The following is a 288,358-nucleotide window of genomic DNA, read 5'->3' on the forward strand; positions in this document are numbered from 1 at the left end:
GGAAGTGGTCCAATTTGATGATATAAGGCCACACTGAAGGATGCTCCAATAGCTCATGCATACATGATAAGAAATGTCCCCAGGCCCGTAGCAGTTTTCCATCAGCTGCTGAAGGGCATCAACTTTTCTAGTCCAGAGGCAGGGTGATAAAAAGGGCAGAGGCTATGAATTCAGACAGACCTGGTCTTGAACCTTCCATTTTCCTAGGGAAATTTATTTAACTTTTGGAGCCTTGGTTTCCTATCTATAAAGTGGGGCTTACGTGACCTCTCCCAGGGTTTTGTGAGTATTAGAAACAACATAGGAGACCCGCTCAGCAGAGTGCCTGGTGATGAAAGAGTGGAAAGTGCCAATTTGTAAGAGTTATTTCAAATGTTCCTTTGTTAGAAGGCCCAGTGGAGAAAGCTTCAGGCCTTTGGACGGTCATTCGGGCCCTCCTGGAGGTAGTTCATACATACGGAGTGGTGAACCTGGACCATGAGCCAGTCTAGCCTGTAGATTTAGCAGGCTGGACTGCTTCCTGCCCACTCACAATGGAAAGCAATTTTGGTAAGTGCTTAGCTTAATTAGTTTGGGTCCAGACATGCTGTCAAGGGCTGTGCATGCACACTTGTCATCGTGATCATCCACCTGTCTCTGGAAAGCCTGCTTTTCCAGAAGTCCGAGCTTAGCTCCTTGTTCAGTAACCAGATGAAATTTCCATTCAGTCACCTCTCACTCCAGCTCCCTAGGGAGTGCCCTGAAGTCAACACCTTCTTCTACTGATGTAGCAGATCAGAGGAGGGCTGTTAACCTCTCACAGTTAACCTCCTTTGACCTCTTTTGGCCCATCATGGTTACTCTGGTCATGGACCACCTCTGCTCAGGAAGGGAGCTCAGACCAAAGCATCCACCACAGGCTCTGGGTGGCATCTAAGACACTTAATAAATATTAACAACTATGATAGCCCCAGATGATTACATGGGCATCTGAGCTGGAATTCTGGCCTAAAACACTCTCTCTACCCTGCTGGTACTGAAATCAAAAATTCTTCTCAGCAATGACACCAAAGAGTCCACAATGAGAGGAGGGAAGGAAGATGTGTCAGAATACAATCCGATGGTCACTGGAACATAGACTTTTGGGATACACTGCAGATTCAAGATCATGTCGCTTTTCTTCAATGGCTGTTCCAGAGAAAATAAAAAAGACATAACTTTATTTTCCACACCCCACCACTGCCTCGGGCCTCCTGGCTACCATATCATTTTAGCGATGGACGTCAATAAAAATAAATAAATAAATAAATAAAACAGTGAGGAGGCGATGGTAACTGCTCCTGGGGAGACTGTGTAGTGGCCACTCTATTACCCATTGGTTCACCTTCTCACTATCACACATCCACAATAGCATCTCCAGCCTCCACTGCACCGGGACCCTTCCTATAGAAATTACAATGGCCGAGACGAGATATTCACTCTCTGAAACCTACGGCAAGGTATATGACAGTGCGATGGAAGGAAAGAGTAGACAGAGTGCCTTATCGATCTACCTGCCAGCCTGGGAAAGGTGGGCAATAAAAGACTTATTGAAAATCAGAAAAAAAAAAGCACTTATTCTAATTCTCCTGAGAGGGAGTGCTAATGTTGCGTATGAATAAATCCACCCCCTTTCCCCAGCTGGGGATTAAACCACCATCCTCCTAGCCAACCCTCCAAACAGGACAGATTTAAAAATCTTGCAATTTTATTTGCATATAAAGGCCGCTAGATATAGAATATCACAATAAATTTAAAAGAAACAACTGCTTTCCTAAATTTCATTAACAAGGTAACATAAAATAGGATAAAGCTTAACAGCATTTACAATGGGAAAACAGAAATGACTATTAGCGACAATATTTTGTGCTAGCGAAGATTGCATCGACACACAGTGCAAAATGGGGGGAGGGAGAGGAAGTAAGAAGACAATTCAGGGTATTTAAATATAAAGGACAACTAAGCCTTATTTTAGTTACCTTCCATTGCATCCATGTATAAGTCTGTACACGCCTGTAACTGTAACCTAGATTTAACTCAAGTTCTTTGAGATCTTGAGTTCTAAGAAAATGTGTCAGCCCCTTCGGACTTGCGATGCCCTGCTATAAAGCATCGCTTTGCAGTTGTACTGTCCTTGGCAATATTAAACTCCTAACTTAGTCATAATACACAAAAAATATTTATATATATAAACCCATACTGAAAAGGAGTCTGCGCGCTCAATTTTTTTAACTGCGTGAAATACCTGCTCTTGACAGATTCCATTTCCATATTTTTAAAGCTAAAATAATTTAAAAGAAAACAAACAAACAATGAGACCTTGTATAACCACAACATGGATCTCACTAGCTAAGCCATCCTTTTAAACGAGGGTCGTTTTCTTCTCCGGATGCAGCTTTCTTTATAGTGAGGGTGTGAAGAGAAGTCTTTTCCACGCCTACTTTTGCCGAAAAGATTGTTATAAATCCAGGCCACGTCTGCAAAAAAGAAGCATTACCAAGAAAACAACAGCAATAACAAAACACCAAAAAATAAAATACTTCAAACAATACTCTTAAACAGTTGTGCAAATCTGGGTGGTTTTTAAAACACTACCTACCTGTTTCTTTTTTCTTTTCTTTTTTTTTTCTTTTTCTTCCAGCTTAAAGCATATTAAAATAAGACTTTCATCACCTTTTAAAAAGAAAGCTTGGCTGTCCTTTGGCGAATACTAACAATTTACAATGGCGTGGCCTTTGAGAAAACGGAAGTCATTTTACAAATTCACAATGCTCCTTTCATTTCGAATGGACGCCCCATTTAAAAAAAAATAAAGAAGCACAACCTCTAGAGTCATTTGTGTTCCAGTAATTTACAAAAAGAACTCACAGGATTTGGAAATAAACAAGTAAGAGAATGTAAGTTTATAATTAGAAAAATGACAGTTTATAGACCTTCCCTCACATTCCAATTGGGCTTTTTAGAGCTTCAGGAACCCTGTGGGTTTGGAAGGTCAAATATAATTGGAGGGTTGGTCGGTTGAAAGCTGACTGTACACGTTGAGGCATTGATGTACGTTGTATAACCGTCGGTCATAATGCCGTAACCTGTGGAGACAGAGTGTCATGCTTACTGTAATATATACAAATGACAGTGACTCAGTGGTGAGCTGTCAGGCAAGGAAAACTGAAAAAATCTTTGCCAGTGGGCAGTGAGATGAGATTCAATGAAGCCTCCCCAGATGATAACAGCTTTCAGAAGCTGCCTTCCAATTACATTCTGTTTTCTTTAAAGGGAGAATCCTCTACTTCAAAGAAAAGTGATTCTTTTTTTCTTATTTAAACACTAGATTTGTCAGGGAAAGACTGTGATTTCTTTACTAGTGAGAATAAAGAAAAAACATTTCTTCCCCTCTTTTTAAAATATGATTTTCATTTCAAAGCCTTGCATTAATTATTGAGTTCTAGGGAACAGAATGAGTAACATAAGCGACTCCTCAGGGCACAGGCATCCAAATCCCAAATGGGCTTTGGGACAAGTTGGGGGGCGGGGGCGTGGGGGAGAGCACTGCACTGGGATCCAGGAGGGAGGATGCTCAGCTTCCTTATCTAGGAGATAACTGATCTTAACTTCCTCGAATTGTGTGGCTTTGATTCCATTTCACTCAAAAAAGTCAAATAACCGAACACCGAAGTGATTTGCAGAGACATCACCATAAGACCCTGCTTCCTAAGCTCACCTGGGCACTGGATCAAGCCAAAACACTTCCCACATGCAGAATATAAATCTCTTGCAACCTACTGGAAGAAAGTTAAGAAAGTTTTTCTGGGTCTTTGGTATGTATGCCCCTTTTATAATTTTCTTAAATGTTTATTTATTTATTTATTTATTTGCTTATTTAGAGAGCAGAAGAGGGGCAGAGAGAGAGAGGGGGGAAAGAGAGAATCCTAAGCAGGCTCAAACGGTCAGTGCAGAGCCCAATGTGGGGCTTGAACTCATGAGCCATGAGACAATGACCTGACCTGAAATCAAGAGTCAGACACTTAACTGACTGAGCCACCCAGGGCTCCCTTCCAGTTTGATAATTTTTAAATCGTTGAAATTTTTAGCATGTTTGCAAGTTAGCACATATCCCTGGATACCCTATATCTACCTGAGAACCTCTGCAATTAAGTTTGTAATTCTATGTTGGTATCAGGCTCTTATGGCATAAAAAAATATGTCCGTGAAAAATTATCAGGACTTACAGAAACAACAGATTTTTCTTTCTTTCTTCTTTTTTTTTTTTTTTTTTTCCTTTCCATTTGCTAAAATTTCTCCAAGTAAGCCTGTGGAGAGCTTAATGAGGGTCAATGGAAAAATCTCTTAAGAAAAGAAAAGAGGCATTTAAAATGTGCACTGTTTAGTTCTGGGGTCATAAAGTCTTGTTATCTCTCTCCATCAAGAGGTTGGTATTTGCCCTCTCTCTGCCCTCTTCAGCTGTCTTAAGTGAATAAAAGTGAGACACGTTTATTTGAATATGATCTCCTCCCTTCTAAGCAAGTTTATTATTTTGGGGCTTCAGTGGAATTCCCCAATAGTCTGGCTAGTTTAAAGTTAATTAATGATTTAAAAAAAACCGGATGAAATGCAAACTCAGAGGTATGCTGTAGGTATTCAAGCCTGATAACTGTCCCCCAGAACTGCTGTTTAGACATGAACTCCCACCCATTCTCCCCCACCAATCCGGTATCATGCCTTAAAGAAATGCCCTCCTTTTCAGGGACTACGGCTCCAAGTCAGGGTAGGATGATGTCCACTCCTGCGGAGCTGCACCCCGCATTCCATGCACTCAGCTGGTGCCTGCACTTGGGGCAAGCTGAATTTTCTCTGGCATTAGGAGGATGATTTTCAATACGTATGCCTCTAATGCCTAACCTGGAAGCCAATGGATTTGTGGGCTTTGAAAAGCAAACTTGGTTTTCTTGCTTCATCAGACAAGTAGGCCTCAACAACTCACCTGCAGACTCATAAAGAACTCCAGAGTACAAGCTGTAAGCAGGAGCTGTAGAAAATATGGAGGCTGCCTATGTAAACGCACCACTGCACACAAACCCGTGAAATCGGGAGATACTGGTGCGGCCAAGAAAAATCTAATGCCTGCTGAAAGACAGCTTTGTGTCTGTCTAAAGACCCTAGTTTAAAAAAGGAAGGACAGACGAAACCTAGAGCCCTAAAGTTTCCTGGGAGGCTTTTGGATTCTGTGAACTTGACTCCACCCTACCTTGAAAGGCAGAAAGAGGCAACTGGACCAGTTTCCAGTTGGGGGAGATTTAATTATTCCCTTTAGCCTCAGCCCGACCTAATAGCGCTGATGATTTCTGAGAAGTCTGAAATGGTTTTCGGAGGTTCATAAGGAAATGGCTACCTGCAAATCTGCAGGTTCCTGCCATTTCTGTTCTATAACTTTCACTGTGTGTCCAAAGTTATTTTTCAAAGAAAGTCTTGTCTTCTTGGGCCCTGTGTGTATTCCATACGAAACACAATATTTACAGGTAGAAAGAGGCATTGGAAGTTGTTTAGTCTAATATCCAGGCCATTTCTTCTAAATGTCTTAAAGAAAGAATTTGTCCTTTTTTACCTCAGGGCTGTTCTACAGTGGTGGTTAGCAAACATTCCTCATCAGAGCCCTGAGATTCCAGAAGTTGCCTTGGGGTGTGGGGGTGGGGTTGGGGTTGCTGGGTTTTCCGTAAGGTGAACCAGACCTGCTTGTTTCTCTCCACTCTGCTTAAAAGGGAGAATCTCCATATAAAATATTTATCAGCTTTACATGCAGGTATTTCCCCTAACAATTGATATTACAAAAGGTTCTGCCACTGGTAAAAAGAGTTTGACAACACTGTTCCAGTCATTCCAACTGTACCCAAGGTCCCCATTCTGGAATGAGATCATGAATAATGATACAAGACCTTGTGAATGCCTTTCTGCTGGTCTTACCTTCATGGATTCCACCAAATACATGGAGCTTGGGCCGGACTCGCCTCTGGACTGTGTTTAAAAGCTCCACACAGCCGACTCTTTGAAGCTCCTTTGGAACCCAGTCTCGAAAACCTAAGGGCAAAATGCAATCAATACTCTTAATTTTCCTTCAGGTAAGGTTTCATTTAGACTTTCAGGAAGCCATAACTCACAGAAGGTTTATTACATTATCTGTAATCCTAGCCTCTCCATTAAAGCTCACAATGGCTTTTAAGGAACTTTTCACTTGTCACTTTGTCTTCTTTAGGTTCTTGAAATTTTTTTTTGGTTTCCATTTTTTTCTTCCTGTTAATTAACATTTTTTTTTTTCTTTCTGTAAGGGATTTGATTTATGCAGCCCTGGTTTCAAATCTTCATGGGCCTAATGACATTTATTCCCGGCAGTCCTGCAATATCTCTTTCTTTCTCAATTCAGTTACTTTTCTCTCTTTTTTTTATTACGTCTTTCTTATAGCAGTTTACCTCTAAGATGGCTCAAAAAAGACAGGCTAGTAGGGACTGTCTGTAAACTGGCCACAAGATACCTTGCTCTCCTCAGGTACATCAACTTTAACCCTTGGTAGTTCTTGATGACCAAAGCTTGGAAATGGCAAGTTCCTCCTCCAGTCTCCTCTCTGGCAATAGGCAGCAATGTGACCACAAGGTGGCATCCAGTCAGCTGGGGCTAACTGACTACCTTTAAAGTAAAAGCCACTTACTTCCACGTTTAATGTAGAGAATCCATAAAAATTGACATCAATTATAACAAAAGTCAGGTATCTGGATGATTATGGCCAGAAATAGACCCCATTTGCCTGAGCAGGATGGGTGTAAAGAAGGCAGGTTGGACTAATGGCTAAATCGTCATCAGTGGGAATCCATACCACAGCTCTGTTGGTGATTTCTACTATTCAGAAATGATCAGGCAGAAACGGACTGATAAGCTTATTCCACTTTGTTTGACGGAACTGCAGCAATGAAGACAGAGCATTTCTGTAAAGACATGTTAACTCGGGTGTGGGGAGTGGCTAGAGAGTCTGGAAAGAACATCAGATGAAAAGGGGGCCCTATAAAAATTCAACCGGAGGTTTCAAAATTCTGTTTGTTAGGGGAAAAAAAAAATCCTTAATCCACAGTGATTGGCATATTCTATCATGGATGGGTTTTCCTTGAAGGAAGAAATTATCTCATTTCATATACAATCAACCTGAGAAGGCATCCTGCTTATACCATGATAGTAAAGTCTCACGGTGAGATTGCTATTCAACAGGAAAGAATTAAAGGCCCCTCTCCATCCCCACCCCAAACCAGCATTTTCACAAGAATCCCAATAACATACTTTGATTAAGGTTCAACTTTACCTTATGAAAACCTCACCTGACCTTTTATTGTGGAACTCCTTGGGGTAGAACTTACTTCGCTACATGCACAACCACTCTCTGGATTACTCCATATTTACTACAAGTAAAGTAGTATTCAAAGTTTCTGGGATGTCTCAATTCTTTGGAGGCTAGAATGCAGACTTAGGACTACCACCACTAGCTTCTGTACCGACATTAATGGCCTGATGAGTCTGCGAATCAAGTGTTCTGCTCAAAGTTATATTCCAAATAATACTTCAGTCATGTAAAGCTGTCTGTGCTGAGGATATCCAAGTCCTGTTTACAATAAACAGCCCGAGGAGAATCATGTCTGCATGGAATAGCCTGCTCAGGGAAAGGACCGAGTTGGCTGAGATGCTCTCTCTGTAGGGTCTCACTGGGTAACTCAGGGCTGATCAGAATATTTAGCTAGCAATTCAGGATTTAGTCCCTAATGGCTGCAAAATAGGGAGCTTAATTCATTATGATGATAAATGTTGTTGGAAGTGTGATCTTTTAAAACATGGGGTGGGATGGGATGGAATAGGGGGAAAAAGGCATGGGGATGGTGATTCTGAAATACTGAAAAAGTCAGGAACGGATAGATCCTGTGCAAATCTGGACAATTCCCCTGTCTACAACACAACCTGCTTCTCTTCTCTTGCTTCTCCACATCATTAAAATGTGCCACCATGACTCATGCCTTGGCCCTCCCTTCTGCTATTTCTATGTGAAACACAGAGCACTCACTTTCCTTGGAAGGGATGGAAAGCAGCCCTAAGTGGGCTGGAGGAAACAATATCTACAAAGATTAAATTCACAGTAGGGGATGTGTGTTAGATTTTTTATTTTTCAGGTTGACAGAGGAGGGAAGTCATATGGACCACAACCTCAAACCATAGGGAAAGACTGAAAATAACTTATTTGGTAACAAGGGTTTTCTTCCTTTCTCTAAACCAACCTTTGCTAGCATTATGCATTTGAACATTTATTAAGAGTGTAGATTTCATCTTATATGTTTTTTACTGCAATCTAAAAAGAAAGAAAGAAAGAAAGAAAGAAAGAAAGAAAGAAAGAAAAAAAAAAGCTCTCCTACTATAAGTGAAGCATCTGAATTTCCAGAGTTACACCTTTGTTGAATGGGGATCCAGGTGATAGTCCTGTTTGACAATGTTCTGTGGCTAAGCCAAGGAGATAACAAGTTCATGAATAATTAAAAGAGAATTATAAAAGTCAAAAAATCATATTCTGGCCCATAACCTGCGTAACTAAAGGTAGCTTTGAAGCACGCTGGCAATCTAAACCTGGATGTAGTTTCAAGGATTCTGTAGGTTCAAGGATTCTGTAGGATGAGTATCTTTAAGTAACTTTCAATGTAAGTCCTTACTTAACATCTTAGTTTTTTTTTTAAGGATTCTTTGCTTATATAATCAGCTCAAATGTTTAACTTTAAAGATTTCCCAGGTCCCACTATTACATGGGAAAGGATAATGAGCTACTTTAAACAAAAGTTTCCATTATTTCGTTGCCATTCAAAAGCCCTGCAATTGAGAGGTCTGTGCCTTCTTCCTTCCAGTCTCCACTTCCCTTACTCCAAAGTGAATACAGTTCTTAAAATAAATGATCGAGCTCCAAAGACTGTGGTGCTCCATACTGATTTGATTTTCCCTGACTCAACTAAATTAAAAAAAAATTTAATTTCAAAAACACCTGTAAGCCTAGCAGAACTGCTGAGTTTAATTATCATACCGGTTTCTTTAAAGACATTGGCTTTTCTTTTTGTATTCACTTTTCATTTTTTGAAGGAAATGATTATATCCCTGAAGCATTGTTTATTATGCTTGGGGGAAAAAGACATCTATTATGACAAAAGGACAACATTTGCTTCACTTACCTAGAGGAGGTCCGTGTGTCATGAGTATGTCGATGCCCTCAGGGATGAGGTTCCACTTGTCCAGCAGAGACTGACCTCTGGGCAGGTTAAAGCCCCATCCATTAAACCACGGGGTCCTTTGGGGGAGATAATGCACACGGTATCAGGCCAGTGGAGCCACGTTTCTGCTCTACAATATTTCTCTCTCGCACATTCCCCCACGGTTTGCATCGCTCTCTTGTCTCTTTTTGATGATTGGCCCTGGCAGCAGGATGCTTTTTTGTTGACTGCTTCAAAACCAACGCATTTGAAAGCAAGTGTGGAGCCTGCGAATTGTTCAACCAGAAAGGGGCACAAGAGTCTTTACAGTGGAGACTCTACCCAGCCGACCTCTATCAAAATCTTAACAATGTTTTGTCTTCTCCCCCAAATCTCCATGCTTCCTAAGATGCCTAGCTTGGATCCAAAGCATTTCCACCCTTCCGGTAAGAAATTCCATCAGCACCCCTTCCTCCCCATCACTGCGAAACTGCTTTGCTGGAAGGATTCTTACAAAAGTCCTTGGAGAAAAGGACAAGGGCTCTGAAGGTAGAGCATGTACCTCCGTACATGGAGATGTTTTGAAATCCTGGACTGAGAAAGCTGAAAACGTTCGGGGCTCTGACAGGTGACAGGGGATCCAGGGAACAAAGAGCAAGCATGGCCTTTTCCTCCTGTTCTCAAAAGGAAGGTTTGAGGGTCATTCTGGAATCCACTCTCCTGACAGGGAAGGTAAGCAGTCCACCCTCCCAGGAATGAGTTTCTGAGGTTGATGCTCCAGGCAGGCAAAAGTGAATGAATGGGGGTTTTGTCCTCAATGAGAGCACGTCTAATTGGAGCTGAACATGCCTCTACCATTTATAATAATAGAATAACCAATTTTTCTCTGCACATACTACTGGCTAAATCACACCAGAACAAAGCAGTTCCCAGTGCTGTCCTATTCCCAAACATCTAGATATAACCTTTATTTGTTGAAACTGACTCTTTCCCATTCTGTAGGAAAACTCCTCCTTGCTAGCACATACATGTAAAAAACAAGTTGGTCAATTTTCTGGCTAAGCTCAACTTTCCTCTTCAACTTAAGCTGCCCCTTTCGTGCCTATTGAAAGAGGCGACCCTGTGTCCAAGGTAACTTGGTCAGTCACAGCAAGTCAAATGAGGTTCAATCTTATTTAAAGCCAATCATGGGCCAGACTATCAGATTCTCTCAAGACTTGGAACTCAGAAACACGGACCCAGCATTCATTTGGTGGTGGGCACGTACAGGCAAGGACAGAGTGGAGAGGGCAACTGAAAACCATGTGAAAATCTGCCTTACAAGTGAGAAACCTGAGTTCTCACTGAGATGCTTGAAAGAAAGTTCCAGAGGTAAGAGACTGTGTGGCCCCAGTTAGAAAAAGAGAAACCAAGAAAGCACCTGACTTGGGTCCTACAACTATCTTCCAAGTTCCTAAGCCATCCTAAGGGGCTTACTTATAGTAACAATAATAACTTTTAAAGCTATTAATTGTTGAGGGCTTACTCTCTGTCAAGGTACAATTATTCTAAACACTTTATTTGTATTAACACATTTAAATTTCACAATAAGCTCAGGAGGTAGGTACTATAACTAACTCCATTTTACAGAGGAGGAAACTGAGGCACAGAGAGGACAGGTAAACACAACCAATAAATTGGATATGAATCCAAACAATCTGGTTCCAAAACCCACACTCTTAACCACTGCACAATTCCTCTTCTTCCGTAGACTTGAACTAACTTCCTACTTGCCCTGGGTGAGCCTCTTCTGTATTCTTTCAGGTTCAGTGTCTTGTTGCCTGAAGCCAAATGAGCTCTGACCATGGAATCAAGTACTTGGTTCTAAAATCCAGCAATGAGATGGTGGAGTGGACATCAGTGGTTTTTGCCTGCCCGGCTCTTTCACCTTTCTTTTTGTAACAGTGCCTGAAGTTTTTTGGAGAACCTCTCCCTCCACCTCTTAGTCCATGTGCTCTGCAAAGGCTGACCCAACCCTGTTCTAGGATCTCCCTGACCAGTGACTAGTCTAGGGATGCACATGTGACCCAAGCTGGGAGTCATCCTCAGGCTTTTTCTGGTACTACCTAAAAAGAGGTCATGGGTTCCTCTCTGGGATCCTGGGTCTTGAGAACGGTGTAGGCCTGGAATTGCCTGGAAGCTTTGTCTTAGCCACCATGCAGACAGCCCGGGCTTGAGAATCAAATCATCATCATCATCACACACACACACACACACACACACACACACACACACACATGCCAAGCAAAGAAACAAGAGTACCCTGATGACCTTTTGGACATACGGATCCAGTTGTGCCTGAAGCCAATCACATTTTTCCTTTCAACTATATAAGCTAATAAAATATTTTCCTTTTTATTAACTTGAGTTAGGTTCTGTGTCTGCAATCGAAAGAGTCCCAATTCAAACAATTATTGTGTTTAGTGTAAAAACGACCTATGTACTTATTGCAGGTAACACTGTCCACCCCCACCCTTGAACCGACCCCAGAGATGTCCATGTCCTGGCCCCCCAGGAACCTGTGAATATATTACCTTGCATGGTAAAGGGGAATCAAGGATACTGATAGAGTTCAGGAGCTAATCAGCTGACCTTAAAATAAGAAGATTACCCTGGATTATCTGGGGGGCAGGGGGTGATGTAATCACCTGCATCGCCAAAAGCAGAGGAGGGAGGCAGAAGAGGAGAATGGAGTGATGTAACCTAAGAAAAACCCAAAGTGCTGTTGCTGGCTTTGGACATGAAGAAGGAACAACACAAGTCAGGAGATGTGGGCAACCTCCAGAAGCTGGAAAAGGTAAAGAAAGAAAAGGAATTCTCCCACAGAGCCTCCAGGAAAGACACTTTCCGGCTGACATCTGGATTTTAGCCTAGTGAAATCCATGTCAGACTTCTGACCAACAGATTGCAACATGGTAAACAGGTGTTATAAGTCACTAAACTTGTGGTAATTTGTTACAGCAGCCAATAGGAAACTAATACAGTACCTAAAATGTCTGAGCTGTAAACTTCAGGACCTGTGACTGGCCCTGGGCCTCACCTAGAGCACAGCACGTGTTCAATCAACACAGCCTTGGGGTACCTGGGTGGCCCAGTCAGTTAAGCATCCGCATCTTAATTTTGGCTCGGGTCATGATCTCATGGTTTGTGGGTTCAAGTCTTACATCAGGCTCTGAGCTGACCGTGCAGAGCCTGCTTGGGATTCTCTCTCTCTTCCTCTCTCTCTGCTCTTCCCCTGCTCTGTTTCTCTCTTTCAAAATAAATAAAAAAAAAAAACTTAAAAAAAAAAATCAACACAGCCCTCAGCAGCTACACTGCCTTGTAGCTCAGCTAGATGCTATGCTTTTGGTTTCTTTGGAGGATTAGGAAGTGCTGGCTTTCTTATCCCAGGCTGCTGGGGAGGCACCAGGTACCACAGGCCTGAGGGAAGCAGCAGGTAGAACCTTTTTGGGCTCAATTAGTCAATCTCGCTTACATTTGTCTTCTAGGACTTCCTGTCTTCAGGTTCTTAAGCATTTTCATTAGAATCTGAAATAGAGCTGAAATGCCCATTGTTTCCCTTCATTTCACAATGACCTCTTTCCAAGATTTGTCTTAGAAGTAAAAGAAAAAAAAAAAAAAGTTCAGAACCCAGTGAAAACTCAGTGAGCATTTTGGCATGAGAGAGAGAAAAATAAGCAAAAACATCTGTTTTCCTAGGTTTTGAAAACAAGCTTCTGGGCCTATGGTTCCTGTCTGAATGGCAAATAAAGAAGGCTTGAAAGAGTCCCAAGCACACCCAAGTAGTTGGTACAGTGAGGGGTTCTGATTTCGCTGCCAGAGTCTGTCTGAAGGCAGTCAGCCTCTGGACCCCCAGGTCATCCCAGGGGCTTCCAGAGTCAAAGGAACAAGACTTTATTTTCCAGTCTTTCTGAGTTTCTCTCACAGAGTCTTCTTGGGAAACCTATAGTCCTATTGCCCCAGGAAATGCTCCGTTTTTTAAGTGCTTTGCGAAAGAGTAAGATAAGCCCATTGTGTACAGACACCCCAAATTTCATGTTAAGGTAAACTTTAATGTTAAGCTTGTGACAAAATCCAGAAGTTTCCAAGTTAAGGGCAAACTTTAAAAATATCTGGCATTTATTTTGACTCAAACCTGTATGTATGTGTATGAGAGTGTGAGACAAAACTTAAATTATAAGAAAAGGAACATTTATCAAGTCTCTGATATGCTTTATATAGAGGTTTTACACAGACTATTAAATTTAATTCCTCATAACAATCCTTGAATTATTATTAACAGTCCTTGAGTACTGCCAGCTCTATTTTTAGACAAAAAGGCTGAAGATCAGTGATATCAAGTAACTTGTCAATATTCCCAGGATTGGTAAGTAGTGAGTGGAGTGCAAATTCAAACCCGGATCTTCTGGTTCCAAAGCCTCTGCTTTTGCCTGCACAGTGCTGAACTAAAACCTTCTAGCCCAGTTTTGGTTTTGGCTCACACACTTGTGAAGTAAAAACAGGGCTGCTCCGTTCAGTCTCTTAGGCTGAGCACTGTACAACTTCAGCCGGTGCCAGGGCATTGTGTGATTGAAGTGGCTCATAGTAAAAATGCAGTGTGACTTCCAAGATGTTATTATGGCTTTTCTGGGATGTTTTCTGTTCCTTTAGATCCTCCAGATAAGGCCTTTTCCACAAGACAGTGGCCAGGCAATGGTAAAAAGCAGCCCAGTGATGGGTTCCAGAGTTATTCCAGCATGGCGTAATAAATGGGCATACAGAAGAGACCTGTGTGCTAATACTCATTCTGGCATGAATTTACAAACTCACATGAACCTTCAGTAAGAGAAGGCCCCTCAGTGGGCTCCTTTCCTCATCTGAAAAATGAATGAGTACATGGATTTGATGACTGGGTTTCAGGATTGCTTGTAGGTTGCAGAAATCATATGCAGAAGCCACACACCCAAAGCAGGGACATGAAGGGGTGCTCTTGCTGAAGGGCTGGTAAGAAGGGGCTCCGAACCTACTCACTCACTTAGTCTGCTCCTTTCTGGCCTGAGCTTCTGAGCAAAGCCGGCAAAACCCAGCACTTGATGGTCCTCCTATGATCAAGAAATCTTAACATTCTATAAGTCTGTGCAGACTATCAATGTTCTAAATAAATGCCGTGAATTGCTCTCAATGAATTATCTAAATTGCCTGTAAGGGACCGAGTCCAGTGTGGAAGAAGTAACTGCACAGAGCAGAGACCAAATGTGTCAGCATCAATGAATAATGCTTTATCCAGTTGAGTTTCAACCTGAAACATGAAACCCCAGCAGTGAGCCCATCAGGGGTTCACTGGAAAATATGTGCACAGTCGACCTCCCGAGCCCCACAATGGGTTTTGTTCTGTAGCAATGGGGGGTGCGGGGGGGGGGGGAAAGGAGGAGGGAGGAATCCAGGGGAACAATGTCTATTGCCTCAGCCAAGGACTTAATAATTAGCTGTGACTAACAAATACCACATGGGAACCAACTTGTAAGAAAATGTCCCACAAAGCGCCCTATTGCCAGTGGGCCAATCAGGACCTGTAACCCATCTCCTTATAGAGAGGGATTAGAAAACTCAGGCAGCTAGAGCTGCCTGAAGCCACTGGACCAAAGACATGGATGGAAGCTGTGGGTGCTCTCAGGGCTCCCTCCCCCTTGCTCTCGCAATTAGGGGCCCTTGGCCTCTCCAGGCTGAAAGTTCAGGAGCAGGAGCTAAGGGAGTTAACATAGGCAGAATTTGTTCCAAACAATGTCAACACAAAACAGGTTTTCTATATGGAAGCAGGTTGAGATGAAATCGCTACAAAGGTCATCTGTGTTTGCAGTACACGGTGCTGTGGTGTGGGCAGAAGGGAGCTTGCTGGACCATAAATCTGAGGTTGGGACAGGTGAATGGCTGTTTACTCCCCTACCAACGTTAGTGGGGGCCAGGAGCGCCCCAGGAAAGTAGGATTTGTTAAAGAAAAGTCGGCACTTGGTCTGCTCAGATGGGCTATTCAGGTTCACGGCGCTGGTACCTGCTGGTCAATGTCTACAAATTCCCCCAGGTGCAGACGGTCCTGGGAAGGCTGCATCACAAAGACTCAAGATTGGGATTGTGATTAACCATCTCCTAGGTGCCTCCTGCAAAGATGAAGGCTTGGAAGCCTGGTGGGCTCCCCTGGGATTCTGCCTGGAAAGTGTGAAGGGGAAAGTGCAAGGGTTCACAGCTGGGGTAGCGGCCATGCCACTGCTTAGGACTGTGAGAACCTGGGGATTCTGTAAAAAGTTAGCCATTCTTGTTTTGGAGGCAGGAGGTACAAACATGGGTTATGGAATCACAGACCAGTAAAGCCCCAGGTCTGCTACTTACTGGCTTCTCAGTCTCCTCATCTTCCAAATCGAAATGGAGTATCTGCCTATGTGGGTAAAGTGAGATCATTTATGCAAAACGTTTGGGAGAGTACTGGCACAAAGTGTTAATGTGCAGCTTTTAATTTATATATAAGATATATGAGCAATATATGTGTATGTGTATATACACATGTACACACACACACACACACATGCACGCACACAAACACAAACAGTCGCTCATGTTACGTTTTCTTCCTACAACCTCCCAGGCTGCGGCCCATCAAGTAAACAGACCCTCCTGCTCCAGACTTTTGAAGAGTCCCCAGTGAATAGGCAAACATTACTAGATGGCTAGATAGAGTCTGATTTCCTCGGGCTGATTACTTATTAAAAGGCACTTCCTCAGCTCACTTTTGAGTGGAAGTTTTCAAACAGGCACTCGCTCACTCGCTCGCTTGCTCAGTCTTGCATAGACAATCCTGTGGAATGTGAGAGCACAGGGCAAAACGTTAGTCAAGGCTGCTTAGCTGGCTAGTACAGGTGGTTAGATTTTGACAGGATCTTAAATTGGGGGAAGTTCAAGGGAGGGTCCTTGGGTCCTTGGAATATTAATAACAGGGCCCTTGGACAGGTTCACTCGCGGCATTGACAAGCTACTAATTAACACCATCACCATAGCCTGGCATCTCCAGTAAGCAAAATTCAGAAACCAGGGGCCAGTTTCCACATACACTTTCTTTCCTAAATGGCGGCACTTTAGAATTACAACCTTCCTCATGCCTGGCACTCCCAACCTCTGTCGGCCCCTCTCCCACTACACATCGCACCAGGTCTAACAGAAGCTAATTTAACCACCGCTGGTTAAAATCACACCGCACTTCACAGCCCCTTTCACATGCCATGAAGCTGTCATGATAATTCTTGATCTCTAGCTCACCTGACAGCTCAGCCCTCCCTTGACTGCAAAGCTTCCCGTCAGTTAGAAATAGCAGTTTCCCTGGCACCACATGTGTCATCCCGAATATCCAGATGAAAGGCAGACGCCTGCCCCACTCCCTTTCTTGCCTCCTTTTCTCTTCTTAGCTCTGGAGTTTGTTAAGAAGCCAGCCTTCTCCCCCAAGTCCCTCCACTTGGCAGCCTGGAAGTTACTCTTCCGTGCAATTAAAAAGATGCTTTGCATTAGCTCACGGAGGAACGTCACACCTTGTGCAGCAAAGAGACACATGCACTAGTTGACATGGCTAGGAGAGAGGGACAGCTTAACTTCAGGGCAAGATTTACAGCCCTGTGCAGCTGCCTGGGAAGCCTGCCTGGCCCAAACCACAGGCTCAGCTGCCTGCAAAGGGCAGTGGTGGCTCCTCTCTCACGCCAGCTGTCTAGTCCCATCTCTTCCCTGTGACTCTGTAACTCACTCTTTCGTTATGAGGTCCTGGGGATGAGAACAGATACTGTTTTGGTAAAGGCGCAGGCCTGAGTGAATAAATGTGGTCTATGTGCTCTGGACGGGACAGGAACAAATCATACCTAAGGCGGTCACCTGAGGCCCATGAGCTATGGGCAGGGGCTTCGTAAACCAGGTAGGGCACACTGCGGTCTTTGCAAACACGCCAACTGTGTCCCTTTTCTGTAACTAATAAGGAACAAGTGTCCGAATGAAGCCTCTGTTACCCATTTTCCTCTCCCCTGCTGGAAAGGAAATAGTGTAAGCGGAGTTTCCTTCAGGAACCAAGAAAACAAAACCCACTATGACCTGTTTTCGAATGTGGTGTGCCTTGAATTATTAAAAATAACATTACAGTGTCTGTTGCCTTCCCATTGGGCTGTGCAGGAGACTATGCTCATCAATTGTGCAAAGAGCCTGACAGGGCAGCAGGAAGGCCACGCAGAACTTCTGTCTTGGTGGGCAGGTCAAGCAGATTTGGGACATGCCCAGGTGCATCCAGAAATAGCATTTTGTTTTGCGGCTGAGGAAATCTGGTGCCCAGACCAGAGAATGGGCCCTGCCTTGATCTTTAACCCCCGGCAGGGGAATTTCTCAAAGAGGGATACCAGCACCACTGTCTAGGTTTAAAAGAAAAAGGGGTCAGTGGATGGAGAGGAGTAGAAAAAGAAAAGCAGCATTCCTCCGTTTTTCTTTTTTTTGCCATTTTTAAAATTGTAGTAAACTATATATAACATAAAACTGACCATTTAACCATTTAAAAAAAATAAAAATAAATTTTAATGTTTATTTATTTTTGAGAGAGAGAGACAGAGAGAGACAGAGAGCGAGCAGAAGGGCAGAGAGAAGGAGAGACACAGAATCTGAAGCAGGCTCCAGGCTCTGAGCTGTCAGCACAGAGCCTGATGTGGGGCTCCAACCCACAAACCACAAGATCATGACCTGAGCCAAAGTCAGATGCTTAACTGACTGAGCCACCCAAGCACCCCCATTTTAACCATTTTTTAAAGTGTATAATGCAGTGGCATTACATACATTCGCAGTGTTGTGCAACCATCACCACCTTCTGTCTCCAGAACTTTTTCATCATCCCAAGTAGAAGCTCTGTGCCCATGAAAGGACAGCTCCCTCTCCCCACCCTCCTTCCAGACGCTGGCCAGCACTGGTCCAATTTTTGTCTCTATGAATATGACAACTGCAGGTGTCTCATGTAAGTGGAATTGTACCACATTTGTCCTTTTGGGTCTGGCTTATTCTCTTTAGCACAGTTGTGTTCAGGGTTCATCCATGTCATTGCATTTGTTAGAATTCCACTCCTCTTTATGGCTCAACACTACCCCCTCATATGGCTTTACTGCATCCATTTTTTTCATCTAAGGTTTCTGAAAGTCTAGGATGTGCCAGGCACTAAGCTTGGCCATAGGGAGACATGCAGTCTCTTTCTTTGTGAAGTGTGCAGTTACTGAGTTGAAAGCCCAGTGAGGATGGGCTCAGTATGGTACTTCTGGGGCATTTATTCATTCAACAAACATAACCTGGATGCCTGCTGTGAGCTAGGGTCTGGCAAGGTAGGTGCTGGGAATACAAAATTCAATACAGTTCCCAAGATAAAGCCATAGCTCACCATTTTCACAGGTAAAGTTGCCTTGGACAGAAGTCTTTAATCTCTGGCCTTCATTTCTTTTTTATTAAATCTATTCTTTTTTTCTAATGTTTATTTATTTTTGAGAGAGAGAGAGAGTGGGAGAGAGGCAGAGAGACAGGGAGACACAGAATCTGAAGCAGCCTCCAGGCTCTGAGCTGTCAGCACAGAGCCCAATGGTTCAATGTGGGGCTCGAACTTGCAAACCATGAAATCATGACCTGAGCCAAAGTCAGAGGCTTAATCGACTGACCCACCAAGGCTCCCTTGGCCTTCATTTCTAAGTAACCTAATTTCAGAGGAAGTTGGGGAACATCAGAATGATCTGAGAATTAACCCAGTGACTTCAAGTGAAGACCCGCCCCCAGGCCACGAGGTGACCAGGAGCATACTTGGCAGGAAGACTTTTGGGGGGAGATTTCCTTCCATTTCGTCCTGCACACTCCTTCATAAGGCTGGGCAGCTAAAGCCAGGACCACAAAACACAAAACCACATCCTACTAAAGGCAGCCTGTGAGAGCAATGTGTGTCACATGTCTGGCTGGTTCTACAGCACAGGACGAACAGGATGGGAGGGGCCAGGAAGATTGCCAAGTACTCTGGCAACTTGGCAGAGAGCATCTGTACCTTCCTCTCCCCCTCTTCTACCCTGCAGACATGTCACAGAAACCTAGCAGGTGGAGGGGTTTCTTAACTTAGATTTCCCAAAAGAGTAAGAGGAAAAGTGGGTCCAGGATTAGCTAGATTTTTTGTTGCATAGCAAACTCTTAAGAACTGATGTTAACAGATGGGATGGCCGATGAAATGTCTGCCCCCAACAAGAGACTTCATTACGTTTAGTTTATTTGAGAATATGTCTGTGTGGGTGGAGGTTGTCACACATTTATGTCGACAATAATGCTGGTTTCTTTTTATACTATTTCATATTTTGGGGGCACCACGGGGATATAGCTAGGGAGGACCACACTGGCAAGAAAGCCTGCCGCCTGGAAAATAGATGGTAAAAGAATAAGTAATAAGTGGACAATAAAATAACTTCTCCATGAATATGATGTAACCAGGAAGACCGTAAGCTAGGTGACTTCAGTCTGGTTCACTCTGCATCCCTAGCACCTGGCACAAAGCAGATGTTCTAGTATTTGTCAACTGAATTAAGAGCGACTGTCCATGAAGTTTGTAACTTCATGAAAAAAATGCATACACCATGATGGTCAATGGAAAAGCAAAGTATTAATTCACATATCAGTATGAATTCAAGTATGCAAAACATACTTAGAAAAAAGACACAGACCAACATACTGAATGGTTATTTTGGGGGTGGGAGGAGGATTAGTGATGATTTTTTTCCTTTGATTTGTCTACTATTTTCTCCTTTTTCTATGAGGATTAATATCATTTGGAAAGAAATCATAATTTGGTGTAAAGTCTTCATATAGCCAAATGCAAGCTGAATATGAGCAGACAGATCCATGGTCTACTTAAGACTCTACTCTGACTACAAGGTGGTTCCCCTGGGGAGTGGAGCATTTGGGACACTTTTGCTCAGGAAGCTGACAGGGCTTGCCTTAGGGGGCTTCCCTCCCCCGCAAAAGGCAGGCATCTTTGGCAACAGAAGTCTTTCCTTCGTTCAAGTAGTTCAATACATGTTTGCTGAGCACCTGCTATATGTCAAGCATCACTCTGCTGGTGGTGGGTATGCTTTTCATTTTAATGAGGAATTTCAGCTTTAAATGTAGACAATATCATGTTATCTGCACATACTTACTACAAATCATCTCACATTTCTTCGTTCACAATAACTCCAAGTGGTGAGCAAGGTATGAGGTTTAGAGAAAACAGTATACAGAATTTTAAGGACTTGCCCATGGTCACCTGCAGCTGAGGTGGCATGAACATAACTTTGTTGTGCAAAGGATTAAACATTAGACAGGTCTGGGTTCAAATTCTGACTGCTTTCTGCTTAGCAATGTAACCTTGGGCAAATTTCTTCCATCTGATCTCAGTTTTCTCGTGTATAAAGTGGAAAGAGTAACGCCAACCACATAGATTTATTGTGAGGATTAGATGTGACAATATACGTAATGCATTTGGCAGAATGTTTGTCCTATATTGAGCATTAAATATTAGCTCCTGTCATCATCAGCATGTTAATATCACTACAAATATTAGTATCATCAATCCCTTGCTCTTTGTTCCCTAATCTTCTTCTTATCAACACGAAGTGTACCTTCTCTCCATTGCTCAGACTTAGAATGTAAATACCAAAGAACTGAAAGATTCGTTTGAAAGCACTGAGTGTTAACATTTAGGTACAGGGGACCCAGCTTTGGTTAATGCCAAGGCAGTGAGTTAAGAGACAGAGGACATGAGTTCCAGCTCTAGGTCTTCCAATTGGCTTGCCATATAACCTTGGGCAAGTAACCTCTCTGATCTCTTGTTTCCTTAACAGTGCCACAGGGATAACAATCCTTATGAACCTTGCAAGGCTGTCAAACAAAAGCCCATAAAACCTAGCTGCACCTAAAGGGAAAGTGCCTTCTAATTCCCATGTCACTGGCTGTCTGTGTTGCCTGTTTGTGCTGTTTGAAAAGCTCAGAGGAGCCGGAATAAGTGACAAGGAGGTCAGATGTAAGTTAAAGTGTTGGCCCCCACTGATCTACCATCTTGGCTCTAAACAACTAGCTTCGGTCCAGACCGATTTAGTACAATGAGAAAACGGTGAGTGCAAACTGGCAGGACACACAATCAGAGGGCTGAGTGAGACGCTGAAGCTGCCCCTTCAATTCAGAGGTTAAAGCAAGCAGAAAGACCCTGGTGTCTCCCTCACCATGCCAGGCAACCATATATTATTAATTGGGCTCAGCAAACATTATTGAGCACCTTCTGCTGCAAGGCCTTGGCAAGGAGCTCCAGGGAGATCTAAATGCAAAGCGAGACCATCCCAACCTGCCACCTGGCTGGGATAACGAGATAGTCACCGGCAAAACTGTTCTCCCCTGTCTCTGCCCATTAAAATTCTACTGAGCCCTAAGGGCTCAACTCCTATATTCCTCCAAGAAGCTTTCCCAGATCCCCTCAACGCTGTAATTGTCATTTGTAGGATATATCGTCCTCTGCATTATTACTGGCTTGTGCGTATGCATGTGTGTATTTGAACTGATGTCCCACCTCATTCCAACAAGCATTTGAGGCAAGGTCATGTTATGGGTTTGTCTATCTTCCCCAGTGGATTGTGAGCCATGCCCAAGATCTAGCATGATGCCTGAAACATAATAGATGTCAAGAAAATATTCATAATAACGAAAAAAGCAGGAGAATTTAGAATAAGTGCCCAAGGAAGTGATCCAAATAATGTGTGACTGATGGTTAGAATGGGGCAAGACAGATTAATGTCTGAGCTTATTTAAAAAAAAAACAACAAAGGTCATTTAAAAACACTGGATGATATGTTTCATAGGCCTGTGCTGCCACATACAATAGTCATTGTGTGGCTACTGAGCCCTCAAAATGTCGCTAGTCCCGCTTGAAATGTACTGTAAGTATGAAACACATGCTGTATTTTGGAAAGTTCAATGAAACAAAACCCAAGGTGACAATATCATCATTTTTATACTGATTACATGTTTAAATATTTTGGATATATTGGGTTGCATTAAATATATTGTTAAGTGATTTTTATCTTTTTTCACTTTTTAACGAGGCACATTTAAAATTACATATTCGGGGGGGCGCCTGGGTGGCGCAGTCGGTTAAGCGTCCGACTTCAGCCAGGTCACGATCTCGCGGTCCGTGAGTTCGAGCCCCGCGTCAGGCTCTGGGCTGATGGCTCAGAGCCTGGAGCCTGTTTCCGATTCTGTGTCTCCCTCTCTCTCTGCCCCTCCCCCGTTCATGCTCTGTCTCTCTCTGTCCCAAAAATAAAAATAAACGTTGAAAAAAAAAATAAATAAAATTACATATTCGGTTCATGTTAAATTTATATTGCACGACAGTCACAAGGCACAGAAATATTCATAGGATGATTCAGAAATCCCTGTTTAGGGATTGTACCTTAATGAAAGAATCCAAAAGTAAGTAAAAATGCCATGCACAAAGTTATTCACTGCAGTGTTATTCATAAGCGCAAAATATTGGAAACAAGTATATCCTCAACTCTGCATAAAAAATAGGAATGGTAAGATAATTACCGCTATTGGAATATCTAGTAAAATGTATATTATGCAAATGCTAATTACCAAGAGTAAGTAGCAACACAGAAAGTTCCTAAAACATGATACTGCTTAGATAAGCATAGGGGAAGGGAAGGAAAAATAAGATAAAAAGAGAAAGGCAGGCAAACCATGGAGACTCTAAATACAGAGAACAAACTGAGGGCTGCTGGCAGGATGTTGGGTGGGGGTATGGGCTAAATGGGTAATAGGCATTAAGGAGGGCACTTGTGATGAGCACTGGGTGTTACGTGTAAGTGATGAATCACTAAATTCTACTCATGACATCATTATTACACTATATATTAACTAACTTGGGTTTAAATAAAATTTAAAAAACGTTTTAAAAAGGACTGGCAAAAGAAAAAAAGATAATGAATATGAAAACAGAAGAAAAAATATTGAAGTTTCATTCGTGACAAACAAAAGAAGACATAATATTGCTTAAAAAAGCACTCAATGTCTGAATCTATGTATAATCTGCATGCAGGCATGTTCTTTCATCCAACTCATCATACATTTGCTGAACTATTACTACACCCCAGGTTCTGTGTTCAGGGAAGACTGGAATTAGAGATAATAGAGGATGGGGGACAGCCAGGTAAATAGACAATGGTGTCTGCAAATGGAAGTACCAGGTAAAATGGCCATCTGAAGGAGGCCACACCTAAGCTTTCCTAGGGTGAGCAAGGACTGGGGGAAATGTGAAGAAAACAAGAAAGCTATTCTTCTGGTGAAGGGTGGTATGGGGTTTTTCTTGGAGTCCCAAGCTTTCTGGGGTTTTTACCATGAAAACACAGAATGGAAATCAGCATTCGACTCCACAGTGCCTCTGGCACTGAGCCGGGGTGCGCTGCTGGCTCAAAGAAGAACTGGGCAGCCCTTGCCAGAATGGCTCTGTGGTCCGACCTGTGTCGTAATAGGTGCTAACACCTCCCGCTCCATCGCCCTCAGTCTCAGTTTGCTTATCTATAAAATGGAGATAATTAAAGTATCTGCCTTATCGATACATTGCTGAAAAAATTAAACGCAATAATACGTGTGAACTTCTTAGCTGGGTGCTTTTGCTCATAATAAGCATTACATAATTGTTGACTTTTATTATTATCTTAAAGATTACAGGAATAGCATGAAATAATTGATCAGGAAGATAAAGCAGAGGATGGAAGCCATCTACTCCCAACACTTCATCCGAGTTGAACTGGTTCACTTACTTTCAGTTTCTAGAATCGTTTACAGCCATTGAATTTACTCAACCAAGTTTTCTTCTTCTTCTTCTTTTTAATGCCTTGAAGGATGATGAAATTATAAATGTTCTATATAATGTGACAGCGAAATAAGTTAACCAGAGAATTATTTAGGTCTGCTGTCTTTCACTCAGCAACATAAGAAAGCCAGACTGTCCTTTCTCATTTAAAATTTCACACTCCCCCCCTCCCCCGCCCCCCCCAGCAAGCTACTCATTCGGTCCAAACTCCTCAGTCAGAATAGTAAGCGTAATTTATCAATCTCCAGGTGACCTCCCTTAGACAAAAAAAAAAAAAAAAAAAAACAGGTCAATTGTTTCATTGTTTCTTAAAGAGTTGCTAATGAATTCAAGAAATCTTGAAAAAGAAACATATCATTTTTCTGATACTCAGTCCTGCTCTTTTTCTAATAAAGAGTCTAAGCAAGTTTGTGTGAAAACAGACTCTTTGTTTTATAAATAGAACACCGTTTAAGTTTTTTTTAGAGGTGTCTGCTAAAAATAAAGAGGGCTATGGTTTACTTCTTTATAGCTCTCAAAACAAAACTCAACACAACAAAAAAGCCTGAGCTTAACTAAATGTTATATTTCTATTTTGAAAGGTAGCTTTATATGAGTCAGGCATGATTTCTTGAAATGAAATTCCCCAGAAATTAAATTTCCTGTGTTTATCCAAGGTGTGCCTATGTTAAGTAATGACACCATAGTGTTTGTCTTTTTTTTTTTTTTTTTTTTGACACCATGGGGTTTTGTTTTTTTATTTTTTAAACATATGCCCCAGAATGAACACAACCGAATGCTCTGCTTCCAATTCTATAAAGTCCTCACACAATTCCTCTTTGGCAATTGCTTCCTTTGTGGAGTACAATAACCATTTTTAGGTAGAAGTTCTAGGTGATCTGCTCCCAAATTATCAGCATTACTCTGAAACTGTACCCATTGGTGCCCAAACAGTGAACTGTGATCCAAACTGTTTGTAGGTTTCGTGGATGCACCTGTCAAGTGTCATGGTGTGGAAACAATGCCAGGTTCCCAGGGAAGTCCCCAGCAGCCAAGAAGGCCTGGTTTTCAACTCTGGATGCTTGGCACATGGCTCTGTTTGCCCTGGCTGGCCAGAGGCTCCAGGACCAGGGGCCGCAGACTAAGAGTCGGACACAGGTGAAATGAGGTTTCCTTCCAGGGCGGTATTTTCCACAGTGCATCCAACAGATGTGATCTGTTGAGACTGTTCTGAGTCACAAAGGGTTCTAGGGTTAGAGAAGTTCGAGAAATGCTACTTACTGCATTTCCCTTCCACTTTGGCGGTGCAAGGTGAACATAACCATAGTAAGACCTTGAGAAGCCCTGCAGAAAAGAAATCTGTTTAACTTGCTATAAGTGTACATGTTCCAAACAGATGAGGCTCCTTTCAATCCCACTGCACTTTTATCTATCATGCCTATTAACGGTAGCTAACATTTATATAAAGCATATGATGTGGCAGGTACTGTTCTGAGCACTTTACAAACAGGAAATCATTTAATGCCCACAGCATCCTTTTGAGGGAGAGGTTAAGATTAACCTTATTCTATAGATGTGGAAACTGAGATAAAGAGAGGTTAAGGATTTCCAAAGGTACAGAGACCCTCGTTTAATCACCATGCCAAGCAAACCTTGGAAACCAATCTCCTTGAAAGTCACTTAGGACACACTGTCCCATGGGCAGGCCCAGGCCTGTCCCATATGGCCTCTGTCACCCTTTTCTTTTCTTACCCTGGCCCCTCCCTCTCATGAGTCTTTTGAAGCTAAATTTGGAAATTTCCTTCTTTTGCAACAGAAAATAACAAAGTCAACATGGGTCTTTTTTCAAAAAGACTAAAAGATTCACCCACACTTTGAAGGAAATCAGGTTTACTTCATCCTGGTATATCAGTTTCTTACTGATATACTTACTATAACAAATTACTACAAATTTAGTGGCTTAAAACATCTCAAATTCATTATCTTACAGTTCTGGAAATCAGAAGTCCAAAATCAGTCTTGCTGGACTAAAATCAAAGGATAGGCAAGGCAGGGCTGGTGGCTTCTGAAGGCTCTAAGGGGGAGAACCCATTCTCTTGTCTTTTGCAGCTTCTAGAAGCTGCCAGCATTCTTTGGCTCTGGATCCTGCATCAGTCTGACCTTTGCTCTGTGGTCACATCTCCTCTCCACTTTGACCCTCCCGCTTCTCTCTCATTAGGACCCTTGTGATTATATTGGGCCCACCCAGATAATCCAGGATAATTTCCCCATCTCAATCCCATCTGCATATCACATCTGTTATAATCACATCTGCAGAATCAATTTTGCTATGTAAGGTAACATTCACAGGTTTCAGGGATTAGCATGTGGCCCTCTATAGGGGGCCATTATTCTGCCTACCACATTGGCATTGCCCCAATGGTGAGCTGACAAGGAGACAGACAGGGGCCTGGAATTGATGGGGGTGGAGTGGGGGGAAGAAGGAGCTGGAGATTCCTCAGGGGCCCCCAACCGTGGCTGCAAGGGGAAGGGGAAGAGACAAGGCCATGGGGCTTCTCCCTTGCTCACCCACCCGGTTTACCATCACCAGCTCAGCTACCATGGCCCCTGAACAGCAGAGGTGAGATGAAAAAGAAAGGCAGGGCTGTAGTTCTCAAACAGTTGCATTTAGTCCCCAGGGTTGGTTCTATGCTGGGAACACCTGAGTCCACAGATCATCCTGATTTATCATCCTGGATTCATAACTTTCCTTAAAGATGTTAAAAATTTAAAAACTGAAACCACTTCTTTCATATTAATCTAAACCTAGGTACGTTTCTGGTTCTGCTTAAAAACAACACTTTTGAAATCTCCCTGGTTGTGTGAGTGTATGGGAGATAACACAATCTATCTCCAATGTTAACAGTGGTATTTAAGTAAATTAATACCTATGAGATGCTTAGATTAGTGCCTGGCACATACGAAGCTCTCGGTAAGTGTTACAATTTGATTTGATTGTTTTATTCCACCACTACCCAAACCATTATATAGTCACCTGCCAGGTGCTTTCAATACATTAGCTGCTTTTAGCCTCACAACAGCCCTAGGAAGACAAGACTGTTATTTTCTCCATTTTACAGATTTTCAAATGAGGCGAGGTGTACTGTGTGTAAATCATTTGATTAGGGTCATCATACATCTGACTGACAAAGTTAGGATCCAAACTCTGTTTGCTTGCAGAGCACACAGTTTCAGTGTTTCTTTCTGTTTCTCCTGCACATGTGTTGCCCAGGTTCTGAGCAGGTTCTGGGGCTCTACTGGCCCCAGTCACAATCGCATGTTACATCAGCATTAGCAGAACTTCTAGTGAGCTCCTACGGGGCTCCTGGTTGTAGGTTTTCAGAGTTACTCATTCTGCAAAGAACACATTTCTGCTTACTTCATGGTCGGTGCCAGTGTTTCAGAAAGTGAGGGAAACAGTTTTTATCCCTCACACTTCCCTGGTCACCTTTACTCTCTGATGACATACCATCTCCTATGTGTCATGGCCACAGCCTTTAACTAGTCAAATATCTTCCTCTCAAAATCTTTTGTCATAAACAGTATCAAAAGTGGCACTATCTGCCTTCAACAAATGGAAATTTCTAGGAGTCGGATTTTTCCTGGATCTCCTTCAAACAGAAAACTTTGAACCTGTGGCAGTAGCATTCAATCACGGTGGCTCTACATTTGGAAGAATACTTTATGTACACAAACTTTGTGGTCTTCTGAGGCCTCTGACTAAGTATACCACAGGGAGAAACAGAGAAAAACATATTTCCTGAAATCCTCACAAACGTGAAGAACACGAAGCTTTCCAAGTCCATGAGCAATGACACTTGGCTGGCCAACAAAGGCTGACCACCCGCTATCCCTATCTTCTCTAGACTGGAGTCTCTCTTGGTTTTATGAGCTAGAAGTAACTGGGGGTTCGAATTTCCAGCCCTGCCTCTACCAGCAGTGCCAAAGTCCCCAAGTTAATCTATGTGGGGTAAATCTGTAAGTAGCCAAGTAGGGATCTGCTCAGCTCATCAATAAACTTCATGTTCTCCCCCCTGACAAGAGTCAGGGCAAAGTGGTTCAGGAAAGCATGGTCAGCAGAAAGGAAAGCATGGTCAGTAGAAAGACACTAGAGTCAGGAACCAAGACCCAGAGTTTTAAGCCAGCTTTTGAATTATAAATAGATGGGTCACCTGAGTAAGTTACTGAACTCCTTATGAATCTATCCTTCATTAGCCCATCAGTGGGTAGAATGCTGAGTTTCAGCATATTTAAAAATTTTTTTTTAGTGTTTATTTTTGAGAGAGACAGAGAGCATGAGCGGGGGAGGGCCAGAGAGAGAAGGAGACACAGAATCTGAAGGAGGCTCCAGGCTCTGAGTTGTCAGCACAGAGCCCGACGCAGGGCTCCAACCCATGAACCGCGAGATCATGACCTGAGCCGAAGTTGGACGCTTAACTGACTGAGCCACGCAGGCGTCCCTCAGGATATTTTTTATTTCACTCACTGGCAACATAATCTGCTCACCTGAGATAACAGGGCTTGGTCCATTAAATACCTAATTTTCTTTAGTGTTTCTAAACTGTAAGCTCTATGAGGGAAGGCATTTTGTCTTTGCTGTATCTCCAACAGTGCTTGCCCCTTATTGGTACTTGATGGATATTTTATGGGAAACAAATTCTAGAGAGGTAGCAAGGTGTAGGGCAGTGGTTCTCAAATACTAGAGTATGTCAGAATCACCTGAAAGGCCTACTCCAAAGTTTAGTAGGTGCAAGGTAGGGCTTGAGGATGTGCATTTCTAAGGAGGTCCCAGGTGCTGCTGTTGCTGTTGCTGGGACCAGAGTTTGAGAAGCACGGTAAAGAGCAGGCTTCTGTGTCAGACTTCCTTCGTTCAAATCGTGGCTGTTAGCTTAACTTATTTCTCTGGGCATCAGCTTCCTAATCTGTAAAAATGAAGACAGCAATGAAACCTACCTCACGAGGTTCCTGTCTGTAAACCATTTCGGATAGAGTCTGATATTTCATAAACCTTGTGTGTGCTATTATTGGGAGATTTTTCTCTTCTGCTTTGATGTTTTAGTCTGTTTATATTAGTTCTTCCAACAACAAAATGAGTATGTATAATTTGGAAATCTTGGATCTCACCCCGGTAGTTACCCTGGACACCGCTGGGGTGCACATTTTCCCCACTGAGATCTATGTGGACTTGGGCCTTTAACAGAAAGATTTCTCACTTAATAAGTCAACTTTATCTTTAGACTTTTAAGGTGACCATCTATATTTTCCGAATCAGGTAACATCGAGGTTCTAGTCATAAGTAAGGATGTCACCTCCTGCCTAGAGAGTGTGGCCATGCTGGTCATTTCTAGATGATCAAGGCCACGATGGATATCACCTCTTTGAGACCACCTGTGCTGGGAGGTGCAGAGAGCTTCCTCTATTTAAGCTGAAGGAAATTAACAGTGGAACAAATTAAAACAACAATCAGATTTAAGTGGCCTCTATCAGGAAATTAACTTTAATGGATATTGTCATCACCAGGCCTACCTCAGAGCTGCTGGTCTCCCAGTGTTGAGACGCAATAAAAACTAGGGCCTAAACACTCAGTTACCCACCCACAACTTGGAATGAATTTTCTTTTTACTACCTTATGTTTGCTTTAATATGTCCCTTTCCCTGTTCATTGAAGCTTTTCTGTGATTCTATTAAACTGATTACACACCTCTGCAAATGATTGCACACCTTACCTGAGACAGAAGCTCAAATGGGGACTGGGAGATGAATTCCCTTGTTTTGCCACTTTCTTTCAAGTGGGATCTAAACTTCTCTTTTCCCCCAACAAATCCCAACTCTAGAATGGCACGGGGGCTTGGAAGGGACTGTTCTAAGTCCTTTCTCTTCAGGAGAATAAGAACCAGCCTTGTTATCCAGGCCTGGGGTTCAGCTGTCATCTTTACTTCTTCTTGTAGTAAGTACTACAAGTACTACAAGTACTTCTTGTAGTAAGTACTACAAGATCCAGAGATCAAGACCAAGATCACTAGATCAAGAGTAGTGCAAGGGAGGCAGCAGAGGGTATCTGACCTGATGGGATAATCTTCTGACTTATTAGCAAAATGAGCCTCCAGGACCAACGAGCAGGAATCCTGAGGCAAACAGAGCTGATGGGCCTGGCCGCCCAGTCCACCTGATGGCAGCACAAAGCATGGACTCTGGAGCCAGTCAACCGGGTCTGAACCCTTCTTCTACCACTCCGCTGGGTGAACTCTGGCAAACTTCTTCATGCTTCAGTTTTCTCATCTGTATAATTGCAACAGTCATTCCTCTACCTCAAGGGTTTATCGTGGAGTTTAGTTAAAATAAATAAAATGCTTAGAATGTTGCTTGACATACCTTAAGCGCCAGTTGTTTGTTAAATGACTTAAAATATGTTGAGCCCTCCTATGCATCAGAGATCACCAGGACTTGGTTCTTATTCTCAAGGAGTTGGTCCAGTAAAGGAGACAGACTTGAGAAGGAGTAAGTAGCGTGAGCATGTGTAAAATGATGAACTCTAGTCAGAGGATAATTATAACAGCTTCCTCTTATTAAACACCTGCTAGGTGCTTTCCACATGCGTCCTCTATTTAATCTCCGTAAGAGTTCCACAAGGTAGCTATTATAGTCTTCAGTTATCAGTGAAGAATAAGACTAAGTTTAAGTTACTAAATGAAGAGTCACGGCCAAGCGGTTGACCTTGGATTTGGACGCAGAGCTGCCGGACTTCACGCTCTTTACCGGGACAAGATAAAGGGGTGAGAGACACTTAGGAAACCACCTGGAGTGCAGGAGATTAGTTTTTATTGTAATTCATAAAAAACTGTGTGACGCCAGAGAAATTACCAGACTCCCCTGTGTTTCCACTTCTTCAGGCATAAGATGGTACTATCTGGGCCCTACAGGTACAGCCTTGCACGGTTATTGTGAGATCAACGGAGATAACCAGGACGGCCCTGGGAAGCATCTAGAGAGCCAGAGAGAAGTAGGATGCTCCAGCTCTAAACCTCAGGGGCAAAAGCCCTCACTGAGTGACCTGCCACCTTCTCTATTCCCATACAGTCCTGGTTCTTCGACAGCAGGACAGCCCTCCTCCCCCCGCCCCCACCCCACACCCTTGTATTCCCGTGGCATTTTGCCCAGTGTTAGCCACAGAGAGGGAACACACTGAACAGTTGTTCGGAAACAGGACTCTAGCAGGGGAGAAACATTTAAGTCAGAAATGGCAAAAGTGTCCAAGGACCTCATAGAGGGATGGGGATTCTGGTGAAACAACCCAAATGACACTAAACAAATTAACTGGGAATGGAATGTTGTCTGGTTTTGAAATGTCCTGGGTTCAGAGAAACTCAGGTTAGGCCCTTGTACTTCTAGATTCGGAAAAGAACAAACCCTCCAAACCTTGAGAGATTTGCCAATCACTAATTATATGCCAATTATTCTATTTTGGGCTTTTGCTAATGAGATCTGGGAAGTGTCTTAATTACCCAAAATTATGAAAATAATTTCAAACTTGACTCTAGGGCTAGTTTTACTCCACTTAGGAAGAAAAATATAAATGAATGTACATGGGGTTATTTTTTATTAAGAACTAGTTTGAATTTGTTCGAACTCTAGCTCTTGTAAAACCCACATCTCTAGCTCTCAAAGCTTTAAAGCTCAAAGTTTCAGGCACTTTGGCAGTGTAACTATTATCTTCTGCTTGGGGGAGGGTGGTGTGGTAATTTCCAGAAAAAGGCTATCTTTTTAAACTGTGGTGCCCCAGAAATCCCAGTCCTTGCTAAACAAGGAGAAGGTGAATAATATTCCATGATCAAGGGGGTTGGGGAGAGCTGGGACATAGGACAGAAGCAGGAGTAGACCCAACAAGAGGAAATAATAAGCTTATTATTTAATACGTGCTTTCCCTCATGAATTGCCTCCTATAGCACAATAAAAGGGGATTGCCTCAGATAACACTATGTCCTATTTGTATATATGTTTGTAATTTATAACCTGTCTTTGTGATGTCACAGGGAAGGGAATCTAGTATGGAAAGTAGGAGCCCAGTTCTTGGTCCTACATATTACTCTATTACCTTAAGCAAGTTACTGAACATCTCTGTGCTTCCGTTTGCTTGAGTATAAATCAAGGTTATTCATTTCTTACCCCACAGTGTTAATTAAAGGTAATATATGTAAAGCTTTCAATGTGCCCTACACTAGGGGTCAGCAAACTATGGCCTGTGGACCAAATCTAGCTTGTTGCTTGTTTTTGTAAATAAAGTTTTATTGGGACACAGCCATGCCTGTTCATTTACATAGTGTCGTGGCTACTTCCACACTGTAATAGCAGAGTTCAGGAGTCACGGCAGAGACCTTATCGCCTGCAAAGTCTAAGATATTTACAATATGGCTCTTAACAGAAGAAGTTATCCTACCCATTATAGACTCCAGAGAGCTGAATGAATGATGTTATTAGGGCAGTTGTGGAATGTTACAAGGGCACTGCGATGACATTCTACACATAAAAGAAGAAAAGCTCGGTAGAGTTACTTTCCTTAGTTAAGGTATTAAAGCTAGTTAGTGCCAGGCTAACACTGGGAACTGACTGTCTGACTCTAAGTCCAATATTTTATCCATTATCCTCTGCTGACATATGCTTGTTCTACTCAATAAACAATCAGGATGGAGTTAGCACTGCTGATGAAATCAATGGCTGAGGCCTTGCCTTTGGCTTCTGTGTGAGGCATGCCTGCTTATATGTCCTGTCAGCTTGGAATCACCATGAGGATGCATCCAGAAGATGCTAAGAAATCCCACTACAAACACATTTTCCAAAGAGTGTACTGTGGAGCGGTAATAGGTGTTGGGTGAAAAAGAGGGTTTCATAGTCAAACATATCTGTGAAAGGCCAAGTTAAAAACTTTCCTTCCTGCAGGACTTCTCAGAGCCTTTAGTGGATTAGCACACATTGAGAATTTCCAAGAGGACAGAGTGCACAGTACTTCCCAAATCAATCCCTCCCCCTCCCTCCTCATTCCAAGGTTATCCAATAGGTCTGAGAGCCTTTAGACACTCTGAAAAATACTGCATTTTGGTCTCAGAAATACTATTTCTCCATTTCTAAGAGGGACTATACATCCCCATACCCAGATGACATATTTTTTAATTAATTAAAATAAATTAAAACCAAGGAAATGCCCTTTTAATTACAGCTGAAGCATTTACTGACCAAATAGTTCCCAGGAGTTATTACTAGAAACACATGCTTTCCAATGCTGCTGAGAAAAGACTTAAGTAGCAGTTTGTGCTCCTTCTAATTTTCCCAGACTTTCATAACTCTGGGTTGACCATGAGACAATCAAGATCATCTGTTCCATGTGGAAAATCAGAAATGGAACACGTGAGGGATCATATTTTTATACATTTGCCACAATTCCCGTCTATGAAACCAATCACTCTCAAAAACATCTGCAATGTATGAAATACTTACAATTGACTACAATCTTGCGGTAATAGCTTAATTATGCCTCCAAAAGATGCCCCCTCATTCCAGGAGCCTGGCAACGGATCTGTGAGTCTGTGGTTCAGTCTCATATTTCTCTCCTACTTTGTCCTTTAATTCAATCCCAACTATGAAAGCAAGAAACATTTCTAAAGCTTTGGTCCCAGGGCCATCGCCTGCATTTTCTTGGCCCCCTTTCTTTTTCGCATATTTCCCCATTTCTCAGGCCCAGTGGGAACAAGTTGTGGCCCCACCGTAGTCTTCAGAACCCCACTCCAGGATGGCTTAGACGGCCCTCTTCTCCCCGGCTTATCACTCTGAAACATGCATCATCCTTGAATTGCTCCTTCACTGGAGTGTCCTATGAGACAGGTCTTATCTACCACTGTATCCTTAGAGCCTCACCTGATGCCTGGCACCCAGATATAAAAGAAGTATTTGTGTGTGTTGATCTCTGGCTCATTGGAACAACTGGCTCAAAGAGAGCAAGAAGGGAGCACTTCGTATATATTCAAGATACCTGGTTTAAGTAGAAATGCAGAGATTGCTGGAAAGTTGTGTAAGGAGATGGGAAGAACTGGAAGAACACAGATGTTCCCTCAAACATGGCGGGTGAAAAAGGAAATCCCAAGAGCTTAGATGGGGAGAAAGAAGAGTAGTCACCGGACAGAAATACTCTGGGGATGTTTTAGAGGAAAAAATGGATCCCACTAATTAAGATCCAGGATGTAGGTACCTGGTCAAATGAACTCCGTGAGTGTCTGAACAACTGTCTCTGGTAGGAAAAGAGCCTATAGGAGCAACAGAAAAAAACATTCTCTGATTTCCTACTACGTGTGAGAACTATCTCAGGGGAGCAGGGATGTAGACGTTGTAGTGTACAACTAATTTCATGGTCTGATGTGGGAACCAGATATGAAAATATTTTCAAACAATGTGGTAAGTGTTGGCATTCATTCATGACTTCATTCATTTGGCCACACAAGCAAAAGTTACCGAGCACTCACTGTGTAGAGGCTGGAGTGACCACCTCCACCAGGAAGAGTTCTGCAGTATCACACATAAGGTGACAGACATGTCCTCTGATTATGCACGGGGGCTCCATTTTTAAAAGCAGGTATCACTATTAAGCTCTGATTGTAATCTGCTTTAGATCAATCACATGAGAAATTCCTCAGCTATTAATATGTCTCTTTGCGCACAGAAATGCAGACTCCTGAAATCAGTCCTCCAGACCTGCTTCCCCATCCACACTCTGCTGGGGACCTACGAGGAAATGATAGATATTAAAAAGTCATGAGATAGGAGTGCCTGGGTGGCTCAGTTGGTTAAGTGTCCGACTTCAGCTCTGGTCATGATCTCATGGTTCTTGAGTTAGAGCCCCGTGTTGGGCTCTGTGCTGACACGCGCAGAGAGTGGAGTCTGCTTTAGATTCTGTGTCTCCCTCTCTCTCTGCCGCTCCTCTGTGCTCTCTCTCTCTCTCTCAAAAATAAATAAACATTAAAAAAATTTAAAAAGTCATGAAATAGAAACAGCATTTATGATGAGGAGATGGTAAAAGTAACAGTAGTTCACATTAATGAGCATTACCTCTGTGTCAGACACTAGGCAGAGTGCCTTACATGCTGGAGCTTATGATTACTACTTTTAAGTATCAGTTTCCTTTGGTTTAGGCAGAGGAATCCACAACTTAGTGAAGTTAAATAACTTGGTCCAACGGCACTCAGCACAGGTGGGAGTCAGGCTCGGGTCTGCCTGGTTTCAGGGTCAGTGTCCTGTCTCACTGAGCTCACTTCACATTGTAGAGGGAGAGGGAGGGAAAAGAAGGGACAGAGGGTGGAAAGGGGGAGAGAGAAGGCAGAGGAGAGACAGAGTAAAGGGAGACAGAGGCTAACCATTTTGGAAAGGTATCATGGTGATGTGGAAAGTGCCCAGTCTTTGCAGCCAGAAGATCTGGGCTCATATCTTAGCTCTGCAGAATGAACTCAGGGAATGGGCCATGCTTTATACAGAGTTGGGGGTCATAAATAGTGGACCCCTCCTCTGGCACCTTCTGTCTCAAGAGAATGACCAATAAAATAGTTTGAAGGAGTTCTGCTTGCCTGAAAACAGTATGAATCAGCAACATTTCTCACTAGGAGAGAGACTGCCTAACTAAATAAAAAGCTCCTCTTAAGCAGGGATGAGCCCACCTTATGCTTCTCTTAGCACCCAGGTGCTTGGAAGGGCACACTGTTCCCAATCCACATTTGATATTTGGATGAATGCAGATTGCTAAGGGACATAAGATTTTCTGGAAAAAGCACTACCTTCTTTCTTTTTTTTTTCGAAAAGGCACTAAACAAACATCTTTTTGTGTTCTTGTCAAGTTGTGAAAGTTAAAGCAAAAGCAAGGAAACTGATTAAAGCTTTCTGTAATGAGTTCAAAAATAAGTAACACACATACACAACAGCTATTCACTGGGAAAGTCGAAAAGAAACCAAACAGGATGGACTCCTAGTGTTAGGTGAGAAGTTTACCCTGAAAGCACAGAAAGATGGAATATATGAAATTGAGGGCAGCATGATTTGCATTCCACCTACATTGTGAAGTAATGAAAAGAAAGCCATGTGCTCAGGGCACAGCTGTCACTTTCAATGCCTCTGAATTGTTTTGCTTGTCTCACAAAATGCTTCAAACGTATCAAATGCACTTGCCTTCCTGAAGTAGTCCATAACAAGACTGGAAATTAATAGTGGTTTCTGAATTACTCTCAAACACATGAACATCATCCCTGGTTTTTTTTGTTTGTTTTGTTTTTTTTAAACAGGACACATTTTTCCAAGATGACCTAACTCCACGATGGCTAATCCATTTAAAATAAACATTCCAAATAAACTCACCTCAGGGCTGACACAACAAATAAAATGCACACTTACGATGGTCTCAAATAAGCTAATGAGTTAAGACTTAAAAAGAATAAATAAATTAACTCACTTAAGAAAAGGACATTTATTATCATCTTGCTCCATTCCACTTTTCCTTTTGGCTTCCTATCTGTATTTTTGGGTTGTGCTGGCTTTGTGAAAATTTTCCCCACTTGCTTAACTTATTCGAGTTTAAAAATGTTTAAATTATTCAGTAACCCACAAAACATTAACAAAATCTTAGCTGCCTTTGTGACAGAATTAATTTCTTAAAACCCCATAACTGTGTAGGACATGGAACCAGCCACTGTACTACCTTAATTAAATAAATTTCAGCATGTCCTCCGACTTCACTTGTCAGGATTTCTAGGAGTCAGTGATCACCCACATTGGGATGAAAGAACAGAACACACGGCAATTTCTTAACAGCAACCATATTAATTTTTTTTCCTCTTTGGGAATTGAGAAATTAAGTTTGGGGGAGATAAGCAGTCCCTCTAAGGCTTCTGTTTTCTCATTCACTTTTTTCCCCTGACAACACCTAGTTTAGGTATCCAGTCACTGACTGAATGACCTGTGACAAAAAGAAAGTACAGAGAGCAAATCCAGGCTGGCTGGCCTCATTAAAATGTCTAGTGGGAAAACTCAGTAGGTGAGGAAGGGCTCTGGGCGTGTAGGGCTGGCACAAGGGAAACACTGTTCAATCTTCTTATATCATAAATAGGAAATAAGGCTCATAGGGCCGACATGACTTGTGGGTAGACCTTCAACTAATACGTAAAACTAGACTCTGTATTTTCTGATTCATAAACCAAATTCTTTCCATCCTGTTTTTGGACTGGGGCTCATGGGACCTGAATTCTAATCTAACCTGTTACTGATTAATGTGACCTTTTTTTTTATTGTGGTAAAATATACATAACACACAATTTACCTTTTTAACCATTTTCAAAGGTACAGCTTGGGGACATTAGGTACATTCACAGTGTGCTGTAACCATCACCACCTTCCACCTCCAGAACTTTTTCACCTTCCCCAACTGGAAGTCTATACCCATTAAACAATAACTCTCCATTCCTCCCTCCCACTAGCCCTTTCTACTTTCTGTCTTTATGATTTTGACTACTATAAGTACCTCATATAAGTGGAATAATATGATCTCTGTCCTTTTGTGTCTGGCTTCCTTCACTTAGAATCCTATTTCCTTTTTTTTTTTTTTTTTTTTTTTTAACATTAATTCATCTTTGAGAGACAGAGAGAGACAGAGCATGAGCGGGGAAGGGGCACAGAGAGGGAGACACAGAATCCGAAGCAGGCTCCAGGCTCTGAGCTGTCAGCACAGAGCCCGATGTGGGGCTCGAACCCACAAACCTTGAGATCGTGACCTGAGCCGGTCAGACGCTCAACCGAGTGAGCCACCCAGGCGCCCCAGAATCATATTTTCGAAGTTGGTCTGTGTTGTAGTATGTATCAGAACGTCCGTTCTTTTTAAGACTGAACAATATCCTATTGTACGTACATAAATTTTGTTTTTCCATTCATCTGGTGATGGACATTTGGGGTGCTTCCACCATTTGATGACTGTCGATAATGCTGCTATGAACATGGATGCAGAAATACCTGCTCGAGTTAACATAACCTTTGATCAAGTAATTTCCCCTTCCCTAGCGTCGCTATTACCATCTCTAAAATAATGGTAGAGGGATATGTATCTTCTTGAGTACCCTATTTTCTACTAGTATGATCATTTCTCCTTGTACCATCTAGTATGTCACTAGGCTGGTTGCAGATAGCTATTAATCCAGCCCAAATTTAGGTTGATACAAAATGAATAGCTTTGTAGTCAAGGTCAACGATTTCAAGTTCCTTTCTGGTCCTGGAAATTTCAACTGTATATAGAAAATGGGATATGCTACAGGGCACTGGCAAGTTTCCTCTCCTACTCTCCCTTCCCAGTGTTTCACCCATTGGGAATTCATCCTGAGCAAAGACTCTTAATTCAGCTCAACCTGACAACTACTTATTGAGCACCCAGCAAGCAAGCACGGGAGCTCTGTGCTAGGTATTCACTGACTTGATCGCAGCTTCGCTAAAACTACTTTTTTGGGGAAGACACTGTGATGGAATGACGCATTTTAAAAATTGCTAGCTATTACATAGCATGACTTAAAAAGGATAAATTAACTCACTGCAGAGGAATAACAAAACAAAACAAAACAGTGTTAAGTCAGCAGCAGAAACAAACATCTCTCCATCTCCTGGAATCTTTGTCCATGTTTGCTTGCCTGCTGCAGCCTTCACACTCTGCCGGGCTGCTCCATTCTTCCTTGCAGGCAGGATTTAAAATATCTACGGAGCCTGCTCCGCAAAGCAATTAGAGAGCCCCTTGTATATTTCAATCTGGCTAATGGCTTCCCAAGCCATTCCCTCGCTAAAGAAGTGCCTACCAGCAAAGGCAGCAGAGGAGCACCCCTGGACTCCACACTCCTGTAATGGAAAATGAGCAGCCCAATCTGTTCCCCAAGACTGTCAGAGTGTGCCCCTCCCCACCCCCCCAACGCCGAGTTCCAGCCTGAAACGACGTTTTATGTCCAAGTTACTGATTTCCCTGAAAACAGCGACTTAATAATGAAAATGTGGACATTTAACTCAAGTGCTCTTTTGTAATGATTTTGCATTAGTGTTCCGAGGGGCAAAGCAGCCACAAAGTTAACATATTGTGTTGTTTTAGCAGGCAGGGAGGGAAAGAGGGAAAGAACAGCTGTTGAAAACAAAAGGTCATTTTATCTGATAACGTTAAAAGAACATTAGATTTGGACTGTATGAACAGGACTGCATAAGCAAGGGGTCATTCTAGGCAGACAGGCCACTGTTTGTCAGGTGGGCTCTCCCCGAGAACCCTGTCTGGGTGTGACAGAGCCCACTGGATCAGAATCCGTTCTCCTGGGCTGCTGCACGCCATGGAATTTCACACAAGTTCAGAACTTCTGACAGTCTGATTTGATAAAAATCCCAAACCCACAGTAGCCCATTATGTGGGCAAACTATTCATTTTATATTCACCTCCTTGTCGTGTTAGTGCAGAGGTCATCTAAAGAGGAGGCCTAATTAATCAAACTGTCAGAGGCAATGAGGAGGAGCATGTTAATAGGACTTTTATTTCACCCAGGAAAGCGGCGGCCTGACAGGGACCAGAAAATATGGCCTTGGTGTTGCTGTTTATTAGCAATTCTGAGATCAGTGGTAATAGGAGCCAAGCAGTGTGTGGTTGATAAAGTGCAGGGTGTCAAGAAGCAGCAGCAACTCGAAATTAGACTGACAAGAGCCAGCACTCGTTGGATATTGATAGCTGATAAAGAGGAAGCCCAGTGCGAAGGGGCACATCAAAGAGGGTGGCAGAGCTGAGAAGGGTTTGTGCAGTCGGGTGGGTGCAAAGGAGAAGAGGCAGAGTGGGGATTCTGTCCTTTGCTGATGGCTCCAAGGGCCTGCTTCCAAATGAATCTTTACTTCATTTAACCAGTATTCTTCAGAGGCTGCTCTATACCAGTCCCAGTGCTAGATGCTGGGAAGGCCAAGATGCCACCCCCACTGGCTAATGCTGTGCTTATTATTTTGGGGGAGCAGACCCCCTTAAGAATATAAGGATGACTACCCACCTTCCAAAGAGAAAATTCACATTCACACCAGAGACACAAAATTAACATACAATTTGGGGGGGTGTTTTTAGAACTGGGGTTCCCTGAGCAACTCTGGTTAAGAGTTCCCCGTCTGCTATCACTGTCTACTATGGAGGCGGCATTTTTTCACAGGTGAATGAGCATGATTTGGGGGGAGAATGGGACAAATCACAAGGGCACTGTTCTCACAACCGCGACTTCCACCGGAGGTCTAGAGAATGCCTTTAAGTCATTCACACTGAGCCCCGTCTTGTGCTTCCTGCAGCAACAATCTCATTGCTGAGGAGGGAGTCATGATGATGTACACAGGAATCTGCAGCAAAGGAATCAACAGCTCCTGGAAGGAGAAGGGCTCTGAGACTCAAGGGCACAGTAGCACCCAAGGAGTTCCATACAGTCGGAACTGAAGCCAGGCACCCACCAGGAAGCCTCATTCTCTACCTCTGGGCAGAGACCCACGCTTATGATTCTTTCATGGGTTCCACACGTGACCATGTTGGGCACTCAAGTTTTACAGCTTTATCACACTGATTTTCACCACAGCCTTTACAAAGGCTCCTGCTGTGTGTCCGTTTTGACCTATAAGGAAAACGGCCTAAACTATTTTAGACAATTTTCTTCAACAAGGACGAAATGAAAGGAGTTAATTTTTTTTGTTTAGAAGACATTCCCTCACAGCCTGGAAGCGCATCCCCCATTATTTTTTTAACCTCCTCTTTCGGTTTCCTTCACAGCACTTATTCTAATTCATAACTGGATTTATTTGTTTTACTTGTCCATTTAGTTGCTTGTGGTTCAGTCCCCCCCCTTCCCCCATTAGACCTGAAGGTTACCATAGCAGGCTCTGCTATGGTCTTTTTTATACTAATAGGGATCCATTGCCAAGCACATAGCCTGGCACACGGTAGGTGCTCAGTAAACGTCTGTGGAATGAACGAATGAGTGAATGTCCCTAAGCATAGCTTAAAATAAAATTAATCAGAGTACCATGAATCTTAGAGTTCTGCTGTGTTTGAGTATGAAATCATTATTTCATTACAAGATATTTATGGACTCTCTACTACTGCAAGGCCTTGTCAGATCTGGGAATTCAGTTAACGAGAGAGCCTTGACCCTGCCTTCATGTGGCTCTACAGTCTTACTCCTTGTCTGGATCAGACTAAGTAAATACAATGAGTGAAGCAATGGTGGTGATAGCAGGTGTAGGTGGTATAGCACAAAGTGATATGTGCGTATTTTCTTACTGATCCTCACAACTATTTTTTAAATTAAATGCTGCTTTTGGTCCCATTTTACAGATGAAGATCTGAGCTCTGGGAGGTGAAGTGAGCTGCTGATAACCAGCAGTGGGCAAATGGGGGAGCTGAGATTTGTCAACAGCCAAGTCTGACTCCAAAGCCTGGTGTATAGAATCAGCAATAGAGCCTTTCTAAAACACCCAGAAAACAGACACGGAAAGATAACAGCTACACTTGTTAGGGTTTTGCACCAAGTTTTGTAGTCAAAAGTTTAAGGGCATGTGTCATAATGGGCATTTTCAGTTTGCAAAGAATTCCCATGTAAAAGGGCACGTTTCATGCTCAGAGAAACTCTTTAAGAAGGAAGAGAGACAATATTGGCCCCTTTTTCCAGAATAGGCAACAGGCTCAGAGATGGGCTGGCTCAGGGCCACCCGGCTGTTAAGCAGTAGAGACGAGTCCTGAACATGGTCTCGAAGGCTCTTTTAATTTTGCATTTAAAGGATTCACAAACTATCCCAGTGGATCCCTGGAAAACAATCTGTGGGCAGCACAGAACCATGAGACAGCAGAGCGGCAGCGTGGTGTGGCACCAGGGGTCACCTGGGTCACTGTCCCAGCCTCACCACTAAGTAAAAGTGGGGGTCTGAGCAAATCACTTTCGCCCTCCGGGCCCCCATTTCTCCCTCATAAAGTGGGGATGGGGACCTTGAAGACTTGCTCTGACAGTAATTTTCTGGCTGTGAAACTCACTGTGAAGCCCCGTCTCCTCCCTTGTTTCCTTATCCTTTTCGGCTTCATCTTTTAGCTGCTTTGATGGCATTTGAGAATTAGATGTGACACAGCTTGACCCCGCATGACTAGGGACCTTGGCCGTCAGGTCTCAGAAGCACACTTCCACTGCGGACCTGACCCACGTGCAGTGTAAAGTAGGGGTTCGGAGTGAGAGAGGGGGTCTTTGCCAGCAGGCATCACTGTCATGATGGATAACGGAGATTCTGAACGGCCAGTGTCCTCCTATTTGTCATTCAAACTGGGCTGATTCAGGGACTCGGCTACTGAGAAATCTTCACCTTCGGGCCAGAGATCTCATCTATTTAGAATCTATCAGGAACCCTCCCACCCCCATCCCTGCGTGGGAGATGCTATTTTAATGTTAAAAGAAGCCTGTTATCACAAAGTCGATTTAACTTTTACCATTTTGCCTGTGTGTTCCAATAAATGTTAGAGGAACTTTCAAAAGAATACAATTGCTCTGTGCAGTGGGCCTCATTATCACAGAATTTAAAGGGGTGGGGGCGGGATACTTTTTTATCTCCCCGACTGGCAGGCTGCAGCGGGAGATCCAGCTGGAGGTTTGGAGGCAGGAGACCTGTGCCCTAGTTCCTGCTCCCCATGTAACTTGATGTAATTGTGGGCAAGTCATTTAACCTTGATTTCTTAAATTGGGAATAGAATCATACCAATTAAGCCTGACTCAAAGGGACGTGGGGAGTGCAGGGAAGCCAGCGCAGGATTCCTATGTCCTGCCTCCTCTCAGTTCGCCCTTTCTGCTCATGGAACGCTGCTTGCAACCACCTCAACTGGTCACTACAGAAGGAAAGCAGGAATCAGACTGTTTCACTGCTCTGCTTAAAATTCTTCAAGGGCTTTTCACTGCCTAAGAATAAACCCCAAATTCTTGAGTTCCTCACACACAGTCCAGCTGTGCTGGGCCCTCTGTGCCCTTTACCCTTTCACCTCTGTCTCCTTGATCTTGTTATTTCCTGTTCTGAAGGCCTTCTCTCTCTAGCACTGCCAAGTGGCCAAGGTTCGGTCACCCTTCAAGGTCTGGCTTCAACAAGACCCTGTCTGGGGCGGGATCTATGGACCTGTCCTGGCCCATCCTGTGGCATGAATACTTTCTCTGTTCCTACAGCATTCCATGGGGGCCTTCATTCAGGCCGTTTTTGTAGTCCTGGAAATAGCGATATTTCTATTTCCTCCCCTCTCACTGTTATCAGTTTCTCTTGTGGTCCTCCCATCTGGATTATCTGTGGTACTTGTTAGAAACAAGGCCTTCTGGTCCCACTCAAACTCACCAAATTACAACTTCTGGAGGTCTGGTGTGACCCGTGCCCACTAGAGTCTGTGAATCCCTGTCCTAGCATGAAGCTCTCCAGTGGGAGGAATCATACCCGCTTCACTGAGTGTCTCTCCAGAGCTTAACACAGTACCTGGAACACAGTAGGTACTCAATAAACGAATGAATAAATAACTTAAGCCCTTAGGACACATGCAAGTCGAGTTTTTGCCCTGGAGGTCTGACTCAAACATGACTGGCCTTAAGATGTCTCTAGAAACACATTTTGTCTGGCAGTGTGGGCCCATAAAAATTGCTGTGAGGAAGAAAGAACCAGGAGAGCATTGCCACGCTTCTTTGCCAACATTCTTCCATATGGTTCTGCAAAAAAGATGGCAGGGACTTACAACAAAAGTGGGGTTTGAGAAAGAAAGGACTTGGGGGCCCCAGCAGATGGAGACATGACAGAGGAGACCCTCCTCGCTGAGGATGTCCAGCATGCACTGTACCTGGTTCAAACGTGGCTTCCTGGTGAAGTCAGCAGGCATTCCCTGCAAGGACGTACAATCCAGTCCTGTGCTATGAGCGCTGAAGGGAAACACAACCCTTTGAATTGTTCTTTTTTTTTTCCTATGCAGAACATTAAATAAATAGAAAAAGCTAAACTACCAGCAGTTAAAATTAAGCCTCTGGTGATGACCAAAATAGATGCAATAGAGTTCCTCAAACCTTTCCATTATAAAGAGAATTTGGGGACCAAATCTACAGAGGTACCACTGTCACATCAAGCTGCAGGCTCCGTCCGGAAAGCCTCCACACCCCTAGGGGATCCTGGTCCAGAAAGACACGGGAAGCTGCAGAGGTGGGTGAGGGGCCTCTATGTTATCCATTTAGTCTTCTTCAAAACAATCCCTTTGAATTGAGGCTTTGCAGGGGCCATAGCAAAATGAAGATAGAGACCACTTTATTTTATTTCTGGGGCAATCAAGTTTTTTCTCCAATAGAGCAATTTCAAGACTGCCTATTTTTGTAAATAGTGTACTGCAGCCCCAACAGTAACACTGCACCCCTCGTACTTGCTTCTGGCTGCGTATGGTGACATTCTCACTGAATTCGTTTCCTTTCACATTAGGAAAATAACTGATTTTCCCTTCCTATGGGGAAAATTGAGTGCACCAAAATTTCTGGTCATTTTCTACAGTTTGCTCTGTGATTTTAAAATGGCAGATTTCACTGGACACTGATAAGACCAAGAAAAAAGACTGTTTCTTCTACCTGGAGCTTCCCCATTTGGCTCAAAAGGGCAGCTGTACTCCTGCTCAGTCTAACTCTCCATCACTCCCTTCAAAGGCTGGCCAGGAATCTCAGTCTCGGTCTCTCTGGGGCTATCTTTGCCCTCAGTGAGGTGGGACCCGGACAGTATCTGGATAACATTTGCTTGTGGCCAGGATTAACAAGGCAACTTCCGGTGCTCAGTGTTTTTGTAGTACACAAAAGAGGTCAGGGGAGTGTCATTTTTTTTCCCCCCGGTGAGGTCATCCGCATCTTGTCTCCGTGCCACACACCTTTGTTTCATGCATTTCGGTGAGCAAGCAACAACTTCTTCAAAAGATTCCTTTAAAAGGGAAGGGGCTTCTTTTTACCTTAGCAAGGAGACTATTGTTGCTTGAAAACAAAAGGCATCTGCACCTTAATCCTGATGACATTGCTACAGGAACCTTATTTACAGTATGACAAAAACCCGTTCCATTCTTACAGCCTCATTAAATCTAAGCCTCATTTAACTAGCGGGACATTTTTACAATGGGTTTACTGGCGTACTGTGATAAATGGCTGTCTAACATCTTTCAACAATAGTCGGGCTACAGCCATAACCATGATGTGTATACACACAGCATCAGTTTAACAATGCACAGTGCTGAATAGCAGGAAGCAGAGGTAAACATTTTCCCTGGGTGTTTCTGTATGTGTATGTGGGGGGGGGGGGGGGGAGGGGTAGAGAATTCACCAGAGGGAAAATTTATAAAAATTTTTTTTTACAAGTTTAATGTTTCTGCTGAGGAGATGACCTTTGAAACTCATAACCTATTTAAAAAAAAAAAAACAATTTCCTGAAATTTGATAATTTGATCCCTCAAAGATAAAAGACTGGCAATAAAATGAAAATGACCCTGCTCTCTATTTTAAAAAGATCTTGTGTCTAAAAAAATGAATACAATGGCTTGTGAACATACACAGTTCACAAGTCCAGCTTGCTTATTCAAGAATATAGGTTAGGATGCAGGGCAAATCAAAATAATCATGGCCAAGCCAGATTCTGAAGACCAAAGCACTTTAAAAAAATAAATACAAGCAAACAAACACACAAACTGCATTTTTTCTTTGTGATAGAGAACCTAACCATCACATGCATACTCAAGACTGTTGGGACCTCTTCAAGGTACTTCCAGGTGCCAAAGGGTGGAGAAGCATAAGCTTTCCTAAATTAGGGGAGAAACATAAATGTACTCAGCACATTTAGATCCTACCTGGATTTTCACTGGCCTCTGATTTAATTTCACACCAAATGCTATTGCATAACTGGACAGAGCAAAGCCTCTAGTATTTACACTGGAGACTAAGGTCTGACATTCTGTCTCAATGAAATTTCCCAGTTGTCCCAAGCAGTTTTTACCTTGTTTCCATGCTAGCGGTTTGAAATGTCACTACATATTGTTGCAATGACAAGTGAGCAGGCCAGTGCTCAAAGCAAACAGCCCTGGGAACCAGCCTCGCGTCCCCCACCCCTCTCCCCTCAGGGGTGCTGGCCCATGCTCCATCCCATCACATGGCACTGCCAAAGGGGGACCAAAAGTTCTGCCAGTGACCCTCTCCAAAGGCTAATTAGGAGGGAGTGTGGACAATTATCACTGACAAGAATGGACACTTGATTTCTCTCTGTCTGCTTCCCTCACTCTGTTTTTAAGAATCAAAGGCTGTCTTTCGGAGTGAGTTTTGGCAACAGCTCTATTTTTATTATTAGAATATATATGTAAAGCAAAAAACTAGTTTTCCATTAAGCTAATTTTCATGGTGCTAAAAAAATTAAAAAGCGAAGTGTATGCCCTTAGGTTACTCCCATGTCTTGTTTTTTCTTCCTCCTCTTAATACCAAAAGGCAGCTTCTACAACCTACGCCTTCCTCTCCATATGGGATGGGAGGTAATCAGAAGGCACGGCTGCCTGCTTCATCAACAGTGTAAATCAATTAAGCATCGCTATTCCCCCCAGGAAGCCATCCCTGTGCAGATCAGCCTGGCTTAACATGATGAGATGTGGGAACTCCCCACTCACAAAGGTAAAGATTCCTCACCTGGACAGTCCTGCCAAGATGAGAACAGTCTTTGGGCATATCCAGAACTCATGAACCTGCCAGCCATTCTGCTCTTGGAGACTCACAAACTGATGCTCTGACCAAGAGGCTCTGTGATTGTTTCCCCCCTCTCACACTGACAGGACTCTGGCCTGGGTAATGTTTCATCACATCCTTAGTGCAAAGCCTCTATGTCTTACCTTCGAAGTAAAGCATAATTTGTAAGAATTTAAAACTCTCGGGGTGCCTGGGTGGCTCAGTCGGTTAAGCATCTGAATTAGCTCATGTCACGATCTCATAGTTCGTGAGTTCAAGCCCCACGTCGGGATCTGGGCTAACAGTTCAGAGAATGGAGTCTGCTTCGGATTCTGTGTCTCCCTCTCTCTCTGCCCCACCCCCTGCTCATGCTGTCTCTCAAAAATAAACATTGAAAACATTTTATTTATTTATTTTTATTTATTTATTTAAAAAAAATTTTTTTTTCAACGTTTATTTATTTTTGGGACAGAGAGAGACAGAGCATGAACGGGGGAGGGGCAGAGAGAGAGGGAGACACAGAATCGGAAACAGGCTCCAGGCTCTGAGCCATCAGCCCAGAGCCTGACGCGGGGCTCGAACTCACGGACCGCGAGATCGTGACCTGGCTGAAGTCAGACGCTTAACCGACTGCGCCACCCAGGCGCCCTGAAAACATTTTTTTTAATTGAAAAAAAAAGAATTTAAAACTCTCTCCAGACATGCCTCCAATTGTTCTTTATAAACATGATTTCTGTATAGAAAACCTACACTCATATAAATAATGGAAGAAACAGTGTAGCAGGTCCTTCTGTTTTGTGTGTCTTCCCCTAAAGTGAGGAGCAAATGAAGAATCTGGGGAAAATTCAGCTGGGGAAGAGACAACTAAGGAAAACACCAAATTCCTTCTGAATATCTTGAGGAACTATCTGACCTGTGGAGTAAGGCATAGATGGATATGGGTTCAACCAAAGGATACTGGAATAGAACATCTAGCTTTGCCTGACCAATGGTCCTTAGCTGAGAGGAACAGAAGCAGACAAATGCAAGGGGAAGGAGGACCAACGAGCACGCAACCAGCAAAATCAATCCTGACCATATATGGGGGTAACAGGTGTCCTGGCCACATTCCATTTACTACTTGGGTGATTCAGTTGAGAGTAGATGAATTCATCCATTCTCATTCTCTCACTCATATTCTCTCTCTCTCTCTGTCACTCTCGTTCCCGTGTGTGTGTGTGTTTAGTGGAGGACTGTTGGTAGAGGTGCTGGCTGGCTAGATAAACTTTAAGGAACAGGCGATCGTGAGCTTCTATAATCCTAAAAATCAAATGGAAACAGGAATGAAAAGAAATGGCCTTGCCTCTGCTTCCTATTTTTTTTTAGCATCCCCCCAACTTTTTTGTAAGCACAGTATATCTACTTGGGGCCTTTCCAATTTCTTAAATAGTGTCATAATAGTTTTATATATAAGACCCTTTTCACCACCAGTTTTAAAGCACTTATGTGAGCACTAATTATTCATTAACCACACAATATGAACGAAAAGTATCTAGACTGTCAACTACATAGCAATAGGAGCTAATTCACACCCGGAAAAAGTGACCTATACCCCTGTGAAAATTAATACCTCATCGAGAGGAGTAAGTTATAGAAAGAAAATTCAGTTCCTGGTAGCAGTAATTTTTCTTCCTAGTCTTTGATAAATTTTATTCTCTCTCCTGTAAAGGGAGGGAGCTCACTCATATGGTCTCAGTCTGTCTGTAAAAAAGACTCATCAGCATTTATGGAGTAAACCAACATGCTTTGAGAATGTACCCCCAGCACTGCTCCCTGGACATGTTCTAAAGGAACTCTGACAGCAAGAAGGAGTGGGGACTAAATGAGGGAGAGATTTTCTGCCGTGGTCTGTGACAAAGTTCTCTCAGAGACTAGGGTCCTTAATGATGACATAAATGCATAATAAGAAAGCTCAAAAGGAATTTCTCATTCATGTATTAGTCTGGCATTTTGACCTTCTGGTTTTTCAAAACAATCCCTTCTTTTTAAATTGCTGAAAGCTGATATCCTCCAAAAGTCACATGAGAAGCTTTAAATGATCCTTTGGCATTTTCAAATTGTTGACATGTGCCCCAAGTTTGTAAAGTTTCAGACCCTAATAGTCCCAAAAAGTAAACAAAGGGCCATGGAAGAAAGCTAGCATTTACTTGGTGCCCACTAAATTCCAGGAATCTTTACATATGCATTTAATCTGCAAACCAGCTATTTCACAGCCTTTATGCAAGAGGTAAAGTAACTTGCTCAGAATCCCTGTTAGTAAATAACTGAACCAGGGTTCAAACACAGTTCTAAGTCCAAAGCCATGCTCTTTCCTACTCTCGAGGATGGCAATAAAATGTGTAGTTTACACCGTCTTGGCATCCTGGAGCTGGTAACAAGAGTCATCTGGCATTTATGTGTGGACCACCATTATTCATATTTCCATCTTAACTCATGTTTGAGTCTTCCCAGAATCTACGTTCTCAGAGTAAGGATACAGCTTGATGATTGGTGAGCCAATATGCATTAAATTCCTAATTTCCTAATGCCCAGGGCAACCTCTGGTATTGCAGCACTGAATGGAGTCCTTCCCGTGACACGCAAGCAATTCACATCACCGTGATTCACGTCATCATGGAAGGAGCCCTCACTTGAGCTACTCCCCGGGCTCCTGTTCCAGCTCTTCCAAAGCAGCACTTCCCATCTCCCTCTTAGTCTGCTTTCTCTTGTGCCAAATGAGAGGTGAAAATCAAAGGATCTCCAAGGTCCTTTTCAGTTCCATGACTGAGAAAATGTTTTGAGGTTGGGAGAGAAAAAGTTAAAAAATAAAATAAGGAAACATATAATGTTAGAGATGGAAAGAAACTCACAGATAAATTAGTACAGTATTTTCATTTTATACATGAAGAAAGTGAAAGCCAAAGGGACAAGGGAACATCTAAAATTACATAATGAGGAGGGTGCCTGAGTGGCTCAGTTGGTTAAGCATCCAACTCTTTTTTTTTTTTTTTTAATGTTTATTCATCTTTGAGAGACAGAGAGAGATAGAGCATGAGCAGGAAAGGGGCAGAGAGAGGGAGACACAGAATCGGAGCAGGCTCCAGGCTCTGAGCTATCAGCACAGAGCCCGACACGGGGCTTGAACTCACGGGAGATCATGACCTGAGCTGAAGTAGGACGCTCAACCAACTGAACCACCCAGGCACCCCAAGCATCCGACTCTTGATGTTGGCTCAGGTCATGATCTCAAGGTCTGTGAGTTTGGGCCCCGCTTCGGGCTCTACATTGACAGTGCAGAGTCTGCTTGGGATTCTCTCTCTCTCCCTCTCTCTCTGCCCCTCCCAAGCTTGTTCTCTCTCAAAATAAATAAATAAAAACTAAACAAATAAATAAGATTACATGACTAGGAAGTAAACATGTACACAACTGGGCTGCCCTTGGGTTTCATGTCAACCTTCGTCCTACAACATAGAGCAGAATGAGCTTGAAATAAAACACTGAAGGGAAAACTATTTAAAAATCAGTAAAAAAACACAATTATCTATATTCCAAACAAACAACACAGATCCTGAATTAAGAGAATATTAAGTTACTTTGTCCTCTACTTTTATAGGAAAGAGGCAGAAAGATGCCCCCCATCAGGAGTCGATTTATAAGGAGTGATCCTGGGAATAAATACACAGCCAATTCAAACACCTATAGCTTCAAAGCCAGTTGTTCTCAGATTTTAGTGGGCATAAAAATCACCCTGCTAAATCATCCTGCTAAAGTGCAGATTTCCTGCTCCCCACCCTCCTCCCTCCAAAGATTCTGATTCATGTCTAGGTAGGGCCCAGGCAGCGGAATAGCAAAAACTGAGGTCAATACAGGTTCCTATATTCAGGAACCACATGTTCTAATGCTAGATGAGTGGGGCCAATAAAACTGTCTTACTTATGATCACCTGGAGACACTAGAAAACCCTGACTTAAAGTTCCTAGGGCAATTCTGCCCAGTTATTAAAATAAAACATTTTTTATTTAATCTTCAAAAATGTAAACTTACCCAAACATCCCGTACACCAAAGATGCCTGTTTATCAGTGTTGTACTACTGTCTGCACAATGTTAGTACATTCATAAATAAATCCAATTTCCTTAAGTGGGACTTTTATGGAGTCATGGAATATTTGGTTTGAAATAGACAAAGTCACTATGACAACTCTCATTTTATAATAAGAAAACCCACAAACATCCCAGCAGACAAAATAAAAGCTAAACTATGGCTTCTGAAATGCTGCATCTCTTGAGGTTTTTCTGCAATTGGAAATGTTCGAGTCTTCCTAAGAAAGAAGGCATGGCAGTGCCTTTGGGTCATGTTATAAGGAGAGGCCTTGACAAGAAGATCATGAAATATTCAGTATAACTGTTTTCAAATCCACAAAGTTTCACACAGAAGCTCCTTCTCTGGGTCTTATTATTCCAAGATATATCGTGAGTTACCAGAGTTATGGGAAATTGCAGAGGACGCTGTCCTGCCCCCTCCTCTTCGCCCCAAACCTGCCACGTGTGTGGCTAGGTTGGAGTAAGTGTAGCAGTATCAAACACTTCCTTCCCTTTGGAAGTCCTGAGCAGAACATGTATATTGTGACAGTTAGTTTTGCCCCAGGGTGGCAATTGTTTTCAGAAAGCCAAACTGACACTCTCTTTTTCCAGAAATGAAAGGACATGGTTTGAACTATCCAGAGGCAAACAGCAGCAAGGACTCTTTATTTGAGAATCAGCCCAGTATCTGCTCCACTTTGCAGCCCACATGGACACTTGTGCAGGAAAGAGAAAACACCGGGGGCTTGGCCATTACAGAGGCACACGGGGCATTTTGCACTTGGCATAACCAAGACCAGGTGCACCCTAAAATGAAGCAATGGCAGGCAGGTGAGAGTTTCACACCCTGCTTGTGGCAGTTTCTGTCTAAATGCAGAGTATCCCGTGTTCTTTGTGAAAGTGGGCTCTTCTTCTGTGTTCGTTATGCCATAGTTTTTGCTTTGTCTTTTTATCCCCCTTTTATCCATTTCTGCTTCTCCTGGTCACCATATAAATGTAGACTCCAATTCCCCATCCTACTCACACGAAGTGGAGAAAAACCTTTCTGGACAAGAATCAGTAGTCCAACAGTCCCACATTTTGGGGGTAAGGTGGGGTGAGAATTATGTCTGCTGAATACATATGATGTTGTATGTGTGGCTGGTGAGCATGTAAAATGGTGTAGCTGCTGTGGAAAATGGTATGGCAATGTCTCAAGACATTAAATCTAGAGTTACCATATCATTTAGCAATTCCTCTTCTGGCTACACACACCCCCAAAAAGAAACTCAAACAGATATTGTACACCCATGTTCATAGCAGCATTATTCACAATATTCAAGAGGTAGAAGCGGCCTAAGGGTCCATCCACAGATGAATGGATAAACAAAATGGGGTATGTACATACATGGAATGTTGTTTCGCCTAAAAAAAGGAAATTCTGACACATGCTACAACATAGATGAGCCTTGATGATATTAAGCGAAATAATAAGCCAGATGCAAGAAGACATATTGTATGATGCCACTTAAATGAGGTACCTAGAGTAGTCGGACTCACAGAGGTAGCAAATACAATGGTGGTTGCCAAGGGCTATGGGAAGGGAGAAATGGCAGTTCTCGTTTCACGACTACAGAGTTTCAGTTTGGGATGACAAAAAAGTGCTGGAGACGGATGGTGGTCATGGCTGCACAATATGAGTGTACTTAATGCCACTCAACTGTATGCCTGACAATGGTTAACATGGTAAATTTTATTACGTGTATTTTGCCACAATAAAAAAAGACCTGATGGGAAAATTATGATGTTGCACCCAAGACACTGTTGAATGAGACTCAGCACATCATTTGTGCCACAGCAAAGTTGAGAGCCAGCAAATCCATTCCTGCTGGAGTGGAAAGGATGCTTTCACTTCCGCAGAAGTACAAAATCCAGCACCCCACAGTAGGCATATGATGAAAAGGACCCTAAAGAAGAGAAAATGTTCCCTGGAAGTTCACCACAATGGCTAACTCTTCTTCTTTACGAAGAGTAAATGTTCTCTCGGCCTTTACATATTTAAGCAAAAATCATCTTGACAATTTAATCTCTAGAATTTATTTTCCAAAGTCTCACTGCAGATTCTGAAGGTAAGCACCATATATTTCCTATCAAAAATGGAAACTGAGCTATGTTTCAGGAGATTATCCTGTGTAAACATTCAGGCAGAGATGCGGGCCCTCACGGTCCTGCATAAATTCATCTCATCAACTTATCAATTGTAATTCAACAAGTCTGTGTGCCTCCTTCAAGTGTTGCCAGATTCAGAGGCGTGGGAAGTGGAATGTCAGGGGACACGCAGGGAAATATTGCAGTTGCCAATTAAGGTGATCTTCACTAAAGGGCTCGAAAAGCTCTGCCCTGGTCTGAGCACATTTTTGAGAACATAAAACAGAAAGTTCACATGTTATACCTTATTCTTCATTACCCCTGTTTTCCAGGGTAAAGACATCCCCGTTACCAGGGAGTAATCAAAGATAAAAACATTCCTTTGACAATAAATGGGAAACAGCAAAAAGCAGAATGCAAACAAAACAAATTATACAAGCACTATCCCCCAGCACAAACTCATTTATGTTATTCTACGACCCATAAGGAAAGACAAAAAAAAAGTCACCCAGGGCCTAGAGGTTCAACTTGGGCATGAAGGAATAATAAGACTTCAATATATGCTTTGCATAAAAGTCACTGCCTAAATAATGCATGTAATTTAAAATAATATAAAAATACCAAAGGTCTTTTAAAGGTATGTTAAGAAATATTCTTTAAAAAGAGAAGGAAAATTAATCTCTTTTAAGTATTATTTTAAACAATGACTTCCTTCATTTAGGGTAAAAAAAAATCCTGTTTCTATTTCTGGCCCTCAATCTATTTTCCTGGACTGGATCTCTGAGAGACATTTACTAACGTCCAAGTCCTTGCAAACAAGGAGTCCAATAATACCCCATTCCCATCCACTCTAACTCCCATTTAACAGATAAATAAAAAGCCACTATAGTATGTTTAATTGATGGAAACTAAAATATATAGATATATTTATTACCCACATGGCAAAAAATATGGAAAGGGGCATAGTTCCTATCATCTGGTATTTATTTGATGGATGGAAAGTTTAATGAGAAGTTTAAAAAGGCACATATGAAGAGATTTTAAATCTGGAAAGAAAAAGGTCATACAGAAGGGAGTCAGTTGGGGAAAAAAGTACTAACTGTTGGAAAGAAGAAAGATGGATTTTCCTAAAGAACCTGTGGTTTAGGAAAAAATGAAATAAAATTGTTAAGAATAGTTGAGTGACTATGGGATGGAATCTCAATTTTTATGCAAATGGTAAACTTATAAAAGAAGAAGAGGTTAAAAATCCATAATGCCTTTTCTTTGTACAGATTTCTGTCAATACAAAGGTCTCTCTGCCACTTATTCAGACCAATTCTGAAATATCAGTTACAATATACTACTGAGAACCACTGAAGAAAAGACACACCAAATAATTGCCAATTATATAAAGGAAACAAGCTTCAAAGGAAAGCTGCCCACTTCCTGTCTCCAGTCAATAGCTCAGAGTGGACATTTGTTGTTGCTTTCCCATGCCCATTCCTCCATTTCCTCTTCCCCACGGTCCTGGCTTCCACTTGGAGATCCACAGTGAGCTGACTGGACTCCAGGCCAGCATCGTAGATCTTGCAACCCAATCTAAGGCCATTGGTGCATTCCATCCTGTTGGCTCTGGCAACTAATACAAGGGTAGAGATATGCAGAATCAGCTTCAGGATTTTACTGAGTCTGCCTTCTCCCTAGATGTGGTCTCCTTTCTCCCCCTTAGTCCCTCAAAGCAGTCATTTTGAAAACATGAGGAGATAGTATGCCCAAGAACGGCACCAACAACGGAAGGAATGGAAAGGGAGAAACAAGTTTCCCAGTCACATGTTAAGGCCACACTAAAACCTCTTGTAAAGCCACATCTACTTTAAAGTTTTTCAAATACATAAGCCAATACTTTCCATTTGTTCAAGTCAACTTGGGTTGAGTTCTCCATCACTTGTGGCATAAATATCTTCACTGATATGATATTATGCCCAAACTATTATTATACACATACGCATACACATTTCACAAACAGTATTATATTAGTTTCAGGTGTACAGCATAGTGATTTGACATTTGTATATTGTGAAATGGCCACCACAATAAGTCTAGCTACCATCTGTCACCTTACAAAGTTTATATAATATTCTTGACTATAATATATTTTAATTTTTTATTATTATTTTAAAGCTTTATTTTTAGAGACAGTGAGAGAGAGCAGGAGTGGGGGAGAGGGGCAGAGGGAGGGAGAGTGAGAAAGAAAGAAAGAGAGAAAAAGAAAGAGAAAGAAAGAGAGAGAGAGAGAGAAAGAAAGAAAGAAAGAAAGAAAAGAAGGAAGGAAGAATGAATCTCAAGCAGGCCCCATGCTCAGCATGGACCCTGGGGTCATGACCTGAGCTGAAATCAAGAGTCAAATGCTCAACCAACTGAGCCACCCTGGTGCCCCTACAATATATATATTTTTTAATTTTTTAAATGTTTATTTTTGAGAGAGAGAGAGAGCACAAGCAGGGGAGGGGCAGAGAAAGAGGGAGAGACAGAACCCAAAGCAGGTTCCAGGCTCCAAGCTGTCAGCACAGAGCCTGATGCGGGGCTCGAACCCACAAACTATGAGATTATGACTTGAGTCGAAGTTGGATGCTTAACCAACTGAGCCACCCAGGAGCCCCTACAATACAGTTTAATAGAGTAAAATATCTTTAATCGGACCCTATACTAATGAATTTTAGCAACTGTACGTCAGGGAAGGGCTAAGTTGACACTTATTTACACAGTGTTTAAAGAAACAAGACTCAAAAAGAGCATTTATTTTTTTTTAAGTATTTATTTCAAGAAAGAGAGAGTGCACATGAAAGTTGGGAGGAGCATAGAGAGAGGGAGGGAGAGAGAGAATCCCAAGCAGGCTCTGTGCTGTCAGTGCAGAGCCAGACGCAGGGCTCGATCTCACAAACAGTGAGATCATGACCTGAGAGGAAATCAAGAGTTGGCCGCTTAACCAAATGAGCCACCCAGGCGCCCCCCAAAAAAACATAAGCTACTAGATTATAAGTGATATACAACAAGCTTTCAATAAAAATTTGATTAAATAATTATATTGATATATATTTAAGATGCCTTCACTATGCAAACACTCATTACAGACCTGCAAAATGAAAAATACGTATCAACCTCTTTGATTTGACCTTTTATCAGGACCAGAGGTTCCAGACTTTTGTATCTCATGACCAGTAAAATGTCCAGGAATGTTTTGGGTATTCATACATTGTTATTTTTTATTCTACCATGAAAGGATAATAAATCACAAACATGTACATTCACACAAACACACTCACCACTCGATTATCATCCACTACATTTCATTAAACATTAAAGACCAAAATGTAGGATGAACATAACTTCAGAATAAAGGATAGTCCTTCCCAAGAAAAAGACGTTGATAACACACAATGAAAACACATCACACATACACACATGGTCTTTTTTTCTCACCTTGTCACAATAATACTGTGAAAGTTTATACCTTCTGTTTCTTTTTTTTTTTTTTCAACGTTTATTTATTTTTGGGACAGAGAGAGACAGAGCATGAACGGGGGAGGGGCAGAGAGAGAGGGAGACACAGAATCGGAAACAGGCTCCAGGCTCTGAGGCATCAGCCCAGAGCCTGACGCGGGGCTCGAACTCACGGACCGCGAGATCGTGACCTGGCTGAAGTCGGACGCTTAACCGACTGCGTCACCCAGGCGCCCCAATATACCTTCTGTTTCTTAATGAACGTGACCAAACTAAGCCATTTTGAAACTTAGGCTTTTCCCTAATTCAGACTGTCTCTTTCTCAATCATCTAGATAAATGTTTGTGGTTTGTGCCACCAGGCAAAAACCTGTTAATTTGAGGTTATCCCACCTATGAGAAGAAACTCTAATTAAGTTCAGGGAAAAATGTAGGAATACCCAAAGTTGTTTCTTCTTGCTCATTTTCAATTAACTTTTATGATTTATAAAATAATCATTTTATCATTTATTTTGTTTTAGTTTCTATTAGGAGCGTGCAAGACTTTAAATGAGGATGTTCTCAAGGAACTTATTGGGTTAGGAAGCCAGTATTAACACCCATGAGACACCTGGGTAACTCTCAGAGGGTTCAGTCCTACTCAGCTTTGAGCTTAGCTTCTGTATGAAGAGAATGGGAGTCTAATTCTCTGCCTTCTATTTCTACTACTCACTTAGCCATATGACGCTAGGCAAGTCGCCTCTGGGTCTTAGCCCCACGGTCGGTACAATGACAGTACACCTTCCCCACTATGCTGTGAAGGTGATGTAAAATGTTTAGCACAGAGTGTGGCATGTGGTTAAGTTCTCAAACAGGAAGAGTGATACTATGCAAATTAGGAAGATCTCAAGTGGTTCAGGCTGGAATCGCATTTAGAGTTTCTGTAGGTATGTTAGCAAGTGAAGCTGGAGTATTAAAGCAACTGGAAATAGTGATGAGGTCTGTGACATATTGGAGCATACATGTACCACATGAAGACCTTTAAACTTACTTATGTATTTGCTTAAACAAAATACTGTTCATGGAAAACAATACATCCGAGAGCCAAATGTAGCCCTAATTCCTAGTTTGTGACCTTCAGCAGGTAGAATCCAAAGACAGTGAAAAGGGGATTTCAACGAACGGAGTTTCTCTGAAAGTTACACCCAAGCTTGTAGTAATAACGCCTTTCCTGAAGTGACCACTTGCTAACACATCATCCTCTTTCATTCCTGTGCCCAGCATTTACCAGTATCTGATATTCTTCTCTTACATAAATTTCTTTTCAGTCTATTTTCTTTTGCTAGAATGGAAGTTCCATGAGAGCACAGACTTTGCTCCTAAGCCTGGCAAAAGAAGGTGGTCTATAAATATTTGTTGAATGACTAAAGGCACATTATTATTATCAGGTCCCATGGATTTCTTTTTTTTTAATGTTTATTTATTTTTCAGAGAGATACAGAGTGTGAGCAGGGGAGGAGCAGAGAGAGAGGGAGACACAGAATCCAAAACAGGCTCCAGGCTCTGAGCTGTCAGCACAGAGTCTGACGTGGGGCTCGCACTTAAGAACCGCCAGATCATGACCTGAGCCAAAGCTGGACGCTCAACCGACTGAGCCACCCAGGTGCCCCTGTCCCATGGGTTTCTTTTTTTTTTTTTAATAAAGAATCTTTTTTTTTTTTTAATTTTTTTAACGTTTATTTATTTTTGAGACAGAGAGAGACAGAGCATGAACAGGGGAGGGGCAGAGAGAGAAAGGGAGAAACAGAATCTGAAACAGGCTCCAGGCTCTGAGCGGTCAGCACAGAGCCCGACGCGGGGCTCGAACTCACAGACCGTGAGATCATGACCTGAGCCGAAGTCGGACGCTTAACCGTGTCCCATGGGTTTCTAAACAGAAGCACTACTTTCTGAAATTTTATAGACTAGGAATTTTAGTTTCTGAAATTTAGTAGATTCATTTTCTTCTTTGAATGAGGACCCAGTTAAGAGAGTAACGTGTGATAACCAGGTAATTCAATAGAACTATCAATATTTTTATGGAGAATTAGCTTCAAAAGTATTAGAAGAGGAACTTGAATTTAGCAATTGTAGGCTACCGCTGCCTCCTATGGGGCTGGACTGACAAGGGCAGCGGATGCTATTGCTGGAAGCCGTGGCCACCCTGACAGTTGAGATCATAATGGTCCCCCCAGCAGAAACTGGGCCCACTGAGGAAATGTACTGAGGTTTTGGACTAAAATGCATTTGAAAGAGATCGTTATTAAGGCCTGCAGAACCAGGGCATTCTGATACTTTGCTTCTGAGTCAACTCGGTAAGAATGGGATACCATGTTTAATACTGTATCTATCTGAACACACTTCTAAGCCTCTGAACTGAGAGAGAGAGAGAGAGAGAGAGAGAGCAATATTATAACTACCTTAGGCCTGTATATTTCAAATTTTTACCTTCACATATGATGGAATAGTTAACAGAAATATTAATCTCTGTTTGGTTTTCCTCTGCTTTTCTCTACCTTATTCAAAGAAGGCCTTTGTGTTCCTTTACCTCAGGGGTGTTTGTATATCATGGTTTAAGTAGAAGTTGCCAGAAACACCACTACTCCCACTCTTCCTGGCTTTTGTTTTCACTGACCTAGCATGGAGCTAGGTCAATGCATTGGCGGGGCAGAAGCTGGGTGAGTGCCCTTGGGGACAGGGGCGGGGGGTGAAGGATTACCAGAAGCAGTCAAGATAAGCAGAGGGAGACTCCTCTACGGTGAAAACAGAAGGACTGTCTCGAGTAGTGAGGACTCAGCTGGAATTTCTGACAAGGAGGTGCATTGGGTGGAGAAGTAAGAAACCCTCAGCAGGAACTACTCTGCTATGTCCCTCAGGGCAGTGAGTCCCCAGCCCAAGTCAGGGAAAACAGAGCCATCTCCTGCTTTCCAGAGACCATGCAATGCCAGCAAAGGGTCTATCCACAGGGCCCCCTCCAAATGGCCCAAATCTTTTCAAGGCCCTGGGTTGGGAGCCAGGGCAGAGAGAGCCTCAATCATGGGTGAGATCTAATTTCATCCTACGCTAAGGGGAAAGGGCTCAGATTTAGATTTATTTCAACTCTAAAACCAAACAAACAAATACGAATGAAGTGAAATTTTCTTGCATCTGTGTATCACAGAATAACATTCACACCTGCTCCACATGTTTAAATGTTTAAAACCTCAAGTTGCTGGTGCAGAGTTATTGCTCACGCCTTGGGCTTTCATCATAGCTGCAGCTGTGGGATTGCTGAGAGTGGGAGGGGTTGGTTTTAGTCCAAATCCTTGCCTCAGTGATGGACTTGCTGATGCCACGCCACGGTAAGATGGCATGGATGCCTCTTAGAGATCACTTGGGGTGGACAGAGAAGGGGTGGACAGAGCTCCCCAGAGGCACCAAATTCAAGTCAAAGGTGCGATATATTAAACGGTGTTTCTCAAGCTTTGGTCCTCGTGTGCTAGATTCATGATTCATTTGTCACATCTGTGTACCACCTGTACTAATATTTACTAAATATTTCTCTACATATGGATTCACTTTTATTACTTAAATTTATCCTCACCCTAAACAGTAATATCCATGAAATCACAAGTGTGGTGTGCTACATACACACACACACACACACACACACACACACACACTTTACAATATGCATGCAATAAATACAAAATTACTCAAGAACAAATGTTCATCTGTGCACTGCCTAAGATTATGTCATGCTTCATTATGTGGCATAACTCAGTGCAGTTTGGGAAACTGCATCATATGCATTTGCGTAAGAACTACAGTTGTTCTGGATATTCTGATGGCATCTTCTCTTGCCTTTGATCCCAGTTTCCAGACTTTGATAACTTTCTGACGATGACTGGTCTGAATACAAAATAGGACTGAGAGGCAGAGAGTGAGGTGGGGGAGAAAGGAGGGCCAGAAGGAGGAGGAAGAGATGAAATAATGAGAGAAGTAGAAAGAAGAGAAGAAAGAGAAAGAAAAGATGTCAGGCAAGCGATCCAAACAAAACCACTAACGGCATGGGAGCCCCTGTGTTTGTGTTTGGGTGTCTGAGTAATGCAATCACGTCAGGAAGTGTGTTTATCAAAAACATGGTTATTACCTCATGAAGGGGCAGGATTATCCTAAACAATTACATAGCACTGCTCTCCAGCATAAATCTGAAAATAGGAAGCATTTATGCTTGAATCCTCCAGATCCTTCTAGGTCCCTTAGAGTTCACCTGCCACATGATCTTTGCCTTTTGGCTCTACAGAGACTCACAGCTAGCTGCAAAGCCAGCCCCCCCTGCCTCCCCTCTACACCTTCCCCACTTACCTTCCTTATCAGCTCGGGAAGAAATTTCTGCAAAACTCTTCCTCTGGTCACTGATATCTCTGGGAACCAAATCCATTAAGATATTTTTGATCCTTACTCATGCTATTTTGAATGTCTGGTGCACAGGAAGGAACCGATAAAAATAGAATTACAATGCCCTTACCGCCAAAGTAGCAAAGGGGCTGATTAAGATTGATGTCTGAATAAATATACAATAGCAGGCCCTACATTTTAATAGCTTTTGATGGAAGTAGAAAAGGAAAATACAGTTTTCACTGACTGTATGTGTATACCTTTCTGTTCCCTTATCATGTACTTTTTTGTCTTAAAATACGACTCCTCTCTTTTAAAAACATTAAAAGTCATGTAGAATAATAACAGCAATATGTAAAGTAATGGCTGATATTCAACGAGCACTTCCTGGATGAATACACGTACTAGCCCACCCAAACCCCGCAACAGCCAACCAGACAGGCATGCATGGATACTATGATTCCCTTTTCCTGATGAGGAAACTCACAGGGATGCACCGATGGCACAGCAGAGACCCAAGTCTAGGCTTGCTTCTCCAAATAAGTATATTAGCATGGGAGTTACTAAATATCTCTAAATTCATCCCAACCTCCTCTGCAGTCAGAGGCCTCTGAGATGCAGGTTGCTATGAGGGCTAAATGAGAGGCAAGTGAAGTCCTTTCGGAGGAGTGCAGGCCACATAGTAAGCCCTGGAATGCAATGCTGCTGCCAGCCCCTCCCCTTCCCTCTCCTCCTCCTCCCCCTTCTTTCTTCCACATCTTCCACTGATTAGGAGGAAACTTCTTTCTCTTTTTCTCCCTCTCTGCACCTATGGATCTTATGATATAAAACAAGTAAATTTCAATGAAAGGCGTAGCCTAGTTCCCCCAGTTTCTCCAAGTAAAGGATCTAGGGTTCATTGTCCTGTCCTGGAGGGTACTCAGAGACTTCCAAGGAGACTGCCTCTAGCCCAACTGGAACCATGTCCTTCAACAGGCAACATTCAATTTATAGTTTGCTGTCACTTTAACTCAAAGAGCCTTGCTTACCCGTGAGTGATTATACTGTGCTTGATGACTGAGTTCTTTTGGCTGTCTGTTTTAATCATTCTATCCACTTCTATCTTAGCATGTCCTTTAATGATTTAATCTCATTTAACGTTTTACTTTTCAAGTATAAACAGGATGGTCCATCATGAAATGGACACCTGGGTAAGCCACTCATGATTCGAATACAAGTGGTTTTAGAAAACTTTCTCCCTTCACTTACTCCCTACCCTCTTGGTCCCGCATGAACTTCAGCAAACAAGCCTCTCCCTCCCCTTAAAAGTAGATTGCCCACATGTTCATATCATTCCCAGTCTCATTTAAATCATCTGTGCCCTGAGCTACTGTACCTGTACTCCAAAAATCTCCCAGTCCTCCCACCAGAGGGTGTGGTGGTTTATTTCTACTTTCAGACTTGCCTTGTTATGACTCTAGCTTAATGTGCGTGGTACCCGATAGCTGCTTCTCTCTTTGCTCCTTCCCTCACCTCATCTGTCCCAAGTCATCCGGTCTAGGTCTCCAGCCTTCATATCCTATGAAATAATCCAACATTTCTCACAGTAAGACTCTTTAGAACAAGATTATAAATTAATCCATTGTCAGGTTACTGGAATCATTTAATACTAGTCAGTCAGCAAGCCAGAAATCTAACTTGATTTCACCCTTACCCTCAGGCCATCAGTCCTAAATCTTCGGATTCTACCTTCTCAACATGTTTTGAGGCTTTCTCTCCTCTTTATCTCCCCTGACAGTGTTTTAAGGAAGACACTCAACGTCTCATTCCCAGACAATTCCAACAATATTCTTGATTCTTGCTCCATGCTCATTTCCTTCTTCACTCCCTTCATTTTAGTCTATGCTGCTGCTAGAGCTCTTTCCAGAAGATAAAATAGTCAGCCAGTTCTCCTACTTCCTTCTATGGCTCACCAGAGCCAGAAGACAAAGTCCAAACTCTTACACCTGGCCTATCAGGCCCACTATGGCCCCCTTATACTTGCATTCTAGGGCAATGGAATTATTTTCAGATCCTAAAATTTTCTTTGCCTCCATTCGTTGTATGTGCAGCTCTTTCTGCCTGAAATATCTTCTATATTCTTCTCAGTCTTCCCGAAGGCTTTCCGTAACCACCCAAGTTGAATCGAGTGCTCACCATGCCTCTGCCTCCAGAGTAATCTTACTAAACTAGCTGCAACACTGAAATTTGTGAAATGATCTGCTTGTCCCCTCTCTAGTAAGTGACTTATGAGGTCCTCTAGGGTCAGTATTCTGTTTTGTTCAATCTCCTGTTCCCAGCATTGCACTACTTAGAGAAAGCCTTTTCACATTTTGCATATAGCTTTTTGGCCCCACCACTATGTTGAGTCTATTAACTTGACTTTTTTCATTAAACAATCTTATAAAATAATATATTTTTCCAACTGAGGATTGTGTCTCATTAGTTGGTCATGAAAGGAATTTAGTGACCAGCATTTCAAAAATAAAATATATAATGAGATATTACTTCATACTCACTTGGATGACTATTACCCACCCACCCCCCAGAAGTATTGGCAATAATATGGAGAAATTGGAGCCATTGTGCTTTCCTGGTGGAAATGAAAAATAGTGCAGTAGCTATAGGCAACAGGACAGCAATTCTTGAAAAAACTTAACACGGCATAATCCAGGATTTCCAGTTCTGCCTACATACGCCAAAGAAGCGAAAGCAGAAACTTAAACAGGTATTTGTATACCATGTTCGCAGCAGCATTTTTCACAATTGGCAAAAGGAGGAAGCAGTCCAAATGCCCTTTGACAGATGGGTAGTAAATTACACATGGTCTAGACATAGAATGAGATATTATTCAGCCTTAAAAAGGAAGGAATTCTGGGGCGCCTGGGTGGCTTAGTCAGTTAAACATCTGACTTCAGCTCAGGTCATGATCTCACGGTTTGTGAGTTTGAGCCCTGCATCCATCGGGCTCTGTGATGACAGCTCAGAGCCTGGAACCTGCTTTGAATTCTGTGTCTCCCTCTCTCTCTGACCTTGCCCTGCTCGCACTCTGTGTGTGTGTGTCTCTCAAAAATATGTAAACAGTAAAAAAAATGAAAAAAAAAAGGAAGGGATTCTGGCACATGCTACATGGATGAACTGTGGAGACATTATGCTTAGTGAAATAAGCTAATCACAAAAGGACAAATATTGTATGTAATATATGATTCTGCTTATACGAGGCACCTAGAATAGTCAAGTTCACAGAGAGACTATAGAATAGTGACGGCCAGTATTAGGAGAAAGGAAAACAGGAGTTGATTGTTTAACGTGTATGGAGTTTCCATGGGGGAAGGTGAAGATGTTCTGGAGACGTGACAGTTGTGCACATTATAAATGTATTTAATGCCACTGGACAGTACATTTTCAAATGGTTAAAATGGGGGGCTCACTTGGTTAAGCATCTGACTCTTGATCTTGGTTCAGGTCACAATTCCACAGTTTGTGAGATCAAGCCCCATTTGGGATTCTCTCTTTCTCTCTCTTTGCCCCTCCCTTGCTCATGTGTGCACTCTCAGTCTCTCTCTCTCTCAAAATAAGTAAACTGAAAAAAAACACCAATTGTTTTTATTTTTGGTTAAGGTTTATTTATTTATTTTGAGAGACAGAGAGAGAGAGAGAGAGAGAGAGCAAGCTAGCATGAGCGGGGAGGGGCAGAGAGAATCCCAAGCAGGCCCCGCACTGTCATTGTGGAGCCCAATGCAGGACTCAAACTCATGAACCATGAGATCATGACCTGAGCTGAAATCAAGAGTTGGTCGCTTAATGGACTGAGCCACCTAGGTGCCCCCCAAAAACTGTTAGTTGCAGGTAACAGACACCTATTCAACATGACTCAAAAAAAAAAAAAAAAAAAGGCGGGGAGGGGGGAATCATTGGCTGATGTAACTCAGAAGTCCATGAGGAAACTGACATCGAGCATGGTTTAATCCAGATACCTATTTATTATTATTGGAATCCATCTGTATTTCTTGGATGGATCTTTGACTGTTGGCTTAATCTGTAGCCTCTCCCCTTGTGGTGGTTTCTGGCAGTTTCAGCTTCACATTCAATCAAGAGAGTCTAATCATTCCACCTTGACTTCCATGTCCTTTCCAGAACCAATCAGTATGAGAAGGAGGATGGAATGCTCTGACTGGCTAGTCCTAGTCAAGTGTTTCTTCCTGAGGCTGGCATGGCATGGGGAGGCTCTCACCTGTACCATCTGAATTAACAGCAGAATAGACGTGAGTTTTCAAAGGAAACTGGTGTGCTATCACCAGAAGAAGGTGAATTGAATGTACCACAGACAACAATCATAGTTGTCCTCTCCTCCAAACACAAACACAAGGCACATGATTGTGGCCAAGAACAGAGTTTCTGATCATGTTTTTCTTGCAGCCTCTTTTTTCAAGAACCATGGTTATTCGTTGATCCCAGATCCTTTGCTTCTGGCCCTGGAAGGTAGACATGCTCTCAATAGTGGGTAGTAGTGAAGACAAACTGAAAATTCTGAAAATGTATTTATATTAAGGCCCAATAACCAGAAATTCTGACATCATGGCCGTATTGGTTATCTAAAGCTGTGTAAAAAAACTACCACAAAATTTAGGTGCTTAAACAACAAACATTTATTATCTTGTAGTTTTCATAGGTAAGGAATTGAGGCACAGTTTAGCTGGGTCCTCCATTAAAGGTTCTAGCAAGACTATGTAATCAAGGTATTGTCCAGAGTTATAGTCTTATTTACAGGCTGGATTTAGGTAGAATCCACTTCCAAGATGACTTCAGTGGTCCTTGGTATGATTCAGTCCTTTGCAAGTGGTTGGACTGACAGCCCCAGTTTCTCATTGACTGTTAGCCAGTGGCCTTCCTCAATTCTTTGCCACATGGGTCTCTCCATAAGTCAGCTAACAACATGGCAACTGGCGACAATCAGAGTGAGCAAGTGAGAGAGAAAAGAGGGCCAGCAAGATGGAAGCCAACATCTTTGTAACCTAACTTCAGAAGTAACATTCTATCATTTATGCCAGACATGGGGCTCAATTCTACGAACCATGAGATCATGACCTAGGCAGAAATCAGGAGTCAGACACTCAACTGACTGAGCCACCCAGACACCCCCCTGAAAGTATTTTAACTAATACCCTCATCCTGCTTTCCTGCTCTAATGTAAAAAAAAAAAAAAAAAAAAAAAAAAAGCTGTTTACCTTGACAAAAAATGTTGCTGATACAAATTGAATTTTTTTCCTGATTACAATATCAACAATAGCCTTGTAATGTTAAGTTACTGTATGCTTGTTTCTATAAATTGGTTCTCTTATACCTGAGATGGTTAGATATGGAATCTAGAATTTGGGTTGTTTCGTTTAAGAAAACTTGAACTTCTGGGGCACCTGGCTGGCTCAGTCCGTTGAACGTCCAACTCTTGGTTTTGGCTCAGGTCATGATCTTACACAGTTTATGAGACTGACCCCCACACTGGGCTCTGCGCTGATGGTGTGGAGCCTGCTTGGGACTCTTTTTCTCTGCTCCGCCCCTGCTCCCATTCTCTCTCACAAAATAAATAAAACTGAAAAAAGGAAAAAGAAAACTTGAACTTCTTTCCATCTTTTTATTCTCTCTTATTAAAGAAATGACAGACATAAATATGCCTCATTAACTTCTTCCTTCCTTCCTTCCTCAAATATTTGATTAAACATACCAATAAATGTTGAATGAAATAAGAAAGCCCCAGAAGACTACATTCTGCCTAGTTTCCTTTTAAAGATCAACTTTACTGGGATAAAATTTATGTACAATAACTTGTATCCATTTAAAGTGCACAATTTGTTGGACTTTTTCAGATGTATACACATGTCTAATGATGAAACAGGGCCACAGTAAATATTTCCATCACCCCCCAAATATTCTGCATGCCCTTTGCAGTACATCCTTCCCTCTGCCCCAGTCTAAGCAGCAACCACTGATCTTCTTTGTGTTAATTTAGATTAGTATGTATTTTCTAGGATTTCATACAAATGGAATCATATTTTATGTACTACTTTTGGCTGGCTTCTTTCCCTCAGTATATGATTTTGAGATTCATCCATGTTATGTTGAATGGATCAGTAGTTCGTTCCTTTTTTTATTGCTGAATAGTATTCCAATGTGTGGATATATAATACTTGTTTATCCATTCATCTGTTGGTGGATATATGGGTTGTTTTCTTGTTTGGGTTATTGTGAATAAAGCTGCTATGAACTGTTGTATACGAATCTCTGTGTAGACCTATATTTTTACTTGTTTGCTGTAAATATCTAGGAGGAGAATGTCCAGCTTATATGGTAGGTATGGATTAACTTTCTAAGAAACTGGTAAAAAGTTTTCCCAAAAGGTTTAGCATTTTATATTCACACCTCCAGGATGTAAGAGCTCCACTTCTTGATCCACACTTCTCGTTTTCTGGTATTGCTGTTTGAAAAATGTTTAGTCCTTTTAAAGGGTGTTTAATGGTATCTCACTGTAAATGAGATGTAATGTAAATGCTAAAACACATTTAGTTTGAATGTCAAACATGAATAATGATGTTGAATATCTTTTTTTGTATGGTTAATGGCCATCTGTTTACTTCCCTCTATGAACAGTCAATTAAAACTTTTGACCATTTTTTATGAGGATATTTGTCTTCTTATTATTAAGTTGTAAGAGAGTTTAGATATCCTGGATACAGACTTACATAATTGTCAGATTCATATATTGAGAGTTTGTTCTTCCAGATTGTGGACAGCATTTTGACTTTTGTAATGGTGTCTTCTAGGGAGGAAAAGTTAAGTCCAATTTGGCTTTTCTTTTTCTTTTATGGCTCATGCCTTTGTGTATTCTCTCTAAGAAATCTTTTCCTACCTCAAGGTTGCAAAGATTTTCTTTTCTCCTGGACATCTTATAGAATTAGTTTTGTATCTCAGTGTAAGATCTGTTTTGTATTTATTTTTGTATATGGTGTGAGGTATGGGTCAAAGTTTTCCATGCTGATATTTGTCTAAGTACAATTTATTGAAAACTAATGTCTCTCTTTAAATTGCCATGACCCGGGGCGCCTGGGTGGCGCAGTCGGTTAAGCGTCCGACTTCAGCCAGGTCACGATCTCGCGGTCTGGGAGTTCGAGCCCCGCGTCAGGCTCTGGGCTGATGGCTCAGAGCCTGGAGCCTGTTTCCAATTCTGTGTCTCCCTCTCTCTCTGCCCCTCCCCCGTTCATGCTCTGTCTCTCTCTGTCCCAAAAATAAAATAAACGTTGAAAAAATAAATAAATAAATAAATTGCCATGACCCTGTGTCAAAATTCATTTGACCATATATATATGGGTCTGTTTCTGGACTCATTTTTCTTTTCCACTGACCTATATGTCTACCTTTCACCATTACCTCACTGTTTTGCTTATTAAAAGCTTTATGGTAAGCCTGAAAATCAGATAATGTAAGTCTACCAACTTTTATTTTTTAAGTTGTTTTTGGCTATTCTAGATCTTTTTCGTTTTCAAATAAATATTAGATGGGGCGCCTGGGTGGCTCAGTCGGTTAAGCATCTGACTTCGGCTCAGGTCATGATCTCACGGTCCATGGGTTTGAGCCCCTCGTCAGGCTCTGTGCTGACAGCTCAGAGCCTGGAGCCTGCTTTGGATTCTATGTCTCCCTCTCTCTCTGCCCCTCCCCTGCTCATACTCTGTCTCTCTCTGTCTCAAAAATAAATAAAAACATTAAAAAAAAATTCAAATAAATATTAGAATCAGCTATGTATTTACAAAAATCAAAAGCCTACTGAGATTCTGACTCAGTTGGTAGACTGAGTTGAATCTGCACATCAGTTTTGGGAAAACTGAACAGTCTACAAACACAGTATATCTTCATTTGTTCAAGTCTTTAATTTCTTTCAGCAATATTGTTTCATTTTCAGTAATGAGATACTCCACATATTTTGTTACAGTTACCCTTAACATTTTATGCTTTTGGTGCTTTTACAATTAACATTTAAAAAAATTCATTTTCAGTTTTATGCCGCTAGCATACAAATATACAGTTGATTTTTGTATATTAATGCTGTACCCTCTAAACTTGTTAAATTCACTTACTGCTTTTAGATTCTTAGAAGATCTCTTAGAATCTTGCTGTTTTGTAAATTCCTTAGATTTTTCTGAATTAGCAACCATGTCGCATGCAAAAAAAGACAATTTTACTTTTTCCTTTACAATCTTCATTTAATTTCTTTTTTGTGCTGTTTAGGGCCTCAAAAGAATTAGTGTGTAGAAATATAAGCCCAGGAACCCTTACCTTGCTCTCGGTCTATGTGTGAAAGCACTCAATATTTATCATTAACCATGATGCTAGCTGCAGACTGTGGCCCTGTATTAGATTGATAAAGTTCTCTTCTACTCCCAGTTATGGAGAGTTTTTATTATGAATGAGTATTGACTTTATTCAAATGCTTTTTCTGTTACCTACTGAAGTAATCACATGGTTTTTCTCCTTTATTCTGTTAATAGGGTAAATTGCATTGATTGATTTTTTTAAATGTTAAAGCTATCTTGAATTCTTGAGATAAACCCAAATTGGTTGTAACACTTTAACTTTTCTGTATGTTGTTGGACTTGATTTTCTAAATTTTGTCAAATATTTTTTGTCTGGTCATGAGGCATATTATTAAAATTTTTTTTTTTTTTTTTCAACGTTTATTTATTTTTGGGACAGAGAGAGACAGAGCATGAACGGGAGAGGGGCAGAGAGAGAGGGAGACACAGAATCGGAAACAGGCTCCAGGCTCTGAGCCATCAGCCCAGAGCCCGACGCGGGGCTCGAACTCACGGACCGCGAGATCGTGACCTGGCTGAAGTCGGACGCTTAACCGACTGCGCCACCCAGGCGCCCCAACATGAGGCATATTATTATGTAATTTGGGGGGAAATGTCTTAGTGAAGGCATTTGGTATTGAGGTTATGTTGGCCATAAAATGAACTGGGATGTATATCCTCTTCTTCTACTTTCTGAAATAGTTTGTGCAAGATTTTGGCATTTCTTCTTTGAATGTTTGATAAAATTCACAAGTAAAACCATCGGAACTTGGAGTTTTCACGTTGAAAAAAGGTTCTGAGGGGCGCCTGGGTGGCTTGGTCGGTTAAGCGTCCGACTTCGGCTCAGGTCATGATCTCACGGTCCGTGAGTTCGAGCCCCGCGTCGGGCTCTGTGCTGACAGCTAAGAGCCTGGAGCCTGTTTCAGATTCTGTGTCTCCCTCTCTCTCTACCCCTCCCCTGTTCATGCTCTGTCTCTCTCTGTCTCAAAAATAAATAAACGTTAAAAAAAAAAATTAAAAAAAAAAATAAAATAAAATAAAAAAAGAAAAGAAAAAAGAAAAAAGGTTCTGAAAATGAATTCAATTTCATTGTTTTATATAGGGCTATTCAAATTTTACATTTTATCTTGTGTCTTTTTTTAGTAAGTTGTTTAATTTTTAAATTTACCTGTCCATTCCATCTAAGTTTATTGGCATAAAGTTGTTCATAATATTAAAATATATTTTTAGCGTTTCTAAGATCTATAGCGATAACTCCTCTTTCATTCTTGATACTGGTGATTTATATTCTCTTTTGTCTTAATCATTAATTAGAGGCTTATAATTTTGCTAATATTTTCAAAACAAGTTTTAGCTCTGTTATTTTACGTTTTCTCTTTCATTGATTTCTGCTCTTAACTTTAAAAATTCTGTCATTCTGCTTACTTTGGAGTTGTTTTTGCTTTTTCTAGGCTACTGAGATGGAGTCTGATGGAACAACTTGCTTTAGGTTTTTTATTCTTTCCTAATATAAACATTAGAGCTGGATGTGGTTCATCTGTACTCCACAAATTGTAATGTACTTTACTTTCACTACTATTTAATCTGAAATTATTTCTAAATTTGGGGATTTCTTCTTTGACTCATTTAGAAGCATGTTGCTTACTTTCAAAATATATGGAGTTTTCAAATAATACATCTTGTTATTAATTTCTAACAAAATTCCTTTGTGTTGAGGGCATATACTCTGTATGATTTCAACCCTTTTAGATTTACTGAAATTCGTTTTATGGTACAGCCTACGATCCACCTTGGTGAAACTACTATGTGCACTTCAAAAGATTGTACAGCCCTCAGCTGCTGTGTGAAATGCTCTACAAGTATCAGTTACGTCCAGGTGGTTAGTAATGTTGCTCTGATCTTCTATGTTTTACTTATTTTTTTTTTTTTAATTTTTTTTTTCAACGTTTATTTATTTTTGGGACAGAGAGAGACAGAGCATGAATGGGGGAGGTGCAGAGAGAGAGGGAGACACAGAATCGGAAACAGGCTCCAGGCTCTGAGCCATCAGCCCAGAGCCCGACGCGGGGCTCGAACTCACGGACCGCGAGATCGTGACCTGGTTGAAGTCGGACGCTCAACCGACTGCGCCACCCAGGTGCCCCTTTACTTATTTTTTTTAATCTCGTTTTACAATCAATTAGTGAGAGATGTGTTAAAATATATTATGATTATGGAATTGTCTATTTTTTCTTCTTAACACTGTCAATATTTGCTTCATGTGTTTCGAAGGTCCAATGTTAAGCACATACACATTTATGACTATTATGTCTGTCTGATGAATTGATCCTTTTATCATTATGGATGTCCCTCTTTATCTATGGTAATACTCTTCTTCCTAAATTCTATTCTACTTGATAGTAATATAGCCACGTTAGCCTTTTTATGCTTACCATTTGCCTGGTATATCTTTTCCCATCCATTTATATCTACGTATTTGTATCTTATATTTAAAGTGCATCTTTCTATTTAAAGTATGTCTTTCTATTTAAATGTGTCTTTTGTAGACAGCATCTAATTGTTTTCTAATCCTTTCATATAGACTCTGCCTTTTAGTTAATATAATTACTCATGTGAATATATGTAGATCAACTCTTGTTTTCTGTTTGTCCACTTTGTTTTTTGTGCCTCTGTTCACCCTTCCTGGCTTCTTCTATACTATTTAAAGTTATTTTAGAATTCCATCTTATCAATTGGTTTTTAAGTGATACGTCTTTATAGTGTATTTTTATAGATTGTTCTAGTTACATTATACATCCTTCGCATTTTACTTAAAGTTAATATTGTACCATGTCACGCAGAATGTAAAGGTTGAAATCCTGTCTCTTTACCTTACTTTGTGACATGGTTCTCAGATGCATCATATCTATAAATGTTACAAGCACAAGATATTAAAATGTTTGTTTTAAACAGTCATGTGTGTTTTTGAAATTAATCAGTAAAAAAATAGGTTTCTATATTCAACCAGATATCAACCATTTCTGATGCGCTTCATTCATTCCTGAAGAGCCAACTTCCCTTCAGTATCATTTCCCTCCAGTGTAAGAACTAGACTCTCATGGTGTGGGTTTGGTAGCAAGAAATTTTCTTTGATTTCCTAAATTTATCTGAAAATGTGGTTATTTTGCTTTTATTCTTCAAGGATATTTTCACTGGCTATAGACTTCTAGGCTCACATTTTCTTTTTCTTTTAGATCTATAAAGAAATTGTTCTACTGGGGCAGCCAGGTGACTCAGTTGGTTAAGCGTCCGACTTCAGCTCAGGTCATGATCTCATGGTTTGTGGGTTTGAGGCTCTCTGCTGACAGATCAGAGCCTGGAGTCTGCTTTGGATTCTGTCTCTCTCCCTCTCGCTGCGCCTCTCCTGCTTGCTCTCTCTCTCTCTCAAAAATAAATAAAAACATTAAAAAAAATTGTTCTATCTTCCAACCTCCATGGCTTGATGAGAAGTCTGATGCCATTTTAATCATTGTTCACTATATATAATATGCTGTTTCAGTACCTGGCTGCCTTAACTATTTTCTCATTTTCTTTGGTCTTTAGTAATTTGACCATGCTATCCTTTTTTTTTTTTTTTTTAAGATTTTTTTAATGTTTATTTTTGAGAGAGAGATGCAGAGAGAATGCACAAGTGGGAGAGGGGCAGATAGAAAGGGAGAGAGAGAATCTCAAGCAGACTCCATGCTGTCAGTGCAGAGCCCAATGTGGGGTTGGAACCTAGGAGTTGTGAGATCATGACCTGAGCCAAAAAAGAAGAGTCAGACACTCAACCGACTGAGCCTGTTGTCTCGGGCTCCCTGGATTACGCTATTCTTAAGCACAGTTTGCTTGATATTTTCCCTCTCTAGGGTCCACTGAGCTTCTTAATTTGTAGACTTATGTATTTCAAAAACTTGAGGATTTGGGGGCCCTTATTTCCTCAAATAACTTTTTAGTTCTATTCTGTCTCCTCTCCAATGGGTCTCAGATTACCTGTAGGTCATACTTTTGCTATTGTCCTTTAGATCCTTGAGGCTGTTAATTTCCAATAATTTTTCATTCTGTTCTTTAGATTGCTTAACTTCTATTAATCTACCATCACGTTTACTCATTCTTTTCTCTGTTGGTCCATCTGCTATTCAGCTCATGCAGTGAATGATATACTCAAGTACTACATGTTTTCAATTCCAAAATTTCCACTTGGTGCATTATTTTTTACTTCACTTTTCAGATTTCCTATTTTTTATTCATTGTAAACATATTTTCTTTATCATCACTTAGCATAATTATAGTAGCTACTTTAAAATTGTTTTCTGATAATTCTAATATCTGATTCACCTCAAGGTTGGCCTCTGTTCATTGTCTTTTCCTTTGACAATGGGTCATGTTACTCCTGACTCTTCACATATCAAGTAATACCAAATACTGAATACTTTGAATGTCATGTCGCAGAGACTCTGAATTCTGTTATATTTCTGAGAAGAGTCACTGTTCACAGTTTGTCTCAGCAGGCAATTATCTTGGTTGGAATTAAACTTGAAACCATCATGTCTGTGGTAGGCAATAGCCCAGAGCTCATGTCAGACTGCTTTCAACCTTCCCATCATGCATGGCTCAAGAATCAACCAGAGACTGGGACAGAGATTACATGCAGAATTTGGTGTTTCTCTTACGTGGCTTTTTTCCTACAATTCCCCCTCACTCCGTGGTGGTTCTAGTAACTCTGAACTTCTTCAAATGGTTTTTCCTGCCAAAAAGAGTGCAAGTTCTTTGTTGGAATTTTAGCTACCCAAGGTTATAACTCTGCCCAACTGTGGTTTCCCTCAGGGAAAAACCACAGGAATGGAAAACTCACTTTATGCTTAATACTTCCTCCAAGTTTCACCTCTCCTCCAAAAATCTACCTGCTTGTGTCTGCTCCCTAAAGCCCTTTGGTAGTCATTTGTTTTCTTCAGAATTCAGTTATTTGTAGGAGGTTCAATCTTTCAGGAGCTTATGCCACCTTAAGTAAAGCAGAAACCCATACTATTTTTTTTAATAAAGTTTAAAACCAAAAACCGAGGTGTGTGTGTGTGTGTGTGTGTTAAGACAAATCTAGATAAACAAAACAATGATAAAGACAAAATTCAAATGAATGTTTACCTGCATAAGAAAGAGGGATAAAAGAAGGGAAATACATAGATTAATACAAATTATTGTCAGTGTGCTAGTTCTCTGGCTATGTGTGGGTTAACAGATGTTTACTACTCTATTCATAAATGGATTAATATCATAACAATAACAAGGGCTATGCATAGGCCAGTGATGACCCTGTGTCATGGACCAGGACTTTAATAAATTCAATTACGCCCATCTAAAAACAAGTGTTCACAGAGTCTTCACCTTGTTTCTAGACTCTTGAAAAGTCGTAATATTAATAAGGCTCTGACAAGATCTAGTTGCAGGATTTATGAAATGACTAAGGATTTATGAGATTCATTTATAGGTAAAATATATGGACCATTCAAATTTAGGCACATCTGAGACACATGGTTCATAATGGGAAAACCCCCTAAATAATGTTGCCATTTTGAATGAGAAGGATAAAAAGACAAAACCGTGTGTGTGTGTGTGTGTGTGTATTGTTTCTTTTTTCACAATGCATACAGGCTCTTTGACCAACACAGGAAAAGTTCCCAAGGGTGTAGAAGCAAGAAATAAGAAAATAGAGTGAACTTAAGAATGTTGAAGCATTCTCAAAGCAGCAGAAAACTTTAGCTTGCATGCCTAAAAGCATATCCACATGTCAAGGACCGTGGGACATTTTCCCAGAGGGGACTGGACACGAAGCTTCCCTGGTCTTAGTATCTTAAACTAGGCTGAATGGAACACCAGGGAATATGCTGGAGGGAGGGAAAGCACACTGGCCAAAGGGGTGGAAAAAGTGATGCAATCAGAGAGCTCTTTCCCATCTCTAATTTTATGACTCTCTGTAAAAACGAAGGAGAATCCAAATCACTTCAAAATAAGATCACCGGAGACCTGGCTTGGAAGACTGGATCCAATGAGAAAAAAGCCTACAAAAATTTATTTTCGTGATTGATAATCACATACCCTCCAAAAGATACCTCTATATGACTTCTGCTTTATAGCACATAGCGGGTAAAATTTTAAATTAATGCAGAATAATTTCTCTGGGAATTGGGAATGGTAGAGGAAAAATCTACAAACAATATCACTGTAAAATAAAGGCTTTCGTTCCCGACAATCAAAAGCTTGACAAATCATGCCAACGTTTTATTTCTCAGGATATTTAAAAGACCACAACAGAGAGCTCTTCACCTGCTTGCTATCTAGTTTGATTTTAAGGAGAGTGCGGTCCCAAAGACAAACCTCAAAAGGAAAACAAAATACCATTAGATTTTCCTTTATTTTTTCTTATTTGATGCTATTAATAATAAATGGTCAGTATTTTCCCAAGTCAAGGGAAAAAAAAAAACAAAACAGAAACACCTTTCTGTCACTTTCTTTGAAACAGCCCTGAAAACATATTTTAAAGACTATGCTTTAGAAAACTTTTTTTTTAAGGACAGAAATTCACTAAATCCTCTAAAATTCAAATCTCTGATCAACTGAACACCCCTCCCCCCCACCCACGGGTGTGAGGAAATAGGGCCTCTTTGGGGGAAGGTAATCCTAATTATGTGGCATGCTGGAGAGGCACCCAAGTTTATGTCAGTAGCAGATTCTGATAAGATAGGCACCATAAGAATGGGGTCTGGACTGTTTCAACGCGGGGGGAGGGGGTGTTGGTGTAATGTTGGTATTTAACTGTGATCTAGAGGCCAACAAAGGGCAGGGTGGACAAAGCACAGCCTAATGAAGCTGCTAGTGTCTGGGGTGAAAGAGCCACAAAGCCTTTCAAATTAGCAGCTGAATCCTGACACTCATTAGTGATTATACATGCGGGGGCTGCAACTTAACGCTCCAACCAGTAAAACAGCCAAGACACCGCATACACACAAAGGAAATAAAGTACGTACAAAAATAAAGAGCCGGGACCTTTCAAATGTCTTCCCTTTCACATTCTGACATTTTTCTTTTTCTTTTCTTTCTTTCTTTCTTTCTTTTTCTTTTTTTAAAATAATAATGACAAGACTGCAGTGTGCTTACCTTCCAATTTAGTACGAAAATAATTACCACTGCGACTAAAATGAGACTTTCATTTTTTTTTTAATCAAGGAAGGTCTAGTCAGAAATTGCTTCTGCTAAGTTCTGTACAAGACATAATATACTCTTGTTAACTAACAAAACCAATAAATCAAGCTGAAGCACTTATTAAAGTATCTTACAGCACTAAATTTATCACTGATGACAAATTTAATTTGGGACTCTGACAGTTTGCTCCTTGCTTGTACTTCAACAGCCTTCTTTCTTTTCTTTTTCTTTCTTTCTTTCTTTCTTTCTTTCTTTCTTTCTTTCTTTCTTTCTTTCTTCAGGAGGAGGGGGGGCGTGAGGGCGGGAAATTATTTCACAAGTAATGAATGCTGAAATTTAGCAGAAATTTTTGGAGATGTAAAAGACAACTTCTGATAAAAAAAAAAAAAAACAAAAAAAACTGTGGTTTTCCCACAGCGTCGCTGTCACTGGGGAAAGCTATGCATTAAAATTCTTTTCCAGCGATTCTGTCCTTCGCACATTAGAGTTAGCAGAATTTTTAAAATGGTGATAATGAGCACTTTACGAAGCAATTTATAATCATCACTCAGTTAACCCCCACTCTATCTCCACGGTTAGGTCAGTGCACGTCCCTTGATAATGAAGATAAGAAAATTGAGATACTGCGTTTTCCTTACCTAACAGGTAGAATAATTTTAATCTATGGCAAGGTCATTCAGCACAAGGGAGGGTGAAAAGTAAAGAAATTCACAAGACTGTGTTGAGTCTTCTTATAATTGCCCAATACTGTAGCTAAAAGGATGATATTCCCGCTTTAAGTATCAAAAGAGAATTACATTACAAATACACATAAAATTATTATTAATAGGCAACCTTTGCTCAACACCATACTTGTAGACTACATAATGTGAATAATGCCTTATTTTCCCGTTCCGGTCAACTGCACTAGTTTATCATACAACACAACTGGGTTATAGAAGTTATATTTTCTATAAACTTTTCCTCTTCCTAAAACATAGCTCTACATTTCTACATTGGCATTTTCTTGTTGTCTTTTTTCAAATGGTGTTTTCTTTCTTGACAATACAGTCAGCATATAAAAAACAAATTTCACCGCCTGGTCCCAGTTAAGGCAAACCAAGCAGGCTGAACCACAGCCTGACAAGGAGAAGGCATTAAGCTCTGGAACAAAAGCATCCAAGTCGACCTGTTTTGCAGTCTGATTAATAGAAACAAGCTCCAAGGACTAATCACAAGCCGAGCCCTGTTTTGCAGATTAATAGAACAAAGACACAGGAGAGGAGAGGAGGGGAGCTTACAGCACTGGAATACAAATAAGCAAAGGTAGACACCAGACTTTCCTCCACTCCAGTCATCTCCCCTAAAGCCAGATTTACTGACCCAAACCCCAGGGTGTCACATTCAGGGAGGAATCAAAATGCAGCACCAAAGAATGTGAGTTCTCTTGGTCACCCCAGCACCAAGTAAGCCAGGTAGGCTCCACCTTCACTTTCTTTGGGGATCTGATTTAAAAGAGGAAACAAAATTTCTTTGCAAATGATGCAAGAATCATGGTGCTTTCAGGGAATCTTCCCACCAATCCACAGCACTAGCTGATCAGGACAGACGCTTTTCCACTTGTCCATCTTTTGCAATGGCCTGACACACAGGTAGTCTGTGAAGTGTGTGCATAAATGCAGGCCCACAAGTATACAAGAACTATATTCACAACAGCATAAAGTCAGAATAATAGAGTCAATTTCCAAATTACCCCTAGACACACATTTTACAACTAGACAATGGGGCCTTTTTTCCTGACTGTAAAAATAAAACTTCCCCACTCTAAGAATATACAAAATCCCAGGAAAGTAGAGTGAAAGGAAAAAGGAAAAAAAAAAGGAACACTCATAAAAGAAAAATCACTGTGATATTTGTGGTATATTACCTCTCAGTTTTCATTTTCTCTATATATTTATATACATTCTCTATAATGTTATGATCCTTCTGTATATTTTTGGTGGGGATATGGGCTTTTGAAACGCTTAGTGCTAAGCATAAGAAGAAAAACATACCATTGCTCTCTGACGACTGGTGCTAATTCCTGAATGACTAAAACCAGGTGAATGTATGAATTTTTACTGGAATTGTAAAAATCTTCATCGACTTGAGATCTGATAAGCTGAAGGCAGTTTACACACCTTGAGAAACAATCTTTAGGAATTGGGATGTCCACTTTTTGCATGATTTCTCTCCTTAATGGTTTTCTGCAGCAACTATTTTCCCTTCATCTTATTTTTTTTATTTTTTGTTTTTTTGGAGACCAAGCTTTTTTGGTCTCATTTAGAAGAGTATGTGAGTCAATGGACAAAGAGAATGGATTTTCTGTGTCATATTTGTATCCTCTTTTATCAATAATCCAATTGTTCTGCTCACTGCAACAATCAGCAAAGTTAAAACGCATTTATAATGAAAATGATAAATATCAACAATTACAACATCTCAGAACTGACTTTAGAGCACAGTTAAGCCTGTGGTTTATGGGCAAGCCAAACTTCAAAATTTCCAAAGAAGTGATTGTGTTTCTCTCTGGCTTTTCAGGAGACTTGGAACTCTCCAGAAGATAATTCTTATAGCAAATAAATTAAAAAACCAAAACCTTCCTTAGTACCAGACTTTCCCTTTAATTGTAATCCTGAACAGCACATACAATGTATTTGAACGTGGGAAGGCACTCCATACCCTGAAAATTCCCTTGCCTTTCACCGGCCAGTCTCCAAAGATGCCATACAGGCCACACAGAATTCGCCTCTGGTAAGAGCTGTCTAAAAGCACAAACGTCAGGGCCAGTATTATATACACACACTTATGTTTTCCATTCTCCTACTCATTTTGCTGGACCTACAGGTAAATACTTGTCCTTACAAAATCGTATCTTTTTCAGGGAGAGGCTGAATCTGGGTTAAGAAAAGGAAGTTCTTTGCGGTTGCATCTAAAAAAACTGGAAGGATTAAGGAATGTTTAGTAACAGAGGCATCATAAGAATACCCTAAAATCCTCATTCTCAAATGCTTCCTACGAGTTCATTTATTTAAATAATATGAAAGCAGACCCCACAAACTGAGTCTCTTGAACAAATTTACTTTCTACAATTTTTTGTTTTGACGTGACACCGAAGGAAAAGAAGAAAGAGAGCAGGAAAGTGGCTAATAACAAGCCAACAGCGTGTTTCCAACTAGTTTTGCCACCAACAATTTCTTTTTTTAATTAAAAAAAATTTTTAATGTTTATTTTTGAGAGAGCGAGCGCGAGTGCATATGCTCAGGGATGGGGCAGAGAGGGGACACAGAATCTGAAGCAGGTTCCAGGCTCTGAGCTGTCAGCACAGAGCCTAACACGGGTCTTGGACTCAGGAACTGTGAGATCATGACCAGAGCCAAAATCAGACTCTTAACCAAACTGAGCCACCCAGGTGCCCCATCAACAATTTCTGATTAGGTTTTAGTCTAGCAACTCTTATTCTGTAAAGATCAAAGCAAGAAAAGTTTTTTTCTATTGATACCTGATTTACAGTAAAAATAGAGACCCCCAACTATGGCTAGTGACATGGGGTTGGACTTTTAAATCATTAAGACAATAAAGAGTTTTTTCCTAGTTTCTGTCTTTAGTAGTCCTCTTTCTAGAACCATGGTACTCCAAGCTACTTCCCATTGATCGTGAAGCCTCCTATGGCCTGGAAAGTCAGTACATCTTAGTGAATCCTGTACGATGATTGAGATGTCCCACAATTTCAATACATCTGTAGCTTGCAATGTAGGGAGAAAAGTCCATGATCTATAGTTATTAAGCCAGGCAGGCATCGGAGGCACTTAGTTTTATAAACAATCATTCTGTACATAATATGTAAAAGAAGTGCCTAACCAGTTTTAGGAAAGAAGGGAAAGTCAGGCTGTCAACTCTGACTTTTTTCTTCCTTTATAAACAGCATTGGTTTTATTTAGCCTTCAATGTTTATTTACTATAGACTCACATGAAATGTTAGCATTACTTTTTTAGGGGGAGCAGTGGGGATGGGATCTATTCTAAACCCACCATACCAGACATCAGAACTGAACGTGTGTAAATTACGCAATAATATCACCAGCACCTTCATATGCTGTCTTAGAAAATTATATCTTGGGAAGAATCTTACTCCGGCTGGTTCTTAACTACTTCCTCTAATTTGTCTTTATGTGCAAGGTGCTTCTCTTTGTTGCCTTTTCATTTTTGGCAGCAAATTTCATACTTGGATGTTATTAGTTGTAGTAACTGCATTTATACTTTACCCAAGCTAATCTTTCCTTATGTTTGAGCAAAACCGTCTTTCTATATCCTTTCCTGGATTAATGCAGATTTGTAACTCATCTTTTCTACTTTCTACAGAATGCACACACATTCTGAGAACCCAGAGGCTTTCAAATTTGCCATTAGCTTCCTGTTTAAGCAGCCCTCATGGAACATTCCACATTCAATTTATAGTCCCCATCCAAGATTACCTTTATTTTTCCTGGGTGAAAATGCACTACCAAGCATTACTCATACATTTCAAATGATACTTCATGTAAGTGACCTTAAAAATGCCACATATGTCTTCATTTATCAGACATCTATTCAGTCTTCCATGTCTTTTGACCAAATGCAGCCAATATATGGGGTTCCTTTCCTAAATGGTTTCCACTACTCCAGATCACAAGCAACTTGCTGTGCACAACCGCACAATATTTGCTTTTAAAATTCTCTTTCTCTCTTTCCCACACACACAAACAAGGGGAATCATTTTCCTAGACTAAGTTTCCTCTTCATTTCTGCCCCTTTGCCTCTGATATACCAGCATAAAAAAGAAAACCAAACAGAACAAACACAAAGCAAACAAACCAAAAACCAAATAAACAAACATAGCAGCCATTGCAAAACTACACAATTGTTACCTTTCAGGGAAGAAGATAATAGTTACGGAGTGCCAAGAACTTAACCTACATGAGCACATTTGAATCCCATAAAACTATATAGAGTAGTGAAAAGAATAAAGGCTTTGGGGTTGATGTCCAGTTCTGCTACTTAGGAAATCAGTGTCCCTGGGTGAGTTAACTTCTCTAACCTTCAATTTTATAATCTCCCAAAAGGGGGTAATTTTACTTTCTTTATACGGTTGGTGTGACAGTCAAAAACAATGTTATAGAAGGTGCCTGTACGTGAGTGATGCTTCTTAAGTAGTAGTTATTACTATTTGCATACCCAATGGAAACTATATAGTTTCATAGGTGAAACTGTGGCTCAGGGAGATGAAATAACTTGCTTAACAAAGTAAATGATTCCTAAATGATGAAACTGAGACTCGAGTTCACTGGGGATAGCTGTTTCTAAAGGCCAAAACCCATGGCCTCTATTCGTCACTGCTTCTCCCTTCAGAAGGGATAACAGGCGTGCAGGTGTTTATGCTATGTCCTGCCTAGGGCTCAGACATTTCAGGGTACATTTTCCTGCTGGGGGCGCCCTGAAAGAAGTTTGTTAACCTGAGGAATGGATGGTTTAAGGGAAAAGAGAATCAGCAAGAAGTGCTCGGCCCAGTTTCAAACAAAGCCTTCACTGTCAGAGCGCTGTCCCTGGGCACAACATGGTTTGGCCTGTCCCCCGTAAGCTCCCACGGGCTTATAGGTGAATCATTAGGAGATGCGTGACATCGTGCCTTGACTGCTTCTCACTGAGCAGCATGGAAGGTCAGAGGGCTTCTCCCCTGTGGAGCACAGAACACAGCATGGCTTTGATTATCATGCCTCTATTGGGAAACAACTTTGGCAGCATGCAGACTCCTTGGAAGGGCAAAAAGGAAGGAAGTCTGGGCGGATGTGGAACCTGGCCAAAGGGGAGCACTAAGTGGAAGTGGCAACTTCTGAACTGTGCACTCCAAAGCTCATTTCACCTTCTTCACTGATCGTCTGGAGGATTAAATGAACCTGGGTAGTTACCTGGCCTTATTAGTGAACACATCGGCTCTATAGGGTAGAAGGGCACCGTGGACGGCAGGGCAGCAGCAGTGACTGGAACCAGGCAAATTTGGGTCAAGACTGTCTACAGGACCCCAGTGCACTCACTCTCTGGTACTACCAGAAATTCACATTACACTTAACAGTTCAGAGTATAAAATCAGAAATCCATGTTGGCAAAAGAGCTTAAAAATAAATGATACAGAATCCGCATGACTAATTCGACTCTAAAAATTCAACCATTGGGAATTTGACCATTAAGAAAAGAGAATACCACATATCTGATAACTGGTTTCTGATGTCCAAAGACCTCTCGAAGTACCCAGCTGGTCTAGCTTCTTACCAAATTCATGCTTTACACTGACTACTTTTACTACAGCTTGAAGACACAGTCTCCAAATCTAACAGAAACTTCTGTAGTTGCTCTTAGCACAGAGATAAGGCATCTGAACATAAAGAAACTGACAGGAATCTCAAAATATTGTCGGAGACTTCCTTTGAAAATTTTCATTGACTTCATGTTAAGTTTGTCCAACTACTCCCATCCCCCAACTTTTTATTGAACCATGCTCACCCGGAGAGATGTTATACTCTCTGTATTTACGAATGTTCAGGATGGACCTAGAATGTTCACAAAGCTCACAAACATAGTTTAGTGCTGTGTTTGGTTCTGTTTTGCTCTACCATCTCTAAGTCCTCCTTGTAAATTCATGGCCAGGCTTGATCTCATATTGGAAATATCCTTTCCTGTGCAACTCATGACTCATCTGTGTAGACCTTCAGTCCATCTGCCACAGACACAGCTCTATCACCACCGCTACCACCCTCATTCATTCATTCATTCATTCAGCTGATACGGGCACACCATCTACCATATGCCAGGCACTGGCCTAGCCTGGGGTATGCAGAGAACAAAGCTGACAGGGTCCCTGCCCTCACAGAGCTTAGAGCCACTGTATAATCTCCTTCCATCCACCAGCAGCAACTATGGGTTAAAAAGGAGCCTGTTAGTGTAACATGAGAAAATGAAAGAACGTCCAGCGGCCAGCCGGCTGGGTCTCAGTGTTAAGGGCCAGGTCTTCCCTGGAGCATGGTGTGTGGACCCATGCCAGGCCTGACGTCAGCAGGGGCACCTGCCAGCACTTCCTTCTTGGTGCATATGTCCAGGACCTGCTGTCTTTCTCAGCTGTGACCTGGTGCCTTGGATGGAAAACACCAGAGACATCCAATACATGCCCCTGCTGATGTGTGTGCAAAGGAATCATAAGTTGTCTCTATGGAGCAAGAGGACAAGAAGGAGGTGATCCACGTCTTCTGGCACACTGAGACACAGATTATTCACAGAAAACTCTAGGCTCTGGAGCATATTGTGAAAAACAAAAACAAAAACAAAAACAACCTGATCATTTCTTTGTTCTCTCAATATCCCTATTTTCCCCCTAAGAGCACCTTACCTGGAATCCTAAGAGCTCCTGACGAGTACAGGCCTGGATTTCTGTGTGCCTCTTTTGCAACTAGACAGAAACAGCTAGGGACGCCCGGATGGCTCAGTCGGTTGAGCGTCCGACTTCAGCTCAGGTCACGATCTCATGGTTCATGGGTTAGAGCCCTGCATCGGGCTCTGTGCTGACAGCTCAGAGCCCAGAGTCTGCTTCGGATGCTGTGTCTCTCTCTCTCTCTCTGTCCTCCCCTGCTCGCACTCTGTCTCTGTCTCTCTCAAAAATAAAATAAACATTAAAAAAAAAAAAAAAAGAGCTAAGTCTTCCAAGTGGCCCTTTCCTGAATTGCCTCAGGTCAAGGAGCAGGACATGTGGTTTCTAAGGTATCTTGGTTTAGTATACACAGCTCAGCACAGGAGTGCTGGACTCCAGTCCTTGTGCCCCCAGAAGTCACCTTGTCTGTCAAAAACGCTATCTTGGCCGCCTCAGTCAAAGGAGGCAATACTGAGCAGCACCAGACATATGGGCGCTTGGAAATGCTGGGTATTATTAATTACTATTATTAATACGACTCTGCCTATTTCAACTACTTAAAATTATTTTTTTAACTTAAATTTTAATTATTTCGGATCGTTGGGAAGCCCAAATGAGACAATGCAGGTGACAGTGCTCGGAGTGAAATAACCATTTCAATGTAAGTTTATTTATTACTCTTGTTTGCTAATTGAAGTTGTCTCTCAGGATGTACAAGCAAAAATTCAATTTATGCCAATAGCTGATACTAAGCATAACTGAATGCACATGAACACTTCCATACACCCCTCCACATTCTCCTACACAATCGCCACCAATACATCAGATGAAGGCACCAGGGCAGGCTTCAAGGGTTTGGATGGAGCGGGGAGGGGGATAGGGGTGGGGGGAGGTATGAGTGGATCTAACATCAGAAGCTCTACACAACCCGGCTTTGGAAACGGTATTTACTGCTATGGCTATGAATGGGAGGTAGAAAGCAAAGTGATCAGTTTTGCTTTCTCCTTTTTCAAATAAACAGGGCAGTTGTTAAACCAGAAGTGAATCTGATCCCGTGCGGCTTTAAGAGCAGTCAGCTGCATTCTGGAACAGGCAAAAATGTAAACAGAGCCTGTAACTCTAGATCAGGGCAGAACACCCATTGGTTTCATATGGGAGAGTCTGCGGGCTCTGTGCCAAGAAAAATGAAATGTTAGCCTGGGCCTTTAAACAGAGTCATGTAAAAGCAGAGTGCATATTTGTTTAACACACACACAGGCCTTTTTCCATGCCAATACCTTTCTGAACCCTCCTGAATCAAAGCTGGAGTCCCTGAGATGATGGTAGGAACGAAGATTGTTGGTATAGTCCTGTTCTTTAGCGTGAAAAGACTTTCCTGCTGAACGTGGAGTGTTTCTTTCTTTTCTTCCTTTTTTTTTTTTTTTTGGCCCAAGTTAATTACAAAGTATGACTGTGAAAATAAAATAAATGAGCCCATTCCACCCATCCCCATATCTGAGTTCTATCATATGAGTTGCCAATTGGTTTCCTAATCCTCTCACTCAGTATCTGCTGTTAATTTGTTCGCTATTTCAAGAACTTGAAGACTGTCAGCAAAATACATGATGCATTACAAAACTTATAATTGGAAATAAAAACATCTGAAGCTTTTCTGACAGGGTAAACATAAAGTACTATTGCACTGATCAGAACAAGGAAACGTGAGCAACCTTGTAGCTATTTCTGTGCAAACACAATTATAATTGCTGCAGAGAGTGGAATCAACACTTAACTCCCACTTTTAAAAATGCTGAGAAAATTACATCTAAATGAATGAATGAATGAACTCAACATGTTTGTGATCCGAAATGAGGGGAAGGGAGGAGGGAATAACAAGCAACAACAACAAAAAAAAACACACACACAAAAAAAATCCCACTCAGGCTTCCTTTGCAGATGCAACTCAATGGGCTTTCTCTTGGTACTGTAGCCATTTTAGAATTACACTGTCTAGGCCCCATCTAATTTTCCTGCTGGAGAAGTTAAGGCACTTCCTCCACAGTTACTAAATCTGACAAATTACACCTGGGTGTACTCTAACATGAAAAAGTGCGTTCTTTGTTCCTGACCCCTTGGTCAGCATAGAGATCAAATTCCTGGACATTGGGAAGCCCTGCTCATATTCATTAAAAGCCACGGGAGACCAGCCCTGCATTTCTGTTCAAGGGAGGAACAAGGTGAAGCCACTGCTGAACAATACAACTGCTCTGCTCGGGTCGGAGCAATATGGACTTTTTACTTTTGGCAGCTTGGCTCTGGATCAATTAGTACCTCGATTTTTTCTACACGGCATCTTAGTATCAAAAGAGCAATTGAAACCCTTCCCATGTCTCCCCTCCCCCTCACCCCCCGACAGAAAAAAAAAAAAAAAAGGAAGGGGCTGGTCCCACAAATGAGTTTACTGAAACCTACTTGTGCTAAGATGCTGGCTCTAGATCCAATAACCAAAAATACAAAGATGATTTCAAAATTCTACCTCCCCTCTACCCTGGCCAGACCACAGATTAAAATATCATCTCCTCTTTCAAACCATACTCAGCCTTTGGAAAAGACAGAACTGAGAGTGATCACAAAGAGGAAATCAGGAACCCTTGTGGTGGCAGAGAAGCAATGCGATGAATATGAGAAATCCACAAGCTTTCCCATCATGGGACTAAAGTCCTGTCTGGCAACACAAGACCCTCTTCTCCTCCCCCAAAGAATGAGAGAAAAGCAATACAGGAGACGTTAAGAAAAGCTGTGACTGAACTGTTACTCCCAAGGAAGGTAATACATCATGGCTGATTCCTTTCTTCAAGATTCGTAGAAGAACAAGATGGTGAAGGAAGACACACAGAAACCACAAAATCTGCCACGAGGTCTCATGAGGCAGGGGTGCTGCCTGAAACCAGTCAGCTCTTGACCTCCTTCCAAGGGATCACCTCTCTTCCAGGACAAGGTAGCCCACTTACACCTTCTTCAGTATAGGAAGGCCACTGAATTTTCCCAGACCCATCTAACCACATCCAGATCCTCTCCCTTGGGGATCTGAGAAGTACCACGGTGCACTCCTATTGCAAACACATATGAATCCTTTAAAGTGTTGTAAATTAGTCTCCACGTACAAATTCCTGCTAAATTGTAAATTTAAAGACATTGCTTTAATTATCCCTCTTTAGGAAGCTTTCAACTGTGCTACAAGTTAAAACACTGTAATTAACGTGGACTGATATTTCTTTTCTGTACTGAACACGAGTCACAATCCACATTTTTTAAATACGTGAGTTGTAGCTATCTTCCTGGTTGGATGGCAATCACCTTTGAGAAACCGGTGACAGAATGGAAATCCTTGGGATCACGGATGTTATTTTGATTGTTTTGAAATTGAGACCACTAGTCATATCAAAATTCATTGGAAATCAAGCATGGAAATCAAACTTAAACCACTTTACGTTATTTTGGGGTTGGAATAACTAATGGGTACTAAGCAGACATTCACCTATTAGTGAATCTCAGGGATGGAAAATCCTAACTTCTGAAGGAAGAAAAGTGGTAGCTCTGGTATAAATCCCCCTAAACTTTGCTTCTACTCAAATTCTTTATTTTTAATGTTTATTTATTATTTTTTTTTGGGGGGGGGGGGAGGAACATAGAGAGGGAGACAGAGTGATCCAAAGCAGGCTCTGTGCTGACAGCAGAGAGCCCAATGTAGGGCTTGAACTCATGAACCATGAGATCATGACCTGGGCCAAAGTCGGACACTTAACTGACCGAGCCACCCAGGCGCCCCCGTAAGTCAAATTCTTAATAGTAAAAGAGGTTAAAAAGTGTACAAGATATTAAAATAATCAAGCATTCCTGAAAATATGGATACTCTTTGAAAATTCTAACTTTGGTGACCATTTAAGGGAGTGGTGCCTGAGAGAAAATAGGGCGACCTTGTTGGCCCTGTTTTACAAAACCAGACGTTCAGTGATTTGCCTAGTGCCACTCAATCAGCAGAGGCTGACCTAATGCTAGAACCCACCCCATCCGACTCCTGGGGTAACAATCTTCCTATGACGATGGACAAAAGTATGAAGTAAACTTGGAAGACCAGCCCCCCTATGAGTACTAGCTCACATTTATTAAGTGCTTACTCTATGCCAGGAAATCTTTGGGTGCTGTGGGTGCACTATTAACTCACGGATCCTCATAGCAACTGTATGAAAGAAGTAATGCTGACATCTCCCACTTTAAAGATGAGAAAACAGGGGCAGAGAGATGTTCAGAAATTCACCTAGGGTGCCAGGGCTGAATAAGTGATAGAACTAGGAATATCTGTGTTTTCGGCACAGAAAGGCCAATGCAGGGATTCCTAAATCAGTGTCCAGATTATCAGCAGTCCTGGGAATATTAATTTTAACAAAATACCTTCACAGTGGGATCCAAATGACTGACAGCTCCAAAATACATATTGAAAATGAAATTTGCGGGGCGCCTGGGTGGCGCAGTCGGTTAAGCGTCCGACTTCAGCCAGGTCACGATCTCGCGGTCCGGGAGTTCGAGCCCCGCGTCAGGCTCTGGGCTGATGGCTCAGAGCCTGGAGCCTGTTTCCGATTCTGTGTCTCCCTCTCTCTCTGCCCCTCCCCTGTTCATGCTCTGTCTCTCTCTGTCCCAAAAATAAATAAACATTGAAAAAAAAAATTTTTGAGAATGAAATTTGCTTTTCATCAACCTCTGTATTCTTAGTTACAAGTCAAAGTACCAGCAATTCCTATGGGTGACACATATCTCCCTCATTGCAAGGAAATGCTAGGCAGGTGATATATTAAACTTTCTGGAAATCCCAACAAATTATGTATAAAGACAACTCCAGGATAACATTTCAGAGGGCTCATCTTGCCTATTTTCTTGATTATCTACCCTCTCCAATATTAAAATAAACAATTTTTGAATGACACTAATTCAGCTCAGATATAAACGTCTGAAGTTTGTGCCATCAGAAAAGGATTATGCCTCCATCATATCACAGATTTGAGTTACTATGTGGGGTTTTTTTGTCTGTCTGTCTGTTTGTTTGTTTTATTTTGTTTTGCTTTTCCTTGAGATGCTGCAAGATCTGCCTGTGGATCCAGTCACTCCCTCCTTCATCACAGCCGTCAACTGGGTTAGCTAAACCCTATCCTCAACAGAACCGCAGCTGTTCAGATAATGGAGTTAGTTTGTTTGTTATCATCATTCCAAGGACCTATCAATCCAGAGATCTCTGAAAGTCCGGCTTGTTTGGGAACGGCCTTCCATGTTCTGTGCCTTCGAAAATTTTTCAAAAATTATCTTCAGGTGCTAAAAAACTGAGCTTAACTCCATGTAGTGCTTCTCTGTCAATCAAAGGTCATTCCTCAACTACTGCATAGTCATTAGGACGTGAGCTGTGAGGCTGGAAAAGCTCCCTCTCCTGCCCTTTGCTCAGAAATGCTAATATGGACACCCTATGTTACCTGAGACCAGTTTTCAGATTACCGTAGTTTGATAGGACCAATTTCTACGGTTTGTTCTCCTGCCCTTTACCACCTTCTCACGTATAACAAACATTAACTGATATACACTAATACAGCTGGATATAACCACTGCAGTGGCCACACCACCACCACCACCTCAGTCATACCATGCACCCCACAGTCAGACTCAAAATTAGGAAGCTACCACTATCTGTGTGATCCCTGCGCGGTTACTCAACCTTTCTGTGCCTGAGTTTTTTTCCCCTGCCAAATGAGAATCACAACAGCATCCATTTCTTAAAGGCATTTAGAAGAAAAGGATATAAGAGACAAAAAAGGACTTAGAACAATGCCTGGCATGTAGCAAGGACTCAAGTAAGAGTTCACAATCAATGCCAGGTGGATTTTAAAATAAAATATAGTTCCTGTGTTCACTCAACAGCCCTTCTGGATACCACCTAGTAAAGCTAGGGAAAAAAAAAATTGTCAACTATTGAGAATATATCTCAACTTTCTATTCTACAGAGAACGAACCAAACTGGCAAGTGAGATGGCCAAAGGGAAGTGTCACGCTGTTCCTCTTGCAGTCTTAGCCGCAAGTCCTAGGGCAGGGCTGGGATACTTCTCCAAGTTGGGTGGGTAAAGGTTAGTTTTTCTGCTCTATATACATACGGAGCTCTCAAAAAGTAGATATATAAATAAATAAAAATCCAAGACTCCCCTGATGTTGATCTTCTAGTCTAACACTCCCATTTTCAAGATGAAGAAACTGGTTTGGAGGCTAAGTGACTTGTTCAAGTTCACATAAATACTCAGTGGCAGAACCAAGGCCAGAAAATGATAATCATTATCCTTGGCAAATGACCAGGCATTCTTCCATATCCATTACAAACGCCACCTAATTTAATCCTCATAACCCTCTAAAGTAGGTACTATGTCCACTGTCTTGAGATGCAGAAATGGAGGCTCATCCTCCGTGAATTAACTTCAAAACCACACAACTGACAAATGACAGAGACAAGATCAAAATGCCTCCTGTCTGGCCCCAAAGAATATGCACCTGTTTCAACCTGTCTGGAGCTCAGTGCTGAGCATTCTAGCACTGAGCTCTCAACCTACAACTTTCAAACTGTCTGCACGTCAGTCTCGTCTGGGAAGCTTTAAAAATACAAATTGCTGGGCTCTACCTCAGGAAAGAGAATCAGAGTCTCTGGGGGTATGGCTTCAAAATCCGTATTTCTTCCGAGTTGGTCAGGTGGTTCTGATGTGTAGCAAGATTTTAGAAACCCTAATCTAAGCAAGATATTTTATGAATGCGTCCAGTATGAAATGAGAGGGAAATGAGTTACCTAAGGCTGATGGAATGTTCAGAGTAGATGCATCTGCATGAAGAGTAACACAGTGACCTTCCCCCAAATCTTCCTGTGTCCCACAGACACACATGCAGCCTCAGTCGCATAAACATATACACACCTACCAAAGCCCCACTTCTACTGATCTTGCCTAAAGAAATCTGCATCACAAAAACAAGCGATACTCTTTCCAGCAGTGCTGGAATACGTATCATGTTCGAACTGCAGCAATAAGGTTTCTTTCCGCTCTTACCCTTTGCATTGAAAGCACCTAAGTCTGCACCAGGATTTCTTAGCTAAAAAAACGAAGGGGAAGATTGTTCGAATGAGCACTTACCAAGGTGCCCCGTATATCCTGAATCCCTTCACTGTTACCTCCGAGTCTTGTAAGTAAATACTGTTTGTCAGGAGGGACTGAACGTTGTCAAAGTCCTCTGGTTTCAATTTGGACACAGAGGGGAAACGGTAGTAGTCCTGTTTAACAAGGTCTGCCATGAATTCTTTATCAAATGTCAGTTCATGATTCCCAGCAATCACTATTTTATATTCATATGGCAGGTTTCCTGAAATAAGAAAAAAGAGTACCAATTAGCACGTTCATTTCCCATCACGAAGTACAACAGCCGAGACTGGGTGATTAGCAGACAGTACACCCAAGTGAAATAGCTCACGCATTCCTTTATATTTCCATGGGAACCAAAATTTATGACTACGCCTTTATGCTGGCAAAAAATGACAATAAACAGGAGACAGGAAGCTGCTAAGAAGCTTAAAAGCTACTAAGAAGACATTCAGCTTTCTTGTTCCATTTCCCTCTTCTCTGTGCTACAGATTCACTGTGATGAATGTATACTGTGACAAATCCATACTTAATAATTATCCAGAGAAAAACACTTTAATCACAATCCTTAACAAAGGTCTGGACTTGGTTGGTCCTCAAAAAATAAGCCAACCAACTGTTCTTAACAGCTCAGATAACCGCTTGATTTGCAGGACATCCTTCAAAAGTATATTTATAGTATATCATACAAAAGACACGACATAGGCAAGCATTCCACAATTTACATAAATGAAAGGAACTATGTAGTACAATTTCATATTGTCAGTTAAAGTTTACCTTTTGGCTTGTGAATAAAAAGAACATTAATAATGGCCCCCTGATTAGAAGGCTAACTTTCCTCCCATTGGGATGGGAAAAGAAACTGTAAAGCTTAACCCCCTTTTAATATTTATGGTATGGAAATGTGAGTTCTCGGTGTGTGCTTTTTATGCAAAAGTTTCCCGATCAAAATGAGATAATTCTGGGAAGAAGAATGAAAGCTATAAAGGAAAACCCAAACACCAGACTTCTGCATAGATTTATAATGTTTGAATAAAGTATAGATCATACATATTAATAACTCACCGTGATGCTGTAAGAACCAAAATCCAAAGGGAGATAGTGCCGGGCAGCTGTCCCCATCCTGAAATTAATGCCCTTTCTCTTCTTTGTCATTACCCATCCCTCAAGCCTCACTGCAGAGCTGCTGCTCATTTTATTTCATTTCATTTTATTTTAGGGGAGAAAAGGGTGGGGCAATGGTGCCTATAATTCCAGCTTCCTGAGACTCCTGGGTCCAATGCAAAATTAATGTTTCCTGCTATTCCAGGAAGAATGAAAGTTACCACTAGCAGGAAATTGGATACACTTGTTGTAAGAATTGGTCCTTACCAGCAAGCCAGAGTCAATGATTTAATTAATGAAGCTTAGTGGGGAAGAAAATTATATTTTGGGGGCGGAGGCAAGTTTTGCCATAGGTACATGGACTTCAGCAATGCAAACTGCAGAGACCATGCCATGAAGTCCACAATCTCAGCAGCGCGCTGCAAACATATTTGCCAACATTGAAACGATTTTTAAGATCACCAGAATATGCTTTGTAATGCTGTTTTCTTTAGCTTTCGATGTTTAGGTTTCTATCAGTAATGAAACTGCATACATAGCACATGGTCTAATGGGGAAGCTTAACAGAGAGATGAAAGCAGTCAGAAAATAACACCGCAGAAAGCTGAAACCGCAAACATCGCGGCCAAGCGTCAATGGATATGCTTGACTACTAGCGCACGGTGCTACGTGACATGCCTTTGGCCTCAGTTATGCACAAGGCTGTGCTGAAGAGCTCACAGAAAATAGGAAGCCTCTCTCAGGTGTATGTTTCTGCGCGTTTATAATGTGCACTAGCATAAGGCAATAAGGAGCTGTGACGTATGTTGCAAGCTACTTGGACAGAATGACGATATCCTGCGCAATTCCCTGCACTTAAAATACAGTTGAAAGATGTATCAACAGGCCGTAAATCTCCAACACTGCTCACACTGGAAATCTGTGAGATGCCCCATGACTCTCATGGCTCTGTGACCCCCTTTGGCCTGATACTGCACCCCCAGAATCACCTGTGCTCCCAAAGCCGGAATGGGCTGAAACATTCTCCTGGACAGTAATGGGTATCAAGGCAGCTCATACCTGCACGAATCTTTGAGCAACTCTATTTGTACAAGTCACGCTACAGCTGCCCAGTTCCCCTTTAATCTTTCATGATGACGGACTCACTGTAAACCTTTCTTTATGCACCACTGCCCTTGCACAAGGGCTTGGCTTCTTGCTTTTTCCAGTTTAAAGTTTTGGTTTGGGAATGGCATGGATGAGACTGAGAAGGCAAAAGAAGTCTATTTCCCCCTTCCAACCATTTATTTTAAGAAAGTAAAACCGCTGCAAAGTACATCTTCCTCAGGAAGACAGTCCTCTTCGGTGTCTTTTACATCAAATTTTGGAGACTCAGCATAAAGAAGTAGCTATCAGAATGAACAGCCACAGAAACAGTGATGATATTTACACACTGACAACAAACTCATCTCTTTCTGAGAATTCAATAGTAGTTTCCAACTTCCATCCTCTGTTACCTATGTTATGAGATATACACCTGATATATGCCTGATATTTGCCTGACATATACCTGATATCTATCTCTATCTCTATATCTATAGGTATATCTCTATAGATAGATATAGAGATAGAGATGATAGAGATAGAGATAGAGATAGAGATAGAGATAGAGATAGAGATAGATAGCTGAACTGACCTTTCATCTATAATCTTCCGACCTTTATGTTTTATATGAAAAGTGTAACCAGGACAGCTGACAAATCTCCTGTTACTTGATGGTATTTGGGTTTGTTTTTTTTTTTCCCAAGGCTATATTAATATGGAAGGCTCTGCAGTCAAGCTCCAAACTTCTTGGTATTCAAATAGCATCATTGAAAAATTGTCAGACAAAGAGGTGCCTGCCTTTATCCATTTTATTCAGATCAGGCCATTGACGTTGACCTGCCTGAATAAAAAAAACCAAGGCCATATACAGTTATTCTAACATGGAGAAATTCTTGCTTTGAATGACCTAACGAACCCTAAGCATTCATCTTTCCCAAGACATAGTATATGTTCTACTAGCGATATACGCGATTATTTTAAGTGGAATGGGGATGAACTTTTGACAAAATGTCAAGTAGGTTTTAAAAATGCATTCTGGAAAAATATAATGTAACAGTACAAGTAATGATACATGGCTTCATTTTTCGTTTCTACTTTTCATCTCTATTTTTATTTTTCTATTTTTACATATAAAATAAGAGGTGACTTAAAGAAAACTAAGCTAATCATAATACAGATAATTCACAAATATGGCAGAATGACGTCTATAGCAAGTAAATGAATACAAGAAAGCAAGAAAACAAAAATAAGCAGCCCTTGACACACAAATACAGACACACACACACACACACATACAATCCTAAACCATGCTTCTTCTTTGAGATGCTTCTTCATCTCCCATCTAAACTTTTGGAAAGAGGATTCCAGCTTGCAGCTGGTAGACCAAATACAGCCCACAGATGTATTACACTGGGCCCTCAATGCTTTTGTGTGTGTGTGTTTTTCTAACCGAACGTTATTTTTTTTTTTTAATGTTTATTTATCTAGAGAGAAAGAGAGACAGAAAGCATGCGAGTGTGCACGAACAGGGGAGGGGCAGACAGAGAGGGAGAGAGAGAATCTCAAGCAGGCTCTGCACTATCAGCACAGAGCCTGATGTGGGGCTCGATCCCACAAACCATGAGATCGTGACCTGAGCCAAAGTTGGGAGTTGGATACTCAACAAACTGAGCCACCCAGGCACCCCTGAACTAACATTTAGAAGTCAAGATGTATCATGCAAAAAATTCTGATTTTCTAGCTACTTTTGGAAAATCAAAAGACCAGGAAATACGGACCTCCAGTTGGCCACGGACCTTCCCACTCCCTATGAATTCTCACACCTGGCCCACTTACCATGTTTGTGTTGCCTGATGGGTCTCCTCTGTTATTAGAACCAGCAATTTAGAGATGTATGGTTACTCAGAATTTACCAAATGCAATCTGGCTTCTGTTTCTATTCTCTTCCCAAAGCTTCCCCAGAATGTCAATAAAAACTTACTAATAGCCAAAGCCAAGGTATTTTCTCACTTTTCATCTCCACGGATCACACCACACTGCAGTGACATCCCTGTCCCTCAAAGTCTCTATTCTCTTGATAACAGCTGCTGCAGTCCCTGGTTCCCCTTCTCTTTCTTCGGTATCTCCTCTCTCCCTTCTCTTCTTCCTCAGCTCCCTTTGTCTCCCATCTTGTCTTCAGGGGACTCATTAGACTCTCCCTCTTCACCGTTACTTCTATGTATATTATTTAGTATTTCCTTACTGTATGTCTCACATTTCTATTCTCTGTAGACCAGTTTCTCAACTATTACAGTTTAAACGGTGGAGGCAGCATGAGGTTAAGAGCAGGGACTCTGCTGAAGGCTTCACCACACATTGGCTGCATGGCCTTGGACAGAGTCCTTATGTTCTCTCAAGTGTGTTAGCAAAATGAGGATAATAACTGTGCCCACTTCAAACCCTGTGTTTAAGATAAAGTGAGATAAACTTTCTAAAGCATATGCATGGTATGAAATAAGCAATCAGTGCACGTTAATTATTTTTCTTACTCCATTTTTATTTTTTAGTTTTGCTTTTTGCATGTGATTTGTCTGCCCCTCGACTGTGAAGTCCTTGATGGCATGGAACATGGCTTGGGGCTCCTTATTTGACCCAAAGTATCTGGTTCAATACCTTCCAAATGGAAACACATAGTATTTGCTGAATAAGTGGAAGAATGAATGAACTTCTGTATGATTTGCCAGGAGCTTCCTTAGGAGAATTACAGGAACTGAGCTTATCATCTTGGGATATGACAAAGTTTAAACCACTGTCACACTGTCCTCCAGAGACACATGGTTACACAGAATTTACTCAGTTTAAGCCTCCTGAAGTGTCCTATTCTCTGCCCCCAAATTCAGTCTAGCCAAAAAATCTCCAACAAACCATTTTTAAACTGGACTTTCCTCACATCTAAATGGGGGAAATGATAATATCACCCCCAAGGTCTGGTGCACATTAAACAAGATGCTGCATGTAAAGAACTGGCACAGTTTCTAACACGTCATGACTCAATAGATACAAGCTGTGATACAGTAATTATTACAATGATTACCCTTCCCAGTTGCCATCCAAGAAAATATTAGTTTATCCACAAATCGGATCACTCCCCGGTCACAAGGGCACAATGTCACTATTGCCAAGGAAAAGCATCTGAGATGGAAAGAGAACGTTGGTTTTCCAAAGGCAGAAGTTGGCATGGTCTAAGGTGTCCTTCAAGTTAACAAAAGTTATTATTAGAGTCATGAAGGCATCTGGATCTAGAGGGGATGGCGAGTGGACCTATGAGGCCTTCAACCTGCATGCAGGGCAAACCCAGCTGCTTCTGTCAAGATGATGCTCACCCGGCAAAGTGTGTCCCTTGAACACACTGCTTCTCTCCTTCTATATGATTTCTAATATTTACTGGTTCCCAAAAACTCTGCCAGGATCAGTCTTGCATTCCCAAGCGAATAGTATAACCAGTGATTGGGAACATCTCTCAAAAGTGACTGTTCATCTGGAATATCTCTAATATCTTCATAGAATCAGCTGGGGGTACTCTTCTAGGAGTACAAAGAGGGGAACAGAATGACTAGAAAACTTCAGGATCTTCAGCTATGCGCATGTCTGATAATCCACAACAACTTTAAAGCAGACACACAGCGAACTGTGCCAAAGTCAGCCTCCCTTCCTTACCAAACCTTGGACATTTAATATGTGACTTAAAGTGGCTCCCATGAATCCCAACACATGGACCCAGCAGGATCTTCAGAGCCAGCCTGACCTGGTGATTTGAGAGCTGTGTTTCCGTGAGCCTCCCTGCAGCTGGAGCAGGGTGATGAGGAGAGAGATCAGGGCACAAGGGAGAGACCTGCTCCCGCGCTCACCACAGCGGCCATGCTTGCCCTCACTTTACAGTCTGGGGAAAGATTTCCTGTGAAGGGCTATCCCTGCTTTAAAAATAGTAAAGAGAAAGCCACTGGTTTATCCAATTCCATTTTACCGATGAAGAAATGGAGTGCCAGAGAGGTGCTGCCGCCTGCTAAGCAAAACTACAGGCCAAGATGGAGGCACCAGTGGGACAAGAATAGCGCTTCTGCTTCCCGTGCTACTTTTCTTCCAGGTGATCCCACATTTTTAAGTCTTAGGAAGTTTGGCTCAAGACCTACCCCTTACGTGAGTCCTCCTCATATCATTCCTCCACATAGGGCGATCCTTTTCCCTAGCTCTACGCAGGTATGGCCCTTTCTGTTTGTATCACAAAATGAAACTGGCTGGGTCATGGATTTCTCCTCCAGGGGTCATGAAGCAGTTTCAGCTTCACACTGCAACAACACACATCCTGGCTCAATTAAGGCATTCCCCGCATGCTACTGCAGCTGTGGGTGTAATTTCTTACCCACCAGCTCCCAGAAGAATTTGGGAGCCTACCCAAGGAAGGGAAGGTCATGGCCTTGGGAAGGAGAAGGGAACCAACTTTATGCAGGGTCATAGAATTTAAAAACGTGTTGGCTCTATTCTGAGAACTGAGATAAGACTTTGACAGAATACAAGTCCAAGGTAATAAATCCAAACACCTACCAAGACTGGAGAGGTAAAACAGAAATGTGACTTAGACTAGGTAGAAGTAAGGAGGGTGGTGAGCACCAGCACACGTGTGTATCACCATTTAAAAATAAACATATAGCAGCACTGCTCTGGCTAAACAAGACTCCTTGCTAGCTTGCCCCTCCCGCCGCCACCAATAAAAGTTAATGTCCCTCAAAATTAAGTATCATACAACTGTGACCTAGTTTTCTGCCACAAATCACTATAAAATGTATTCCACTAAAAAACTTAAGTTCCAGTCAAATCAAAATCCAAAGTCAATTCCAGAATAGTCACTTCTCTTGGGAATCTGCCTGCCACCTGCTAGAAGACGGCCTCCCACCCCACGTTCTTCACTCCTTATGAAAGGCAAGTATGGAAAATAGGGGTAACCAAAATGGTTTTGGCTAATGCCAAAAACCGCCTTCCCTATGTCCCATTTTTTATCAGGGATCTGATGAGCAAGGCTGATGGACTGCTATCTCCTATTTATTTCTGCTAAAACTGAGGAAAACAAAAACCCAGAGTATGGCAGTAGTTCTTTGTGAGGGAGAGCAACCCAAAGCAAACGTGGCTTGCAAGGTTTTGTGGGTAAAAGAAAACCTAGTTATGTAACAAATATGTATTTGACAAATTTCAATACCTCCAATCTCTATGCCCACTCCGCTCCAAACCCCTAAAAGATAGACTTTGAAAATATATAAAGAAACCAAAAATGTGTGTGGCATAAGGCTCATATGAAATAAAGTTTACTACGCAGCAAGAAGAAAACACACAGATGACAAGACAGGAAGAGAATGTGCTATAGCTTCTAGATACCCAGGAAAATCAAACTCACAAGGCACAGCCTTCGGGCCGACTTTCCCTCACCGGTGTCCTAGGAAAAAAAACTAATTTACTGAAATTAAAAAGGAATAAAACAGATATACAGTCAGACCTATTATCGTGGGACTGTTTCTAAACAAAAGAGATATATTACGACTCAATCACATTTCTGAAACCCTCAGCCTGCATGGGGCAGTGTCAGGAGCCTGTTTTAAGACACTGTTCCTTAATGCCAGTGTTATAAAAGGACCTTGTTATACCCCCAAGGTAGCTAAAAGGCAGCATTTTTTTCTGTTTAAAATTATTATTGTATTTTTAATATCATGACTGCAGCAGAGAGGGAAAATGTTCAAACTCCTGAAGTCTCTCCATTCCACTGAGGACTAAGAGTAACTTGGGCTTGAAAACTGTTCAAGCAGAAAATTCTGCAGGAAGATGAAAGAAAAAAAATACCAGTGGCCACAGGATCGAAGAACTGAGGCTCCGGGATGGACTAAGGAGATATGTCAGCTACATTCCTTCCTTGGATTACTAGGGGCTGATAGCTGGGCAGGGCTGAGTTGAGCCTGGAGGCAGGGAGAGGCCTCTGTCAGTTATAAGTGGGCAGAGCCCACCTTTCCCCACTGTTCCCTGAGCATTTAGAAAAATGCTTGGCATGAGTTGGTGCCCACTGCCTACTTGATAAATGAATGAATGGACCTCCGGCAATCCCTCTCGGCTCACGGTTTGCACTCACTTGCCTCGGCTGCGAAGCCACCAGAAACATTCAATCAGGGCAAAGCTCCGTCTCTGACCTCAGTCTGTCCCCCGTCAGGCTCCATTAATTTTCACAAGTCCTGACAGCTCTAACGTTAATACTCACACTTGCTGATGGAGCCACACAGCAGGTTCAGACTGCTACCTTCTCCTCTGAAACTCATGCATTAGGGTTTCTTCCATGCTTGCAATGGGAAACCAAGTCTAAGAAATATTAAACACAGAAAACTATATTACAATAATGTCAGGGCTGAGCCGGAAACCCAGGAGAATGTGAGGATTGCCGAGTGAAAGCCCAGTAGTTCACGGCAGGAATCAGGGATAGCATAAGAGGCCACAACTGAAACGCTCCCTCCTCTTCTTCAGCCTCCTCCATGAAAAGAATCCCAAGGCACCGGAAGATGCTGTAAGCCTTAATCCACACAAAGGAGACAAAAACCCGTCCCCCACCCAGGAAAGCAGACCCCTTCTGGACCTCAGTAGTCACCAGTATGTGGCACTGATGGCAGGTAACATCACTGGGAAGTATAAACCACGAGGGAGCTAGAGATTTCACCGTTGCTCAGCAGTCCCTCGGTGTTGCATGCATTGCCAGTCTCAACCATAACCTTAATCTAACATAACTTTCTATGATTTAAACACACACACAGGTACATACACACATTCACATTCACATTCACACATTTTAAAAGGCAGTCACAAAGGAGTAAAAACAAATGGCAATATCCACGTTGTTTCCCAACTGAGTATCACTAAGTTTTCACCCAGACCAATATGGCACATTCTACATATGAAGACGTGACGGTAACTGGTCTGCTGAACTGCAGTTCCAGTTATACTCGAGTGTTACCATCTGGCTGGGGCCACAGGTAGTTTCTTCACAGTATTTCATCCAATCTCTCCCTTACAAATGGAGGCTTGGCTTGTTGAGAAAGATTTATACCCCACACAACAAATTCCATCTGAACAGCGAAGACTATCTCCTTAATTACCCTTCAATCTACTTCTTCAAGCTTCAGAAAACTAGATTCAAATCAGGGTTCCAGCGAACAGTCACAAAAAGAACTGGTGAAGACACTGTCAAGGCTCATCTGAACCAGCTGTGTGCATGTTTCTATCATTCAAACATACTGGAAAGTAGGGATATACGGCATGATGGGAAGGTCATGGGCTGTGGAGTCAGACAGATATGGGACCAAGTTTTTGGTTCTGTCACTTATCATCTGAGAAACTCAAACTCAAAACATGCTCTTTAACCTTCATATTACTCATCGGAAAAAATGAGGATAATGGTACAACCTGCATTACAGAATGGAAAATGCAGACTGAGTGTGATCACTAAAGGACCTAATCCTAACTGGACACACAAAGGTAATTATTATTTATTATCATCATTTTTACCCTGTCTTCCATTGTGCATTGTAACCTCATTCAGGATAAGGGGCCCATCTCCTACTTCTTACCACCTTAAAACAATATTCCATAAATATTTTTAATAAACTAGGAGCATTGACTGACAAAAACCTATGGTGAGCTGATGAATATATTGTTTTGTTCCCCATAAAGTCTTTAAAAAGCAAATTATAAAGCAAGTGGCAATTATTCTACTGAATAATTAGAAAAACAAATGCAAATCCTGTGTTTATATTTTTGGCCATTAAATATGGTGAAAATCAAATTAAAGAAAAATAACACAGGCAAAAAGACCATATTCTTTAAAAGAAAGAACACTTTTAGAGAATTTTAGATCCCTTCTCCACATTAACCCTTCAAATAGTAATAAAAAATCATTTTGTAATAAATACTGTTTTTTTGCCTGCTGAAATAACGTTTGGGCAGATGAATGCAGGATTTCAGTGTGTAGTGATTCCAAGGGGCCGGTCCACAGAAGCCAGAGCAGAGGGTTGACAGTGGAAATAAAATCTCTGCCTTAACAGCGCCACTGGGGCTGGATGAAAATGGTCTTCTAGAACTTGATTAAAACTAAATTGAAAAAGAACATATTTGGCTAATATTACATTAGACTAAAATATAGAATACTCTCAAAATCTAATAAGAAAAAGCCATCTCAATTTCCAAACTTTCAAAAGCATCTTCTTTAAATGCATCACAGATCAATTTACATGGTACTTTTGCCAATAAGCAAAACCAAATCACAGGTTCCAATTGGCTTATATTGGAAAGTATGAGAGCAAATGCTAGAAAATGCAATTACTGCAAACAAACTCCATTTTCTCCCCTCTGAAGGGAATTTCAGAGAATATTTTATTGCCATCAAATAATATTTCTGAAGGCATCAATACACAATTCTATTTTCTTTTCAGAGTCCCTACTCACTGTATAATCTAATCCACTCTACAGAATATCTTGAAATTTAGAGAAGAGCCCACGAAAGGGGATATTACCTTGCACACACATCCTATGTCAATTTTAATAATTTACATTCTGGACAGGACGCTGCACAAAGCAAAATTTAGGATCCAATAAAATTGACTTTTCCCATTTTATAATTCAAAATTTTAATGAAGCATTTTAAGGATAAAATTTTAAAAGAAATCTCTTAGGGAGGTTATTTTGATCAATAGCGACAGCAATGAGGTGGAGAGAGTGGAGACTACATTCATTTCCTCTTCCGTTTTTGCTTCTCCCTCCACCCTTTAACTGGCAAAATTTTCTATTAATAAGAATACCAGACAATCAGGAGCTACAAAGACTTCCTGTGAGCTATGAAATTACGAAGTCTCCTAGTGGTAAAGTTCAGTTTCAATGAAACACCAGTTCCAAAAATCTTTGATCTCTTTCCTTAGGAATAGCATCGTGGCCTAATACCACAAGCCTCCCCTCTGGAATAAAGTAGTACAGAGTAGTATAAATCCTTAGGAAGAAAGCATTTTTGGAAAGTCTATTATGGCCTTAGGGTTCAAGGTTCCAGGAAGTGGAGTTGGAGGTCTATTTCACTTTCACATGTATGTTCCTCTCTCATATGTTATGGTCTGAATGTTTGTGTCCCCCCAAATTCATATGTTGAAATCCTAATCCACAGTGGGATGGTATTTGGAGATGGGGCCTTTGGGAGGTGATTAGGTCATGAGGGAGGGGCCCCCGCATGCCCTTATAAATGATACCCTCCAGAAATCTCCAGCCCTTTCCACCATGTGAAGACACAGAGGGCAGACACCATCTTTTAACCAAGTAGAGGGCTCTCATCAGAACGCTACTGTGCTGGTGCCTTGACCTTGGGCTTTTCAGCCTTCCCAACTGTGAGACATATATTTCTGTTGTGTATAAGCCACCCAGTCTGTGGTATTTTGTTACAGCACCCCAAATGAAGTAAGACATCGTAGTTTTCCAGTTTCCAGAGATCTAGTCCCCAACCTCTTAAATCTACAGTTAAAGACAAATTGTCACTGGTCTTCCTAAGTCCATGTTTTCTCATAAACAGTGTGCTTAAAGCATACAGTGTTCTTTGCAGCTTTCCTTAAACAATACAATTAAACATGTTAAGGAATCCAGGTAATCTTGGCACAACTGGAGAGCATACTCATTTGTTGAACACTGTTCCCAGCAAGACAATAAAATGAAAAGAAAAAAAAAAAAAAAGAGCAGAGGTGGTCAAATGTTCTGAACATTTGAAGTCAAGTGAGCACATACTGTTGTAGCCTTAAATTGTTCGTTAAAATACACGTCCATTTTTCTCCCCACATCATACACGCCCATGCCCTCTGACAAGGTGTGGATTTCCCCTACCTTTAGGTTTGCTTCTTTTATGAGCGGAGTTGTATCCCCTCAAAATCCGTATGTCGAATCCTTCATTCTCAGTACCTCAAGTATGTGAATGTATTTGAAGGTAGGGCCTTTAAGGAGGTGAATAAGTTAAAACGAGGCCATAAGGATGGGTCCTAATCTGATTCAACTGGCATGATTGTAAGAAGAAAACAGTGGTGCCTGGGTGGCTCAGTTGGTTAAGCGACCGGCTCAGGTCACGATATCGAAGTTTGTGAGTTCAAGCCCCGCGTTAGGCTCTGTGCTGACAGCTCAGAGCCTGGAGCCTACTTCAGACTCTGTGTCTCCCCCTCTCCCTCTACCCCTCCCCTCCTCACGTTCTGTGTCTCTCTGTCTCTCAATAATAAATAAATGTTACAGAAAAAAATTAAAAAAAAAAAAAAAGAAAACAATATGGACCAAGAATGTGCATGCACATGAAAAGCCACAGCAAGAAGGTAGCCATCTGCAAGCCAAGGAGGGTCCAAACTTACTGACACTTTGATCTTGGACTTGTAGCCTCCAGAACTGAAAGAAAATAAAATCTGCTGTTTAAGGCACCCTGTCTGTGGTATTTTGTTACGGCACCTCTAGGAAACTAAAATATCTTCCTGTAAGGCAGACTTTGCTTAATCCATTCTACATACTCAAGCTGAGGTGATCTTGTCAGAATACAAATCTGATCGTATCTATTCCTTCCATACACTTACACACTCACCCACTTTAAGATCCTCCCAGAATCCCTATAATTGTCTACAGACCAAGGGCCAAACGCCCTGTGTGGTATGTGCAGTTCTTCATGATTTGGCCGTTTCAGCCACTTCTCCACTCATACCCTGGGCTCGGAGTTTGCCAAGCACTTGTAGTTCATAGAATGAGAGTATGTCTACAGGGCTCTCTCTCTCTCCCACTTGCCTGTGGACCTCAGGAGGGTCAGATTACATTTTATTCATCTTTACACTCTCAGTAGACTTCAACAATTATTTGTCAAATAAATGAATGCAGAAATAATTTTACCCTGGCTAAGAATCATGTGGATACGAGTAGCTAGTACCTCAATTTTGGATTCCAGATGGCCTTAAACTGTAACAAATCCTGTCTCCTTTATCCTAGGCTAACACCAGTTGTACACATCACAAAGTATACTATTCATTTACAATTGAGAAAGTAAATCCAATTTTAGAAATGTGCTTTAAGGAAACATTTTTTTTGTTGTTGGGTATGGCAAAGAGACTGGCCCACACATAGGACTCAATTTTGTTCAACGAGTGAAGAAATAAATGGATGAATAAATGAAAGAATGAATTACACACATCATACAAATGATGTGTTTCAATTTCAAAACAAAAGGGAATTACTATTGTTGCATGGTTACCATTACTCATTTAAAGATTTTTCCAACCTTTGTTCTCAGGATTGGGTAGCTCGGAGGAGATAATCAATAGTGGAGTTAATGGAATAGCCATTCGTTATTTGAGGAAGGTGCCTGTATTTCTTCTTCGCTGTATCCCTTCATCTGAAAGTTCTTACCCACAGGCCTCTCAGGCAAATCACTGCTGTTTTGACAGCTGGCTTTCCCGAGGCCACTCTTTACAAATGAGCCTATTGCCTAGGCCAAACAGGACATGTGTGTGCATCTTCTCAGGACCCCAAGTCACTGGGTCAGATGAAAGAATCCATGCTAACATACTTCAGGGCCAGCTTTTTCCCTTTGCTTCCTACATAAAAATCAAGAGGCAGCAGGGTGCTCCCGACCTCTTCTCTAATTCCAGGCTCACTGAAATTCTAACCTAGGAAAGTCCTCAGAGATCAGAACCAGCCCTTCTATGGAATAGGAAACTAAGACCCAGCAAGGTTAAATGACTCCTCCAAGGTCACCCAATGAGTTAACTGCAAGATGGACCCCCCAATTTGCAGATCTACCTTCTCCTTTTCTACCGTATCATATAATTACAGAGTTGGGGACAGTTTAAATGATTTGGTTTACGGATCAGGAAACTTAGGTTCAGAGAAACTGAGAGGCTCCTAAAATCAACCTGCCACTACCTGTAAGTACCATCCAATAGCCCTCTGGGCATATGGCCACTAATTTCTTCATATCTCATAGACACGCAGGACTACTCAAAGTTCACTGTCAGAATAATCTTTATTTTAAGGCCATTTTCTTCCTCAGGACCCAAGGAAAACATCTGTTCAGCAACCTTAACTGTGGGTTTAAATCAGAGAATAACTTAAGACAATAAAAATGATCTCGCTGGACTCAGCCACTGTCCTTCCAAACTTTTCTTCTGTTTCCAACACTATCAGTGAGGCACCTTTGATGAAACCCAAGTGGTAAAGATCTTCCATGAGGCTAACATCCAATTTCTACTTATTTTTTTTCCATCAGAGGCTAAGGGCTTGTGTTTGCTTACTCTCAGCCAATATTGCACCCCTTTTTATATCAAATACCAAGGTGGCTTCTCAAAGTTCTGAGTAAAAAAATTTTCCAGACTGTTATCTTCATATAATACACAGGCTCATCTCAACCATGGTATTCATTTCTATATGTCTCTGAAATACTAACATTTTCCACTAGGATTATTCTCCTCAGCGTGGGAAATAAGGCCAGTATCACTGATAGTTAAGTGCTGAAAAGTAGAGGTGAAACTTTTTTGAAAAAAAGACTATTTTCATTAATTTAAAAAATAATGAATTTCTTTGAAGTGTTTTAGCCAGCAACTGGAGATTAGACACACTAGCAGGAAAAGGAGACCTCTTTGCAAGTTCTAACATAATTCACCACAACCGAGAACACCAACCATTTCTATTCAAATCCATCCAAAGCTTGTACAGTTGATTCCTTAGTAGGAAGGTCTGGCCAGATTTCAGTTCTTTAGGTTAAACTGTTCTTACTTTTTAACTCTGTCATGTGGCATTTCACTTTCAACTCCACAGTCTCAGATTCACCCCCTTTGTAGTTTCCTTTCCCTTTTAGCTCATTTAAAAGCTCATTTCAAAGTTCTTGCAAAGTCAGGTCATAACCTAATTTCCTAATCCAGTGGCCTTGAGGAAAAGAAATCCTATTAGATCCCATTAAATCTCATTAAATCCCTGACCCTCTCAAAAGTCAGGATGAGATTTGAGAATGCCCATGGAATGATCACAGTCTTTCCACAACAGTCACTATTCTCTGGGACTGCTGGGTGTGACAGTCAAGTATGCTTGATATGGGCTGGGAATATAATGATGCACAAAACAGAAAAGGGTCTCTGCCCCTGTGGAGCTTGTGCTCAGCTGGGAGCAACAGTTAATAAACAGTTAATAAATTAACAATAGTTAATAAACCTATTGACTTAGATTACGATAAATGATAGGAAAAGAATTAGCAAGTGCCATGAAAGAGAGTAACACAGGACATCGACCGAAATATGGCAATCAAGGAAGGGGTCTTTGAGAGGGATCAGTCAACATTTTCGGTCTGCCCATCAATTACCAGTTACGATACATAAGAAACAGACTTCCCTAATCATGTGTAACATAATGTAAGGAGCCATGAAGCACGTATGTGTACACACACACACACACACAAACACACACACACAAACACACACACACACGAGATATTTAGAACACTCTATCAAACACGCAGTTCCTTTAAAATTTCCATTTTCATGAGAACACTCAAATACCGCCATCTTCTATTATTGATTAGCTGAAAATTAACTAAAGTATATTTTTTTCAAAACCTACTCTTGTGATTGAAAAGCTTTCTAAAATGTGTTCAATCAACTTCTTTGAGATCATGATCTGAGCTGAAGTCAGATGCGTAACCGACTGAGTCACCCAGGTGCCCCATTCAACTTCTTGCCTCAGTAAGACAAGCATAGTAAGGGTCGAATGTTGAAGCAACTGTGTGGGAAGTAAAAAACGTACAAGATTGGAATGAATGTGTGTATACTCACTGCTCACATATTCATCCCCCTCCTACTCACCCCAGCCCCCGGGGAAGCCATGTGCTCACGAAAAGTGGGCCTGTTCTTAGACCCAGGTGAACGAATCCTGATGAATTGGTGATTTTTTTCCCTTGCCAGCGACTGGTTTAAAGAGGTGCATGTCACCCAATCCTTGTCTGTGAGCCATGAGGGGCAGTCTGCTGAAGGCTTCTGGGAAATGGTCACTACCTACACCAAGAAGGAACGGCCCCTTTTCCCACTAAACTTCATGTTATGCCTTCATGCTGTGCTTGGCACTTCACTAGTCATTCTCCAACCTTAGTGGCAAGGCTGATAACATATGAGGACAGGAGAAAGGGATGTTGAAAGAACCCAGGCCCCTGAATGACCAGATCCAATGCTTTACTCACAGCCTGCTTATTATCTGAGATAATAAGTCCTTTGCTGTTCAAGCTATTCTGTTTCTTGCAGCCAAAAGCCTCCTGATTTAACTCACTATGTTTATACTTCCACATGCCTAATTAATAGTGTTTCTCCCAAACACTGCTATTTGTATACCTTCTACTCCTGCTTACAAGAGCCTGGTAAGAGATCCTGATTTGTGATTTGCTGCCTTTGGCACAGATACTCAGGGTTCCTGTAAACAAATCCTATGAGGATGATAATTATGAGGCTTAGAACCAGCACATATAACACCCATTCTTTGTTGGGCACCATCCTAAATAACTATATATATATTTACCTACTTAATTCTGCAAGAACTGTATGAAGTAGGAACTATTATCCCCTTTTACAGATGAAGTAACTGAAATACACAGGTCAGAGTGGAAAAGAATAGCTTATTGTTACGGGTGATGAGAGCTTGCAGAATAGCATCCCTGAACTTGACAACGGATACTGTCATAAGTAAGAACGGTGGCTGTGAACTGGCAGTAAAGCCTCAGAAGAGCTCATTAAAACCCCAATTATTTAGATCTACCAGGAGAAAATCTGATTTCAGAAGACTAAGCTAGATTTCAAGAATCTCAATTTTTTTTGATTTTTTTTTTTTTTTTTTTTTTTTTTACTGAGAAGCGACAGAGAGAGTGCACAAACAGGGGAGGGGCAGAGAAAAGGTGAAAGGGAGAATCCCAAGCAGGTTCTGTGCTCTCTGTGCAGAGCCCAATGTGGGGCTCAATCTGACAAACCATGACATCATGACCTGATCATGACCTGATCAAGAATTAGATGCTTAACCGAGTGAGTCACGTGAGCACCCCTCAAGAAACTCAATTTTTAACTATCTGCCTGGAACATTGTGATAAGCAGTCATTTTGAGAAGACATGAACTTAAACTTGGGAAACTGCATGGCTCAAGATCTGGAGGACATACCAGAGGATAAACTGAGTTGATCTATTAACTCCTCTTCAAATAGATATGCAAAAAGCTTCATAAGTTAACTCCCGTAGGAATGGTGAGATAACCTTAATTCTGTATGGATTAGAATCATAAGCCAAGGTTAATTTGCTTCCTAAATCCTACAGGACACAACAGTTGCATGTGTTTTCCTGTCTTCCCGACTGCCTGCTTCCTATACTGACTCCAACTTTCCCCACAGATATGCCAAGAACCTCCACAACAGACGTAGAAGAGTCTACAATGTGAAGGAAACTTAAAAATCCCACCAAGCCAAGGTGAGAGTCATTTCAGGAACTTTCTAATGGAGATACTTGAAAGTGTGGATTGGTTATCAAGAGTTAAAATAAAGCAGGCATACGTTTCACTATGGCAATTTTCTGTCTACCACGGAGATCATGAACATGACCAAAGAGCAATGACACTAAACCATGAATCTCCTCACCCTACAACATGGCAGACATTACTAATCAATCATAACATCTTTCCCACTGAGTCTGGAAGGGGCATGAAGACTCTTCCTAACAAAGTGCTTCAGGGCTGGAAGTCCCTAAGAACATGAATAAAAATTAAGATATCTCACTGATAGATCAAAAAAAATGTAAAAATATGCATTCATTTCTCAGACATTCATCTGGCGCATCCAAATCTCGCTATTATTATTTCTGTAGCTCCTCGTTTCTTGTTCCTAAAGAGCACTTGGATAAATGTTTGCTGAATTCATTTAATTTTTTTCTACTACTTTGGCCAAAGGATTTAACATTTCCCTAACAGGAATATTAAACTCAGCAGAGCCCATGAAACACTGGAACCAAAACAGTTAATTAGCAAGTCACCAAGACTGGAGTAAGAAGCAGGAGGCAGAGCTTAGAAAGCTGCCCATTTTTCTTGTAATAAAGAAAATAAAGACAGTAATTCTAAGAACATTTATTAACCCCCCAGTATGGGTAATTGCCATCAGATGTGGGTCTGTCAGTCTTGCATTAACATAAGCTACTGCATCTTGGTTTTCAATGGCACAGTAATGCCCATGATACTGCAGATAAGTGCTAACGCTGGAGTTTTGAGAACCAAGCCCTGTGTCCAGCAAATGCTTTTAAAAGAATTTCACTCTCAATGGTTGCTTGCCCAGAGAAATTCATTTTATGTTTTTAAAAAAAAAGCAAGAAAGAAAACAAGGAGGCATTCAATTGAGCAAGCATTTTCTTAACTCATTTTAAGATAATCTCTTACGTTCACCAACAATTTCTCCAATGGGTGGAACCACAGAAAGAGACTTTGTATGGTTTGGCTGCATGTTTCATTCTATATTGGTGTATGACCTAAAATAATGGAATGGTGATAAAACAAAAAAAGAAAGGCTTTATAATAGTCAGGACACGCCGACCAATTTTAAATTGAATTACACAGCCTGCTAATCTTTATGATGGGATAAAATTTCTTTCAACATTATGCATTATACTAAAATTTGCAGCACTTCCCCCTCCCCACTTCTCGAGCTGAGGGCCCCCCACGCACACCTCCCCAGTGATAAAGCTTCTTTTCAACCCCAAAAGCATTGTTCCTGCTGACTGGGAAGGCAGGGCCCAGCTTGTGCAAGATTTCATTTTTATAGCTATTGTTAGTTGGTGTGCATCTATATTTCACACCAGGGTATATACAAATGGTATTATGAACACTGGGCATCTTTTCCTAATGCCCACAAGCACACATTTTTTAAAAAGGATAGATTCGAACATGTACATATATGGTGAAAGAGATTTTTAAAACCAGTAATATCAAGGAGCTTTGTTAAATTTTAGAAAAGGATGTGCAGAACACCATACACGCTGCATATGTGATAAAGAAGGCAGCCTGCAGAAACTCTGAACTATCCAAGTCCAGAAGTGGGAGTCACCCCACTGAAGTATGAGCCTGTCTGTCTGGGCTGTGTTCTTGCTCATTTGGCATGTTTCTCTCTCTTTAGGTGATGGAGCAGGGTACTAATGTGAGGGGAAGGAGCTTGTTCCAAAAGTTCAACCCTGCTCACCCTGATGAAGAGAATTAAGACAGGGCAGCAAGAACTGTCTGGATTAAGTTTCCTGATCCTTCTCCTCCTGTACAGGGAAAGGGAGTTTCCAAATTTACCTTAGTAAAACCATGTATATTCCCAATACCTTAGACTATGGAATCTTAGTCTTGGAAGCATTTGACTTACTAAAATAAAAATGAAAGACACACCCATGAACACGGAGTTGTGAAAGATTCCTGTTCCCTATCAGTGGGCTATATCTGCAACTTTTTGTTTTTCAGTATCTGCAAGGCACACAGAAACCATAGGTAAGAAAAAGAACTTTGATCTAGGAAGTACTAAAAGAGTATATGACGAATTATAAGCTACAGAGCAACTACCAGAAACTACTAATAGTGTCTGTTTTAGATATCTCTAGGAATAATAGACATTCTTTTAACTGACACTCAGCAGTCCTTCTGAGACACATGGTGACTGCTGCCCACGGTGCACTGACTAATGGCAGCCACGGTTATCCCTGGTGACACCTATGCACCTCTGTTCTCATGTGTGGCATCCCAGAGTCACCTGCATTTCCCCCAAACTAGTTTCTGTCAGCTGTACCTTTTACTATAATTACGTAATACAATTATGTGTTACTTAAAATGATGAAATAGGAACATTAAAAAATGGCATAAATTGGCCGCTGTTCAAGGAGTAAATGACAGCACTTTAAAAAGTGAGGGGAGGGGCGCCTGGATGGTTCAGTCAGTTGTCCGACTTTGGCTCAGGTCATGATCTCACAGTTCGTGGGTTCGAGCCCCACCTCGGGCTCTGGGCTGACAGCTCAGAGCCTGGAGCCTGCTTCAGATTCTGTGTCTCCCTCTCTCTCTGTGTCTCTTTCTCTCTCTCAAAAATAAATATTAAAAAAAAAGTGAGGGGAAAAGAATCATAAAAATCTAGAAGTATTCGGTACTCAGATTGTTTTGCAAGGATCTTTACGTTTTTCCTTGCCAATAAGTAAACTAAAATGGAAAACGCAATAAATATGATGAATGTTAGATAAAGATAATAAGTTATACGTGTGATTTGCCCAAGAGAGACAGTGTTGACCGACCTCTAATCACTACGTTCACATCCAAAGGAAAGGCTTCAGTGTGACTGCAGAAGACTGGCCCCAACATGTGCATCCGTGTGCTTTAAGTTAAAATAAAAATATTTGGCTACATGTTTATCATTGTCACAGGTTCCTACTTTAGCTGACTTTTTGACTAACTGTACTTTCCAGTCCCTCGCACACTGGGTTAGGAGGCTTTCACTGGAGTCAGGGCTGCACAAGGACACAGACGTGAAGGTAGCCATCCCTGACCCTCACGAGGCCTTCTCAAAGAACAAAACATCCAGAAGCAAAAGCTGTATCAGCATTACAAACATGTAGACAGACATGTATTTTTGGTTTCTACCTATTTTTATAGGAAAATCACAACTTTCCTCCCCTCCAGAGTGCTAAATATGCAAGTTTAAAGATACATTTGTCACTTCATATACCAGTCATTTTCAGGCTCTGTGGTTACATTACTTTCTGAATCCAGGCTTTCTGTGAAGAAAGGATTCATAAAATGAAAAATATGAAAATATGCAATGAGAAAATGAAAATACCAGTTTTCTTTCCCTAAATTAAGAAACTCATAAATGACAGCTTCTTACACAGTACTAATTACGTGCAGTGCTCATCCTTCGCCACCACCACCACCACAATTACCACCATCATCATGATCACCACCACCACCATCATCACAATCACTACCACCACCACCACCACCAACACCATCACCATCATCATCATGATCACCACCGCCACCATCATCACCACCACCACCACCACCACCATCATCACCATCACCACCACAATTACCACCATCATCATGATCACCACCACCACCATCATCACAATCACTACCACCACCACCACCACCAACACCATCACCACCATCATCATGATCACCACCGCCACCATCATCACCATCACCACCACCACCACCACCATCATCACAATCACTACCACCACCACCACCAGCGTCATCACCATCATCAGCACCACCACCACCACCACCATCATCGCAATCACCACCACCACCACCATCATCATGATCACCACCCCCACCACCATCACCACCAACACCACCACCATCATCACAATCACTACCACCACCACCACCACCAGCATCATCACCATCACCACCACCACCACCACCACCATTATCACCATCATCAGCACCACCACCACCACCAGCATCACAATCACCACCACCACCATCATCACCATCACCACCACAATTACCACCATCATCATGATCACTACCACCACCACCACCACCATCACCACCATCATCATGATCGCCACCACCACCATCATCACCACCACCACCACCAACAACAACAACACCATCACCACCACCAACAACAACACCATCACCACCACCACCAACAACAACAACAACACCATCACCACCATCATCATGATCACCACCACCACCATCATCATCACCACCACCACCACCACCATCATCACCATCACCACCACCATCACCACCATCATCATGATCACCACCACCACCATCATCACCACCACCACCACCATCACAATCACTACCACCACCACCACCAGCATCATCACCATCATCATGATCACCACCACCACCACCATCACCACCAACACCACCACCATCATCACCACCACCACCACCATCACAATCACTACCACCACCACCACCAGCATCATCACCATCATCATGATCACCACCACCACCACCATCACCACCAACACCACCACCATCATCACAATCACTACCACCACCACCACCAGCATCATCACCACCACCACTACAACCACCTCCCCCCCCACCACCACCATCATCACCACCATCATCACGACCACCACCATCATCATCACCACGACCACCACCACCATCATCACCATCACCACCACAATTACCACCATCATCATGATCACTACCACCACCATCATCACCACCACCACCACCATCATCACAATCACTACCACCACCACCACCACCATCACCACCATCATCATGATCGCCACCACCACCATCATCACCACCACCATCACCATCACAATCACTACCACCACCACCACCACCACCACCAGCATCATCACCATCACCATGATCACCACCACCACCACCATCACCACCAACACCACCACCATCATCACAATCACTACCACCACCACCACCAGCATCATCACCATCATCAGCACCACCACCACCACCACCACCATCGCAATCACCACCACCACCACCATCATCATGATCACCACCACCACCATCATCACCATCACCATCACCACCACCATCACCACCACCACTACCATTACCACCACCACCACTACAACCACCTCCCCCCCACCACCACCACCATCACCACCATCATCACGACCACCACCATCATCATCACCACCACCACCACCACCATCATCATCATCACTATCACCATCACCACCACCATCACCAAGACTACTGCCCTCTGCTCCTGTTCCAGGAGCAATTCCAGATTCAGGTGATAAACCCACAGGGCTTTGATACACTGTGGGCAATGAATCGTGATTGGCTGTGTAGTATGAAATTATTTAGTCAGTAGGTTAAGCATTAGACAACCTTGTCAACATTGTACAGAGAAATGAGGGCTTACAGGCTGTCTGGCTTACAGTCAGATATCTGTCCTCACAGGGGAGTTTAGTCTTCTCAAAAGAGAAAGAAAATTTACCTCCCAACCTTATATTCAAACCAAGGAGAAAAATTCAAAGTAGAGGATAATTAAGATTCATATAAGTGGCAGGGAGAAAGGAGAGAACACTGTTTAATTTTGCAACTTTACCCCATAAGAGGATAAAAAATGTGTTATTTCCTTCCTGCTCCTGAAATTTCAATAGAATATAAGGAACAAGTCAGGAAAAAAGTTTATTTCAGTTTCATAATGCACACAAACTTGTTGTAATAACATCTAAATCTGGTAGATCAATAATGCATGTGATAGTTAGCTGCTTAATTATTCATTTTGGATATACCAAATAGGGCTTTAAAACAAACTCCAGATGTGGATAGAGCTAGGAAATACAGGCAGTGTAATAAAAAATAAAAGTCATTTTTTCCCCCATGTAATTCTTTTATGGAGCATTGTAAAAATCTCCTCTAATTTTCAAAATTAGAAAGAGACACTTTGATTAAGAACTTTACATATAAGGGGTGGCTCAGTCAGTTAAGCATCCGACTTCAGCTCAGGTCATGATCTCATGGTGGTGGGTTCAAGCCCCGCATCAGGCTCTGTGCTGACAGCTCAGAGCCTGGAGCCTGCTTTGGATTCTGTGTCTCCCTCTCTCTCTTTCTGCCACTACCCCACTCACACTCTATGTCTATCTCTCAAAAATAAACATTAACAAAAGGAACTTTATATATATATATTTTTTTTGACAATTATGTGTTTTACAGACTATTACAAGTGCTAAAATCAAATGCCCTATATATCCCATTTCAAAATACGTACCTAAAAAGGGCATATATCACAATATAAAAACATCACAAGGTGACAAATAAAAATAAATGCTAGCATAAGAGCAGTAATCAAAGATATGTGATAAAAAAAAGATTGTTGACAAATCAAAACAGAAGACTACTTGAAGGTTGCCGTATATGGTTGCAAAAGTTGTTGACTGAACAAGAGCAGCAGCCAAAGAGATGAGTAGGAGCTGTGTGCCATTCAACAAACATGAATTCATCAGGTCCAGGGGACACCTCTTTACACTTGGTACAAAAGCCCCTCACATACAAGAAGCAGCCCTAATCAGGAATAACATATTGGAAAACCTAAAACATTTCTAAACAAGAGTGCAAACTACTCCTGTTTCCTTCCCTAAGTAATAAAATAGATAAACAACAACAAGAATAATCAAAATAAACAACAAGAATAAACAACAAGATCTAACTGTGAGTTTCGAAATGAACCCCCGTTTTAGGCTAAACTATAAATGCCTACTAACCAACTGTCTTTGAAGGAATCCTTCAACCCACAGCTCTGGAATGTGCCTTCAAGTTTCCACAAGGACTAACTCAGTCAGGCCAGAAACACCCAGAGACTCTGAGTGTAGAAGTTTCCAGTACCAGATTATCAAGACGCTTGATCTCATACTTAACACATTCTGCCCAGCAGCAGTCTAGCAGCCTTCCATCAAACAACCTAGTTTTTTTTAGTTCATTGTACCTTGCAACTTCTCTGAAACTTGACATTAGATTCAAAGTAAGAAGTATAAACATGTTAACTGAAAAATGATTAATAAACTGGGGCCACCCATGGGTGTGAGAAGTGCTGTCTATACATTAATGGGCCTTCTGGTACTTCACCTTGAACTCCACTCCACTTTCTGCTCCCAAGGCTAATGGCCTGCCCTGCATGCAGGACTGGCCATACTGAATTACGTGGGCCAGGCTGCCATTATGTCCTCTTCTCCTTCATCTTCCTTGCACAACTCCAAGTGAACATGTGTAGGGTGAGCTAATGATTTGCTGCGTATCTCTGATGAGTACTATATTATTTGCATCATAATATTTTCATTTCTTCCCCCTGCACATAATGCCACGTTGACAGCAAGGTCAGTTAAGTTACTATAAGGGATTTTTAATGAAAACAATTATAAATTTAAAATAACTGTGTTTAAAGCACTTAACAGTCACTAGGGTCAAGTGATTACAGCAGTTACAAGACCCATGGGACATGTTCACACCAAAACAAAGTGAATAAATTACCTCAGCTGGCGCATGTAATCACTAAGTGACCACAGGGGTCAGGCAGAGTGGAACCCTGAACACTTTCACGCAAAACCAATAATGAAAATTTATCAGTCAAAAGGAAGGGGGGGGGGGGCATTGGGGGAACATCAAGAATTAGTGCATGCAGTGATAGACTGGAAGCAGACCTGACTCTCCATGCCACTTGAAGGGCCAGGAAAATGACATTTGAAAACCCAGGGGACAGCTGGAAAAAAAGATTCCAGGAAACAATACACGGGCAGGCTGGGAGGGGATAGGAGAGCCAAAGTGGAAGTGATCTATGCAGTATCAGCAGGTTCAAAGCCATACCAAGTTCAACGCCATACCAAGAGTCACTTTAGTATAAGGATGAATGTCCTGATCCAGAAACCTGTGGTTGGATCTGGAAATGTATTCGGAGACTGCAATGTAAGATGATGAGGGATGTGACGTTAATAAAATGATCATCTCTAACATTTACATGGCACCTCATATCTTCTGAGGATGTACCTATTTCCCCTTGTTGTAGAGAAGAGGTGGCTGAAGGTCAGGGAAGCAACATGTTTTGTTCATGAAAGTACAACTAGTAAGTGAAGAAAACCAAACTTTTATCAAGGAGTCCCTATGAGCTCAAGATTCCACTGGAGTGTGCTCTCAGAAGACTCATAATCAAAAGAGGAGACAAGAAGCCCTAAAGTGATGTGTGCTCATGGTCTGAACACAGTATACAAGGGGGAGGAAGGGGTAACTACCAAGTGGGAAGGCAGGGCAGTTTCCCAACAGAGGTAACCTTTGAGTTGGGCCTTAAAGAATGAGCAAGAACTCACAAAAGAAAGGAAGAAGACTGGCAAGCAGTGGGATCAACAGGAACAAATATTCGGTTATTTAGCAAAGATTTATTGAGTGCTTACTACGCATCCAGCACTGTCTGGGACCCCATCAGTGACAGGGAGCAAAAGAGACAGGCCCGCTGTTCTCACAGAGCTTGCTTTCATTCATTTATCTGTTCTCTCAGTGCACATGTTCTGAGAAGCTCCCATGTGTCAGGAACTATTGTAGGTATAGAGAATACAGTGGTAAACAAGACAAGTCCAGACCCCCACGGAGCTTGCCTTCAGTGGAAGAATAATAATAATACGACACAGAAGTAGGAAAAATAAGATCTTAACTAGGAGGTGGCATTTGAACAGAGACCACCCCCCAGACCAAAGAAACTAAGTACAAAGGTTCAAGGTGGGAACACCATGGACCAGAACATGGCTGTGGTCAGAGAAGGGGGAGCAAGGGAGAAAATGACAAGACAGAAGCCCAAAGAGCTAAGGAGAGAGCAGAGAGAAGTATGGAGGGGAGTGAGGCTGGAGAGATAGATTACACCGGTTCATGAAGAGCCTTAAATATCACAATGGACTGCATCCCATCAGTTAATGGTTAGTAAAATACATTCCACAAAATATCAGTCTGGTGGGAAACCTCATGGAAAAAGGCTTTGGGTCTCCATCTCTGCATCCGTAAAAATGGTCATAACAGCATCAACCAACTTGAGTATTGTGGGTATTAAATGAGTTAATTCCTGTGAAGAGTCAGGCAATGGTGAGTGCTCAGTGATACAATGGTGAGTGTTATTATTCATATACGATCCCAAGAAAGAAGAATGGCAGGCTGGACCTTGGCAGTTTCTTTAGGCAGAGTGGAGGTCCGAAAGACACTTTCGGTGCCCGGGTTAACACTAATGTCAATGGGAAGGGGAATTCAGGAGAATGAGCAAGATTTGGAGAAGATATTAATTCACCGGAGATATACTCGTTTTGAGATATTTTGTGTACCTTCTGCAATCTATGGCAAAATACCTAGTCACTAGTTACATGCAATTATCTGCAGACAGAGAGAGAAAGAGAGAGAGAGAGAGATAAAATCAGTACTCCGCTCCACAAATAAGAATCTCAAAGAATAAGAAGAAGCTCCCAGATTTTGGTACATAGAATTAACACAGGAAGACAAGCTGCCTTGTCAAGCCAGATAGAAAACAATGACCCTAAATCCTCGGCCCTCCACTAACAAATCTGTGCAAACCTGGGTGAGATATTGAAGCGTTCTGAGCTCCAGTTGCCTAAAGAAAAGAGGGAAATCACACTGACAATCAGAGGCTGGATGTCAAGGGCAAGGATCCGGTCTTTCATTCCCGTCTGCACTTTCAGTGCCTATCACAAAGCAGGACCTGGCCCTTAGAAGGCAGTTAGAATATATGCAAATAATCTTTTGAGGATGAAGTCCCTTCATGTTCTGGGAGACAAGGATCCTCCTCTAGGATTTAGCAATACCAGCTAATCCTTGAACAACGCAGGGGTTGGAGGGCCAACCCTCCATGCAGTGGAAAATCTGCACATAACTTTGACTCTCTGAAAATTTTAATGACTAACAGCTTATTCTTGACTGGGAGGCTTAGCGATAATTTGAACAGTTGATTAACACATGTTTAGTATGTATTATATGTATTATAGACTGTATTCTTACAATGATGTAAGCTAGAAAAATGTTATTAAGAAAAGCATAAGGAAGAGAAAATAATTTATAGTTCTGTAAAAAATCTGCATATAAGTGGACCCATGCAATTCAAAACCATGCCATTCTAGGGTCAAATATATAATAATTTGGGGCTTCAGTTTTCCGTCTTCAATAAGATGGTTTGGAAAAGTTGGGAGACATTTTTGTTTCCAACAAACTCCTTTCCAAATTTTTATTTTAAATAGTGACACAGTTATCATATGGTAAAATTCAAAAGGATTCCCCCTTTTTAGAGAGTGTTTATCCAGCCTTTTCTATTTAGCTGATGAAGTAATGGTGATATGTGTCCTGCCCATGTCTGTTTCTTTTTAAGAGATGGGGATTACTTCAGAAAAGGAGAAACCAGGAAGCTTTAGAACTGAAAGCTGGAAGAAGAGTGGAGTCAATGTCCAGTTCTTACGTTGACTCACAATGACCCTAGTCTGTCCTTCCACATTTCTGGATCTCCATTCATCCATCAGCAAGACATCAGCAATACTATCTGCCCATATCAACTTCCCTGAACCATTATAAGCATTAATGATCTAATATACTCAAAGGTACTTTGAGTCCTTTGGAGGAAAGATGTCATATAAATTAGAAGCATTATAATTAATGTAATTTAAGAAAATGGCTGGCCATAACAAAGAGAATTAGGTTCACGCAGATCACAAATGATCTAGTCATCATGTCCTCAGGTCACTAACGATCCTTCCTAATGGAACAAAATCCAATCTTACTTATTTGAGCATATTCAGTTGTTCTGTGTTTGGGTTCATTTTTCCCCCAAAAACCTTCTAAATTCTGTATCAAAATTGAACTGCGCTTTAAAAGTAATTTTGTCCTTATTGAAAAAATGTTTTATATATAAGCTAGACATAAAGCAATTCACTTTAGGGAAAAAGATTCTTCAATGTAAAAAAGGACAAGTAGATAATAAACATGAATCAACTGTTGTTTGGGTGAAGCAAATACAGTAGTACAGACGAGAAAACAGGCACTTTTTGAAACCCTACAATCTTCTATTAAGGAGAAAAAAAAGCAAAACCCTAAATAAATTCCTTAAAATAGAGGCTATTAAATAAATTATGACTTTAGAATGATAACTGGGAAAACCAAATTATGAATCAAAAGCTAAAAAGTACAGGATGTCAGGTATTGGTTTTTGTGAGCAAGTTAAAGATTAAGAAACTCCTTTGATATTAAACTCTAAACAATAAGAATCAGGGAATTCTAGGCTCTAAGGAACTTTCTAGCACATTCTCCTCTGTAAATCATGGGAGAAGCATCTTGTTTGTTCTTAAAGCCTCCTAGAAAACTTTTTTTTAAATGTTTATTTATTTTTGAGATAGAGAGAGACAGAGCATGAATGCGGGAGGGTCAGAGAGAGAGGGAGACAAAGAATCCAAAGCAGGCTCCAGGCTCTGAGCTGTCAGCACAGAGTCAGACTCGGGACTTGAACTCATGGACTGCGAGATCATGACCTGAGCCAAAGTCAGACGCTTAACCAACTGAGCCACCCAGGCACCCCGAAAACTTATTAGATATGACTCTTAAGTGGTAATAAAACTGTATCTCTATAAACATTCCAATGAGGCTCCCCTGCTCAAATCATTTCTGAAACTTTTTCATTGGGAACTGCTAGGGACTTCTTTAGAGGGAATTATATCACACCATTGTTATGTTTTGTTTTGTTTTGTTTTTTAATTAAGGTATACTTGACATATAGCATTGTATTAGCTTCAGGTATACAACATAATGATTTGGTATTTGTATAAAATGCAAAATGATCACCTCGATAAGTCTAGCCAACATCTGTCCCCACACATAGTTGCAAATTCTTTTTCTTGTAATGAGAACTTCGAGGTAACTATCAAATATGTAATACCTGTATATAACTATCCTATAGCATACAGTATTGCACAATACTGTATTCCACTGTACTATGTAGCTATACTAGAGCATACAGTATTGTTAACTACAGTCACCATGTTTCACATTATATCCCCATGACTTTATTCTGTTGCCATTATGTCACACTGTTATTTTTTATTGCAAATGTGTATCTCAACTTACCCACTTCACAAGCTCCAGTTCCTAATAATTTTGTATTGTGTAAAAAAAAATCAGAAACCTTAAATGTGACCACCGTGCCTAGAAATCATTATGTGTAAGAGTTTAAACAGTAAATTGAAATCTGCCATCAATAATCTGGCTGAAGCCTGGTGTGCTGGAGTTTGTGAAAGAGGAGCCAGTGCACAGGAATGGTTCCCAGAAGGAGGGGCAGCGACACTGGGGAGGAGACGGGGTGTGCCAGATTAAAGATCAGGACAGGAGGGAGATGACAGGAGACTGAGACGGAAGGGCAGGAAAAGGGCAGGCCTGGCCCCTCAGGGGTGTAGTTCAGAGGTAATCAGAATCTAAGGAGATGTCTGTGTGTGCTGGACCTGCGGTGCGTGTAAAGGAGACAGGGCCAGGTTTCTGGTGGCCACACGAGGCCAGGGTGCTCACCCTTTCCTCTGCTTCACAGGCAGAATGGGCCACAGGCCAGCAGATCACTATGGCATAAGAGACCATAAGGCCACTTTCCCTGAAGTTCTGCTCTCCCAGGGAGTAAGAGAAACCCACCAACAGGACAGGAAGAAGTCACGGCATGCTGAGTAACATAACAGAGCAGGTAACACTTGCCGACCATTCACTAACTGTACTCATTGAGTATCCATTATATAATTTAACCTCGCAGCAATGCTTGTAGATTAGACACACTAAATATAGATGCAAATACACAGATACAAACTTTTTTACAGACGAATAAATTGAAAATCACAGAATTAACAATGCTGAGAACAGGATTTAAACACAGACAGACAAAATCCAGTACTCATACTCTTAACTTTACACCATACCATCTTTTTATACTTCAGCACACACACATGCATTCATATACCACATAATAGGATACATGCCAGCTGTTAACAGAAGTTAACAGAAGTTAACAGAAGTTATCACGGATAACTGGATAATAACAGTGATCTTATTTTATTCACTGTACCATTATTTACATTTGTTCACAATGAGTGTGTAAACTGTCACGATCAGAAGAAAAGAGTTTGTGGTCGTTTTTAAGAAGCCCTCAGAGGATGAAGATTTTCTGCCACTGAAGACATTCAAACTATGTGACACAAACTTTCAAATACAGTGGAGTATTAGGGAGAAAGCATAGTCTTACTAGAGGGAAATTTGACAATCTATAATAAAACCACTTTTTAAGGTATGCGTCATTTGTAGTGACAATTCTACTGCTAGAATTATACAAATATAACTTAAGTTATACAAATATAACTTAAGGATGTTTGCAAAGAGAGAGCAGGTAGGATGTTTATTGCATCAGTCCAGATAATAAAAGAATGAAGACCAGGGCACCTGGGTGGCTCAGTCCATTGAGCATCTAACTCCTGATTTTGGCTCAGGACATGATCCCAGCGTCATGGGACAGAGACTTGTGTTGGGCTCCTTGCTGAGTGTGGAGCCTGCTTAAGATTCACCGCACCACCCCCCCCCCCCGCCTGCCCCTCTCCCTAACTCACGCTCATACACTCTCTCTCTAAACTAAAAAGAAAAAAAAAAAAAAAAGGAAAATGAAGACATCTTAGGTGTCCAGTAACAGAGATCTGGCTAAATAAACCAGAGAGCACGCACACACACAGCAGAAGGCTATGCTAATGAAGAGCACGATGTGTTAATTTTTTTTTAAGTTACAGGATAATATGCACAGTTCTATTAATTTTTAAAAATAGTCATTAAACAAAAAGCCCTTAAAGGGTGAATATTTGCTGCTATTGAGAATATTCAAAACAGAAATAGAAGGTGGAAAAATTTCTCTCAAATTCCATAACCAAATAGTAATTACTCTGAAGACTGGATTACAGAGGGATGTATATTTTCTACTTTGCATACATCAAACACTTGAATTTTTATACTATATGTGCGTTGTATTTATATAGAAAATATTCTTTTTTGGGAAAAAGTGTTTTAGTCATATTTATTGACGTGGAGAGTTATTTGTGATACTTTAAGTTGAAAAGACACTATAAAACAGTACTAATATAAATTGCTATTTTGGTAAAAGGTGTGTGTGTGTAAATACCAACAGAAAACATTCTATAAAGATTCACACTAAAATGTTAACGGTGGTTATCTCTGGTCATGGGTAATTTTGTTTTCTTCTTTCACTTATCTCTATTTTCTAAGTTATCAGGCATGAACATGTATACAATGTATTATAAGAATAAAATAAATAACCCACCCAGACTGTGAAAATTTCTCCTAAAGACCAGCTCCAAAACTCTGGGCCAATAGCAAGATCACTGGAAAAGGGACTTAGTCTCCCAATGGGATTCTTCTGAAAGAAGCAAAATCAATTTACACATCTATTATCTGTGATGTTTGTTATAGCCACACTCTGTTACAACCATGTCTAATACAATGCTCCTGCAAATGTGAATAACCTTCTTAAGATTTTCCTTGGGAACATTTTCATTCTTCTTCTCAGGCCTAGAGAAACTGAAGCTAAAAGCTATTACATAACCACCAAGACCAAGGAAAAGTCATAATGAAAAGTTCATGGCATCGGCATTGGCGCTGTGCTAAAAGGGATTCTGATAGACTAGACCATTCTATGTAAACTTCTGGCTGAAAGAATAGGCCACCCAAGAACTCTGTCTAATTTTAATAGGAAACGAAACAACAGCAAAACCTTTCTAAATATTTCTGCACAGTATAGAAGGATCATTAACAATAGCCAACCAGTTGTTATAAATACTTTGAGGAGGAAGAGAAAGAAAAGGAAGGGAGGGGAAAGACACTGCGCATACAGAACTACAGAATTTTAAAGTTTAAGCCACAAGTCCAGGCAGAAAAAAAGTCTTGCATCTTTCTGTTCATGCACTCACTCCACGATTCAACAACCACTTCTGGGCACTATGTCGTAGGCCCTATACTCAGAACTGGGTATACAAAGAGCTCCCATAAGGCACATGCTGTTGTCTAGTAAGAAAGAGACGAGTGAACAATTACAGAACAACCATGAATGTGCAACACGCATACGCCATAATCAAGAAGTACCAAAAATATCCTGAAAAGGTGAGGACAGCAGGGATGAAATCGAGTGGACGGTGAAGAACACTTAAGAATATCAAAGAGGCACAGGTTGGAAGAACACAGGGGCAAAGCGAAGGAAGACCACACACACATGGCCCAATGCCTCACAAAATGTACCTTTAGGCACATCAGTGGTTCAGAATTTACTACCAATAAAAATAATAGCATTGTAACTAGCAAGTATTTTATAGTCGGCAAGTTTATTTTTAAGCCACGTCTGTGATCAGCAGGCATTTGTGCCAAGAAGGAAAAGAAAATGCTATAATGGTTGAGTGGCTAGGTTCCTAGTTCAGCTCACCAAAGGCTATTCATTGGTGACATTACCTGTAGCATATCTGACCTCACATAGTAATGGGACAATAGGATTTAACTATTACTTTAAAAAGAATTTTTTTGAGAAAGATGTATCCGTCTCTCTTTCCCACAACTCTGCAGTCCCTGGCAATAAGAAGCCACATGTCTCCCTGACCCTGGGCTGGTTCCCTTGAAGACAGCCCCACAGGTGGCAGCTGGGTAGGGAGAAGGGTGGGTGTTTTGGGAGATGGAGAACTGGGGTGTCTGATCCACCAGACTTGGGACAAGTGAAAAACAGGATTCTGGTGCCTCCCTCAGGGTGGCAGAGATGGAAATTTAAAGTTTCATTCTCCAACCCATGGCAGAGATTTCAGAGGAAAGGGGCTAACAGGGCAACAGCAGCAGCTGTCAGAATATACTGGTGTTTTTTAATTCAAGTGCTACTAAGTGGGAAAGATCTGCCCACAAAAGTAAAGATTTTCAGGCTCCAGTCAGTGGCTATTCATTTCAAGGACTGAATGAGTGCAATGAAATGCTAATGTCACAACATAATTTAGACATCCCTTGGAGTTTATGTGTCTGGCTGCATCTTCAGTATTCTTTATATTTACTTTCTTGTAAGTTACTGCCATCAAAATTGTCTACACCAAATGGTAAGAATGCTTCTCCACCTCACAACACCCTCCCACCAGCCAGCTCACATACAGAGGCGGTTTTAACGTGACATACACCCACCTTAGACCCTCAGCCTCCACATGTGTGAGTGTATGTGTTAAGGGAGGCAGTTAATCAAAGAACCACCATTTCACCCAGGATATGGTCCCTCCAGCAGGGATCCTAAGCCCCAGATTGGGAATAGAGAAAGACAAGAGGACACGCTTAGAAAATGGAATCTGATGGCCTCAAGTTCAAATCTTGAGGTTATCTCCTAGTTGCTGTGATCATAATCATAGATGAGTGAACTTCAAGTCTCAGTTTCCTCATAAGTACAAAAGAAGCTAATACTAGCTTGCTCATAAGTAATAGAAGCTACCTCATCACTTATTGTGAAGACTGCATAAATGATATATGTAATTTGGGGATGAAGAACAGGTATATACACAAATAATACATGTTAGTTCAACCCCCCTCCCCATTCAAGTTCTAGTCCCCATGTGGCCATTTATTATCTCAGTGACCCTGGGTAATTCATGTGCTCTCCAACCTCAGTTTCCCCTTCTCTCAAATTAGAAGCCAGGAGCTCTGAGGGCTCTAAAAGTCCTAGGGTTCAGTCCAGTAAGGGAGGCTTGTTTTTGGTTTCTACTCTTAACACTCTTTGGTGCTCCCTCTTACAATCTTGATCATTCTTTAAATCCATGGTGCCAGTCCCTTCTGATTTTTGGATATTTTGCCTCTGGCTCTGTTGTCTTCCTCTACCTTATTTGTTGAAAGTTGTCTACAGTCCAGGACTGTGTTAAGACTAGTCCACACTTGGGGCGCCTGGGTGGCTCAGTGGGTTGAGCGTCCCACTTGGGCTCGGGTCATGGTCTCACAGTTTGTGAGTTCGAGACCCCTGTTGGACTCTGTGCTGACAGCTCAGAGCCTCGAGCCTGTTTCAGATTCTGTCTCCTTCACTCTCTGCCCCTCTCTCGCTTGCATTCTGTTTCTCTTTTTCTCTTTCTCTCTCTCTCTCAAAAATAAACATTAAAAAAAAAAATTAAAAAAAAAAAAAAGAATGGTCCAAGCTTTATCACAGAGTGCATATGCACAACCACCATGGGGTATATTATTATTATACCCATTTTATAGAAGAGAAAAATCAAGGCTCAAGAGTTAAACAACTTATCAAAGGTAGGGAATTCAAAACTGGTTCTTCCCAGCTGCTTGTTATCTTTACATGGTATATTACATTTCCAAGCTTGACTGTACCTAGTTTGAGCTCTATCTTCTTATGACCATGTGCTGTGCTAGCTTACCTCATAAATCACTTTGTATTAATAACTGGGTGTTACACCTGCCAGGTGGCCTATGTCCAAATTAACCAGGACCCATCATCTCTGAACCAATAGGAAATTCTCAGGTCCTGCAGCTGGTAGGTCAGGGTGAGATTCAAGACTAGTAGGACTTAAATACATCTTTCAAATAACAGCATATGGTCAAACAGCTACTCAACTTCCAAATGAGACTGCTAAAAACTACTGTGTTTTTTAGTTCAAGCCTAAAGTGCAAGCTTACCAGTTGCTTCAAAAGCCTACTCTTAACAGCACAGAGTGGTAACAGAAAAGGGCTCACACTTTGGGATCAGCCAACCCAGGTTGACTAGCCAAGTGAACCTGAGTGGATTTCTTAACCTCTCTGGGCTTATCTATTAAGTGATGTTGGGTAAGATAACCCACCTTAGCCTCAGGTTCCCCATCTGCAAAATGGGATAACATTTACAACCTTATAGGGATGGCATGAGGACAGAAGGAATGCTTGGCCTTGTAGTAGAAACAGATTAGCCTGCTGAAGAATAAGGGAAGCTGGTGGGATGATCAGATGGTTTCCAATCATTGAGGTAGTGTCGAGCAGAAAGTTTGGAAATGAATTAGAGGTTCACTGAACTTGAAGGGCCTGCCAAGATCTGTAAGGACTCATGCCAGTGAAAGTTGGATGCCTTATTATGACAAAAGCCCTAGACTGATGTAACCCTTGCCTCCACTCTGCTAGGTCATCTGGCAGCAGTTGCTAGCAGCACTTTTTTCAGGTGAAAGGCTTCCATTGAGCCAAGTGGTAGAGTGTAATTTCACATCATCTCTCATTCTTCAGCACCATAAGGCAGCAAGGGTAACTGAGCTATTCTGGGCCTTCCCTGTGAGATCCCAACTTTATCCATAGCCCATGGGCTCCCTTTGGCCTCATGTTCTGAAGGCTTTTCTGAGACATCTTCCTTCTGCCTCACGAAATCAGAGGCGACATGGGAAGACAAGGAACTGACCGTGCAAATGGACCTCAGCATTTTATTTCCTTATCATTTTATTTCCTTAGTTACGGCACATTTTCATTTACAGAGTACTTTCCCTTATAAAATCTCCCAGTGTTTACTTCTAATCTACTAAATAACTCCTCTGACCTCTTCTTGTTTTTACCCTTTAAATATCTGTTGATGGTCCATTCACCACATTCCCCATTCAGTTATTAATGGCCCACAAAAACTTACTAGCAGCAATCATTTACTGATTAATCTGCACAACAATCCAGAAAGACAGGTAGTATTAATCCTTAGTTCTGCAGAGGGAAACCAAGGGGAAAAGAGAGGTTAACTCAGTTGCCCAAGGTCAGTGGCTAAACAAGATTATAACCAGGATCTATCCCGTCTTGTATCTCTGTAAACACTTCCCACAGAGCTATTCCCTTTCTTTCCAATCAACATGGTCAAGGCAGCTAGATCATTCCTGTGTTTCAGTTTCACAGAACAGTTTTGAACTGTCAAGATTCAACCTCAAGTAATTTTGCCTGCTAACAGTTCATAAATAAAAGTTGTTAAAATTAAGAGATAACAGTACTTGAAAGCCAATTTTACAAAAGCAAAAGATGAGTGAAAAGATCTGGATTATAGACCCAGCTCTGCCACAAGGAGACTCTGAGAGTCCCATAACTTCTCTGTATCTCTGAGTTATCTATAAAAATGAGAGTATGCTGAATGTTATTTAAGGTACCCTGCTGTTTGAGATGACGCAATAACTACTAAAAGAGCACGAAATATAAAGCTCCAATATCCAGCGCTGCCGAGATCATGGTGAGGTATATCCATTCATTGCTAATGAAGTACAGAGCTACAATCCCCTTGGAAAGCAAGACGTCAACATACAGCAAAAACCATGAAGAATTTCATGTCCTTTTACTTGGTAATTTAACTCCTACAGTGTTTTACCCTAAGAAATAAATCAATAGAAGCCAAAAGACATATACAAGCGAAAATGCAAATTTCAGTGCCAGCAATCAGAGGAAAAATTACCAATTTCAATATTCATTTTTAGAGGGATGTCTCATTAAATAAAAGCACAGAACCATATTAATGTCATGTTGCTATTTAAAAGGATGGACATGAAAATTATGCAAAGTCATTGAAAATCATGTCAATACTATTAAATGAAAATAGCCAGAAGTAAAGGAGCAGGTATGTACTCTGATGTCAACTACATAAAATGTGGATAGATGTGCAAGGTCACGGGAAAACTCAAAATAGTTATGTCAGTAGTTAGGCTTATTTTTTCGAAATATTTTAAGTGTTTTTAATGAATGTTGTTTTTCCATTAACAAATACATTTTATCATTTCATCAATTATTTAAAATTTTCTCAACCCCTGCCTTAATTTAGCTTGATGGAAAATGAATTTTAAACTTTCTGCCTAAATCTCCTGAGTAATTTTTATTGGCTGACGTATTATTCATGACATTATTCTTCCAGAGTGATTTCTGCTCTTTACTATATAATTCTTTAGTGTCTTCAGAGATTCTAAAATCTCAGAACCCCTGCCTTCTTTCCCTCACCTAAGAGGATTCTTTAAAAGATGTGTCATCTAATCTAGCTATGAATAACTCCATGATTGCCTTGCAATGCTAATATTTGGCAACTGCCTGACCCAGGAGCCAATATTTTTCCATAACCTCGACCTGCGGGTGCCCATACAGGAGCCACTAAGTTGCCATTATCCTTTTCTCGGTGTATATAGGATTTCAAGTTTGGGGAGCTTTACAGCAGGACAGCTTATCTTTTCAGGAGTTTTAGGACACCCTCTAGTTCCCTTGGGAAAGTTGCTCCCAAGCAGTACTGGACCCTCCCTTCATATAAGGACTTTCACATCCTCCTTCATTTCTTAGAAATGCTCTCTTACTAGTAGGTCATCTGTACATCTTTGCTCATAATATCTGGGAAAGATTGCAGAGCCAATGAATTAAAAATATGATTCTAGGTCTCATGTGTGCCAATGAATGCCCTCATTAAAGCAGCATGAGTGAGATGAGATGGGTTTCAAAGCTTTCCGTCCCTTTGCCCCAGAGCCGCTGAGGCCAGGCACTGAAAGGATGCACAGTAAAATTAAATATCTAAAAATTCATCTTTAATTAACAGAATTGGATTAAAGCTAGACACCACCGCATATCATACGAGAAATGGCTGAGCTGGCTTCCAAGTGCTCTAATTCAATTAGGACGCAGTGAGTGACACTCGGACGGGAAAGGTTAATTGGGGGCGCCAGAACGCAATCATTCCTTACCTAACCAGTCATTAAACTTCTTAACCTCTGAGGGCAGTCCCAGCTCGGTGAAATCGCCTGTGTGGAGAAGGATGTCCCCATAAGGCATCTGGATACCATCTGTTCTGGAGTGTGTGTCTGAGATGCAGACAAACCGCGTGTGGCCCGCTGGTTTTGGAGTGTCATATGGGATGGGGTCGACCCTAAAGTAGACATAACAGATCCCATAACAGTTAAATATATTAGAACCCTTGTAATTGTCATTGCACATACATATCGATTGTTATCCGTGAACACGCCCAGACAAACTGATGCAAAGGCAGAAGGGCCCGTTGTAACAAGGGAGACTTTGGGGTGCAAAGGAGAAAGCATCACTCATCTACAACTCCACTGAGCAAATTCAAAAAGGCTTACTTACCTGGTAGGAGAATTAAAAGGAAAGGATATCTTACATGTAGGATCAGAAATAACCCAGGAAACTGGCAGAGTGATGAATGGTGAAGTTTAGGGATATTGAACCCCAACTGGGGAAGCAAAATTATGCTATTTTCTCTCATCATGCTCCAATTCATCCCACTCCTCATTAAGAAATGGATAACTACATTTATTCCTTCTTAAACATGCATAACTTAAGCAATGAACTAATTTAGGGAGAACACTCAGCACATGCTTTGCCAACTGAGATGTGGAAAGATCTAGATAGTGCTTATATTTAATTTCCTTTCCACAACCATTCAACACCTGTATCTTCTTGTTTTTGCTAAGCGATTCACAAATCAAACCGTGGGGAGAGAAGGTGATGTCAAAAATGGCAGGACTGAAAAGAAAAACATCGACTGTTGAAAGAACTTTGTCAAGCTCCTTCTTTACCACCATGAATTATCTGCAGTCCCAGTGATACCTTAGATCACTTGCAAGACTCCCAATGCCTTGGGCAAAGATTCTATTCAGTACAAATAGTAAGCCTTTTAATGGGTGTGTATAGATCTACATATACATTAATATATGTATAGTTTTAGAGACCTAAGCACTGTGAAATTACACTAGGGCATAAGAATCAAAAGGCAAAATGATCAACCCGAAGCAAAGAAAATGAAACAGAACAGTCTCATTTAATTGAGTGTAACAAAGTGTGCTAAATAAACTTGGTAAAAGAAATGCAAATCTGGCTCTTCAAGCATACAGTTTTAATTATTTAAGGGGTTTGTAGCAGAGTTAAGGATGCTTTAACTATATTAACTCTACACTGACAGCTTCCTTTAATTTCTCTGTAGGAATGTACACTTATTTTGGATTATGGGTGAAAAGAAGCAGTTATAAAGGCAAAGAGAAGGTCACAAGAGAGGCAAATATGCAATGCGGAGATTAGAGTGTGAAACATTAAATAAGGAACAATATTTCATGTCACAGCCCCGCCCATGATCGTTAACATGCAGCAGGGAACACGCTGAAAGCTCAACACAAGATTCCCTATATGTGTTGCCTCTACAGGCTTTGTTTAATTTTTCTTTCTTTTTTCCCCTTTTTTAAAAGAAATGATCTGGTTTAACAATGGCAATTTTAGTGAGGAGAATAAAGACATCAATACACAACCTGGACAGTCTTGGTGGCGTTTCTTTAATAGTTAATCTTTTAACATAATTTTCTCTTTGTCACAGAAGAAGGAAAAGAAGGAAGAAAAAAAGCAAGAAGAGAGAAGGGGGTGGGGGATTGTGAACTGGTTAATGCAGCGGGTCTAATTGGAAACCCAAAAAGAAAGTTTAACTTCTGCAAAAAATTAATGAATTTTTCCTGTAAAGGTTAGAAATTAATAATGCTATTACCATAGAGAATATTCACTAATCCACTGAGATCTCATGAGTAACCCGGAAACCCTTCTGATGATATGCAGTGTTGACTTTTTTTATATATATAAAAACGTTTGGTGTCTTCCCTTCCATTACACAGACTCTATTACACTCAGTCTGAGCGGTTCCAGTCTCATCAATATCTCCTGTCTTCTACAAGTAGTTTCCCTGGAGAATGTATGCCTGTTCTCTGAAGCAGAATGCAAGTGAAAAGTTAAAGTGATAGGTAATACTCTCTTCCCACGTCAAGCGTTAAGATCCTCACTGGAACGGGACCGCGCACATTTCAACATTTGGATGAAAATTAAATAAATATCAGCCACTGGGCTTGTAAATATATGAATAAATTCAAATATATATATATGTGTGTGTGTGTGTGTGTGTGTGTATACACACACACACACACACACACACACACACACACACGTATCTACATAAATACATCTTTATTTTCCAGTTCTCATCCTAAGGCTAACCTATAGACACAGTCCCTATTTCTTCTTTTCCATAACTCAGCTAAGCTACAGGTACAACTACTACATCAAAATCCTTTACTAATCCATCAGAATTTATCAGACAGACATACCTTATAGTTATCATTTTCAATTTACTAAACAGAAAGTAGTACAGATATAACCCCCTCACTGTGAGCAGGCCCCTATTCTATGACTTCTTCTCAGTGTTAAGAAGCAAATCAACACATGGTACATAATCTGTTTCCCATCTTAGTTCTATATTAGGCAATAACTTTCTTCTGAGCCTAGTGATTGGACCACCTGTCAATTTCTAAGTGGCTTCCACTTCCTTCCCCACCTTCCCACCTCCTCCAGAGAAACATCCAAATGTCCAATAGAATTGACAAGAAAGGGAAAAGGGGGAAAATGTGTCTTCCTAGCTTTGAGCTGAAATAAAATGAATCAGAAGTACATAGGAAGGCGCAGAGAAGGCTCACCCGTCAATATCACCAATTTGATATCACCAAAGAGAATTAGGTAGACGTTGAAGACAGTTATGGAGGATTGATTCAAGGGAGAGGCTTGGGGAAGGGGGAGGTATAAAGAAGCAAATGCAAAATTTATATACATCCTCTGACCCAGAGACACTGATGTCCTTTGTTACCCACAGGATTCCAAACAAGGCAAGAGATGGTTTCAGGAGACAAGACAGCACAGCATGTCAGAGCCATGCTGAAAGATAACATGACAACTATCACCTGGGGGGGGGGGGGGTCATAGGAAGGAAGACATTTCCACTCAAAGACATTCTGAGTTGAAAATAAGATGTCTAGTAGAGTAGGCAAGTTGCAGCAGATATAATTAAAGTTGAGACAACCCTCGGGACACTACTATTTCCAAATTGGGCATTTGGTAAATGCTTTGAAAATAAAAGTCAAGGCCATCAAATATTTTCACTATAAAAGTATATCTAAGGGAGACCATGACTACCATTAGAAGATCTACCTGTTCACATGGTGTGAAGACCCTCAGACTGCATTTTCCCTCTTAGTTAACTTTTACTGCTTACTGTTTATGCTGCTGACTTCTCAAATGATTGAACATTTCCCCTAAGGCATCATGTCAAGTAGCCTAGCACATGAGTATCTTACCAAGGCAATCTAACCCCCAGAGCCAGATTCAAATATCACAGTGAGACTTGCACGTACATTTGAGTGCACCCCGGGGGAAAACAAGAGGACATGGGAAGATGAGAAGAAAACACAGCATCGCAAAATCCCAGAGCCAGACAAAACCTTAGCGGGCATTGGGTTCAATGCTGTATACGAAGCTTGAATTCCTTCTACACCATCTGCCCTGCCTAACTGACACAAGTTTTCTTCCCAAGGTTTTCAGAGAAGGAGAGCTCCTGGGTTGCCTCCTCTCCCCCCAGGACCCCTATTCTTGTTTTTCGATACTTCTACTTGGCGAAAAAGTTTCTCATCCAGGGTCTGCACCTCTGCAAGCGCACAAAAAGCTGAGCCCGGTCCTAAGAGACTTGGCCCAGAGCCTGAAAACTAACAATGTTGGCTGAGTTCTTCGCTCCTGGCGAGTCATTTCATTCTTTGGGGCTTCATTTTTTTTTTCTTCCCTCATCTGTAAAATGGGAATAATAACAGCCTAATCTGCTGTGTTGCTGTGAGGATATAAATTGTCAAGTACCGGGTCTGGCACATAGCACATGTTCAGGAAGTAAAGAAGGAGAATGACACGAGTGAAGCATGCTTGACTGTCTGGCTTTGAATCTCACTACAGATTTATGAATGGCGTGACACCAAACAAGGGGCTAAACTCCTGTCTCGGTTTCCTCCCCAACAAAAGTTATAAAAATAGCACCTGTCCCAGAGGATTGCTGTGAGGGTAAAGAGGCATCATGTACTCAAAGCATTCAGAATAGTCTGACACACAGCAGACACTCAGTAAGTGGGTACGGTTTTGTGTTTTTGTTTTTTATGAAGTACTAATATTTTTGCTACTATTCGTAGCAGCAGCATCTTTTAGCTTCTCTGGCCTCCATGTCTTCTGTTACAAGGAGGGAACAGCTACTACACAGGAACTTCCTGAGCTAAAGGAGATCACATACACAACACCTGGCACATACCCCACAGTCAATAAACACATTTATTTCCTTCCTGTTACTTTCTTCTTTAATCTCAGTCTTCTGCGTTTGAAATACCAGGGAATAAGGGCGCCTGGGTGGCTCAGTCGGTTGAGCATCCAACTCTGGATTTTGGCTAAGTTCATGATCCTGGGTTGTAGGATCAGGCCGTGCATCAGGCTCCATGCTGAAAGCTGATCTTGGAGGTTGCCTGAGATTCTCTCGCTCTCTTCCTCTGCCCTTCCCCCTCCCCTCTCTATAAAATGAAATAATAAATAAAATAAAATAAAATAAAATAAAATACCAGAGAATAAGAATCCAGTCCCCTTTTCCCTTTGATGGTTCCTCAAATATTTGAGGACAAGTATCATAACTCCCTAATATCTTCTCTACTCTAACTGAGGAGCCCTGGTTTCTCCAATGTTCCCTTGTGTGATAAGATTTCTGGTACCTTCAGAGTCCTACTGGCCTCCTCCTCAGTAGGATCTGATTGATCTGAGCTCCTCCCTGTGCAGTGACCGAATTCGTGGGCCTGTGAATTCATGGGCCAGTGAGCTGTGTATCAAAGATCTGTGTCGTTAGTGGCGATGGAGAGACAACACTGCTGGGCACACTGGTGGTCGTTCTGAGAGGAGGTATCGTCAAAACGTTTTCTAATTCAGTCTCCAACTTTTGTGCCAGGCCTCACTTGTTCTTGAAGCTTGACTGTCAAATGTTTATATATCTCATTGCATATTCAAACAAATAAACCATTCTCATTTAGTTAGTCTTGACACATTACAGTTTTTTGCCCATAAAAATGTGGTAATATTACTGCTTCCACTATGGGATACTTTTCCGACAATATCTGTTATTTTTCCCAATAACAAATTCGTACAGTGTTGTAAGCTCCATTGATAGATCTTCATAAAAGCTGTTATCATGTCATTTGTTATGACATGAATTTCTTCTTTAGACCATGTGTGCAGTAAAAGCCTTATGTACACAATTAGCCTATAATTCAGTGTGAGAATAGAATATTACCCTTACAAAGCATTTTAACGGGAATCAAATGTATTTACCATCCCCATATTCCACTTGAAGATGTTGTTTATGCATTCCACTGACTCGATCTTTAAAGTTTTCCAATGGGATACTAAAGCTTTCATTTTTTGCCCAGAAAATTCAGGTGGCAGGAAAGCTAAAGTTATATGTGAGACGTTACACCATCCACCCTGATACACTTTAGCCAACACTAAAGATATGCAAAACTGCCAGCAAAACAATGAAATCTAAATACCAGGTGTAGGGGCACCGAGGTGGCTCAGTTGGTTAAGTGTCCGACTTCGGCTTAGGTCTTGATCTCCCGTTCATGAGTTCGAACCCCACAGCGGGCTCTGGGCTGACAGCTCAGAGCCTGGAGCCTGCCTCCGATTCTGTATCTCCCTCTCTCTCTCTGCCCCTCCCTGCTCACATTCTGTCTCTCTCTCTAAAATAAAATAAACATTCAAAATAAGTCAATAAATACCAAGTGTAAGTTATTAGAATCACAAAATTTTATATTGGAAAAGACTTTGGAGATTGTCCAATCCACTGTTACACTTCTTTGAATATCTTCTTCATGGTCTGCCTTACTCATGTATGCCCCCACTTAGTTTCTATGATGCATTTTACCCTTCATATACATTTTTTTAAAGTACTGCCCTAAACAATATCATTTATGAACTCATAACTTAGATATTCTGGTTTTATTTTCCAACTACACATTAAAACAAATAGAGAACTACTACAATTTAAAGGTTTGTCCACTCTAAACAACTAGAACTGAGATTTCTTAAGTTCCAGTTTCTCTTTCCATTCACTTAATTGTGGAAGCTTAGAGAGACGCTGGCATTTGGAGAATAAAAAAAGATAAAAATTACAAAATCCTAGCAAATCACCTAAACTCTGGTACCATTAAGATCCAGAGAGTCTGGGGGCACCTGGGTGGCTCACTCAATTAAGCACACACTTCAGTTCAGGTCATGATCTCATGGTAGGTGAGTTTGAGCCCCACTTTGTGTGAACTCGAGCTCCACTCCGGGCTCCTCACTCTCTCTCTTTCTCTCTCTGCACCTCCTAGGATTCTTTCTCTCTCTCTCTCTACCCCTTGCTCACTCAGGCTCACTCTCTGTCTCTCAAAAGTAAATACATAAATAAATAATATACATATATACATATCTAGAGAGTCTGCTCAAAATTATTAGAATTCACTATTGAAACCATCCAAGTTTTAGTGCCATGTATATTGACCCCTGAATTCTCATGTTAACTTATCCAGTCAAACTGAATCTCTTAAAAGCTCAAAAAAAAAAAAAAAAAAAATCTGCCTATTGCACTACATTGGGGAAAGCTTGATTTTTTTTTAAATACTGATAGAAATTAAAAGTATTCCTCATTCTCAGGTACATCAAGTCACATGAGCAAACTGATTGTCAATGTTTCCTAACACAGGTCTCTTTAAACAGACTACTTTAGCTGACAGATAAGTCTCATTTTTTGTGGGGCTTTTTTGTTTGTTTGTTTTTAAAAAGCCCTGTGTGTGGAGTCTGGGAGCTCCTGCACTTCTACCCATTGGTCATCACTTAGTCATGTGACCCTGGGCAAGTCACTTCTCTTGTAGCCTCTTCCTCAAGTGTGAAAAGAGGGGCAAGACCCAATGACCACCACCACCACCACAACTCCCCCCCCCCCACCCACATGATTAGCTGCAAGGTTTGTACGCCACTATTTAAGGCTTCAGAAGTAATTCAATCTCTTAAGTAGCTTAAGCATGTCCTTTCTCTCTGCAATTTTCTTCTCTGCTTTCCCAGACAATGCAAAGATAAACACAGTCCAGACCCATCCAAATATAATCCGAATTAGCGGGGCTTTATATGGAAAGAGAAGCGAAACCACAATGTAGGACTGCAGACGGGGCTTCCCGGGATATCTAGTGTAAAAGAGAACAAAGCCAGAATTCCTGTTACCACAACAAAACAAAAATTAAGGGGTATGTGATTTAACTGAGTTGCGTCAGAAATGGGGCTGTTCTCATTTCTCTGAAACTATGAGCTGGTGAAATTCTCCTAGTTTAGCCATCATGCCCGGGAACAGTAACGGTGCTGAAACACAGTAAGTAAGCATAACAGAACCAGATGTATAAATATATTCACATTTGTAGCAAGGGCACTGCTTTCCTTTAACTGCTGAACTGCTGTATCAACACTGTTCTATCACCGACTAATTATAGCTAACAAAGCCCACTGCACAAAGTATGTCTCGTCTATTTTTTCCTGGTACAGAAGTACAGTGCCGACATTCAATGAATATTAAGTGGAAACGATTTAATTCTTTGAGCACTGCATCTGATATGAATTCATGGTCTTTCTACCAGTGCCATTCTAGGTGTTTTCATGCCCATCAGGCCAGCAATGGTCTGAGCCACTGACGCCTCTTGGCTGGCATATTGTTGGGTCGTAAATATCTCACTGGAGATGTACTATCTAGAGTTAAATGTTTCCCTCTCCCCTAACCTACCAACCAAGTTAATCGGCTTACAGTTCTGGGTAGTGGCCTTGCATCTGAGAAAAGAAGGCACGTGACACTGAACTGAGCGTCCGTTATTTCACACATTCAGTCAGGCATTTGGTGAACAACCATTTCTCAGGCATCTACCTGTGTGCCAGGTAGCATGATAGGTTCGGGAACAACAAAGAAGCAAGAAGAATGGCTTCTTCAAGGATTCTGCAGTTGGTCCCTCCATTCATCTATTCACCAAACGCTTATTGGCATGCCTGGTTTCTGTTCATTGAGTCATTTCACAACATTTAAACAGGTGACTTTCACAACAGTGTGCAAGGTGTTATAATCAAGGCTGCATGAGGTGCTGTGGAGTAAAGGAGAAAATGATTGGCACTGCTTGTGGGCTAGGATGAAGGACAGGGCATTACAGTGGGCAAAGGACACACGGTAGTATGTCAATCTCAAATGCCCGGGACAATCCATCTTCGGCTCAGAAAGAAGCAGAAGAGTGGCCTGAAGCTGGAACTTGAATTGGGATTACAACAAGCATAGACTTAGAAAGTCAGGCAGAAAGGAAGGGCTGTCCAGGCAACAGGAGGAACAGTGTGGAAGTACTCAGCATGAGTAGGGATCTCAGAGTAAAGAGAGGTGGCTGGAATAGTCACCGGGACAGTGAGCAGTGGAAGGTTTGAAAGGCTTTGGGCTTGGAAGCCAGATCACGGACAGAAAGACAGGTGGTGGGGCCTGAACCAGCCCTGAAGGCCATGGAAAACATCCTCCTCCCTCACCCACTGAGAGGTGCAGGGGGCCACAAAGAAAGCAGGCTTTTAGGAAAACTGAGGCTCTGTGCAGGATGTGAGAGGACGTGGGGGCAGGGGAATGGAAAGATGGAAAGATAGAAAGGAGAGGGTATGAAACAATAGCAGTAGAAATCTGACGATGATATTAAAATGGAAGCCATCATGAGCATACTGCAAATGAGGGTCAGAGAAGTCGCCACAAATGAACCACAATCTGCTACACTATTAAGTCTCCTGTGGTTCCATCCTGTCCACACTTTTATCATTGATCTGGTGCTATGGACTGAATTTTGTGTCCTCCCCTAAAATTCATATGTTGAATCCCTAATCCCTGATGTGGTAGTACTAGGTATATGGAGCATCTGGGAGACAATTAGGTCATGAATCGGACTAGTGGCCTCATAAAAAGAGATAGAAGAAAGATGACGTCTCTCTCAGCCATGTGAGGACAGCGCAAGAGTGTAGCCATCTACAAGCCATCTACAATGCCTTTCACATGACTGTTTTCATTTAATCCTTGTGGCAGGTAGGCCCCATCTTTCTCCCATTTTACAAAGAGGAAACTGAGACTCAGAAAGATGAAGCAATTTGGCAAAGGCACAGGGCCAGTAGGTGGCTCCGCCCCAAGCAGACTGCTCAGTGTCTCTGTCCTTCTGCCATCCTCCCAGCTACACAACCTTCTCTTACAGAACACAACACACCCAGATGTAAGAGCAGATTGTCCTACAATGGAGCACACAGATTATTTTTTAATCAATAATTACAATCACAACTTCCAGAACAAAATGTGGGTCATTTTCAAATACTGGTCTGAAAACACTTCATCTGACCCAGTCCAGGAGAAAGAACCTTAAGGGACATCGAAAACACATGCATTTAATTTTTTAAATGTTGGAGGAGATACTCCTGAGGAGGTGTTGGGTTTAATTGACTAAACAAGATCTTTTTAATTAAAACTCTGCGAAAGAAAAACAAATTCTACTGTCTTTCTCTACCTTTCCAACTCCGGAAAGCCAAGCTGTAAAGATGTAAAGCAAGGCTTAACATCTCACAAGTGGTTGTTAATGGATTCATTGTTTAGTTAATTGTGCTGAACAGAAGTGCAGGTAGCTTCATATCTGCATGGATAATAGGTCTTCTTTAAAGTGTGTGGCCAGTTCAGTTGGGTTTTAATGATCTGTGATTTTTTTCTTTCCCAACTTTGGGTTGGGTTGATTGATTGATTTTCAAAAAATCAGTCATGCCTAAGGCAAAAAGGCCATTTTTGCTACATTTGGGGCATCTTGTTAGTACGTTTCAAAACAGATGCTTGTTTGTAAGGCTACTTAACACGATGCCAACATTTAACAACCTTTCAAAGTTAATCCAATACAATAATTTTCATACTCAATACATACTACTCTAGGGCTTGTTTCGTAATAAAATGAACTATTTTACCTTACATCTTTATCCCTTTCTGAAATAGCTAGTCCATAATTCAACCATAAAAATTACATAGTTCCCACACAGCAGAAGAACCCAAGGAGAACCTTTTCCCCTTCTGGGCATGAATACTTACTACCTTGGTAGAGTACGTTATAGTTCACATTTCCCCATGATTATCACAAGGTTGGTGTATACAAGGTACAGATCAGGTGGGTGACTTGACCATGATCACCCAGCTAGTATCTGGCTGAAAAGACAATCAAATCTATGTCTGACTGTAATTCCAGTGGTCACTTTACTTTGAATAATAACAAAGGGAAATACCCTCATCGAGTTGTAACTTCTAATTACCACTGGCCAAACTCTGCCCAGATTTCTCTGTTGAATGATGCTGGCAAGGTCTACCAACAGGTAGGACTAGAGATTATTCCTCCACCCCAAGCTTTTGAATGAGCCATTTTATTCATTTAGTCCACAGGTCGGCAAGCTACAGTCCATTTGCAAAATAAAGTCCAATGCATGTTTCTATAAAGAAAGTTTTACTGTAACTCAGCTACATTCATTTGCTTAAATATTATCTATGGCCACTTTCATGCTACAACAGCAGAGTTTCATAATTGTGACACATGCCATATGGCTTGCGGAGTCTCAAATATTTATGATCTGGAACTTTACAGATAGAAGTTTGCCCACTCCTGATTCTGTCACTGAACAAACGTTAGTAAGCAACAACTATATGTTACACACTACATTACTAATATCTAATATTTAGCAGTATCTATTATATGCCAGAGGCTTTCCCTATATTTCTATATTACTTCCTATATTATTACATTCAATTCTCTCAAGACCTCTGCATAATGTATATGTGTGCATGTGTATACACACATGCATGTGCTTTTCTTGCATACTCCAAATTTTACTAAAGATCCCACATTAAGCTTGGGACTCTCGATTTGGAACCTGTCTAAATCATGAGCCCTTTGCTATGCAATACTGCTTCTCAGAGGTGACTTTGGAATGAGCGTCCTTCCAGTGAAATGCCGAAGCCCCTAGGCATTATCTGATCCCACAGGGAGAAATGCCTTAGCCTTTGGGCTATTTTATAACTTCCTAACTTGCAGATAAATGAAAGCAATGCAAATAACTCTTATCTACAGATGCAAATAAGTTCTGCCCAGTGGAAGTTCAATCGACTCCCCCTCTAGTTTTGAATCCATTTGTAAATTCATGTCAACGTTCTTTTATTCCATACAAATTTGTGGTTCTCCTGTGAACCTGTTACAACAAATTTCTTGGTACCCTCATTTATTAGTGAGTTGAATCAAAATTTTAATGTGTTCATTTTATATCTGTATGAATCAGGGTTTTGAGAAATTATCCTTTAACAGGGGTTATGAAGATGCCATTTTTACCATCTTGAATCTCACAGTTTTGTTTGGATTACATACCAAACTGTAATCAGTATGACCATAAATTTTATATACCTAAAAAGGGATGGGAGGAGGGAGAATAAGAGAGAACACAGAGATTAAGAGGTCACTTCAAGGGTCGTTTATGTTACGGAAAGCATCAGCAAGACTTAGATTTGGACCACGGTTCTGCCTGTGCTTAGCTTTACTAAGCATATTACTGACCTCCTATAAACCTCAGTAATCTCATCTGTAACCTGGGAATGATGCTGATTAAATAGCTATTGCTTATAAAGGGACTGGCACATATTAAGTGCTCAATAAGTGTTAACCACCATTATTGAGATTCTTCTCTGAGAAATATTGAAGAAATTAGTTCTATTTAGAGATGGGAAGGTCTTCACAAAGCGGGTATATTTGATCCGGGTCTTGAAGGGATAGTAGGAGTTCACCAAGCAGAAAGCTAGAGTAATGTCATTTGACATAAAAGGGACAGTGTTTTTTTTTTTTGTTTTTTTTTTTTTTTTTTAAACTGAAAGGTATGAGGGTGGGGAAGGTAAGTGAGACTGCCAAATTTACAAGAAGGCAATTACCAGGTAGACACTAAATTTATAAGGTGACCTGAATTCTCCTAAAGTTGTTAAAGCTGCTACCTCCCTACTTCACAGTTGTGTACAGACAGCTAAAGCCAGGTAGGAATGCAATATGAAGATACCAATTTTCACAAAATCCAGAGACCAAATCATCATGACTACAGGTATGACTACTCACAGGTTCAAGGACCCATGAGGAACAAGGGTATAAGATCGCATTTTATAGAGGACAACTTTGTAACAGCTTTCATTCAGCACAAACTCTCCCCCTCTCTTTTTTCTCTCTCTGTCTCCCTTTCTCTCTCTCATTCTGTCTTTTATATACCCGTAAAAATAACACACAAATCCAATTACACTCTGTTCTTACCTTGGCCAGACCCTGTTTCTTTCCGTGCCTTATTCTATGTCATTTCTACATGAAATCACCCTGTTTTATCAAATCGGGGACTTTCCTGGATACTTTGGATGAGAATAAATTGCAAATTAATTCCCAGTTCTGAGTCAATATTTGCTAAAAGTTTACTAGAAAGTCTTCATCCACCATGTTTGCATAATTCTGTTTGCTCCTTTTCAGTCCTGCATACACCCATTTGAATGAGGAACTGTAAAGGGCCTGTTGTTATCTGACCTGCACACTCTGCAAAGGGCCCACAGGTCTGCTAAGACTCAGGCATGTCAGCTATCTCTTTCTGCTAGAGCAATGATGGGTAAGATGAAAAGGAGGTTAGAAATACTTTAGGTTTGGGCAGGAAAATAACTTCCTCAAAAAGCCTTTTCCTTTAAAAAAAAAATACCACAAAAATGTTACAGGTACTCCCTGCGTCCTACTATCAGATATCATCCCGCCCCCAGTCTCCAGAGGTTTTGCTGTGTGATTGTTTCAAGCTCTCTTCTTCGTGAAGAGGTGAACACGTGACCACTGCCATCCATAAAGGCTGAAGTGAGTGTACTTAGCTAAAGGGCATTGCAATAATTTTTCTCTTCCACGTGAGAAAGTTAGCCTTGAAAATTCTCTGGCTCAGTGCCTGTTTTTAAATCATCTTTTAGGGAGGGGTGGCCAAGGGGACACGTTAAGTTTGAACCAGTCTCCTTCTCACTCCCAAATCAACAGCTCTTTAAAATAACAATAATAATGATAATGAAAATAGTAAGACGGTAGCCCCTATCAAGCCTTCAGATTTGCTTTCAAGGCAGAAGACAATGCTGAAGACCGAATATTTTAATAGGGAATGCCTCCAAATACTCATTGCAGGAAAGCAGTCCCGGCAGATGGATTAAACTTGATTAGCATAGGGGCTGGCGCTGTTCTGCACAGACAACATGATTTCTATTGGAATCTAGGATGAATGGGAGCCTGAGAAAGTCACTGAAAAGATATGTAACCCCCAACTACAAATCAACTTCTGATTCCAAAGAAATTACAGTGTCTTTCCCCAACCCAGGCTGTAGCATGTCGCTGTGTGAGGAAACATGGTGAGAATCATGAACCCATTTCAATAAATGCAGCAGCAGGGCTAGACTATCATTTCTTTTTGTCCTGACTCTTAAATGTTTGTTTGCTACAGGACCCATGGTTGGGCAGTATTCCCACTATGACCTTGCAGAGGGATGGGAGAATACCCAGGAATTCTTTAAAAAAAATTTTTAACATTTTATTTATTTTTGAGAGAGACACCATGCGTGAGCAAGCTGGGGAGGGGCAGAGAGAGAGGGCAACACAGGATTAGAAGCAGGCTCCAGGCTCTGACCTTGAGCCTGTCCAGGCACAGAGCCTGACGTGGGGCATGAACCCACGAACCGTGAGATCATGACATGAGCTGAAGCTGGACGCTCAACCAACTGAGCCACCTAGGCGCCCCAGAAAATAGCCAGGAATTCTGATGTGAGTTTGCCAAAGCAAAACCTTGCTGAGCAATGGTGGCACTTTAGCATACAAATAATTTTTATAAGCACTTGTCCTGAAGGGAGGGAGAAGTTCACACACACCTACACTTGATGCTTCCATAGCTTGCCAGGCTGAAGAAATGGGTTTCTGAGTGAAAAGGGAAACCTCAGCCAGGCCTTCCAGGAAGTTCCCTAAAGACCAAAGATACAGCCTTCACTTGAGAAAACATGCAATAAAGACCTCCCACAATTTCCAGTTTAGAGCTGGTCCCTTCTTGGTGAGAGGGCACAAATCAGGGTAATCTAGCTGCTGGGGGTCTGGGTTCAAGCTTTTTTTCATCGACTGAATACAACTCAATTCATTCTCTCTAAATCGAATTCCTCTGGGAAAGTTCCAGTTACAACTCAAACTTAAGTTCATTACTTTGCCCCTTCTGCCCACGGTTCCCTTCATCTTTAACTTGCACATTGGTACATCCCTTCATACTTTTCCAAAAGACTGGTTCATACATAATCTGGCTTCCTCCTCATTTTGTAGGTAGAAATTTCAGTGTCATTACTCCCATTAAGTCTGAGATCCAGAAGGGTTAAGTGACTTGCTCATGACCAGTGACAGCAGCAGGAACGGATCTAGGCTCCACGCTTCCCAACTCTCAATAATGTAAAGAATGGCAACTCTCTTTGACCCAGTGAGTGCTATTTTACCATGCCTCAGTCACTGTGCCAGGCAAACAGTTTATGGAAATTACCTCCTCTATTCCTTCCTATAAGGTGGTACTATTAATCCCATTTTACAGATGAGAAGTACTGGGTTTCTGAGGTTAAATAATTTCCCCAAGGTCAGAGATACCATAAATGGGGAAGCCTCAATTACAAGGGGAGTCTATCTGATTCTTGGTTTATTGACTTACACTGCCTGTCTCCCAGGCCAATACCTCCTTCTATGCAAATCTAATGTTAAGTTGAAAAAATACAAGTGTTCTCCATACCTGAAAATTTTAAACATTAGGCATGACTTTGAAACACCTAATAAGCTTTTGAAATTCTAGTTTTATCCACTTTGATACTGTCCAACAGGAAACCCTAAAAACTACTAATTGCTATTTTTTATCAGGTATTTTTACTGGTCCAAATAGCCTTTGTTTCTCTATCTTAGTTCAGTTAAAGGAAAACCAGATGGTTCAATATACATTCCTCGATGAAATTTACTAGAATCCCCAAAATACTTTATGAGCCGAATACGTTGTTGAGACAGACCACGTGGATTCAAATCCCAAATATGTAATATACACGCTGAGAACTCGTCCGGAATATGGTGTTACTGAGCCTCATGCTTTAGTTTTCTCACGTTTACACGAGGGGTACAGATACCTCAGAAAGATGTTCTGAGGAAGTAATGGGAATGCACTGAACATGGTTTTTAAGGATCAATGATTACGATAATTATCATTGTTTTGTCGTTACGTCTGTCTCTGCAAAATTTCTCAGGACTGGCCTAATTTCAGTAGGTTGACAAAACCTGAATACTCTCCTTAATGAAGTGCTCCAAATACAGCTGTCTTCTAGAGAGATGATAAATCGCCCTGTACCCTAACTGGGAAAGAACACATACCCTTTTGTAATTCATAATTCAACTCGTCTCTTAAAATTAGCATTTGCCTCTTACTGTTAAAACTGTCAAGTCTTCTAGATCACCTCAGTACTTGCGTCAAATAGGTGTGATTTTACACAAAGCAACGTGTTAATTCAGTCAAGTAAGGGTCACCTGAGAAACCAAAATCACAAAGGAAAAGTGAATTTCCCTGAACACGAAAGTGAGTTTCCCCCAAATATAAGAAATGATTACCATGAAAAAAAAAAAAAAAAGCTTTTAGTCTCCTAATTATAAAATATATACTTGCTATAAAGTTACAGATAACTAACATTAGTAAAATTAAGAATATGTGTATAAAGAGCAAAGAAAGATGAACCCATATTCATCCAGCCAGAGTTAGCTACTAGTAACATTTTGGGATCTTTCCGTTTTGTCTTTTCACTATGCGTTTCTAAAATATAATTGGGATCATTCTGCATTCAAAATGTTATATTATGGGAATTTTTTGCTCCACTTAAACCATTATAATGTCAGCATTTTCGGTGCTACTGCAGACTCTTTATAAACGTTTCCACTGGCTGCAGGATATTTCCCGGTTTAGTTTTGTTACAATGTTCTTAACCGCTTCCCCTTGCTGAACTCCTCCAGAAGGCTTTTAAGCTGTTAAGCCCAGACAAGATCTCGAGACACACAGCACTAACAACGGGGCCTGCCTGTGGTCCTGAACAGGGCCAGTTTGGGAACCAGCTACGTAACTTCTCACCGTATGTGAGAAGCACCATGGGTCCTACTCTTCAAATACCAATAGGAATTCAGTGATGCGTAAACCCCAAATGCCAGTAGTTCTGGGCAACAATTACAGCAACTCCTCTAAGATAAATAAAATAGGGTTCTCCACAGTCCTGGCCACCCACAGTGAGCGCAAACATCTCCCACCTTTGCAGCGTGTCCTCCAATGCAAACAAAGGGCACAGGTGACAGTATCTGCTTTTCTCCTCTTCCCTTAAATGGTTTATTTCCAAAAATCATGTTCCATCACCACTTAACACCATTTGCTACCAACTGCACCATGAAACCTACTTTTTAAAGTAATGTACCATGTTCATTATATTTTCTTTCAGGGGAAAAAAAAAGAGGCAGAAGGACTGGGGTTATGCAGGAAAAAAAGCCGACATAAATCTTGTAGATCTCGGTTATAGTCACGGAATGTAACAAGTCATAAAACACAGTTATCAATGCTCACACTACCTTCATGCCCATGCACGACCATCATATTAAGATTCAAAATTCAGTGCTATCCCTTTCGATTCAGGAACCTGTGAGTTACATTTACATTTCCCACAGTTAAAACAAATAAACAAACAAGGCTTTTTAAGTATTTAAAGGTATGCATAGAGAAGGCAGCAGTTATGAACCTCTAAGCACGGTAGCTGGAATTTTGAAAATCTTCATTGTTTGTTAAAAATAGATTGAGAAACAGGGAAGAAATTACTTCAAGCTGAAAGTCGGGATGGCCTCATGGAAAGGCACGGACTTTGTCACAAGGAAATCTGGGCTAGTATTCAGATTCAAGCCTCATGAAGGAGAGCTAATTAGCCACTTGAAAGATTAAATATGGCATCTACAACTCCAAGGACCATCTCTGGCACAAGTCAGGTATGTCTTACATTGTAAGGACTTAGGTATTGTTGACAAGTCCCTACTGTAAGAAGGAGGAAGCTATCAGGTGGTCAGATTGCACTGACGATTTCAGTGTAAATAATCATAAACATAAGGTCAAGGACCTTATAAAATTGAAGACTGCTGCTACTTTTTCCTTAACTTTATGAAGCAAACTAAGAACAAGGAAGAAAGAGCACATCCTAGACTTCTGGTCTAGGCTGTCTTGTGGCAGCTTGACCTTAGGACAATTTGTGAATTTCCCAACAACCACAGTGCAGGGTTCCCAGTTCCCATGTCTGTTCTCTGCCCAGAGCAATGGCAGCTTCATGGCTACCACTCAGCTAAATGCAAGACCAGGCCTCTGAACCGACCCTGACCAACCCTGACCATCGACAGCATTCAGAAAATCCTAATCCATGCCTCAAGCAGCTCACGGATGAGCCATTCTGACACCTTGCTCTCTTATGCCCCTCACTTTAGTTTCTAGTAAATGGGCTTCTGTCTCCTTCCTGTTACTAAGCTTTTATAACCTCCCACATTTCCAGGGACTACAATCAATTTGCCTTTTCACTGTTCCTTTAAAACTAGGCTCCTATTTTTAAAGTTCTGCCCCCAAACTTTAGAATATCCACTAGAGGTCTACCACATGCTGCCATATGGTCTTTGGGTTAGCATATCCCCCCACATTTGCCGGCACTTAGGCCTGACACCATGTGCTGGCCTCCCCGACACAAGTTCACAGGTATATAGACCCAAACAGCCACATGAGCTCTAGTCCTTTTAAGAACCTATAGCTTACACCAACCCTAAATGCAGACAGTCTCTCGGACTCCACAGCGGTGTGCTGGGCTGGACAATCAGGACTCCTCCACCATATCCTACATGCCATTGTGTACAACAGCAGAACCATCATCACCTATTTAACTCAGCCCAGAGGACACACTGTTCTCACTCAACTGCAAATTATTTTTTCAATGTTGGATTTTTCTTCTTCCTCTCTATAGAAACCACCTCAGCCCAGGTCCTCTGAATTGGTCATTCAGCCATAACTCACATCACTTGGGACGCTGGTCACTCCAAACACCACCATAATGCTGTCACTCTCTTGCTTTAGGGGTATCAAAAGATACACTGATAACACAGATTTTTAGCACCAGAAATAGTTTGGGGGAACCTATTTTACATCTTGCAGAAAAGAAAATGGGCTCAGATATTGAAAAAGTTATCCAATACCAAAGCATGAGTCAACAGCAATTCTGAAATTAGAAGCTCCCAGACCTAGAGCCTCTCAGGTCATGGACATATTCTTCAATGAATATGTCTAGAACTAGTAAAAAGAAGAGATTCTTGACATGCTTCTATGGAACCTGAAATTCTTTATTCCAGCAAATAAAGGGCCCAGTCTCCACATAATTATTTCATACTACCATATTAATGTGTTCTTTGGGAAAGTCTCGTTCTGCCATAAGCCCCCCCTGCCTCAAGGTACCTCAAAGTAGAGAAAAAAATATCCTTCTTAACCTTTTACATTCAGTTTTGGGTATTTAGCTGAATGGGTTAACGGTCTTGAGTGTTCCCTCTGGAATTTCATGACCTGTGAGTGTGATGTTTCTGTCACTCTCTCTTGCATTCTCATCTAATCCCAGTGGCCTTGGAAAGTCCAGGAACCAATATATGGAATTCTGAGTAACTTCAGCCTAAACACGTAGAATGCTTGAAATCCAAGAATCACTGGAAATCATCCGCTCTAACTAGTATTTGTTCCATCTTACAGATGAGGGAACTGAGGCCTACACCATTTTATTCTCAACTGAATAAGCTTTTCTCCATTGATCCCTCAGCCTCCAAATAATGAATTCCTCCATATTTGTGTTTCTAAGTAAAAAAGTCATCCTAGGTCATGCTTCTCTCTACAGAGCCTCAACTAGGGGAACTATTCCAAAAATATGTTTGTGGATCTGGATTGTATTTACTTCATGCTCTTCATGACTTCGGCCAGTTCCACATGATTTTATCACGAGCATTGTTTTGGGAAAGAAAATAAAGCAGTCAAAATCCAAATTCTTAATTCATAGGTCTGACACTATCTCTTTGACACATGACCCATAAACTCAGGCAAATATACATTTCACTGACCAACTGTAAAACCTAGGTCACCCTAGGAGGCCTCTTTCAACCTTAGTTTTCTTACCTGCAAAATGGGGATAACATCACTTACTCCTGAGGGAGACGGCAAGAATTATATAAGATAATATACTCAGGCAGTCAGCACTCAGCTGGGTATAGAGTAAGCACTCAATAGTTGGCAGCCATTATTTTATGATTATTATTACCTGCGTGGATGTTGCCTTGTTCTATCTGGCTTGCCTTTTTTTAACTGGTTTCCTTGGTCTAACTTAGGCTGTACATGCTACAGTCCAGAAGATCTAAGATGCCTTAAATGAGAGAGAAAAGGGGAACCTCAAAAGCAGGTTTAACCAAAGTGAGACAATAAAGTGAGGAAAAAGCCAATAGAATGGGAAAAAAAAGTAATCAAAACAATAGGGTTAGTTTTATACTCTAGGCTATGACAAATTTTGTATCGAGGCTGATTCACATCATCAGTGGGCATTACACTGAACCATTTTCTCCATAATAAATTGATAAGATTATCACTTTAATTTATTAAATAGTCCCAGACTCAGGCAAGTTTGCTTGCCTAGAACATAGCAGAAGTTCAATAAATATTTGAATTAGTGAATGAATGAGAGAATGACCATGCCAAATAAGCAAATACCTATCAAAACTCTGATACAGTTTTATATTTGCTCTTTTGTTTATTTGGCTAAGTAAGGTTTAGAATATTTCTATCTTAACTAGAGGTATCAATCCAAATTTTTTATTAGAGAAAGTGTACGATTTTGTATAATCAAAATAAAAGAATTCAAATATATTTTTGGAAATTGATGTGTATTTTCACTTATTCTTGACTCCTGATAGCTTAAAAGCAGCTGTTATGTCAAGTCGAAGTATTAGCTTTTACAATGGTATAATAAACAGAGCTATAATTCATGCTCATTTGGAAACATTCTTCCCTAGTTATTGGGAGATTTAAAACACATAGATAGCTAGATAATCTATTACTGTTAGTCTCCTTTAAAAAATTTTAAATGAATGGCAACTTATTAAGTAACCAATCGGTAAACGTCTCTAATCTGCCATCTTGGTCACTTAAAGAACAAAATGTGCAATTATTTCAGTTTCTAAGCTGAGAGACCATATTTCCCATGCACATAGGATCATTTGGATCAACTATTGGATCACCTTTCCAGTAGTCAGTCCAATACCTTCATGGACAAGTAGAAAGTTGCTATAGCAACTACGTGTAAGAGAACTCTTTGTGACAATGACCATAATGGGTTCAACCAAAGAAGACATGTAGCCTCATGAGTCTAAAGAGTTCTGTGGCCAGCATGGGAAAAGCAAAGGTAAGAACCCACTAGTGAATTTTATTCGTTGGGAGTGTTGAACTGGCACTAGAAGGTGCCAGGAAGGTATGAATACAAGTCTGATGAAGACGATTTCTGTAGCTGGAATATATAGAGAACTCTTTCCATATATGCTCATGAACTGGCTCCGAAACAAACCCTGGAGAGTTTCACAACCGTTCTCTGCAATGCAGTTTTACAGGTAATAGGTGATAAGCGCCCCAAAAAGAATATACACATGCACGTATATACATATGTATGTATTTTATTATTATTCCATTCATTCGGGTGAAATGTATTAAAAAGAAATGAAAAGTCCGGGTCAGTAGTTTATAGTCACACTACTGGCACGACAGTCTTTCTCAGGTTGAACTTCTGAGGTCATCCTTTATCTTTCTCTTTCCCCCAAATCTACAGTTAAGCTATTCCCAGAGCTGCCTTGCTTATAGGTACTCTGTAAACTGCTTTCTTCGCCCTTCTTTCTCTTTCTTTGGTTTCCTTTCTTCTTTCCTCCCTCCCTCCTTCCTTGTCCCCTTTCTTTCTTTCTTTCTTTCTTTTTCCCCTCTAGCTTAGGAACATCAAAATTTGAAAAGAAAAAAACGAAAGCATAAAAATGCTTTACAGTCACAACCAATTCTTTTCAAATAGTTAGCAAACCTGGTCCTCCTCATTTGGACAATTACAACCAAAAGAAGGATCTAGTTTCAAAGTGCAGCTGTTCATTTGAAGTGGGATAGGCATGGTTAATTTTTTCAATGAGAAAATGGTGATGAATGGAATAGAAAATAAAGATATCTTCTAAGCTAGACTAAAGAAAAATATTTTAACTAAGAAGGTCATCAATTTGGAAATATTATCCAGAGAATTTTCCAATCACAGACAAGAGCTTTCAGGAAATCTTAAATGACTACAAATGCAAAGTACGCCTTGGAGACCAGTTTAAATAAAACTCACAGTTGCAAGTTTAAACCATGCAACATCCAAGGCAGAGGAATCTTGGGGAAGCCACTGGATCCCAATGCCTATAATTACCTTCTTTATAAACCACACAGCAATAGTAACAAAGGTCCACTACAATTTTTATGAATACAAGTTTACTGAAGATTGCAATAACATTTCAATTCTTATAACTTCTGAACATTATTTTACAGACTAAAACAAACAAATGATCTTTAAAACTACATCTGATACTGGTCACACAAGTATGTCCCCTTTGAAAATTCATGGAGCCAAATACAGTTAACTTGTACACTCCTCCGTGCATATGTTATGTTTCAATTTAAAGTTTACTAATTAAAAAGAAGCTATACTGTGTCCTCTCCTTCCTCAGGACATTTTTTTAGATACATAATTTTTTAGGTAATACAAGAACACAAAATTGCATTATCTCCTTCAAAATCTTACCCCAAAAATGTGTAAGCTCTTTTAGAATGTTAGTTTTTCTTTTGGGCTTAGTATGCTCAAGTCTTCTGATAGAAAAAAATGCACGCTGTCCTATTTTAACTACTCACTCACATTTAATTCTTCCCATTTCTCTCTACTGATACCTTTCCAAATAAGCAAAGATCACCACTCATTACTAAACACCTTCACTGTTGCTCTATCACTATAACTGGTGTGCTTCTTCTTTTTGAAAGCAGTCTTCCCATTTAGCAAAGGGCATATTCAGCACTTGCTGCCTGCTGATTTGTGGGGTGTATCAATAATGTAGTTAATAAAGAGAGGTTTTGTGGATAACCACCCTGTGTTATAGATTATCTAAGAACTCCTACCTTTTCTCCAACTAGTCTTAAAAATTCATGAAAAATTCATGAATTAAGAAAACGTCAGGCATTCTCATTTGTCACTGAAATTACTGACTTTTGAAGTCAGCAATCATTACTGTTGTGTTAAATTATTTATTTTCAAGGAAATAAGAGGGGGAATCTCAAAATGACTTTTAAATCACTGGCCTAGAGAATATCTTTTGAAGAGCCCCTTAAGAGACGCATTTTATACTGGTCACTAGAAAAAATAAATAAATAAAATGGTGACGAACTGAGGTTTTTATTTTTGTGTTTGTTTTTATGTAAACCGTTTTCTTTAGCCAACTGCCTGAAAAGCTTCAGATTGCTTTATACTTCCAACCAACAGTGACTGGCATTTACTCTTAGTAAGCAGAAGTTGTCACAAACGACAGAAAGTGATTAGCAATCACTTGCTACACGATGTGAGATGGTCTTAAAACCCCATTTACCCCCTACTGAACCAATATCTTAGCTCATTCTAGAGAACATGAACGAGTATTTCTCCAGCAACTAACATACGTGAAAATATGAGCCGTAGCTCTGTAGAATGCAACAAATTTGGTCACAAAGGAAAATGAAAGCAAGCACCCTAATACCAACTCAAGACACTTTAGTTGGAGAAAAACAGCCTGCATCCCATAACATTTTATGATACCAAATGAGATGCAGGCAATGTAATTTCACTTATGTGATTCACTTACAAGCAATGCAAATGCAATCTTGCTGATTACATTGAAAACAAAAGACTGAATCTGCTTATTTATAGAGCAGACCAAGAGTCATGCGAAAATCATGCTACCCACCCCCCTACCCACGAATATGGAACAAAAAGAAAATGATCGGCCTGAAGACCTTTTCATCTCCACAGAAAGAAAAATGATGTTAACAGTGAACCCCGAGTTGACCCAATATGCTTAATAATGTGGCTTCTTGGTGCCCTCAATAGAAAACAAGGTCAACTGCGTGAGTAATCGTTAGCTGAGGTATTCAACCCACATGCAAACAATGTCCAGCATTTTATTTGTTTTATAGAAGTGTTCAGTAAGTACTTGGCATCTATGTTTAATTTTAAACCTTCATTGGTCTGTGGGTGTGTGTGCCTGTTTACACACACACGTATCTGTATACAGACAATAGGGATGTATAATTTCTACAGTGAAATGAAGCCTGCTACAACAATATAGTCACTAGCTGGACTCCTCACAATGCATATTTTATGAACTTCTCTGCCTAGTGAGTTGATCATTCCAGAACTACTAATTTTAATCATCACCAAAAACTAGAGCTTTTATTAGAAAATTTTCCTATTATGAAGTTCAACAGTTAGAGCTCAGTGTGAAAGTTGCTGCCAAATACCATCGCTGCACCTCCCAGGAAAGCAACAGAGCTGGAAGAATTCTACTTTCTGTGATGCTCAGTTTTTAAAGATCTAACAGGTACTTCTGGCTCACCACCAGCAACTGAACCAATGCCCAGCTGTCAGCCACCGTACCAACATCCTGGGCATTTGGCTAGAGTCTTATTGAGAGTAAAATCTGTGGCACCCTGAGCAAGGAGGATCATCGCTAGAGCCAACTTGGGCGCAGCTGCGGTTTCAACATAAAGAAGTTTAGTGTGATACCTCACACCTGCCACAGAGAGCATTTCCAAGAGGCAAACTGCATGTGGCTGGAAATGCTCCTTGTGGAGCGACTCGTGGCCATAGGGTTTCTCAATCTTAATGACGAAGACACACTTCAATGGTCTACCAAGTGATGCCAACACCGATTATGGATAACAGGAGCAATTTTCTGTGCAATAACACCACTGTTCTTTGGTCAGAAACATCATTTCCAAATAGTAGCCTCTGAGAACTTGTCAAAAATGGAGTTACCCTTGATCTTTGATACTCAGCCACAGTCAGGTCTCAAAACAGTACTTAAACTGAACTTTGCAAAATTCATTGCTTTGAAGCATCCAAATTTCCATCTTTGTATCTCCAAATGGAAAAGACCTAAAAGCATATAGCTTTGCTCATTTCCACACAGCACAAGCAGTAGGCCTTGAAACCATTTAACTTGTTTGGAATGTGACCCATTATCCAAGTCCACCGCACATGGTTACACACTTCTCAGCTCCTGCATCCTAGCAAAAATGCAATTGCTTCCCAAGTGTGTATAGTCCCTGAGTAGGAAATGGCAGTGGTTTCTGGAGCCCTGGGATCCAGAAGTTGCTGCCAAATTTGAGAGGAGCCAAGGGACATGAGAGTGATAAAAACAGGAGGAAACATTATAAAATGAAAGTGAAGTGTGATCCCCCAGGGCAGAAAATAGCTGCTCCCGTTTAATTTATACTGCTTCCCATCATAGGGTGCCTCCTACAGGGAGCCTACCTTGTTTCATGTTTGGGACAAGAGTCAGACCTAAAGATACTCTGACTATCTTGGGGTACCCAAGATATTCTTTTTTATTAAGAAATAAAATTGGGGGATGCCTGGGTGGCTCAGTCAGTTGGGTGTCCAACTTCAGCTCAGGTCATGATCTCACGGTCTGTGAATTCGAGCCCCGCATCAGGCTCTGTGCTGACAGCTCAGAGCCTGGAGCCTGTTTCGGATTCTGTGTCTCCCTCTCTGTCTGCCCCCCACCCCATTCATGCTCTGTCCCTCTCTGTCTCAAAAATAAATAAACATTAAAAAATTTTTTTAAATAAAAAAAATTAAAAAAAGAAATAAAATTGGAAAGCAATTTAAATGACTTAATTGTCAGATGAAAAAGACTTCATTTCAGATATGTTCTTGAGGAAATTCTCCCTCGCTTCTCCTACTCAGTTAAAATTTATTATCTGCCTTGTAAGTTCTTAAGCACTTTCTGCTCAGTAGGGCCATAAAGACTGTACCTGCAAACCACTAGTTGTGTGTGACCTTGATCAGGTCGCTCAACCTCTCTGAGTCACCAACTGGCCATATGTAAAATTCTCCACACGTTATTCCCTCACAGTGAGCACAGCATATACAACAAGTATACAAAAATACAACCAGATACACTATTAATAATAATGCACACGTGATTACTTCATTAAGTATTATTTAATTCGGGTGCATCTGATTGACTCCCGAAATAGGCAAAACACCCCTAGCAAACAACAATGGGTAGCTTACAGTTCTACACTGTTCTAACTGCTAGACCCAACAAGACATTTATTCAACAGTAACTATTTATTTATTATAGCAGACCTATGCCATGTACTGGGAATAAAACAATTAGGTGAAACAGCCACTATCCCAACCCACCTTGCTACTTCCAGTAAATACTCATTGATTGACTCATTAAGTGAAACATTTTCAGTGACACCCAACTTCCCCCAGACTCCCCACTCTCTTCTTGCTCATTTCCTCCCTACCTGTAGTGGTTTCCAAGGCTTCCATCATGGCAAAAAGCTCTTTGCCTTATCCCAGTATTTTAAAGGTTCTCGTTTCCAAAAAAAAAAAAAAAAAAAGGTGTTCGAGGACTACAGAATCGCAAAAGAGACCTCAGCCACTTAGTGTCAAAATATGAGAGCTACCAGGGCACCTGGGTGGCTCAGTTAGATAACCATTGGATTTTGGGTTTCAGCTCAGGTTGTGTTCTCACAGTTCATGAGATTGAGCCCAGAGTCAGACTACATGCTGACAGCATGGAGCCTGCTTGGAATTCTCCTCTCTCTCTGCATCCTCCCCCTCTTGCATGTGTATTCTCCCTCTCTCTCTCTCTCTCTCTGTCTCCCAAAATAAATAAATAAACTTTAAAAAAAATATGAGAGCTACCAACAAACCATCCCTCAGATATTGATGAGTGAATGACAGCAGGTGCCAGGGGCATCTTCAGGGAACTGTAAGGAGGAATGCTGAAGCAATTAAGTTTGGCAATAACTAGCCCGTGGGCCAGTATTACAATTGCAGGAATGACTCTCTAAAGATGATGGGAAGATTTTAAGTTCAGAGAGAATCTACCAGGAAGACAAAATTACGTAAATACATATTGAGGACTGTTCATTAATCTATCAAAGATGTATTTCATTACTGAGCCCTTGGGCACTGCAGAGGATTCAAGATCAGCCAGTATCAGCCCTGCCCTGACAAAGCTTCTAGTCTGGGAAGAGAAATAATGATATCTTGACCATCTCTTTATACCTGCAAATGTAAATTTCAAAATGGAGGTAATGGGAGTTGTAATGTTTGCAGACTTAAGCCATGTGATACCGTGTAAGGCTGTTCTTTTGATTTTTCTCCCACATGCTTGTCCTGGGACTAGGCTATAAGAAACAAGTGGAAACAAGAGATGTTATGACACTCTCTGACCCTGACAACAGGAAAATTGCCTCTTTTTTTCTATTTCTTACTCTTTCCCCCAAATCTCATGGTTATTTCCCTGGGTTATATGGACAACAAAGATATACATCATTAAGTTATTTCATATTTTTAATGGCTTCCCCCAATTCACTGCAAGTAGTTGTTCCCTGACTTTGCCTGCCCTCAGCCTCACGTGTACATGTCTACTCAAGCTTATGAACCGCGTCTCTGGGTGCACCACACCTCATCCTCCCCAGCTTCCCTGGAAGGTGTTCTCCCTCTGATAATGACGGTGCTAACACCAATACGAGCCAACACGTTGACAGAACCTACTGACAGAACAGGAAATGTTCTAGGTACTATACATAATCAACTGAGTTAGCATCCATGACAGCTTATAGTACCTGTGAGATGGGTACTTATTTTTCCCCTCATTTACAGATGAGATTAGGTAGGGATTAGGTAGCTTCTCCAGAACCACACAGCTAGTAAAAAGCAGACCAAGAAGACTCAACCCTTGACAGAATTGGTTCTAGAGTCCACACTCTTTCTAAACACTACATTCTATTGCTTCTCTATCTCCTCAGGTGGTGAAGCTTAGGAATATATTCCAGACCCTTAGGCATTTATTCTCAAACTAATCATTAAAGCCTCGTGTGTTAAACCTGACTACATGTTCTTAATTTATGGAGTATTCACACTATTTTACAAATATACCCAGGAGACCAAAACAGGGGAGAATGGTAGAAGCAAATCCACCCTATTCTATGTGCAGCGAACACATTCATGGCCCCCTAATCTGACTCTGCACGTGAGCACACAAGATACATAAATCTGAGCAGATTGGTTGTTCATATAAACAATTCAAAGCCTTATCATGCCTCTCTGAACTGACTCCAATTCATCAAAAATGTAGGAGCAGGTTATATATGGTACCCTCCATTAACTAAAAGACACCAATAAATTTCCAAAATGTAGGACTCAGCACCAAAAAAATATCTCCATGTGTGCGTCTGGGTGGAGAAATCCCCACATATATTGCAGAATTCCATGCAGCCGCGTCTCCTCTGTGCAGTCTGGATCATGCATAATGCAACAGCACAACTGCTAACAGCAGGCGCGCACCAGATAATTTACACTTGTTTTTATGGACACGAGGAACTGATCTTTGAAGCTGTCCCTAATGAGATTCCGCTTGGCCCTAACAGCATCCTGAGAGAGTGTTCCGGTTTTCTACTTGGCATCCGGTGCATATTTATAATGCAGAATACAAGCTCATTTAAATTGCACATGTGGATTTTGGTGTCTTCCCTATTTTCAAGAAAGATTTTCATATACTAAGGAGCACTGACTCCTCAATTACTAAACCATACTTTACCTAAACAATGTCACTGCCAGTCACTACAGGTACTTATCAAAGAGGCAGGCCCATCAAAGGGCTTCTATCTACAAGGCGAAAAGCTCCCCCCAGCTCTAGTTGAGCTATCAAAGTCCAGAAACTCCAGTAGGTCTTCAGCCAAATGGCATCTCCAAAAAACCTAATTGTACAACACCTTCCTCAGGAGACACAGTCATGGAAACAGGGAAAAAAAACCTGAAGTTGGTCACCTAAGTTAAAAACTTCCTGCCCCAAAGTGCTTGCCACCCAAGCCTCCTTTTCTTCTTATCTCCTCTCTTTTAAGCTCTGCTCCACATAAAATTTTTCCTTAAGCTTGGTACTTTATGCAGGGCTTTTTGAATCACTTGGTTTCCAAGAGGTTTATAGTTTAGTCACCCATGATCAAAGCTCCACTATATTCTTAGAGTTTCGCTTGTTTTCCCTTCCACCAAATTTTCAAAAAGGTTTTCAACTGCTATGTAACACCAATGGTGAGAGGATGGTGTTATCTGTACTTAACCCAAAACACAGATTTCTGTCAAAACAGTTAGTCTAGAAGAGCTTATTAATAATTAAGTTTATCACATCAAAAAAAAAAAGTTGCTACAAAACATCCGAGTACAGAATACAACTAGTTGGTCTTATGCAAAATGCATGGTTCCCATGATAACAGATGACCCGTTTTCATGGTCCTCATTTCATGTCAACTCCACATATTAGGGGCAGTTGTCAGTCAGACTCCTGATGATCAGACTGAAGTATATCCTAATTAATTTTACGGTTCTATCCAATAACTGTTGACTCCAAATAGGATCAATGAGCGAGCACTTGATAAAGGAGTTAAAACAATATACTTTCTGATGCCTCAGGGTTTAGAGAACAATATATGAAACCCAGATCTTTCAGGTCAAGTTGAAAGTGAAACTGATGTTTTTCCTATGTTAGAAATGAGAATTTACTACTCTCAGTGTAAATGTCAGTGGAAGGCAGGACAGATTATATAGCATTAGTGTGGGAGTAACAGAAATACTCACTCTGAGCTTCATCCAGCTCCACCTTGAAAAAAACATGGGAGACTTATAGAAGTTACCCTTTTTAAAGCTAAATATATGGTCAAGTCTAAATAGATGCTCTCAAAATGAACGGATGATGACAAAGGAGCACCAACTTCCCAGAGAAGCACATACTAAAGGAGTACTGAATCCTTGCAAGCTCAACTTTCGCTCATTCATTCAACAGGTATTTGGAGAGTATAGAGAATGTGTCTAGTACTGTGATAGAGGCTCTCAAGAGAAGCAGACAAAAATAAAATAAAACTAAAAAGACAGAGTAGCTGCTTTCATAGCCCACTGGAAGACAGTCATTTCACAAATAATTTAAAAATATATTTATGACAAGTGAGGCCAAGGAAAAGCATTACTTGTAGGTACTCTGAATACAGATCTTTCTCAACTTATAATGGGGCTACCTCCCAGTAAACCTATCATAAGTTGGAAAAAGTTAAATACATCTAACCTGTGGAGTATCATAGCTTAGCCTAGCCCACCTTAGCTATACTCACAACACTTAAATTAATTAGCCTACAGGGCAAAGTCATCTAACAGAAAGCCTATTTCATAATAAAGTGTTGACGATCTCATGCAATTTACTGAATACTATAGTGAAAGTGAAAAACAGTATGGTTGTGTGGGTAAAGGATGTTGTGAGTGTATTATTGGTTGTTGATTTTCATGACTGCATCCTGACTGGGAGCTGTGGCTGCCACGGCCCAGCATCGCCAGAGAGGATCGAATCATGTATTGCTAGCCCAGGAAAAGATCCAAATTCAAATACAGTTTTTAATGAGTATCGCTTTTGCACCATGGTAAAGTCGAAAAATCCCACGTTGACCCGCTGGAAGTCAGGGACTATATAAAGGCTCACGTAATCCAGAGAGAGGGCAAAGGCTCCCCTAAAGGAGTGAGGAAGGAGGAGGAAAGAAAGAGCATTTAGGGAGGAGGTTCTGTTGACATCATTCTGAACCTCCAAGTGCAAGGCAGTGGACCAGCCTGCTGTTCTCCCCACACCTCTCAGTACCTCTCGCTTGGAAAACATAAAAAATAAAAAATCCAAGAGGTGTGCCTAGAAAGCTGGCTTTACAACGTGTCTTCCCTTCAACGTCAACACCGAAAACAGACAGGATCGAAGACCTTGGGAAAAATCGGTGGACAGATCACCAAAGTTGGCACTAACTGCTGCCAAATGTCTGGCTGGCACCAGTATACAGACTAAATTGGCCATAAAAACCTCACTGTAGTCCTTGCTCCTCTCAAAGGAAATCATTTCGTGATTCACAATGAGGCTTACCCAGAGGCCAGTCTTAGGGGGAGGCCTTGAATTTTGAGCTTAACTCAATTGCACGGTTTAGGGCAAGAGTTTCATGTTTCAGATGTGCAGTCAGGTAATCTGATCCCATCAGACTTTTAATGGCTTCTAAAAAATCCAAAGTGTTAAATCCTTTTCCCAGCCTCCCTCAGCGCAGTCTGAGGGTGTTTTTCCCCCAACCTCCATTCTCTGCACCCTCCCCCGTCTCCTAGTTTTCATACTCAAACTGTTACTAAGTCTGAGACACTAATTTAATACACATTTCTTAATCCTAAAGTCTGATTGTAATCTGTGTGCTAAAAGAGTGCACACATACCTAATGTACTCCCTTTAAAAAGCACTGAGAGGAAATAAAAGGATAATGGAAGTGGAATACGTAGAAACGGTGCTTTATTTCAGAAACAACACTATTACCGTGATTCCTTATAAGCCTGGGGAGAACATTCTGTGGTTCTGGGAAAACTCAAGGCAGCAGACCCAAGTAAATTCCACAGCTCCAGTAAAGGCACATCTCTTAGACTCACACTGTCTCAGGCAGCATGCAGGGAGCTGAGATAAGAGTTTAGTAAGTCTGTGCCCCTGGCTATCAGTAGGTTCACACAGACTCAATCCCTCCCTCCCAGTGTGGGAATCCCTAGGGAGACAGCACAGGCCCTAAAAACTTGAGAAGCAGGAGGAAACGGAAACAAAAACAAAAAATACAAACTTCTGAACAAGAATGAAACAGACACACCACATTTAACGGCATCGACAAGAGTTATGGTAATAATGGCTCACGTGCCACCATTAAGACTCTCCCGAAGCTCAAGGGTTAATGCTGGGGATGCGGTCATGACATCATGATGAACAATATTATTGATACTAATAGCTACCATGCATTGAGCATTGAGATGCTGTGCTAAGTGTTTCACGAAGCACTAAGCATCATCTAATATAAACTTCACTATTACCTAGTGAAGCATATATTACTATGATCCCCACGGTAAAGCTAACACTCTAGTGGCAGAGAATACACCCAAGCACATGCAAGGGGCATGGGGTTGGAGAGACAGACTGGAATCTGGACACACTGGGGTTTTTTTTTTGGGGGGGGGGAGGGCAGCTTTTCAAATGATTTCATTTTTTAAATATTTTTAAATGTGCCTAGATTTCTGCTGAGTAACACTCTCCTCCTGAGTTCTCCCCTCCAAAATACGTGTGTTCCTTCTTCCCTCTCTCATGTTCCTCTGTTTACAGCTTTATTAAGATATTAAGTCCAGCAGTGGCTCCTGCAGCCCGTGGTACAGCACCTCGCAAAACAGCACTGTTTGTTTATAAGGTGACACAACTTCCCGCAGAGTGTGGGGGCATGACTAAAATCCACTAATGGCCAGAAAGCTCATTTTAATTCTACACTTAACAAAATAAACACCTCATAAAGGCAGGTAAGCAGAAGCTACTTTTCACTCTGGACTGCTTTGTCTTAATAACCTTTGAAAGGAAGGAACCGACTGTGGGGAACGGGCTCTCGCACACGCGAAACACAATTATGGCGCAAAGAGACTGTGATAAAAGCAAAGCCCCTCATGTAAAGTTAAATTATTTTTTTCCTTAAAAGGGGGCTACCTCTGACAACCAGAGATCATTGCTAAATTGCAAAGGTTCTTTCTCTGCAAATTCTGGCTCCGTTAGTGGGATCTACAAGCCTGTCTCAAAAAAAAAAAAAAAACAGGGCATTTGATTTCCCTGAAATCAATTCCCCAAAGGGCTGATTTCCCCCCCTCTTTTGTCCACAGAAAATGAAGTTCCATTCACATGTTGGAGGAAATATTTCAAAACATTCCCTTTTTCCTCAAAGTGCAGAATTTATGGTAACAGATAATTAACAACAAATGACAAACAATCTGAGCAGTAAAGGTCCCAGTTTGGTTGCCAAGATGATGGTATCAAATTCCAAGATAAACAGTGGAGCGTGCCGGCTGCCATTAACGCGGAGGGGTTGAGATGGAGAGATGCAAAACAGACGAGGCATCCACCACCAAGGGGCACAATGTGGAGCAAACAACCTCCCACAGGGTTATTATTCCCCTTCCGAATTCTCAGGAGTGTCACGGGCGTGGGGGTAGGACGGGGCTCACTCCACTGCACCAAACAGATACCCAGGCCTTTATATTTCACGTGGGGAAAACATTAGATGCTTCTTTCAACGGCATGATGGAAAAATGAGGGCTTAAAATCCTATAGGAGTTAACACCTCCTTCCTCGCTTGTTCTTCCCAAACATCTGCCCTCCCCATCTTCTTTTCTCTAAATCTGTGGAGTCAAAATAGGTTTCAATATTACCAGTTGTGCCCACAATGTGAGGGTTAAGAACAAAGTGAAAACAAGTTAACCTGTAAAAGTCAGAATCTGAGCACAACATATGGTAAGTCTCCTAAGATACTAACAGACGGCCAACCTTGGGAAATCGCAATTTCAGATATTCTTAGATTTCTCAAAAGCCAGTTTATAGTTCGTTATTTGTCAAATGGCTTTTTTCTAAAACTATTGAAATACAAACCTAAAGTCTGATTTACCTAAAAGGACCTAACAAATCGTTCCCTCTCAGAGATCAAAACAGGTCAATGTGTCAAAAATTGCCATTCGGATCCTTTCGAGGGCTGGATTCATTCATATGTGGGGTGGGCAGACACACTCCAGAAAGCAAAGGTGCAATTTGTCTTATCTCCCTATTGACTGATGTTTAGGGATGCTGACACTCTCCTGGTATCACAGTCAAGCCCAAGGCCAGGAACATCATAATTGCAAGAATGAGTTATGATCTAATGAATATATCTGCTAGTCTGTCTCTTTCTCTCTCCCTTCCTCCCTCTCTCTGTCTCCTTCACACCTACTCCCATTTCTCCTCTTCTCCATAAAACACACATCTCCTCATTATATTCCTTGCCCACCCAAGCAGGACCAGTATGCAAAAGTTGGTAACATTTTTAAAAATGGAATATGTTAAATATAAGGAAAGACCAAGGGCAATGGGTATATTTGTGATTTCAAAAAGAAAGTATCTAATACAGTCTGATAGGCTTCTGTAGTTATCTTTGAAGTCCTAAGGCAGAGCAAAATGAAACAAAAAGAGGAGTATGTTCCAAAACTCAGAACTAAAATAGAGCTAGTATACTGTCTATGTCATAGCAAAAGGCTAAATCAGGAAATTAAGGAAACATGCTTAGCTGGTGGAAGACTTAATTTTTTTCTTGATTTCGGTTTCAAGTCTTTGTGCAAAACACATTTTAAACTAAGTGTGCAATATGTAAACGGTTTGAAACTTGGTCTGTGGCCCAAATACCTAAAACCAAATACCACAAGTAAGCCACTTTTCTTAGCCAATCAGTATAAATGCCAAAATAGCCCACCGCAAGATGGTAAAAGATATTTTTCCAATCCAAGAATTATCAAATCTTTGAGCTGGAAGGTTTCAGAGGCTTTCTGCACAAAGACATAAATGGGCTTGAGTAGAGTCTGTGTCACGGCAATCTTTCAAGGAAGCCACTACCAAAAGAGGAACCAAGAATGGTTTAATTCTCACTTGGAATTTTAAAGTTCAATAATATCAAGTACTGAACATTTACCTGTTTGCTTTATTAATGGCACTAGCTTTTCTTTCTCTTTTCTTTTTTCAACTGCTGTCAAGAGCTTTACTACTTAATATAAAACTGCACAAAAATTTAAACCCACCAGAGGGGCTTATATTCTTGATTTGTGGTAAAAGAAGAAAATACGAAAAGCCTGCAAAAATGCATTTTCTTATGTATATTTTACCCTTCTACAGGGACAGAAATTGAAGGAAAAAAAAACCTTCAAAGCAAAATAGAATAAAAATATGCAGACCCAAATACTGCAAGGGCCAATAAATCCAACAGAGTTTCCTCTTTGCAGAGTTAGTGTTTCTACACAGACAAAGCCTCCAAGTGTACTTCTGCATTAAAGAAAAAAAAAAAAAGGCAGACTAACATGGTGGTCTGCAAAAGGGTGGTGGTTTTGTCCATACTGATAGTGAAATAACAGTCCAATCATGCCAGGATGGCTACTGAAACATCTAGTTTGCAGCAGGCAGTGGAGGTCTAAAAGGGAATAAAATATGGAAGAACAGAGCTGAAGAAAAACTGAAAAGGAAGAAAAACAAGCTGATCAACAGATCTTTGGAGACGCAGCAAGCTTATTTTCCTTTTTAGAAATAATTCAGAATGACCTAGAATTTGCTATACAACACATGGTAGATTCAGTGACATTGGTTTTGCTTCGATATCTTGAAATCTTGAAATCTACACAGTCATAAGCTCTAAAATCTCAGAATTAAAATTAAATATGTCTCAAATACAGACTCCCTATTGCATAACTTCCTGGTTAGCCATTTTGTATGCTTGTCTCAAAACATCTCCATGAAGGAAGTTTAAAAAAAAATAAATAACAAAACCTGTACTTAGAGCAGGAGACAGATTCAATCCGTAAAGAGAGGTGATCTGGTGGTTTCCCAGTTTCAGGATGTGTCTATCCATTGTGGCCACACTTTCCCTTTGAATCTTTCTTTATCTCTATAAATGGAAGTATTTCAGAATTTAAAAACCAAGTAGATGGGAACGACTTTATTTGTCAAAATTCTTTACCCTCCCCGAAAGTCAAGAAACCAAAAAACAAACAAAAAATACTACCTAGTTATACAACATACAACCAGGTTCTAAGAACAAATCCATATGGACAAAAAAAAAAACTATCTAATTTTAGGTTGCCTTTTTAATGCTTGAATGCAAACAAAGAAATCTACAGAACAAGAAAAAAGTCAGCTCTAAAATGAAGTCAAACTGTCACGGACCACAAGACCAGTACCCTCAGGGAGTATATAAGAAAAAGAACTTATTTTTGAAAAGAAATGAGAGAGGAAAAGAAAAATACTCTGTGTTTACATAGGAGTGCAAACGAAAAGGGCCATTCAGCATCTCCACGATGAATTTCAGATTGAAAACATTAACAAAAATTATGGCCATGCTAATGTGCAGGCCAGTGATAAATCTCTAATGAGAACGAGTGGCTTACCATGAGAAAAAAATGTTTAGAATTTTTTTTTTCAAACAGCTAATGCAGCCCAGCTCCAGAGCAAAGGATGAATTTCTACCTTGTTAGTCAAGTACAGTTTCACAGAGCCCCAGACATTCATTCATTCACTGATAATACTCTTCCTCTGGGGTGAGTGTTAAGGGGTCATGTCTCTTCTCCCTCTCCACCATATCCCCCTGATGCCTCACTATTATATCCTTTTCCTACAGAATACTACTAATGATGAGGGATTTATGTTCTTAATCCCAAACAGACCTAAAGAAAAGAAACAGAAGAAATCTGAAGCTGCCAGACCAGAGTAGGAGACAATGACGCCAAAGGGCATCAAGTCCTGAAATTAAGAGAAGCCCAATGTACTATATGACCATAGATTTAATTAGTGACCAAGGCAGGACTACCATATAAGTTCCCTGAAGTACTATCAAGTAGTCCACTACTGCAAGCTATTTCTTTACAAAAGTGAACCTGAAAATACTAGACAAACTTCCCTTCAGGTATAGGATGAAAAAGGAGGCGGCATCTTTGACACCTGCCCCACACATGTGCAAGTTGAATCATACTGAACAAATAAACAGCCTTTGGTCAATTCCTTGATTATAACATAAAATAAAGCAAGTGCCACCCAAAGAAGGTGGACCCAAAGAAAGTAGAAGATTTACATTTGTGTCAGCCTTTAGTGCAAATCTTGCAGACAAAGCAGAAGGACCTGTAGACACATTACATTTTTATCATTCTTAAAAAAATGTTTTTCTCAAAAAAGCATTACATCGTTGTTATAAAAATGAGTCAAACCACATACAAGCATATAAAATAAAAAGCGAAAGGTCTTTACCCACTACTCCCTCCCTCAATTCATTCCCTAAATAATCACCAGTAACACTGGTGTTCCTTTCTACATACTTGTATATTTTTTTAACCAAAAGGCACCGTTTCATAATTCCCTCCTATAACTTTGTTTTTGCATCTAAGGATGCCTAATATGGACCTGAAATAAACAGTTACTTCCCACCACAAAACATGGAACTTCAGATCACACAAACAAACAAAATCCTATAAGAATTGAGAATGGAATCACCAAGGTACCCTAAAAGCTTCAGGTCATTTTTTACTCACAAAGTCCCAACAAATACTGACAAGTACTATACAATGCAATATAGTAAAAAGAACACAAGTTGGGCTTGTCAGATTTTATACAACCAAGAATCTTCGGAAAGGAAGATGTTAAAGCATATCTCATGTTCACCAGTTTGACACAAGACCATACAGACAAGATCATAAATATTATCACAGCATCTAGTTATCCAGTGTTATCTTTCAGGCACTATATATCATATGCTTTATCTCACTTAATATTCACAACTGTCTTAAAGGGTCGTTCGACCCATTTTACAGACGACAAGACTCAGTCATTTGTCCACCATCAGTCACCAAACTAGTAACTGGCAGGATCAACACTTGTATATAGATTTCTGATCTCAGACCACATTCTCAGCTATTATGTGAACATTGTCTTCATTCCCTAGCCAAAGCTCTGGCCCTTTGCACTCAATCCTGATTATAGTTAATTCTTGATGCTCCTGTGTTAACCACAACCATAGGTGAGGAGCCTAAGACATTGATGGGGGTACAAGAACCTGAGAACAGGCAAAAAGGAAGAAGGCCACAGTGATTTCACAGAGAATAACCAGGCAACACTCAGTTCACTGGATTCCTTCTCCCCTTAGGACTGTCACTCCCAAGGAGTAACTGGAAGTTAAGTGAGGTAATCCTAGGTTGTGTATAACCTTGACAGGCACCAAGAAGTCAGACAGAACACCTGCCAACCCTGATAGCCAAATATCCCATTCAGAAAAGTTTGCTAGGAATGATTCCTTGAGGAAGATAGGACAAAACTTACCAGTGACTTTCTTATTTATTCACTTATTTTTACTCCACTGATTTTCAAAATGAATTGAGACAGCTTAGAACCAAAAAATGCAGACTCAGTAAAACAATCAGTAAAAACAGCTAAACAAATAATGAGTATTAACTATGTACTAAGAACTCCTCTAGGAATTTCACAAGTAATAACTGCTTTAACCTTCACAGCTACCTTTTGAGATAGGCACTATTTTTATCATCCACATTTCACAAATGGAAAAAGAAAACACAGAGAACTTAATACATTTGCCCACAGTTGGTTACACAGCTAGTAAGTGGTGCAAACCAGGTTTTAAATCTAACAATCATATTCCACCAGAGATGTCAAACACCATACTACGCTGCCTCCCAAAAACAAGTGTAAAAGAACATGAGCAGAGTGATATTCCAGGGGTGTTGACAACTGACGACAAAGACACGCAAAGTGACTAAAACTGAAAATAAAATATGATGTGAGCTTCCTAGCAACCAAGCCTTAAAGACAAAGGTGAAGAATTAACCTCAGTAGGGTGACCAACCCTCCTGGTTAGCACAGCACTAACAGGTCTCCCAGAATACAGGACTTTCAGTGCAAAAGCTGAGATGGCTGAATACCCTCCTAAAAAAGTTTTATAATATCTTATTGGGCCTCAGATCATTAAAATATACAAAATTCTTATGATGCTTTCAAACCTACATTGGTTCCTTCAGTGCCTCCTCCCACCAACATTAAAAATACTAAATACTGAATGATTTTCTCAACATTCTGCCTGCGATGTTGAGGAATTGTAGGGATGTGTGGGATTGAAGAAAATAATGGAGGGATTGTAGAAAAATGAAGTTCTGTTAATTGTTGGTTTTCAATCATCACATCTAATACTACATTCAAGAATCTGAGTAAGAGGGGCACACAAATTCTTGGCTAAATTCTGCCCTGTCAACTCTAGCTGTACTTTAATATTCTTTCCCAAGGTCACATAGGATTGCTTTCTTTAAAAAAAATCTTCCTTGAGATATTACCATTTGCAAAAAGCACAGACGGACCTAGAGGTATTACGCTAAGTATACTAAGTCAGACAGAGAAAGACAAATACCATACGATTTCATATATACGTATATATATAATATATATATATAGAGAGAGGGGGGGGAGGGAGGGACTCTAAAAAGCAAAACAAAATCATAAACAAAAGCAGAAAAGACCCAGAAATATAAAGAATAAACTGATGGTTGCCAGAAGGGAGAGGGGTGGGGGATGGGCAAAACGGGTGCAGGTGAGTGGGAGATCCAGGCTTCCAGTTATGGAATGAATAAGTCATGGGGATGAAAGTAGAGCACAGGAAATATAGTCAATGGTGTTGTAATAGTATTGTACAGTAACAGATGGTAGCTACACTTGCGGTGAGCATAGCATAAGGTATAGAGTTGTCAAATCAGTATGTTGTACACCTGAAATGAATGTAACATTGTGTGTCAACTATACTTCAATTAAAAAAAAAAAATCTTCCCTATGTCACAGGCAGAGATGCAGGCCAGTGGTTCTTAGAAAGTTTGGTGACAGCCTCGTCAGAACTCACAGGAGAAACCAAATCAAGACCAAGTAGTAAATCTCCTCAAGTCACTTGAAACAATAGCTTTGAAATCAGTGATGATCTTGATGGAGATGGGAAACAAGTCTTATGTATCCCCCCTATAGCAGCCCCTTGCAAATAAATGTTGTGTTAACAGCAATCTTAATCTCAGTATGTCAGAGCTAAAAAGATCCATAGCTATCATTTAGTGCAAATGTGTACAGATGAGTAAACTGAGGCATGGAGAAGAAAACTAAATTGCCAAGGGTGGGTCACAAAATTGACGTCAGACTACCTGAATTAAATGGGAAGTGAGAGATTCCTTAATTAAGGCAAAAAAAAAAAAAAACCAAAAAACCATAGTTTGTGTGAAAGAAAACAACAGATCATTTAAGGGACCAGAATTGGAATTCCAGTTCAGGTGATCCATTACAGGTCTTCATGGACCTCAGTTGCAAATGAAAAAGGAAAGGAAACATTTTAAGGATCCCATGCAAAATAATCAACAACTATTCAAGTGGAAAAGACAAAGTATCTTCAGGGAAAAGGAACAAGCCTCTGCCATGACATGTTGAAAATTTCAGAAAAAATGAAGGAATTTTAGACTAAGTGTTTTATGGATATTTTCCAGACAATATAAGTTTCTATTTAGAATAAGCCCATTTTTTTAATATAAAAGAAATGTAACACGATCACATGTACCCGAGAGACCTGCATGCCTAGACTGTGCTAGGGCACCAAGCAAGGAAAAGCCAAGCCAAGGAAAAAGTGAGCCAGCAGCTTCATGTACACTCACACCTTCGTACAAACACTCAAAATGTTAAGAAAGAACAGAAAAATTCCAATGAAAAGCTCCAAATCTAAGTCACAATATCTCATCTCAATGCACCGTCAAATCAATGGATCACTCAATCAACCCATCAATCAGTGTTTCTGAACAACTGTTACACGCTCTCAATCATTGCTTTTAGGAAACGAATAAGGGAGACAGAGATAATGATGCAGGTGATATGGGCTGAAATAACGACCAGAGGTGTTGTGTTGGGAAGGGGGGGCACAGTCAGTATGGACTAGGAGACATAAAAGAGGTTTTACAGATGCAGAGAGGCCTGAACTGGCTCGAGGTATTTGATGAGCAGAACATAAATGTGAGTGTCTCAGCCATGAGAAGCGATGAAAGCAATGGCACCAAGAAGGAGAGGCCCAAGGTGTGCTCAGGTGACCGTGAAGCAACTTATATGGCTGGAACAAAGGGTTCAGGTGGCATGCCCTCAGCAGGTGATAAAGGTGAAAAGGCAAGTGTCCTCTATTCCAAGGTGGGATGTCCAGTAAAAGGGCTACACAGCTATCCAGGCTACAACTACAAAACCCATTTCGCAAAAGAAAAAAGTTTCAAAAAAGGTAGAATTTGATCCTTGGAATTTCTCATGGCTAGATCTAAGCAGATTAGTTCTAAGGTTACATGCTTTTTTAATATCTCTGTTCATTCACAGTTCACCAGCAGAATCTTATGGTCATGGATGAGTAAAGACTTAAGGTGATATTCCCTATCAGGCATCTTCCAAGGAATTGGAGGCAAAACATACTTTCTTTTGCCTGAAAGGAACAGAATCCACAAAGTTCTTTGTGATTCTTTAATACAAAATGTCACATGAGCAGAACAGAGCTAAAGGTATCCTAAGTCCAGCTTGCACAAATTCTATAACATATTTGAAGAAAAAGAAATCATTAGGAGCAGAAGAATAAAAGAAAAATTTTGAAATGAACCGAGTTATTGTTCAGAAAAGCCATTTAACAAAGGAAAATCTTATTCACCTTAAAAACTTTTCCTTAATATCATGTTAACAAATCCTTCATCATCATGAATATATTCTGATTTAAAGGAAGTATAAAATTCTTCAAAGATAGTTTAGCACTAACCATTTCCAAGGATTTCTTTTTTTCTTTTTTCCAGAAATCCCATTATAGGTAATTGAGTGGCTCTACAGAATATACTTGCAAAGTAACATCCTAGTATTTGCACTAATACCAGGCAGTCAAGAAAGATCTTTTTGTTTGGCTAGTGTTTCTAAACTAAGGGGGGGGGGGGTATGTGAATGTGTTCTGTATGTGTGTGTGTGTGTGTGTGTGTGTGGGAGGGGGGGCCCTACTATTTTTTAAATGCTCCAATAAAACAAATGCTAAAAAAAGAGCTTGTGACTTAGGCCCCAAGTTCAGTTCTGCCAGGAATGGAAAAAACAGTCAACAGAGCTCTAACCTCCTTTCTCTCTTGACTATACAATGGTTTTCAAAGAGGTTTAGTCCTACTATGAAAGACTCACGTTAAGACACTGGAAGGGCCTAATAGAGAATGAACACCAGGCATTGAATAAACCAGGGAGATGATGACCTTTTGCCCCTTCTGATGAGAGCCCAGCACATCCTGTAGCAAAGGAAGAGAAACAAGCTGGTATGCACCAGGTGCTGCAAAACCCTTGCCTCTGGGTTTCTCCCACACTCTGTTCCTTAAACAGTTTAAAACTGAAACATGACTTAAATAGTATTAGGGAGCGAGAGAAAAGTACAATTCCTGGAACCGACTGTTCCACTGTCCCTTAATCCTTTGTTCTCCATATTGTTGGAGTCCTGCAGCATGCAGCACACGTTCCACCAGCAACAGGCAAGACAATGGATTTAGCAGTGGCTGGACAATTAGTCCCAATTAGGCCTATTTCTCAGCTGAATGTAAAGGGGTAGTGGGGTGAGGTGTGGGGGGAAAAACTACAGAAATTTTAAAGAAATATTTCATCATGGAGGCAAACAATGCAACGTGAAGCAAACTGAACCAGGGGTCAGAAGACTGCCAAAAGTCACTGTGTGGCAGTAGGCAAATACCTTAACCTCTCTGTTGTCCACAAAATGTGGGCAACCAACCACCACCCCTTAGATCTGACGATCTCAAGTCAAATTATGGTTGAAAGTACTCTGAAAACTGAAAAGGTTACACAGATGTAGAGTATTCCTCTGAGCTGTACTTGGAACCACAGATACCCATCTGTTTTACGAATCACATAACTTTTATTCTCCCTGACAGAAGTCATTAATGACTTTCTTATTTTACTTCTATTTTCTTGACTGATAATTTTTTTTTTGGTTCACGAGTGATACTTACATATGTACATGTGGCGGCTGGAATCTGCTCTGGTTGATGTTGTAGTGTGTGAATGCCTGGGTGGGGTTTGAGCTGTACTCATCCACCGTTATGGTAACTTTGCCTTGAGAAGGAATCCCATGAGCCATCCTTCCTCCCTATAGGCATGAGCAATTCACAACTTTCCGGAGCAAAGGATGGAAGCAGGCATGGTGTGTTTCAGCCAACCTCTGAACCCAAGGATCTACACATCAATACCACTGTGCGTTTCTGAAAAAAAAAAAAAAAAAAAAAAATTATAAAATGAGAACAAAGAAAAAGAAGGTGTTTAAGAAACGTCAGCTAGGACACCGGGATGTGCAACTGGCTCAAGAAAAATCTTAATATGTGTTGTTGCCTCGTGGATACAACCTTTTCCAACCCTCACCCTGCAGGTACTTCAGAGTGGACACTGCAGTCCATCTAACACTGCTGGCTGCTAGCAAATCACTTCAGCGGTGTTCAAACTAAGATTTCCTCTTTAATTATAATTATGGCACTTAACATGAATTACGGAAGGGGCATATCCACAGTTGCCATGGTGTCTAACTATAAATGGTTTGTGCTCGAAGTGGAGAATCTTCCAAACCTTCCCTGCTAATTGGAATGTTTGGTCTGTACAGAGTTGATGTCATAGAATAATTTGAAATCTCAATGCTTAACACAGTCATATAACACAATGACCAGTGTAAATTTAAAATGCTGCACTTATAGGGGCGCCTGGGTGGCTTAGTCGGTTAGGCATCTGACTCTTGGTTTCAGCTCAGGTCAGGATCTTACAGTTTGTGGGTTTGAGCCCTTTGTCGGGCTCCGTGCTGACAGTGTGGAGCCTGAGCACTCCTGCTCTCTCTCTCTTTCACAAAAAATAAAATAAAATAAAAAAATAAAATAAAATAAAATAAAATAAAATGCTACACTTACAATAGATACCAGTGTGTAATTATAATACACACATAATATGTGCATGTTACACATAATTTTTTCTTTCACAAGCAGTTCCCCACAAACGTAGGTACTCAACGCCTGGTATACATATGTACTCCACTCTGGCCAAGAATCTTATGGTAAGGCAAATCGTTCTTGCTAAATGTAATATAATTTCTTTAAACACTCTAGTCACGTGGGGGAAAGTTAAACACATTTAGGCTTGGACCACGACTCTGGATGCATTCATTACGGCCCCTCTTAAGAGCCCAAAGAGAACACTGAAGGGGGGCAGCCATTACATCTACCATCTCATTCTTGCTTGGTGCTGTATAATTCTCAGTAGTTGGTTTCATTCTTTCAAAATTTCCATTAGTTTTTATTATTTTTATAAGTGTCAGTATATTATTTGCTGTGCCGGCTTCACAAATGAGGATGTTTATTTCTACAGTAGGTATGCAAAGACTGAGAGAGCAGATCCCTGCATTGAGGCTGTTGCAATTGATCAATGCAATAGAGAAGAAGCAGGGAGCATGCTCCTTGAGTAACACTTGGGCGTAACCCACGTTCTTACTTTAAGTGCTCCACATCAGAATATGTTTGCCATGTGCCCCATTAAGCTCCGGGAATCTTAGCTGCTATCTCAAATAAAAAATATTTAGAAAAATAAGATTAGATTTAAATTTGGCATGAAACACCTTAAATATCAAGCAAAAGGCAGATGGCCTGCCATAGGCCATTTATTTTATTATTTTACAACCCGGGGGTTGTGTAGTCCTCCATATGCTAGCTGGGCTAAGAAATTCCACAGTGTTCCACTCAAATCATTGCCTTCTTCATATTAGCAAAGCAAGCTAAATAACACCCACCTTGCCTTCGTTCCTAATGCACAAGGCCACTGCCAAAAGATGAATCCCTGGTGTTCTGGCATTTTAAACAAAGTGTCACTTTGGGTTCTCTTTCTTCTTCCTGACTTCATGGGAGGTAGAAGTCCTTTAAGCACCAGATGATAGACAACCAGGCCAGTAGGATTAACTAAATTAAAATCTTTCCCTGCTCCTTTGATGCAAGATATCTATGAAGAACTGCTTACAAATCATAATGTAGCAGTTTTCATACCAAGTTTGCAGCTGTTTCCTTAATTTCCCCCACAATTATATTTTACTGTTATTTTGCATAACAGTAAAACACAACACCTGCTTCAAATTGCAGTCCTGTTCTAAGTACTGTAATTCTCTTTTGAGACACAAAGTACCGAGACACTACTGAAGCGCAAAACTGCATAATTGCGCCACGCTGAAAAGTAAATACAAATGAAAACATCTTCCTGTTATAGAAATGACTGTCATTAAAAAGAATGTTAGCCATCAAAGCACAGAGGGAAAAAAATACGCATTTTCAGACTGCGAGAACTTAGTGTTTGCATAAATTAAAGAGTGGTGTAAAAATTACATGGCAATTCTTATGTTCCTGCCATCAATGTCTATTGTGTGAAATACAAGAGCATTAAGAAGCAAAGGAAACAAAATTCATGTCTACACCACTGTGACCTCTCAGTCACAATCTCTGCACTCTGTGCCACAACCAGTTTAAATATTTCTGGAGCAAACTCACTAATTAAGCTAAGCAAAACGGCCTAGAAATAAAATTTACACACCTATTATGTAAATATCTAGGCAATGACTTATAGTAGTTAGCATTAGACCCTCCCATTTGAAGCAGAGAAGAGAACTTAGAAGGTGATCAACTCACAGTCCTAAACAGTCCACTCGACCCTAAAGTCCAACTAGGATTGCCTTTTCTATCAAGTGAACATCTGTACCTCTTCGCACCTTTGCCCCAGCAAGAAAAATAGAATATCTTTTCATCAGCAAGCACAGGCCCCTGTAACTCTGATGGGCTAAATGGGTGGCTGGCATCTCATTTGAATTCATCTTTACCATGTTCCCTTTCAAATGTTTTATCGAAAGAGTGCACCTGCAGTGTCTACCTTCTTTAATCTGGAGTCCTTTGAAGAAACTGTCAAACTGAGGCAGAGAGCTTCAAAACTTTCACAGGAACCTTTACAGACAAGTCAAGAAAAGGCGTACTCTTTAAAATATTGTGTTCACCCCTACTCGCATCACAAAATGAACATATCCTAAGATATTAAACACCAACACACAGAAGACTTTTTTTCCCCCTAGCAAACTCTCAGAAAGAGGGGACAATGGCCCCTCCTTTGACCTGAGAAATTTGGGAAAAGCTTGAAACAAAGCAGAATGATACATTGTCTAAAACTATCCAGAAGCTGATTCACCTTGCTTCACATATGTAAGCAATAAAACCTTCCAAATGATCAGATTTTGGAGCATCTCATCCTCCTTACACATACATCTCTTTTTACATATAATATCTAAAGAGAGCAGTATTCTTTTTTTTTTTTTCTTAATTTTCATTTTATAGTTCAGCACATTTACTCCACAAAACAAAAGAACCTGGTACTAAATGCCAGGAATCCTAAAGAAAAATCTAAAAGGGACTGACATTGCCAAACATTCATGTTGGTTGGTGCTAGTTTGATTTTCTCCTTAAAAAAAAAAAAAAAAAAAAAATCATGTGGGCTCATTTTGCATTTCCTAGACAGCAATCACGTCTGGGTCCCTTAAGCAACTTGAAATGTTCTTTTTCAGGAATCTAGTTGGAAAACCTTTTAAAGTCGGCTGGCAATGAAAGGATTAAAAGCTGGGGAATTAAATAACTGTCTCCACCTCCTAGACACCAGAAGTCCAATTTACCAAAAGTTTCAAAGCAACAACTCATGACCTCTCTACCGGAGCCCGCACCGCACAGCCTATGAGAAAGGAGCCCGTGATTTCCTCCTTTAAACAAGGATGCTCCTTTTATTCACTAGCCCTAAGAATATCGCTCGACCGCCTGGCCGGACTTTGGAACTCGCCTGCTCCAACTCCGCCAAATTTCGCTCTCTCCTCCCACTGCCGAACGGATCGAGCGCTTTCTCAACTCACGCCCCTACTCTTTTATGCCCACCTCCAGTTACTCATCCCTGTATCCCGGAGCGATGCCCACAAGCCTTCTCAGAGGCGTCTCCGCCAGGGTTTTGGGAGGGATGCACAAAGTTCCACGTGCCTCTGTCCACAGAGCGCCCTCCCTCCCGCCGCACTTACACCTGAACTTGTCTCCAGCACTGCGGACACCAGCCTGGCACATTCTTTCGGAGAGAAAGGGCAGGACTTTTCTCCTGCGCCTCTGGCAACGCGTGGAGCCTATATATGGTGGGGCGGGGGGCGCGGAATTCTCTACTTTGGATTGGTTTGTTTGTTTTAAATCTAGGGTGGGCAGTTGCGGGGGGAGGGTGTCCTTCAGAAACTACACACACACACACACACACACACACACACACACACACACTCTCGCCCTGCCCTCCCGGCTCACGGCCGGCTCCTCCGGGCGACAGCTCCCCCTTCCTTCCTGGAGCACCAGCTCGCCTTACTCGCTCAGTCCCCCGTTGCCACCACCGTCGCCTCCGCTGCTGCCGCCGCTGCTGGCACTGTTGGAGCTGGCGCTCGCGGCCCTGGGCTCCGCTGGGCGCCTGTCTTTCTTTCTCTCTCTCTCCCCCAGCCCCAGATTGATTGATGACCACCGGCGGCCAATGGCTCTGACACCGCGCCATCCTCGCTCGAGCATCACAGCCCCACGCCCCCGACGTCAGCCTCGCGGGCGCATTGGCATCCCCGAACCCTCAGAGCGGAGCCGGCGCCCGGAGCCGTCACCGCCGCCTCCCTGCTCTCTGCCCCGGCGCTGCCGGGCTGCTTTCCTGGAGCGGCAGAGAAAGGAAGGGAGGGAGCCAGCAAGCGTTGGAAGGGGGTGTGGAGGCTACGGATTTCCCCCCCTCTTTAGAAATCTTTTCTTTGCCTTAAAGTTTTGTTTGTTTTTTTCCACCCCGACCTGTTTGTGTTTGTTCGCAGCATCTCAAATCAATTACACATTTTTCATGACCCGCATTTACACTTAATTTGGGGGTATGTTGGGGGGTGGGTGGGTGGATAGTAAATGTTCTATAAATCTGCCCCACCGGGGCATCCTTAAATTCTCTTCTTGTTGGTGGATTCTAACTCCCTTCCCAATCTCCAGAAAAAAATGCCCCTTCACCTCCTAGGCCGCAAAACCCCGGAATTCAAAGGCTTTACAAAGATAACCCTGTTCCGTGCAAATAGGCAAAGAAACTCCTGCCTCTCTGGAGAAGAAACCGGGCGGCAACGGTTACTTTTTCTCGTCGCTCGTCCCCCGCCGCCCGGCCCGGGTCGCCGACTCGCTCCGCAGGCGGCTATCGTGGAGACCGGAGGCGGCAGGGGACAGCGAGGTTGGGGCGCGGGGACAGGGTGAGAAGAAGCCCCGCGCGAGAGCGGCGCGCGCGCGGGCGGCCCCGGGGGCGGCCGCGGAGCGCAGACCCAGCACAAAGCTGCGCGGCGCCTTCCCGGCCACCGCACCTCGCTCGGGCCGCGGCGGGCGCCCGGGGCTCGGGCCAACACAATGCACCCGGGCCTAGGCCGGGGCGGTTCGAACACATCACCCCGGGACTTTCTAGTAAACAGCTCGCCTAGTCCTCGTCCCCACCCCCATCCCAGCCGCCTGGCTTTCGCTGATGCCCCTCGCGGACACCCCCTTCACCCCTGCAGAGAAATCCCGGCGAAGAAGGGAGCCGGAGGTGGGGACCCTGGGAGGTCGGGGGCTGAGGACTGGGGGCGGCGAGGGGGGAGGGGAGATGAGCAGAGGGGCGAGATGGGGAGTAGGAGGGCGACAGCTCCTGAAAAAGAATTCGCTTTCGCTCTGGGGTAGAAAATACGCCCTCCTCGGGTTCCGAATTGCCCGGGAAGCGCCAGCTTGTGCGAATGTCAGGAGCACCGGGGCAGCCGCGGTCCGCAGCCTCCGAGCCCCTCGCACGCGCCTCTGACAAGGCACCTCTCACCCGGGCTCCGCTTTGTGTGTGCATTTTTTTTTCCCTTCCTCTCGCGCGCGGCACCGGGCGCCCGGCCGCCTCCTCCCCCTCCCCCGCCCTCCGCCTCCCTTCCCGGGGCGGATTACCTTTCCCGGGCTGCGCTCTGTGTCCCGGGGATGCCTTCAGCGCCCAACGAGCAGGCGATCCATCGCGGAGCGGCCGGAGCCGGCGGGAGGCGCGCGGGGGGCGAGCGGGGGCGACGAGGGGCGCGGGCGGGCCAGAACCTTCGACCCCGGAGGTCCCGCCGCGGGCAGGGGCGGGGGACCTGGGGGCGCGGCACGAGAGGGAGGGGGGGTGGAGAAAGGACCGGAGCAGCCTCGATCTGGGGAGAGAGCGAGCGAGGGGGCGAGGAGAGGGAGCGAGGGCGCGGCGAGCCAGAGGGAGCGCGAGCGGTGCAGTGACAGGGACTGCCACTGGGGTCAAAGGAGCACAGCTCCAGGAAGCAGGGCGGCTGAGGCGCCGCTCCGTGCGCGCTCCCCGGCGGGACCCCGCGCCCTCGCGCGCCCCTCCTGCAGCCCCGGCCCGCTCGAACCCGCACTGGCGCCCCGAGGCCCCGGGGTTGCAAGAGGAGGAGGGAGCTGAGGGCGAGGCCGGCAGCCTGCTGGTGCTCTCGGGTCAAGCAGGCAGCAGGAAGCAGAGCTGCAAGTTCATCACCAGGAGTGTGATCAGCGTAAAAATCATAGGGGACTGGGGAGGGGGGTGGCTACGGAGCCCCAGAAAAATAAAGGGAGTTTTCCCTCCAAATGGGCGTCTTCTGCAAAGAGAACACCCAGGCCCCCCCTTCATCCACCGACCTGCCTGGCGCTGTCTGGAGTCCTGGCACAGCTCCAGGGCGCCGAGCTCCCTGCGGGGGCAAGGGGAGCGGCTTGGGCACTGGGCTCAGACCAAGGAAGGCGACCCTGGGTCCCCTCCCATCTGCTGAGCTTAGGCTTCCCGGGGGTAGAGCCGTGCTCCCTTTCCTCAAGCCTTTCAACTAGCCAGATTCACACACACACACACACACACACACACACACACACCTTTCTCTCTGCAATGTTGTTCCTGAGAAAGAAAAGGCCAACCCAGTTGATAATTTTTTTTTCACCTCCACGAATTAACGCAGGTTCAAAATAGGGACGTGAGGAGGGGCAAAGACTAATTGTTTCCATTTTTGTCTTAGGGGCACATATTCCCCAAACAAGAAGCACTTCAAAAACATTTTAAAAATCAAAGTTCGTCCTCTGTTTTCTGCTACTTTGGATAACGGGGGGGAAAAAAGACTTTCAGAATTGTATGCAAACAACCTAATAAAAGGAAAAGCCGCCGAAATGCTAAAAGACGACAAGGAAGAGAAGGCTTTTAGAAAACTTGGTTGGGGCTGTCTGTAAAAGATGAGGTGGCCCTGTGATGTTCCGCTCTTGTCAGAGCTGAAGGATTTGGACTGCAACCAGATCAAATTCCTTTCCAGGAGTCAGACCCAAAGATACAGGCATTGTCCAAAGGGAAATCCAATGGATGTGTGTGTGAGAGAGAGAAGTGTGCTAAGTATACTATTTGACAACTGACTAGACATCCTGGCTGAAATTATATCCCCTAAAAATAAAAAAGGAGCCATTTCAACCTGGTCTGTGGCCTCTGTGCTGAGACTAATTGGTTTCCAGGGTCTGGGAAGGAAGGGAGAGAGGCTGGTAGGAGCCCCTATAAAAAAAGATCAAACGGAATTCACTTGAAAATATTTCCCTTTTACAATGGGCTTTCCTGGCACTTGAATTTTAAGTAACCCATCTCTTAGGCCTGAGCTGAAATGAAGGGAGAGATGGTCTTGGCAATAAATTTATTTTGTTGTACAGTATGCCCAGAGTGTCAGGACTTGTCAAATGTTCTGAGATCAAGAGGACAGTGATTCTCCTTGCCTAGCACAAATCACAGCAAGTGGCATTGACATTAAAGATGGCAAAGACAGGGGGAAGGTGGGGCACCTTTAAATTTAGTTTTTGTTTTCCAGCCCAGCAGCAAACACTGACTAGAATCATGTTGTTGAAGAAATGCTTGGTTTTGTTTTCCTTTTTCTATGACTTATCAGTGCACTCCTCTTATCTAAATGGTTTGAATTTTTTCACTGATTTGGACCGATTTAATCAGCCAAAAAAAAGCAGCATAAGCCTTTTTTCTTTTTTTTTTTTTAAATAACTAGTAGTCAATCAAAACAGCCAAACTTAAATTTGTACGCGAACCTGAATCTGTACATACACACACAGATAATAAATAGTACCGTGTTCTATTTCAGTAGCACATTTTACAGGATATTTAATGCTATTGAGCACAAGTGAGTGATCCTTTACAAAGTTGATGAAAATTTGTATATAATTTTACTGTGTGGAGAAAAATTGAGGCAAGAAAAGATGCTTGAAATTGTAGCTTATAGTGCAGGAAGAAGTCAACCTCCACTCTGTCCCTGATGATCAATTACCCAATGAGAGAAGTAGTGACCAGGCTCTATGAGAGCTATGATTTTTATTTCTGTTAGGCTACCAAAATAAAGAAGCTGGAGAAATAGAAGTAAATTTAAATAAGTCACGAACAATGGGAACTCGCTTTTCAAATAATTTTCATTACATGGATTTCAACATATTGTGTTTTGTTAAATCATATTCTCCATCAATATAGCCACCTACACTAAAAGCTTGTTTTAAAATGATTGGATGTGAACCATGTCTGTCCCCTGACATCAGCTTTGAAACGTCGAGCTTCATTACAGAAAATTTGAAATGCTATAGGCTGATACTTTTTTTTTCTTTAAGATAAGTGAGCCTATAAGCTTCATTTTTTTTTGTCAGTGTTAAATTCAATTTTTATTGTTTATAATGGAAAACAAAAGAAAGATAAAAGTAAAATGCCAAGTTTATGATTGCCTTTATGCAAATATTACAAATTTTTCCCTTTAATGGAATGTAAATTTGGACCCTTTCTCCAGTGATTTCATCGAAGGAACTGGCAAATATGCTTCCTGATAGCCTGCTGCAATATCTTTTAAAATATCTTTTCAGATTGCATTTAGGGAAGAAAATGAGAGAGTGGAGCGTGGGAGAACTTTAGGTGGAAGCTTGGAAAGTGGTTGCTACTTCCCTTGAAAGCTAAATACTTTATTTGGCATTGGCTCTCATTCTCCCTCTCCCTACGAGGACAGGTTTTCCAGTACTTGAGGGACACGTGTGTAACTTAAACCTTGGTTCAATCCTGTGGTTCTTCTTCAGAAAAAAAAATTATGGAAACTATTGCATTTCTTTGAATACTTTTATTAAAGTTAGATACACTAATCTCACTCTGGGAACAAACAGCAACTATTGTGCTTCTTTTTCTTTAAATTTTCTGCATTTTTATCATTTTCCAGCAAGGTTCAGACTATAGGTTATCAGAAATCAGAGCCTGTTAATAGAACTACCAGTATGATGCAATTTGAAAAAATCTGACCCAACAAACTTCCTTATTTCATTCTTAATTCCTATAGTTTTTACAGTTTTTACTTGCTTCAAATGTTTTTGCTGTAAACCCCTCAAGTTTGAGAACTATGCCCTTTATTCCTGTTCTTTTGTGCTGTGTACCTAGCAGAAACTTGGAAATAGTTATTAAATGAATGTATGGGTCAATGAGTGAGCAAGTGAGTAAGAGAAGGCTGGAGGGAAGGACAATCATACAATGGAGGAAAATCCATACCAGATATGCAGGAACGGAAGTGATGTCATGAGACTAGTGTCAGAAGATAAGAGCTAAGGACTTATCATGGAGTTCAAATAGCACATTTAAAGGGGTTTGCTAATGTCTTTGGAAACATGAAATAATACATAAAGCTGTTTAAGAAATTTATTTTCTCATAGAGAAACTAAAGATTATCATGTATCACATCTGTTTAAAGATAGCCTTTTTTTAAGTACGGTAAGATGCCAAAAAAAAAAAAAATCCCCGAGTAAAATTTGTATCTTAAAATTTATAGAGATAATTTACCAAGATGTAGTCTCCAAAGAAACTTACTGTGATTAACCTGATTTTTTGATAGATCCTTTCTGAAGTTCTCAAAATAAATATATAACGCGTTTCATCCTTTGTACTTAAAATTTCCTTTTGGTTAACCAATAAAAATGTTTATGACTGAGAAACATTCAGGAAACACTAGAACTGAGGAAATTTTGTTTCATAAAATAAAATTTTAAGGCATTATCTTAGAAAGGCTAAACTTTGCCAGCAGCTTAAATAATAAACATGGAGGGAGCAGGAATGTTAAAATTTTGCAAAACTCATTAATCCTTACCATACTTACTAGCCAATGTCTAGCATGTATCAACAAATCAGACAAGTATTATTTATGCAATAAAAATTTTACAAATTAATTTTAAAAATCTGACAAGATCCTGAGCATGTGTTAGTGTGTTTTCCATCGTAACAGACTTGCATGATCTCTGTTATCAATTAATCTTTGCCAGGTTTTTTTCCCATATTATGATCCCAATTCTGAAAAAGTAGTGGCAGAAATTAGTGGTACTTGGGATAGGCTGGTCATGGTGGAAGAACATTCTAATTGAAGTAAAAGCCAAAGTAATCTCTTTTGAAAGATGGGCATGTGGAAAACCCATAATAACCTGATTAAAGAAAATGTATGTGGGGGATTTCAATTTTAATAATTCAATTTGACAAGCTAGTATAAGACATATCAATATTTTGAGTAGGCAGCATATAACATAATTTTCCTTCTTAGCAAAAATACATGAACGAATACATTTTTAAAAAACTGAGTTTGAGAGACAAGCAGAATCTAAAACCCATTTCCCTCTGTATTATTAATGTAATGGTTTGATTATTCAACAAATATGTTTTAATCTTTGCTCTAGGCAGAATACTTATACCATGATGATGGTCTAAAGATGCAAAAAGCAGAGTTTCCTCACACAGTGTAAAGTACATAATTTCATGGATCTGGGCAGTCTGGCATTAAATAATCACACAGATAAATACAAATTATATCTATGAAAAGAAGAAGCAGCTGGTATAAAAAAAAAAAAAAGCATAAAATAAGGAGACTTTTTCTCCTCCAAGTTTGAGTGAAGACTTCCCAGATGGAGGAAGGGAATACAAGGAGACCATAGGAAAAAGAAGAATCAGTGTGGCGGGTGCTAAATGAGGAATTGCGCAGTGCCCATGAGAGAGGTCTGGATCCGGATCTGCAGACAGAGGCTAGAACTGAAGGGCCAAGCTAAAATCATTGAAGGTCACAGCTAAGGCCCTGTTCAAGATGTTTGACTTTATCCTGAGGGCAACTGGAAGCTGTTTAAGGATCTTAAGTAGAAAGGCTAACATGATTAGATTTGTGTTTTGAAAAGGTCGTTCTTCCTCCCAGCGTGGAGAATGGATTTTAGGGGGCTAGAGTGAACATTGGGAGGCCATTTAGGGGTTATTGCAGTCACTGGGTTGAAGGTGAAGGTAGCCTTCAGCATGACAGTTTGGAAGAGGCAAGACAAAGAGAGAAATGAATGGATTCAAGAGATTTGAATAAATTTTACATAATAAAAACAAATTACTAGCATATTGAAATCATAGTGTGGTATTATTACCCAGTCTGAGAAGCTGGGAGCCATATTTACCTAAAGACTTGTTTTTCATTCTAACATTTTCTAACATTCAGATCCTAAAACTTTATCTCCCATTCAGTGTCCCACACCTATTTTTGGCTCACAGATCTGGACTTGTTCTTTTTTCATATGAAACATAAATGCTGGAGGTAACTGTATTTCTATCTCTTTAAAGATTTTAGATGCTCCATCACTTCCATGTCTGTCTTCATTGGAACTAGTTCCCTTATATTTAATGTTCCAAACAATATTCTAAGGGATTCTTAACAACTAGCTATTTTCTAAGTGAAATCTTCAAAGAAACAGGTATGCTTTCACAGGAAATACATAGACACTGACTAGAAGTAAGAATATTGTTCTTTCAACGTAGAATTATTCCGTGTGGACCCAATCAATCTTCACAAACCAATTGTAAGAAAGATATTGTACGTGTTGGGTTTCTTATTCATACTAGCTAAGTCACTATGGCCCTGCTTAGCAACTCAGAGTTCTGAGAAAAGATGGCAATGGAAATAAAGTAAATACAGACATTTCAGGACTTCTATAGTGGCAACTATGTTTTCTAACTTCATCCCTTTCTTAGCATTTCTACATTTTGAAAGTTCCATCAATTTCTTCTGTTCTCATGATTCCCCATAATGCCTACTTATAAACAAGGTAAAATCTGCACACAAGAGAACAGCCAAGATCTAGCGCACAAGGTTTTACTAGAAGCTAAAATAAAAGGAAGGTTTACTGGAGGGTAGTTAAAAAAAAATCACAGCACTGTATCAAAATCCCTATTTCATGCTCAACACAGAAGGAACTTTAAAAGAGTTATTTTTTTTTCATTTTCAATTTTTGTTCTTTTTCCTATTCATTGTTTTGTGGAAATTAAAAAATACAAGCAAAAGGAAAAAGTTAAAAATTAGCTGTAATTTTGCCATTCAGAAATATCCATCATAAACATTTTTGTTATATAGTTTTTCAGTCTAAAGAATTTTACAAAAAAAAAAAAAAGCAACAAAACTAGAAATACAATTAAGTGTATAGAGTGGCAGTTGAGAGGAAACCAAGGTTGGAATCCCATCTTGGGCTGTTACTACCTGTGTGACCGTGAGTGAGTTGCTTAAACTCTCTGTGCCTTGATTTCCTCATTTGAAAAAAGGAGTCATTAAATATACCTACCTCATAGAGTTGTTACAAGGATTAAATGTGTTAATATTTTTTAAGGAATTTAGATTAATGCCTAATACATATCAAGTAATCATTGTAAGTTTTGTAACCCATTTCTAAATCTTTTTAATACAACACTAATACATAATCATAAATAAATTGAATCCAGAAGTACATTAAGAAGTAAAAATTCTTCTCTTTCTCCCTCATATCCCATTACCTATATAACTTACTCTTTCAAAGGAATAGAATACTATGAACACCTCTTCATGTCATTAAACATCCTTCTATGGCTCTATAGACTAGAACTTTCATTAAAAGTGCAATGCATGTTATAAATTCAGAATACCCAAAAGTCCATATTCCATCTCAGAAGACTACACATATATTATAATCATATAGATGAGTTTAAAAAATATTCCCTTAAAAATTCCATAGTCCTAAGACATATGAAGTAAATCCTTCTCCTATTTTTATCTATGGGGATGATTGAATGGGTCTTTGAAAGACCAGTGTACTTGTATCTAGTTTTATTTTCAGTTTATTAATCCCCCCCCCTTTTTTTGAAGCATGGGCAATATTCTGAAAAGTAAAATTAAGAGTTTTATGTTTGGCAAGCTGCAGTTTTGGGTTATTCATGCTGTTGAAATTCTTAAGCACAACAAATGAACTGATAGTTCATAGAGACGTGATAACCAGTTTAAATTCAAACTTTACCACCAGTTGTTGATACACCACTTACTTGTGTACTTTAGAGTTGTCTGGAATATATAATGGATCATAATCTGTAGCATTCATTTGCCAACAGGAGGTTCAAGATGTGATGGCAGTCACATGGAAAAGTTGTTATGGGAATTTAAGGGAGGGGGGATTGAAGAATTCTTTGGCACTTGGCAGCTCTTTGGCAAATTGTATGGTTGCTGCTTTTCCACCAGCTGGGATATGAAGTAGATGGAAGTGTATATGGCCAGTGTTTATTTTATTATAAGATCTTCACATCAAAATTAAACAGTCTGTGGTAATCCTCAACCTTCACCATACACACAGGCTAATCTGGTTAAACAAATATGAGTGTGTTTGGGTATCAAGGAGTTGGCCTAGTGGAGTCTAAGATTTTCATTTTAGAAAAGGCTGTAGTAAGAGAAGAATGCGTTCCACAGCAGCTATTATCTGGTATCTGAATTTGCTGTTGGCAAACTGGTCCTTGCATGTCTTGGAGGCATATGGAAATTGATGATGAAAGTGTCTAGTGTAACTAGAAATATAATTTGATGAAAACTGAAGCAGTGAACTGTGAGAAACTGTTAAACCAGTGTCATCAAACAGTGCTTCGAAAATAATGAAACAGAACTACTAGCTCTTTATGAGTAATATTGGGTAAAAATGGGAAAAGCACATGGTATACACAAAAAGTTTAAATATATGAGGTAATGCTCTTTTTAATTACTATTATTACAAAGACCACTCCAAATGTCTACACCCAGACTCCTTTCCATTTATCTCTGAGTAGACAATGACATCACGTCTCCTCTAAATTATTCAGACTCAGGGGATGGAATTGGCTCATTCAATAGAGAATGCCATGTTTGGTGTTGGCACGGTACTTAAAGGCTCTCTCCACATTATCCCCAAACTGAAAAGCATATTTGATGGTGGCCAAATGGTTTAAAAAAAATTTTCCCCTCTAGACTTTAAGCATTCAGAAAGCCATGAAGAACAAAAATAGAACTGCACCATAAGGTATAATCATAAAACGTCATAGAAGAGGAAAACTTAAAAAGTGAAAAAAACGCTCCAGTCATCTGAAGGCTAGCAGTTCGTGAAGTCATTAGAAGTCATTCCATACGGGCTGAGTTTGAGAAAAAGTCAGAGGTTGCTTTGTTCTTGGCTCTGAGTGAAATCAAAACCTACCCAGATCCTATACAAAGGCAACTGCGGACCGCCTTTTTCGTGCTCGGTATATGCCACTAAACACACGTAAATGACTTATGTTCAGAAAAGTCTGTGATTCTGTTCATATTAATCCATGTCTCAGGCTGGCAAAATGCCTAAGCATAATCAAAGGGGGTTGGGGGGGGTGGTAAAAGCCTGCCTTTTCAAACAGGCTAGAAAATTTGTACCAAAAGATCACAGGGCGACAGAGACAGCTGGAAAAATTGGAGCTGGGGCTCTGATTTTCGTGCCAGTGTTACACCTAATGCAAAGGGAATGCAGATGATGGATTGGGAGTTATGTATGTTGTTTAGTTGGAAGCACTGTACTTGCACAGAGGTCGAAGTGTAACATTTTAAATATCATACTGTAAGGTAACGCAAAAAACCCTGCAGTTGCAAAGAACGAATACCTCGGAATGCAGAGACAAGTTGCTAATAAAATAAGGTAAACTCATACAAAGAGTAAACAATGAGGCCAAAGCTCCAAAATTAGTTAATGGAAAGGTGTTTCACTAATGTCTCTTAATAATCGTATCTTTGGAAAATGGTGCTGGCAAGTATTTTTACATGCATAGAATTTTCTGCCAGATGATTTAAAATGCTTGGGCCACAAGGGGTTTTCAAATCAAAGGTTCTAGGACATTTGCGCTTCTAAAAGAAATGCTTATGATTTTTCTTGGGTTTTGTAGTGGTTTTATCTGTAAGGGAGAATAAAAATCCAAGGTATTCGATGTAATTCTCTGTACCATCTCTATTTGAACAGACCTTTTCATTCAAGGTGCTATTCAATATAATTTTGTTCAGATGAAGTGTGTCCTCCACAACTGAAACGTTGTATATAAAATGGAGATCACTGAAAGTTTTATTGAGATGTGTTGAGGGTCTCTGGGGTCCATACTGATTCAGGTTGTGTTTTCAGACTCCGAACTCTGTGGCCTTTGACAGGCATGAAGAAAAGCAAGACCAAAACAGTTCTCACAACACAGCCGGTGGTCACAAAGGACAGCCCATGGAGATGTCTGTCACTGGAAAAAGCAGCTTCTGGAAGAGAACCAAAAGAGGAAAAGAGGTGGGAATGGAGAGAGAAAGAATGTGTGTGCGTGTGTGGTGTGTGTGCGAGAGAGAGAGAGAGAGAGAGATTGAGAGATGGAGAGACAGATAAAATATAAAATTTGAACATCAAATGATAAAAATTAAATCCTGAAAAAAATCAGTGTCTGGAATCACAGGCATATATTTTCCTCTTCTATTTTATCTCTCAGAATGTCATTAATAGAAGAGTTTGAAAGTGTATGCAGTCAACACCACAATTACATTAAAAAAGCTAATCTGCTAGAACCTTCTGGCATCGTAGGGAAACGCTAATAAGTTCCAGGGGGAGGGATGGAGTAGTCCTAGAAACAACAAACTTATTCTCTTGCCTTGTTATTTTTTTTAATGTTTTCATCTTTAGTAAAGCAACATCATATTTGACAGATTAATGATATCATTTGCTACTTTTCTAACTTGCTTTTTTGACATCGAAGTGCTCTTACATTAAAATTCTTTTCTTTGTAGGGTGATATTTTGATGACTACCTCATAATATATAATGGAACATACATTATTGCTTAAAATGTGTGCACAGGCCCTGAAGTTCTTTTTTAAAAAGGATTAAACTACTCTAAACACATATATACATAAACTCGTGTACCCCTAATATGTAAATTCTTCAAACAAGCCTGGTTAAGATAAAATCATAAGCTAATATGTAGCTAGGCTGCTATCCTGCCATTCTCTCACCACTTTTTTCTTTTTTTCTGGTTTTCCAAATAAACAGCAGGCCCTAAGGGCTCTTTGAACTCACTAGAGTGTTTAGCTCCAGCAATCACTGGTTCATGTAGCTTATCTTTTCCTGGTATTTCTATGTGATTTAATAGTTCCAGCCTGGCCAAGGGAATGAAAACTTCTGGGTCTGTTTCTGGAAGCACTGCACTCCCCATTGCCATCTGTGATGAACCAAATAACCTTTCTCTGCCTCGGCTATTTTCTTATAATCATGTCTGTTTTGCAGCAATGCAGTGAAGCTTGATAAATAGTTGAAGTTGTTCACCAGAGAAGCAAAGCCATTGTCTGAGTCATGCAGGTGTGCCTAGTAATTAATTAATGAATAAGTACCAACCTCTGGATGGTAATATTAATTAAATATCCAACATTAAAGTGGCATTTAATTGCCAAGGGATTAATAAAACAGATCCTTACTCCACTAGATTGGGATTCTCTAGTTATAAGTGATAGAATCTGACCCTGGCTAAGAGAGAGTTTATTGAAAAGTAACAGGGCTACATCAATCAGAAGGCTTGGGGTGGTGGATTACATTTTCCAAAAATGACAGTTCCAAAGTATATTATATCCCACGTGTTCTTCTCACAATGTGACGTTGACTGTACTCTATGTTTTTTCCTCTCGAATGTGGGGGTGCTTTTACAGTGCTTCTACCAAGTACAGATGTGATACTACATGACTTTGAGGCTAAGTCATACAAAGAGATAGGGCTTCCGTGTGGCTCTTTCTTGAGGTGTGTGTCTTTGGATTGCTGAGCTGTAAGAAGTCTGGCCACCCTTAATACACCATGCTGGATAAACCATACAAAGACTTGGAGAGATGACCAAGGAGCCCCATCTGTTCTGGTCCACAGCTGTTCCAGTTTCTCTGACCAGGTGCCAGACGTGTGAGCAAGGCTTCAAGCTCTGCCATTAAGCCACCCCAGGCAAAAATGGGTAGAGGAGAAGCAAGCTGTCCTTGCTGAGGCCTGCCTAGGCTGCAGAGTCATGAGCAAACTAGATGTTGTTATTGTTATTTTAAACCACAAAGTTGGGGGTGGATAGTAACACAGCCATAGTAACTGGAGCACTCGGGTAGGAAGCGGGAATCAAGGAGAGAAGATTGAGAGAGCTGGGAACCAGGAGCTAGAGAAATGACTCACTCCAAATGTCTCCTCAGTCTTGTGTCACTTGATGAGTCAAAATCCTGGAGAGTGTACCCACGGACCAAGTTGAGATGGTAGTTCACCTCCTGCCCGTATCTGAGCAATGCAGGAAAGATTTGGTAAATAGACCCCCAGGCAGCTGCCATGGCTCCCCAGTTGTAAGGCAGACACCTAGATTTATCACACCCATCAAGGTTACAATAGGGAGAAAGAAATTTTCCAAAAAGAAATTGGAGTGTTTTTCAGAAGGACAAATGGATGACAGAAAGTAAAAAAACAATAGGTCAGGGGCACCTGGGTGGCTCAGTCGGTTAAGCATCCGACTTCAGCTCAGGTCATGATCTCAAGGTCCGTGAGTTTGAGCCCCGTGTCAGGCTCTGTGCTGACAGCTTGGAGCCGGGAGCCTGCTTCGGATTCTGTGTCTCCCTCTCCCTCTGCCCCTCCCCTATTTGTGCTCTGTCTCTTCTAGTCTCTCAAAAATAAATAAATGTAAAAAAAATTTTTTTAAAAAACAGTAAGTCAACTCAGACCACATTTCATTCTACTTAAATAAACAAATTTTTCTATTGTTATCATATCCTTGAATATAAATTAATTGCAATTAGCATGTATGTTTTGTCTGCTGATGGTATTACTGAATGAAGTTATTGAAACAGTCTTCGAGATGAAGTAATTCCTTGGGTGTTAAAAGATATTAGGCTGCTTCCTTTCCTTCTTTCTCACCACCCTCCTCCCTCCCTCCTTCCCTCTCTGCCTCCCTTCTTCCCTCCCTCATCCCTCTGTCCCTCCCTTTCTCTCTGCTTCTCTTTCTTCCTCCCTTCCTTCCTTCCTTCTCTTTCTTTCTTCCATAATCTTTAATTATTTAGTGTTTATCTCCCAGTCTACAAAAATTTCACAAACATAAGACAAGAGACAATAGATTATAAAAATACTTAGAGCTGCCTTAAACCTTTTTTTTTTTGGAACAAGATGAAGGAATAAACAAATAATAAATTAATAAAATACTAAAATTCTCCAGGGCCATTGTTTCTTAAACTATAGTCCTTTTTTACTTTACTCTGTATCAAATGCAGTGGCTCAACACACACACACACACACACACACACACACACACACACACACACACACTTAATTCAATCATTTTCAATCAAATAAGCTGCTCAATTTCTTGAAAATAATAAGACTCACTGATTGTTCGACTGGATCGGAGGTTTATTTGACTGAATTGAAAGGCCATTGATCCAGTGGCCCCATGGATAGAAAACATAAAAGACAATTTTCCCTAACTGTCATTGTTCATTCAAGTTTTAATTTGTTTTAGTTATTTAACATGAAACATTGTTCTCTTTTAAACAATAGCACATGCAGTGGAAAAAATTATTCTTCATCATTGAGATTTCTTTCTGGTTTTAAACAGGAGAAATGTATAAAGACATTCTTTAAACTAAGATACCTTCTTTTCTGTAGAAAATACATCTATGGAAGACAGAATTTTCACCAGAATTTAAAGAGATTACATATATTTTAGACACGATATACACTGAAACAATACACAGTATATTATTGCTAAGGTAGTTTATGATCAGTTCCTTGAACATGCATGGAATAGATTCGGGAATACAACAAAATATGAAGAATTTAAGCCAAGCTTGGGAATCTTACATAGGTAGTTTCAGACTTTATTGATGACATTATTTTATAGACAGACAGATCTCAGAAATTGAGAGTTTCTAAATTCTATTTTGAGGTTTAAGTGATTGCTTTTCTCCTTCTTTTTCTCCTTGTTCCCCCTAACCCTTCTGCTTCTCTTTAGCTTGATTTGGCCACTAAAATCTGGTGAAATCAGGAAAGTAGCTTGAGTGTGGAAAAGCACTATAAAAATGAAAAAAAACTGTATCACTACACAGAATTTTGTGAAAGTAAGATTTCTGAACTTCAGCCTGATTGACATTCAGGCTGGAAAATTCTTTGCTGCAGGAGCTGGCTTATTCATTGTAGGATGCTTATCAGCATCCCTGGCTGATGCCCACTGGCTGCCCACTCTGGCTTCTGCCCACTCTATGCTAGTAGCACCTCAGTCTTTTTTTTTTTTTTTTTTTTTGGTTGTAGTAAAATATACATAACATAATTACCACTTTAGTCAGTTTAAGCACATAGTGCAGTGACATTAAGTACATTTATATTGTTGTTCAACCATTGCCAGCATCCATCTCCAGAACTTTCCACCTTCCCAAATTGTAACTTCATATCTATTAAGTAGTAACTTGCCTTTCCCACCTCCCCCAGCCCCTGGTAATCATTATTCTACTTTCTTTTCCTGTGAATTTGACTACTCTAGGTGCCTTATATCAGTGGAATCCTACAATATTTGTTTTTTGGGGGGACTGGCTTATTTAATTTGGCATAACGTTTTCAAAGTTTATTTATGTTGTAGTATGTCAGAATTTCCTTCCTTTTTAAGGTTGAATGATACGCCATTTTACAGACATACTACATTTGTTTATTCATTCATCTGGCAATTGACCCTTAGGTTGGATCCACCTTTCTGCTATTGTGAATAATACTGCTGTGAACTTGGGTATACAGATATCTGAGTTTCTGTTTTCAGTTCTTCTGAATATATAGACAGAAGTGGAATTACTGGGTCACATGTCTCCAGACGTTGTCAAATGTCCCTTGAGGGGCGAAATCACCCCTAATTAAGAACTGCTTGCCTAAGGAAACAAACTTCTTTGAACAAAGGTATTTCACCAGAGCTGAATTATGAACTTTTAGGTTTAGAAGGAGTATGATAAGCCATCATGATGTTGCGTGAATCATCTCTGTCTCATCTGAGACATGTATTTGACCACCAGCAGTGCTTGGGAACTCAGTCACCCATAAGGCTACCTCAGTCTTGCCCCAATCAGTTCTCATCTTACTCTTTTAGTCCACTGGCTCCTTCCTCTCATGCTAAAAACATATTCGTGTCTACATCCTATATCTTCCACCTGCTATTCACCAGCAAACATCTTAATAGAGTAATCTATAAAACCTCAACTCCCATTTATTCTTTAATCAATTAACATCTGAAACTGCCTTGAATACGATCACCTAATTGCTAGATTCAATCATATTTTCTCTTTATTCTTGACAGAGTCATGGCAATATCCAGTTTAACCTGACCTAACACTCCAGTGAGTCATTTATTCAACAAGTATTTATTATACCTACTATGTGTCCCTGTGTAACAAAGCATGTCCCTTGGCCTTTGTCTTTGGTTCCCGGAAGGTAACCTCCGAACCCTTGGAATTTCCCAAATAATTTGGTGTATCTTTGTTATCCATGGTTACCTCTCAGATCACACTTGAAAGTTTATGCTGAGGAGACTTCCTGGTAGGCCCTGGGAGTGTTTATGCTAATGGGATGGGCCAGGATGGGCCTTTCTGGGTCTGTACCAGAAAGACCAACCATGTGATTAGACTTTGGGGCTTTGAGCCACAGGAGATAAGCCTGACCTGTAAGGAAGTGGGTGAGGATAGAGATTGAGTCATATGGGTAAGATTTAACCAACACTGCTTTTATAATGAAATTCTGATAAAAGCTCTGGACACTGAGATTCCAGTGACCTTCCTAGGCAAATACTCTGCAGAGTGACCCTTATCACTGTGCTGAGATGATCATATGCATCCTGAAGGTCAAGAAGCTTCACATTTGGGAGCTTCTCTGATATTATCCTACTTGTTCTGATTTGAATTCTTTTGCTATAAAAAAACTACAATCATTAAGTACAGTGCCTTCCTGAGTTTTGTGAGTTGTTCAAACAAATTATCAAACCTGAAGGGGTAATGGGAAACTGAATTTATAACGAGCTGGTCAAAAGTGAATGTCCTATAGAGGTCCTGGGGACCTCTAAACATTGGCTGGTGTCTCAAGTGAGGGCAGTCTTGTGGAGGACGCTGCCCTTCACCTGAGAAGTTTGGCTTTACTCTTGATAGTTAGTGTCAGAAGGCATTACAGTCACTCTGAAGGACTCTTCAATACCATGTTGAGCAAAACATTGATTCCTATCCTCATGAAACTTAGAATAAACAGAGCTATAGAGACATCAAAATGTAACCAGAAAACCAAACATAGAAACTCCTCTGGGTACAAATGTGTTAAATTTCCAAAGACCATTTATAAGTTTATTTTTTCCTGAGTCCAAAACAATGCCATACAAGTGATGAACATATGCACATCAATTAATGTTAGGTTTCACTTTGTTTCCATCAGAATCTTATGCCAGTAATTAGTACTTTTCACCATCTTCACTCTTTGTACATTCATTGGATATAATGAGATTAATAATGCTCATAAAACACCTTGAAATTAAGCACAGAGCAAGCACTCAAGAACCAAGAAAAATGAAAACAGGATAACTAAGATTAAAATGACTGTACATGACCACTTATGTCTTCAGTCATTGGTGAACAGAGCTGACTTGGCCTTGCTCCAGAGCAAAGCTTTGTTTATACAATGTCAATGAATTTCTTTAGTTGGACTTCACAAAGAGAGGATATACATATATCCATATACCTGGTTAAATAAGTGGCTTGTAGATGGAAGTTTAGGGAAAGCTTCTCAAAGACTTGAAAGTTAAGTAAAAACTAGTCAGGCAGAGTGGGGAAAACTACCATTGAAGGAAGACGTTTTAACAGGTGCAAAGATCCTGAGGTAGGAGAGAGCTTGGCACTTTGGAGGCAAAGGAGAGTCTATGGATATAGTATGTCTGGGAATGAGACAGTGTTTACATGAAGGGGTCTGCCTCATCAAGTTGGTATGAAAGCTCAAGTATCAGAGGGTGCTTATGGGTGATATGTTTGGGTAAATAACATGGCTAATACTGGGTCACATGCCAAACCAGTCACACCACTGGGGTGTGTGCTTACTGGGGAATACGTATGTGTATGTGGTCATGTGCTTGCTTGCTTGTGTGAACAAATGACTTAGAGCTGTAATAATTTGGGGTTGATAATAGGGAGACCTCTGACATGAATTAAATCAAGAGCTGTATGAATACTTTCCATGAATTATTTTAGTTAATATTAACAGCAACACTATGAGATAGGTATTATTATCATGAATCCATTTCAAATAAGAGAAAGGGGTAAGGTTGAATGGTTAGAGTACTCAGGCAGTATGGCTTCAGAGCCCTCTCAGCTAACTTGATTCTAAAATCCATGACCCTGTCGGCATTTACCACAGGTGGGATGCATTCTCTTCCCCAGTGCACAGTGGATCCGTTGTGAAAATGACAAGGCTGTGGTTGGATTTCCACACATCGACCTCCAATCAGCAGGGACTGTGAATTGCTCCCAAAACCAGCCCTGAGCCAGGCATCCAGATTTGGGACTAGCAAGGTAGGAGATGAAATATAAGTCCTCGGAGAATTAGAAATATATTTGGAGAATGAGCTTCCTTAGAAGAATGGATATGGTTAAAGAGAAAGAGATTTGGCTTGTGAAGGGATATTGGGATATTGATGCAAAGGGCGCTGAATTTCAACTCATGGTTGATAAAGTCTAGAATATTCTGGTTCTATAAGTCATCCAGCTCATTATGGTTCTTTATTTCCATCATAGTAGTGTGGCAGCTCCCACCATGACCCTTCTGTGTGCAAGATGAAGCTACTCTTCTAAACTGATTTCACTTCTTTTCAGTTTGTATTGGTCTAGCATCAAAACTGTCCAAATTGAGCCTCATCAAAGCTACTTACATTTCCCACAACTCTCCAGTGTTCCTGTGGTGCTAATCATGCTGAAAGTCTTATTGTCTCTCAAACTTCTTGTGCCTTCTCACTTGAGTGCATGTTTGGCATAAAATAGTCTTACCATTTTACTCCATTTTAAAAGACCATTTCTACATCCTTCCATGAAGCTATTCCTTGAAAGTCACTTCCTTGGTAGATTATCCATTGTCTGTGTGAATAAGTTTTTGCACATAGTTATATTTTTCCTTTATTATATCCTGCTTTGGTGTTTCCCTAAATGTTGGGAACAGACGTATTTGCATGTGACACAAACACCTGGTGGGCACAGAGAAGATTTTAGGTGGTTCTACAGATGTAGCAATAAATAGCATCATGTCACATTGTGAGAAATACATTTCCTTTTTTATTCTTTTTTAATAATTGGGATTAGGACCAGCAAAAGTATCTGGTTTTCACTAAATGTATATTTAACACATGTATATCACACAAACCTCCCTACATAGAAATAAACATCTCTCAGTGTTTGTATAGAATATAGTAAAATATTTTATTGTATTTTTTTATAAATATAAGGCAAGTAATAGAAATAAACCATTCACTATAATCTACTTTTTAACAATTAATAGATTTAAATAAAAAGTAAATAAATCTTAAAAATTAAGTAAATTAAGTAGAGTCTGTATGTAAAGTTGTCACCATGAAGCATATAATTCACCAAGGTAATGATATTCTTAAGAAGAAATAATGGACAATGGGAAGAACATTGATGTGGATATTGAGAAACTTTGGTTCTGGCAATGAGAGCTTAAGAGGACAAGTTCAGGAGTCATGTCACCTGGTTCTAACCATGTGTTAACTGTGTAAACTCAGATGATTACTTAGACTTGTCTAATAGAACTTTCTATGATGTTGTTCTAATGTTCTATAATTTTAGCTGAACAATACAGTAGCCATTATTGAGCACGCGAAATTTGGTCTGTGCAACTAAGAGACTGAACTTTAGATTTAACTTAATTTTAATAGTAACATGTGGCTAGTGGATACCAATTACACAGTCCAGCTTTAAGACTCAGTTTGTTCATCTATCAAATAAAAATAATAAATATTAACACTTGCCTCAGAGGACAGTTTGAAAATTAAGTGAGATAATGCACGTGACATACTTAGCTTAGTACTTGCCATAGAAAAAGAACTTAATAATTTTAGCAATATATTTAACTAGCTTCACAGGTAATTTGGTTCACATCTCTGAAATTCAGTTGCTGCTTTTGTATTCTTAATTTAATGGTGTCTAAGATCATCTTAGAACTAATTACTTAGCTCAGGTCATCAAAATGTAGGATGGATAGTAAAGGCTCAATAAGTAGGGGCAAAGGACGGCTTTTGTTGGGGTGGATTTTTTTAGCTGATTTGAACTCAGTTTCAAATTTCTTGGAGTTGTGAAAGTTTAAATGTCTAAGACAATAAAAGAAAATGCAGGGTGACAAAAAGAAACTTTGAATAAATTAAAAATATTGCTTTATACCCAAAGTGTTCTAAGTTGGAGGTCAAATCAAGTGTGAAGGTTTGTTGAATTGATTATGCCATGTGTTAAAGTTTCTGATATTCTAGTCTGACTGTATCAAATAGCCTCCCTCCCTTAAGAATAATGAGATTTGCCATTTATTGAGAGCTTATGGTGTGCCTAGCACCTGCCTAGTTATTACTGCTTATTCTAAAACAATCTCACAATGCAGGTGCTGTTATCCCTATTGTAAAGGTCAGGAAACTGAGCCTTGGGGAGATCAAATGAGTCATCCGAGGTCATACACCTAAAAGTGGAATCCGGCCCCACCTGGTCCTAAAGCTTGCTGACTTTCCCCTACAACACTTTGTGTCTCTGCAGGCACATCTAATGAGGTTATAATAGCTATGCAATATACTAATAACGTGCAATCATCATAAGAGCCAATTAATCAGAATCAGGATCTAAGTACTTTACTTGGGAAATCATATTTAATCCTTTTACCCCAATCCTATACCTACCATTTTTTTACCCATTTTATCGACAAGTACACTGGGCACAGAGGGCAAACAACTTATCGAAGATCACCCACATGCAACAAAGGTTGGAACCCAGGTAGTCAGACACCAGTATCCAGGCTCTCAGCTACCACACTGCACTACCTACTGGTAGCACTCGTGTGAGGCCTGACCAGCAGTCCGTATGTGCCCATGTGTGCCGGACTCATCTTTCTAGCAGTTTCTTTATCATAACCTGAGTCTTTTTGTTGCCTCACTCATAATACTTTTCTTCTCCATGCCTCTCCTTCTCCAGTTGACCTTTTGTGTCACTACACTCCCATTCTTCTTCTCCTCTCTTTATTTTTACTATTGGGATTCTTATGTAACATTAAGAAGTGTGTGAATTTTCTGCCAAAAAGGAAAAAAAAAATCCTTATTGACTGGAATACTGAACTTTCGAAGCACCTGGAATAAAAAAAGTGCTGCGTGAATTCAAAAAGTAAAAAAGCTCAAATCTCAATTCCTTCTTCGTGTTGCCAGCATATTTTTGAAGTGGTAATAGAAAGAGCAGTTATGTTGTTCTGAAGCTGCAATGTTTTATTTTCTGTTAAGAGAGTTTGGTTAAAAAAAAAAACTACATAGCTTTCTGCTTCTAGAAAAACTGTAGTTCTCAGGACTACAATATTTAAGGATATTAATAAGAAATATCCAAGGGAAACACTAAACATTGAGGGGAAAAATACATTTTCTGTGTCAAGAAAAAGATATTTCTGTGTTGTAAGTGGGCCAAATTATAAGAATTATTCACAGACTTTTTTTTTATAGCACTTACCAGAGCAGTTAGGATAATCTATGCTCTATTGCATCATGTGGTACTTTCAGGATTTGGCATTTAAGTATGATACATGCTAAATTGAAAATATCCTCTTGTTAAAAAGAAAAAAAAAATGAGAGAATTCTGTGAGTGGTTTTTCACCTGTCAGAGGTTATCGGAAGTTGTAATTCAGGAAAAAAAAAAAAAAAAAAAAAAAAGGAAAAGACATAGGTTGCCCAATGGTTTAATGCTACTAGGGAACTTTCAGTCTCCTTACTGGGGTTTCCTTTTGACAGGCAAAGAAGTGACACACATTGAAAACGACAATCATGAGAATCCACTGTAAAGGCACTCTAATCATTTTTAGAGTTTGTACAGAACATGCAAAATTTGTAGAATTTGTACAGGATATGTACAGAATATGCAAAAAACCCAGCTAAGATTAATCAATAGTTTCTTTTCTTCCACAGCAGCCAGCCTAGAAATAATGGGACAAAGTCGGATGCTATATACTGAACTCTATCATTTATAAGTTTCTATGAGAATTTATATTTCTTCTAGCAACTGCTTTGGGCACATGCTCTGAGGTTCTATAAACTGTAAGTCTCCGTGTTTCTGTAAGCTATGAGCTTTCACCAGGGAGGAAATAATATATAATAGGCAATATGAATCATATTTTTATCTGATGTCAACATTCCAGGAAATGTGTTGATTTAAATAGGGTGAACCATATGAAATTGTCAATATTTGGCTGTTTTTGATCTACAAAATGTCCATTTTATATGGCTCAACCTAATATTTTAAAAAGTGAATAAGCCAAGAGGCAAAGATACTATTTTTGGATTCTAACAATAACTGGAGTTGCACTGGAATTTGTTTCACTTTACAGATTTGAATACTTTTACTTCAGAATTGTATTTGGAAGTGATGGACTGAGAAATAAATAGAATTTAAAGTGTTCTCTGACATTCTTTTTAAAAAATTTTTTATTTATTTATTTTTAGAAAGAGATAGAGCATGAGCAAGGGAGGGGCAGAGAGAGAGAAGGGACAAAGGATCTGAAGTGGACTCTGGACTGACAGCAGAGAGCTTGATGCGGGGCTCGAACCCACAAGCCATGAGATCATGACCTACGCCGAAGTTGGACGCTTAACCAATTGAGCCACCTAGGCACCCCAAAGTGTTCTCTGACATTCTTAAATATTATATCAGACTTGTTTGCCATAGAAGACACTTTCAAAATTGTCGTTGACCTAAACAAACAAATAATAAATAAATAATGCAAAGCATCTAATTGGGTTGAGTGCTTCTGTGTCAACCTGAAAAATTAAACGGCAAAAAGAAGCATAGGTGACTTTTCTTCCTAGGAAACTCTACAGCCATACAAAGGGTCTCTGGTTATATACCAACAATCAGGTTAATTAAAACAAGAAGGAAAAAGTAAACTGTACATTAGGAATTACTTAACACCTTGGTCCCTCGATGTAGACATATGGGATTCACTTTGTCATTCAGACCATAGAGACAGCTCTCCAAGAGTGAACATGAAGTGACTCACCACAATTATTACTACTAAAAATCAAAGGTCAACTAGTTCCCAGAAAGAACAATTAACTAGCATACTAGCAGGTTACCCGCCCCCCATTTTTTATCTTGAAATACTTCAAACCTACAGAAAAGTTGCAAAGTGGTATAATGATTTTCCATATACTCATCTAGATTCTCCAGCTGTTTATTACTATTTTGTTTCCTCTTTCTTTCTCTCCCTCTTTCTCTACCTCTCAATTGTACTATCTACTCGGACAACCATAAATTAAGCAAAGATATATTTTAAGCTTATTTTCAGGGATTTTTGAACGTTCTTCATGTCAGGTGTGAATCTCTCTCATTCTCCAGTTTAACCAACGTGTCAGATTCATAGATTCGTTTTTGTCTTTGGAAAGTACCAGGTTACCTCAGGAATTCACTCCTAATCCAGCCTGTTCCATACCACAGAGTTCTAAAGTTCATTCCCTCAAGAAAGAGAAAGCAGGAATGGTAATGTTATCATTTACCCACAGGGCATGTAGGTGACAGTGATATATTCACTTGGTGCCCTCAGCAACAAAACAAAGCTCCAACAGATCAGTTTAAAGGGGGAAGGGATTATATTACCTTCCTCCTATCAAGGCAAGGTCTACCTCTCAGAGCAGAATCCTGTGGGGGATTTATGTGTTCTTCTTACCTGAGCATGTGCCTCCCTGGGATAACCTATTGAGCTCCATGCCTCAGTTTCTCCCTCTGCTCTAACTCATCCCGCACAAGCTGCCAGTTCAGCCTTCTGGAAACTTTACTTTGATCATGTCATTACCTTGGCCAGAAATTGTCACTGATGTCTTATGTCCAACAGGATAAATTTCAAATGTCTTAACCTAAGACTAGTATTCAGCTGGTAGGACCCGGTATGGTTGTATCGGTTGTTGAAATGTTACAACACTTCTATGCCAGTTGGTAAAGAGAAGGCCTCTTCTTACTGACTATAAATTTCCTAATGATCCAGCCCAGTGGCCACCGTGACAGAGAGTAATGGGGTTTGGAAGTGGTGCTGGCATGAAAGTGGGTGGTCGGTAGTGATTGTTGAGGGATGGAGGTGTTGCAGATGATGCCAGTGGTGGCGGCCTGTGCAGCTCCTGTCCACTCCAAACCAACACACCATCCTTGTTTTAGGTCTTGCATTCTGACCATGCATCCGGTCCATTCAAAATAAATAAATAAATAAAAAGTCTTTCACACATCAGAAAGGGGAGCCCTCTTGCACTATTGATGGGAACGTAAACTGGTGCAGTCACTCTGGAAAACAGTATGGAGGTTCCTCAAAAAGTTAAAAATTGAACCATCCTACGATCCAGCAATCACACTACTAGGTATTTACCCAAAGGATACAAAAATACTAATTCAAAGGGATACATGCACCTCGGTGTTTTACAGTAGCATTATCTACGATAGCCAAACTATGGAAACAGCCCAAGAGTCCATTGACTGATGAATGGATAATGGATAAAGAAGATTTGATATATATATATATATATATATATATATATATATATATATATATACCATGTACATATGGTGTGTATATATATATATATATATATATATATATATATATATATATAATGGAGTATACTTGTCCATGAAAAAGAATGAAATCTTGCCATTTGCAGTGACATGGATGGGGCTACAGAGTATTATGCTAAGCAAAATAAGTCAGAGAAAGACAAATACCATATGATTTCACTCATATGTGGAATTTAAGGAACAAAACAAACCAGCAAAGGGAGAGAAAAGAGAGAGAAGAAAACCAAGAAACAGAGTCTTAACTATAGAGAACACCTTGATGGTTACCAGAGGGGAGATAGATGGGGGGGGGGGCATTAAATAGAAGATGAGGATTAAGAAGGGCACTTGTCATGATGTGCACTGGGTGATGTATGGGATTGCTGAATCACCATATTGTACACCTGAAACCAATATTACATGGTATGTTAACTAACTAGAATTTAAATAGAAACCTTAAAAAAAAGTTTCCCATGTGTCACCATCAGCACTGCAACAATTTAGTCCAGCCCTTCATCAGTTCAGCCTTCACATCAACCTATCACCCTCCATTGACCAGCCAGAGTGATACAAGTCAAACACACCAGGGCAGAGTTTAAAACTCCCAGTGGCTTCCTTGCACATAGTAAATGAATATCCAACTTCAGGATCATAGTCAATAATGCCATACACTCCTGCCTACTCTCTGAGCTCATCTTCCTACCCTTGCTCTAAACACACTGGCTGAATCTCCACCCTCAACTATGCCAAACTTACAGCCTTCCCAAGACCTTTAGCATTTGTTCATTTGCTCTTTTTTCCACTTGGCACAAATTTCATACATTTGACTTCATGTCTCTCTTCTTCTCATAAGCCGTACTTTGTTCAAAGTCAGTTTCTCAGAGGAGCTTTTCTAGGCTAGTTTTGAAAACTCTTATCTCCCTACTCCATTACCCCCATTTTCTTTATTGTATCACAGAACACTTGAAATCATCATATGTATCTCTTTGTTTTTCTGCTTATTTTCTATCTCCCTCTACTGGACTCTGAGTTTCTAGAAGGCAGCTTTCTTTGTCTTGTCATTGCTTTCTCTCAGTGCATAGAATGGTGCCTGGATTAGCACGTTGTTGACTGACTGTCTGATTGCCAAAGCACTGAGCACAGGCACACGACAAGTACTCAATATTTGTTAGTTATTCTATCATCACAGGAATCTATTTAGATATATACCTGTCTGCCTCCCCTGCTCTTTTTGCCCCATCTCTCTCACTTTTATTATTATCTTTTTCTCTCTCTCACTTTTATATCCTTGAACCAGCAATCTGTTTGGCACTAAGCTGATTTTGTTGAACCTATTTTTTATTGCAATAAATAATAATCAAACTGTTATAGAGCTCAGATAGAGACTTTTGGGAATAGCTTTATCCTTTTTTTTCTCTTGATTTTGAATTTGGGAAAAGAAAGAATCAGTATTCTTGCAAAGATTGGTTATAAATTTCTCAAGTTATGCATATTTCCTATAAAACAAATGTAAACTGGCAGCCTGGAGGTTCAATATAGTACTCGGATGTGATTTGTTTTGCTCAGCAGCATATTAAAGTTTTTTCAGCATACATTTAAAATCAAAAGAATTCACAGTTTTACTTGGAAAAAAGAAATCACATTTTACCTTTAAAAAAGTTTATCTTAAAAAGAAAAAGAAAAGAAAAGAAGATGATCTGGATATAGTGAGCTCAATTTCATGCAACAGTTGGCTGGATCGTGAGCCCTTAAAGTTGTCGTGGTCCTTACCTATAGTTTCTCATTCTTTTTTTTTTTTAATTTTTTTAATGTTTATTTATTCTTGAGACAGAGACAGAGCGTGAACAGGGGAGGGGCAGAGAGAAAGGGAGAGACAGAATCTGAAACAGGCTCCAGGCTCTGAGCTGTCAGCACAGAGCCCGACGCGGGGCTCAAACCCACAAACTGTGAGATCATGACCTGAGCCGAAGTCGTACGCCTAACCGACTGAGCCACCCAGGCACCCCAGTCCACTAGTTTCTCATTCTTTCATCACGTGCCTGGATCCCTGGAAAAATGTGAGCTTATAATTCTTACTGTAAAGAACATTTCCATTTGGGGAATACTTTTCTTTTTATACCTTGCTAGATGGAATTAGAATTTCACAGCTCATCTGATCCAGGGTCCTGCTTTTATAAGAGTAGGTAATTTCAGAAAGGCATCTCATTTGGAGCTAATGGGGCAGGGTGAGTAGCAGAAGGTAGGAAAGGGATAGATTTTTATGGGACAAGATGCTTGTACGACCTTATGGATCCTCTATTTTCAAAAAGAATATACAATTGAAAATTTAAAAAAAAATAGTATCTTTCTCAGGGCATTAGAAGAGGCTACAGCAAGAGCAGGGCCTTGAGATTTAAGAATGATTAGTTCCGTGGTAAGTCCACTTCTGAGTGGAGTGAGGAAGAAGATAGAAAGCTCTATAAGCCATCATTTAGGCATTAAACATCTGTGCCTACTAAAATATCAGACATGAAATGTAAGACCAGTTCAGTTGATAGAGGCTGAAGCATGGGCTTTGTGCCAAAGCATACTGTTATTTTTTTTATTTCATTATCCTCTTTATTCTGGGGATAATCCTCTTCTTGGATCTAAGGATTCTTAGATCTCCTGCAGCCTGAGTTTCCCAGGCTCCCCTGTCATCTGGCTTTGGCTAATGGGAGCCACGGACTAGAGATGGGAGGGTGGGAGGAGGCAAGAAACCAGGGAGTTTCTCCGCTCCTTCTCTGGGTGGCACCTCCAGAAGCAGCTGTATCTCCTCAGTGGCTCTGTCTCCCATTGGATGAACCCTTCATGGACCCAACTTTCAACAAGAGGCTTCTGCCCTGAGCTCTGTTCAGGAGCCTTTTTCTTTTGTCTCTCCACCATAGGGATGGTGGACTTTTCTGCTGGTCGCTAATCTCTGGATTACCTCATTGTTCCCCCTTTGGCTTACTTGTGTAATCAATTCCCTGCATTAAAATCCCTCTTGGTTTTTTTTTTTTTTAATGTTTATTTATTTTTGAGGGGGGGATAGAGAAAGAGGGAGACACAGAATCTGAAGCAGGCTCCAGGCTCTGAGCTGTCGCACAGAGCCTGACGCAGGGCTCGAACTCACGACCTGAGATGAAGTCGGATGCTTAACTGACTGAGCCCCCAAACCCTCTTGTTTTGAATACTCAACATGGATTCTCTTTTTCTACTGTAATCTGGCTGATGTTGAGGCATTTTTGTGTAGTCTAATTACTGCATTGTACTCATGCTTAATTCTATGATTTTATTATTCTTATTATATAAACTGTGATGTTTTTAAATAGAAAATGTTTATAGTTTTGTCACCATATTCTTTAGATCATGAATTTGGTTTGTTTATTGGCCTGTTTGTTTGATAATTTGAAAATGTCTTTTAACTAGCCAGACCATGAGAAACTTTGGTTTGCATAAAAGACTGATGCAGATACTATTCATTGAGTAAATCTTATGAATGAGATGCCGAGATACCAAAGTAGTCCCAAGTACTATTTTTTTTTTTTTTTTATAATGGAAATCCAAATGAGGCCAGCTTATATTTTATTTATTTATTTATTTTCAACGTTTATTTATTTTTGGGACAGAGAATGAACGGGGGAGGGGCAGAGAGAGAGGGAGACACAGAATCGGAAACAGGCTCCAGGCTCTGAGCCATCAGCCCAGAGCCCGATGCGGGGCTCGAACTCACGGACCGGGAGATCGTGACCTGGCTGAAGTCGGACGCTTAACCGACTGCGCCACCCAGGCGCCCCTCCCAAGTACTATTTTTATAAAGCATGTGCTCTTGGTATGGATTTAACATAAAACTTGTATTATTTGTTGATATAAATAATCCTTGATTTAATAAATATTTTTTATTATGGAAAATGTCAAGCATGCACAAAGAAAGTAGAATTGTATAATGAACCCCAACGTTACCCTCAGCCAGCTTCAACAATGATCAACATTCTGACATTTTTTTTTTTTATAAATAGACTTCACACCCAGCACAGAGCCCAACATGGGGCTTGAACACAACCCTGAGATCAAGACTGAGCCGCTGGGGGCACCTGGGTGACTTAGTGGTTAAGTGTCTGACTTCTGCTCAGGTCATGATCTCACGGCTCGTGAGTTTGAGTCCACATCGGAATCTCTGCTGTCAACACATAGCCGGCTTCAGTTCCTGTCTCCCTTTCTCTAGCTGTCCCTCCCCAGCTCGTGCTTTCTCTCTATCTCAAAAATAAATAAAAACATCAAAAGATATTAAAAAACAAACAAACAAAAAAAGACTGAGCTACCCACCTGCCCCAATCAACATTCTGACATTTTTGTATCACCTATACCTCTAGCCCATCACCACTCCTCCACATACATAGACTTTTCAGATTGGCTTCTTTCACTTAGTAATATGCATTTAAGTTTCCTCCTTGTCTTTCCATGGCTTGATAGCTCTTCCCTTCCCTTCCCTTCCCTTCCCTTCCCTTCCCTTCCCTTCCCTTCCCTCCTCTTCCCTTTCCAGTGCTGAATAATATACCATTGTCTCAAATGTTCTTTATCTATTCACCTACTGAAGAACATCTTGGTTGCTTCCAAGTTTTTGGCAATTAGGAATAAAGCTGTTATAAACATCTATATTCAAGTTTTTTTTGTGTTGATGTAAATTTTCAACTTGGGGTAAATATCAACGAGCACAATGACTGGATTGGTTACTAATAATTGATCTAATTTCTTTCCTAGTTATAAGATTATTCAGATTATTAATTTTTTCTTGTGTGGGTTATTATAGATAGCGCCTTTGGAGAGATCCAATTTCTTTACTAGACACGAGATTATTCAGATTGTTCATTTTTTCTTGTGTAAGTTTTTGTAGACAGTGCCATTATATCAAAGTTATTAAATTTGTGGGTGTAGAATTTTTCATAATTCCTTTTTATCCTTTTAATATCCATGGGTTCTGTATTAATGTTCCTTCTTTCATTCTTACTATGAGTAATTTGTAATCTTCTCTTCTTTTTTTCTTAGTTTGCCTGGCTAGAGAATTAACAATTTGTTGATCTTTTCAAAGAATCACTTTCTGATTTCATTGATTTTCTCTATTTGCAATTTAAAATTTTTTCATGCTTTAATTTTTATTACTTATTTTTTTCTGCTTACTTTGGACTTAATTTGCTCTTCTTTTCCTAATTTCTTATGATGAAAACTTAGATTATTGATTTTTAGATCTTTCTGCCTTTCTAATATAGAAATTTATACTATAAATTTTTCTTTAAGCACTTTATCTTACATAACTTTAATAATTTTTAAGTTTATTTTTTTTATTTTCTCTTGAGATTTCTTCTTTGATCTATGTGTGATTAGAACTATGGTGTTTAATTTCTGAATACTCTGGAATTCTCCAACTATCTCTCTGCTATTGATATCTAGTTTAATTCCTTTGCTGTCTAAGAAGAGATACTACATGATTTCTCTTCCTTTAAACTTGTTAAGACATGCTTTATGGCCCAGAACATTGTCTATCTTGAAAATTCAAAGGGAGTTTGAGAAGAATCCTTATTTCACTGTTGTTAGATGAAGTAGTCTAGAGAGGTTGACTACAGCCAATTGATTGATGGTGCTGTTGGGTTTAACTAAGTGTTTACTGATTTTCTTTCTGTTGGATTTTTCAATTTCTGGTAGAGAGATGTTGAAGTCTCCAACTATAATAATGCATTCATTTATTTCTCTTTGCTATTCTATGAATATTAACCTCACACATTTTGATGCTCTTTTGTTAGGCACATACACATTAAGGACTGTTATATCTTCTTGGACTACTGACCTCTTTAACAATAAATATGTAATGCTCCTCTTTATCCTTGATACCTTTTCTTGCTCTGAAATTGGCTCTGTCTAAAATTAATGCAACTACTTCTGCTTTCTTTTGATTAATGTTAGTGGTATATCTTTCTCTATCCATTTGCTTTTTTTAAAGTTTTTTTAAAGTTTATTTAGAGACAGAGAGAGTTGGTGGGGGAGGGGCAGAGAGAGAGGGAGAGAGAGAATCCCAAGCAGGTTCCACACTGTCAGCATGGAGCCCGATGTGGGGTTTAAACCCCAGAACCGCGAGATCATAACACCAGCCAAAATCAAGAGATGCTTAACCGAGTGAGCCACCCACGTGCCCTTCCATCCACTTACTTTTAATCTAGATGTGACTTTATATTTAAAGTAAGCTTTTGTAAGCAACATATACTTGGGTGTTGTTTTTTGATTTACTTTAACAGTATCTCTTTTAACTGGTGCATTTAGAGAATTGCCATTTAAAGTGATTATTGATATAATTGGATTAATATTTACCATATTGGCTACTCATTTCTATTTGTTGTCATTGTTCCTTGTTCCTATTTTTGTCTTCTGCTACTTATTCTGTCTTTCATGGTTTTAACTGAACATTTTATGTGATTCCATCTTCTTTCCTCTCTTGGTGTATCAATTATATTTCTTTTTTTTTTACTTTTTTTTAGTGGCTGCACAAGTTTGCAATATACATTTACAACTAATCCAAGTCCATTAGACACTATATTTCCTCACATATACTAACAAATTATTTCTAATTAGTCCTTTATATCCCTGTATCATTGTCATTCATTTCACTTATATAAGCATACATAAAGCATATATACATACATAAGCATACATAATCAAATATATTGTTGCTATTATTATTTTGAAGTTATCTGATAGACCAATTAAGAATAAAAAAGTTATTTTACCTTTACTTATTCACTCTCCATTGTTCATTCTTTATTTATTGACCTATATTGTCTCTTGGGCTGTATTATTTCTTGACCTATATTATTTTCTTTTTCTCTGATGAACTGTTTTTAACATTTCTTTTAAGGCAATGTACTGCAACAAATTCCCTCAATTGTTGTTTGTTTGACAACGTCTTTCTCCTTCACTTTTGAAGGATAATTTTACAGGGTACAGAATTTTAGATTGGTAGCTTTTTTCTTTCAACACTTTAAATATTTCATTCACTTTTTTCTTGCTTTCATTATTTCTGAAGACCCAGATGTAATTGTTTTCTTTGCTCCTCTGCAGGTAAGGTAATTTTTTTCCTGTTTTTATTTTTTCCTCCAAAATTGTTTCTTTATCTTTGATTTTTTGAAGTTTTAATGTGATATGTATGACTAGGTATAATTTTTTTTAGTATTTATCCTTCCTAGTGTTCTCCAAGCTTCATAGATCTTTGATTTGGTGTCGGACATTAATTTGGGGAAAATCTCAGTCACTATTTTTTTAAATATTGCTTGTGTTCCTTAGCTTTACTCTCTGTCTGGTATTCCAGTTATAGATAATATTATACCTTCTGTAGTTGTCACACAGTTCTTGGATATTGTGTTCTTTTTAAGTCTTTTTTTCTCATTATTTTTCACTTTTGATAGTTTCTAATGTCCTAGCCACACATTCAGAGATTCTTCAGCTTTGTCCACTCTACTAATGAGTCCATCAAAGGCATTCTTCATTCTTGTTGCAGTATTTTTTAAAGATGTTTTTTATTTATTTTTGAGAGAAAGAGAGAGAGAGAGAGAGACAGAGTGCAAGCAGGGGAGGGGCAGAGAGAGGGGGAGACACAGAATATGAAGCAAGCTCCAGACTCTGAGCTGTCAGCACAGAGCCCTACATGGGGCTCAAACAAACAAAACCTGAGATCATGACCTGAACCAAATTTGGATGCTTAATTAACTGAGTCACTCATGCACCCCATTGTTGTGATATTTTTGATATGTAGCATTTCTTTTTGATTCTGTCTTAGAATTTCCATCTCTCTGCTTCTATAATCCATCTTTTTTTGCATATTGTCTACTTTCTTCATTAAAGGTCTTATCATATTAATCATAGTTTTTTCAAAAAATTCCTCATCTGATAATGCCAATGTTCTTGACATTTTTGACTCCAGTTTTGACACTTATCTAGGCTCCTTAAACTATGCTGGGTTTTTGTTTGTTTGTTTGTTTGTTTGTATGTGTGTTTTTTTGTCTTTTAGTATTTTTTGTAAATTTTTGTTGAAAGGCAGACATGATGTATTGGGTAAAAGGAAATGTAGTAAATAGGCCTTTAGTAATGCAGTAGTAAGGTGGGGTGGGAAGAGGAAGTCTTCCATAGTCCCATGATTAGGTCTCTCTCAGTGTTTTGGTTAGCCTGTGGCCCTGGACTATGAACTTCACTAGTGCTTTTCAGTCTCCCCCTGCCCCACTTTAAGTGGCACAGAATGGCTGGTGGGGGCCAGAATTATGTATTTCCATTCCTTTATGTGGATAGCTAGAAGGGACTGGAGTTAGGTATTTCTCTCCTTCCTCCAGGTATCTGATATCACCCCCACAGTTTACGTTATGGTAAAAAAATTTCTTTTGAGGGAAAGCCTTGTTTAGAAGAAAAGAGTGCTCTAGCATAGTTCAAAATTGTCTCTCTTCCCTTCCCCTTGTTGGAAGCTCAGAGAATTTTTCTCTGAAATTGACTGTGAGGACCCATTTACAGCTCCTGAACGTGAAACACAAAAGTGTAAGGGCCTCCCTATGACTGGGTCCCTCTGAAGTTTTTCTTTCTCAGGCTTGTCCACACTGAGCCTCCTGCAATTTGTCAATTATAGTTCAGGTTTTCTTACTCTGATATCAGTTCCTGTGTACGTTTCTGCTTGTAAGTTCCTACTCAGGTAAATTGTGATTCTCTGTACTGCCTGTCTGTCTCTCCAATTTGGGAGCAGTGATTTGCCCTATCACCTCATTTCCCTGACAAATATAAGAGTTGTTGCTTTTTTCGGTTTGTTCAGCTTTTTTATTTACTGTTCGGATAAAGACTTTTAATTTCCTTACATAGAAACCAGATGTCAGAAGTCAAGTCATTTACTTTTTAGAGGCTCAGTTTCATTGTATGTAAATACACTAGTCTGCGTCCTCAATAGTAATTAACTTTTTTAAAAATTAGGGGTCTTTCAGAAAGAAAATAATGTTAGAAAGACACACTTGTTTTTCATTTAAAATGAAAATTATTTGATCACATCTCAGGAAAATATATACATTTATAATTTAACCTGAGTATACTAAAGAGCAGCAAATATGGAGGCACTTTTCCAACTATTCATGCTGAAATTAGATCTTATATCCCATAGAGAAGCTGGACAAGACTCGTCTTCTGAGACCAACGGTTGCTCATCAAAGGACTATATTACATTTTAGGTGTAAATTTACATAGATGCTAAAATCTTATGTGATCCCACTATCCATTATAAGATATTTAAAGTCCCAGGAGACAAAACTTTGATGCTATGGGAAAATATATAGATAGTTAATTAGTTATATAGTTAATTCTATAGTAAGTCACAATGACAGATTTTAAGAAAACACAGAGGACTGAGATGATAGTTTACTTTTTTTAACCTTTTAATCAGTTTCTGAAAAATGTGAATTTGCCTATGAGCAAAAAATCTAAAATGAGACATGAACATAGAAAAGTTCCAGAGATGCCATATAAACTCCAGAGCTCATCTGTTGCTGATCAGAAACCTGAAATATTTCAGACTTTCACATAAACTTTCTGTGAGTATGAGTGAGAAGAATGGAGGAATTGCTCCATATGAATGGCTGCTGGGTTTTTAAAGGGGGGCTCATAGGATTGAGATTCATTCTAAGTGTTGAGTGGAGCAGAGGGAAAAGGAAGGAAATGATGATCTCATTGGAGTAGAAGAACTAAGAAGATTTTCTGAAGATCATGAGGCAAGAGGATTAAATAGATATGAAAGTTTTTGGATTTATATAAACAACTGTTGTTGAAAGTTTCCATCTGACACATTGTTTAAATGGTCCCAGATTTGCAAAGGTGAAATGTGGACCTGCTAATCGAATACACCTCTTAGCTTTGAAAGATAAGGGAATATATGCCTAATTATTATGCAAGGCATAACAGATGAAGGTGATGGAGACATTCAAGTGATGGAGTTGTGGATCTTCGAGCAAGTAGAAATCCTTTACTTCCCTAACACATTGAGTGTCTGCTCCCTTCTGATAGGAACTGCCTGACTTTCTGCTCACTATTTTCCAAGTTATTGGGAAAATAAACGAATTGCCTCCATAGACTGCATTATGTTCTTTGCGATTACAATTCTTCAAAACTCGTCGTCAGCAAACCCAGACAGAATAAAGCTTCCTCTTTTATGTCCCTAAATGCTTGTACATATCTGTGCCAATGCCCTTATCACTCTGTAATGGCAGTGGGTCTCAATATTTTGGTTTTTGAGCACCAAACTTTTGGCAGACTATTCAAAGACATTAATTTGTATCTATCACTATAACTGTGTTCATTGGGTAGCACTTCAGCCTTGTGTTGCTATTTGAGAGGGTTGTTTAACTCAATGATTTATATACTCAGGAAGCAAACTTCTCAAGCTTTTCAGCAAATGCACAGTTTTCAACATCTATGGCTTAATAGTGTATCTTTTACTCTTCACAGTTTTTATCCTACAATATGTCACACTGCATGAGCTCTTAAGCACCTCAAAGGGTCAAATGATCAAACTTTGGCACATACTTATGGAAGATGCATAGTATACCAGTATCACTTCACAGTGATTGAATACCACTGTTATATCAAAATGGTTAAATTTGGGGGCGCCTGGGTGGCTCAGTGGGCTAAGTGTCTGACTTCACTTCAGGTCATGATCTCACAGTTTGTGAGTTCCAGTCCTGCGTTGGGCTCTGTGCTGACAGCTCAGAGCCTGGAGCTTGCTTTGGAATCTGGTCTCTCTCTCTCTCTTTTCTCCTCCCCCACTTTCTCTCTCTCTCTCTCTCTCTCTCTCTCTCAAAAATAAATAATAAACATTAAAAAAATTAAAATGGTTAGGTTTTTTTACCCTTATTATAATCAAATGAATGAATGATTTGAATTGAGCATGAGATACTATATTAATTAGGTCTATAGATTACAAATGGAGAAATTTAAGGGACTTTTAAAAATATGCCATGCTGTAAAATGTAGGTGTTTAATTTTTAAGTCCCATAATTCTTTGACCGAAGCCACCACTAATTTTCATAACTTTCACATACACATTTTCACAAACTTTCTTGCTCTATCTTCCTTCATCTGGTCTCTTTGTCTTTTGCTTGACACAAACTTTCCTTAGTTTCTTCCCTAAAATTTCAGTACAACTCAGAAGTTACATAAACCTTAGCGTGAGAAACTTCAAAACATTAAACCTTTCCTTTTCTTTTCTTTTTTTTTAAAGCTTAGGAATGTATTTTATGGGGTTTGCCCAGGAGAGTTCATTATTGCAAAGCTGGTTGTGGCACCTAAATAATTAACCTATAACCAATATACGGGTGAAATTACTGCCTTGAGCTCGCCTTGGTGACTGTTTGCCATTAAATTAGTAGAATAAATAATTTACACCAAAATGTAGGCCTGAGATAACACCATTAAAACGGATAGGACTTGTTCATTAATTGTAAGAAATTAGATGAAACACAATTACCCAAGTGTGAGCTCTCCTGTGGTGTAAATGGTATGTTGTTTCTATAGTTGCATGAAGGAATAGATGAAGATCCTGGAATTGCTCTATTGATGCAATACCTAATTGAGTAAGGTGTGCATAAAGCATTATGCTAAATATCCATGGAGGAAAGGGTGAGTGTCTGTGTGAAGCTTTGAAATAATTAGAAGCAAACAAATGAGAACAAAAAATTGGGGGATCGAAAGAATAAAATTACTTATTTTTGTTTTCAGTTTATGGCAATGGTTCTTGAACTTTCGTTGGCCTAAAATTATCAGGAGTACTACCCCCAAAGATAATCTGATTCAGTAGATGTAGGGTGGGGGCCCAGAATATTCCTCTTAAACAAGTACTGCAAGGTGATCCTGATGCAAGTGGTTGGTGGACCAAATTTTAGGAAGCACAGTTCTGTGCAATTTGATGGGTCTGACCACCTTTTCAACAAGATCCCGTTTTATTTACTTGTATAGCTCCAGTACTTAGATTGGTGGCTTTATTTAATAAATACAATTTCTCCAGAGAGTACTTTGTGCCTAGCTCTGTGCATTAAGTGGTCAATAAGGCAGGTAGAACACCGGCTGCTTGGGTAGAGGGGGAAATTTTCAACACTTCACGTCTTAGCACATTCTCTCAAAGTGGCTCCTTTGCAACAACTTCAAAGTAATATGTTGACATACTGGTAGAGGCTATAATAAAAAGATGATGTCAAAGAAAGCAGTGCAAACCAAGAGTTAGAATGTTTGACACATAATGGAATAGTGCTCACACAGTGAGTGTCTTAGTCTGTTCATGCTGCTATATCAAAATGCCACAGACTGAGTATCTCCAACAACCGAAATTTATTTCTCACAGTTCTGGAAGCTGGGAAGCCCAAGATCAAGGCACCAGTATGGTCTGCCTCATTCTGATGAAAACTCTCACCCTGGTTCATAATAGGCGCCTTCTCTATGTGTCCTCACATGGTGGGAGGGGGCTATAAAGGAAAAACTCACTTCCTCTGTGTTTATCCTTTAGTCACACACTACTACCACGTTTACAACACTTCTGACACCAGATGTATGGATTTTTTTCCCTACTCCAAGCAATTCTCTGTGACATCAGCTGGGTGTCCTACAATTCAATTTAGTTCTGACACTAATTGGAATTAGCACAGACTCCACAGGTTAAAGGCTTAGTCCTATACCAGTTGCAAGTAGGAGGTCTCCAGGTCACCTAAAACTTCTGTCTGACTTGGCTATAAATAGGAGATTCCATGAACTGCGACTCCTTTGGACTGGAATGCTTGCTAGAACAGCTCGCAGAACTCAGGGAAATGCTTATATATGTTTGCCAGTTTATTATATAGTAAAGGATATGATAAAGAATACAGATGATCAGCCATAAGAAGATAAAGTTGCCATATAAGGGTGAGGTCTGGAAATGTCCAAAGTACAGGAACTTTTGTCCACATAAAGTTGGGATGTGCCACCCATCTGGTACCTGGATGTGTTCATGTACCTAAAAGCTCTCCAAAACCTTAACTTTTGAGATTTTTATGGAGAATTCATCACATAGGCATGATAAATCATAATTGCAATTTACCCTCTTCCCTTTCCGAAGGGTGGGGTGGGCCTGAAAATTCCAAGCTTCTAATTGTGGTTTGATTTTTCTGGTGACCAGCCCCTATCCTGTAGCTATCCAGGAGTCTACCACAAACTGCCTCATTAGAACAAAAAACGCCGTTATCACCCAGGAGTTTCCAAGGCCTTTAGGAGCTCTGTGTCAGGAACCAGGTCCAAGATCAAATATTAGAGGGGCGCCTGGGTGGCTCAGTAGGTTGGGCGTTGGACTTCGGCTCAGATGATGATCTCACGACTCCTGAGTTTGAGCCCCTCATGAGGCTCTATGCTGACAACTGAGAGCCTGGAGCCTGCTTGGGATTCTGTCTGTCTGTCTCTCTCTCTGCCCCTCCCCTGTTCACACTCCATCTCTCTCTCTCTTTCAAAAATAAATAAACATTAAAAAAAACTTCTAAAGAAAAGATCAAATATTAAAGCAAAAGTTGCTCCTAGTGCTGTTATCACTCAGGAATTTACAAAAGTTTTAGGAACTCTGTGTCAGGAACCAGGGGCAGAAACCAATATATGTATTTTCTATTATTTCACATGGCTAGCAAACTTTATGGGGCCTCTTTTACAAAGACATTGCTCCTATTCATTAAGGCTCCACCCTCACAACCTAAGAACTCCTGTGGAGCCCCACCTCTAATACTATGACATTGGACATTAGAGTTTCAAACTATGAATTTTGTAGGGGACACAGACATTCAGATCATAGCAATGGGACAAGAAAAAGTTGTGTTACCTTCTTTATGTTTTGCTTCCCCTGAAGCCAACAAGACTGACCTTATTTTCTGGCTTAGATCCTCCCCAAGGGTGCTCTCCTATTGTTAGAACCAGGGGGTACCACAGCCTAGTGGAGGACACAATATCAAACAGGTAGTTTTTAGTCTGATGTATTCCATAAAAGAAGCTAAATGAGCATGTAACAAGGGTTGCTGACTTAGTCTGTGGTGGTCAGGGGGAACATTGTTGAAGAATTGCTTTTTAAGCTGACAATTGAAGTCAGTGGAATTTAGCTAAGCCGAGAGTGTGGGGGTGGGGATTGAGGGGGGTAAAGTTTTCATGTAAAACAAACTGAATGAAGGGGTGACTTTGAGGAAGAAAGCTTAATTTGTGACAAAAGCTGAAAAACCAGTAAGGCTGGATCCCTAGAGAGTGATGGGAGATGGGCCAAAACGATAAGCAAGGGTCAGACCAAGGAGAACTTTGCAAGTCACTGAAGATTTAAGTTGCGTGACTATGACTAGCAACTTAATAAATATTGTGATTGAATATCACAATAATCTCAAAGTTGAGAAATAATCTCAAGATTAATAAATTTCCTTGAACTTTAATATGGCAGACTCTCCTAATTTTCTACCCTCCACTCCGCCCCTGAAAGAGCTCCAGTTTGAGTCCAATAATATACCCAGCCCCAGAAGATGAATCAAGGTAGGTCTAATACAATTGTGTCTGTTTTCTTCCCATTTGCCAGCTACTTATTACCCAGCCTCCTTTGTGTTGAGGAGTGTCTTACATACGGCTTATATCTGGCCAATCAGATGTAAAGGAATGCATGCTGAGTGCTTGTATTAGTTTCCTATTGCTGCTGTAACAAAATGCTACAAATTTAGTGCTTTAATGCACAAATGTATTCTCTTGAAGTTCTGGAGGCCCAGAGTCTGAACTCCATCTCAATCAGCAGGGCACTTCCCCCAGGTGTCTCCAGGAAAGAATTGGTTCCTTTGTCTCTTCTAGTTTCTGGAGGCTGCCTGTGTGGCCTCACATTGCTTCTACCTCCCACCCATCATTATATAACCTACTTCTCTTCTGTGTCAAATCTCCCTCTGCCTCCCTCCCATAAGGACACTGGTGATTACATTTAGGCCTCACCCAGGTCATCCAGAATAATCTCCCATCTCAAGCTACTTCTGCAAAGTCCTTTTGCCATAAAAGGTAATATTTACAGGTTCTGGGGACTAAGACAGGGATATGGTAGCCATTATTCAGCCCGCCACAAAACCTCTGAGTAAGTTCTTACTTCCTGAAATTGGACAGCCCTTTTTTCCATCTTCTCTTTCCTTGTCAGGAATTTTGGGGGGAGACTTTTTTTTTGTAGCCATGGTGTTTTATTAATTTTTTTTTAAATATATTTTCCCAGCTTTAGTGAAGTATGGCTAACAAGTAAAAATCACATATATTTAGGTAGTAAAATGTGGTTTTTTGAAAGTATGCAACATGAAGATTATATATACGTATATATAGTGAAATGATTACCACAATCAAGTTAATTAATACATCCATCATCTCACATAGTTATTTTATGTGTTTCTGTATGTGTGTGTGTGCTGAGAACACTTAAGATCCACTCTTTTTGCAACTTTCAGGTATACGACACAGTATTATTGACTATAGTCACCAGGACTCAATCATCTTATAACAGAAAATGTGGACCCTTTGACAAACATCTCTCTATTTTCTATACCCACCAGCCACTGGCAACCACCAGTCTACTCCATGGTTCTTTGAATATGATTTTTTTTTTTAGATTCCATATGTAAGTGAGATCATACAGTACTTTTCTTTCTTTTCCTGGCTTACTTCACTTAGCATATTGTCCTCCAGGTTCAGCCTTGTTGAGGCTTTGATGCCTAGAGCTGCTACAGCCATTTTATAACCAGTAAATTACACCAAAGGATGAAACCCCTACACACTAAAGGTCAGAAAAAGCCTGGGCTCTTGATAGCTATATTGAGGTGCTGAGCAGAACCTTGAACAATATGCCTCCAAATATCCTGTTAGGTAAGATCATTGTCTTTTTTGTTTAAGTCACAGTTAGTTGATACTGTTACTTGCAGCTGAATGCATCCTCACTGCTCCATTTGACAAATGAAGTGCAGTGCTATTTGCAACCAGGAAAATGTTATGATTAAGACCTTAGCACTATTAAAATAAAAGAAATCTCATTTAAAATGGAGTTGGGAAGCCCTGAAAGGGTAGCTCTCACACACTACCACTTGCACTAATTAGCACATGATGCATTCTCCAACAGCAAGAAGCTTAGTTTACAAACAGTGGGAGGCAGGAAGAATTCCTCCTTGCTCAGCAACAGCCCGGCCAATGAGAACTTGGTGAAACAGCCCCTCCCAGCTTCCTCCTTTTCCTGATATAAGCAAGCCCCTCTCCATTGTTCTCCGCACTTGTCTATAGTCCGCCATCGTTTTTTTTTTTGTTTTTTTTTTGTTTTTGTCCCAAATTGTAATTCCTTTTCTATTACCACATAAACTCATTTTGCTGGTAAAATTACGGGCTCTTTTGTTTTTTTTAAGGTAAATAATATCAATATAGAAACAGAAACTTTCAGGGATAAAGGAGAATGAAGAGAACACTTGGTTCAGCCATTTTATTTTAAACATTACTAATTTGAAGATTACTAATTTGAGGTTCAGAGGGGAGATCGATTTCTGCAAAATCAACAGCCAAAATTTAGTTCACAACCTGGATTACAATTTCACCACCTGGCTCCTGCTTCAACAATATTTCCTCAACCAATGAAACCTTGGAACCATTGAAATAGCTTTGAGGGCGGAGAAAAAGGCAAAGAAAAAACATGTTACACTTGCGATGCAGTCTTTAACCAGGTTTCAAGTTCTTCTAATGCAATATAATTTAATGGGGAGAGCTCTTGACATTAAGAGGCAAAATTTATATTTAAATGGCTAGGATCGTGACACAGTAAGGCACTTTAAGGATGTTGTTGGCAACGAGAACTGTGAGTAACTGATGGTTGTAATTACACAAGAACAAAGAAATTGATTCTCTAGGATTAAAGGTGTTTTAGTGCCATTGTTGCTCCTGGGGAGGCGTGGACATCTGGATTTCTTCCCCCCCCCCCCCCTCAGGACAGCTTTATCCAAATAAAAAACCGTGTGTTTCATCACTCATAATGGAAAGTGCCCATCACTCCTTGAACATCATCATATGGTTGGTGGCCGGTGGATAATGGAGCACAGAGTGTCAAGGTGACTGGCTTTCAATGCACACAAAACTAAAAATTATAGACCTGTCATTCCAGAGGCAGGCCACAATTAGCTGTCTGTGCAACTTGAATTTTCCATTTTGCCAGCTGAGTAATCAGTTGACTGGAATTTCTCATTTTGGATGCATTTCTAAGCCTTTTGTGTGCTGCTCTTTTAAAATGTGGATGCTCAAGTAAATAAACAGTGCACCTAATCAGATGTATTCTCTTTAGAAACACCCTCTTCCCAAACATATAGGCAAACAACAATATTGTTATAATAGTAAGAACAGTATTATGACAAAACAATATAAGCCTTGGGTATTTCATTTAGAGATAGTTAAAAGTTCAAGCCAAAAAATAAGAATCATGCCTTAATATCTGGGAGCCCAACAAAAACAGATTCTGGCAGCAGGTAGCTTGATAAGGTCACTAAGTAAGAAGTACAATCAGTCCTAGAAGTTAAAACTTGGGAATTTCAGTCTTAGAAACAGTCACTAACTCAAAACTGTTTGCCTGTTTACTTTTCTTTCTTTTTTTGTTTTTAAGTTTATGTATTTATTTTGAGAGAGCGAGAGAGAGAGAAGGAGGAGGGGCAGAGAGAGAGAGAGAATCCCAAGCAGCTCTGCACTGTCAGTACAGAGCTTGATCCCTGATGCGGGGCTCAAACTCTCCAACTACAAGGTTATGACACGAGCTGAAATCAAGAGTCGGATGCTTAACTGACTGAACGACCCAGGCGCCCCTCTGTTTGCCTGCTTTCTATCTAGATTTGGCTTCTAATTCTATACCTGGGTTCTATCTGTACTCTACCCCTTCAGGGCTAGAAAAATAATGCCAAAATGGGGTCCATTGAAAAATTGTATTGCAGTTTCCACTCAGTTGCTAGAAGTGCAGTAAATTCCAGGGCTCCACAATCTGAGAGCAGATTCTAGAGCCTTTAGTGAACATGGATCTTTACCTTCCTTGTCCTTTGCCCCCTTGCATTACTGTCTCCCTTACTTGGATGTTCTCTCTCTCAATTTAAACTGCCAAGCCACGAGGACCCAAGTGAAGTTGACAATCAATGTGAATTAAGGAAAAGATTAGAAGTTTGAGATCGGAAGTCTTTGAGTAAAATTCTCTTTACAAGTCTTGGAAATCTCATGATTTTATTTAACTTTCCATCATGGTTTTGATGATTGGTAATGTTAGGAAAGTTACACGGAATAGAAGAGAGTTTCCCAATAGAGTAAAAGCACTGAATTTGTATTGTATTGAAATTGGTCCTAACTAGACCACTGATGGTGAAATATTGACTATTCTGGTGTTTCGAATGATTGAGTGTCATATGTTACTGGGAATTGATCCCTGAGCCTCCGTCAAGGAGCAATTGAATTTGTAATTAGAGTCACTTTTTGTGTAACTCAGATTATGCAAAGATCATTCTGAAACAGCACCTGACATATAACCCAAGATTGGTGTACGTCTTCTCTTTAATTTCTGTCTCTGGCTCTCTCAATTTTTGGTGTGCATTCAGTTTTTAAAGGACCAAAAGACCTTTTTTCATCTCTCCAGAAAAAAGGGCATAATCTAAGATTGCAGAAGACTTGACTATCTATTTTATAAGAATCTAAATTGAGCAGTAAGAATCTAATATTCTGTCTTCCATTTAAAACAAAATAGTAAGCTTTGTCATTGATTCTTAATGATTAGCACAAAAAGGGAAAGGCTTTTCAAAACCAAGATAGAATCTCTTTAACTCCAAAAATGTCCACTTAAGAAATATAAACTGAAGATAAGCAAAGGCTATTTTCTCTAAAGGAAAGCATTTTCAAATGAACAGAACAAGGAAATGTGGACCTAATTAGGTGGAGTCAGATGGGTATTAATTATTCACCTTTCCAGGGCCAGAATTGTGTTGTTGTTAAAGCATTGAAATAAGGCATGCTATTGGTTTCTTTCCTTTCCTTTCTGTTGCTGCTGCTCTGATCTGAACTGGCTGATGATGTGATAGCAGGAAGACAGAATGAGAATTTGCCCTTCCCTTCATGATTGAGGATATATTGTTTTTGGAAAGTGTAGTTTCCTCCATTGAAATCACATATTATTGACTATCTGCTTTGAGACATAATGAACTTTCTTATGTTTGGGATATGCACATACCAATCTTAAAATAGCTAAATAAACTTTGTCCTCATTTTCAGAGTTCCATGTAGTCTAGACTTAGTATATCAGAAAGTAGCCAAAGTGGCCAAAAATTCATATTGATGATAATCACCTAGAGACTAGGTCTGTTTACTTTTGCACAGTCTCTTTTAAAAGCATTCTTACACATCTGCTCCCTTACCCAGGTGAGTTTACATGACGCACATGGAGTCTATCCATGAAATATACTTAACACCAGCAGAGTAAAAGATCAACACTTATATGAGTACCAAAAATGTGTTAGTTCCAAGTGGTAAGAAGTGGGGTCAGAAAGAATCTAGGGATAAGGGATTTGGTAAATTTGGGTTCTAGGCCTGACAATGATAGTGACTACTTGTTACCTAGTTCTCAATATTGATCAAACTGTGTGTGTGCATGTGTGTGTGTGTGTGTGTGTGTGTGTGTGTATGTTGGGTGGAGGTAAGACTCTGTGACAAGATGGGGCTGGAGAGGGCGGAGGCAGAGAGAAACTCACCAACCCCGAAGAGTGTTTCCAAGAGTTGAGATGCCTTTGTTATCATGTCTACATGCTAATTACACTTGTACTCTACACACTTTTAATTCTTCAGGTAACCTCATGTCAACTGCCTTTTATAGCTGAGGAAACCAAAACCCATGAAGACAAAGTGACATGGCCCAAATTGGACAGGTTGTCAATAGCAAAGCTGGAACCAGATTCTAAGCCTCTGATTTTCTGTGTAAGATACATTTTTTTTTTTTTTTCCTAAATGAGTTGTTTTAACCACGGGACTTTGAAAATAAGCAATCTTTCCAAAGTAGCGCTGCATCCCTGTAGGTTCTCCCAAATAGCTCTTTTAAAAGTTGAAATAATTATATCATCTTAACAAGTCCATTATAAATTCTGATCCAGTATAGAAAAATGATTTATATATGTTAATTAAGCCACCTTTTAAATTCTATGACTATTAAGGAAAAGACTTATAGATATACAGCATAAGATTCCACCCTTCATTTAAAATTTTTTTTTTTCAACGTTTATTTATTTTTGGGACAGAGAGAGATAGAGCATGAACGGGGGAGGGTCAGAGAGAGAGGGAGACACAGAATCGGAAACAGGCTCCAGGCTCTGAGCCATCAGCCCAGAGCCCAACGCGGGGCTCGAACCCACGGACCGCGAGATCGTGACCTGGCTGAAGTCGGACACCCAACCGACTGCGCCACCCAGGCGCCCCTCCACCCTTCATTTAAAAGCATGTTTTGTTGGGGCGCCTGGATTGCTCAGTCAGTTAAGCATCTGGCTTCCGCTCAGGTCGCGAGCTCAGGGTTCCTGGGCTCAGGTCATGATCTCACGGTTCCTGAGCTCAAGCCCTGCCGTGGGCTCTCTGCAGTCAGCACAGGGTGTGTTTCTGTACCTCCTGTCTCCCTCTCTCTCTGTCCCTCCCCCACTCATGCTCTGTCTTTCTCAAAAATAAATAAACATTAAAAAACAAAACAAACCAAGTTTTGTTGAGGGAAAGGTATGTAAAGAATAGAACAGGATAAAAAAAACACTGAATCAACTTGTGTGATGCTGTTTAGGTAAAATTCCCTGGTGAGGCTGGAAATGGCTCAAAGAAATGTGTATTTGTAGACACGTTGGCAGAAGTTTGCCTTAAACTTGAATCAGCTGCTATTATCTTTAAAAGCAATATTCTTTTTGGTAAAGTCCAGGAATCATGTAGCAAAGTATCCTTTTCTTTGTGAGAGAAGTTAAATTAGACCACAGTTCTCTTAAAAGATTGAAAGCTTTATGAAAAATACTGTGAATCACAATAGATATTCCATTTTTACTAAATATAACAGACTTTCAGTCTCTAAATTAAGAAAAATTCCAAAACACCTCTGTAAGTAGTTTTTTTTCATATAAGTTGCTACATTTGTAAAAGGCAGGTGAGTTAGAAACAATGCTATAGAGAAGGTTATTTATATACAAATGTAATGAATGAATTAAACTACAAATTAGTACAGCTCTAATAATGTGTTATACTTCTCTTCCAAATCTCTGTTTATTATTATTTGGTAAGGAACTTTCTGTATACTATAACTCACTGATACTGTGGTGTTGTTTTTCTGGGGGAAAAGTACCTTTTTTTTTTTTCCAATGGAATAGAGGTTAACCAAATTTTATAGCTCCATTAAACTATTTTTTGCAGATCACCAGAATTATGCCATTACTATAAATTATCTTAAAATTATATGTACATAAAGATTGGCCATTTAATGAATGTATTATTCTTTGTTAAGATTATAGGTGGGCTTATATCCCACACTAAAGTGGTCATAAATAATGTAGTGACTGCTAAGTCAGGCTAATAGTAAAAGCAGAGTTTTGTGGTGCATCTTAAATACCAGCATTCTTGATCCTCTAGTTAAAAAAAAAAAAAAAGACAACAAAAAGTCATGTAGCAGTAGTTTATCCTTAACCTCCCCTTCCCGCCCCCCCACCCCCAATTCATCTGGCTAACTTTTGTGGGGCTTTTTCTTTTCATGAAAATTATTCTGTCACATCATGTGCGTGTATCTGTCACTGGATCTGAATTGCATGTGAATTATACCTTGAATAGATTCCCCAAACTGGAGGAGCGAAAATGTGCCCCTTCTGAATATTTTAGACTTGTATGAGTTCTCTAATATTTTTGTTTTTGTGCAAGGCCGCTGGTAAGGCGGCCTGGAGCCTTGAATGCTGACAGCCTCCATTAGCATGAATGCTGTTCTCTTATCTCCCCTCGCTCTCCTCCACTCCCCCCTCGCTCTTTCTTGTCTGACGGTTCCCTGACATCGTTGACAAGGCTGACACCACCAATCAGCTTCGACTCAGCAAGGTCACTGTTCAGACTTGACTCGTGATTGGCTGCTGCGCTTCAGCGTGTTATTACTGTCTGATTTGATCGGAGGCAGGGGGTGGTCTCCAATCAAACAGAGAAAAGGTCCTAGAGAAGGTAATTAAATCCTGTCAGAGGCAATTATCGGTTCCAGGGCCATGACTCTGGCCCTGAATGCAGATGATCTGAAACTGTATTCTTGTAGAAATTCAAGAGGGCTCCTGGCATGGTTCAGCTAGGCATAAAGGAAGCAGCAGGCTTTCTGCAAACAATGCGGCTCTGTATTTTGAACCTTTCTGTCTTTTTCCCCCTTTACCCGAAGACTTCTGTTTTCACTGATCAAAAATATTCCCTTTTCAGGTCACATTCTAATTAATTTAATAGACAAGGTTTTCCTTTCTTGTACATAAATAATGACGAGTTTTACCAAGGAACTTCTGCCCCCAACACTGGCTGTAACAAACAGCCTTTATCAAGGCAAACCAAAGCATTTAATGGAAGGACACCAATCTGTAGTTTAGACCAAGGGAGAAAAAAATTTGAAAGCCACTCACTTGGATGTTCTGCCTGAGGTGGATCCTGCCCTGTCTGTTTATACCTCACCATGTACATGATGGAGTTTGCTGCTGTGACAAATCTTGAAGTTTCTCCAAGGTAGTTCAGTGATGGCAGTATTATGCATTTAACACCTACAGTGTTTAAAGGACAGAAATACGCTGCAGCAGATTTTAGTGGGTGAGGAAAATGCTTCTCTCTTTCCACCAAAAAATATTTAGGAAAGTTAAATTTTTAACTGGAAAATAAAAACAGGAAAAAATGTTATCTTTTTTTTTAAGTTTATTTTTTTATTTTGAGGAAAAAAGAGAGAGAGGGAGAGCAGGGGAGGGACAGAGAGAAAGGAGAGGAAGAGAATCCCAAACAGGTTCCACTGTCAGTGCAGAGCCCAAAGTGGGACTGGAACCCACAAACCCTAAGATCATGACCTGAGCCAAAATCAAGAGTCAGATGTTTAATCAACCTAGACCCCCGCAAGGCACCCCAGGAATATTGTCTTTTAAATTGGAAGGGAAAGCAAACACAAACCCTGTAGATACAATATTGCTCATATATACATAGAGGACTTCAATTTTGTTTCCCTGTGTGATTTCTCTTCAACTGCTATTTGCCATTAAGTAAGCTTTGCGATGTGGTTTTTGCCCAAGAACTTAGCACTACAAAGTGAACCTCTCTCCAGATCCTGAATATTATTAATTGTTCTCAATGGTATTAATCAGTTAAGCATGGAAAACATTTGATCCAGTACGAAGGCACATCATAAAGTTTCTATATCCTCACACCTTGGCTTTAACAGGCTTTATGAAATATTGCACTTAATAAATGCCAACCTTCCAAATGGATAGCCTTGATTTCGACCTTTGTGTTTCGTGAGCATGAGTATTATTTTTTCAAGAATAAGATGTTCAAGACACCATTAAAACAATTTCTGTATTGTTGCTGATGAAACAGTTTACCCACTAGGGTTTCTCCCGAGGGAACAGTTAACTTTCCTCTAATCTTGGATGTTTTCTTTGTTCTAAAACACCATATTCTTTAATATGCCTGACTTTATTTGTTTTGTTGGAACATACAGATACTTTAATCAAAACATCATTTAAAAAAAGTAGTCCTTGCTAGTAGTCCATTAATCAGGAAGAGGTATCAGGCTAGGAGAGCAATTTGTGGGAGAAGATGTTAATAATAATGAAACTGTTTTGGACACTGGTCGGCTGGATTAAAAAAAAAAAATCTCAAGTCCAGATCTGCACACATGACTCTGAAAATGATGTTTAATTCATTCCATCTTGTGTTTTTGTAACATCAAAGGCTTCATCAACTTCCCTAACAAAGATAAAATTGATACGTAGATAGAAGCAAACTGCTCGCAAATTTGGCAGTTTTGTATATTTTAGGTCATTAGAACTAAGGTTCACTACTATTGCATAACAGTTTTGCTTTTCCTCCATCTGAGTGACAACTCTGTTTCACTTGTGAGCTAAGATGTTTATTTCTATTTGACCACTCATTGTATATTGCTGTGTGGTTAGATCACTCGGTTTGGTTTGGTTTTGCACTAACGTGGTGGCTGTCTTCATCAACACACCTCTTTTGAAAGAAGGCTCCCTCTTTTTAGAAGATAAACAAGTTTTATAAGTAAAATACAGAGAAAGGTTGAAATATTTTCTCTGAATAATTAAGATCAGTGCTCCCAAACAAACAAACAAAAAAATGAAAAGAGAAAGGGAAAGGAAAAAAAGACTGGACCGTGTGCCCAGTTCACTGAAGAGCCCTCCGTACTCAAGGACTCTTCTCAAAATCTTGTTGCCCTTAGCTGCATCTTTTAAGCTCCCACTAGACTGGGAACTACTTGAGGACAGAGATCATGTCCTATCCCGTCTGGTATACCCAGAAAACCAATAATTCGAAGACTGCATCATTGTACCCATATGGGCCTCTGGGAGATGGGACCACTCCCAAACTGAGATTCTGGAAATCATCAGTGACTATCTAGCAATATTATTTAATCAGAGAAGATTAATTAAAATGTCCTGTTAGGGAGTGGACCCTGATCTGAGGGCTATTACCTCTGTCAGAGAGTTTAATTTATACTCTAAATGAAGATGGGAACTTCTTTATGCTATTACTTTATTCTGTTAGCATTTAAGCACTAACCATCAGAATTGCCTTCATGCAAAATATGTGAGGGTTATTAGAATTATAAAGGTGGGCTGTCTGCATGTGTAAAGAGAACTCCCCAGGGGACATTGTATGGTGTTCAATATTAAAATGTATTGCAATATTCACAATGTTTATGCAACCTTATGTTCAGTTGCTTTGGTCAGCATTGTTGGAATGGGGAAAAAAAAAAGGATTTGTCTTTAAATTGGGCTTTTCCAGATTTCTGGTGAGATTCTTACCACCACTGGGTGTAGGAGTATACAGCCCACACAAAGCCCATCGGGGTACGTTTTCAGGGTGGTGCATCTGGGAACAATACTTTATGAACAATGATAGGAGCTGGTGTACATTCCCTGCCCAACACCAGAATAAGTGCACCCCACTGATTACTGAGTGCACTGAAAATACTTGACTAAATAAGACAAAAACCAACTGCAGTTCTTATTTGTAAGTTGGAACTCCTCAAAAGCAGTTGAAAAAAAAAAAAAGGATGACATGAAAATCACTATTAAGCAATGTGTACTAAGAGCTATATATTTTTTAAAAGGGGGTTGGCAGTGAAAAATTAGCTGGGCCTTGCCACAAAGGGAATGAAAAAAATTAACTTTCACTGTTTTGTGATTTTGCTGTGAATTTGCTGTATTGAAGCTGCATATTCACCCCTCAAGGGATCTGAAAACTTATCAGATTTTATTAATTTATTGGCTCTGTGCTGAGGTGTATTGTAAACCAATTTTAAGTACTTCATTTTGGTATTTATTCACTGCTTACTAAACGAAGCGGCCTTTCCTACAAACCCCAGGGGTTTCCATAATCAGTTATATTATGCCTTTCCTCAACCTGAGGATATGAAATCTAAATACATTTAAATATTTTATTTGATGTTTCTTAATGGGTGTCACCTTCATTCTTGATTTGCAAAATTAAGGACACTTTCTTTCTGAAGCAGCCTCAACGTTGCAGATTGAAGGTGTGATTCAAGTGTCCCCTCTTCCTATTTTTAGTAGGTATCATTTTTTTATCCCCTTCTCCTGGAGACAAAAAATCCGGAAATGCAGGTGGTGGAGTAGAAATGCTAATTTTTTTTTTTTAGTTGGCCATAGATATATTTCGCATTTCTCACTTTCTAGAATTTGTGTATAGTTGACATACAATATTATATTAGTTTCAGATGTACAATATAGTGATTTGACAATTATATACATTATGAAATGCCCATGACAGTAAGTGGAGACACCATCTGTCACCAAAGTTATTACAATATTATTGACTATATTCTTTATGCTGTACTTTTCATCCCCGTGACTTATTTATTTTATCTTTGGGAGACTCTGCCTCTTAACCATAGAAATACTAATTGTAGAATGAGTGTGAAGTTGAGTAGCAGGGTCAGAGAATGGTGGGGAGGAGAGGAGAGCTGTGGTCTGGAACCAGGAGATCCAAAAGCCAAGCAATGGAAATAAAGGAAAGGTGGAAGTAATGAAGGAGGGGCTGCTGAGAGAGAGGTGAAGTAGGAGTGGAGGGGGGAGATAAAAAAAGAACACCTCCTTGGTGAGTGGGAAGGGGGAGAGCACCTGACTGGAAGTTATAGGAGGGAATTGGTTCTAGATCAGGCTCTGTCCTAATTAGCCCCCAAGAATGTTAGCTCTCATCAGTCCTGCTCAGCATCTGCCCCATTTCCTTCCCTTTTCCCAGGCTTACTAAATGAAATACAGGACCCTCAGTTAAACCCAAATGTCAGACAAATACTGAGTACTATTTTAGTAAAAATATGCCCCAAGTATTGCATGGGTCATACTCACACTAAAAGATTATTCCATGTTTGTGTGAGATTCAAATTTTACTGGTATTTTCTTTGCTAAATCTGGCAACTCTACCCACCCACTGGAGACTGGTACAGGCAGATGTTGAGCTTCTCCAAACCTGAGGGCCAATGTCAGTGTCAGTATGAAAATTGCCCCTTGATCAAATTTGTGCTAAGAACTTTGAGGTTAGTTTATTTCTTGCCTCTTACCTCTGTCATCTTTAGATATCACTACAAATATTTTCTTTTTATGTTCTAATACCTACATTCCTCTGTCCATCTATTTCCCCCCACCTGGTATTCATTGCTTTCCTTTCCTTCTCCCAACTCCTTGCACAGTATCCCCAGGAATCCACAGTCCATGGTTGACAAAATCCTCTTTGTGTAAAGGGGACTGGATCTCCTCCTCCCTTAAGAGAAACCCTGCTCTTCCTTAAAGATATTTCTTCCTCTATAGCTGGCTTGAGTGGAGGCCACTGTCTCTGAGATACTATGGAGCAAGGAAGCAGGGGGAACATTCTCATTGTTACTTCCAGATCCCATGCCAAAAACTTCTGGTTATTTGAGAGCTTATTCCTTCTTTCTGTACCATCCTCTTCTCTTTGCTGGCAGATTGTCATCTCCTGTTCCCTTTCCACAGGTGCGAAAGACTTTGTTCCTTTTCTCACCTCCATATATATGTGGAACTTTTACCATTATCCAGGAGAATTTCAATATCCACATAAAAAGTCTACTGGCATCCTTGCCCACATGCTGAGGTAGATTGCAAATAACCACAAAGTCTTTGCAGATTCTGCCACCAACAGGTGGACTCCATTTCCCTATCTTTTAAATCAGTACTGACCCTGTGACTTCTTTGTGCAATTGCATGAGGCAGAAAGAACACTAAGCTATTTCAGAGCCAGGATCATAAGATGTCTTGTAGCTTTCCTTCTGTCTCTGTTTCTCTCTCAGAACACTTCCACCATGTGAACAGGCTGAGTGTAGCTGAAGGGAGAGAGAAACTGCATGAAGCAGAGACAAGTAGGCCAGCTGAAATCCAACTCCAGGTACACGGGTGAGGCCATTCTAGACCATCCAGTGTCAACACAGCTGCCAACCAACGGTAAAGATCAGAGGTTTCCACCTAGACCAGAAGAGCTGTTGCATCCTTTCTGGCTATTCCAATCATCCCAGTCAACTTATAGAACATGAGCTAAATAATAATTACTTATGGTTTTCTGCCACTAAGTTATGGAGGGAATTAAATAGCAAAGTTTAGATGAATTCTTAAGCATCAGGCTCACCTTTTTGTTTTTCTATAGGCATTCTATCCTTATCCTTGAGAAATTCTTCCATTTATATAGAGATCTTACTGGCTTCCTTGTCTTACATGATTTGGCTTCTTCACCTCTGAAGAAGTTCACCTTCATCTTGAGAAAACAAATACAGCTAGCACTAATGGTTAGGATGTGGAGAAAAGGGCAGAAAGGATAAAGGGGAGCAGGACCATGCCTCCAGGTTGTGATCTAAAGAGGTGAAACCCTTCTTGGATTGACAGCATAACTGATGACAGGCAAGTGGGAAACCATCTGTTAAAGCAGAAACAAGTCTAGACAATTTAGTGAAACTTTTCTGTCTAACAAATATCTTCCCCTAAATCTGCCATGGGCCATAACTTTCCCAAATAAATGCCCAAGAGAGAGAATTGGACAATTGGGGTCAAAGTTTGCTTCAAGTAGGTTGCAATAAAAGAATGTCTCTAATTATGGGGTCACAAATAATATAACAAACAGGTGATAACAATGATTTTTTTCATTGTTATATAATTGACACCTTGAGGTCTGAGAAGATGAGGTGCCAACAGTAAAATTTCAACGGCTTCCAGAGATTAGATGGGTGTGATAAGCCCCCAGTGGTGGTAGATATAAAAAGTAGGAAATAATATGAAGATGATGGGGAAGTGGAGGTAAATTTTTTGAGCTAGGGAGCTTGATGAAGAACAGGCATCTGCAGTGAAAGTAGATGCTGAAGGAGAATAGGCATTGTTGGGCACTTTGTGAGTCTCGGGAAACAGCAAATTCAACTCTCTGGACTCCCTTTTCTCCCTGGTATAATCAGTTGGTTGGATGAGATAGCAAATTTTTGATGCACTTACAACCACTTCCCTTTCCATAACCACCCAGACTTTGATAACCAATTACATCCCACTGTCCTGTTCATTCTGGACGTGTCTTCCCAATCTCCTTCAGTTGAACAAACCAGGCAACTCAATTAATACATTAGATAAATGAAATACAAGATGAAAACCTATTCCTTTACCCTGTACTGTATTATCTCAAACAACTTGTGCAGTATTAAAATTCTTTCATGTTTGATGTGTAAAAATCTCATTGCTTCCTTCCAAATCTCCTTTAGGAGATGATACAAGCAGTGGCATATTATAACTTGACCCCTCACATCAAATGGCCTCAAGTTCCAGAAAAAAAAAAAGTCAATATGTGCTCTCTTCAATCTATTTTTCAAAATTCTAAACAGAGAAAACAAAAAAAGACATTTAAATTTAATTTTATCAAGATGAAGGGGAAAATTGATTTTTGACCACATTATCAGATATATAGATTTCAAGGAACCAACATTCAATTTTGTGAGTATTTTTTTTTTCCTTTCCCATATATGTAAGATTGTAAATCCATTTTGAAGATACAATGACTGGTTTTGTTGTTGTTGTTTTATTGGATTTTTCTTAAAGCAGAACCCAAATCTAGCCTTGAAAACAAAAGTCTCCTCAAAACACAAAACCAGCCCTTCTTTCAAAGATCATCTGCATTTCTCCTTTGTTCTGACAGAAAGTGACTTCCCAAATTATGCATCGTGTTGGAAAATTGTGGCACAGGGGTGACACCCAGTTTTTAAAGAAAGCTTATTAGCATATCTTGAATAATCTTACCCTCTTCCTATGATACCAGAGGTTGCAGGAATGTAAGATAAGTCATGCTTTGAATTTTATTTCACTAAACAACTTTTGAATATATATTGAATGTAGTTGAATTATATGATAAAGCTGACCACCTTCCTAAAACTTACACATTCTTTGGGTCATTGTGTACTTTTAAAAAATATGCTGTGTTCTTTTCATAATATAAGTATAATCAATACTTAGTGTGGAAAACTTGGAAAACACAGAAAACACAAAGAGAAAAAAAATGATCCGTCCAGAAGTTGCTATGCTTATCATACTTTTATCTTCTTTAGCTATCTTCCCTACCTCTTCCCTCCTGCCCCCCACCCCCCTTACTCCCTTCCTCATTCCTTTCTGCCATCTCTCTGGCATAGTGAACCATCTATTGCTTTCTTTTTGTTTCTGATTTACCTTTAGCAACATACTATGCAAATGCTTCAGGTAAATGTACATCCTTCCTCAATATTATTTCTCTGGACATTATTTGAAAATATGTTCACATTTTGCATACTGGTCAATAATTAACTATTATCCATCAATAACTTGAAACCTTTAATCAATTAACTATTATTCATCCGTGTTTTATAGATTGTGCCTGCCTTGTTTTTTCTGTTCTCTGTGATAAACACTAATAACAATAACTCTACCTTGTATTGGTATAGAACTATTTTAACTCTTTCACACATTATCTTCCTAGAGTGTCATAGCAACCCTTCTAGATAAGTAGGTGGGAAATGTCCTCTTATCCTCATTACTACAGGAGAAGAAACAGATGTAGAAAGCTTATGGTAAACCAGCTAACTAGTGGCATAAGCAGGTTAGAGACCGACTTTCCTAATTCCTATTCAAAACTCTTTCTTGAGCAATTCCCAACCTTCCAAAAATACATAAAAAGAGTCTTTAAAGAAACACCATATGTATAACATTTAATGTAAAAAAGGGAACTCAAATAGAATTTGCCACTTTGTCAGCCTCAACACATAATTTTGAACGGATGCCAGGATCTAAGGAGGATAGGCAGATAATTTCATCATTACACTGAAAATAGACATTTCAAAGTAAGCAGAGTGGACAAATTAACTCATCATGAACAGATGATAGTTGTTATGTTCAATTACTTTGTGAGATCTTTTCTTCAGAATATTATACAGTCGCAACTATCTAATGTTATTTGGTGTCCGGTAAGAAATTTGACCTTTATGGAAGAAAAAAAAAATCTCTTGATGCTTTCTTAGTCATGAAGAGCTTAATAATATAAAAATTGTTTTGCCTTTAAAAATTAAAGTAGGAGGTAAAAAAAACAGAATCCAAATTTTAAAATTTACACTCACAGTATGAACAAAAGATGAGAGTTTTCCAAACTCTGAGTCTGGCTGCTTTCTGTAGGAATGACATTCCTTCACAGGTGTCTGCTGACTCAGTTTTGGCTTTATACTTAGAAACCCTGCAGAGGTAAAGAAATTTCTAGCTCATGGTTGTCAAAATATTAAACCATTCTTTAAAAAGAAGTCTTTATGGAATTCTAGTGTATGAAATAGAGAAACATGGAGCAACCATGGTTAAAGCAAGAGTGACAGGAGGATAAATCCCAATACACTTCAAGATTTATTCATGCATATTCATTCATTTATTCATTTTTAAAACATTTTTTAATGTTTATTTTATTTTTGAGAGAGAGGAGGGAAGGGTAGTGAGAGAGGGAGACAGAGGATCCAAAGCAGGCTTTGTGCTGACAGCAGAGAGCCCAATGTGGGGCTCAAACTCATGAATGGCAAAATCATGACCTGAGCTGAAGTTTTGAACACTTACCCGACTGAGCCACCTAGGTGCCCCTCATTCATTCATTTTTAAGCATCTGCTGTCCTTGCTGATGGGGACCCACTGGAGGGCAAAAAGAAACAAGGTCCCTGACCTCATGAAGCCTACAGTCTGGTAGAAAAGACAGATATTAATCAGATAATCCTCTTATCAAATATAAAGCTATGACTCTCCCTGTAATGTACAGATGTGCATAATGGTATAAGAAATTTTAGTAGGGGACATGGTCTACTTGAAGAGGTCAGAGAAGTCTTCTCCAATGGAATGGTGCTTAGGCTTGGATTTGAAACACGAATAGACATTTACTAAGGAAATGGGACAATTAAAGTACTCTAGGAAGAGGGAAAAGTATGTGCTAAGGTCTATGCTCAGAGGTGAGTTAGAGGAAATGAAACATAAAAAAAGCAGTCCTGATTAGGGACAAGAGAGGGATGTATCAAATGAGATGGGGCTAGACGGGCAGGTAAAGGCCAAGCTATGTAGGGGGACAGCTGGCTGTGTTAAGGGCTTTTGTCATTGTCATATGAACAATGGGTGTATGTGGCCTGACTCAGTTTGCTGTTTTGAGAAGATCACTCTGTTGTGGTGTGTACAGCACTCTGGGGAGGAGACCGTCAATGGCTGTGAGTAGATAAGTCATTTGACTAGTGCTGCAATCCAGGCAAAAGAGAACAAAAGAAGCAGTGGAGGAAATATAGAGCAGGGGGTGGATGAGAGCTGTTTAGAAAGTAAAATTGGCAGGACTGAGAGGATATTAGGGGAGAGTTGTGAGGGGAGGAGAGGCTAAGAGGGGGTTTCTGGCTGGTGTAATAGGTAACACAACTGATGGCAGGGTTCATCCCTTTAGAGCAGGGGACAGCAAACTGGGGTGCCAAATTTTGCCCGCTGCTTGTTTTTGAAAGTAAAGTTTTACTGGAACACAGCCATGCTCATTTTTTAATATATCATGTGTGGCTGCTTTTTTGCTCTAAATGCAGAGCCAAGTAACTATAACAGAGACTGGCTCACAAAGCCTCAAATATTTATTTACTGAGTCTTTACAGAAAAAGTTTGCCGACCCTGGAAGTAGAGAGGGACTACTGGAAACAAACATGAGTTTGGGAAGAAGATATGAGTTTGGTTTTGTACACGTGTGTTTGAAGTGCTTTGAGAAAACCAAGAGAGGAGTCAAGTGGGAAGTTGCATATAGGACCCTCCAGGTGGGATAAATGTATGAATCAAGTGTATGAGGCTTGTAAGGAAGTCACAAATATGGATGAAGTCAGCTAAGGGGAGGTTAGAGTGACAAAAAGAAGATACCTAGGACAGAGCCTGCAGAAACTCCATCATTCAAGGGCCAGGTAGTGTCTTGGGTAGAGAGTGTGTGCTGTCAAAGCATGTGGCATCACTGAAGCCAGGTGTCTTAGTTTCCTAGGGCTGCTGCCACAAAATACCACAAGCAGGAGGCTTAAAACCACACACATTTATTCTCTCAGAATTCAGGAGGCGAGAATTCTGAAATCAAAATGTTGGCAGTGTTGGCTTTCTTAGGGGCCTAGAGAGAGAATGTGTTCAAACCTGTTTCTTCATTTGTGGTGTTGCTGGCAATCCTTGGCTTATGGATGTGTCATTCCTATCTCCACCTCTGTTGTCACAAGGAGTTCTCCTTTTCTTTTTTAAGTTTATTTATTTGTTTTGAGGGGAGATCGGTTAAAGACAGAAGGAGAGAGAGAATCCCAAGCAGGCTCTTGGGATGAGTTCTGCTCTGCTGTCAGTGCAGAACTAGATGTGGGGCCCATCTCACAAATCATAAGATCATGACTTGAGCTGAAATCAAGAGTCAGATGCTTAACCAACTGAGCCACCCAGGCACCCCTGGAGTTCTCCTTGTACGTCTCTGTATCTGTCTCTTCTCTTCTTATAAGGACACCAGTCATATCAGATTAAGGGCTTATCCTATTCTAGTATGACCTCATCTTAATTTACCTATTTACATCTGTAGTGATCCCATTTCCAAATAAGGTCAGATTTCGAGGTTTGGGGTGTACCTGAATTTTAGGGGGACACTATCCAACCCAACATACAAGGAAAAAAGATAAGTGTCGAAAGGAGGCAGTGTCACCAGGATCTGATGCTGCAGAGAGGTCCAGGGAGTGGTTTCAAACTTGTTCCGTTTATTGGAAAGTAGAGACCTGTAGTTAGAGGTGAAGTAGATGATGCTTAAGTCTGGATGTGCAGATTCCCTTCTTGTTTCCAGTCACCCTATAGTTTTATTGATAACTTGTACTGGAGAGTCCATCTTTATCTTTGAGAAATGGCCTAGTCGGCGTCCCTGGCGTGGCCCAGGGGTCCTGGCTCGGGAGCAATGTGACAGTACAGATGCCACCTTTGGAATTTCTCTTTTTGATCTCTGCAACCACTTGATTTCCCTTGGAGATTTTTCCTTAAGTAATATCCAAGCCCTCTCCTATTTAGAGTGCGCAAGGGCTAATGGGATCACTAGCTGAGGTGAAATGGTTGCAGATGGTAATGTGAAAAGACTAATTTATTTTCAGAGGCTTTTAGGAATTCATGTGCTTTTAATGATAGCTTACTATAACCACAAATCCCTCATTTTCATTCTTTAAAGGGAGAGGATATTGCCCATTATTAACAACAGAGGAAGATAGGGTAGGCAGCTAATTGACCCAGCAAAGCTGACACGATTGTGGTGGGGTTATGAAAGCTGAAGAGTTTTACTATGCTCCTAGGACTTTTGTCTCATTTTTTATATCGACTTTTTTGACCTCTTGGCGAGCCATTTTCACCTGCTCGTCTCTCTTCCTCAGTCAGGCTTCCAGCTGGCAGGCCCACAGTGAGGTCAGTTTTCTACGATCTTTTTTTTCATCAAAGAGCTGATGCTGCTGTGTCCTCCCACCGGTGGGTTGACAGCTTTTTCTTGAAGAGGGCAAATATGGGTGGGACTAATTCCTGTCTGTCACTCTGCTCTGGGGTCCTGTTTTCTGCTTCTTTTTAAGCCAAGGGATGGGGATGACATCTTGCCTGTCACCAAGGATGAGGGAAAATAGGGGTGGGTAGGAATAGAACGATGTGTTTTCTTTTAATCTTGACATGAAGAAAGGGGGAAAAAAAGCCTTCCAGAGCCATAGATTGTAAACTTCAGGAGGGAAAATGTTGGTTCCTTCCCTGGCCCCTTAAGCCAGCTAGACTTGGTGGTAACACCTATCTGTAATTCTAATAGGCCAGGGGCCCTAAGACAGCACACAGTAAGGCCAGAGTTCCCATTTGCTGAAAGCATTCACTCCATCCACCTACCATCTCAAGTCATATTAGATTCTTGGTTCTGCTACCCAGACTTATTTCTGCCTCTGAGTTGCAGGTTTATTCTTAGAATTTCCAGGTCTTGGATTTTTCTGAGGGGTTTTTAGAGGGCTACTCTGGCCATATGAACTCTGTCAACTCATGAACTATCTTTTAACCTATTACTTCCTCTTTATATGTGTACTTATAAGTGGGGTATGATATCTTCCTTCTAGGAGTGGATATGAGAGTTCAATGGAAATATACATGAAAGATACCTCATACAGGGGCGCCTGGGTGGCACAGTCGGTTAAGCGTCCGACTTCAGCCAGGTCACGATCTCGCGGTCCGTGGGTTCGAGCCCCGCGTCGGGCTCTGGGCTGATGGCTCAGAGCCTGGAGCCTGTTTCCGATTCTGTGTCTCCCTCTCTCTCTGCCCCTCCCCTGTTCATGCTCTGTCTCTCTCTGTCCCAAAAATAAATAAACGTTGAAAAAAAATTAAAAAAAAAAAAAAAAGATACCTCATACACAGTAAGCACTTAATAATGGTTAGGATGGGGGTGCCTGGGTGGCTCAGTCAGTTAAGCATCTGACTTCAGCTCAAGTCATGATCTCATGGTTCATGGGTTTGAGCCCCACGTTGGGCTCTGTGCTGACAGCTCAGAACCTGGAGTCTGCTTCGGATTCTGTCTCTCCCTCTTTTTCTTCCCCTCCCCTGCTCACCCTCTGTCTCTCTCAGTCTCTCAAAAATAAATAAAAATGTTTAAAAAAATTTTTTTTAAATGGTTGGTACAATCGTCATCATTACAAGGAGAATCCATGGTGAAAATGTTTTAGATACATATAATGAAATTTAATAGGGTTGATTTCCAGGTAATATTAGTTACATTAGTAATACATGGACACATTTTCTATATTTTCTTCATAATTCTACTTTATACTGTCATAGAATCCCTTAAATGGCAATCAGAACTAATGATGGATTATTTGGAGAGATACAGAAATAGGCAGGTAGAAAAAAATAGTTAAGGAAATTGTATTTGCTTTGGTCTTATATGTTATCTTAGGCATTCTCTACTTGTCTTTCCATACCCATGTCCCACCCCTCTAGGCTTTTATACCTGTTCTGTTTCCTGGGAAGCTATCTTCTATGGACTGAGGTTGCCTTGCCCTTTCCTGAGGGGGAGGCGTCAGTAGAAGATTGGAGGGTGAGAATAAGGTAAGTTCAGTTTTTCTGTTTCCCTGGCTTCTTTGCTGAGGGCCATCGTTCCTGTCAGGCAGCTCTCCCTACAGTTATAGGTATAGGTGTCTCAACCTGTACCTATCTTTCCTCGTATCTTCCCCCATTGTTCCTTCAAGCTTAAAGATGGTAACAGTTCCTAGATGTTGGCATTGGGATATTTCACCCTTCCTTGCAGGTTTCCTTTAACCTTTCTCATACCCTTATACATAGACACTTTGTAAAACTCTTCTCAATTAACTTGTTTAAGTATGCCACCAAGTTTTTCACTGATACATGAGTGTTTTACCAATTACAATGTAATTTGCCACCATAGCTGAATTCTTTTTTAATTTTTTAAAATTTAATTTTGTTTTTAATTTTAATTTGAGGATAGTTAACTTACAGTATTATAGTTTCAGGTGTACAATTCAACAATTCCATGTATCACCTAGTGCTCATCCTGACAAGTGCACTCCTTATTCCTTATCACCTATTTCACCCATCTCTCCATCCACCTCTCCTATGGTAACCATCAGTTTATTCTCTATAGTTGAGTCTGTTTCTTGGTTTGTCTCTCTCTCTCTCTCTCTCTCTCTCTATTGTTTCCCTTTACTCATTTGTTTTGTTTCTTACATTCTACATATGAGTAAAATCATACCATAGCTGAATTTTGAATAATGATTTTCAAAATGGCACCCAAGATTCAAAGGAAATTAGTTCAATGTATTTGTCTTCAATTCCAAATGTTGATGAATGCAAATACTGAAATGATGATCACCTACACTAATCTTTAGATATATTGTTTGTTTTTTTTAAATTTTTTTAATGTTTATTTATTTTTGAGAGACAGAGAGAGACAGAGTGTGAATGGGGGAGGGGCAGAGAGAGAGGGAGACACAGAATCCGAAGCAGGCTCCAGGCTCCAAGCTGTCAGCACAGAGCCCGACATGGGGCTAGAACTCACAAACTGTGAGATAATGACCTGAGCGAAGTCGGATGCTTAACCGACTGAGCCACCCAGGTGTCCCTAGAGATATTGTTATTTTTACTACTATTTCCGTGACTACTACCCAGGATAATACAGGATGTGTGAAGACATAATAAAGGTAGTCCACATTTGTAAGGATTTACTATGTGCCAGGCAACCTTTAAGCCATTTCAATGCCAAAATAGCACTATGAGGTGGTTACTATTGGTATCCATTCTGCTTTATAGATGAGGACACTGAAATGTGGAAAAGCCAAGTAATATGGTCCAGATGCTATGGTGTGTAAATGGCTGAGTCATGCTTTCAACTGAAGCATTTGGATTTCAACACCGGCACCTGGAACCATTGTACTGCAAATGACCCAACATTATGGTCATCAAATGGCTTTGTAGTCAATTTTGAAAGGTGAATGAATTTATGGATCAGAGTTCCATTAGGAAATGGATGACATACTTGAAATTGCTAACTGAGAAATGTTTAATAAAGGACTTATTACAGAGTTTAGGGAAACGAACCGGCAAATGGATAGCACATTTGCTAGTAGTAGTGGGGAGATTTACCACCCTACACCTCAAAGAACAGGATAGGGAGTGGGTACTGGAATCTAGAGAGACTAGATATAGCTATAAGTGAGGACTTCCAGGTAAAATCTGTGGCATTTAGTTGAGGAATGCAGTCAGCTGCCCTGACCACACAACGAAGGAGGCAGAAGAAATACTTGTCTCTTCTTTCCCTCCCGTCCACACATCTCCTGCTATTCTCTCCTGTTGGAGACAAATAGAACACAGAAAGCCAAGAGCCCAGTTGACACAGTCTATAAAGCTTTACCTCCCAGATAAGAAGCAAGATGGGGAATATCTTGGAAAGGTAACAGGAAATATTCAACAGAGTGAATATCTCTATTAAGGAAATGTTTTTTTTTTTGCTCCTGGAACAGTTTTATACGAAACTGAAATCTAAACTAAAATTAGGTGTTAAAAAAGATATCTCTTTCCTTATTTTCATTGCTTTTGGAAAGGAGCTGAGCTTTTGTAAATGCCCCCACATATTGTTTGCTCTGTTAAATCTCTGGACAAAAATGTTTGTATGTCTTTGAGTGTATAAGTATAACTTAGTGGATAGAAGCCACATTTTGTTCCCAAAAGTTATCAACTCAAGAAGAGTGATTCACATTTAGGCTATTGTGTACAGTTATCACAATACATAAAGGGATACTTTAAGCTAGAGTAATTTAAAGCTTTAAAGAAATTTAAAGTCCAAAAAAAATTGGACTGATCTAATCATAAACTTTTTAATAAACCTTTAGAAATTGTATGAGCCTTTTAGATGATCTGGTTTAACTTCCTACTCATTGAAGGAATGCTCTGCATAAGAAATCCTAAAAGATCATTTTCCAAGCTATGAATCCATAAATCAAGGAAACCGAACTTCCTGGAATCCTATGACATTACTGATCTGTAATTCTCACCTTTTCCAGAATGAGCTTTACCCTCTGTTATATTATTATTTCTATAGTATTCTACCTTATACCAATATATTATTGGCATATTGAATATATATTGAATATAAGTATATTCAATTTTTAAAAATATTCCTTCAAGTTATTTAATTTCTTAAACAAACAGGGCCTAGAACATGGCAATGCAGAATGGAACAGTGAATTAAAACTTGGTTTGCCTATCTAAGCATTTCTTGGGACAGGAAGAAAAAAAATTGAGATGCTATGCTTGATTCAAGCTGGTATATTCACCTGGATGGGATTATGTACTTATGTATATATCAAGTGTTCTGTCTTAAATATTTCATTTGATCCATACAATTAGGTAGAAACTAATGCCTATTTATGGATATGAAAATCAATTCATTTCCTATAGACAGATAGAGCCAAAATTCTGTCCTAATTCTCTCACATTTCAAACAATATCTCTCAAGACAGTAGAGGAAAGAGAAGGATAACTGTCTCTGGAGAGGGTGATTAGAAATGTGTGTGGGCATTTATTAATTTTTTTGATTATCACAATGATCGGGGAGTGCTACTGGTGGCCAAGGTTGCCAACACAACAGTGTTCACTTAAGAAACACCGTCCTAACCCACCCTAAAATAAAGTAGAACATTTAAATTGTTTAGATCTTAGGAGGAAAATTAGGATATTCACACATCATTATTTTATAGATTTTGATTATGTATGTATGTTTTTGCTTTTTAAAAGAATGTGGTGGGGGAAGAAGTTAGATTTTTATACAAGAATCTTATGAATCTGGATGAAGAAGGTGGGTGCTGAAGGGAAATCTTCATATTCTGAAATAAGTAGAGGACCATGTGATTGCAAGTTCTGTTGAATTCTAGAAGCCTCATTTTATATCACGGTTAAAGTTGATATGAAGAAGTAAAGGTGTATTATGTGGATTGCCAGTATTTATGAGTGTTCCAGGCAGTACTTTTTAAGCAGCTAAACAGAAGCTTGAAATGCTTCTGGGAAGTCTTATTGTTAAGCTCATCTCCTCTCTTGTAGTGGATGAGTTATAGCCCAGCCATTGGCTCATATGCTTTCTTGTTTATGTTCGATAATGCAAATTAGCTGTGGGGAGGAACAAACATTTTGAACTTAACAGTCTCCCTTTTGGTCTGATTTGAGAGGTGCAGACAAAGGGAAGCATCTTCTTGGATGATTCAGTGTCTGTATTAATCTTCTCACTTCCAGGCTTTTCCTCGTTTATTCTCTTCTCTACACATGCAGGAGTTCTCTACCATACTGGCTTTTAGTTTGTGTTCAGTGGTTACAAAGCACTTCCTTGGGGGTCGCTGCAGGAAAAAGTGAAGTAGGGATCAGGATGTAAGTGAGGTAATGGTGGGGGTGCAGGCTGATGGCAGTCTGACTTCAGAGCACGTGCTCTTAATCATTACAAGGTGGACCAGGTTCAATCCTAGCTCTACCCCTTATAAGCTATGTGACCTCGATCAGGTTACTTAACCTCATATGTAAAATGGGGGGAAATAGTAGCACTCATGGAGTTATGAAAATGTAATGATATGATGGATGTAAAAGTACCTGATTTATAGTAAGCACCCAATAAATGCAAACTATTATTATTATCCATCATCTGGTCCTATCCTATCTCCCCAGCTCCTACTCTGTCTTGACACTTCCACACAATACATTATAGATATATCAGACTAACTAGTCAGCATTTCCTTCCTGCTAGAGCTTATGGTGCACCTCTTCTATGAAATACCACTCTTCTGCTCTATGGGGCGCAATCCCATTATCCTTCCCCATCCAGCTAAAATGTCCACCTGGTTCCCTTATCAGGATGAACTGTACCCTCTCTGAGCTTCAGTTGCAGACACATAGCCAGTAACCAGTCCCTAACTCCTCTTTGCTAACAAACCCAGACTCTGTTTATGGTAGCGATATGCCACGCCCCAGGAAAGATCATGATTGTTCTAAACCAATCTAAACCAGCAATACATTTCCCTGCTTTCCCAATCCTCATTGTATCTGGAAGTGGTCATATGATTCATTTCTGGCCATTAGGATAGGAGGGTAAATCTCCTGGGAGAATATCTTAAGAATTCTTTGCTTTTTCTACAAAGGGAGTAATGTGACTGCTTTCTTTGTCTTACCTCCTTTCCTCTTTTCTTTGTTGAAGATGTTAGACCCATCGCAGCAGCCACTATCTGTGACAATGGGCTGTAAGTTTGAGAGAAAAATCAAGAAAATTGATGAAAAGTTGAACATAACTAAGTTGCTCAACCAATGGAAGCCACCTAACCTCATATTTATAATGTGAGAGAATAACCTTTATTTTTTAAGCCCGTGGAAGTCAAATTTTGATTTATTGCAGCTAAATGTGTTTCTAGCTAAAGAGAAATAAAAGTACTTAAAAATCAACATCTCAGATATTTTTCTTTGAATGTTATATACTCATTGCAGAAAACTTACAAAGTACAAAAGGGCCTGTGCTAGACTATTTTTCTAAATATTTGGGGCCTCTCTAGATATTCAGAAGAATGTAGTTCTTCCCCTGTGAATGCAGGGTATGGCCTTGTGGATTGCTTAGAGCAATGAAAGGTGAGGGAAGTGCCTGTGCCACCTTTAATAAAAAGCCATTTTTTACCTCTGTCAGGAGACTGGACTGAGAGCTTACCCTGAAGTCATGGATAAGAAAGATAAGAATGTTGGACAGAGCTGTATCTAACCCTAAGGTAGACATGAAGAAAAAAGACAAATACGTATTGGGATCATTTCTTTGTGAAGCATAAGTGAACCTAAGGTGAAGAAAAAGAAGAGAAAGAGAGAAAGTGAGTTAGTAGTTATTATTTCTTCCGTTAAAAATTATTAATAGTAATTTTCAATGCATTTTTAAATGTTTTAGCCATGTCATATTCTGGCAAAAACCTTTATAGTAGGATTATTTCCCCTTCTATTAAAGTTCCTTACAATTTTCTTCATTATTACTTAATGTCCTATCATTCAAAAACACTTTTTATAAACCACATAAAGGGCATTTGTGTCATTATTATTTGTGTGAACACATAGAGCCCTCTTTAGGATTCCTTGTATATTTATGTAGCCAAGTATCTAGCACAGTACCTGATATATAAACTCTCAAGTTTTGTGTTGGTTTTTTTTTTTTGGTTCAAGACAAGAGGAGAAGAACAGAAATAATACAGTACTGTGGCAGAGATATAGTAGGAGGCCAAGGAAAAATGTCAACAACATAAAGCACATTTTGTTCGGTTCCCTGTTTCTTTTTGAAATTAATCATTTATAGCTTCTCTGTCTATCCCTGTTATATCCCATTTCTCACTGCCTTGTTGTTGATAGGAGGACTCCAGAGAACTACATGCTCAAAGGTGACTGCTTTTTGTCACACAATTAATTAAATAATTTGTTCATATTCTTTTTGATAACATTTTTACTGAATAAATGCCTGTAATGTGCCAGGTCCTGTTCTAGGTCCAGCAGGCACAGAAGTAAATATGATAGCCAAGATGTCTGTTTTATGGAGCTCTACATTCTGCTGGTGACAGAGGAAAGGTAGAAAACAAAGAAATTCACAAAGAAACAGACAAATGACTTGGCACAGAGGTGTGTTGTGAAGTAAATAAAACAGGGGGTCATGTTGTGTAGACAGCAAGTGGGGAAGTGGAAAATGGAGTGGGTGGCTTTAGCCTGGGTCATGAGAAAAGGTCTCTTAGGAGGTCACCTTTGAGCCAATGGCCCACACGGCAAGAAGTATTCAGCCATGTGAAGGTGTGAGGTATGAATGTGCCTGGCAGAAGGAACAGCAAGTACAGAGGCCTTAAAGAATGAGCTCTACATACTTGAGGGGAAAAAATGACAATGGGATGAGTGAGGGGAGTTGGAGGGGATGAGGGGAGGAGCTTGACAGAGCCCGGACTATGTGCTGTTTTAAAAGAGCATCGTAAGGACTTTGGACTTATTCTAAGAGGGATGAGGAAACCAATGGAAGGCTTTGTGCATTGGAACAAAATTGGAACACAAGTCTGATTTTATTTATTTTGAGAGAGAGACAGAGAGAGAGAGAGAGAGAGTGTGTGTGTGTGTGTGTACGCTCATGAGTGAGGGAGGGGCAGAGAGAGGGAGAAAGAATCCCAAGTAGCCTCTGCACCATTAGTGCACAGAGCCTGATGAAGGGCTTGAACCCACAAACCAAGAGATCATGACCTGAGCCAAAATCAAGAGTCGGACGCTCAATCAATTGAGTCACCCAAACACCCCAAAGTCTGATTTCTGTTCAAAAATGTTCACTGAGCTGCTGCGTGGAACAGTGGTGGTGGGAGGAAAAGAATGCAAGTGGAGAGAGTGGTTGGAAGGTATAGCGGTTTTCTAGACAAAAGTTGGTGGTGGCTTAGACTACAATGGTTTTGGTGAAGACAGAGCAAAGTGAGTGGATGGGGAAAGTGTTTTGGAAGTAGAGCCAGCAGAACTTTGGAAGATGGTACCTGTTTTGGGTCTCCTTTGTGTTTTGTGCTGTGTTGCCATGTGTGAGCCTATGTCAAAATGTCTTTCTTGGAATCCTGGTTCCACCATATACAGACTGTGATTTGGAGCAAGTCACTGAACTCCTGGGCTCCAGTTTCTGCATGTTTCACACACTTTTCAGGGTCGAATAAATGAATTAATGTGCCTAGAACACTTAGCATAATGCTTGGTCCATAGGCAGCTTTTGAAAAAAATTTTAGCAGTTATTATTATTGTTAGAACTATGTGATCTATAGCATTTTGTTCAAAGACAAGTGTACTTAAACCACTTGGCTTGAAGTGGGTAGTGAAAAGATGTGGGGCAAGTAATGCAGGAGGTTTATCTCAGGAGACTTCTATCTCCCAGAGGAATAGCTTCTGCTTTGGCTCTAGACTGAATGGCTGGAGACATATTCTCCTTCACCAGTAATAATTCAGTGCAGGATATAAAAGCTGTTCAGGAAGAAGCATAATACTTTTTTTCATCTTTGGTAATTCCCCCTAAGATCCCCCTTTTTATTCTAGCACATTATTCATCTCTAATATAAAGGAGATAATGTGGAAATTAAAGTGCTAATTTCAGCTGTAATGGGAACCAGGCCACAGTGTGGGGATTAAGGGACAAAAGAACAGGAGAAAAAAAACCCTTCTCAGCCAGGTTGCTTTGAGCCTATGGATTTTTATGAACAATTTGCCCAGCATTGAATGGAAAATGACCCTTTTATTGGTAAATTTCTGAATGTCGTAGAATTTAGTGGCACTCATGGTAATTCATGGTTCCATACGTCGGTTACAAATGTTTCTTACCCGATAGACTGTGAGAAATGTTGCAGGCAAGGTAAGTGTTATCCAGTCTGCATTATTGTTAGATCTTTGTTGACCAGCAGTAAAAGCTGCCATTTATTGAGTGTTGACCAGGTACCAGGAACTGTTTCTGACATATCCTATCTTATTTAATTCTTACTACAACCCTGTAAATAGGCAGTATTGAGGCTCAAAGAGGTGAAGTAATTGGCTCGAGGTTACACACAGTAAGAGGTAAAGCTGGAATTTGAACGCAGATCTACCTGTAAATTCTGTGCTTTTAACTGTTCTATTATAATACCTACCTCTGCCAAATGTCTTATTGGACTTTATATAAATTGCACCTGCGCTTTACATGAAATATAAACCCATTTAAAAATAAAAAAAATAGCTTTTTATAGGAGTAAAGGCAAACATGTTTACATATTATAATTCAGGTGGAAAAGATACCTTGTTTGTAATTCACTTTAAGAGTCAGTATATTATATTGTTCACCATCTGTAGTAAGCTTGAATGTGTAAGACTTTTTCTTTCTTTTTTTTCTAAGTTAAAAATGACCCATCCTGCAGTTTGAAGACAAGTGAACAGGGGAAATAAACCCTGAAATATTAGATTCACGTATGGCTTGGTTTGTCTTCGAATTACTGTTTTAATCATTTCTAGCCATGAACCTTGTCAAATTGACATTTTGTTTATTTCCGAGAAAAATAATATAGACCAAAGTCATAATGTCAGGAGAGTGTATAGAAATCCTCCCTAATCCATCTTATCCCAAGGAAAAGTGCAACGGTATTGCCTTTCACAGATTAACTCCTTCATTTCATAAGCGGAAAATATCCTAGAGCTGCACTATCCAAAATGGTAACATGAGCCACATATGGCTCTTGAACACTTGAAGTATAGCCAATCTTCACTGACGTGGGCTTTTAAGTGTGAAATGCACACCAGGTTTTGAAGACTTAGTATAACAACAACAAAATAATGCAAAATATCCCAACAATCATTTTTTTATTGATTGCATGTTGAAATGGTAATACATAGGAAACAGTGGGTTGAATAAAATAGATTGTGAAAAATAATTTCACCTGTTTTTTTTTCATTTTTATGTGGATCTTAAAAAATTTGAAATTGCACACATAGCTCATATGTGTGCTCATAGCACATAGCTTTTCTACTTGATAGCGCTGTTCTAGAGTCCTATATTTAGTGTATTTATTTTCAAACCCATTTTGGAGGTTAATAGGGGAAGAATTCATGCCCAGGGAAACACAAAGAGTGAGTGTATAATGCTCCACTTCTGATATAATGTAAAATCAATACCAGATCCCCATCTAATTGCCAAGGGTAATAAACTCATGCTTAAGTTCCACAAAGCCAAATATCTTCTTGGGAACTCATCTGAATTATGGAAGGCACCCCGGCTTTGCAGTCATGCAGGCCTGATTTGAAGTATCGAATAGCCGTATGACCTTGAGTATCAGCCACCTCTGTGTATTATCCCCTCCTCTTGTACAGCCACTGGTGTCCTGGCCACTTCTGTACAGGCTTTAAACAGCTTTGCACAGGTGACGTAGAACAGTACCTTGCCACATTCCACCCATATCTCCAGCTTCCTGCTGGAGCAGGAAGAGGTGGAGCACCCATGGGAGCACTCTTGGCATTGTACATGTAAAACTAGAAGGGCAAAGGAGTTAGTACGGTCGCCTTAGCGGTCAGGGTAGACGACCAAAGATAAACCCTTCTCTCTTTCTTAAACAGGTGCACAGTTATATGACACACTTCACAAACTTCCTCAGAAGGGTGTGGCAGGGTCAAACTCTGTCACCCTCAGAGGTGGCCAACTTTATAATGCATCCTTGTATTGGCTTTTCCTTCTTCCCTGTTTCTTTCCCTGCATCCCTCAGTTGTGCTCCCTGGCTCACTTCCCAAATAAACTATCTGCAGGTAAGCCTTTGTAGCAGGCTCTGCTTTTGGGTAGGAGATGAAGGCCAAGGCACCTTGGAAAAGTGGGATACTTTTATGGAGTTCAAATTTTCTGTAGGTAAACTGAGGATAATAATGTCAATTGTTAAGAAATGTTGTAGGAATTAGAAAGAATGTATAAATCTCCTAGCAGAAACCTTTGATGGCCATTATTATCTTCTCCCTTAACATTTCTTAAGGCAAAATCCCAAGTGGATGGTGCTAAATAGCGTCCTTTAAAGTTCTTTCACATAGCCCTGGGAAAGGCAATGGTTTTGAAAAGTTTTATTTTTCTGGGGGGAGGGTCTCAACTTTACCATTCTAAAATAACCCAAATGGACCAGAAATAGAAATATATGCCAAAGGAAAAAGTTTCTTTCTTGGTAAACTAATGCTTGGAAATGAAAGTGGGGAGGAGATGATAACCCCATGGGAGACAGGACTCTGGTCTGGGACCCAGTGTCCTTTCCTTTTTCTCTTTTCTGAATCTGAATGTGAGAGGTATAAGCACAGGTGAGGTCACACATGCACACATCCACACCCACATACCGCCCCCTTCTCTCCTCCCCCCCCCCCCCCCCGCCACCACGCAATGGGTTTAGAAAGAAAAGTGAAAGTGCTTATCTACTTTTTGAAAAAGTTTTGAGGGGCACCTGGGTGTCTTCCTTGGTTGAGCGTTGGACTCTTGAGTTTAGCTCAGGTTCATGGATTCCAGCCCTGAGTCAGGCTTTGCACTGCCTGACCTGACATTCTCTCTCTCTTCCCTCTGCCCCTCCCCTGCTTGTGCACTCTGTCTCTCTCTGTCTCTCAAAAATAAATAAACATTAATTTTTTTTTAAGTTTTCATTTTCAATGTAAATTGTCTGAGTACGTGTGTGTGTGTGTGTCTCCCCAGACAACCCACAGAACTGCACTATGCACACACTCATAGACAATGAGAGAAAGAGAGAGGAATGACAGATAAGAGGCAGGAGGAAATAGAGAGACAGGAACTAAGTAAGACAGAGCAAGGGAAGCAATAAGCTAGCAACGACCTGCTGAGAAGCTGGCCAAAAATGCTTGTGTCAAAAGGAGGAAATCAGAACCAGAAAACTCCCTACTGGGGATGGGGAGGCTTCTCCAGGGTCTTCTCTGGGGAATAGTGACTCCCTCTTCCTGCCAGCTCTTGAAAACCTTGATTTTCCTTCCCCCCACCCCAACCCCAGATTTTCTACCTCTCATCATTAATTTATTTTCCATGGTCTTCTTATTGTTTATTCCCATCACCGAACTTCTTTGAGTGTTCCGCTAGAATTTCATAACATTTGTCAACATTTAGCAAAATATTTTTGAGCACTTAAGGGGTTACATGCCAAGTATAGTACAAATGAGGCATACTAATTTACTGGATCAATTGAACAAAGATAACTTTTTCTTCATAAATAAATATGAGGGTCAGAAATAATAGAAATAGCCATGGATATAGAGCTATTTATCTCAGCATTTTCCACATAATCAAAGAATTTACAGTTCTTTACTAAAGAAGATTGTAACTTACGCAATATGAGATATCAATGAAATATTTGCATAAAATTTTATATTTTATATATAAAGAGTTCTCTCTCAACAAACTGATGATATATTATTATTGTCATTCTTCAAATTTGTCAGCTAAGGAAAATGAGTCTCAAAGAAATTGGGTGCTTTGACTCAAGTCATTTGAAGCTGATGTTCAAATCCAGGTCTCTTAACTTCCAGTCCTGTGATTATTTTACCATGCCACCTCACTGCACTATATATCACGTTACTAAATAAATGTGAATTTTATTATGTACTGAATTTTATATTTTATTTTACAAACTGTTAAAGCTATGTAGCTTATTCAGTAGCCATTATGTGTTTGGTAGCAATTTTTGCAAAGACAAGCATTAGAATTAGTTCTATTCCTGGAAAGTTCACCTTTTCAATTTAATTGATAACAGGTGCCCTCTTGCATTGGACAGAAGGACATTTTCAAAGTTTCCCAATGCAAAATCTTCCAGTGTGAGGAAGTATGGATTATTCTATGTCAGAGAATAAATTCTAAGTCTATCATAAAAAGAAAATGTAAAATCCACTGGTAAGACTGGGTCTATGAGCAACCATTCTTAAAATAAGAGTTCTCTAATTTCAGCCTCCACTAGTTATATTGAAAAGAAATTTGCCCTTAAAGCTCTTGTATATTTTTATACCCTAAAAAATAAAATTGTAAATTTTAAAAGTTAAAAAAATCAAATGTTATTGTAAGATGAACTCTGAACACTAGCCATCTGCAGATGTCTCCTGACTTTGCTGAGGGAAAACAGTTATTGTCTTTAAAGCTTTCCTCACTGGAAAATTCCAGAACTCTAATTGTGTCAGTTGCTATCCTAGTCTAGTCTCAGCCCCAAACTAGCCATGTGACCATGAATCAATGACTTAATGTGTCTGGGACTCAGCTTCTTTTCTGGAATTTAATTCAATAAAAGTTTATGTTTGTTGAACACTCTTATGAATGACTCTTATTGAACTCTTACCATGTACCAGAATATTCAGAGGGTTTTGTATATATTGTCTTTTTGATTTTCAAAATACCTTAGGAGGTAGGCACTATTATTATCATTTCAAATTCCCGGATGAGGAAACAGAGGCCCAGAGCGGTTAAGTCACCTAGCCAAGCTCACACAGCTAGTAAAGTGCCACAACTAAGATTTGAACTGAGGGAGTTCAGTTCCAGCACCTGTGCCATGAATCACCTCATTATGCATCAATTAGGGTGGTTACAGCTACAGTAATAGAAAACTCAAGGAGAAGTAGTTTTACAATTAGGACATTGTCTCTCACGGCAAAGACTCCAAATGTTGGTGGTTCTGGTGTGGGTTTAATGGCTCCATGATGTCATTGAAGACCAGCGTTATTCCCTATCTTTTACTCCTCCTTTCTCAGCATATTGGCTCTTGTCATTCAAGCTTGACCTCTTGTGATCACAGGAAAGATGCTGTGATTATAGAATCAGCTTCTCATTTTGATCAGGGGGAAAATTCTTTCCCAGAAGCCTTAAGCAGGCTAGCCCAAACTGGGTAACATGCCCACTGTTTGAATCACTAGCGAGGGAGACATTACAATTTTGCTTTCAACTAATCACATTAATCCCTAGGAGGGACCTATCTTTGCTGAGCATTTTCTTCTGTGAGTATTTTATGAGTAGCAAAGTGAAGATTTGACTATTAGGAGACAAAGGATGATGACTGTCAGAATGCTTAAAAGCCAACCCCACATTCATGGAATTTACAATCTTCTTTGTGTCTTTCACCTCCTGTATTTAAGTGTCCCTAAGTCCTAGTAGGGCTATCATCTAGATTTGCAAGCATATCATGACTTTCCATTGACTCAAAAATAAAGTCTAGTCTTTTATTTTTTTTAAGTTTATTTATTTATTTTGAGAGAGAGAGAGAAGCAGAGAGAGAGGAAGAGAGAGAATCCCAAGCAGGCTTCGCACTGTCAGTGTGGTGCCCGACCCAGGGCTAGATCCCACAACCCATGAACTGTGAGATCATGATCTGAGCTGAAATCAAGAGTTGGACACTTAGCTGACTGAGCCACCCAGGTGTCCTGAAGTCTAATCTTCTTAAGAAGACACAAAAGCCCTGTCCTACATGGGTCTACCTTACCTTTAGGTTGCCAGTGCCGACAATCCCACCTCATCTATGATACAGCCATCATGGAAAAGAGTTATTGTAAGTCCCCTGTATACACAGAGTTGCTTTATGTTTGTGTCCTCAACTCATACTAATCTTTCTACTTGGACTATTTTTCCTCTTCTTTCCTTCCAAAGAATTGCTACTCTGACAGAACTATGTGCCATTTAGTAAGAACTGACACTTGGAACAGAATAATCCTTGTGGGAGACAATTTATTTATTTATTTATTTATTTATTTATTTATCTGTAAGAGAGAGTGTGCAAGTGGGAGAGAGGCAGAGAGGGAGAGAAAGAAGAGAGAGAGAATCCCAAGCAGGCTCTATACTGCCAGTGTGGAGCCCGATGCAGGACTCAAACTCATGAAACACAACATCATGACATAAGCCAATGTTGGACCTTAACCAACTGAGCCATCCAGGTGCCCCATGGGAGAGAATTTAATACCCTCTAAGTAAGAGGTCATAAAGTAGGGTGATGACAGTGGATCTGAATGGTATAGGTTATACACTCAAAAGAGTTTGCTGAGGGAAAACTGACAGAAAAAAAGTGTCAAACATGGTTGCTTTGGAGGACTATAAGGCCAGATAATTAAGAGAGGGGAACATGGATGAAAGTCAGTTCTCTTTGCACATCTTGTAGCTGATGAGAAGATGTCCATCAAAACTGGACGTTTATGAGAGACGTTTGACCTAATGATTCAGGGGTCATATGTACAGATATGATAGATGGCCATTTTTCTGGTTTTCCTCACAGAGAGGATGGAGGGGAGGGGCATGTGTAGGTCCATGAAATGAGGGCAGGATATAGGAATTTGTCTTACCAGAAGTAATTGAGCATGATTTTAGACCAGAATTGAAACGAAGATTAGAGAATGCCAAGATCCAGCTGGAGGTCAAGTCTGAAGTAACTTGTAAAGCTGAGAAGGAATCGGGGCGCCTGGGTGGCGCAGTCGGTTAAGCGTCTGACTTCAGCCAGGTCACGATCTCGCGGCCCATGAGTTCGAGCCCCGCGTCAGGCTCTGGGCTGATGGCTCAGAGCCTGTGCCTGTTTCCGATTCTGTGTCTCCCTCTCTCTCTGCCCCTCCCCCGTTCATGCTCTGTCTCTCTCTGTCCCAAAAATAAATAAACGTTGAAAAAAAAAAAAAAAAGCTGAGAAGGAATTGAAATAAGTACTCAAAGCTGAGATGTGAAACAAAACAAACTGGAGAACTAAGAAATATGAGCTAAAAGAAAAAGGGTTTATAACATCAAGCAAGGTGGTCTGAATGACACTAGTTTGAAGACATGGCCAGTGCCCATGTTGGGACTTTGGCATCGATGAGGCAAATGGGTCAGGGTTATTTAATGGAATGGGCCCAGTATAGACACATGAACAAGGACAACTTGGAAATTACTTAGGATGAGTTATTTAATGGAATTATTTAATGGAATGGGCCCAGTATAGATGCATGAACAAGGACAACTTGGAAATTACTCCTTAAACTTAGGATGAGTTACAAAAGAGAAAAAGGAAGTAATACAAAAACCAGGTGCACTCTACAGTTACAGGGTAAACAAAAGAAGAGAAGCCACAAAATATTCTAAGATTAGTCATGGCCTACGAGGAAAGGTTGAGCAGAAGAATAAGAGGTAAGGGGCGCCTGGGTGGCTCAGTTAGTTGAGCGTCTGATTTTTGATTTTGGCTCATGTCATGATCTCCTGGTTTGGGGTTTGAGCCCCACATCTGCCTCTGCACTGAGCATGGAGCCTGCTTGGTATTCTCTCTCTCTCTCTCTCTCTCTCTCTCCCCCTCTCTTTGCCTCTCTCCCTCTCTCATTCTCTAAAATTAAAAAAGGGGTGAAAATCTGGTGATACATATTTAGTTAGTTGTAAGTATAGAGATAGCAACAGAATAAAAGGGTTAGGTTGATAGTGTCTATGATTTCATCTGGTTCAAAATTCTATGATTCTTACCTGAAAAGAATTCAGAAAAACAGATTCTAACTCATGGAACCCACATATCAATTTATTAATATCATTTGGATTTGGGGACTGCAAGTGTAAAAACAATACTGCTCTCTGTAATGAAGTAGGAAACAAGACAGGTAACTGAGCTTTTCATGTAAAAAGAAACAGTTCTCAAATTTAGTTCTTCCCTTCCCCATGAGGGTTGATATGGCCGTTTCTTTTCTACTAGTGAATAATCTAGGCAGGGACTCAGGGACTCCAGTCAGCAACTTCTGATTACCCCTTTTTTTTTCTGTAGGAAGGGAATTAGTGACATCTGTCTCAGTGAGCATCTGGTGACAGCCCAACAATACACAGGCACAGAGAGGGACCACATTTTTCCAGATCCCTGTGGATTGAAGAACTTGCCTCTGGAAGCCCTTGGGTATTAAGAATAAGCTTGGAAGATTTTTATGAGGTATAATGACAGGCAAGGTTGGATAAGTTGAAAAAGAGTCTCATGTGCTGTTAAAACCTTTCTTTGAAATATTTGGTTTTGTTCTATAACATGCTTTTGCTTTTCGATTTCATTCACAAACTCCTTGAGAAGAGTCTCAGTCTGTTTGGGTAGCTAAAACAAAAATACCCCAAACTGGGTGGTTTATACACAACAAATGCTTATTTCATGCAGGTCTGGAGACTGAGAAGCCCAGTACCGTGGTGCTGGTAGATGAGGTGTCTGGTGAGAACCCACTTCCTAAGCAGCTGTAACCTCACATGGGTGAAGGAGCTGGGGAGCTCTTTTCTGTAGGTACTAAAGCCATTTGTGACGGCTCTGCTCTCATGACTTAGCATCTTCCAAATCCCCATTTCTTAATACTATCACATTAGGCATTGGGTTTCAACATTGAAATTTTGGGAAGACACATTCAGTCTACAGTAAAGAGTAAGCTAACAACAGAGTGAGTGACAGAAATTTTTAGAAAAAAAATTCCCAGTCCCCTGTCTGGCACAGCTGTATTATGACTAGGCATGCCTACCTTCAAGGGCCCACTCTTCCACAAAAAAATGTAAAAAATTATATTTTATGACTGTATTAGTACAAAGACAAATATAACCTGGGTCGATCATTATACATTCACTGTTATTAAAAGAAATAAACATGAAAAGATGTTGTGGACCCTGAAGAATCACAGGTCCTTGTCATTGGGCCTAGGCATTACCAGCCTTGCTGAGGAAAGCATCTACCTGACCAGCTCTGTCTCATCACGGACTCTTTTCCACGAAGTCCTACTTACCTGCTCCTACCTGTGGGAACACCTTTAATAGTTACTGTCTGTCTGACTCATTTTGCAATTAGTGTAGTCCACATTCTATTATCATTTTTCTTTTATGAATGAGTTCTCTATTCCAAGTGGATTTTAGATTGCTCAAGGGCAGGGGCCACATTTTGTGCTTCTTCTTCTCCTTGGCACTAAGTACATTCCGTGATAGCCACATTTATTGAACATATGCTATGTGCCAGGCATAGTTCTACTATATCATAGTATTATCCTCACTTTTGGGGAAAGGAAGTGAAGTGTGTGGAAGAAAATCAACTGGCTCTAGGCCTCCCATTCAGACTGAGGTTTTCAGTCTAAGTTTCTCTGGTTCTAAAGACAACTGCCTTTCTACTTAATGACACTGCCTTCACATGTGGGTGGTGGTAGTAATGGTGAGGAAGATGAATTAAGACAATGGAAAAAAAACGGGAAAGGAAATGAAATCAATGAAAAGCTCTGCAGGCATTTAGATTCTGTATAGTAGAGTAAATTTAAAGCAAATACTGTTTAGCTCTCTTTCATAGCTTACTTGAAATCTTTTTTTTTCCTCAGATTTTATTTTTTTAAGTAATCTCCACACCCAACATGGGGCTCCAGCTCAAGACCCCGAGATCAAGAGCCATATGCTCTCCTGAATGAGCCAGACAGGCACCCCTTGAAATCTTTATTCTATGTGTTTTAAACAAGAAAAGGTACCTCTTTACCATAATGACAACATTGGGTTGGGTAAACTACCCCTAGTATAAAGGAATTCCTCATTTAACATGGTAAAGATTTCGATGTCACATCTTTTTAAATCAGAAGAAAAAAGTAATTTTTCCCAAGGATAATATGATCAGGCACTAATTCCTCCTTCAGTATATCATCATCATGTTCCATGTTTCAGCCAATATTGGGCAATGTCAGAGCAAGGTCCAATAGCATCTATTCAGTGATTCCAAATTTAGAGCAATATTAGTTCCCCATGGACAAATCCAACATCAATATGTTCATATCTTATATGCTTTCATGACATTTCAGAAAGAAGCCCATGATTTTGCTGTTCTCATGACATCATATAACAACCAATGAGTATTTTTTTTGTTTTAGTTGTTTGCTTTCTTAGCCATTTTCACACCACAGCTTCAAGTGGGAATACATTTGAACTACGTGCTGCAGTTTGTCAATTTTAAACCTTATGTGCCTAGAAGGTGAGAAACCACAGAAACACAGAAGAGAAAAACCATTTTTGTATATGCAAAGTATGGAATCCTCGAAAGATGAATTCTGGATAGAGCACACCTATCCTTGGGTCCTGCTTCTATTGCTTAAAGTTGGTATGGCCTCAGAAAAGTAACCTAATTCTGCTTGTTCGTCTATACAGTGGTGATAAAAGTTCATACCTTTACAGATTAGTTGTGAGGATAGGCGATTTCCCATGAGAAACACTAGCATGAGACCTAGCATGTAGTAGGTGCTTAATAAATGTTAGCTTATTAATATTGATTGGTATTATGGTTACCATCTCTGAATGATGCTGAAGGATCAATCAGGAAAGTTAAGGTAAAAACAGCCCTTGAATTGACTCATTTGGGTTTTGATATGGGATGGACATTTTATGTTGCTGGAACAGTAAGGGAAATATGAGTGTAAAATCACATTAAAACGTTTCATGCAGGGAAAAATAAGGGGTCCACTAACTTGATTTTGCTCATTTATTTTTTCAGCAAGCAGTAAACCCTAATCAGACTCTTAGAACTGGGAATATCTCTTGGCAATTAGAGGTTCACGTGTAACAGCTGAGCTCTTTGGGGAAAGAGATTCTATTAACACACCAGTCCATTCTGCAACCTAAAGCCCCCTGTATTACAACAAGCATTTTATAACACACTTTTACTAATCTGAAATGAAACTCATAGATAAAATAACCTATTTATTCAGAATTTTTTCTTATTCCCTAATTAAATACAAGGGAAAAATGAAAGGAAAGTAATATATAATAAAATAATATAAAATGCCTGGGCATAGCTACACTGGAAGAACTAATGAAGTTGTAAGATGCTTGTACTTATAAATAAAATCACCTTGACTGTGGTAACTGCAAACACAGATTGATATAGGTATTTGCATTGGCAACTCAGATACCTAGAATTGTATTACTCATTGATATTAGTTTTTTGAAATTGTGAATGACTCTTGATAAAATTCTGGACAAAGCAAAGTACAATCTTACCTGGATATATATGATATTTGCAATCCTGAAAAACATAGTGTATATTAAAACTATACAGAAATACTTTGTGTTATATGTAATGTGGGGCAAGGCTCTATGCCAAGATACCTATAATTAAGTTTTTCATTGACATGAATGTCTGAAGGGACACTCTAAACCTGCATAAAATTGGGGATAATTTTTCATTATGCAGGATTGTCCTGCACGTTACCAAATATCTAACATCTCTGGCCCTTTATCATTTATAGCTCAATAATATCCACCAATCATCAGTATGAAATAAAAATCCCCATTAATTTTTTAAAGCATCTTGTAGGGGGCAGTCCTGCCCCCATTGAGAATACTGCACTGGTCAGACTAAGTACTTGAATTTCACTGAACAGGGTGAATTTGCTTATTCTCTTCTCTGTGCATTGGATGGTCTTCCTCTGCTTGGCCTTGATAATATTTACTAATGGCTAAAAGGCCCAGTGCAAATGACATCCAGGAAGTCATCTGTAAAGCCCCAGTTACTCTACCTTTGTGTTCCCCAAAGATCCTCTGCTTAAGATTTTCATGACTTTGATTGTATTGTATTGTCTGTTTTCATTTCTATTTTTCAATGTTATTCTATGAACTCCTGATGACAGGATCAGTTTATATATCTTTATATTTACTTATTTAAAAAAAAATTATGTCTTTATCCTTAGTGCCTGACTCAGAACTGGCACATAGAAAAGATGGATGGGTGGACAGACGCTTGAAAGGATTAATAAATGAATGACAATGTTTATACAAATAGTTATTATCTACTTTTTTGAAGTATCGTGATTGGCTCTGGGGGAGGCATTAAAAGGGGATCCTGCTCTCAAGATGTTTGTAGTCAAGGAGGAGACTTAGGTCACTCATGGTCATTTAAAAAAAATGTATAAGCTGTAGCATTCTAATTAGCTATGGGGTGAAAGTATTCTACATGGTGCTATCTACTTTATTTGGAATTGGTGGAGAAAAGAAAAGACTTGTAAAACCCCAAGTTTAAGAATCATTAGTGCTTTTTTAGGTGGGTTAGCTAGGTTATTCTGATGCGGTGCAGAACAGCACAGGATTGTTTTTAAATAGCAGTTTTCATACTTGGGGTATTTTAAAGTACTTTAAAGTGCTTTACAAAGTAATGAGTTAAACACTGGTAGTGAGAAACTATGTATGCTAATGGAGAAAGCCATTATGCTCTTGACAGTAGCTCAAACGGGACTGTGGAAATTAGAGGCAGTTTTATTGATATTGGCCAAGATTTGGAATTAATCCTTGCTCCTTTTGAAAATTGCCATGGGATCTTTAAATTGCACTTGGATGGCCACTGTGTTTAATAAGATTGTTTTCTGGACCTGAAACTGAACCAAAAAGTTTTTGTTCAGACATTCTGCAAATAAAACACATTTGGAGATAGCAATTTTTTTCCATAATGAATTTGGATAATGAAAGATTTTCATAGAAGAAGAATCAGGGGAAAAAAAAAGAATCCCCATGACCCTTCCCTAGCTTTTGGAAGTAACCTCACTGGAAGTTCTGAAATACTCAGATAAATGTGTTCCAATTTTGCCTTTGCTCTTCAGGGTTCTGGCTGAGACTGATGTAGAGGTGCCAAAAATCTAATGAGAAAGCCTGCTCATGGACAATTTCCATACCACTTTTAACAGACTTGCAAGGTTAAGATCTGAATAAATATGCAAACTTTATGATATCAAGTGGAATAATTTCTCATGCCTTTGGCCTTTTAAAATTTTTGTATGAAATTCTATCCAAATTTTATCCAAATATTAGTGACAATTTAATTGGCAAGAGTAAAGCAATTTGGAATTTAAAATTTATTTTTAATATATTGTATCATCTATTAAGCTAATATGAACTTAAAAGTTAATACCATTAACTTGAGAAATCTCTGCCATAAGCTTACAATGAAATCTACAACTTAGATGGTAGACGTTAAACTTACCATTCAATACAATTCTTTAAAATTTTGTTTAGAATTTGCTGAACACTATGTCACTGCAATTTCCTAGTCATTCATTCAGCAGAATGTGGTTGGGTACCTGAAGACTGAGGGATACATATTAAAAAAGGAATGAATCTTGGTAAAGATGCTGAAGGTAGATGTTTATTCCAGCTTTTAGAGCTTGTGGTAAGACTATACATTAGCCTTGAAATTTAAACTGATCTTCAAAGTATAAACTTTTAGTGATGAGCTCTTTTGATATCTTACAGAGGTTTTTAATATGCCAAAATCTTCACTTCAGGATTTGCTATTTGCTTAAACCTTTCAAGTCTATGCAGAATACATCAACCAAGCCACCTTTCGAGGGAAAATAAGAAGGAAGTGTGTTAAGTATTAGTGCCTGCATCACTTGCCCCATTGAATGCAAAACAAAACAAAACAATACATTTTTTATAAGTAAAAGTTGCACAAATTTGACCACAGATGGGCTTGCCTTCCTCCGCATGAGCAAAAGTTAAACTTTACGTGAGGACTTAGGATTCACGTTAGGTTAACCCTCGTGTGGATTTTAGAGATTGGTAATGGGTAGGGGCACATGGGTGGCTCAGTTGTGACTCTCGATTTTGGCTGAGGTCATGATCTCATGGTTTGTGGGTTTGAGCCCTGTGTTGGGCTCCACACTGACAAGTACAGAGCCTGTTTGGGATTCTCTCTCTGTCTCTCTCTCTCTCATCCACTCCCTGCACTCCCTCTTTCTCTCTCTCTCTCTCTCTCTCTCAAAATAAATAAATAAACTTAAAAAAAAAGAAATTGGTAATGGGTAAGAAGCAGATGTTTCCCAGATATCAACATTTCAATACAACCCTGAAACTTTCTAGGGGTGGGAGCCAGTAAGGACATAAAACTATTGGAAATGTAACAAATCTTTCCCAAGTCACAGAAGAAACATTCGAAAGATAAGCCTTTTTCATTTGTGGTGTCTTTCTCAGTTACTGGAATTATAATGATAACCCAAACTAAGGGAAAAGCTGTGTATCATAATGGCAGAAATACTCATTTGGCACATAACTCAGTTCTTGTGACCTTACTTCTGCCATTAACCCTGCTTTCCTGGAGGCAATGACCAAACCTATCTAATTTGCCACTCTACTCCCAATGCCTAGTACATCGAGTATAAGTGTCCCTTAAATATGTTTTGAATGAATGAAAATATTTTTTGAAAACTTGCAGTTGGCTATGACTTTTGCCTCGGCCTTAACATCTTCATTTACAAAATGAGCAGTGTAGGCTAGATGATCTCCTTATCATAACCCTTCCATTCTAGGACAGTTTTTAAACTACTAGTACTTGTTAAAAATACAGATTTCAGGACCCAACTGAGTCAAAGTCTCTGGGTATGGAGCCTAGGCAATTGCCCTTTTAATGTTTCACAGATGCTTCTCATGCACAGTAAATTTGTTCTAAGGCCATACAAGTTTCTTAAAATAGGTTTAGAAGTAGGAGTTTTAACCACACCAAGGCATTTGCATATAAAGGGCAAGTGGAGAGTGGAAGTGATCATCTGGATAATTTGGTTTTCTAATATCTAACACTCTTACCTTAGAGTATGGATATTTATTTTATTTTACTATTTTATTCTTTATTAATAATTTTTTTTAATTTTTATTTTTTAGAGAGAGAGCATGTGAGCAGGGGAGGAGCAGAGAGAGAGGGAGACACAGAATCTGAAGAAGGCTCCTGGGTCTGAGCTGTAAGCACAGAGCCCGATGTGGAGCTTGAACTCAAGATCTGTGAGATTATGACCTGAGCCAAAGTCGGATGCTTAACCAACTGAGTCACCCAGGTTCCTGGAGTATGGACATTTTATATAAGGCCTTTCTATCCAGAGAATTCCCTCCATTCTTGATGAAGGTAGACAAGAATATAGTATTTCCAAATTTGGTTGAAAAGCTGTAACTCTTAAATAAAACAAACTCTACTTTTCTTTTCTTGATGAAGATGTAATTTTTTAGCTGTTAATATTTCCATTTGCAGATACATTGCTAAACTAGGTTTTGAAACATTGTACTACAAACACAGAAAAATTTATTTAACTGGAAACTAAAAATAGGATTGGTTTTCTCAATATTCAAACAAATCAATCTTCTAGAATGTTAATTGACATCTACTTTTCTGATAAGTGGGTTTTTTTTAATGTAAGTGTAATCTTAAAAATCCTAAATTTAAAAGTTGGCATTTGTAGATATAAATTATTCATATTGACAATTGAAAAGACAGCTCCTTTTACTCAAATTTCTACTCACCACAGAAAGCACCAATGAAACACGATTAAACAAACATCTTTACGTCCTTTCATTGACATTCCCGAAGGCCAAAATTAACAGCTGGGTTTAGGATGCTCAATCGCTTCTTTGTTCTTCTAACCTTCATACTGTTGAGAAGGTGTAGACTGATATGACTCAAGAGAAGCCAAAGCAAAGATACTTGGTTTATATATCTGAACTCCAGTCAAAGTCAAATAGGTAGACTGTTAAGATAGACCCAAGAGCCAGATTTTCAGACATCACCCATAGCAAAACTTGTGCTATGCTCCCTCTTGTTTGAGTGAGGTGTCCAAACCAAACAGCCAGTCGTTTCCAGTTTTTTCCATCAGCGTGCATAGTTTCCAACTGTGGAAAGAGAGAGACAATTTGCTTGACTTCATGTCAGATGTCAGGCCTGCTGACCTTCAAGGAAAGCTGAGCTTGACAATGGTGAACATTGCCCAGAGTATGCAAGTCTGTGGTCTGGTCTAAAATATTTGCTCCTCTGCCAGAAATACAGATGGATGTAAAATAGGAACATTTTAAAGGTTTAAATTTAAACAGTATGCTTTAAAGGACACATTATACTGAAACGTTTTTTTTTCTTTATTTCAGAGCTATCGTGTATTTAAATTGTAGATGCAGACTATTAAGCTGATTGAGAAGATATGGCATTTCCCCTCATATTTAAAATATACTGTTGATTTCAGGACATACTCTTACATAGAAAAGCAAAGTACAAAAGAGATCATGGTTTTTAAACACCATTATGCCATGAAAGGAAGTAAGGCTCCTAGGAGAAGTGGTTGATTCCAGGGCTGAGTTAAGCAAAACACAAGATGAACCTGGACATCTTATAGTACCAGAATATAAGGAAAGGCTAAATAGAAGATGGGACCTATTGCAATCGTTCTTTGATTCAGGAGCCAAACTAAAGGAGTTCCCAAATGGCCAAAGCTAGAACACTTGAATAATGAAATAAATGACAGGATTGAATTATGACCTGGAGAATAAAATAAATATCTGTGAGTTTACGGTGATATAAATAAATATGTGGTTAAATATTTGGTTAAATAAATAAGGGAGAAGAAAGAACTCCTCCTTACTATAAAATTATGATTAATAAATGTACAAGGGAAGAAGGAAATGAAAATCACCTAAATGTGTTCTCCAAGGTATTTGCCAATTACAAAAGGAAAAAGAGTAAGTTTACAGTGGTGAAATGCATCAGATACCAACTTAACCAAGTGATCAAGGTCAACATTACTACCAACAAAGACAAGTCAATATCATGAACCTTCTGGTACAACGCAATGAGAAGGACACAACATCATTTCTGTGGTATTCTTGCCAAAAATGCTTAACCGCTTTCCATTCTCAAGAAAACAGTAGACCATCCCAAGTTTTTGACAAAACACCCTATCAATACTCCTCAAAAATGTCAAGGTCGTGAAAGCCAAGAAAAACCTGAAGGACTGTTACAGAATGCAGGCAACCAAGGAGAAATAAGTAAATGCCATGTGGTATGTCTCTCCTGGACGAAATCCTGGAACTGAAAGACAACATTAGCGGGAAAATGGGTGACATTCAAGTAGGGTCTGTAGCTTAGTTAATAACGTTATACCACCGTTAATTTCCTCGTCCTGATCCTTATGCTGTGGAGAGACAGGAGAGGCTGAGTGAGGGCTATCTTGAAACTCTCTGTGCTTAAGTTGCAAGTTTTCCATAAGTCTAAAATAAGCCCAAAATAAAAAGTTAAAACAATAAAATATAATGTGATGAGTGAAAATTGTTTTAAAGGCAACTTTTGGATGTGTCCTTTTTAAAGTGCTGTGGAGTTTATATATAGTCCAGACTCTTTAGCATGGCCTGCAGAGATTTACACCATCTGGCCTTTTCTTACCTCTCCTATGTCATCTCCAATTCTGTGCCACCCACACTGGTTTACTTTCTGTTCTTTGAGCATACAAAATGAATTCTCAGCTACACACACCACACACACACCTTCCCCAGATCTTCTCAAAATTGTCTTTTCCCCCCTCATTGTTTAGCCGTGTCTCAGGAAAACAAAGTCTTATTTCTCACTTATGTTGCATGGCTGACCCATTCACTGTGAGCTTGCTGTGGATCCATATCTTATTTATTCTAAGATCCAGGCACAAAAAGCAAACTCAACCTGGAATGTGCCAAACTCATGACAAAGGGAAGAGAAGAAGTGAGTTGATACAATCAAACACCAGTTCCCAGAGCTTCTCGGTGGAGCTGGGACACTTTTGCTTACGCTCACATTTTATTGGTCAAGGAGCATCATACGGCCAAGCTTGATGCTAACATGGTAGGGAAGGAACTTCTAAAGAAAACCTGCAAGTCATATGGTGGGGATATATAATCTTTTTACAGAGAAGAAGAAGGACATTCAGGAGCAATAATGCAATCTACCATAAGTCTCAGCTCATGTGACACCTTATCCAGGGAGGTTTCCTGTACCCCTGGTACATTCCCCAAGGTCCTTCGTATTCTATTATTTTGCTTTGTTTCTTATAACTTTCTGAAATATACTTTGTTAAGGTTTCCTTTTATTATTGGTTTCTCCCACTAGAACATAAATTCTCTGAGAGTAGAAAACTGATATAAATTGTTCATAGCACTATCCAACAGCTCCTGGCCCTTAGTTGAGTGCTCAATATACATCTGTTGAGTAAAAGGAAGGCATAGCTTGGAGCTTCTTAATTCCCATGTCTTTATAAAATGTATCATATACAATGTTCCACTAATAGTAGACACTGGTAAATGTTTGTTAAATAAACCAATGTATATTGATATGGAATAGATTAAAGATAAAAAAAATATATTTATACACATATTTTGGTAATGGCTAGGGTTACAACTAAGAGAAAAATAATCTCCCTATTAAGAAGAGACATTTTTATGCATTGAATTTTTCTCCAAGTACACTTGGACAAGGTAGATGAGATTTGATTTTTCTTATGTAGCTCCAACTAACCTCACCTATGAATAAAGTGTTTGAGGATTCAGTCTGGCAAATGCAGAACAGGTCTGCAGAATAGACAAATGAGCAATTTGTCTTGGAAGGGGAGCTGCAGGAAGATGAAAGAATGGGGGGTGGCTATAGCAGAGGAGACAACCAGCCCTGGCACACTGGTGTTTTATACTTTGAGTGGGTTTTTTTTTGCTTCCTTCTACTGGTAAGACCTACTTTTTGTAACTCATTTTAATAAGAGGTACCTGTTTGCAAAGTTCTCTATTCATCTTGTCTTTCCATAATATCTGTAAGGTTTCTATGTCCTTCCCCTGTTTGACTTCCCCCCTCCTCCTCACAAGGGAAAAATTACATTTTAGTTTCCCTCAAGGGGTATGTCACCACAAAGGTTGATTGTTTAGTGATGACTGTTTGCAGGCCCAAGAGGTTCACAGACTGTCTAGATTTGGCCTTACGTATGGATGGAATTAGTGCCATAATTGCAAAAAAAATCTCAGGTAGATTTTGCCTTCCTTGATCCTCAGATTTTCACTATTGAGAGTTCATTTCTGTGACTTTAAATTCGATGGCCCAAGATACGTAGGTTGCTTTTGGCCATCACTATCTTAATATGAAAAAGATTTTGATTGTTTTTTAAACAAGTTTTAATTGATTTCCAAGAAAAAGTGTTAGAATATGATGTCATTGATGGGAAGAAGGACATTGAAAAGCATGGAAAGAACAGAACTATGAACTGGAAAGTTTCATGAAGACAATCCTGTTTATTTCCCAAGTTTGCCTTGAGCTGGCTTTGACATTAAATTATCCACTGTTGTGGCCATAAGCCTATTACCTATTATTGCACAAACTCAGTTAAGATGAGGTCTGTAGTGAACCCTGTTCAAGGAAGTTCAGTTATGGGAGGTTATCAATGGCCCAGTTACTCTAGTTGTCCTTCGGGGCCATATTTCATAGCTTACACACCATTAGAGTAAGTTTCTAGAATATTTACTTCCATCTTTCTCAAATGCAGACTTTAATGATTGCAGACAGTAAATAATGTTTACAATGGTGTTGATGAATTATAAATCTTTGCAATGGGATGATCTGAGATTAAATCTTTAGTCTACCATTTGTCAGTTACATATAGTTGAGCAAGGTATTTCTCTAAACCTCAGTTACTTCATCTGGAAAATGGATGAATTAATAGCATCTATCTCAGAGCGTGTTGTAAGGATTAAATGAAAACATTTATGGGGGCACTTGGGTGGCTTGGTCAGTTAAACATTTGACTCTTGATTTTGTCTCGGGCCACGATCTCACAGTTCATATGATTGAGTCCTGCATCGGGCTCCATGCTGATAGTGTGAGGACCCTGCTTGGGATTCTTTCTGTCCCCTTCTCTCTGCCCTTCCCCAACTTGCACATGTGTGCACGTGTGCATGTATTCTCTTTCTCTCTCTCTCTCTCTTAAATAATTTTTTTTAAGTAAGTCGGTAAATAAATAAATGTGTGTTGTCAGGATATCATCAGTTGTAGGTCAAAAGAATCCAACTCAAACCAACTCAAACAAAGGAAAGTTATTAAGTCATGCAATAGGGAATTGAAAGTGCAAGGCTGACTTCAGGCATGGTTGGATGGAGACATTCAATGGATATATTCAAAATGTGCCTCTTCTTCACCGGCTGCTGGCTCTGGTTTTCTTTGTTTTGGCTTTATTCTCAAGTAGACTCTCTTCATGTGTTGGCAAAGATCACCACCAACAGCAAGCTCCAAACTTACATCTTACATCTTAGTAACCAGAGTGAAAAAGAGTATCTCTTTTTCCATGGTTCCAGCAAAAGTCCTAGGACTGAATCTCATTTCTGGATCCTAGGTTATGTGTCTAGACTGAAGCCAGGAGAAAAGATTCTCAAATTGGCCTCATTCTGGAGCTATTTGGCTAAGCCAGCCCCACCCAAAACAACGTGGACAGAAAAGTGGATGAGAGATACCTTCTCTCTACAAAAAAGGACGGGGTTGCATTACCATAAGAAGAACTGGGGGTAGACAAAACAACAGGTATTCACCACAATATTTAAGGCATTTAGCCCAGTGCCTGACACAGATCAAGCCATCCATGGATGTATGCTATTATTAATGTTACTAGTTCCCTGGAGAAAGAAATAGATAGTGACCTTAGTATAGAGAACACCATGGGGAAACTCTGGTTGATGAAAAGTTAAACAAGGATTTGAAATGTGAGAACACTGATTCTTCTTGAACTTTCTATTTACGGTAAGCAACACAGTAGGTAGCACATAACAGGTGCTCATAAATCCTTGCCTAGTGAAGGAATACATGCCAGGAATCATGCTATGCACTTCCCATCCAATAGCCATTATAATAGCAACATAACTAAACTCTTCCTGTCTCCTCCCAATAGTCTCTCTTTTTTAACAGGCTTAGTGTAAGGTGCTTTAGACTTGAAAGTGCATAGGAATCAGCCGGAGATCTTGTTCAAATGCAGATTCTGATTCCATGAGTGTGGGATGGGGCTTGAGATTTTGCATTTTTAACAAGCTCCCAGGTGTTGCCATTACAGCCAGTCTGCAGACTGCCCTTTGAATATCTAGGCTCTAAAGTTCTAACCTATTTCCAAGTAGGAGCTGACATAAAGCTTTTACCAAGGATCATTCAATTTCACTGTTCATTAGAGAACCTGCTTTAGGGTGCTCTTGTAGCATATAATTTCTTTCATGGGCAAGGAGGCAAAAAGGAAAGAATAGAGAATTTATGGTAAGGATAGTCCTCTTAAAAGTCTGTGACAACAGAGAACACCATAAAAAACATACTTTTGAAGAGATTGATGAATCAATTTCCAGACTCTACAATTGTTTAATATTTATTAAGCAAATAGTTGCCCTTCATTGAACATGAACTCTGTACCTAAGCCTTGTGTTTTACACCTACTATTCTATTTAATCTCACAACACTCCTGTGATACTGTATATAAAGTCCCCAATTAGCAGATGAGGAAAATCATTCTTAGTGAAGTTAAAGCCACCCAGCTATACAATGGGTTTATGCAATGATTTGTACTTCATTCTTTCTCTTAATTTCTATATTTTATTTATCAAATAGAATGCCCTAGGAATGTTGAGAATGTGCCCATGGCTATTCAGATCAGGCACCATGATTTTTAACCTTTTCTTTGTTTCCTTTAGCACTGTATGGTGTGCAAAGCACTTTGGCATTTATTGCCTCATGTGGTTTGGCTACTCCAAGGTGAAAGCTCACCTTTTGAAACAAAATACTGAAGCTGTTTCTGACCCATGTGTCTGAAGGTGCATGGTCAAGAACAAGAATTTGGAGTCACCTGGGCCATGCAGAGTGAAGAGGAATGATTTCGTCATCACATTGGTAGTCCTGGGTTGACTGTAGCACAGACTGTGGGCACTGGTGGGATCAAGACCTGGGTTTGAGTCGATTACCTTTGTTTTGCCTCTATTGTCTCATATGTAAAATGTGGATGATAATTGCAGTCCCTATTTCATAGGATTGTGGTGAAAATTAAATTTACTTAGGAAAGTGAGGGGCTTAGTTCAGTGCCCAGCACTTAGTAACTGGCCATATATCTCATGTTAATGCATTCATTATCATCCCAAATCTTTTTCCAATCAACTCCATTTCTAGGATTTTGAATTCTTGCCTCCACACCTGAGACTCATAATTGCTTCCTTCTGTTTAAGCAGCTGTAATAAGTTCACATGAAAATAGTCTCCTTCCTTTCTCTGTATCCATGATATTGAACATACATTTTCCCTCCTCAACAATTACATAGAGGTTATGTAACCTACTTGTTGAATTGGAGTAGCAGATCTAGACTAATAAAATGTTACCATTGACAGATGCTTATAGGTGATCTGTGGGTAGATGAATCAGAAGGACATATTGTGTTACATATTTGTAACACTGCTAAGCAGAAAGATTTAAATGGATCTAGACATAGGAATCCAAAGTCCTATGTCATAGGAAAAAATTTTTTTAATGTTTACTTATTTCTGAGACAGAGAGAGACAAAGCATGACTGGGGGAGGGGCAGAGAGAGAGGGAGACACAGAATCCGAAGCAGGCTCCAGGCTCCGAGCTGTCAGCACAGAGCCCAAAGCAGGGCTCGAACTCACAAACCGTGAGATCATGACCTGAGCCAAAGTCAGTTGCTCAACCGACTGAGCCACCCAAGCACCCAGGAAACCAAAGTACTTTTTAGAGAAAACAAAGTTACTCTAAACTACACCTGGCTTCTCCAGTGGCATACCCACTGGAGCTAGTGGCTGATATGAAAGTTTCTGTCCAGATGTGATTATGTAAAGTGTAGCCACTCTGGAACCTACTTAAATAGATAGCCTACTGGAAACTCCCTTTCACAGAAAGAGGATTAAACATCCAGCATGTCTTCCATCTAATTTTTGAAATTCCTTACACTTTTGCCTCTCAAAGGGGGTAGGAGATGATGAACACATTGCCAGTTTAATGTCTTTTACCTAGGGGCTCAGCTTTGTAGCTAAACATACTGAATCGTTGACTATTCTTTTATCTGACAATTTAATTCCCACTCATATTTGGGCCCTCCTTAAGCACATGTTTTATCCTTTATATTTGTTATTTAGGTGGGAATATGAGAAGGAATTCTCCCCATGTTCTAGGCTTCATATGTCGCAGCAATTTGACCACTTAATTCTTTATTTTTAGTAATAAGATAAATTAATATTTATCTAATGATAAAATTATGACTTGTTTACTGCAGGGCATTTAGAAAATATAGAAAAGTTATAAAGAACAAAATGAATACCACTGGAAATTCCACCCTCATAAATAATGACCACTAACATTTGGTGATGTTTTCTTCATCTATTTGTGTTGTGTATAATTTTATTTTTTTAAGTGTATTTATTTACTTTGAGAGAGACAGAGTGAGCTGGGGAGGGGCAGGGAGAGAGAGGGGGGGGAGAGAGAGAGAAAGAGAGAGAATCTCAAGCACACTGTCAGCATGGAGGTTCCACACTGTCAGCATAGAGCCCGATGTGGAGATCGAACTCACAGACCAAGAGATCATGACCTGAGCCAAAATCTAGAGTTAGACACTTAACCAACTGAGCTTCCCAGGTGCCCTCTGTTTGTATAATTTTAAATCACATTGGAATATTATATATAAATCATTTTGCATTCTGCTTTTTTTCACTTAGTATTAAGTATTATATGAAGAACATATATCAGCATCACTAAATAGTTCGTGAAAAATATTTTTCTTTATTTTCCTCCTCAACCCCTTTTACCTATTAAATTAAAAAAAATCTATGTGATAATTGCATTGTAGAAATGTACCAAAATTTATGCAACAATTCCTCTATTATTTGATGTTGAATACATTACATGTTTTTTATTATTATAGATTGGGCTGGCAAAATTTTTCTAGAGAAAGAGAGATAGAAGTATTTTCAGCTTTGTGGACTATAAGTTTTCTGTAGCAATTACTCAGCTCTGCTGTTGCAGAAGTAACCATAAACAATAGGTACATAAAGACTAGTGACTGTTCCAATAAAACTTTGTTTACAAAAACAGGTGGCAGGTGGGATTTGGCCTGTGGACTGTAGTTTGCCTAACTTGGAAATAGACAAGGCTGAGATAGGCATTCTTGCACATGACATCAATAATTATTTCTATACAATAAATTCTTAGAAATGGAATTATAGGTGAAAGGGGATGAATATTTTAAAGGAGCTTGATATATATTATTGAAATTCTCTCCCAAAGTATTACAAAAGCTATACTTCTCCTGAGAGTGAAAGTCCTGATTTCTCTATGCAGTCACCAACATAGATTACAATCATTTAAAAAATTAATTTGATAGATACAAATTAGTGATATCTTGCTGTTTTGATCTATTATTTTAATTACTATGTTTAAGATGTGCATGAATATTCATTGGATGTTTATATCTGTTTCATTTGTGTTCAAAATGTTTTGTGACATATGGGAGAGTTTTATTGCATGCCATTTAATTTTCTTTTTTAACTGAACATTAAAAATCCATTATAACACGAATTTAAGGGGGACACATCCAGAAGTTGAACGTAAATGGATAATATTAATCTGGTTAAGTTAACTATTGTAACCATCAAACTTTGAATCTCAGGAGTTTAATACAAGAAAAGTTTATTTCTCACTAGTGACAGAGGTCAGTGTAGGTCTTTGGTGACCCTGCTGTATGAAGTCATTTAAGGTCAGAGGCTGACAAAGGCCCTACCATTCTCAGGGCATTGTGTCCCTGCACACTGATATCCAGCTTGAAACGGGGGAATGACAGTGTGGAGAATGTGGACCTCCCCTTAAGTGTTTGAACCTGAAAGTGACATGCTGCCTCCAGGCGTTGTCCCACTGGCAGTTATCATCTGGCCTCACCCTGGACAGAGACAGAAATTCAGGCGAGCCTTATGCCCAGGAAGAGGAAGTAGCTTTGGTGAGAATCCAGCCACTCTCACCACATAATTAAAATTTAAAAGCCAGATTTCAGGACTTTTCCTTTTTTAAAAATCCTTTTAATGTTTATGGTGAAGACTAGTAGTCTTTTATAGAAAATCTGTCCAAGGTACACAGATATAAATGTATGTTTCTGTAAGAAAAAGACAGAAAGCCAACGATGAAGCTATAAATGCTTTTTGTTGTTGTTTTTTTCCTCAAACTAAAAATATTGAAGTGTGTCTTTCATTTATAACTGGTCCCATGCTATCATAACAATATCCAAAATGTACACAGATTTTACTAATATTCTCAAGAGTAAGAAGATTTAACCATTGGCTTATATCACTCAGAGAGGCCGAATAGAAAATCAGTCAATTAAATAGCAACAAGGGAGTATATTTGAAGAGAAAATTCATATATATGTCAAAAGAATTTCTGCAGTTAATCAGCATTAAATATAAAATAATAACATCACACTTGACATGCTAATACAGTCTTCCTAACATTGTGAAGCCAGGAAAATAGAAGAAAGATCATTAGAGATTTATATACAAGATCAGAATAAGAAAACTTTACGTTTTTTTTTCTTTGATAAATGAGATTGGAAATGGAAATCGTGCACATATTTCTTTGATGCTTATGCCCGGGTTTTTCACTGAGAAAGTGCAAAAGCATCAAATCATTCTACCCCTTCTCATTTTAGGATGTTTATTCTAATACAGGATAACCTGGCCAGAAAAGCACAGGAAAGTGAGGAGGTCGCTCAGTGAAGAGGGTTTAGCACCAGAAATTCCAAAAGAATAGATTAACATTGTCTGCTTTTTAAACTCTTCAAAGAAGACCGTAATTGTGCCTTTTTTATCTTACCCCGTGCTCCAACTGCAGAATTCCTCAACTCCCAGGAGGAGCCTCATAGAGATGCTGTGCTGTTTGATTTGGCACTATTCACAAACCTTGGCAGATGATCAAATAGAGGGCACAGAAGTGCAGGAAAAACCTTAAGAAACTGTCTTCGCTGTTGTCGTTACTGCCTTCATGAATTGAAATCTCAACGGTAAGCATAAAGAAGCCATAGATATTAACCGAGCGCGTATGGCTCCAATTTAGATGTTTAACACACCTTGGCATGGAGAAAGTATGCAAATCTACAGCTTGATACGCTTTATCTTGAGTTGTATTTGTCTCCATTTTCAAACAAACTCGGTTTCTTAAGATAATTATTTTTGCCCCAGGACTCTGGGACTAAGTGTGTAAGCATGATCAATGGGCAGGTCTTGGCTTTGAAGTCAAAGGATCTGAGTTCTAGTTCAGATGCTACCAGTTCCTAGCTATGTAACCTTGGGCAAGTTGCTGAGCTCCTTTGAGCCTTGGTTCATGTGTCTATTAAATAAATACTGCTCAGCATATTTTGTTGGGTTTCTGTGAGAAGCAGCAGATAATTATATTTGGGATCACGTGAAAATAATATATAGAAAACATTTGGTAAAATATAAACAACAATACTGCTGTGAGAAATTATTAATCTAATTAAACAGAACTTTGCAGAAATGTTGCAAAACGTCATTAAGGGACTGACGTTTTAAGCAAACTATTTCACAGTGAAAGAACATAATCCAGAAAAGAATCTACTAGACTATTTCTGAATTTAAAATATAAATATAGATAAAGTTCATAGGAAGAAAGAAGGAATGAATGAATGAAAGAAAGAGAAAGAAAGAAAGAAAGAAAGAAAGAAAGAAAGAAAGAAAGAGAATCCAAAACAGAGATGTTATGCTACCTATGGAAATGATTACCAAATAGTGGAATTTCTAAGAGAGAAATTTTTAAAAAATAGATTAATGATATATTTAAGAGCTCTTTTTGCAATGGATTTGGTGACCTTTGGCTGGTTTCTCTCAGCCCATTCATTCATTGATTCTTTCATTCATAGAATATAAACTTTTTTGGTTGTATTCCCTAATTTACAGAGTAAATGCTCATTAAATATTTGTGGAATGAATGAGTTGGTGAATTAATGAGTGTATTAACTCAGTTTTCTGTGCTATTCTTGTGCTGGTTGCTAAAGGTGAAAGAATTCTACAATTAAGAGTGTTTGCTCTCTGGGAGTTCTAGTTTAGTGAAAAAAAAAATAGGTACATAAATATACAATAATACAGTATATGAGTCCCATGATCCTGTACATACTGATTCTCTTGGAAAATAATCACAAATAATAACTAATAAAATATAAATATAATAGTAAAACATAAACATTAAATGTAAATATGTAATAATACATAAGTATATAATTCATATAAAATTATATAAATATATTAAATGTAATAATAATATAATAAATAAAAATAATCACAAATGTGAGGGGTGCCTTGGTGGCTCAGTAGATTAAGCATCTGACTCTTGGTTTTGGCTTAGGTCATGATCTCACGGTTTGTGAGTTCAAGCCCGCATTGGGCTCCATGTTGACAGTGTGGAGCCTGCTTGGGATTCTCTCTCTCCCTCTCTCTCTCTGCTCCTCCCCTCATGCCCTCTCTCTTCTCTCAAAATAAATAAATAAAACTTAAATAAGTTAAAAAAATAATCACAAATGTGAATTTAATTAGCTCCACAATTTTCACTTAAATTTTTTAAAAACTTCTTTTAAATTTTCATTTGTATTACTCAAAATTATAACATTATATATATGAAGAGAGAGCTTTGATGGTTCCACTAATCTTGTTCCCTTACCCATTTCCTCACAAGTAATCATTGCTATGAGTTTGGTCCATATCTTTCCAGAGATTTTGCATGTATATACACACATGTATGCATGCACACACACATATCATTGCTTTTAAAATGTATGCTAGGGGCACCGGGGTGGCTCAGTCGGTTAAGCGTCTGACTCTTGGTTTCAGCTTAGGTCATGGTATCATGGATCGTGAGACTGAGCCTGAAGTCAGGCTCTGTGCTGACAGTGCGGAGCCTGCTTGGGATCTTCTCTCTCCCTCTCCCTCTCTGCCCCTTCCCCCCACCCCTGCACACGCATGCTTGCTGGTGCGCCATCTCTCTGAAAATAAATACACTTAGAAATAATTATTAAATTGCATGCTAATAAAATAATAACCTGTATGTATACTCTTCTGAAACTTTTTCCCTCAGTAGTGTGTCTTGGAAATCTATCCATATTAGTACATTTTAATCTTATTCTTTTTAGATGCTGCAATAGTGGCCACAACATGGCCACCATTCATACATGGCATCTAAGGAGTTATGCAGTGAGCAACTTGCACAACTGTCTGTGGTAGCTCTCTGCCCTGCTTATATAACATGACTATACCATAGCTCATTTAGTTGTTCCTCTATTGATAGACACATAGGTATTTTCTAGCTTTTCAGTACTACCAACAATTCTGTAATGAATATCTTTGTACAACCTATAATAGCTAAAATGTCCACATAAGTCTAATGAAATCATTCACTTATTTCAAATCCTATACTTGGCATCAAAAATTCCTTTCTGAATTCTTGTGTGTTGTGAATACACCGAACAGCAGAAATATTAAAAACAAAATCAAAATAAGCCTTTTGAGAAATTGAGAGGGACAAATAACCTGTTTACTCTTTAAACCCAGAAGGTTTAAAGATGAAAGCCTTATTTTATTTCACCATGCAATATGCACAGAAATTAAACTTTTCTGAGTCAGTCTTTATCTCACCCTGATTTGGTTTCATTGTGGGCATCTGAAGATATAATATGTATGCATTATTTGAAGCTAGCTGGGATTTTATGTGGTTTTGAATGGCAACATTTCTTTTCCACAAAAGATAACTTTATGACAAGTCACATTTATATTGCACTGCTTTGACATTGTGTTCTTACAGATTCACGTAGCTCCATGCATTCAGCAGATAGATGCTTTCCCCATAATGCCTTTGATCTTTTTCCTGTACAGAGTGCTTTTGAATATTGAGGGCTGTTTGTCTGAGGCACAGCCCCTTGTAAACATGTAGGCATCCCTGAGGAGCTGTGTATTGCTCAGGGAATGGTGAAACGACCAGATCTTTCTGGTGCCAAAGAGAGCCTTTTAGTGCAGTCCTCTTAGTGAAACGTGGACCAATGAAACTGACTTATTGAAATTGCTAAGTGTTAGAAATGGCATCTTTAAAAGGGGGTGGGGGGAATGGACAAGGGCCTCATTGTTGTCATTTGGCTGTGATTTGTGGTATTGATTCTGGCCTTTGGCTGGATCTTGAACTGAGTACAGCAGAGGTCTAAGTACCTTGACCTCAAATGGAATGTTTACTCCATCACAGAAGGAGCCGGCTTCCTGTAGATGAGGAAAGAATGGTGCAGTGGAAGCTGGGAGGAAAGCTGGAGAAAGAGCAGTAGAAACCACACCCAACCCCTGAAGGTCAAAGGCTACATTCAAGGATCAGATGAAGCTGCCTTCCTAGAAGGGACCCTGATAACCTGGCCTCACCTGCAATTTTGTTTCGAGATGTTTGGTAGAGGATTCTAAGACCTTAGGCAAATCTTCTCACAGTGGTGTTGTGAGACCCTTCCCGGGGCAGGTTCTGTGGCCGAGCAGTCTGCTTGACTGTCTGGCGAGCATAGAAGCACTCATTCCTGCCTTTAGGTTTGCATAAATACATGTGACTCAACTTGGTCCTCCACTTAGAGTTATTGAATTTTCAAACAAGAAAGTAGCATAAAGATTACCTATCAAAATCTTTTTCACTTGAAAGATGAGGGCAGCAATCCCCAAAGTGGATAAGTGGCCTCTGAAGCTAGGTCATTCAGCAAGTTAGTGATTCTATAGTCAATTTCCCTTTGGGCAATTATCCATTCCTGACTCTTCCCCATCCTTCTCCACATCCTCCTCATAATTATCATCACTACCATCACCATCTTGGGGTTCCTTGAGTGTGCTATCCATTGCTCCTGCATAACACATACAGTTCCATCAGCATTCGGTGGGAAGGACTCAGCAGTTTTTATCCTTCCTGCATAATGAAAAGACCTCTGGATTTGGAGGCGCACACACTTGGATTTAAAGACAAACTCAGTCCTTTACTTTCCTCTGAGTGACCCTGAATGCCACTTTATTCCTTTGAGCCTGTTTACTTGTCTATAAAATGGAGACAATAATGTCGGCTTTAGAGTTCCTAGGAGACCTAAATGGGAGCGATACCATTAGTGTCTACTGCCTGGTGCATGATAGGTCCTCAGTAAATGGGGCTTGGGATCACTGTTAGTATTGCTATTATTATCATATTTCCAGGAGGCTTGAGTTTGAGTCCTGGCTCTGTAATCTAAGCTTGGGCAAGTCAGTTCCTCTCTGAAAGCCTCATTTGTAAGCTGGGGAATGGCAACAGGTTCTCTCTAAAGCTCAGTGCAAATACTTTGTCATACAGTGGTTCTCCAGCTTTGGCATACCTCGATCACCTGGAAGTCCCGTGCCTAGAGATTCTGATTCTGTAGGTCAGAGAGGAGCCCAAGAGTCTGCATGTTTAACAAGGACTCTAATTGGGAAAAATGATAATACTCACGTGGTAGGATACTGGTGAGGAGCAAATGAAATCATATAGTTTTAGCATAGTTTGCCGCACATGACAGTTACCCAATGAATTGCCAATTGGAGTTATTCTTCTTTCCCTTTGTTGCTTTGTTTAGCATGTATCCCCAGTTGGTAAGCTAAGTTTGAGTCATAAACAGGACTCTACCATATGTGAATTAGATGCAAATATTGAAAAATTAAGAGATTCCTGGATTCTTTTGAAGTCCCAAGAAATCTGGCAAAATCGAGCTTGCCACAATTTTCAGTGGCTGCCCCTGGAAGTTGCTACCTATTTGAACCAGTCCCCACTCACTCTGTTCCACACATTTATTTGTTTGTCCCCTGTAGGCATCTGGGTGTGTAGATTCTTGCTATAGGATCTAATTCAGCCTCTCTATCCAGAGTTTTAGAAGAACTGAGAGACTATCCCTTTCATGGTGTTATTCCAGCTATTCTAGATCAATTAACCAGCTGTCCACGGGCAGAGTCACTCCCCGCCCCCCGCCCCACCACCATCACAGCTCCTTCTGAACCTGCAAAAATAATGGGCAGAGTAGTTTGTCTTTATAACTCATATGATATAGTGGCATAATTTAGGATGAGTTCCAAGGGGGCAGCGTTATGAAAGTCTACTGAAATACTTTGCCAGGGAACCTAACCCAAGCTGAGATGTTGCCTAACAGAATCAAAGCAGGGTTTAAAGTCAGCTGCTGCCTTTATTACACACTCAAAACTTGGCAGAGGAAGTTCTTTGGGTTGGGACCACATGAAAGAAATCCGGGCAAGTGAAGGGTGGTTGAAGAGAACAGATGGGCTTGGACATCTTACACCACGGTAGTAATGCTCTGACTTCCAAAGATACCTGCTTGGATGCTCCGAAAGTTATCATCATCTTTGTGGTTTTTTTTTTTTTTCTTCGCTAGCTACGGGTGTCACACATGAAAAAAAAATGAGGCAAGAAAGGGCTTTATACAAAGGTATTGAGGCCACATTTGTCAAACCCAGAATCCCACGTAGATTTGGGAACTATGTTTCAAGCTGAGCTCAAAACTTTCAAGTCTCAAAAGTGCTACTTACCCCAAGTAAAAGGCAATTTTCCAGCTCAAAGAAAGGCAGTTCTGCAAGGTTCAGGAAAAAAGGTCAGAAGACTCCTTGTACATCAATCAGCTCCTGGAAAACAACATGTCAATGAGTTAAGTGAACACGAATCAGGCACATATGGATTGAATTTCCCTTGAAATACTCCTGGGGTCCAAGTTTAAGGAGTAGAGTGGAGGAGGGGTATAAAGTCTTAAGAAAATCTCATGTATTCTTCTGCAGACCCCAAACATATGAAAATGCTTCCAAGATGTCAGATGGCCAGGCTGCAAGTCCTGTTGGCCCGAATCAATGTTAAGGCCAGCTGACCTTTGTTTCTTGAGATGAGAATGTATCTAAAGCCTAAACGATAGCCCAGGACTTCCCTGCCTTGGTTTCAACTTCACTTCATGGCATGGAGATAGGGAGATCTGGTAGAGGGTGGCTTTGAAGTTCCCGGGAAGGGAAATAGATTTATTTCGGAGAAAAAAAATGAACTGCAAGAAACATTCAAGTTTACTGGTCGTTACTGCCAGTAGCCTATGTTTCTAAGTAAGTAAATCAACCCTTCTATGCTTTCTTTCCTCCTGGAATCATAAGAAAAGCAAGTGGGAATTAATATAGATGTGGGAGAGAAAAGCAAGTGTAAGAGAATTTTCCTAAGACCATTCCACATGGAAGTATGTAACATTGTGGAAATATGCTTTATAAATAGAGGTTCTCATAAAATCTTAAGAAAGAGAACAATGCAGCTTTAAAGTCTATTCTAGCCCCAAACACTAAACAAAAATGTAATGGGTAAATAACATTTAGATTTTTCATCTCATATAAGGTTCATATACATGGGGACTATTTAAATCTGTTTGTACATGAAATTTTAAGAATTCACCATTGACAATAAGCTAGTCCATCATATCCACATGGACCAAAAATTGATTACTACCAACCCTTTTCTCACACAGCTTCATAGAAAACTTAAACTGAGAATCAGACATTTAAAACTCTTTAAAAGGAAACCTGTTGAGAAACAATATGGTTCACATTTTTTGTTTTCTATGGCATTTTTGTAGTCAAACTATAATTTCTCTTTAGGAAAAGTACCAAACTAGAAACTTCTTGGGCGGCGGTGGCAACCGTTGTGGACTTTTTCTCCTTTTTCTTTTCTTTTCTTTTTTTTTGTTAAGGCAGGAGGTAATCCGAGATAAATGTTAATGGGATTTTTTTAAACAAATGATGCACTGTCAAGAGAAAAGTTTTTCACAATTGTCAAATTGTGTAGACAGTGTTCAAATTGCTCATTCATTATCAGTAGCACCACCAAGTTGAAAACACACTTTTTCTCGTCGGCAGTTGATTGATGCACATTACTCATATCAGGCTAATGGCACTTTATTTTCCAACAGTAGCAAGTAATGAGTGACCTTGAGTGCATATTGTTTTCCTGCAAGGGTTTGTTGCTCTGCTTCCTTCATAAGCACCCCAAGGAAACAAGGCCCCTGTATTGGTGTTTTGCAGCAAACCTCATTTCTTTCATGGCTTTCTGTAAAAGAATTTGATACAGGGATAGAAGCTAACCTCAGTGAGTAAATGAAATATTGATCCATGCTACTCTGGCCTTGCCTTCACCTTGTCCCAGGGCGGTGAGTTACTGACTTTTCCGTTTTGGCTGTAATAGGAATTATTACAACAGGCCTGTGCAAGTAATTACTTGGCATGGTAAAAAAGGAGAGTCCATCATATATTTCTGTAGAGACGTTAGTTTCCATCAGCCCAGCAGTCTGCTTTTTTGGCTCTGTCTTTCCTACTCTTGATTCAATTCTTTTAACCATCATTAATCACAGTCCTTGTCAGCAGAAGTTTATCAAAAGTATTAAGTGAGCAAGGTTGCCTGGCCTCCTTAAAAAAAAATCAGCCAACACGGGGCAGTAAATTTCAAAATATGGAAGGTTGGTTCCGTGATATATATGAGTGTCTCTTCAGCTAGAATGAGCCGTTTGTTTTAGTGATAGATATTGTAGTTTGAGCTGTGATAGAATCCTTCTCAAGTTTATGTGTCGTGGGCTATCGTTTATGAGAGACCATGTGTTTCTAAATGGTGAAGGTCAAGGCTGATGGCAAAAGTAAAAGCAGTGGTGATTCATTAAAAATAGTTAATAGGGCCTGTGGCTGACAGGGATAAATAGGAACATGTGGCTTGCCAAGCCACTGGTACCCAAATTGACATTGTGCTTTTGGTCCCAACTCACCACTTCCAATCGCCAGACAGCTGTGAGCCGACAAACAGACAGTAGGCAAAGTCGCCTCTTGTTAACAACAGATGAGGAGAAACTCTTTGGAAACACAACTGCAGATGATCCGTTGAAACTCATTTCCCTTCACTTTGGCATGGCTAATATTTATTTTCAAACTGGTACTGATTTTTTTTGCTGACCACAAATACGTTCATCATATGAAATTCAAATACCGTAGAAACATGCGATTGTAGAGAATGAAAACTTCTCTGTTGTATCTGAAATGTTTAATTTCTTTAAAAAATGATCCGAAGCAAAATAGGGCATAATGCTAGGATCTGATGAAGCTGGGAGACGGTTCCACGAGGATTCTTATGTGAGTTTATATTCTATCCCTGTCTGTTTGAAATAGTCACAGCTAAGTTATTTTTTTTTTCCATTTCACAACTATGTGAAGCCCCCACCCTGAATCCCACCTTCTAGAGACAACCAGTTTTATCAGTTTGTGTCTATCCCTCCACATATGTATGGTAAAGTAAAATGTATATGTGCATATGCACATACCTAAAGAAATAATATATTCCATGTAATAATTGAATCTATGTAATATACATTTAAACATTAGGTTATGTTATGACACAGGTTCACAACTTGATTGAACAAAATTCTAATATTTAAATGTGAATGTTTGATTAAACTCATGGACTCATTCACTCATTCAGAAAGTATATCAAATGTTACCCTCTGGCAAAATATATGCAAATTTTGAAGGGAGCATAAGAGCCAGAGGTGCCTTTCCAGTTTGCATTCAGCATTTATGTACTAAGTGCCTGCTCCTAGTATAACATGCGTTCTCCTTGCAAAACTTCCTGCCTAATTTGGAAGCTCCTAAGAACTAGAAAACAAAAAGGATTTTGCTGATTAAGATCAATAGCATTTGATGATCCATTTCAGAAGTGTAAATCAACAAAGGAATGTGTGGAAGTGGATGTAGCCTTAGGCATTTTCCAAATGAGCACGTATGGATTTTCTATATATTACTTCTAATGAAGAAGGTTTTAAAAACAAGACTGTTTGGGGATTTGTTGGGGTTTTGTTATTTGGGTGTTTTTTGTTTTTGTTTTTCCCTCTATCTGAGAAGTCAGTGAAAAATGGCACAGTGGCTTGAAATAATGCTAGGAGATAAACACTTTCACTTTTCACTTTAGATTGCCTCTTTTCCCTAGAAAAACAAATCATCTGGGATCGTTAGAGCGATTGCTGCCTCTGATGGAAAATGGTAAGAACCGAGTGACACGGGGAAACAAGTTTCTGAATTCATTAGGCAAGTTTCAGAGCAAGTTTTTGTTCAGTAAAACAAAACCAAAACCAAGAAACAAACCCAAAATTTTGTGTAAGGATATAAAATGGAAGGAAAACATAAGTAGGGGGGAAAAAGTAGAAGAAGAAGGTGGTCTTTGACCTCTCCGCTTGCAAGCAGAGCTTTATCTGCCCCTCCTGCTCGTAGGCAGCTCCAGACTGCTCTGCTTGCCTTTGCTGTCTGGAGAGCAGTCCTGACCAGAAAACACCAGTCTCACAGAACGAACCATCCTTTTCCATGATGTGAAAAGGTACAGGTAATCCCATAGTACAAAGAGGGTGGGGTTTGCAAACCAAGTCCTCACCCTACACTTGAGTTTTTTAAACCATTAAAGTTTGGGGGCTACAGTCACTACAGCAAAACTTCTGGGCAACAGCAGTACATTCAGTTGAGAAGTGTCCAGCAAGAAGGTAGAGCAGCATCGCAGACTAACGTGTTTACAGGGGAAAAGCACTTAGCATCAAATCCGCGAGAGAGGACCTGGGAAACTCGTTGTGCTTTATTCAAGGCCAAATGGCTGTGGGCACAGAGGATGTTTTGGATGCCATCATCCTGAAGAAGACGTTCACAGTGGTTACAAATTGACTTTTTATGGAGAAACTAAGACTATTTCTAACCTATTGCATTGATATTATATTTAGTTAATATTTTATGAAAGAAAAGTCCTCCCATTAGAGGTAGCAAATTGCTTTATAATTATAGTACTTCACAGAACAGACTGTCTGCTTCATTTTATGGCAAAAGCACAAAATACAGCCGCCTTTCCCACATAACTTCTTTTCGGAGCCTTTGTGGTAAGTGACTTCCCTCGCATGATTTTTTTTTCTTTGTTTCAAATATTAGTTTAATTTGAACAGAAAATCACGTAGCATATTTGGTGGGTTAATGAAATATTGATGTGAGAGATTTCACTGAAGCAGGGCAGGAACACACTGGGGAACAGAGGTGAACACAGATACTTTCTTCATCTTTCAGACTCTGGTCTGACTTCATGCCAGTAGGACAGTGACTACAAGCCATTAAACATGATGGCTATTTGGGGATCATGACTGTAATGAATTGGTGGGAAGAACAGCATAAAAATTTCATCAGAGAATAGAGGTACCTGGTTAAGCATCTGACTATTGATTCCGGCTCGGGTCATGATCTCACAGTTCATGAGGTTCAGCCTCGTGTTGGGCTCTGTCCTGACAGTGTGAAGCCTGCTTGGGATTCTCTCTCTCCCTCTCTCTCTCTGCCACTTCCCTGTTTGTGCACCTGTGTGTGTGCATGCTCTCTCCTCCTCTCTCTCAGAAATAAATAAATAAACTTAAAAATTTTTTCATCAGAGAGTATAGACTGAATGGGAACGGGGATGGGGTTAGTTTCTCCATCATCTTCAATGAGAAGTAGCAGAGCTAAGTTCCTAGCGGACAAGGAACATGTTGTATTTATTTTTGTATTCCGGAGAACATCACATGGTTGGCGCTAAATAAATGTTGCCATGAAAATGCCTCCCTTTGATTGAAATGTGCTGTGTAGCAGAAGCTGTTAGTGCTCTGACATATCTTGTTGGCAATCCTCATTCCCGTGCACACCAATGGAGTCTTGGTGTGCAGGCGCCTGACACTGTGTGTGGAGGGGCTTTCTCTAGCCGCTGGAGCATGCTCCACCTCCAGCCAGCTGGGATTGGCTTGGGGAATGAATGTCCCAAGAAACAACTCTTAACCAGTGATGAATTGATTCAGTGAACAAACGTTCCTTCTCCTCACCCCCTTAGGTTGGACAACTCAAAAGTGTATTCTATAGACTTTCTCAATTACCCGAACAGCAATTTACCCTGAACTCCAATTACCCAGACAGTCATCTGGTCCTGAATATTCCCTGTTGTCAGTTCCTTTTCTTCTCTTCTTCGTTTCAGTTCCTCATACCCCTACTGGTGGTTCCAGGGATCGCTCTCCAATAGACAGGAGTTTATCTGAGTTTAGCACTCAAGTAGCACTCAAATCCTTATCTCAGGTCATGCTTCGGTGAGACCCAAGCTAAGACAAGCTGCTCTTCCAAGACATCAGGATAATCAGTTGATAAGAATTGATGGAGTCTCTTTTGTGTGCCTAACCTTGTGCTGTGTACTAGGAGGCTATTAAGTCATTTAAGATATTTACTCTTATACTGTTCAGAAATCCTTTGCAATTAGCTTGGAAGAAAAGACATACACATTTAAAACAATTAGTGGACCAGACATCATTATACAGAGCTACAATAAAGTCCAAAATGTGTTTTACGGATAAGTGGAGACAAGGGCAGTGGAGCAAGGTTCTACATGTGCAGTGTGGTTGAAAGTCAGAAAAAGGACGTTTGACAAGGAAGGAAGCAATTTGGAGCTGAGGTTGTACTGGATTCAAAGAGGATGGTGCATTTAACAAGTACAGGAAAGGTAGGTCTCCAAGCATAGCGTTCTGCATGTGGTGAGAACTCAGTAAATGCTGTGTGGATGGAAAAAGGTGCAGGCAAATGAATTAGTCATTAAATTCAGATGAGCTATGCTATGTATTACTTTTACTAAACTTTTGATTTGTGTTATGTAAATGCATAAGTACAATCATCTCTTATATGCTGGAATTTTATTTTAAGTATTTGCCTTCCCACTTTTTTTCACTTTCTCTACTCCACCTACATCATCTTGTCTCTCTCTCTCAGGAGCTCTGCCATTCTGTAGCTGGGTGACCATAAGGAAGTTATTTAATCTCTTTAGTCTCAGGTGACTGATCTGTAAAATGTCCAAGATATGGTTTATTTGACCAGGGTCTCCCCTATTCAAAGAAAAAAATAGAATCCCAACCTCTCTCTGTTGTTTTGTCCTCAACTTTATCCTATAGACTTTTTTTTTTAAAGTTTCTTTATTTATTTTGAGAAAGAGAGAGAGAGAGAGAGAGCATGAGCAGGGGGAGGGCAGAGAGAGAGGGAGGGAGAGTGAGAATCCCAAGCAGGCTCTGTGCTGTGCTGTCAGTGCAGAGCCCGATGCAAGGCTCAATCTCCTGAACCTTGAGATCATGACCTGAACCAAAATCAAGAGTTGGACATTTAGCCTACTGAGCCACCCAGGTGCCCCTATCCTAGAGACTTTTACTGCTGAGCCCCGCAAAATATTGGAGTTTGCCATTACTGGATTCGATGACATATAAAATTCTTTTTAACTCTAAAAAAGCATACCAAACCAAGAAAATCATGGACTCACAATTGTGTGGCCTTGAACAAGTCACTTAATCTCTCTGAGACTCAATTTCTATTTTCAAAAGATGAGGCTATTGCTCTTGTACTAGAGATAATTACGTAAAGCACTTGGCTCATGAATGCTCAGAGAATTGTACATTTTTCCATTAACTATATTGAGACAGAATTTACATAAAATAAAAAGCATGCATTTTAAGGACACAGTCTGATGGGTTTTGAAACATGTGTACAACTATGTGACTGGTCCCGTCAACATGCAGAACATTTTTATCACCTCAGAATGTTCTCTAGTGCGTCTCTGCAGTCAATCCACCCTTTCACCTCTGGCTCCAAGCAAGCGCTGATCTGCTTCCTGTCACTATAGATTAGATATGTCTTTTTCTAGAGTTTTAAATAAATAGAATCATAGTGCATGTGTTCTTTTATGTCTGACTTCTTTCGCTCAGCATAATGTTTCTGTGATTCATTCATGTTTTTGTGTGTTATCAGTGGTTTGTTTGTTTTTAATACATCATAGATCTTATTTTACTAACCGAGAAAAAAATGTTCTTTCTTTCTAGGGGCCTTTGGGCATGATCATATTTTGCGGATATAACTGTGAGTGATGGGTTAATTATAAATAGATTTAGATGATACCTATGATAATAATATGTAAGTATTTTTCTGAGGAATTTATTAATAATAATAATAATAACTAATATTTATTAAATATTTATTTTGTAACAGACACAGAACAGAAAATAGGGAGTGTATTAGTTATCTTTTGCTGTGTAACAAACTAATCCAAACTTTGTGGCTTTAAATAATAAACATTTATTATCTCAAAGTTTCTGTAGGCCAGGGACTCAGAAATTGCTTAGAGGTGATTTTAGCTCAAGATTTCTTATGAGGTTGTAGTTAAGATGTTGGCTAAAGCTGCCATCATCTAAAGGCTTGACTAGGACTGATGTTTCAGCTGCTTAGAGGGCTCACTTATGTGGCTAGCAAACTGGTGCCAGCTGTTGGCAGGCAGTCTCAGTTCCTCCCCCTGTGAACCTCTCCAGAGGGCTGCTCGAGTATCTTCATCATGTGGATGACTTTGCCCAGAGTGAGTAATCCAAGACAGAGCAAGGATAGGCTGCAATGCATTTTATGACCTAAGCTCAAAAATCACATACTGTCACTTCCCTGTATTCCACTAGCTGCACAAATCGATCCTATGCAGTGTGGGAGGGGATGGTTGGGTCCCCCAAAAGATATGTGGGAGTTACTACACTCTGGTACCTGTGAATTGACCTTGTATGGAAGCAGGGTCTTTGTAGAAGTAATTAAGATTAGGTTGTACTGGACCTGGTGGGACTTATTTGAAGACAAACACCAGGAAAGAAGACTATGTGAAGACAGAGGCAGAGATTTCAGGGAGGCATCTACAATCCAAGAACATCAAATATTGTTGGCAACCACATGAAGCTAGAGGAGGCAAGGAAGAATTCTGTTTTAGAACCTTCAGAGGGAGCATGGCCCTGCCAACACCTTGATTTTGCATTTCTACCTTCCAGAACTGTGAGATCATAAATTTCTATTATTCTAAAGCCACCCAGTTTTTGGCAATTTGTTATGACAGTCTTAGGACACTAATGTGGGGACTACATAATGGCATGAATACCAGGGGGTAGGGATTATCTAGGGCTATTTAAGAGGCTGACTACCACAGAGGGGTAGAATCTACTTTGACAGAGTTGTCAGGGGATGTGATAAAATTTAGACTGATGCCTGCAAAATGAGGAAGTAGGTGAAAAGTAGGAGAAACATTTCAGGCAGAGGAAGCACCTTGTGAAGGCCTAAGGAGAAGAGCTTGGTGTGTTTGAGGAATAGAGGGAAGGTTCATCTTGATTGTTCCCTATTTAATAAAGGAGACAGACACACGAGCAGGCTGGAAAGATGAGCAGAGGCCAGGTGATGCTGGGCTCACCGACCAATGGAGGGAGTCTGGATTTTATTCAAAAGGCAATAGGAAGCGGCATGCTTTTTATTTTAAAAGATGACTGGCCACCATGTGGACAAAAGAGTGAAGAGAGACAAGAGTGAAGTAAGAAGACCAACTAGGAGACTCGAAGAAATCTAAGAAGTTGGTTGAGGGTGAGGGACTGCAAACAAAAGGAAGTACATAGATGATTAGAGATATGGATTGGTGCTCAATCCTAGGATTTACTCATTAGATATGGAGGATAGGGATGCAGATAAGGAAAAAGAATCAAGGATGATGCCTACTGAATTCAGAATATTTGTTCTCAAGTAATTGAAAATCCAGTTAATTTTAAATATGAGCTTTATCCAGAAGGGGATCTTCAAACTCAGAATTCTTTGTCATTCCCTATTGCTTATAGGAAAAAATCCACACTCCCTGGCACAGTGTAAGGCCAGTCTCAATCAATCTTTTGCTTAAATAGCCAGCTTCAGGTCTTCATCTACATTTACTCATTCCGAGCTGTTCATCATTCTAGGAACATTGCATGCCTACAAAACACATTCCATTCCCTCTACCTGGAACGTCCTTCCAGCTCACATCCATGAAGCTGTCCACATCAACAAGGTGTTTCCACACCCCCCTACTTCATTCACATAGCATCCTGCATACTCTGTCTTTGTTCTTACCACCCCCCCCATATGCCAATTATCTATCTTGTCATATGTTATAGTTCTGTATGTCCCATTAACCATGGGCCTCCTGAGATCAAAACAACCAATTGGATTCTTATTTTACATTTGTATTTGCTCTTAACACTATCTCTGGCACATGGTAGAGACTCAATGTTTCTCAAGTGAGTAACAGAAGTCAGGGAAGGATATATGACAGTTATGGGTAGAAAGAAGTATTTCTGATGAATATTGGGATACCATGCTTTCTTCCTAAATTAGAATCAAAGAGCCCCAGAGCTCACCAGAAAAGAGAAATGTGATTCACACATTTACCAAATTATTTGTTTGACAAATAGTTATTGAGCACCAATTATGCATCTATCATGGTATTAAGGGACCGTAGCAGGAAATAGGATCAAAAAGTGCTCAATTCTCATAGATATTAAATTCTTTTGAGAAGAGATGAACAATAATCAAGTATATAGAAAAGCTGAGGAGAGAACTTCAGATGGTAATAAGGGCTGTGAAGAAAAGAAAACAGGGATGATATGGCTGGGACTGTGCAGCAATTTCTGGTGGATGAGTAGAGGATTGGAGCAAACATCTTGAGCCAGCCTTGTGAAAATCTGGGAGAAAAATTTCCTAGTGAGATAGACTGACTGCAAAGGCCCAGAGGGGTACCAGCATGATGTGTTTCTGGGGAAAAAAAAAAAGCCAGTTATATACACTAAGCTGTACTTTCAAATGCCATGAAAGGTTTTACACTTAGGAAAATCAAAACAAAGAAAATCATTAATATATTTTGAAACAAATTTAAAATGTCATTAATATCATACAATATCTATATCTGTAACCCATTATATCTATCTTTCATCTATCTATCTATCTATCTATCATCTATCACCTACTCCCCTTTCTTAACTTGTTATCTTTCATTGCCATTAAATTTGTTTTAAAAACATTTTAATGGCTGTATAGTATTCTTGTCAGGTTGTAACTATAGTTTAATCAGCTCTATGATAAACATAGATAAACAAAGTTCTATGGGAACCATTTTTATTTGTAAAAATTTTGCACATACATGAAGATTTTTCTTGTGACAAATTTTTACAAGGGAAGCTGCCGAAGTTTCACCCACATGACCAGTTTGCCCTTCAGAAAGTTTGTCACAGTTTACTACCTCCCCCAGATGTGCGCAGGCAAGTGGGCTTCTTTAGTGGTGATAATGGAGGTCACATGCGTGGTTAGAGGTAGCATGCTTTGTATCATGTGAACAAAAGGAGAATCGTGCAAGTTAGTCCCAAGCAAAGCCGCAAATGTGATTGGAGCTGCCATCATTCAGGTTGCCTCCGTGGGCAACCTTCCATTAGCAGTTATTTCTACAATCACTGGGGCTAGAGGTGCAGCCCCGAGCCATTTGAAGTAGCTCAAAATCAACAAACCATTCTCAGTAGGCAGAATGAGAGGAATCTCATCTAATGACATGCCCTCATGGCTGTTTTCTGATTCAACTATCATTTTTTTTAAAAGCATCTTACCTAGACAAGGTCTAAGAGCCCCTACGCTTTGCCAAAATGATCACCAATACTATAGGAAATGGCCAATTTATGCCAGAAACATCACTGAGGGTTCAAAGAAGCAGACATTGCTAAATCTACCAGTTTCTGCTTTTTAGTGACTGTCTCCACAAAGCGCTGGGGCATTCACTGCCCTCACAAAAAAAAAAAAAATACAAAAACTGTATATATGAATAGGAAAAAGTAATTGAAATGCATTGCCCCTGAAGGTTTAAAAAAATTAATAGTAAAGTCATTTAAATTGTTCCTTACAGTCATGTAAATTTACAAGTAGGAGAGTTTGGGGATATCATCCTAACTTATGATATTTTACCTTTGAAGAAGCGAAAGCCCAATTTTACGTAAAAAATATTTTCGAGAATCCTGATTTGATAGTAATAAATCTTTTAGTATGCTGTTTGAGAACATACATCATGACAAAAATTTTATGAATTCAGAAATAATTTTTAAGTTTCTTTTAATATTACAGAAATAAATCTGCACACCTGTGAAACAGAAGCATGTGTATAAGCAAAACATATGACTTACCCAGCCTACAACAGTGCACAGATCACTTGCAATGAACTACCAGCCCACTTCTTGGCCCTTCTCCACCTGAGGAGTTTGTTGGTTACAGTTTAGTAATAGTTGTTTGTAACTTTACCAATGAGGAAACTAAAAGTGCACGAAAGCCTTGTGAATTCTCCAAATCACAGCGAGAAAAGTACTAGAGGTGGAACCAGAATGCCGGAGTTTTCCTCTGAGCTCTTTCGTGGCCTGAGTTGGAACCACAGCT

At 40.2% G+C, this 288,358-nt stretch overlaps 1 protein-coding gene across 5 annotated transcripts; it reads right to left on the minus strand.

Moving 5' to 3' along the window:
- Positions 1-1,708: 1,708 nt before the first annotated feature.
- Positions 1,709-178,582, minus strand: MPPED2 (metallophosphoesterase domain containing 2). Of its 5 annotated transcripts, XR_006714152.1 has the most exons (8): positions 178,162-178,582; positions 172,135-172,383; positions 129,815-129,996; positions 91,320-91,545; positions 9,250-9,365; positions 5,974-6,087; positions 2,618-3,104; positions 1,709-2,495 (listed from the first exon to the last, which is right to left on the minus strand). XR_006714152.1 is itself a non-coding variant. In XM_045484842.1 (7 exons), exons 2-7 carry the CDS (start codon positions 172,260-172,262, stop codon positions 2,986-2,988), a joined length of 885 nt encoding a protein of 294 aa, XP_045340798.1. In that variant the 5' UTR covers positions 172,263-172,383; positions 178,162-178,582; the 3' UTR covers positions 1,709-2,985. The 5 variants fall into 5 exon arrangements, 4 of the variants coding, with proteins under 4 accessions (XP_045340798.1, XP_045340800.1, XP_045340799.1 ...); XM_045484842.1 differs by having other exon boundaries at positions 1,709-3,104; XM_045484844.1 differs by lacking the exon at positions 178,162-178,582 and adding an exon at positions 176,570-176,868 and having other exon boundaries at positions 1,709-3,104.
- Between the last annotated feature and the right edge of the window lie 109,776 nt (positions 178,583-288,358).

Source organism: Leopardus geoffroyi, chromosome D1, assembly GCF_018350155.1.
Source record: "Leopardus geoffroyi isolate Oge1 chromosome D1, O.geoffroyi_Oge1_pat1.0, whole genome shotgun sequence".
Taxonomy (NCBI): Eukaryota; Metazoa; Chordata; class Mammalia; order Carnivora; family Felidae; genus Leopardus; species Leopardus geoffroyi.

What these genes read in the sequence shown, in the direction of transcription:
- MPPED2 (XM_045484842.1), bottom strand. Translation starts at nt 172,262, where the DNA reads ATGGCTCATGGGATTCCTTCTCAAGGCAAAGTTACCATAACGGTGGAT. An exon ending in AGGATATACGGGGCACCTTG is followed by an intron (nt 9,366 to 91,319) that starts GTAAGTGCTCAT and finishes TCTCCCCCAAAG; the next exon opens with GACCCCGTGGTTTAATGGAT. An exon ending in ATTTGGTGGAATCCATGAAG is followed by an intron (nt 3,105 to 5,973) that starts GTAAGACCAGCA and finishes CTGTCTCCACAG; the next exon opens with GTTACGGCATTATGACCGAC.